This window comes from Scyliorhinus torazame, chromosome 10 (genome assembly GCF_047496885.1).
Source record: "Scyliorhinus torazame isolate Kashiwa2021f chromosome 10, sScyTor2.1, whole genome shotgun sequence".
Taxonomy (NCBI): domain Eukaryota; kingdom Metazoa; phylum Chordata; class Chondrichthyes; order Carcharhiniformes; family Scyliorhinidae; genus Scyliorhinus; species Scyliorhinus torazame.
Window position 1 is genome coordinate 133,568,555 of NC_092716.1, and position 288,358 is coordinate 133,856,912.

Here is a 288,358-nt window from a genome sequence, read left to right on the forward strand (position 1 = left end):
TTTTCAGGATATAGGCTTAATATGGGGAAGAGTGAGCTTTTCGTAGTACACCCCGGGGATCAGGGAAGAGGGATAGACGGCCTGCCGTTAAGGAGAGTGGAAAGGAGCTTCCGATATTTGGGGATCCAGGTAGCCAGGAGTTGGGGAACTTTACACAAACTCAATCTGACGCGGCTGGTGGAGCAGATGGAGGAGGATTTCAAGAGGTGGGATATGCTGCCGCTCTCACTGGCGGGCAGAGTGCAGGCGGTCGAGATGATGGTCCTCCCAAGGTTTCTTTTTGTGTTTCAATGTCTCCCCATTTTGATCACTAAGGCCTTTTTTAAGAAAATAGATCGGAGTGTGATGAGTTTTGTGTGGGCAGGGAAGACCCCGAGGTAAAGAGGGGGTTCCTGCAGCGCAGCAGGGACAGAGGGGGACTGGCGTTGCCGAATCTGGACGATTATTACTGGGCCACCAATGTGGCGATGGTTCGCAAGTGGGTGAGGGAGGGAGAGGGGGTGGCGTGGAAGAGGCTGGAGATGGCGTCCTGTAAAGGAACGAGCCTAAAGGCGCTGGTGACGGCACCGCTACCGCTCTCCCCGAAAAGGTATACCACGAACCCAGTGGTGGCGGCAACCTTAAGGATCTGGGGGCAATGGAGGCGACATAGGGGTGTGACGGGTGCCTCGGTGTGGTCCCCGATCAGGAACAACCATAGGTTTGTCCCAGGAAGGATGGACGGAGGGTTCCAGAGCTGGCATCGGGCAGGAATTAGGAGATTGAGAGACTTGTTTATTGACGGGGAGTTTGCGAGCCTGGGAGCGCTGGAGGAAAAGTATGAGTTGCCCCCGGGGAATATCTTTAGATACATTCAAGTGAGGGCGTTTACGAGGCAACAGGTGAGGGAATTTCCGCTGCTCCCGACACAGGGGATCCAGGATAGAGTGATTTCGGGGGTATGGGTCGGGGAGGGCAAAGTGTCCGAAATATATCAGGGGATGAGGGGGAGGCGCTGGTAGAGGAGCTGAAGGGAAAATGGGAATAAGAGCTGGGGGAGGAGATTGAGGAGGGTCTGTCGGCTGATGCCCTCAGTAGGGTAAATTCCTCTTCCTCGTGTGCCAGGCTCAGCCTGATACAATTCAAGGTTCTACACAGAGCACACATGACGGGAGCAAGGCTGAGCAGGTTCTTCGGAGTGGAGGACAGGTGCTTGGGAAGCCCGGCGAACCACACACATATGTTTTGGTCGTGTCCGGCACTGGATGAGTATTGGAGGGGAGTGGCAAGAGTGATTTCAAAGGTGGTGAAGATCCGGGTCAAGCCAGGCTGGGGGTTAGCTATATTTGGGGTAGCGGAGGAGCCGGGAGTGCAGGAGGCGAAAGAGGCCGATATTCTGGGCTTTGCGTCCCTGGTAGCCCGGCGAAGGATCCTACTCATGTGGAAGGAAGCGAAACCCCCCGGCATGGAGGCCTGGATAAACGATATGGCAGGGTTCATAAAACTGGAACGGATGAAGTTTGCGTTGAGAGGATCGGTTCAGGGGCTCTCCAGGCGGTGGCAACCGTTCCTTGACTATCTCGCGGAACGTTAAGGGAAAATAGATCGTCAGCAGCAGCATCCCAGAGGGAGGGAGGGGGGGGGGGGGTGGGGGTATAAGCTCAACATAGGGAAAAGTGAGGAAATTCCCAATTAATGCCCAGGGACGGGAGGGGTTTGGGGAGTGGCCACTTCGGCTGGTAAACCCGTGTTTGTGACCTTGGGATTCAGATGCTGTGGCATTGGGCCCAGCTGCATAGGTTGAACTTGGCATGGTTGGTGGAGGGAGTGAAGGCGGACTTTAAGAGGTGGGATGTGCTGCCACTGCCAAAGGCCGATCGGGTCCAGATGGTAAAGATTTTTTTTTTACAAATTTAGAGTACCCAATTCATTTTTTCCACCTACCCTGCACATCTTTGGGTTGTGGGGGTGAAACCCATGCAAACATGGCGAGAATGTGCAAACTCCACACGGACAGTGACCCAGAGCCGGGATCGAACCTGGGACCTCGTCCAAAGATGTGCAGGTTAGCACAGTGGGCTAAACAGCTGGCTTGTAATGCAGAACAACGCCAGCAGCGCGGGTTTAATTTCCGTGCCAGCCTCCCCGAACAGGCGCTGGAATGTGGCGACTAGGGGCTTTTCACAGTAACTTCACTGAAGCCTACTTGTGACAATAAGCGATTATTATTATGATGCATCAGTGCTAACCACTGTGCCACCGTGCTGCCCTAGATGGTAAAGATGACGGTGTTGCTGAAGGTTTTGTTTGTGTTTCAAAGCCTCCCAATTTTTTGTCCAAGTCCTTTTTTTGGAGGGTTAATGGGATGATTTTGAGGTTTGTGTGCATGGGTAGTTGGCAGGTGGGGTGGGTGGGGGGGGGGAGGGGTTAGCATTGCTGAACTTGCAAAAGTATTATTGGACAGCAAACATTGCAATGGTTAGGATATGGACAGTGGAGGAGCAGTCAGTATGGAAACAACCTCATGTAAAGGGAATGGTGTGAGGGCACGATTGCTGGCGCCCTTACCTTTCTCGCCGGTCAGGCACTCCACAAGCTCAGTGGTGATATCAGTGTTGAGGGTGTGGAACCAGGGCCGGCAGCATTTTAGAATGGAGGGTGAGACCCTGTGGGCGACAATCGGAGGTTTTCTCAGGTGGGGTTGGATGTGAGGTTCCGGGGGTGGCGGCAGGTGGGGATAGAATACTTTAGGGATTTATTTGTTGGAGGGAAGTTTGCAAACCTGGAGGAGCTGGAGGGGACGTGTCAGAGACCGAGGGGAATGGGTTCAGGAATCTGTAGGCGAGACACTTTATGAGGAGGGAGGTCCCTTTATTTCCGACGCCGTCACCCCTGGTGCTGCAGGACAAACCTCTGTCTGGGGAGGCAATAGGAGAGGGTATGGTCTCAGAGGTATATGAGGAGCTGTTGAAGAGCTTGGAGGAGGTTAGGCATAACTGGGAGGAGGAGCTGGGGGGAGTGCTGGGGGCTGGAATATAGAATGAGGCTTTGCGGAAAGTTAATGCGTCCTCGTTGTGTGCAAGGCTACGTCTCATACAGATCAAACTAGTACACAGGACCCACATGACGGTGTCCAGGATTAGCCGGTTCCTTCCAGGAGTGGGGGATATGTGTGGGCGGTGTGTGGGGGGTTGGGGGCAAACCATATCCATATGTTTTGGCCGTGTCCGAGGTTGGGGGGGGTTGGACAGGGTTTGCAGATACAGTGTCGAAGATTTTGGGGGTAACAGTAGCTTCGGGTCCGGAGGTGACGATATCTGGAGTATCGGAGGATCCAGGAGTGCAGGCAGGGAGAGAAGCCTATGTATTGGCCTTTGTCTCCCTGATCGCCCGGAGACGGATTCTGCCACTGAGGGCGAGTGCGAGGGCGACGGCAAGGGCAGCACGGTAGCATTATGGATAGCACAATTGCTTCACAGCTCCAGGGTCCCAGGTTCAATTCCGGCTTGGGTTACCACCTGTGCGGAGTCTGCACATCCTCCCCGTGTGTGCGTGGGTTTCCTACGGGTGCTCCGGTTTCCTCCCACAGTCCAAAGATGTGCAGGTTAGGTGGATTGGCCATGATAAATTGCCCTTAGTGTCCAAAATTACCCTTGGTGTTGGGTGGAGTTACTGGGTTGTGGGGATAGGGTGGAGATGTTGCCCTTGGTAGGGTGCTCTTTCCAAGAGCCGGTGCAGACTCGATGGGCCGAATGGCCTCCTTCTGCACTGTAAATTCTATGATGATTTGGTAGAGTTCCTGCACTTAGAGAAAGTCAAGTTCCCCATGAGGGTGGAGAGGAGGGGTTCACCGACTTCTTTAAGGAGCATTGAGTTGTCAGTGGACGGGGGTTCTTTTTTAAATTCAGGTTGGGTTAAAGGTTAAAGATGGGGGGGCAGGGTAGAGGGTGCGTAAGGATGTTTTGGCTGTTTGCTGTTGCCCCAGTTGGTTTTTGTGTTGTTTCTTTCTTGTTCTGTATATATTTGAAAATTCCTCCAATAAAAAAATGTTTTTAAATCAAGGCTTCGACATGAGGTACAGTTCCTGAAACATACCCCAAGTAGCATTAAGGAGGCTTCAACATGACGTACATTTCTGTAGAGGGTTCCATCTCTGCTACTCCACTACTGGGCCGATATCTGGGGTTTGAGTATCTGTGTGTGTCTCTCTCCAGCTGGCACTGAAACTTCAGAGGCCAGGGGATGCCGCACTGGGACACCTCCACGGAAGAGAGCACTGAATCAAGCCTGCCGTTTATCCCTAACCGGAAGCCTGAGGCTTATATCACACAGATATCCAGACCCCCACCAATGCCCAGGTGATTCTCTCTCTTGCCGGTGGTACAACACCCACCCGGTTCCTACTTCGCTGGAGTAGCTTTCCCAAGAGAGAGAATAGGACACTGCTGTTTATTACCTAACCAGCAGCCTGTCCTGAGTGAATCGTTCAAGATGACCCTAGATTCTCGACCCCGGAATTAAGGTGAGGAATATCTTAACAATGACTTGGTCAGAGATCGCTGGTGAGAGATTGAAGAATTGAAACGACTCCAATTATCAGCAAATCAAGGTTTATTGCAAAACCCAGGTCAAAATCATCAAACAGAAGAAATTATAGTAAAATCTTAAACTCTAACACAAACTAAGTCTATTCAGAAAGTACTATAACGGACACAACGTAAAATCTTATTGTTACACAATTTTAGCAATGGCACAAAACACAAATCAAGCCCCCTTCCCCAAAGCCTCAACCACTATCAAGGTCAAGGGAGTTTCGCAAGCTGCTGCAGGGTACTTACAGTCACAGGCTGCAGGAGGTCAAGTCAAAGGTGGAGAGGTCAAGCCAAGAGACCCTCAATCGAAACACAGCCCCTTTTATATCCGTTTTACCTGGCTTTTTCCTGTGTTTGGCCAGCCCCCTTTGCATTGAATTTGTAAGGTTTAAAGTTCCCGCTGGTCCCGCCCCCTTTGAGCCGGTCAGAGCTGTCGACTTCCGGGTTTTCCTCCCCCTTTGCGTTGTATCGGTCCAAGTTTAAAGTTCCCGCTGGTCCCGCCCCCTTTGAGCCGGTCAGAGCTGTTAGCTTCCGGGTTCTCCTCGCAGGTCCGCTCCTTCCAGCCAGGCAGACCTGCCGCGATTTGAATTTGGCGCCGACTCCGCCCCCTCCACCCAGTGAGTTCCTGCCGGTGGCTTCTGTCAGGATTGGAGTACCTCCCCCAGGTCCGCCTCCAGCTTGGTTTTTTCTACCGTTTATCTTCAAGGGGCTTTTCCAGCGCAATATACTGAGCCCAGACAGTCTGCTTTTTGGGATAACAAGGTTAAGCTCTCTTGTGAAGATTTTCAAAGTCTTCCATCTGCTCTGGAGATCGCTGCTATGTTGATGGGGTGTTGATTGGATTCTGCTCTGGTGGAGGCCAAGTCATTTACATCTGCATGGGGCTATGACCATCCCATTGTCCTGCTTGCAGGCAGGCCCCTTACAGCATTACCATGCCCCTTTGTCTGTGTTTTAATCTTATCTAGTTGTCTGGCTCCTTCTTCCTTGTTGCTCCTGGGGGGGTTTGTAAATACCTATGCCCCTACTCAGCTCAGCGGACCAAGCCTGCTGGGAAATTTGGTTACGTTCCCTTGGCTGAAAAGTGTCCAGTTTACAGTCTCTGGGTTTTATTCCTGGGTAGTCCAAAAAAAGGCCGGATTGCCCGAAAACCTTACATTTCCTGACAACTATCCCAAGTAGCATTTCAAGGCTTCGACATGAGGTACATTTCCTTTTTAAAATAAATTTAGAGTAAGCAATTCATTTTTTCCAATTAAGGCGCACTCAGCATGGGGTCGGGCCCCTGCACTCCTCTCTTTACCCAGGGGTCCTCCTGAGTGGCTGCTTGCGGCGCCATCTTGGTTCCTCGCCCTGTTCCAAGCCCGCCGAGGCCTGTGTCTGTCTCGCTATTTAGCCTTTCCTGTCTCTTTGTTCCCTTTATGTTCTGCCCGTCCCCCCATCCCCATTTACCCTCTTCCTGTCCCCTCCTCCCTGTCCCCCTTCTCTCGGACCCCTCCCCCGTGTTCTCCCTCCTTTCTGCCCTGTCCCCTCCCCTTTGGCCAGGTTCTCCCTCTCCCTTGAGAGGTGCGCTAAGGCCTCCCTTACTGCCTGCCTTCCCGTGCTAACCCTCCTTGCTAGTACGGTGGCTCCCCTCCCTTTGCTGATCTAGTCCTGGCCCTGTTCTGTCTACCTGTCTCCATCCCCTACCTCGTCCTCTTACCTGCTTCCCCTATTCTAGCTCCCTTCTCCCTGTTTCCCAACTTCAAACAGAAAACAAAGGCGAAACAAAAACAAGGCAGCATAATCCCGCCCAAAAATACAGTCCACATTATAGTCCTTGTTTTTGATCCGTCCTCCACTTTCGTTCCCTTTCTTCTGTTTCTTTTTTTCCCCCTCCTGCCGCCTTCATCGCTGCCCCATCTGTTCTCCCTCCTGCATCACCACAGGGGTGCCGAAGTAATATTCTTTCCCCTGGTATGTTACCCAGAGTTTGGCCGGGAACAGTATGTCAAATCTTACCCCTTTTTTGTAGAGCGCCGATTTCACTCTGTTAAATATTGCCCTCTTTTTTTGCCAGGTCCACCCCAATGGCTTGATAGACCCGGAGTCTGTACCCTTCCCACGAACATGATGCGTCTGTCGGGATCACCTCAGGATCTTTTCCTGGTCCTGGTATCGGTGCAGCTTTGCAATTATCGCTCTCGGCTGCTCCCCAGTTTTGGATTTAGGCCGGAGCAACCTGTGTGCCCTGTCGAATTCTGGGGAGTTTGGAAAACTTTCCCTCCCAACTACGTTGCCCAGCATTTTGGCGATGTAGCCCATTGGGTCCCTTCCTTCAATCCCCTCTGGCAGACCCACAATGTGGACATTTTGCCACCTGGACCTTGTCATGATATGCAGACACACACATAATGATATACAGACAAGCAGCTAATGGACACAGAGAACAGGACATGACCAATAAGCAGGCAGGACACTCAGGGGTGGGATCTGACTATAAAAGACACGAGGCACTCACACTCTGCCTCTTCCCACTGATGAACATCTAGAGAGTCAGACAAGGGTATTGTTACAATCTCACACCTCCACCACGTGGCTAAGAACTAGTCTGGTTCAGTCAGACAGAGTAACCACACTTAAGTTAGCAGAGAGTCGAACTCACAGAGAACTGCGCTAACTGTGCTATTAGTTCAATAAACCTGACTGAACTAACTTGAAGGTCTGGAGTATCTTTCTGATCTAAGCTGCAGCCAGTGTTAGACCAGTGTACCTAACACGACAAACCTGTTCTGGTCCTCGACCTTCCCTTTTAAGTTCCCCTGGGCCACCACCAACCTCTTCACCTCGGCCTCCAGAGCCACGATCGTTTCGCTCTGGTCCATCGACGCCTTCTCCAGGTCTTCTTCTGGGCCTCCACCTTCCGTCCCAGGCCGTCTATTGTGCGCTGAAGGATGATTATCGCTTCCATCACCATCACCTGGAACTCCATCTTGATTCCTTCCTTCATAGCGGTCGGTTCCTTTTTTAAAATCCTCTTCCATCCGTCCCCCCCATGTAGCGGGGGGATGTCGTTGTCCATTCCTGCTCTGCCATTTGGGTCGCCGATCGTCCCCTCTCCTGGTTCGCCAGGGCCTCCGCCCCGCCTCGGGCCACTCTTCCTTCCGCCCATTGCTCCAGCCCCTTTCCTCCACTTCTGCCTTCTCGTCATCCCTTTGAACTGCTGTTTGCCGGCATCTTCCTTCCCCTCATCACTGTTTGTGCCTTTTATGTTTGGGGGAGTTTTAGGTGGCTTTTGGGGACAAAAATTCAAAGAAATTCACTATGTTGGGTCCAACTGGGAGGAGATACCACCTGATGTGCGTCCGCTCAGCACATCACCGCCACCAGAAGTCCGGAAGGGTTGGTTTTAAGAAGAAATCTTCGCGTGCTATTGAAAACCAGAGAAGACTTTCGCAACAACGTGATGGATGACGAATCTATGTCAGAATCAACGTCAGCTGCAGTGTCAGATAGTTCAGCAGTTCCTGAGCGTGATAATGTCATGGAGAACATTGAATCTACAAGTTCTGAGCAGCAAGGTTAAACTTTGAGAAGATCGACCATAAGACCATAAGAGATAGGAGCAGTAATTCCTCCGTACAGCATTTTGCCTCATTACAACTTTTAACTATTTTCAACAGTAATGTACATTTCAAAAGGAAGCAATTAGTCGATCGGGGACCCTGGTCATCCTTTGCGATCGTTGTAGCTTTGGTGGTGATGTCGGTGGAGGTTCGGGCATCTGTGACTCCGGGAGCGTGGTTTCGGCTTCTGTGGCAGCTTCATCACCCCTAGACGTGGCTGGTGGAAGGGCCGACTGACCTGGGAAGGGGGCGGCTGTGGGGTGCGCCAGTGGGAGGGAGGGTGGGATTAGTGGCGGGGTTGTGTGTGGGGATCCAGCGGGCGCCAGGTCCCGTAGGGAGACCGTATCCTGTCAGCCGTCGGGGTACGCCACGTAGGCGTACAGGGGGTTAGCGTGGAGGAAATGGACCCTCTCGACCAATGGGTCCGGTGTGTGCGCCGCACGTGTTTTCGGAGCAGGATGGGTCCGGGAGCTGCCAGCCAGGTGGGAGCGAGGTCCCAGAGAAGGACTTACTGGGGAAGACAAGGAGACGTTCGTGAGGTGTTTGGTTGGTCGTGGTACACAGCAATGACCGGATGGAGTGGAGGGCATCCGGGAGGACTCCTGACCAGCGGGAGACTGGGAGATTACTTGACCGCAGGGCCAGTAGGACGGTCTTCCAGACCGTTCCGTTCTCCCTCTCGACCTGTCCATTTCCCCGGGGGTTATAACTGGTCGTCCTGCTCGAGGCAATGCCCTTGTTGAGCAGGAATTGACGCAGTTTGTCGGTCATAAAGGAGGACCCCCTATCACTATGTATGTAGGCGGGGAAACCGAACAGCGCAAAGATACTATGGAGGGCTTTTATGACGGTGATGGCGGTCATGTCGGGGCAGGGGATGGCGAATGGGAACCGGGAGTACTCGTCAATCACGTTCAGGAAGTACGTGTTGCGGTCGGTGGAGGGGAGCGGGCCTTTGAAATCCATACTGAGGCGTTCAAAGGGCGGGGAAGCCTTTATCAAGTGCACTTTCTCTGGCCGGTAGAAGTGCGGCTTGCACTCCGTGCAGATTTGGCAATTCCTGGTGACTGTCCTGACCTCCTCGATGGAGTAGGGCAGGTTGCGGGTCTTGATGAAGTGGAAAAATCGAGTGATCCCCGGGTGGCAGAGGTCCTTGTGGAGGGCTCGGAGGCGGTCCACTTGTGCGTTGGCACATGTGCCGCGGGATAGGGCATCAGGAGGCTCGTTTAGCTTCCTGGGACGATACAAGATCTCGTAGTTATAGGTGGAGAGTTCGATCCTCCGCCGTAAGATCTTGTCGTTTTTTTATCTTGCCCCGCTGTGCATTATCGAACATAAAAGCAACCCGACAGTTGGTCAGTGAGGAGAGTGAATCTCCTGCCGGCCAGGTAATGCCTCCAATGTCGCACAGCTTCTACTATGGCTTGGGCTTCCTTTTCCACTGAGGAATGACGAATTTCAGAGGCGTGGAGGGTGAGTGAAAAGAAGGCCATGGGTCTGCCCGCTTGGTTGAGGGTGGCCGCCAGAACTACATTGGACGCGTCACTCTCGACCTGGAAGGGGAGGGACTCGTCGATGGCGTGCATCGTGGCCATTGCAATTTCATAGATTTCATAGAAGTTACAGTGCAGAAGGAGGCCATTGGCCCATCGAGTCTGCACCGGCTCTTGGAAAGAACACCCTACCCAAGATCCACACCTCCACCCTATCCCCATAACCCAGTAACCCCACCCAACACTAAGGGCAATTTTGGACACTAAGGGCAAATTAGCATGGCCAATCCACCTAACCTGCACATCTTTGGACTGTGGGAGGAAACCGGAGCACCCGGAGGAAACCCTCGCACACACAGGGAGAATGTGCAGACTCCGCACAGACAGTGACCCAAGCCGGCAATCGAACCTGGGACCCTTGAGCTGTGAAGCAATTGTGCTATCCACAATGCTACTGTGCTGCACAATGTCTGCTTTGATGCGGCTGAAGGCCTGGCGGGCCTTTATCGACAAGGGAAAAACTGTGGATTGGATCAGTGGACGGGCCTTGTCCGCATAGTTGGGGACCCACTGGGCATAGTAGGAAAAAAAACCTAGGCAGCGCTTCAGGGCCTTGGAGCAGTGGGGGAGAGGGAACTCCATAAGGGGGCGCATGCGTTCAGGGTCGGGGCCTATCACTCCATTACGCACTACGTAGCCGAGGATGGCTCGGAGGTCGGTGCTGAACACGCATTTATCCTTGTTATACGGTAGGTTAAGGATTTTTGTGGTTTGGAGGAATTTTTGGAGGTTGGTGTCGTGGTCCTGCTAGTCGTGGCTGCAGATGGTGACATTATCGAGATACGGGAATGTGGCCCGTAAACCGTACCGGTCAACCATTCGGTCCATCTCTCGTTGGAAGACCGAAACCCCGTTAGTGACACCGAAAGGGAACCCTTAAGGAGTGATAGAGCCGCCCATCTGCTTCAAAGGCAGTGCATTTGCGGTCACTAGTGCGGATGGGGAGCTGGTGGTAGGCGGACTTAAGATCCACCGTGGAGAAGACCTTGTAATGCGCGATCCTGTTGACCAGGTCGGATATGCGGTGGAGAGGGTACGCGTCGAACTGCGTAAACCTGTTGATGGTCTGACTGTAGTCGATGACCATCCTATGCTTCTCCCCGGTCTTTACAACCACTACTTGAGCTCTCCAGGGGCTGTTGCTAGCCTGAATGACACCTTCCCTCAGTAACCGTTGGACCTCTGACCTAATAAAGATCCGGTCCTCGGCACTATACCATCTGCTCCTGGTGGCGACGGGTTTGCAATCCGGGGTGAGGTTCGCAAACAGGGAAGGCGGATCGACCTTGAGGGTCGCGAGGCTGCAGACAGTGAGGGGGTGTATAGGGCCACCGAATTTGAAAGTTAGAATTTGGAGGTTGCACTGAAAATCCAACCCTAGGAGTGTGGCCGCGCAGAAGTGGGAAGGACGTAGAGTCGGTAGTTTTTGAACTCCCTTCCTTGGGCTGTGAGGTTGGCTACACAAAACCCCTTGATCTCTACTGAGTGAGGTCCGGAGGCCAGGGAGATTTTTTGATTAACGGGGTGGACGGGGAGAGAACAGCGTCTTACCGTGTCGGGGTGTATGAAGCTCTCTGTGCTCCCAGAGTCGATTAGGCAGGATGTTTCATGCCCATTGATAAGCACCGTCGTGGTAGCAGTCGATAGTGTTCGGGGCCAAGACTGGTCCAGGGTCACCGAGGTTACTCGTGGCAGCAGTTGAATGTTTTCTTCGGGCGGTGTGTGGTCAGCCGAGCTGGGGTCCTGGGAGTCCATCCAAGATGGCGGCGCCATTGGTTGCACATGGCTGGGGGTGCCCAAAATGGCAGCGCCCATCCATCGCACGTGGCGTCCGCGGGACAAGATGGCGGCGCCAGGAGTCCGCACGTAGCCCTGGAGGAGGAAGATGGCAGCGCCCGCTGGCTGCAGGGGGACCGTGGAGAGGATTGTGGTGGCGGTCTGCATTCGCCACCGGAGACCTCAGCGACCGCCCGGGCCTGGCATACTGCCATGAAGTGGCCCTTTTTACCGCATCCCTTGCAGGTGGATGCACGGGCCGGACAGCGCTGTCGGGATGCTTGGCTTGTCCGCAAAAATAGCAGCGGGGCCCCCCGGGGTTGCCAGGCCATCTTGCAGCACAAGTTTGTGGGGGGATGGGAGATGCCGCGGGGGTGGGGGTGGGGTTTCCACACTGCCCAGGGGGCTGCCGCGCGGTCGGGGACGTAAGCGCGGGCGTTTCGGGAGGCCACATCCAGGGAGCCGGCAAGAGCCCGTGCCTCTTTGAGGCCTAGTGTGTCTTTCTCCAGCAATCGCTGGCGGATTTGGGAGGACAGCATACCTGCAACGAAAGCGTCCCGGATCAAACTTGCGGGCAGCTGCAGTTTCTCCCCAACACCAGGAGCGCACGGTAGAATTCTTCCAGCGATTCCCCAGGGATTTGTCGCCTCGTCGCGAGCAGATGTCGGGCGTAGACCTGGTTTACAGGGCGAATATAATGTCCTTTCAGCAGTTCCATTGCTGCATCGAAATCGTCTGCGTCCTCGATGAGGGTGTAGATTTCTGGGCTCACCCTCGAGTGCAGAACTTGTAGTTTCTGTTCTCCCGTGGGTGTGTTTTCGGCCGTTCCGAGATATCCGTTGAAACACGCCAGCCAGTGCTTGAAGGTTGCCGCTGAGTTTGCCGTGTGGGGGCTGAGTTGCAGACACTCTGGCTTGATTTGGAGCTCCGTTCTTTTAAATTTAACGTATTAAATTGATGCACAATCAATAACCTCAGAAACGAGATTGGAGACAATTGAAGGCTTTAATACGCTAGATGTTTCCCCAGCAGCGCAGGTACAGAACAAAGCTGCTGGGGCGGCACGGGCTCTTATATGCCGCCTTGCAGGGCGGAGCTAACATGCAAGCTTATCCAATGGGAACAAGTACATTCTCCACCAATGGTATTCTGGCATTACTAGGTACCGTAATCCTCCTAACACAGACTACCACAGTAGAGTTGGACTATTTGTACATACTGTCCTTGCTGTTCTTGTATATATATATATGTGGAATATGTGTGTGTGGTATCACATGTAAATTTACTGATGAGAATGTATTAATTTATTCCTTCAAAGGAAACGGGATGTAGTGACATCATGGTTGTGTTGTAATTCACCGACAAACCACTAGGAGTCTCATTAGTAAAATGTGAATGTAAGAGTCAGGTGACCTTAGACTGACTTCAGAGCTGGAAGAGAGCGGTTGCTTGTACATGTTCATACTGTTATTTATCTGTTGTTTTGTATATATTTGACCCACAGTTAATGTTAATAAATTGTTTATAGCTTTAGCTATAAGTGCTCTTGTAATATAAATCAGGCCTTCCGACAAGAGCATTACAACGGGGAGTGTGAGGGCAGGGGGGAAGGGGGTTCAGTTCTCTGAAGGTTACTTTTCTTCTTCGATTTGTACTGGTGGAGTTGGCGGCCATCTTGGGTGGGTCTGGTGTCGACGTTTCCTGAAGGGCTGCTGGACTACCTCACTAGACGGGAATGACTGACTCCAGTGGGGGAGGGGTGGACCTCACCCCATTTGGCTGAGGGTTGTGTGGCCCAGTTTAGAAATTATGGGTGTTTATGCACCTTACGCCTTTGAGGGCTGGGTGGAACGATGCCACAGTGGTTAGCACTGCTGCCTCACTGCACAAAGGACCCGAGTGCGATCCCGGCCTCGGGTCACTGTCTGTGTGGAGGTTGCACATTCTCCCCTTGTCTGTGTCGGTCTCACCCCCACAACCCAAAGATGTGCAGGTTAGGTGGATCGGCCATGCTCCACACAGACAGTGACCCTAGCTGGGAATTGGACCTGGGACCCTGGCGCTGTGAAGTAACAGTGCTAACCACTGTGATACCGTGCCCCTTAATTGGGAAAAAAAGATTTGGGTACTTTAAATTTATATTAAAAAAGACTTTGAGGGCTGATGTGGTGCTGTGGCTGAAGATCCATTTACAGGTTGGAGACCAGATAAGGTTCCGGAGGGGCTGGGTGGGGCATGTGTTTCATTCAGGGTTCGATGGCATAGCCCCGGGGACTGCGATCCTGATCAACAGGAAGATTTTGATAGACCCGAATGGGAGTTATGTCATGGTCAGTGGGCTGTTAGCGGGTGCACTGGTTGTACGGGTCAGTGGGTATGCCCAAAATTGAAATGACACAACCTTTATTAATAGATTGCTGTCGCTGATCCCGGATTTGGATTCACACTAGCTGATCTCGGGTGGGGATTTTAATTGCATTTTGGACCCCTGACTGGATAATTCGAGGCCTAAGGTGTTAAGACCGTCTGGGATGGTGAAGGCTCTGTTGTCCTTCATGGAGCAGATGTGGGAATCTGACCCTTGGAGATTTTTACACCTGGGGGAGAGAGATTTCTCATTCTTCTCTCAGGTCCGCAAAGCTTATTCTAGGATTGACTATTTTGTAGTCGGTAGGTCCTTGCTGCCGGGGCTGGTGCAGTTGGGATACTTGGCAATGGTGATCTCTGATCATGCCCTGCACTATATACACATGATGGTTGGCTTGGTCCTGCTCAGTGCCCCCTTTGGAGGTATGATACTTCGCTGTTTTGCGAGAGGATCTCTTCGGTCATCAAGGAATATTTGAGCTTTAATCGGAGTGAGGAGATTTGCCCTTCAATGCTCTGGGAGGCACTGAAGGTGGTCGTTAGTAGGGAGATTATCTCCTTTAAAGCACATAAGCAAAAGAGGCAGAGGGTGGCGGATGCCATCTTAGAGGTGGACCATCAATACTCGATCAATTGGACACCAGAATTGCTGGCTAGCAGGAAGAAGCTACAGGTGGAGTTTGGGCTTCTAGCCACGGACAGGATGGTGCGCTTGCGGCGATATTTGTGGGGGGCTTTCTATGAACATGGGGAGAAGGCTAGTCGCCTGCTGGCGCCTCAGCTGAGACGGCAGGCAGCCTTTTGGGAAATAATACAAGTTAGGGGTGGGAGTGGTGAACTGGCCTTCACCCCAAACGAGGTTAACAGGAAGTTTGAATCTTTCTCTCGGAACCTGTATGAGCCGGAACCCCCGGAAGATGTCCTCAATGTCCAGGTTTTTAGATTGTCTGGCCTTCCCGATAATGGAACAGGAGGAGAGGGAGGATTTGGAAGCTCCTCTGACTCTGGAGGAGATTACTGAGAGTATGGGATTGATGCAGGCGGGGAAGGGGGCAGGACCAGACGGGTTCCCGATTGAATTTTACAAAATGTTTGCTGGGTTGCTGACCCCGGTGCTGCTTGTGATGTTCGAGGACTCTCTGACTCGAGGGGCGTTGCTGACCTCTTTGGTGCAGGCGGCGATCTCCTTGGATAAAGACCCAATGGAATGTGGGTTGTACCACCCCATCTCTCTGTTGAATGCAGATGCGAAGTTGCTAGCGAAAGTATTGGTGAGGTGCTTGGAGTCCTACTTCCAGGGGATAATTTCAGAAGAACAGACAAGATTTGTTAACAGGGATGTCCATTGTCTCCTCTACCCTGGCTATTGAACCTCTGGCAGTCGCACTGAGGTCATCCACAAAGTGGTGGGGAATAAATAGAGGGTGCATAGGGTGTCCTTATATGCAGATGGCCTGTTACTGTATGTGACGGACAGTGCAGTGCAGAGGTGATAATGAAACTGCTCGAGCGTTTTGGCTCCTTTTCGGGGTACAGATTGAACCTGGGTAAAAGCAAATGTTTTACAGTGAATCCCCCAGGAAGGGGAGCAGACCTGAGCAGTTGCCTTAGGAAGGTCCAACTTTCGTTATCTGGGAGTCTGGGTGGCTCACAACTGGGCCTCATTACAGAAGCTAAATTTTGGGGTCCTGGTTAGTGTCATGTGAGAGTACCTTTAAGAGCTGGATAGCTGCAGCCACAGCCAGAAGGTGTATGAATCTCTCTCTGTAATCTAAAGACTGTAAATCAATCCTGGTGATTTAAAACTAATAACAGTAGTGACTTTAACCTGATGTGCTTCTCGTAAAAGGTGTTTTAAGTCTTATGGATGTTAAAAGGAAAGCTTAAAGGATTACTTAATGTTGTAGTCTTTGGGGGTTGTATTTGAATTAATGGTTGCGAAGATGTTCACTGTATGTTTTAAAAAGGTTAACTTGAGTTCATAGAATAAACATTGTTTTGCTTTAAAAAATACTTTCCCATTTCTGCTGTACCACACCTGTAGAGCGGGCCGTGTATTCCCCGTACCACAATCTATTAAAAGTTGTGGGTCAGGTGAAGTCCATGATACAATTTGGGGTTCTTCAAACCCTGGCCCATAACAAATTGGGGGCTTGAGGGGGATAAAAGTCTATCTATTGGATTGGCTTCGTGAACTTAAAGACAGTGAGGGGTGAGCAGATTGTGGGTGCTTTACAGGTGTGGTATTTCAGTTTAAGTAGGGAGTGTGTTGTGGACAATGGCTCTTTAATGGCCATTGTAAAGTCACGATGTGGAGATGCCGGCGTTGGAATGGGGTGAGCACAGTAAGAAGTCTTACACTGTTGCTAACTTTGCCTTAGTTCAATTGCTCTGTTTTATCACCTTTGCTCTTGAGTCGCCAGGTACCTTTATGATACCGCCACATGGTTCAAGTCTGAGTAATGATCAATAATCCAATACACCGAGGGGCTGGTTTAGCTCACTGGGCTAAATCGCTAGCTTTGAAAGCAGACCAAGGCAGGCCAGCAGCACGGTTCAATTCCTGTACCAGCCTCCCCGAACAGGCGCCGGAATGTGGCGACTACGGGCTTTTCATAATAACTTAATTGAAGCCTACTCGTGACAATAAGCGATTTTCATTTCATTTCATTTCATTTCAGAGGCACTGAAGTTTTTGGGGGTGGAGACGTTCACATGCAGTACTTTACAGACAGAGACTAAAAGTAGACTTAGATTTGGCAAAAACATTGCACCTAACATTACCTGACAAAATGCGAAAAGATGAGGTAATTATGGCGGTGGCTAAGCATTTAAAGTTGCCTGAGATACAGTTTGACTCATTGGAAATAGCAAAAATTCAGTTGCAAATTAAACAAATGGATCATGAGAAAGGATTAAAGCAGCTTGAATACGAAAGAGAGAGTGAGGAACAAGAAAGAGCGAGAGAGAGGAAAAAGAAAGAGAGAGAGAGAGAGGAAAAAGAGAGAGAAGGAAGGAAAACAGAAAGAATAGCCCTAGCAGAACAAAAAGAAAAAGAAAAAGAAAAGGGAGATACAGATCAGGGAAAAAGCTAAAGAGAGAGAGTTTGAACTTCAGAAAATGACCATGAAACATGGCATCCAGTTAAAATTGGCAGACGTAAAGGGAAACGTACAGTTGGAGGATAGTGATGAGAACAGTGAGAAAGAGCGTCAAAGTCGATGGCTTGGTGGGGATCTATTTAAATATGTCCAAGCATTGCCAAGGTTTGACGAGAAGGAGGTAGAAGCTTTTTTCATTTCATTTGAGAAGGTGGCTAAACAAATGAAATAGCTACAGGAGATGTGGGTATTACTGATTCAAACAAAGCTGGGAGGTAGGGCTATGAAGTGTATGCATCACTACCGGAGGGGGTATCTGAGACGTATGAGGAGGTGAAAAAATCCATCTTAGGTGCTTATGAACTAGAGCCTGAAGCCTACAGGCAAATGTTTAGAAATTTAAGGAAAGAATTTGGTCAAACATACATGGAGTTTGAAAGGGTCAAACAAAGTAATTTTGATAGGTGGAAAGGGCTTTGAAAATAGACCAAACGTATGAAGCTCTCAGAGAAATTATACTTTTTGAGGAGTTTAAAAATTCACTTGCTGATGTAGTGAGACGTCATGTGGAAGAGCAGAGGGTTAAAACTGCGAGATTAGCAGCAGAAATGGCAGATGATTATGAATTAGTTCATAAATCAAAACTTGGTTTCCGACATCAGTTTCAGCCTGTGAGCGATAGAAACTGGGGACATGAGAAATACTCAAGTGGTAAAGGTAAAGGTGATCTGATGGGAGATAATAAGGAGAGTGTACCTCAGATTAAAAAAGAAATCCAGGAGGATGGAAGGACATGAAAAGTTTCAAATGTTTTCACTGTAATAAACTAGGCCATGTAAAGTCACGATGTGGAGATGCCGGCGTTGGACTGGGGTGAGCACAGTAAGAAGTCTTACACTGTTGCTAACTTTGCCTTAGTTCAATTGCTCTGTTTTATCACCTTTGCTCTTGAGTCGCCAGGTATCTTTATGATACCGCCACGTGGTTCAAGTCCGAGTAATGATCAATAATCCAATACACCGATTAGTAAGATTTAAATCAAAGCACATTTATTATACACAGTAATCGCTACTCATGCACAAATTCTACATCTAAGCTACTTCTACAACTAACAGGCCAATACTGAACTTGGAACTGGCCCACCAGGTCAGGGAAACGAATGGCCTTTCATTCGGGTTCTGAGCCTGCGGGATTCAAAGTTGGTACAGATTGGTAGCTAGGAGCGCCTATCTCGTAGCGAGCGTTGAAGTAAGACTTACAGGTTCGATCGGCTGCTGAAGCGTGAAGAGCTGGCGAAGACGTGGAGAAGAGTGAAGCGAAGAGAGCGATTTGAACTTGGGGCTCAATTCTTATAGTCCCCAGGGGCTTCCCGCCTTTCGGGGCGGACCCTGTACATGGTCCCAAGTGATTGGACTTTGTCCCAATACCTTGGTTCGATTTTCTCCAATGCTGGAGCGGTTCCCTGATCGATGGGCGGTCTTGAGGTGGTCGTTCACCTCCTTTTGTGTTGGCTTCTGCTGGCGCCAAAGAGTCTGGTTTGGCTTTATGTGTCTAAATGTTGCTTATTGTTCCCGGGGATTGCTCATTAGTATGCAGATGGCTGGTGTTTTGTTATGCTGATGGTTGCTGGTATCGATCTTGTCTGGCCTTTCCAGAGGTAAATACACAGCCAACCTGCAGCTGCTCGTTTTTGTCCTGTTGGCTGACTTTCCCATCAGCCTTTGCTGTTCGCCAGTTTGAATCGGGAGTTGGCCATTTTAAGTGGCTACAACACCACCAGGTTAAAGTCCAACATGTTTGTTTCGAACACTAGATTTCGGAGCACTGCTCCTTCCTCAGGTGAATGAAGAGGCTTGTTCAAGAAACATATATATAGACAAATTCAAAGATGCCTGACAATGCTTGGAATGTGAGCATTAGCAGGTGATTAAATCTTTACAGATCCAGAGATAGGGGTAACCCCAGGTTGGGTTACCCCTATCTCTGGATCTGTAAAGATTTAATCACCCGCTAATGCTCACATTCCAAGCATTGTCAGGCATCTTTGAATTTGTCTACATATATGTTTCTGGAACAAACCCCTTCATTCACCTGAGGAAGGAGCAGTGCTCCGAAAGCTAGTGTTTGAAACAAACATGTTGGACTTTAACCTGGTGTTGTAAGACTTTGTAATGTAAAGTCACAGTGCTGGTGGTTGAAGAAAAGCACTGGGAAGGCTGACGTGGTAAAACAGGATAAGACAGTAGGGTTTGTTAAAGGGGTAAAGGAAAGTCCAAGTGAAGCGAAGGAGGTGCAAAACGTTGTACAGCCTGACCAAGAGGTGATTGATAAGAAGGTGCCAGATCTCTTTAAAGAATTTACTTGTGTGGGTAAAGTTTACTCATGTGTATCAGGAGGAGCAGGTAAAGAAGTCACAATTTTAAGAGATACGGGAGCTAGTCAATCTTTAATGGTAAGAGATGAGGAGTTATGTAGTTTGGGAAGAATGTTGCCAGAAAAGGTGGTGATATGTGGAATTCAGGGTGAGAGGAATAGCGTTCCATCATATAAGGTAAGGTTGGAAAGTCCAGTGAAGAGTGGTGAAGTGGTAGTAGGAGTAATAGATAAACTATCTTGTCCAGGAATACAGTTTATCTTGGGTAATGATATAGCTGGATCGCAGGTGGGAGTGATGCCTACTGTGGTTTAAAAGCCAGTGAAAAACCAGACAACTGAAGTGTTGAAGGACGAATATCCTGGGATTTTTCCGGATTGTGTAGTATCAAGGTCGCAAAGTCACAGGTTTAGACAAGAGGAGAAATCAAAGAGTGAAGATGAAGTTGAAGTGCAATTATCAGAAACGATTTTTGATCAGATGGTTGAAAAGGAACAAGAACAGGTGGAGGATGAGGCGGATATTTTTAGTTCAGGAAAATTGGCGGAGTTACAACAGAAAGATGTAGAAATAAAACGGATATATCAGAAAGCATAACGGAAGAGGAATCTGAGAGTATACCAGAGTGTTATTACCGTAAAAATAATGTCTTGATGAGAAAATGGAGACCTGTACTATGCAGGTGGATGAAAAGTGGGCAGAAGTTCATCAAGTAGTATTGCCGGTAGGGTATAGAACGGAGGTGTTGCGAGTTTCACACGCGGTACCAGTGGGAGGTCATTTGGGAATAAGGAAAACTCAAGCTAAAATCCAGAAACATTTTTATTGGCCTGGACTACATAAAGATGTAGTTAAATGTTGTCAATCATGTTACACATGTCAAGTGATAGGGAAACCTCAAGTAGCAATAAAAGCAGCACCCATAATACCCATTCCAGCATTTGAGGAACCTTTTACAAGGGTCCTAATTGATTGCGTAGGACTGCTTCCTAAAACAGAAAGTGGGAATCAATATCTTTTGACTATAATGGATGTGTCTACTAGGTTTCCAGAGGCCATTCTAATACGTAATATTGCAGCTAAAAAGATTGTGGAGGAGTTACTTAAATTCTTTACTAGATATGGAATACCCACAGAACTACAATTGGATCAAGGAACTAATTTTACCTCCAAGTTATTCAAAGAAGTTATGGATAGCTTAGGAATAAAACAATTTAAATTAACTGCGTACCATCCAGAATCGCAGGGAGCGTTAGAAAGGTGGCATCAGACATTAAAGACAAAGTTGAGGGCGTATTGTCAAGATTATCCAGAGGATTGGGATAAAGGAATTCCATTCGTATTGTTTGGAATTAGGGATGCACCTAATGAGTCTACCAAATTTAGTCCTTTTGAACTAATCTTTGGTCATGAGGTAAGAGGACCACTTAAATTGATTAAGGAAAAATTGGTGAGTGAGAAATCAGAAATTACATTATTGGGTTACGTGTCAAATTTTAGGGAACGATTAAATAGAGCAGGTGAATTGGCTAGGCAACATTTAAAAATTGCACAAAATGTGATGACATGAGTAGCGGACAAGAAATCTAAAGTTCGTAGTTTTGCCAGTGGAGATAAAGTTTTAGTATTGTTACCAGTGGTAGGTGAACCTTTAAAAGCAAGGTTTTGTGGACCTTATCAGATTGAAAGGAAATTAAGTGAGGTGAATTATGTGGTAAAATGCCAGATAGAAGGAAAACTCACCGAGTGTGTCATGTGAATATGCTTAAAAGGTACTTTGAAAGTGAAGGAGAGAAAAGGAGGAGGTTTTAATGATTCTAACTCAAATTGACAAACCAAATCCAGGTGACTGTGATTTTGACATACCTCAAATTAAATTGGAAAATGAGGATGTTCTTAAAAATTTGGATAAATTATTGAGTTACCTTCCAGAGGAAAAACAAACTGACCTGAAAGAGTTAATTATATCACATGGGCAAGTTTGTACAAAAAATAAATTGGGAAGTACTAAAATGGCTATACATGATGTGGATGTGGGGAATGCTGTTCCAATCAAACAACATCCATATAGACTTTAAAACCCTTTAAAATTGGCACAGGTTAACAAAGAGATTGAGAGTATGCTTAAAAATGGCATAATTGAAGTGTGTTTCAGCCAATGGAGCTCACCCATAGTGATGGTATCTAAACCAGACGGTACCCAACGGTTGTGTGTGGACAATAGAAAGGTTAATGCAGTTACAAGAAAGGACTCTTATCCTATCCCACGTTTGGAGAATTGCATTCAGAAAGTGGGACAACCAGCTTTTATTTCCAAACTGGATTTACTTAAAGGTTACTGGCAGGTACCTTTATCCGAAAGGGCGAAGGAGATTTCAGTGACTCCAGATGGTATATACCAATTCGAAGTTATGCCATTTGGCATGAAAAATGCAACAGCCACATTTCAACGGTTAACTAACAAAGTTGTTTCAGGATTATCCAATTGTGCGGTATACATCGATGATCTGGTCATTTTCAGCCAGACATGGACAGAACATGTAAAACATTTGATGGAGTTATTTGATCGACTTCAGGAGGCGGGTTTGGTGATAAACCTAGCCAAAGGTGAATTTGGGAAGGCCCAAGTCACTTTCCTTGGCCATACAATCAGACGGGGTCGAATGGTCCCACGGGATGTGAAAACAAAAGTTATTGGGGAGTTTCCAATACCCTCGACACGATGGGAAATAATGTGATTTCTTGGTATGAGTGGATTTTACCAGAAATTTGTACCCAATTTTAGCAGTGTGGTCGCTCCACTGACGGACTTGCTCAAGAAGCGTAACAAATTCCAGTGGACAGCGGAGTGTCAACAGGCATTTGAAGGCCTGAAGCCTGTGTTAACCACTGCTCCTGTGTTAGTCATCCCAGATTATACCAAACCATTCAAAGTGGCTGTTGATGCGAGCGATGTGGGCGTAGGTGCGGTGCTTCTACAAGATGACGACGAAGGGCTAGAGCGGCCTATTGGTTATTTTTCAAAGAAATTCAATTCTCACCAGAAAAAGTATTCCACGATTGAGAAGGAGACTTTGAGTTTGGTGCTGGCTTTGCAACATTTTCACATTTATGTGACCAGCAATCAATCTGACACCAGCATATATACTGATCTTAATCCGTTGATGTTTTTGAAGCGATTCCGGAATAACAATGCAAGGCTGTTTTGCTGGAGTTTGTTGTTACAGCCATTTCATTTAAAAACAGTACATGTGGCGGGACGAGAAAACGTGATAGCCGATGCTTTGTCACGAATGTGATGAACGGAAGCAGCTCCAGTTGGAGGAAGAAGAACGATATAAAATGGACTACATTATTCTACCTGTTTGCGTGTGTTGTTTTTTGAAACAAAAAAGTATATTTACTGTGTGCATTTCTTAAAGAATGGTGAAAAGATGAAAAATGAACCCATCTTGAAATTGATGGTTTATTTTGTTTTCTTGGAGGGAGGTGCCATGTGAGAGTACCTTAAAGAAATGGGTGTTTATAAATGGGTGTGTATATAAATATCTGTAGTGAGAGTACCTTTAAGAAATGGGTGTTTACTACTGCAGTGATGTCAGAGAGTGGGTGGAGCTGTGCTGTCTGTCAGCTTTTTACTTTCGTTTTAGGCTGTTTGCTGCAGGGTGTGTTTTAGTTTTGTTTTCAGAGCTCGATAGCTGCAGTCACAGCCAGAAGGTGTATGAATCTCTCTCTGTAATCTAAAGACTGTAAATCGATCCTGGTGATTTAAAACTAATAACAGTATTGATTTTAACCTGATGTGCTTCTGGTAAAAGGTGTTTTAAGTCTTATGGATGTTAAAAGGATAGCTTAAAGGATTACTTAGTGTTGTATTCTTTGGGGGTTGTATTTGAATTAATGGTTGCGAAGATGTTCACTGAATGTTTTAAAAAGGTTAACTTGAGTTCATAGAATAAACATTGTTTTGCTTTAAAAAATACTTTCCCATTTCTGCTGTACCACACCTGTAGAGTGGGCCGTGTACTCCCCGTACCACAATCTATTAAAAGTTGTGGGTCAGGTGAACTCCATGATACACTTTGGGATTCTCTAAACCCTAGCCCATTGATGCACCATCAATGACGACAGACGAGAGTCGGAAGAGTAAACTGTGGCTTTAATCAGCTAAGAGACACCTGCTGGCAGCCAATCCCAGAATGAGGGCAGGGCTGGAGATTAGCTACCTTCATTCTTGAGCCCGAGGGGCAGAGCCAGCAGGGACAAACCCAGACATGTAACAGACAGTAAGAACAGTAAGTACCATAAGTAAGAACATTATGTCCAATATAATGCAGTGGTTCACCACATTCACCCCCTGTTAAAAAAGAGTCCGGAGGGGGTGAAGTGGACGGGTTGAATTAGAGATCGAATCTGTCGGGGGCTCTGACCTTCCGCTGTGATCGCCTCAGTCCAGGCTGCGTGTCGTCTTCCGGATAAGTAGCAACGGAGAGAGACGGTGTAGAGTCATGAGTAGCAACGGAGGGAGACAGTGTAGAGTCGGGGGTAGTGGTGATGGTCACTGGGGAACTTGCGGGTGCCAAGTCCCGAAGGGAGACTGTGTCCTCCCACCCAACATGATGTGGATCAGAAATTGGCTAGCTGAAAGAAGACAGAGGGTGGTGGTTGATGGGAAATGTTCAGAATGGAGTTCAGTTACAAGTGGAGTACCACAAGGATCTGTTCTGGGGCCGTTGCTGTTTGTCATTTTTATCAATGACCTAGAGGAAGGCGCAGAAGGGTGGGTGAGTAAATTTGCAGACGATACTAAAGTCGGTGGTGTTGTCGATAGTGTGGAAGGATGTAGCAGGTTACAGAGGGATATAGATAAGCTGCAGAGCTGAGCTGAGAGGTGGCAAATGGAGTTTAATGTAGAGAAGTGTGAGGTGATTCACTTTGGAAGGAATAACAGGAATGCGGAATATTTGGCTAATGGTAAAGTTCTTGGAAGTGTGGATGAGCAGAGGGATCTAGGTGTCCATGTACATAGATCCCTGAAAGTTGCCACCCAGGTTGATAGGGTTGTGAAGAAGGCCTATGGAGTGTTGGCCTTTATTGGTAGAGGGATTGAGTTCCGGAGTTAGGAGGTCATGTTGCAGCTGTACAGAACTCTGGTACGGCCGCATTTGGAGTATTGCGTACAGTTCTGGTCACCGCATTATAGGAAGGACGTGGAGGCTTTGGAGCGGGTGCAGAGGAGATTTACCAGGATGTTGCCTGGTATGGAGGGAAAATCTTATGAGGAAAGGCTGATGGACTTGAGGTTGTTTTCGTTGGAGAGAAGAAGGTTAAGAGGAGACTTAATAGAGGCATACAAAATGATCAGGGGGTTAGATAGGGTGGACAGTGAGAGCCTTCTCCCGCGGATGGAAATGGCTAGCACGAGGGGACATAACTTTAAACTGAGGGGTAATAGATATAGGACAGAGGTCAGAGGTAGGTTCTTTACGCAAAGAGTAGTGAGGCCGTGGAATGCCCTACCTGCTACAGTAGTGAACTCGCCAACATTGAGGGCATTTAAAAGTTTATTGGATAAGCATATGGATGATAATGGCATAGTGTAGGTTAGATGGCTTTTGTTTCGGTGCAACATCGTGGGCCGAAGAGCCTGTACTACGCTGTATCGTTCTATGTTCTATGTTCTAAGGACGGCCTTCCAGACCGCCGTATTCTCCCTCTCCACCTGTCCATTTCCCTGGGGGTTGTAGCTGGTAGTCCTGCTTGAGGCGATGCCCTTGCTAAGCAGGAACTGACGCAGCTCATCACTCATGAAGGAGGAACCCCGACCGCTATGGATGTAAGCGGGGAAACCGAACAAGACGAAGAGACCGTGCAGGGCCTTGATGACAGTGGCCGAGGTCATGTCAAGGCACGGGGTGGCGAAAGGGAAACGTGAATACTCATCAATGATGTTGAGAAAGTACACATTACTGTCAGTGGAGGGGAGGGGCCCTTTGAAATCCATGCTGAGGCGCTCAAAGGGGTGGGAGGCCTTTACAAAGTGCGCTCTATCCGGCTGATAGAAGTGCGGTTTGCACTCCGCGCAGACCTGGCAGTCCCTGGTCATGGTCCTGACCTCCTCGATGGAGTTAGGCAGGTTGCGGGCTTTGATAAAATGGAAAAAACGGGTGACCCCCCGGGTGACAGAGGTCATTGTGGAGGGCCCGAAGTCGGTCTACTTGTGCGCTGGCACATGTACCGTGGGATAGGGCATCTGGGGGCTCATTGAGCTTCCCAGGTCGGTACAAGTAATCATAATTCTAGGTGGAGAGTTCGATCCTCCACCTTAGAATCTTGTCATTCTTGATCTTGCCCCGCTGCGTATTGTTAAACATGAAGGCAACCGACCGTTGGTCAGTGAGGAGAGTGAATCGCCTGCCGGCCAGGTAATGCCTCCAATGTCGCACAGCTTCCACAATGGCCTGGGCTTCCTTTTCGACGGAGGAGTGTCGGATTTCGGAGCCCTGGAGGGTCCGGGAGAAGAAAGCCACGGGTCTTCCCGCCTGGTAGAGGGTAGCTGCCAGAGCAAAGTCAGACACATCGCTCTCCACTTGGAACGGGATGGACTCGTCTACTGCGTGCATCGCGGCATTGGCAATATCTGTTTTGATGCGGTTGAAGGCCAGACGGGCCTCAGCCGTCAGGGGAAAAATGGTGGATTTAATGAGTGGGCGGGTCTTGTCCGCATCATTGGGGACCCACTGGGCAGAGAAGGAAAAGAACCCCAGGCATCTCTTCAGGGCCTTGGGGCAGTGGGGGAATGGAAGTTCCAGGAGGGGGCGCATGTGGTCGTGGTCGGGCCCCAGGATTCCGTTTTCCACAATGTAGCCAAGGATGGCTAGGCGGGTTGTGCGGAAAACGCATTTCTCCTTATTGTATGTTAGGTTAAGGAGCTTGGCGGTGTGGAGGAAATGTTGGAGGTTTGCATCATGGTCCTGCTGGTCATGGCCGCAGATGGTGACATTATCCAGACACGGGAACGTGGCCCGCAGCCCGTACTGGTCAACCATTCGGTCCATCTCCCGTTGGAAGACCGAGACTCCATTGGTGACGCCGAAGGGGACCCTGAGGAAGTGGCAGAGGTGGCCATCTGCCTCGAAGGCAGTGTATTGGCGGTCCTCCGGGCGGATGGGGAGCTGGTGGTACGCGGACTTCAAGTCAATAGTGGAGAAGACTCGGTACTGCGCAATCTGATTGACCATGTCAGATATGCGGGGGAAAGGGTACGCATCGAGCTGCGTGTACCGGTTGATGGTCTGACTGTAGTCGATGACCATCCGGTGCTTCTCCCCAGTTTTGACGACCACCACTTGGGCTCTCCAGGGGCTAGTACTGGCCTCTATGCTCCCTTCCCGCAGGAGTCGCTGGACCTCCGACCTGATAAAGGCTCTGTCCCGAGCACTGTATTGTCTGCTCCGAGTGGCGACGGGCTTACAGTCCGGGGTGAGGTTAGCAAAGAGCGGGAGTGGGGCGACCTTAAGGGTCGAGAGGCTACAGATGGTGAGAGGGGGCAGGGGTCCATCGAACTCCAAGGTAAGACTTTTGAGGTGACATTGGATAGCTAGACCTAGTAGTAGGGCAGCGCAGAGTTGGGGGAGGACGTAGGGCTTGAAATGTTTGTACTCAACGCCCCGTACTGTAAGGGTTGCGACACAGTACCCACGGACTTCCACGAAATGTGATCCGGAAGCCAGGGAGATTTTCAGGGTCGCGGGTAAAATTGGGAGGGAGCAGCGCCGCACCGTATCTGGGTGAATGAAACTTTGTGTGCTCCCGGAGTCGAAGAGGCAAGTTGTCTCGTAGCCAATGATCCGGACGGCCATCATGGATTTAGTGAGGTGATGAGGTCGAGATTGGTCGAGGGAGATGGAGGCGAGCTTCAGAAGGTGGGTGGGATGATCGAGGGTAGCGGAGGCCAGCGTACGATCTGGTGAGCAGGGGTTCCGGGAGGCGGCAGGGTGATTCCAAGATGGCGGCCCCCACGGGTCGCACATGGCGGGTGGCGTCGAAGATGGCGGCCAAGATGGCGGCCCGCACGTGGCAGGTGGCGTCGAAGATGGCGGCCCCCAAGGGTCGCACGTGGCGGATGACGTGGAAGATGGGGGCGGTCCCTACGATCTACACGCAGCGCTGCTCGGTTTAGAAACAGGTCAGGCCTGGCAGACTTTAGAGAAGTGGCCCTTCTTTCCGCACCCGTTGCAGATCGCGCTCCTCGCTGGGTAGCGTTGCCTGGGGAGCTTACTCTGGCCACAGAAATAACAATTCGGGCCTCCGGAGTTAGCAGGTCGCTGCGCGGCACAGGCTTGCGACGCAACTGGGTCGGGTGATGGCAGCGCCCACGACGTCCACGAGGGTGCCGCGTGGTCGGAGGTGTAGGCATCCATGTTATGGAAGGCCACTTCCAACGAGTCTGAGAGCTGTACTGTGTCTTGGAGGTCGCGTGTACCCCCTTCTAGTAGGCGCTGGCGGATGTAATTAGATTTTATGCCTGTGACATAGGCGTCCTGGATCAGCAATTCGGTGTGCTTGACAGCCGATACCGCCTTACAACTGCAGTTCCGGCTGAGTACCCGCAAGGCGCGCAGAAATTCAGCTTGCGATTCTCCGAGGCGCTGTCGCCTCGTGGCAAGGAGATGCCTAGCGTACACCTCATTGACTTCCTTAACATACTGCCCCTTCAACAGCGTTATCACATCCTCAAACAAGGTAGCGTCTCTGATAAGAAGGAAAACTTGTGGGCTCACCCGGGAGTTGAGGACTCGCAGCTTGTGGGTCTCAGCGACGGCGGTGGCGGAGGAATCAATGTAAGATTCAAAGCAGTTTAGCCAGTGTTCAAACGTGGCAGTGGCGTTGGCTTCTTGGGGGTCCAGCTCCAGGTGATCAGGCATGTGTGATGGATCCATCTTAAAATTTTAGCTGATTAAATTGATGTACCATCAATGACGACAGACGAGAGTCGGAAGAGTAAACTGTGGCTTTAATCATCAAAAAGCCACCTGCTGGCAGCCGGTCCCGCCCAAGGGGCGGAGCCAGCAGGGACAAACCTGAACAGGCGCCGGAATGTGGCGACTAGGGGCTTTTCACAGTAACTTCATTACAGTGTTAATGTAGGTGCTGGCAACATTCATGCCACGTGGAAAATAAATATTTCCCAATCGGGTTTTCTGTGCCATTCGATGGCATGCCAGGGACCGGGGCAGGATATAATCTTTCGGACAGAGAATTGTGGGACTTGTGGAATACGAGCTTCCCCGCTAGTGGGCGGAGCTCCATTAACTGGGACTCATAGAAATTGCCTCATAAAAGCCGGCCCACACTAGGACCGGCGTGAACGATATCAGCCACAATGTGGCCTTTCGTTCTGTTGTCAAATTAAACTTCTTTTGGATGTACCTTTTCTTGGGCCTCCTGAACTTGTTTTTTTCTTGGATATGAGGCTGCCAGTACTTTTGCAGGAGCCACTTACTGAATCTTTAACCCCAAAACAAAAGGGTGTTAATTTTGGGAGCACAAGAATACTTTGTCTCATGCGTAACCTTTAACCAATGTGGTGATATGCATCACTGTAAATACACAAGGGGTTAATGTAGGTACACTGCAACTAGGTAAACACTAGAGGGAGCACCAGAGACATCATGACACACAGACATTCAACCAATAGGTTAGTAAAATAGGACACGACCAATGGGCAGTCAAGACACACCCAGAGGTGACAATACCACAAGGGGGCTTACCCATATAAAAGGACAGGGCACACATGCTCTTTCTCTTTCCATAGGTGACATTCAGAGAGACAGGGGCAGATCAGAAGCATCACACCCACATGTGGATTAGAGCAGACTGGCTAGTTAGATTGAGTTACTATAGCAAGATTAGCAGGAGAGTTGAACTCAAAGTAGGAGAATTTTAACGTTCAATAAATGTGTTAAACCTATCTCCAAGTCTGAACCTTCCTTTGTCAGAGTATACATCAAGGAAGCAGCTTATGCTACATGAAGCATAACACAACAACCAACATCCCCCAAAGTAGATTATTTCATCATTTATCTGATTTATATATCTTGCTATATTAAAACTGGCTGCTAATTTCCTACATGAGCAGAGCAACACTTTGCTGATTTGACAGCTCAGCCGCCTCCCGTCATGCCCCGCGCCTTTGCCCAGCACAAAGATGGCGACGGCCGCAGCAACACTCAGCACTTTCTAGCACCACGTGATTCATTCAGGTCAAACGGGTGAAGCTTGGTGCCGCAGATTCGACAGAGACCAGAAGTGGGTTTAGTTGAAGGTGGTGGAGGCTGTGCCAGGCAGGGCCGGGTAATGCTGTTCCGATGAGAATTCCGCTGCCGACAGCCGTCCGGATCAACGGGGCCCAGTGATAGTGCGGCTGCGCGGCGGGAGTGGTGAAAGTGCGAACCGGAATGGAAAATAACAACAACAACGGCGGCGGCGGCAGGAAAATGGCGTCTTTGAACGACAGATCCGTGTGGGATGAGGTAGAGGTGAGAGTGATCGAGGAGGGAATAGAGAGGGGGGAGAGATAGAGAGAGAGGGGGGAATCGAGAGGGAGGAGTGATATTTGGGGGGGGGGGGATAGAGAGGAGAGATAGAAGGAGGAGAGAGAGATAGATAGAGGAGAGAGATGAGGAGAGATAGATGGAGAAAATAGAGAGAGGAGAGATGGAGGGAGGAGAGAGAGAAAAAGTAGAGGAGAGAGATAGAGGGAAAGGAGAGAGAAAAATAGAGGGAGAGGGTAGAGAGAAAATAGAGTGAGGAGACATTGAAGGCGAGAGGAGAGTGGGATGAGGGAGGGGAGTGAGGAGAAGAAAGAAAATAGAGAGATGGGGGAGAATGAGGGAAAGGATAAGGGGATGGAAAGAATAAAGGGAGGGAAGGCTTTGCGGGTGAGGGGGAAGGGGGGAGAGAGCCTCTCCATGGCTCGTCTCCTTGCCCCATGTCTTTTCCACACTGATGGTCTGTTTAATTTTGCAGGATGGAATTGGTGAAGAGGTGCTTAAAATGTCCACTGAGGAGATTGTTCAGCGAACACGACTGCTGGACAGTGAGATTAAGGTAAACTCATGTCTCGATCGGTAGATGAAAGCAGTTTTGGTGCTACATGTTGGAGTGTTGAGGCCCCTCTGCTACCCACAGTCTGTGCTTAGTAACTGACCAAAATGGGACAATTGGTGCTGGTGCCCCAGGATTAGATGATATTTGTCCCGTTGATTTCATGTCACCTATTAAAAATTGCCAATGGATTGCCTGAGGTGATGGTCAAGCGGGGCTGTTTCTGCTTTCCACAGTTTAAAAAAAATATTTTTAGTCCAAACAAGATTTTCATTGTAGCAACAACAATACAACAAGTCCCAACCCCATATTATTCCTAAAGTGCGCCCAACCAGTCCTCCCAATTCTCCCCTGCCCCCCCCCCCCTCGCCCGCCATAAAGAAAACTAAACCTTGACCAAGCTAAAAGACTCCCCCCACCCCCCTCATCTAACTGCTGACGAACCTGTCCACCGAGCCCCTCATAGTACACTTTATCTTCTCCAGGTGCAACAATTCCATCAGGTCCGCCACCCAAGCCGAGGCCTTGTGTCGCACTGGGAACCTCCACCCAAGCAGAACTTGTCTTCGGGCTATTAGCGAAGCGAAGGCCAAGGTATCTGACCTCGTCCCCAACCGGAGCACCGGTGAGTCCAGTACTCCAGAAATGGTCACCAACGGGCACGGCTCCAGTTGAACATCCAAATTCCCTGACATTTGTATCAAAAAAGGAGAACCAGAAACTAACAAGCTTGGGGCAAGACCAAAACATATGCATGTGATGCACTGATCCCCTTGAGCACCTATCCTCCATCCCCGAGAAGAACCCACTTATACGGGCCTGAGTCAGGTGCGCCCTGTGCACCACCTTGAACTGGATCAGGCTTAACTTCGCACATGAGGAGGTGAATTTGACCCTGTGAAGAGCCTCACTCCACACTCCCACTCCCTCTTCATCTCTTCCTAGGATGCCTGCTCCATCACCAACATCTGCCCATAGACATCTAAAATCTTATCCTCACTCAGTCAGCCTTGGACAGGACCCTGTCCATAAGTGAAGGTGATGGTACCAGGGAAACTCCTTTCATAAAAAATTGGGCACCTGCAAGTATCTAAATATACTCCCACTCGGGAGCTGGAACTTATCTAACACCTCGACTAGGCTGACAAACCTACTTTACAGAAACAAGTCCCTAAGCCTCTCCAACCCCTCCCTCCGTCTCCCATGCCCTTAACAGCCATGCTAAGACAGACGGCATAAACCTATTGTGCCGGAAAATCAGAGCCAGCAGTGACCTGGGGCTCAGTTTTAAAATGCTGCCTAAACTGATTCCAAATTCTAAAGTGGCCATCACCATCGGCCTCCAAGAGAATCTAGCAGGGGAAAATGGAAGTGGTGCTATAACCAAGGCTCTCAGACTAAACCCTATGCACAAAACCTCCATCTGCCCCCATATAGAGTCCAGATCTGTGTACCAACATCGCACCTTATTAATATTTGCCACCAAGTAATAGCATAACAGATTAGGTAATGCCAACCATCCGACTGCCTATCCCTTTTTAAAAATGTTTTTATTAAGGCATTTATTTCGATATATATATATATATCATCAAACACAACCAAAAAGAGAAGAAACAGGAAATCTTATAACAAATAGATAACCAACACCTGCGCTCCCCACTCTCCCTGCTGTTCCCTCCACCCACTCAGCTTCCTTTTTTTAAACCTCCAAATCCCCCCCCCCCCCCCTCTCCCCCCCCCCCCCCCCCCCCCCCCCCTCCCTCCCCCTGCTGACAATTATTCCCCTGCTGACAAAGAGGCAAAGGCTAACACGTCGGCCTCTCTCCCCGCCCACACCTATCCTCCATCCCCTCAAAGAACTGCTCATTCTGGTCACTGTCATATGCGCCCTGTGGACTACTTTAAATTAGATGAGGCTAAGCCTAGCACACAAAAAGGTTGCATTCACACTTCTCAGAGCCTCCTCCCATAGCCCGGCCTCCAGCATTCTCCCCAGCTCTTCCTTCCACTTCCGCTTACTGTGGGCGGCATGGTAGCACAGTGGGTAGCACTGTTGCTTCACAGCTCCAGGGTCCCAGGTTCGATTCCCGGCTTGGGACACTGTGTGGAGTCTGCACCTTTCCCCTGTCTGCGTGGGTTTCCTCCGGATGTTCCGGTTTCCTCCTGCAAGTCCCGAAAGACATGCTGTTAGGTAATTTGGACATTCTGAATTCTCCCTCAGTGTATCCGAACAGGCGCCGGAGTGTGGTGACTAGGGGCTTTTCACAGTAACTTTATTTTAGTGTTAATGTAAGCCTACTTGTGACAATAAAGATTATTTTTAAAAACTCCTCCTATCGGCGCGCTCTCCCAGTCTATTAACTCTTTTTAATCTCCGACACCCTGCCACCACCACCCTCTGTTTTCGACACTCCCGCCACTTTCCCCACACCTTCAGGGCCGCCACCACTACCCGGCTTGTGGAGTACCTGGCCGGCGAGAACGTCAGAGGCGCTGTCAACAGTGCCCCCAAGCTAGTGCCCTGACACGAGGCTGCCTCCATTCACTCCCATACCGACCCCTCCCCCACTACCCACTTCCTTACCGTGGCTATTTTTGCTGCCCAATAATAGTTCATTAAATCTGTCACGGCCAGGGCAGCACGGCGGTGCCGTGGTTAGCACTGCTGCCTCACAACGCCGAGGTTCGATCCCGGCTCTGGGACGCTGCCTGTATGGAATTTGCACATTCTCCCCGTGTTTGCGTGGGTTTCGCCCCCACAACCCAAAAGATGTGCAGGGTAGGTGGATTGGCCATATCTTTTTATTAATACAGTAAAAATATATACAAGGCCCAATGGTGCAAGCACTAATTTTGTGTTGGGGAATCAGGGTACCCTCCCCTCTACTAACATATGGAGAGGGGCTGGGAATGATACTCTGATTATTAAAACAGTTCACAACACAGTTGTACAAAAAAACAAATGATACAAGCACTAAACTTTGTGCTGGAGAGACCAGATACTCTCGCCTCTGTACCAACAGAATGGAAAGGAAGGGGGTGGTGGGGAGAGAGGGAAAAGGATGGTGGTAGGGAGGACCCAATAGGACACTGCCTAAACTATCTACGGAGGCAGAAAAACAAAAGAACCTTCAATTATGATGTGTCAGATTACAGGAGTACCCCAGAGGGGGCGACAGAGTGTCAGGCACAAGTGAGCCCTGCACCCCACTGCAGAGAGCCTCATGTGCATCCTCCACTCCCGACACTGGGCAGCTGACAGCCTTCGGACAGTTGCCCTCCGGGCCCGAATCCTCCACCACACTTGAGTGCGGCGGGTGACACGAGCCCACCGACCAACCCAAGGCCTGCCTTGATCCCGCCACCGGGATCATCGTCAGACGGGATCTCCTCGGGCTCCTCCCGGGCCAGCGGGAGACGGTGGTGCAGGTGCCTGTTCCGCCCCCGCCGCCTGGTCACCAGAAGGCCCCAAAACTAACTCCGGAAACAGTTCCGGGATGATGGCAGAGGTGCCCGAAGACAGCGGTTGGGACAGAGGGTCTTCCAAACTATAACCCGCTAAGAAGCAGGGGGTTATCGCTGACCCCCTCCCCTGAGAAATTAAACAAGTCCGGGGTGCTAAATTTTACTGGGTGGAATGGGCCTTCTAGGGTCCCGTCTGACCCCGAAGCACCCTGCTCAGGTGAGACAGCGGCAGCTGCTGGGATTTCCTCACTATCCCCCGCCTCTTTTCTTTCGGGGACTGGGAATGACATCTCTGGAAAAGAACCTGGAGTGACGCCATTGGCAAGAATCATGATAAATTGCCCCTTAATTGGAAAAAATGAATTGGGTACTCTAAATTAAAAAATAATAATTTGGCAAGGCCAGCCCGCCCCTCCCACGCCCCTGCTCCATCAGCACTTTCTTCACCCGAGGGACGTTCCCCACCCACACAAACATAGAACATACAGTGCAGAAGGAGGCCATTCGGCCCATCAAGTCTGCACCGACCCACTTAAGTCCCCACTTCCACCCTATCCCCGCAACCCAATAACCCCATCTAACCTTTTTTGGACACTAAGGGCAATTTAGCATGGCCAATCCAGAGCACCCGGAGGAAACCCACGCAGACACGGGGAGAACGTGCAGACTCCGCACAGACAGTGACCCAGCGGGGAATCAAACCTGGGACCCAGGCACTGTGAAGGTACTGTGCTAACCACTTGTGCTACCGTGCTGCCCAAGATCAACAAATTGCTCTTCCTAAAAAAGGCCTTTGAAATAAAAATCGGAAGGTTTTGAAACACAAATAAAAACCTAGGGAGTACCGCCATCTTCACGGACTGCACCTGTCCTGCCAACAGGAACACGTCGCACATCCTAAAATTCCCCTTCATTTGGTCCACCAACCGAGCCAAATTCAATTTATGTAATTGCTCCCATCCCCGCGCCACCTGGATGGCCAGATACTTGAAACTCGCCCCCACTATCTTAAACAGCAGCTCCCCCAACCTTCTTACCTGCCGCCTCGCCTGGTCGGGAAGACCTTGCTCGTCCCCATGTTTAACGCATGCCCCGAGAACCGTCCGAATTCCACCAAATGTCCGTGATACTTCCAATACTTTCCAATGGGCCCGATATGTAGAGCAACAGGTCGTCTGCATATAACGAGACTCTGTGCTCCATCTCTCCCCCCGCACTATCCCCTGCCAACTCCTTGATGCTCTAAGCGGCATTGCCAGTGGCTCTATCGCCAAGGCAAAGAGCAATGGGGAGAGCGGGCAACCCTGCCTCGTCCCATGATGCAGCCTAAAATACTCCAAACTCACCAGATTCGTCTTTACACATGCCTTCGGTGCCTAATATAACAGCCAGACCAAGTCCACAAACCCCTACCTGAACCCAAACCACCCCAGTACCCCCCACACATATTCCCATTCTACCCGATCAAATGCCTTCGCCGTATCCATAGTGACCGCCATCTCCACCTTCCGCTCCTCCGATGGCATCATTATAACATTCAACAAACGGCTGACGTTAGCCGACAGATGTGTCCCCTTAACAAACCTCGTCTGGTCTTCCCCTACCACCCCCGGCACACAGTCCTCAATCTGCGAGGCCAAGATCTTAGCCAACAACTTGACGTCTATATTTAGCGGTGATATCGGGCGGTAAGGCCCGCACTGCTCCGGATCTTTATCCCTCTTCAAAATTAAAGATATTGAGGCTTGCGATAACGTGGGGGGTAGCTCCCCCTCTCCCTCGCCTCATTGAATGCCCTTACCAGCACGGGCCCCAGGTCTCCCAGAAACCTTTAATAAAATTATACCGTGAAGCCACCTGGGTCCAGGGACTTCCCTGCCTGCATCACCCCATGCCCTCCATCACTTCCACCAGTCCAACGTGTGCTCCCAACCCCTTTACCAATCCCTCCTCCACCTTGAGGAACTCCAGCCTGTCCAGGAATCGCCGCATTCCCTCCCCCTGGTCAGGAGCTCTGATTTATAAAGCCTCCTATAAAACTCCTCAAATACCCCATTTACCCCCACCAAGTCCAATACCACTCCACCCCTACCGTCCTTCACCCTTCCAATCTCCCTCGCCGCCTCCTGCTTCCTGAGCTGACGGGCCAGCATCCTACTAGCCTTCTCCCCCATATTCATACACTGCCCCTTAGGCCCTCCGCAACTGCCCTACTGCCTTCCCCATGAACACCAGCCCGAACTCCATCTGAAGCTTCTGCCTCTGCTTCAACAATCCTGCCTCGGGGGCCACCGAATATCTCCTGCCAACCTTGCCATCTCTGCTCGCTCGCTCCGCCCCGTGCGTCCAGATCGATATGAACTCCTCCTTAACCACTGCCTTGAGCGCCTCCCACAATGTGGTGGCCGAGAACTCCCCTGTGTCATTGAGTTCCATATGCCCCCGAATGGTGGCCCTCAGCCGCTCACAGAACTCCTCATCCGCCAGCAACCCTGCGTCCAGCACTGCCCCTCCCAATCCACTTGCAAGTACACCCAATGCGGCGCGTGGTCTGACACCACGATCGCCAAGTACCTAGAGTCAATCACCCCGCCAATAATGTCTTGCCTCCCACAAAAAAAATCAATCTGAGAGTACACCCTGTGCACATGGGAGAAGTATGAAAACTTCTTCGCCCTCGGCCTCCCAAACCTTCACGGGTTGTGTGTCTACCCCCCCCCCACCGCCGCCGCCACCACCACCACATGTGGTCTATGAATCCCTTTAGCTCCACCTCAAACGCCACCTGTTTATTTGCCAGCACCGCCATCCCCCTCATCTTCATGTCTAATCCCGAATAAAAGAATTGCCCTACGCACCCTTTCCTTAGTCTTGCTTGATCCCCGCTTTTAAAGAAGTGTGTTTCTTGTAAAAAAAGGCCACATCCGCCTTCAAGCTCCTCAGGTGCGTGAAAACACGCAACCATTTAACTGGCCCATTCATTCCCCTCATGTTCCATATGACCAGCCTGGTCGGAGGGCACCCCGCCTCCCTCCCCTGCCGATCAAGCATGCCCCTCCTTAGGCCAGCCCGTGCTCCGCGTCCACTGTCACCACTCCCTCCCATGCTATGCCCCAGCAACGGAACATTTGTCAGTGACTCCCCCCTTCCCTTAAACAAAACAACTACCCCCCCCACCTCTGCCTTCCCGTTAACTAGCCCACCCAGCTATGCTTGCAGCCCCCGCCCAAGGTGCCTAAGCCGCCTACCCCTGCTGAGTCACCCCCCCCCCCCCCCCTGCTCACACACCTACCAAGCAACAGTGCAACAAGAAATAAAAAAGGTGCACTCACCTTCAATCGCGACAAAACATCTCGAAGGAGAAAAGTTCTCCCAACAACTAACAAAAACAAAGATCTAAGAAAAAACATACCAAAAATACATCCATTTCCTCAAATCTTCTCCTGTCAGTCCATTGTCCCTCGCAAACTCCATTGCCCCCTCTGGTGTTCCAAAATAGTGCTCTCGGCTATTAAAGGTCACCCAGAGGTGGGCCGGGTACAACATCCCAAACCTCACCCCCTTTTTAAAGAGGGCAGCCTTGATCCAGTTAAACCTGGCTCACCTCTGCCAGTGAGTACAGGGATGTCTTGCTGCAATTATAGAGGACCTTGGTGAGGCCACATCTGGAATATTGTGTGCAGTTTTGGTCTCCTTATCTGAGGACTGATGTTCTTGTTATAGAGGGAGTGCAGCAAAGGTTTACCAGACAGATTCCTGGGATGGCGGGACTGATGCATGAGAGATTGAATTGGTTAGGATTGTATCCACGGAGTTCCAAAAAATTAGTGTGGGAATCTCATAGAAACCGATAAAATTCCAACAGGGCGAGACAGGGTGCAGGAAGGATGTTCCCGATGGTCGGTGTGTCCAGAACTAGGGGTCAGTCTGAGGATACGGGGTAGACCATTTAGGACAAAAATGAGGAGAACTTTCTTCACCCAGAGTGGTGAGCCTGTGGAATTTGTTATCACAGGAAGTATTTGAGGCTAAACCATTAAGATATAGCACTTAAGACAGGAAGGGATCAAAGGATATGGGGGGAAAGTGACTGGTGTACGAGGACACCCAGGTCTCTTGTACATTCCACCCCATCTAATTTATGGCCATTCAGATAATAGCCTGCCATCTTGTTTTTGCTACCAATGTGAATAACTTTGCATTTATCCAAATTATACTCCATCTGCCATTCAGTTGCCCACTACTCAACTTGTCCAAATCATGCTGCAGGATCTCTGCATCCTCCTCACAGCTCACCCTCCCACACAACTTGGTGTCATCTGCAAATTTGGAGATTTTACATTTTGTTCCTTCATCTAAATAATTAATATACATTGTGACTAGCTGGGGCCCTATTACCAATCCCTGCAGTACCCCACTAGTCACTCTGCTTGCCAATTTGAAAACGATCCGTTAATTCCTATTCTTTGTTTCCTGTTTGCCAACTAGTTTTCTATCCATCTCAATACACTATCCCTAATCCCATGCGCTTTAATTTTACACGCTAATCTCTTATGCAGGACTTTGTCAAAAACCTTGTGAAAGTCACAAATAAACCACATCCTCTGGCTCCCCCTCGATTTGTCAAGGATAATTTCCCCTTCATAAATCCATGCTGACTCTGTCTGATCATGTCACTGTTTTCTAAGTGCCCTGCTTTAAAATCTTTGATCATGGATTCTAAAATTTTTCTCCACTGCTGATGTCAGGCTTACTGGTCTATAATCCCCCGTTTTCTTTCTACCTCACTGTTTAAATAGTGGAGTTGCATTAGTTACCCGCCAATTTGCAGGAACTGTTCTATAGAATCCTGGAAGGTGACCACCAATGCATCCATTATTTCTAGAGCCACTTCTTTAAGTACTCTGGGACAGAGATTATCGGGCCCTAGGGATTTATCAGCCTTCAATTCTAAGAGTTCCCCCAACACCATTTCTCTATTAATATTGAACGCCTTGAGTTTCTCCCTCTCACTAAACCCTGTGTTCCCAACATTTCTGGCATCTGATTTGTGTCCCCATTTGTGAAGACAGAACCAAAGTATCTGATTTGTTGCTCAGTCATTTATTTGTCCCATATTATACATTCCCCTGTTTCTGACTGTAAAGGGACCTACACCAATCTTTTTCTCTTCACGTACCGAGAGAAACTTTTACAGTCAGTTTTTATGTTCCCTACTTGTACTTTATTTTCTCCTTCTTAATCAATACCTTGGTCCTTGTTTGCTGAATTCTAAACTGCTCCAAATCCTCAGACCTGTTGTCTTCTTGGCCAATCTGTATGCTTCTTTGGATGGAATACTATCTCTAATTTCCCTTGTAAACCATGGATTCGCCACCTTTCCCAGTTTACTCCTGTGCCAGACAGGAATAAACAATTGTTGCAGTTCCCCCATGCGCTCTTTGAATGTTTTGCATTGCCTATCCACTGTCATCTCTTAAGTAACATTCACCAATCGATCAAAGTCAACTCACCCCTCATACCATCGTAGTTTCCTTTATTAAGATTCAGGACCTGAATCTCAGAATCAACTACTTCACTCTCCATCTTGATGAAAAATATTATGGTCACTTATCCTCAAGGGGTCTCGCACAATTGGATAGCCAATGATTCCGTTCTCCTTACACGTTACCCAGTCTAGGATGGCCTGCTGTCCAGTTGATTTCTCAGCGTATTGGTCCAGAAAACCATCCTGTATACATTGCAGGAATTCCTCCTCTATGGTGCTGTGCCTAATTTGATTTGCTCAATCTATATGCAGATTAAATTACCCATAAATTCCTTTATCGCATGCTCTCTAATTTCCTGTTTAATGTCATTCCCAACATCACTGAAGTTTGGGGGTCTATATACGACGCCCATTAATGTTTTTTTCCCCCTGGTGTTTCTCAGCTCTATCCATACAGATTCCACATTTTCGGATCTATTATCCTTCCTCATTATTGTGTTAATTTCCTCTTTAACCAGCAATGCCACTCCACCTTTTTCTTTTTGTCTGACCTTCCTAAATACTGAATATCCCTGGACATTCGGTTCCCATCCCTAGTCACCCTGCAGCCATATCTCTAGTATCTTGATTATATCACACCCGTTCACATTTATTTCCATGATTAGTTCATTTGCTTCATTGTGAATGCTCCATGCGTTAAGGCTCAAAGCCTGTAAGCTCGTCTTTTGAACATTAATTGTTTTGTAGTCAATATTTTCCACTCTGCCCCTGTTTGAATCTGGCCCTTGGTTTAAGAACATAAGAACTAGGAGCAGGAGTAGGCCATCTGGCCCCTCGAGCCTGCTCCGCCATTCAATGAGATCATGGCTGATCTTTTGTGGACTCGGCTCCACTTTCCGGCCCGAACACCATAACCCTTAATCCCTTTATTCTTCAAAAAACATTTATCTTAAAGACATTTAATGAAGGAGCCTCAACTGCTTCACTGGGCAAGAAATTCCATTGGTTCACAACCCTTTGAGTGAAGAGGTTGCTCCTAAACTCAGTCCTAATTCTCTGCCTATCACTTTTCTTATTCCTCTTTCTGTCTTTTGTTTTTGCCCTTGTTTCCTCCTCTTCTGACTCCTTGCATTGGTTCCTAACTTCCTGCCATTTTAGTTTAAACCCTCCCCAACCACCCGAACAACCCTAAACCCAATGGACATGAGGGAAAAAAAGAAAACTCCTTATTCCTTGGAAACTTAAACCTCCACGGGTCTACACTGTACCCCCTCCATCTGTTCCATCAACACCAATAACTCCTTTGCCACCCCGATGAACTCCGAGACTTGGGACTCGACCTATCCAATCTAGGATCCAAAACACAATTGAATTCTCTTTTCCGCCCCCCCCCCAACATGATTAGCTGATGTGAATCAATATCTAGAATAGATGCCAGCACGTTATTAATGAATGCCGTGTCATCCCAATTTGGTGCATACACATTGGCCAACATTGACATTCCCGCCAATGACCTATTGCTGATTGCGTACATCCACCTGGGTCTGCCAATATGTTACCCACAGAAAAGGCCACACGCTCTTATTTATCAACACAGCGGCCCCCGCGCCCTACCATCAAACCCCGAGTGATATACCTGCCTCACCCATCCCTTCTGCAACCTTGTTTTATCCTTAATTTTCAAATGGGTCTCCTGTAAAAAAAAAACAACACAACCGCCTTCAAACTTCTCAAGTGCGCACAAAAACCCAGCACCATTTTACTGGACCATTTAACCCCCTCACATTTCAAGTTATCAACTGGATCGGGTGTCGTCCCCCCCCCCCCCCAGAATCAGCCATACCCTAACCCTGTGAAGCAATCCAGCAGTGCCTCAAGATGGCCACCACATCCCAATAAAGCCAGTCCAAAAACAAAGGAATCATCACAGTCAACCTCCCTTCTGCCCTCCCTCTTCCCCCTCCCAACCTCATCCCATCCTGAAGACCAAACCAACAAAAGAACAGAAGCCCAAACAAAATAGAAACAAAAAGCCTTTAAAAAGACCACCCCCATAGTCACAAACTCGGACATCTCCTCTTCTCTGCTTCCGCTAACCAGCTATACTGCTAGCAGGGTGACCCCCCCGTGTAGAAATCAAACAGTATATCAACGATCAACCCCCGCCCCAGAACACTAGAGGAAAAACAACACCCTTTCCCAAAAGGAAAACTTAACAGTCCAATATACAAACCCCAACTACGCCCAAAATGACGACCCACCAACAAACCCAGGCACAATCCCAAGCCGCCGCCCCCCCCCCCCCATTAACAAAAATTCTCCAAAAGATACACATACAGATGAACTTAAGAATGAACAAACAACAAACTCCATAGTCCTCAAGCACTTTAATTCACCCCAGTCCATGCTCCTTGGCAAACTCGCATTCTCTGGTGCATCAAAATAATAGTCTCTGTCATTGAAGTCACCTGGAGACCAAACTTCACATTGCTCTTGTACAGAGTGACCATGGCCTTATTAAATGTCGCATGCCCTCTCAGCACCTAGCGATCCTTAAGTTTTTCCGCCTGGGAAATGAAATGAAAATGAAAATCGCTTATTGTCATAAGTAGGCTTCAAATGAAGTTACTGTGAAAAGCCCCTAGTCACCACATTCCAGCGCCTGTTCGGGGAGGCTGGTACGGGAACTGAACCGTGCTGCTGGCCTGCCTTGGTCTGCTCTTCTGCATAAGACATGGGAGCAGAATTAGGCCATTCAGCACATCGAGTCTGCTTCGCCATTCAATCAGGGCTGATTTGTTTCTCATCCCCCAATTTCCTGCCTTTTCCCCATAACCCCTGATCCCCTTATTGATCAAGAACCTATCTATCTGTCTTTAAGACACTCAATGATTTGGCCTCCACAGCCTTTTGCGACAATGAGTTCCACAGATTCACCACCCTCTGAAGAAATTGCTCCTCATCTCCGTTTTCGGTCTGAGACTGTACCCTCGGGTTCTAGTTTCTCCTACAAGTGGAAACATCCTCTCCACGTCCACTCTATCCAGGCCTCTCCGTATCATGTAAGTTTCAATAAAGCCAACAAGAACAGACCCAGAGTCCTCAACTGCTCCTCATATGATAAGCACTTCATTCCAGGGATCATTGTTGTGAACCTCCTCTGGAACCTTTCCAAGGCCAACACAGCCTTCCTTCGATATGGGGACCAAAACTGCTCACAATACTCCAAATGGGGCCTGACCAGAGCCTTATACAGCCTCAGAAATATATCCCAGCTCTCATATTCTAGCCCTCTCGACATGAATGCTAACATTGTATTTGCCTTCCTAACAGCCGACTGAACCTGCAAGTTAACCTTAAGAAAATCTTGAACTAGGACTCCTAAGTCCCTTTGTGCATCTGATTTCCTAAGCCTTTTACCATTTAGAAAATAGTCTATGCTCCATTCTTCCTACCAAAGTGCATAACCTCACACTTTTCCACATTGTATTCCACCTGCCACTTTGCCCACTCTCCTAGCCGTCCAAGTCCTTCTGCACTCCTCCTGCTTCCTCAATACTATCTATTACTCTGCATATCTTTATATCATCTGCAAATTTAGCAACAATGCCTTCAGTTCCTTCTTCCAAATCATCAATCTTTACATTTAGCACTCTCTGCTTATCATAGTTTATCATAAAAATTACAGTGCAGAAGGAGGCCATTCGGCCCATCAAGTCTGAACCAGCCATTGGAAAGAGCACCCCACTTAGGCCCACGTCTCCACCCTATCCCCATAACCCAGTAACCCCACCCAACCTTTTTGGACACAGAGCAATTTATCATGGCCAATCCACCTAACTTGCACATCTTTGGACTGTGGAAGGAAACCGGAGTACCCGGAGGAAACCTACGCAGACACTGGGAGAACGTGCAGACTCCGCACAGACGGAGTCTGTGACCCAAGCCGGGCATCGAACCTGGGACCCTGGAGCTGTGAAGCAACTGTGCTAACGACTGTGCTACCGTGCTGCCCTTAAGCCAGCACCTCTGCTCCTCAGCCAGCACCACAATCTCTGCCTGCAGGGAGAGAATCCGATCACTGTGGTGAGAGAGCGCTGCCTCCACCTTATGTATCGTTGCTCCATGTACCTCTATCCGCCGGGCCATCTTGTTCATGGCTGACCAAAGTGGCGCCAAAGCCCCCTCCACCGCCTTCTCCAGATCCTTAGTGACCACCTGCTGCTGCTACTTAAATTTGTCGGTCAAGAAGCTAACAAACTTGTCAATTGTCCACTGAGGGGCCACCAGCTCAGCAGAAGCTGCCACCATGTTTTCCCCCGTCCTGCTTAGACTCAAATTGTTGAGCCTGACGACTTGCTCGACTTCTGCTTTGTGCTGCTGTTACCATTTACTCGAAGGAATGGGTCTTATTCCATGAAACTACACCAATTTCCTCCAATCACCCATAAATCGGGCAAAATGGGCCAAAAACCAAGTACCCTGGCGGGAGCCACTGTTTGTGCGACTGCTCACACCATAGCCGCCAAGGGAAGACTTGCTTTCCACAGTTAAACAGCCCACCAATACTACCATTCCAGGTTGACATGTGCAATGGTTACAGGTAGTCGAGGATGAATGGTTCACCCATGATCCCAAGATCACAGTGGTTCTCCCATGATTGTGAATTGACTGAGTTGTGCAAATTTGTTGTTGTTCTGTGTTCATTACACGTGATGGCCAGTCTGCGTGTATGGTGCTTTCTGTGGATTTGACAGAAACTTGCTCCCCAGTATGTAGATTGTCCGACCAGAGGGGAGGCCATATTGGATTTGGTACTTGGTAATGAACCAGGGCAAGTGATAGATTTGTTAGTGGGAGAGCATTTTGGAGATAGTGACCACAATTCTGTGACTTTCACTTTAGTAATGGAGAGGGATAGGTGCGTGCAACAGGGCAAGGTTTACAATTGGGGGAAGGGTAAATACGATGTTGTCAGACAAGAATTGAAGTGCATAAGTTGGGAACATCGGCTGTCAGGGAAGGACACAAGTGAAATGTGGAACTTGTTCAAGGAACAGGTACTACATGTCCTTGATATGTATGTCCCTGTTAGGCAGGGAAGAGATGGTCGAGTGAGGGAACCATGGTTGACGAGAGGTTGAATGTCTTGTTAAGAGGAAGAAGGAGACTTATGTAAGGCTGAGGAAACGAGGTTCAGACAGGGCGCTGGAGGGATACAAGATAGCCAGGATGGAACTGAAGAAAGGGATTAGGAGAGCTAAGAGAGGGCATGAACAATCTTTGGCGGGTAGGATCAAGGAAAACCCCAAGGCCTTTTACACATATGTGAGAAATATGAGAATGACTAGAGCGAGGGTAGGTCCGATTAAGGACAGTAGCGGGAGATTGTGTATGGAGTCTGAAGAGATAGGAGAGGTCTTGAACGAGTACTTTTCTTATGTATTTACAAATGAGAGGGGCCATATAGTTGGAGAGGACAGTGTGAAATAGACTGGAAAGCTCGAGGAAATACTTGATAGGAAGGAAGATGTGTTGGGCATTTTGAAAAACTTGAGGATAGACAAGTCCCCTGGGCCTGACGGGATATATCCAAGGATTCTATGGGAAGCAAGAGATGAAATTGCAGAGCCGTTGGCAATGATCTTTTCGTCCTCACTGTCAACAGGGATGGTACCAGGGGATTGGAGAGTGGCGAATGTCGTGCCCCTGTTCAAAAAAGGGACTAGGGATAACCCTGGGAATTACAGGCCAGTAAGTCTTACTTCGGTGGTAGGCAAAGTAATGGAAAGGGTACTGAAGGATAGGATTTCTGAGCATCTGGAAAGACACTGCTTGATTAGGGATAGTCAGCACGGATTTGTGAGGGGTAGGTCTTGCCTTACAAGTCTTATTGAATTCTGTGAGGAGGTGACCAAGCATGTCAATGAAGGTAAAGCAGTGGATGTAGTGTACATGGATTTTAGTAAGGCATTTGATAAGGCTTATGCAGAAAGTAAGGAGGCATGGGATAGTGGGAAATTTGGCCAGTTGGATAACGAATTGGCTAACCGATAGAAGTCAGAGAGTGGTGGTGGATGGCAAATATTCAGCCTGGATCCCAGTTACCAGTGGCGTACCGCAGGGATCAGTTCTGGGTCCTCTGCTGTTTGTGATTTTCATTAATGACTTGGATGAGGGAGTTGAAGGGTGGGTCAGTAAATTTGTAGACTATACGAAGATTGGTCGAGTTGTGGATAGTGAGGAGGGCTGTTGTCGGCTGCAAAGAGACATAGATAGGATGCAGAGCTGGGCTGAGAAGTGGCAGGTGGAGTTTAACCCTGAAAAGTGTGAGGTTGTCCATTTTGGAAGGACAAATATGAATGCGGAATACAGGGTTAACGGTAGAGTTCTTGGCAATGTGGAGGAGCAGAGAGATCTTGGGGTCTATGTTCATACATCTTTGAAAGTTGCCACTCAAGTGGATAGAGCTGTGAAGAAGGCCTATGGTGTGCTAGCGTTCATTAACAGAGGGATTGAATTTAAGAGCCGTGAGGTGATGATGCAGCTGTACAAAACTTTGGTAAGGTCGCATTTGGAGTACTGTGTACAGTTCTGGTCGCCTCATTTTAGGTAGGATGTGGAAGCTTTGGAAAAGGTGCAAAGGAGATTTACCAGGATGTTGCCTGGAATGGAGAGTAGGTCTTACGAGGAAAGGTTGAGAGTGCTAGGCCTTTTCTCATTAGAACGGAGAAGGATGAGGGGCGACTTGATAGAGGTTTATAAGATGATCAGGGGAATAGATAGAGTAGACAGTCAGAGACTTTTTCCCCGGGTGGAACAAACCATTACAAGGGGACATAAATTTAAGGTGAATGGTGGAAGATATAGGGGGGATGTCAGAGGTAGGTTCTTTACCCAGAGAGTAGTGGGGGCATGGAATGCACTGCCTGTGGAAGTAGTTGAGTCGGAAACATTAGGGACCTTCAAGCGGCTATTGGATAGGTACATGGATTACGGTAGAATGATATAGTGTAGATTAATTTGTTCTTGAGGGCAGCACGGTAGCATTGTGGATAGCACAATTGCTTCACAGCTCCAGGGTCCCAGGTTCGATTCCGGCTTGGGTCACTCTCTGTGCGGAGTCTGGACATCCTCCCCGTGTGTGCGTGGGTTTCTTCCGGGTGCTCCGGTTTCCTCCCACAGTCCAAAGATGTGCAGGTTTGGTGGATTGGCCATGATAAATTATCCTTAGTGTCTAAAATTGCCCTTAGTGTTGGGTGGAGGTGTTGACCTTGGGTAGGGTGCTCTTTCCAAGAGCTGGTGCAGACTAGATGGGCTGAATGGCTTCCTTCTGCACTGTAAATTCTATGATAATCTATGATTAATCTAGGACAAAGGTTCGGCATAACATCGTGGGCCGAAGGGCCTGTTCTGTGCTGTATTTTTCTATGTTCTATGTTCAATTGGCAGATTATGAAGAGTGAAGTGCTCAGAGTAACACATGAGCTACAGGCCATGAAAGACAAAATCAAGGAAAACAGTGAGAAGATCAAAGTCAACAAGACCCTGCCATACCTGGTTTCCAATGTCATTGAGGTGAGTCTATGAGGTAGTTTGCTGAGGGGATGAGTTCTGCCCTGCTTAAAACTGTGTATGGTGGCCGAGAGCATGGCAGACCTGTCCTGACATCCAGGATCGCTACATGATGACACCAGAATAGTATTACACTGTTGAGGATGGCATTGAGGTATTTCTCTGAGTCACAGTGCAAGATCGGTATAAACCATGAACCTTCTTACCAGCCCTCAAGTGGCGAGCCTCCTCTACTCGCTCCAAAAATCACAATTTATGCCCCCTCGAAATGATGTCCCCAGTACTAACTCTCCATTAAAGTGCAGCACTCCCTCAATGCTGACCCTCTGACAGTGCAGCGCTCCCTCAGTACTGACCCTCTGACAGTGTAGCACTCCCTCAGTACTGACCCTCTGACAGTGCAGCAGTCCCTCAGTACTGTCCCTCTGACAGTGCTGCACGCCCTCAGTACTGACCCTCTGACAGTGCAGCTCTCCCTTAGTATTGACCCTCTGACAGTGCAGCACTCCCTCAGTACTGACCCTCTGACAGTGCAGCACTCCCTTAGTATTGACCCTCTGACAGTGCAGCACTCCCTCAGTACTGACCCTCTGACAGTGCAGCACTCCCTCAGTACTGACTCTCTGACAGTGCAGCACCCCCTTAGTACTGACCCTCTGACAATGCAGCACTCCCTCAGTACTGATCCTCTGACAGTGCAGTACGCCCTCCATATTCCCTAGCTCCAGCTGGGAAAAGGGACTCGGGCTCATGTCCCGGGCTTGGGGAAGGGACTCGGGCTTGGGGAAGGGACTCGGGCTCACGTCCCGGGCTTGGGGGAAGGGACTCTGGGCTCACGTCCCGGGCTTGGGGAAAGGACTCGGGCTCACGTCCCGGGCTTGGGGAAAGGACTCGGGCTCACGTCCCGGGCTTGGGGAAAGGACTCGGGCTCACGTCCCGGGCTTGGGAAGGGACTCGGACTCCCATCCCGGGCTTGGGGAAGGGATTTGAGCTCATGTTCCGGGCTTGGGGAAGGGATTCGGGCTCACGTCCCGGGCTTGGGGAAGGGATTCGGGCTCACGTCCCGGGCTTGGGGAAAGGACTCTGGCTTGGGGAAGGGACTCTGGGCTCACGCCCCGGGCTTGGGGAGGGGACTCGGGCTCATGCCCCGGGCTTGGGGAAGGGACTCGGGTGTTATACGTTTTAGTTGCTGTGAAATGAAGAGTCTAAAGTTCTTGTTCCTTTTCACCAAACACTATTTATTTCACTTCCACAGCCTCTGCACATAACTCTTAACAACACACCACCTGACAGAGGCTGCCTGAAGCCCCTTTACATATCAGTGTCAATTAATGGATACTTAACATAAATGAGACAACTAATTGCAATGTCTCTTAACCCATTACTTAACAGTCTCCCCTTCCTTGGAGAAAAAAAAAATTAGGTGAAAACAAAATTTCAAGAAACTCAAAAACACACACGTAATGTGTCCCCCCCCCTTTTTTTTTGTTTGGACGAGAAAGAAAAAAAAACTGTCACAGAAACAAGCGCCCTTCATTAACAATATCGAAAAGTTTCTGTGAACTCGCCCCTCTTTTCGTAAAACAGTCTGACAGTTGATAGCTCCTGTCGACCCATTTAATTTTTGTTATTTCCCCTCTGTCCAACATCTGCTTCAAACTTGCGATGTCTATCCGTAACCTCTTTTCATTGACACTTTTTGTAGAGTGCTCATTTTCCCACAGGGATTTATTGTCAATGTGACAGTCAATAGGTATATTACCCAAATCCCCTAATCCCAAAATTTCTGTCAATATCATACTTATATAAAAAGCCACATCCACCGCCTCTACAAGGTTTAATGTCTCAGCAGCCAAAGTGCTTTTTACCACTCTCCTTATTTTCTTTGTTTCCCACACAGTGGGCAACATTTACCATTGTTCCCCAAAAAGAAAATTATAAAACCTCCTGCGCTTGAAACTCCATCACATAAATTTGCGTAGAAAGCATCACTATAAACTATGAATTTCAAGTGCTTAAGGTCACCTAAAACCGGGAACTTCAAAACACACTCCTGCATTTTTAGTTTGGCCAACACTTTATTTGCTCTTATTATGTCTTCCACTTTGGGATCATTCATTTTTGTACTCAACTCTAAGACATCAAAACTCACATCCGGTCTAGTCTGTCCACCTAATCAGTTCAGTTGCCCAATTAAACTTCGCAGTTGCTCTTTTTCTATCTTTGAAACCATTGCGTCTTTTTGTGAAACTCGGCCACGACTAATTGCTATTGGGCTGATGCTTTCCAAATAAGATTGCTGACGTAAAGTTGCCCCTAACTTAGTCTGTCCAATTTCCAGTCCAATATATTTAAATGCACCGGAAGCCTGACTTCCAACCCTGAATTCTTTCCTCAAACCAGAGATTACGATAGCTTCAAAATCACTAGCCCACCCCACAAAAAAATCATTGACATGCATCATAAAAATGCCAGAAAGATTTCCTTTATAGTGCCAGTAAAACATTGCAGGATCTGCTTTCAACTGGCAACAGCCTAACTTTAACAAAACTGACCTTACCGAAAAATACCAGACTCTAGATGCATCATTTAATCCATATACACATTTGTTCAACTTCCAGAGTACCCCTTCTGTGTTAGCTGCTTCTTTAGGAGGACGGAGAAAAATGGCTCTCTGGAGCTGATGCCCCTGCAAAAAGGCAGCTTTTATATCTATAGATTTGCATTCCCATGCCTAATAGAGCCAAGAAGATCTTTAAAATAACCTTTCCTGCTGTAGGTGAATCTACCCTTAAATCCTGATCTTCTAAGTTTTCTTCAAATCCCCTTGCCACGAGCCTGGCCTTTGCCTTATAAGTTCCATCCGGAAGAACCTTTTCCGTGCAAATCCATCTGTGGGATAGAGCTCTTTGTCCCCTATCCGGTACTTCCGTGTATACCCCACATTCACTCCAACTATGCAATTCTTGCTGTTTAGCTTCTTTAATAACTTTTTCATCTAATTTATTTGAAGCCACCAAAATCTCACGTGCATGTGGGCTTCTACTCCTCTTAGTATTCGTAGTCTTACTCGTGTTCCGAGATCTTGACAAACTATGTCCCCTCTCCCGCCTGGTATCTCGTTCTGTACTGCTACTGCTTGTTCTTTCCCTTCTGCTGTGGGATGTCCTTTCAATAGTTCTCAACCTTTTCCTGCGGACCTGTTCACTATCTGATGTACTATCTGAACTGGCACTGCGTTTCTGTGCCCTCCATTTTTGAACTTCGTTTTCCCAATCCATTGTCTTGACTCCTTCCCCTGAATGCTGTACATTCAACCAATGTTTATACTTTCCAGTGGCCTTCCCTGCTCTACTAATAACAGTTGCATCCTTCCATTGAATAGACCCTTCAGGCAAGTATGTCACTTTTGTACCAACTTTTGGCAGTTGCCCTTTGGGAAAAATGGCCTGTTTTAATTCACCAGTGTTATAACCTGCCTACTTACCATTGGCTGGGGACTAATGACAATCCCACAATCCTGTGGGAGTATGAGCTTCCCCAATGAGTGGGGCGGAGAAACCATTAGTAAACTCCTAGTATAAATAAAGCTGGCCATTTTAGGAACCAGGAGGAAGGAGTGCAAGGGAAGTTGCTGCTGCTGTTATTGTAAATAAATGTTATTACTTTGTATCCTTAAAACTCGTGCTGGATTCTTCGTGGCCCTCACTTAACTGGCGATGAAGGTTAAAGTGAATAGCTGTCTACATGCTGAAGCCACCTCCCTGGATTTTTGTTGGATACAGGTTGGAAGTTGTTTTCTATTATACCATGCCTCTGTACGGACGTTTGGATGTTTTTGATGCTGCGCTGGAAAGCTGGAACCAGTACACACAACGGATGCGTTACTATATCCGGGCAAACAATATCACCGAAAACGAGCGCCAGGTGGTCATACTGCTCACCGCCTGCGGCCCGCATACGTTTGGGGTGATTAGGAGCCTTACGTACCCAGCTGCGCCGGACACCAAAACGTTTGATGAACTTGTGAATATAGTGGGGCAACATTTTAACCCAACCCCGTCCACGATAGTCCAGCGTTACTGGTTTAATAGCGCTGAGAGGACCACTGGAGAATCCTTTGCCGATTTTCTATCCAGGCTACGCAGGATTGCGGAGTACTGTGACTATGGTGAGACCTTGTCAGAAATGTTACGCGACCATTTGGTTTGCGGTATTAACAATGCAGCCACCCAGAGAAAGTTGTTAGCTGAGCCAACATTGACTTTTCAACAGGCCATTCAAATAGTATTGTCCCGAGAGAGCGCAGAACAAGGAGTGCAGGAGCTACAGGGAATGGAAGTGCATGCCTTGGGGCGCAACCCCTTCTGTCCGAAAACGTCCCCCCCACACTCCTGCGGTACCTTGGGCGAGGCAACTTCCGGACCGACGCCAGTGGCCGTTGGACATTCCTCCCCGAAGGGAGCCTTCTCCAGAGCCAATGGATGAGGAGCCATGTCCGTGTCAGACTTGTAGGCGCGACCCCGTCGCGGACGGCGGTCCTGGGGGCGCCAGAGGCGCCGTCGTTCCGACCGAAACTGGGACCAGCCCAGGGGCCGTAACTGGGACCAGCCCAGGGGCCGTACATTCCATGTGGATGAACCTGCGGCGACTACTCCTGAGGACGTGGAGACGGAGGACGACTGCCTGCAGTTGCATTGTGTGGCAGCTCCCCGTGTGGCCCCCATTAAGGTGACAGTACGGGTCAATGGCCACCCACTTGAGATGGAGTTGGACACTGGCGCAGCGGTCTCCGTGATCGCCCAGAGGACATTCGACCGCCTCAAGCAGGGTATACAGACCCTTCCATTAACCGACTCACAGGCCAGGTTGGCCACCTACACGAGGGAACCACTGGACATTGCAGGAACTACAATGACCCCTGTTGTTTATGGACGCCAGGAGGGGCGTTTCCCACTTATCGTGGTGCGCGGCCATGGGCCCAGCCTGTTGGGTCGGGATTGGTTGCGCCATTTGCGGTTGCAATGGCAGCACATCCTCCAACCAGTTTCTGAAGGGTTGACTGAGATGCTAGGACGATACCCAGATGTATTCCAGCCTGGTTTGGGGAAAATAAAAGGGGCCATATCCAAGTTTAACCAGGAGCCACGGCGCGCTATTTCCGGGAGCACCCGGTGCCTTACGCCTTGCTCGAGAAGGTAGAAGGGGAGCTCACTCGTTTGGAGAGTTTGGGTATTATCAGGCCCGTCCATTTTGCTGACTGGGCAGCACCAATTGTACCTGTAATGAAGCCAGATGCCACAGTTCGCTTGTGTGGCGACTATAAACTTGCAGTGAATACGGCTTCCCGACTCGACCGATATCCAATGCCTCGCATAGAGGATCTCTACGCGAAGCTTGCAGATGGACTCTCGTTCACAAAATTAGATATGAGTCACGCCTACCTGCAGTTGGAGCTGGACCCTGCCTCCCGACCATATGTAACGATTAATACACACCGGGGCCTGTATGAATATACACGGTTGCCCTTTGGAGTATCCTCTGCCTGCGCAATTTTTCAACGTGTTATGGAGGGCATTTTGAGAGGTTTACCACGTGTTGCTGTCTACTTAGATGACGTTTTGATTACAGGGACGTCGGAGCAGGAACATTTGGAAATTCTGGAGGCTGTCCTTAGACGCCTTTCGGAGGCTGGAGTCCATTTACGTCGCACAAAGTGCGCATTTCAGGCAAAGGAAGTAGTCTACCTAGGTTATCGGGTGGACCGCAAAGGTTTGCACCCCGTCGCAGAGAAGGTGTGCGCAATTCAACAGGCCCCCGTCCCGATTGACACTTCGCATCTTCGTTCTTTTCTCGGCCTCGTAAACTATTACGGGAAGTTCCTCCCCAATCTGGCAACTACGCTGGCGCCTTTGCACCTTCTGCGAAAGAAAAATCACACCTGGGTTTGGGGTCAGTCGCAAGAAACCGCTTTCCGGCGGGTAAAGCAACAATTGTCGTTGTCTGGGTTACTAACCCACTATGATCCTGGAAAGCCTTTGCTCGTCACATGTGATGCATCCCCGTATGGTATTGGGGCCGTCCTGTCCCACAAGATGGAGAACGGGGCTGAGCGACCGATAGCTTTCGCCTCCCGCGCATTGACTGCAGCGGAGAAAAAGTATGTGCAGATCAAGAAGGAGGGCCTGGCAGTGGTTTTTGCGGTGAAACGCTTCCACCAGTACGTGTATGGCCGCCATTTCACTATCGTGACTGATCATAAGCCTCTGCTGGGACTTTTCAGAGAGGATAAGCCAATACCGCCCATTGCTTCCGCACGGATCCAGCGCTGGGCTTTGTTGCTTGCTGCATACGAGTATTCTCTGGAGCACAAACCAGGTACGCAGATAGCAAATGCCGACGCACTGAGCCGATTGCCTTTATCGACCGGCCCCATGTCGACCCCCACGACCGGTGAGGTGGTTGCAACCCTAAACTTTATGGACACCTTGCCTGTCACGGCATCACAGATCCGTGAGTGGACCCAGACGGAGCCAGTCCTGTCAAAGGTTCGGCACATAGTCCTGTATGGTGGCAGCATAGACAGCTCCCAGGCGAGTTGCGGGCATTTTCCTCCAAGCTGTCAGAATTCAGCGTGGAAGACTGCATCCTCTTGTGGGGGACGCGTGTGATTGTCCTGGAGAAAGTATCAGCTCCTGGCCTAACAGACTTGCACAATGGGCATCCAGGTGTGACCAAAATGAAAATGTTGGCCCGGAGTTATGTCTGGTGGCCAGGCCTCAACACTGACATTCAGAAGGTGGCCCAAAACTGCTCCATTTGCCAGGAGCATCAGAAGCTTCCGCCCGCCGCACCCCTACATCACTGGGAATGGCCAGGGCGGCCTTGGGCACGCTTGCATGCAGATTTTGCAGGCCATTTTCAAGGATCCATGTTCCTTCTATTAATTGACGCCCAGTCTAAATGGCTAGAGGTGCATAGGATGCAGGGGACAACGTCCTGTGCAACAATTGAAAAGATGCGTTTGTCGTTTAGTACGCATGGCCTCCCCGAGGTGCTGGTCACGGATAACGGCACTCCATTCACGAGTGAGGAGTTTGCGAGGTTCACGAAGATGAACGGCATGCGCCATATCCGCACTGCCCCTTACCACCCGGCTTCAAATGGGTTGGCAGAGCGCACAGTGCAGACATTCAAAAGAGGCCTAAAGAAGCAGTCTTCCGGATCAATGGACACGAGACTGCCTCGCTTTTTGTTTACGTATAGGACCACCCCCCATGCGGTGACTGGGGTAGCTCCCGCAGAACACCTAATGGGCTGGAGACTTCGCACCCGCCTTAGTATGGTTTTCCCGGACATTGGCGCAAACGTACGCCGCACACAAGAACGGCAGGGACATGGATTTTCTCGGCATCGGCCAATTCGGCAGTTTGCGCCCGGTGACCCAGTGTTCGTTCGGAATTTTGCTGGTGGTGCCCAATGGGTTCCTGGTGTAATCTTTCGCCAAACGGGCCCTATATCTTACCAGGTGCAAGCCCAGGGTCGTCTCCAGCGCAAACACGTAGACCACGTTCGGTCCAGAAGACTATCCCCTCAAATGATTCCCCACCCCCGGAGCTCATTTCTACAGCCGCAGAGACCAGAGACAAGGTAGTCCTCACAATCTTCCACTGGTGCCTCACTCGAAGCCTGCGCAGGTCGTTACAGAACCGAATGGAGATAGAGACGCTGACATGACGGAGGCAGCAGACTCTGACTCCGAGATGGAGACACAGGATGCATCAGAGGGGGAATCCTCGGGTCCACGGGCCGTGGATGTACAACCGTTGCGCTGTTCATCACGGAAGCGCCGGTCTCCGTCTCGTTACACGCCGCCTGATCCAGCGCTGCGTGCAAATGGTGTCCGGCCTGCGGCAAAACGAGTCCGACGCCCTCCTTCGCCGGGGTCTTCGGTGGATTCCTTGGACTTTGGGGGGGAGGGATGTTATAACCTGCCTACTTACCATTGGCTGGGGACTAATGACAATCCCACAATCTTGTGGGAGTATGAGCTTCCCCAATGAGGGGGGCGGAGAAACCATTAGTAAACTCCTAGTATAAATAAAGCTGGCCAATTTAGGAACCAGGAGGAAGGAGTGTGCAGCAAGGGAAGTTGCTGCTGCTGTTCTATATATATATATATATATATATATTATATATATATAGATATATATGTTATTGTAAATAAATGTTATTACTTTGTATCCTTAACTTGTGCTGGATTCTTCGTGTCCCTCACAAAAACCAGAAGTGTTGTGTTCCTCCACAGAAACCCTGTCTATATCAGTTAATTGGTCCTCATAGTTCTGTAACATATGCGTACCAGAAGACTCTGGTTCCTCGTCATGTCTGTCTGCTCTGTCTAAATTTGTAATCTGTACCCATTATCCTTGATGAATGGACCCTAACAGTTTGATTACCATGTTGCAAAATAATTGTTTTGCCATCTATGCCTATGATCTTCCCTGGTCCTTTCCATTCATTAGAATTGTCTCTCTTATAGTATACCATGTCTCCTTGCTGAAAAACGGCATCTGATGGCCGTACGTTATGTCTTAAAGCTCTGCGAATTCTTTCAGAGACTTCTGCTTCCAAAAAAGCTTTTCTACTGCTATGTAATGCATTTAAATGTTCAGCAAAACCAGAGCTAATTGTAGTCCCCTCCCAAGCTGGAGGCTGGTCATCCAAAATGGATGGAATTTTAGGATTTCTACCAAACACTAATTGATAAGGACTATAGCCCCCAACCATCTGCAATGAATTCTTTGCATGTACTGCCCATGCTAAAGCTGAATTTAGCCTGCAATTTGGTCGATCTGCCTATGTTTTCCGAAGCAAGTCATCGATGACAGCATGATTTCTTTCACAGACACCATTACTAAATGGGCTTTCTGCAGCCGTATTCATAACTCTGATATTCATGTTTTCACACATATCCCTAAACTCATCATTAGAAAATTCTCCCCCATTGTCCGTAAGGAATTTTGCCGGTGGACCCATTCCTGTCCCTATCCATTTTTCCACAATTTGATCCAGAATTACTCTCTTTTCTTTACTTCGTACAATCGTTGATTGACTAAATCTGGTTGCTAAATCTACAAAATGCAAAATAAATATATTATTTGCTTTATCCCAGATCTTAAGGTACATGGCCACAATGTCGTTAAAATCCCTGGCCAAAGGTAGGGTTACTATCGGTCGTGCTGGTGTCCTTCTGTACTTCCTACAAACTTCACAGCGGTCACTAACCTTTTCTATCAGTTTAGTATAGTCGTCATCCCTGACCCCTGCATCCTTTAATAAATTTTTCAGCCTCCGAGGAGACGGATGTGCAAATTGCCCATGCAGTTTTAATACCACAAGCTTTTTATCAGCTAAAATCCCATTTTCAACTGCCATTAACACATCCTTAACCACTCTACTTGAAAAATTATTTGTCAGTAATGGAATACAATAGTGTCCCGACTGTGTAAATTGTAAGTCCACCGTCTTTCCAAAAACTGTTGCCTTATCCTGTTCCTTTCATGTGTGCTTTCTTCATCGATGGTCTGCTTAGAAGCAAAGGTATCTCACTTGATACAACATCCGTGCTAATGAAATGATTCACTCCGGCAATATTGCAAGGGATCACCACTCTTTTCAGCGACTTCAGAGTATTATCACCCCCAAACCTGAAACTTGTGGAACTTTCAAATTCATTAACCTTGTTACGATTTTCAGCATTCAAAGAGTCCAGGTAACATTTTAACCAGTCAATTCCACACACAGTAGATGTGCAGCCACTGTCCAATACAGCACAGTTGAAGGATTCTGCAACCAACACCCTCATTACCGGTGTAAAACTGCTTGTCAATAGGACAATGCCTTCTTTCTGGTCACTATCTTTTTCCTCTTCTGACTCTTCCGTGTCATGTGTCGCTTCAAATACTCTATCATAACGAGTTGGACAGTTGAAAGCATAATGGTATGGAGAGTCACATCGAAAACATCGATTTATCATGCCCCGTGCATTTCTGGGGTTCATCTTCCTATTGTAGGTTCTAACTGGGTTTCTGTCTTCATAATTTCCTTGTCTCGGTCTCCGTCTATAGTCTTGAGCCCTGTTCGTAGCCATACGACTTTGCCATCCTGTTACTAGTGTATCTTCCATATTCTGCCTTATTGCAGGCTGACCTATTTGGGTCATCAGAGCCATCGGAATCGAATGTTCCTCAGAAACTTTTGTAAAGCTTTTGTCATCTGTTCGAATAAGGTATCCTTATCAGTAAACTGAACTCCTGTCAAAACCAGGAGCCTATCCATGTTGTTCACTCCAGCACAGTCAAGGAATTTAAAGGCCAACACAGACTGTGGAAATTCCAGATTGTGTTTCTGCAGCATTTTATATAGTCTGCCAAATTCCATTATATAGTCTTCCATGGAGATATCCTCCATTTTCCGGAACTTATCAAAATCCGACCATGCTTCATACGCACTTAACAAGTCATCTTTCTTATAAATCTCGTCCATATAATGTAATAAAGTCTCCAGACCTCCTTCTGAGTCTAACTCTTCCAATTCCAGCTCAGAAAGCACTTTGTTGCGGATTTTACTGCCATATGGTAGAGAAAGAGCCAATGCCATACCTTGTTTTCTCTTTCCCAAAGCAGTTACTTTAGTCCACATAACTACTGCACTTCTCCATTGGTCGTACGATTGCCTTTCAGAAAATAAGGGAGGATAGTCATATCCAGCCATCTTTATCCTGGGTTCAGCCATGTATCTTTTTTTTCTTTCCTTCTCACTCACTCCTTGGTTTGATCAGGAAAAGTTGTATCTTTCAAACCTTCACCTTTGCCCAGAAATGAAGTCTAAAGTTCATGTTCCTTTTCACCAAACACCATTCATTTCACTTCCACAGCCTCTGCACAAAACTCTTAACAACACACCACCTGACAGAGGCCACCTGAAGTCCCTTTACATATCAGTGTCAATTAATGGATACTTAACATAAACGTGACAACTAATTGCAATGTCTCTTAACCCATTACTTAACATCGGGCTTGGGGAAGGGACTCGGGCTCACGTCCCGGGCTTGGGGAAGGGACTCGGGCTCACGTCCCGGGCTTGGGGAAGGGACTCGGGCTCACGTCCCGGGCTTGGGGAAGGGACTCGGGCTCACGTCCCGGGCTTGGGGAAGGGACTCGGGCTCACGTCCCGGGCTTGGGGAAGGGACTCGGGCTCACGTCCCGGGCTTGGGGAAGGGACTCGGGCTCACGTCCCGGGCTTGGGGAAGGGACTCGGGCTCACGTCCCGGGCTTGGGGAAGGGACTCGGGCTCACGTCCCGGGCTTGGGGAAGGGACTCGGGCTCACGTCCCGGGCTTGGGGAAGGGACTCGGGCTCACGTCCCGGGCTTGGGGAAGGGACTCGGGCTCACGTCCCGGGCTTGGGGAAGGGACTCGGGCTCACGTCCAGGGCTTGGGGAAGGGACTCGGGCTCACGTCCCGGCTTGGTGAAGGGACTCGGGCTCGCGTCCCGGGCTTGGGGAAGGGACTCGGGCTCACGTCCCGGGCTTGGGGAAGGGACTCTGGCTCACCTCCCGGGCTTGGGGAAGGGACATGGGCTCACGTCCCGGGCTTGGGGAAGGGACTCGGGCTCACGTCCCGGGCTTGAGGAAGGGACTCGGGCTCACGTCCCGGGCTTGGGGTAGGGACTCGGGCTCACTTCCCGTGCTTGGGGAAGGGACTCGGGCTCACGTCCCGGGCTTGGGGAAGGGACTCTGGCTCACGTCCCGGGCTTGGGGAAGGGACTCGGGCTCACGTCCCGGGTTTGGGGAAGGGACTCGGGCTCGCGTCCCGGGCTTGGGGAAGGGACTCGGGCTCACGTCCCGGGCTTGGGGAAGGGACTCGGGCTAACGTCCCGGGCCTGAGGAAGGGACTCAGGCTCACGTCCTGGGTTTGGGGAAGGGACTCGGGCTCACGTCCCGGGCTTGTGGAAGGGACTCGGGCTCACGTCCCGGGCTTGGGGAAGGGACTCGGGCTCACGTCCCGGGCTTGGGGAAGGGACTCGGGCTCACGTCCAGGGCTTGGGGAAGGGACTCGGGCTCACGTCCCGGGCTTGGTGAAGGGACTCGGGCTCACGTCCCGGGCTTGGGGAAGGGACTCGGGCTCACGTCCCGGGCTTGGGGAAGGGACTCTGGCTCACCTCCCGGGCTTGGGGAAGGGACATGGGCTCACGTCCCGGGCTTGGGGAAGGGACTCGGGCTCACGTCCCGGGCTTGAGGAAGGGACTCTGGCTCACGTCCCGGGCTTGGGGAAGGGACTCTGGCTCACGTCCCGGGTTTGGGGAAGGGACTCGGGCTCACGTCCCGGGTTTGGGGAAGGGACTCGGGCTCGCGTCCCGGGCTTGGGGAAGGGACTCGGGCTCACGTCCCGGGCTTGGGGAAGGGACTCGGGCTAACGTCCCGGGCCTGAGGAAGGGACTCAGGCTCACGTCCTGGGTTTGGGGAAGGGACTCGGGCTCACGTCCCGGGCTTGTGGAAGGGACTCGGGCTCACGTCCCGGGCTTGGGGAAGGGACTCGGGCTCACGTCCCGGGCTTGGGGAAGGGACTCGGGCTCACGTCCCGGGCTTGGGGAAGGGACTCGGGCTCACGTCCCGGGCTTGGGGAAGGGACCCGGGCTCACGTCCCGGGCTTGGGGAAGGGACTCGGGCTCACGTCCCGGGCTTGGGGAAGGGACTCGGGCTCATGTCCAGGGTTTGGGGAAGGGACCCGGGCTCCGCCCTGGCTTGGGGAAGGGACTCGGGCTCACGTCCCGGGTTTGGGGAAGGGACTCGGGCTCACGTCCCGGGCTTGGGGAAGGGACTCGGGCTCACGTCCAGGGTTTGGGGAAGGGACCCGGGCTCCGCCCTGGCTTGGGGAAGGGACTCGGGCTCACGTCCCGGGTTTGGGGAAGGGACCCGGTCTCCGCCCCGGGCTTGAGGAAGGGACTCGGGCTCACGTCCCGGGTTTGGGGAAGGGATTCGGGCTCACGTCCCGGGCTTGGGGAAAGGACTCGGGCTCACGCCCCGGGCTTGGGGAAGGGATTCGGGCTCACGTCCCGGGCTTGGGGAAAGGACTCGGGCTCACGCCCCGGGCTTGAGGAAGGGGCCCGGAGCTCACATCCCGGGATGGGGGAAGTACGCCTGTGTCCTGGCCTTAAGGGACATGAGCCCACCTCCCGGGCTGGGGGAAGTGCGCCTGCCTCCCGGGCCGGGGCCAGTGTGCCCCCCTTCCGGGCCGGTGGAAGGGGGAAGTGCACCCGCGTCCCTGCCGGGGGAAGGGGCTATGGGGGCTGCGCCCCAGGTTGGGGGGAAAGGTACCTGGTGCCCCAGGCTAGTGGAAAGATTCCCAGTGCCCGCGTCACGGGCTGGGGAAGTGTACCTGCGTCCTGGGCTGGGGTAGCGGCTACGGGGACCGCGTTTCGGGCTGGGGAATAATGATTTAACAAGTGCCTCTTCTTGATGTTGTGTTTTAGTTACTGGATGTTGATCCAAATGACCAGGAGGAGGATGGAGCAAATGTTGACCTGGATTCCCAGAGGAAAGGGAAATGCGCTGTTATTAAAACATCCACCCGTCAGGTGAGGGCATTGGTAGAATTGAGGAAGTAATTGATTTTCAGACTGCAAAGTGGTTGATGGTGATGCTACCCAAAGCCCAGATCTCTGCTTATATATAAATTAGTTGCCTCTTGGAGCACAAAGCTAAATTTTAAATTGCCAGTGATATAAAACTTAGAGGAGTGGCAAATAGTGAGGCTGATAGAACTCACCTGCAACTCAACATAGATAGGTCAGCAGAATGGGCAGACAAGTAGTGCATGGAATTTAATATAGGGAAGTGAGTGGTGCATTTTGGCAGGAGGTATAGGGAGAGGCGATGTGGACTGAATAACACAATTCTAAATGAGGTGTGGGAACAGAGAGACCCTGGGGTGCAAACTCTGAAGGTGATGGGACATATTGAGAGAGTGGTTAGCAAAGTATATTGGATCCTCGGCTTCATAAAAAGAGACATTAATACAGAAGCAGGGAGGTTAAGCTGAACATGTCTAAAGCTCTGGTTAGGTCACAACTAGAGCATTTAAGTTCCAGTCACCACACTTTTGGAGAGGCTGCAGAGCAGATTTCCCAGAATGGTTTCAGGGCTGGAGATTTTAACCACATGGTTTAGATGGAGAAGCTGGAGTTGTCCTGGAGCAGAGGAGATTGAGGGGAGATTTGATAGACATGTGCACGATTATAACAGGTTTGGATAAGGTAGATGAGAAAAATCTCTTCCTTTTCGCTGATGGTATAGGGACTAGGAGACACAGATTTCAGATTTTAGACAAGAGTTGCAGGGGCGACCTCTAATCCTGAAGAAAGATAAGGACCCGGTGCTGTGTGGATCCTATCGCCCAATATCACTGCTGAATGTAGATGCCAAGTTGTTGGCATCTTGGCTTCGCGGATTGAGGACTGTGTGCCGGGGTGATGGGGGCACCAGACGGGGTTTGTAAAAGGCAAACACATGTAGGCTAACATCAAGCGTCTGTTAAACGTGATAATGATGCCCTCGGAGGGACGGAATGTGGAGGTGACCTTTGATCGGGTAGAATGGGAGTATTTATGGGGGGTATTGGGGCGGTTCGGGTTTGGGCAGGGGTTTGTGGATTGGATTTGATTGTTGTAACAGGCGCCGATGGCTAGTGTAAGAACGAATCTGGTGAGTTCGGGGTATTTTAGGTTGTATTGTGGGACGAGGCAGGGATGCCCACTCTCCCCATTGCGCTTCGCCTTGGCGATAGAGTCACTGGCGATGGTGCTCAGAGCATCAACGGTTAGAAAGGGATAGTGGGAGGTTGGGGGGAGGGGAGCGGTGGGAGCACAGGATGTTGCTATATGCGGACGACCTGTTGCCGTATATATTGGACCCAATGGAAGGTATTGGGGTTATCATGGACACTGGTGGAATTCGGAAGGTTCTCTAGGTATAAGTTAAATATGGGGAAGAGTGAGGTCTTCTAGATTCAGGCGAGTGGGCAGGAGAGGAGGTTGGGCGAGCTGCCATTTAAGGTAGTGGGGGAGAGTTTCAGGTATCTGGGCATCCAGGTGGCGCGGGGGTGGGAGCAATTACACAAATTGAATCTGGCTCGGCTGGTGGAGCAAATGAAGGGGGATTTTAAGAGGTGGTACGTGCTTGCATTGTTACTGGTGGGGCGGGTGCAGTCCGTGAAGATGACTGTGCTCCCGAGGTTTTTGTTTGTATTCCAGAACATCCCGATATTTATTTCAAAGGCCCTCTTTAGGAACGTTAATGCATTGATATCTGGATTTGTGTGGGCGTCGAAAGCCCCGTGAGTAAAGAAGGCCTGTTGGAGTGGGGGCGAAGGGGGGGCAGGGCTGGCCTTGCCAAATTTAATGAAGTACTGCTGGGAAGCAAATATAGCCATAGTGAGGAAGTGGGCTGCAGGGGAGGAGGAGGTATGGGAGTGGATGGAGGCAGCCTCATGTAAGGGCATGAGCTTGGGGGCATTGCTGTCGGCGTCTCCTGCCGTTCTCGCCAGCTGGGTACGCCACAAGTCCGGTTGTGATTGCAGTCCTGAGGGAGTGGGGACAGTGGTGTCAGCACCGGAGGCTAGACGGGGCCTCAGTTTGGGTTCCGATCTGTGGGAATCACAGGATTGTTCAGGGGGGGCTGGACGCAGGTTCCAGGGTTGGCGGCAGGCGGGGATTGAACGATTTGGGGATCTATTCGGGGGGGCAGCTTCGCGAGTCTGGAAGGACTGGTAGAGAAGTATGAGTTGCCCAGCTGAAACGGGTTCCAATATTTACAGGTGTGAAACTATGTAAGAAAAGAGGTGCCATCCTTTCCTGATCTGTCGTCCCCAGGGTTGCAGGATAAGGTGTTGTCAAAAATAGAGGTTGGAGAGGGCAGGGTGTCAGAGATTTCTAAAGAATTAATGGAATCGGAGGGCGCCCTGATAGGAATAGTTAAGTGGAAGTGGGAGAAGGAGCTGGGGGGGGGGGGGGGAAGAGAGTTGGAGGCTGGGTTATGAGAGGAGGCTCTGAGGAGGGTGAATGCGTCCTCTTTGTGCGCCAGGCTGAGTCTCATTCAATTTAAAGTAGTCCACAGGACGCACATGCCGGTGGCCAGAATGAGTAGATTCTTTGAGGGGGTGGGCGGTATGCGGGGGGGGGCACGTGAATCATGTTCACATATTTTGGGCCTGTCGGAAGCTGGAGAGATTATGGCGGGGGTTTGCTGACATGATGTCGGAGGTACTGAGGGTGGTCCTGAGTCCAGATTGGCAGTGTTTGGAGAGTTGGAAGACCTGGGAGTCCAGGGGGTGGGAGAGGCTGACACTCTGGCCTTTGCCTCTCTTGTAGCCCGGAGATGGATCCTGTTGGTGTAGTGGGACTCGGAGCCACCGAAACCGGGGGGGCATGGGTGAGCAACCTAGCAGATTTCCTTAGGCTGGAGAAAATTAAGTTTGCCTTGAGGGGGTCGATGGAAGAGTTTGCCCAGAGATGGAAACTGTTCATTGACTCCTTCCAGGACAGCTAAGGCAGCAGGGAGCAGTGGGGAGCTTGTGGGGGGGGGCGGGGGGGGTTGCAGTTAATAAGAAAGGTAGGGAGAGTGGGTGGTGGTTGTTACTTATTTAGTTTTGATGTGATCTCTGGTTTGTACTCTTTTTGGTCTTGGCTTTGGTTGTGTTTGATGTTTATTTATAAATGCCTTAATAAAAATATTTATTAAAAAAGTGATGCAGAGGCGACTGCGAGAAAGGTTTTCTTTACACAGTGAATAGCAAAATGAAAACTTGCTGCCCAGGAGGGTAATGGCAGTGGAGATTATTTAAAAAGCTAACTGGATGGGCATTCGAGGGAAATGAGGGAGAATGGGACTTACCTGAATGTTCTACAGAGAGTCAGCACTGACTTGATGGACCAAATGCCTCCTGTGCTGTAAATGACTATTTGATATTAAGCTGTGCCTCGGCTAGTTTTAGCTAATCTGTGATTTCACTGTGCCGTACTCTGTTGGACAGACTTACTTCCTGCCTGTGATTGGATTGGTCGATGCTGAGAAACTGAAGCCTGGTGATCTGGTGGTGAGTACGTTGTCCTTGTTTCTTTATCCACGTTGCACCTATCATCTGCTGCCTTTTCACAGACATCCATTGTGAGTGGGTTTACCTTCACTCTGAATGAGTTAGCGAGTGAGTGGCTAGCCACCACCCAGGGGATGACTCTGTGAGTGAGCCTATATTTGTGTTGTGCAGTGCCTCTGGAGCTGTGTCAGTCTGTCCGGGTAATCTCCAGCTTTGCATTCCAGGGTGTGAACAAAGATTCCTACCTGATCCTGGAGACTCTACCAACAGAGTACGATTCTCGAGTCAAGGCCATGGAGGTGGATGAGCGACCGACTGAGCAGTACAGTGATGTTGGGGGTTTGGACAAACAGATTCAGGAGGTCAGTAAATGTCTGTACTGCTGACTGGGCAAGTGTGTGTATGAAATCCACAAGGAGTCTGAGGATCTCATGTGGGTGTGTCACATGGGATTGTGATGTCCCACCAGTACCCCACTCATGGACTTATTGGTCTCCAAGTTCCTGTCTGATTAAAGGTTTGGGGGAGCAGAGGGATAACAGCCATAGAACATAGAACATTACAGCGCAGTACAGGCCCTTCGGCCCTCGATGTTGCGCCGACCTGTGAAACCACTCTAAAGCCCATCTACACTATTCCCTTATTGTCCATATGTCTATCCAATGACCATTTGAATGTCCTTAGTGTTGGCGAGTCCACTACTGTTGCAGGCAGGGCATTCCACGCCCTTATTACTTTCTGAGTAAAGAACCTACCTCTGACATCTGTCTTAAAGGTATGTCCCCTCGTGCTAGACATCACCATCCGAGCAAAAAGGCTGTCACTGTCCACCCTATCCAATCCTCTGGTCATCTTGTATGCCTCAATTAAGTGTCTTGGGGGTAGAGAGGCCGCAGTTTTTTTCTATTCGTTCATGGGATATGTACATCGCGGGCTGTGCCAGCATTTATTGCCCATCTCTAATTGCCCTTGAGGGGGCAGTTAAGAGCCAACCACATTGCTGTGGGTCTGGCATCACATGTAGGCCAGACCAGGTAAGGATGCAGATATCCTTCCCTAAAAGGACATTTGTGAACCAGATGGGGTTTTACAACAATCAACAATGGTTTCATGGTCATCATTAAACTTTTTCATTCCAGATTTTTGATGGAGTAAAATTTCACCATCTGCAGTGGCGGGATTCAAACCCTAGAAAGACCCATTACTTTGGTCTTTAGTTTACTAGTCCAGTGATAATACCACTACACCATGCCTCGCCATTGTCTGACAATCTGCTGGCTGGCCCTTTCCTATAATAATGCTGACTTGTCTCTGCAGCTTGTTGAAGCGATAGTCCTTCCTATGAATCACAAGGAGAAGTTTGAGAATCTGGGCATCCAGCCACCAAAGGGCGTTCTGATGTATGGACCACCAGGAACAGGGAAGACGCTGCTGGCCAGAGCCTGTGCTGCACAAACCAAGGTCAGTGACCGAGAGCTGTCTGGGTAAGTACTGTAAAAACAAGCATGCTGGTCTAGACTTATTGGGAGCTTTAATCCATCTATGCTCATTCTGTACCTGTCCTGGGAGTATTTTATGAGACAGCATAGAGGGAGCTTTACTCTGTGTCTAACCCCGTATTGTACCTTTCCTGGGAGTGTTTGATGGGGACAGCACCGAGGGAGCTTTACTCTGTACCTAGAATCATAGAATTTACAGTGTAGAAGGAGGCCACTTAGCCCATCGAGTCTGCACCGGCCCTTGGAAAGAGCACCCTACTTGAGCCCATGCCTCCACCCTATCCCGTACCCAGTAATCCCACCTAATCTTTTTGGACACTAGGGGCAATTTATCATGGCCAATCCACCTAACCTGCACATCTTTGGACTGTGGGAGGAAACCCACGCACACACGGGGAGAACATGCGGACTCCGCACAGACAGTGACCCAAGCCAGGAATCGAACCTGGGACCCTGGATCTGTGAAGCAACTGTGCTACCGTGCTGCCCCTGTCCTGGGAATGTTTGATGGAGACAGTGTAAAAGGAGCTTTACTTTGTATCTAACACCATGCTGAACCTTTCCTGGGAGTGTTTGATGGGACAGTGTAGCGTGAGCTTTGTTCTGTATTTGACCGTACACTCTTCTCCTTACCTCAGGCTACCTTTTTGAAACTGGCGGGGCCACAGCTGGTCCAGATGTTTATTGGCGATGGTGCAAAGCTGGTCCGTGATGCTTTTGCCTTGGCCAAAGAAAAGGCTCCATCCATCATCTTCATTGACGAGTTGGACGCCATTGGCACAAAACGGTGAGTATTGTGCACCAACTCCATGTTCATGATAAGGGGGAAGTTGAATTTCTGTGTGTGATTTGTGTGTGTGTGTGTGTGCGTGATGTAAGGTAGTATCGAATTGAAAGACCGTTTACAGTCCATGGACCACGGAGAAAATAAATATTTTTTCACGTGGGGTAGAGCGTCCAGAATCTAAGTCTGATTATGTATTCAATTATGTTATCCTTCGGTGTGGTTGGTGGCTGAAACCTGATGCTGGATAATTCACTTCTCTGTTGGTTTTGACTTTGTAGAATGAGATAGGTTGCAGAAATAAATCGGTCTTGTCGGTGTTGGTACAGGAATGTCGATGGGGCCAGATTTCCAGTCTGGGGCAGAGCTACTTTCTGTGATGTTGCTAGTTAGATGGTAAAATGGCAGACTGAAACTGCAGTGCACCAAGGCAGTATTACGGGTTCCACAAACCGGAGGTCCTTCTCGTATGACTCCCACCTCTTCATACAAAGGGTGTCTATCACTCATCTGGGTCCCAAGATAGTTGAATGTCACAATCATTAAGAATTGAAAGGAAGATTGAGGGGTCATTTGTTTCAGCAGACACTGTTGGCCAGCCTGGGTTATGAAAAGCAGATGGCCTTTGTATAGCTCTCTTTGAATGTGGTCTGTGCGGCCCATAATGTGTCGTCAGTGCCTCTTCAGAGATAACGAGATGCGAGTTTCCCCAATGGTTGGGTAGCTCCTTTGTTCGAGGGTCACAGGCTGTCATAGATTCAGCCATTTTAGGTCTTTCATGGGCAATGAGCCTATTTCTATTTTATAAGAAAAATACACAGGGTGAAGTCCCTCACAAAAGACTTAAGAAAAATGAGTGAGAAAGTGGAGTTTCAGAGAAAGCTAACGAGAAATATAAAAAACAAGAACTTCTACAAGTATTTAAAAAGGAAAAGTGACAGTCCGAGAGAGAGAGCGCGCTCGAGTCTGGGGAATTAATAATGGGAAACAAGGAAATTGCAGAGGCGTTAAACAGATGTCTGTTATCGTTATTGAAGACTTAGAAAATTTCCCATAGATACTTAAGTCAGAGGTATAAGGGAGGGAGGAACCTAAAACAATCGCCATCACTAGAGAAATGCTGCTGGGGAAAATATCAGATCTAAAGACTGGCAAGTCACCCAGGACAACATGGCCTGCAACAGAGGGCCTTAAAGATGTGGCTGCAGAGATAGTAGAGGCACTGGTTATAATCCTCCAACATTGGTTAGATTTTGGAAGATTCCAAGCAGTTTGGAACATAGGTAATATAACACCTTTATTCAAGGAAGTAGGGAGACAGAAAGCAGGAAACTCTAGGCCAGTTAGCCTGACACCTGTCAGAGGGAAAATGCTATAATTCATTATTAAGGAGGATATAGCAGGATACTTAGAAAACCATAATGGAATCAGGCAGTCAACATGGTTTTGTGAAAGGGGATTCATGTTTAACTGATTTATTGGAGTTCTTTGAGAAATTAACAAGTAGTATGAATAAAGGGGAACCTGTAGATGTTGTGTACTTAGATTTCCAAAAGGCATTTGATAAGATGCCATTTCAAAAGATGTTAGACAAAATAAGGGCACATTGAGAATATGGGGCGCTATTATCCCCCCCCCCCACGTCGGGTGGGAGAATCGCCAGGGCGCGTGCGAATCGCACCCCGACCCCCGCACTCGAACGGTGATTCTCCGGCCGGATGGGCCGAGCGGCCGCTACGACACAAAAGGTTCCCGCCGGCGCCGTCCACCCCTGGTCGCTGCCGGCGGGAACGGTGGGGAGGCGGCCTGTGGGGGGGGGGGTGATCCTTCACCGGGGTGGCCTCCGATGGGGTCTGGCCCGCGACCGGGGCCCACCGATCGGCGGGCCGGCCTATTTCTCCACCCCCCCCCCCCCCCCCCCGGGCCTACCTCCTTCCGCGCACGGCCCCAGAACACCGGCTCCATGTTGGTGAGGGGCCGGCGTGCGTAAGACGTTCCCCACGCATGCACAGGATGGCGCGGCCCAACTGCGCATGCGCAGGATTGGGCTGCCCCAACTGTGCATGCGCGGGTTGGCGTGGCACCCATTTGGTGCCGCGTAAGGACGCTGGAGTGGCGTGAACTGCTCCAGCGCCGTGCTGGGCCCCTATGGGGGCCAGAATAGGTCGTGTCCGGGCCCTGTTTGCGCCGTCGTGAAACGCCTCAATATCGGAGAATCGCCCCCACGGTGTCCAACATTAGATGTGATTCTCCGATTGGACAACACAAGATAAAATACAGATTGAGGATGAGAAGGTAAAATCAAACACTAGTGTTTTGTGCTTAAACAAAGGAGATTACAATGGGATGAGAGAAGAGCTAGCTAAGGTAGACTGGGAGCAAAGACTTTATGGTGAAACAGTTGAGGAACAGTGGAGAACCTGTCAAGCGATTTTTCACTGTGCTCAGCTAAGGTTTATACCAACAAAAAGGAAGGACAGTAGAAAGAGGGAAAATCGACCATGGATATCTAAGGAAATAAGGGCGAGTATCACATTGTAGGAAAAAGCATACAAAGTGGCAAAGATTAGTGGGAGACTAGAGGACTGGGAAATCTTTAGGGGGGCAACAGAAAGCTACTAAAAAAGCTATAAAGAAGAGTAAGATAGATTATGAGAGTAAACTTGCTTGGAATATATAAACAGATAGTAAAAGTTTCTACAAATATATAAAACAAAAAAGAGTGGCTAAGGTAAATATTTGTCCTTTAGAGGATGAGAAGGGAGATTTAATAATGGGAGATGAGGAAATGGCTGAGGAACTGAACACGTTTTGTGGGTCGGTCTTCACAGTGGAAGACACAAATAACATGCCAGTGACTGATGGAAATCAGGCTATGACAGGTGAGGATCTTGAGATGATTGTTATGACTAAGGAGGTAGTGATGGGCAAGCTAATGGGGCTAAAGGTAGACAAGTCTCCTGGCCCTAATGGAATGCATCCCAGAGTGCTAAAAGAGATGGCTAGGGAAATTGCAAATGCACTAGTGATAATTTACCAAAATTCACTAGACTCTGGGGTGGTCCTGGCAGATTGGAAATTAGCAAACGTGACACCACTGTTTAAAAAAGGAGATAGGCAGAAAGCGGGTAATTATAGGCCAGTGAGCTTAATTTCGGTAGTAGGGAAGATGCTGGAATCTATCATCAAGGAAGAAATAGCGAGGCATCTGGATGGAAATTGTCCCATTGGGCAGATGCAGCATAGGGGTTGATAAAGGGCAGGTCGTACCTAACTAATTTAGTGGAATTTTTTGAGGACATTACCAGTGCGGTAGGTAACAGGGAGCCAATGGATGTGGTATATCTGGATTTCCAGAAAGCTTTTGACAAAGTGCCACACAAAAGGTTGCTGCATAAGATAAAGATGCATGGCGTTAAGGGTAAAGTAGTAGCATGGATAGAGGATTGGTTAATTAATAGAAAGCAAAGAGTGGGGATTAATGGGTGTTTCTCTGGTTGGAAATCAGTAGCTAGTGGTGTCCCTCAGGGATCAGTGTTGGGCCCACAATTGTTCACAATTTACATAGATGGTTTGGAGTTGGGGACCAAGTGCAATGTGTCCAAGTTTGCAGACGACACTAAGATGAGTGGTAAAGCAAAAAGTGCAGAGGATACCGGAAGTCTGCAGAGAGATTTGGATGGGTTAAGTGAATGGGCTAGGGTCTGGCAGATGGAATACAATGTTGACAAATGTGAGGTTATCCATTTTGGTGGGAATAACAGCAAAAGGGATTATTATTTAAATGATAAAATATTAAAACATGCTGCTGTGCAGAGAGACCTGGGTGTGCTAGTGCATGAGTCGCAAAAAGTTGGTTTACAGGTGCAACAGGTGATTAAGAAGGCAAATGGAATGTTGTCCTTCATTGCTAGAGGGATGGAGTTTAAGACTAGGGAGGTTATGCTGCAATTGTATAAGGTGTTAGTGAGGCCACACCTGGAGTATTGTGTTCAGTTTCGGTCTCCTTACCTGAGAAAGGACGTACTGGCGCTGGAGGGTGTGCAGAGGAGATTCACTAGGTTAATCCCAGAGCTGAAGGGGTTGGATTACGAGGAGAGGTTGAGTAGACTGGGACTGTACTTGTTGGAATTTAGAAGGATGCGGGGGGGTGGGGGTGGGGGGGAGGATCTTACAGAAACATATAAAATTATGAAGGGAATAGATAGGATAGATGCGGGCAGGTTGTTTCCACTGGCGGGTGAAAGCAGAACTAGGGGCATAGCCTCAAAATAAGGGGAAGTAGATTTAGGACTGAGCTTAGGAGGAACCTCTTCACCCAAAGGGTTGTGAATCTATGGAATTCCTTGCCCAGTGAAGCAGTTGAGGCTCCTTCGTTAAATGTTTTTCAGATAAAGACAGTTTTTTGAAGAATAAAGGGATTAAGGGTTATGGTGTTCGGGCTGGAAAGTGGAGCTGAGTCCACAAAAGATCAGCCATGATCTCATTGAATGGTGGAGCAGGCTCGAGGGGCCAGATGGCCTACTCTTGCTCCTAGTTCTTATGTTATGTTCTTGTATCTTGTAGCATACGTAGCTCACTGGTGCGTGCGAGAAGCTACATATATGCACACACAGGACCCTGAACTATATGTCCACACATTGCGCCTTTTTTAAATGGACAAAAGCTTGGGAGACAGCCATTCCTTGCTTCATACTCCATGGCAATGCCTTGATGAATCAGATTTGACCTGCCTCGTTTGAATTTAAACAAAAGCCTGGCCGTTAACTTTCCCTGGTGCACTCTCCATGGCAACACCTCTGCCAATCAGAGTCCATTTGACAAACCAATTAGCACCCTCTTCTCATGCAGTATAAATTGATGTTCCTTTTGAGATTTGGTATTCTTGCAAATCTGTCCTGATGAGTATAGGATGAAAAGCTTCGACCGCGTGTCTCTTTTTTTCAGCATGTCGATAGGTTAAGTTAGTGAGCAAACATTTGGCAGATGGAGTATGATGTGGGAAAATATCAACTTGTTTACTTTTGTCAAGAAGGATAACAACAGTAAACTATTTAAATAGAGATTGCAGAACTCGGTGGTACAGTGGGATCTGGGTTTCTGGGTACATGAATCACAGGTTAGTACACAGGTACAGCAAGTGATTAGGAAGACAAATGGAATATTGGTGTTTATTGCGAGGGGAATGGAATATAAAGCTGGGAGTTTTACTGCAGCTGGAGTACTTTGTACAGTTTTGGGAAAAGATCTAACTTTGTTGATATTAAGGAGGAGGATGTGCTGGAAATTTTGAAAAGCATCAGGATAGATAAGTCCCCTGGGCTTGACGGGATATACCCAAGGTTACTACGGGAAGCGAGAGAGGAGATTGCTGCGCCGTTGGCGATTATCTTTGCGTCCTCACTCTCCACTGGAGTAGTACCGGATGATTGGAGGGAGGCGAATGTTGTTCCCCTGTTCAAGAAAGGGAATAGGAAAATCCCTGGGAATTACAGACCCATCAGTCGTACGTCTGTGGTGAGCAAAATATTGGAAAGGATTCGGAGAGATAGGATTTATGATTATTTAGAAAAACATAGTTTGATTAAAGATAGTCAGCATGGCTTTGTGAGGGGCAGGTCATGTCTCACAAACCTCATTGAATTCTTTGAGGATGTGACGAGACACATTGCTGAAGATCAGGCAATGGATGTGGTGTATATGGATTTCAGTAAGGCATTTGATAAGGTTCCTCACGCTAGGCTCATTCAGAAAGTTAGGGGGCATGGGATACAGGGAAATATGGCTGTCGGGATACAGGGAAATATGGCTGTCTGGATACAGAATTGGCTGGCCGAAAGAAGACAGCGAGTGGAAAGTATTTCGCCTGGAGGTCGATGACCAGTGGTGTCCCGCATGGATCTGTTCTGGGACCTCTGCTTCTTTGTGGTTTTTATAAATGACTTGGATGAGGAAGTGGAAGGGTGGGTTAGTAAGTTTGCCGATGACACGAAGGTTGGGAGAGTTGTAGATAGTGTTGAGGGTTGTTGCAGGTTACAACAGGACATTGACAGGATGCAGGGCTGAGCTGAGAAGTGGCAGATGGAGTTCAACTTTGATAAATGTGAAGTGATTCATTTTGGAAGGTCGAATTTGAATGCTGAATACAGGGTTAAAGGCAGGATTCTTGGAAGTGTGGAGGAACAGAGGGATCTTGGGATTCACGTACATAGATCCCTGAAAGTTGCCACCCAGGTTGATAGGGTTGTTAATGAAAGCCAACACACCATATGCCTTCTTAACAGGGGGATTGAGTTTAAGAGCCGCGAGGTTTTGCTGCAGCTTTATAAAACCCTAGTTAGACCACACTTGGAATATTGTGTACAGTTCTGGTCGGCTCATTATCGGAAGGATGTGGATGCTTTGGAGAGGGTACAGAGGAGATTTACCAGGATGCTGCCTGAACTGGAGGGCATGTCTTATGAAGAAAGGTTGAGGGAGCTAGGGCTTTTCTCACTGGAGCGAAGAAGGCAGAGAGGTGACTTGATAGAGGTGTACAAGGTGATGAGAGGCATGGATAGAGTGGATAGCCAGAGACTTTTCCCCAGGGTGGAAATGGCTGTCACGAGGGTACATAATTTTAAGGTGATTGGAGGAAGGTATAGGGGAGATGTCAGAGGTAGGTTCTTTACACAGAGAGTGGTGGGTGCGTGGAATGCACTGCCAGCAGAGGTGGTGGAGTCAGAGTCATTCAGGACATTTAAGCGACTCTTAGACAGGCAAATGGACAGCAGTAAATTGAAGGGGTGTAGGTTAGGTTGATCTTGCATTAGGATAAATGGTCAGCATAACATTATGGCTGAAGGGCCTTTACTGTGCTGTACTGTTCTATGCATTAGAAGCAGTTCTGAGAAAGTTCACTTGACTGATACCTGGGATGAAAGACTTTCTGAGAAAGAAAGGTTAGACAGGCTGGGTTTGCATCCATCAGGTGTAGAAGAATAAGAGGTGATCTTATTGAACATGGAAGATCCTGAGTGACCTGATCGGATGGATACCTGACGAATGTTTCTCCTTGTGGGGAAGATGTGAACTGGCGGACACAGTGTAGGAATAAGGGGTCCCACTTGTTTGGCAGAGAAATGTTGTCTCAGAGTCGTAAATCTGTGGAATTGTCTTTCTCTGAGAGCAACGGATACTGGCCCATTGGGCGGCATGGTAGCACAGTGGTTAGCACTGTTGCTTCACAGCTCCAGGGTACCAGATTCGATTCCTGGCTTGGATCACTGTCTGTGGAGTCTACACGTTCTCCCTGTGTCTGCGTGGGATTCCTCCGGGTGGTCCAGTTTCCTCCCACAAGTCCCGAAAGATGTGCTTGGTAATTTGGACATTCTGAATTCCCGCTCTGTGAACCCAAACAGGCGCCGGAATGTGGCGATAGGGGCTTTTCACAGTAACTTCATTACTGTGTTAATGTAAGCCTACTTGTGGCAATGAAGATTATTACTATTGAATTTATTCGAGGCTGAGTTAGATTGATTCCTGATTGACAAGTGATCAAGCTTCATGGGGACACTGAAAAGTCGAGTTAAGGCCACAATCCGATCAGCCATGATCTTATCAAATGACAGAACAGGCTCGAAGGGCTGAATGACTGACTTGTGCTGCTACTTCCTATACTGCTGTGTGTGTGTGTATGTGCGCGCGTAAGGGGTGGGGGGAAAGAGTCCTGGTGATACAGTAGGTGTTGCTGTGAAGCTTTGGTGTCTTGTCTATTTTGAGCAGAGGGTGAGTCTCTGGTGGGAGGAGCATTATCTGGGAAGGTATTGGTGCCGTTTTGAGAGGGGTGTGACTGTTGTGCTGTGGACAGAGGGGTTGCAGTGTCAATTTCATGTATTCCAGGTTTGACAGTGAAAAGGCTGGGGACCGTGAAGTTCAGCGAACAATGTTGGAACTTCTCAATCAGCTCGATGGCTTCCAACCAAATACCCTCGTCAAGGTAAATGTAGGGGAAGCAAATGTGATTTTTTGTCTTTGTGATAATGTCCCTTCCAAATATTGGCATATCCTGGGAGCTCCCTGCAAATATCAGTACATTCTGGGGGTGGGGTGTGTCTGTCGTCATGCCCTCTGGGAGGGCCCCCTGTAAATATTGGTTTTCTGCCTATGGTATGTGGATGCAGTGCTCAGGGTAAGTGTTCACATGGACATATAGAAGTTCTGTGTTAATAATAAACTTCACCATGTATTACATACACTAGCTGTACTTGCTGCTGGAATGTGGAAGCCACTTTGTTAATTTGATACAAGTGCATCTTCCACGGTCTTGACAGTAAGAGAAGGGTCAACAAAGGAAAAGCAAATGTTTTTACCTACTTGGTCTAATAGTTCCATCCATTTGAAGTGGCTGAGAAATGTTTCACCACATCACAAAAGTTACTATTCACACATATTGATTGTCACAAAAGATGTTTGGCCACTCCTATCCTTGAGGCTGTGCGTATTTACGTGATCCCTTTCTCTGGATGTTTAAACGTAGTTTGAGTTGCCTTTTTCCCATTTGCCTGCAGGTGATTGCAGCCACCAACCGAGTGGACATCCTGGATCCAGCCTTGCTGAGATCTGGCAGACTGGATCGCAAGATTGAGTTCCCAATGCCCAACGAGGAGGCACGAGCAAGGATTATGCAGATTCACTCCCGGAAAATGAACGTAAGGTGAGGGCAGTCTGTAGAATTTAATAGAATTTACAGTGCAGAAGGAGGCCATTCGGCCCATCGAGTCTGCACTGCCTCTTGGAAAGAGCACCCTACCCAAGGTCAACACCCCCACCCTATCCCCATCATCCAGTAACCCCACCCAACACTAAGGGCAATTTTGGACACTAAGGCAATTTATCATGGCCAATCCACCTAACCTGCACATCTTTGGACTGTGGGAGGAAACCGGAGCACCCGGAGGAAACCCACGCACACACGGGGAGAACGTGCAGACTCCACACACAGTGACCCAAGCCGGAATCGAACCTGGGACCCTGGAGCTGTAAAGCAATTGTGCTATCCACAATGCTACCGTGCTGCCGTCTGTGTTCAGGAGGGAGTCAGTATGGACCGTTGCCACCCCCCACTATATACCAGCTGTTCCTGCTCCCCGTGCCATCTCGTGTGATACTGGCCCGGCAAGCCAATGTGTATCCAGGAGTTTGTAGATACTGGGAAAGGTATACTGACGGATGTGGTTAGTACTTTTGCCATGTACTGGTAAAGACAGTGATTTATAGCACAGAAGGCCATTTGGCCAGTTGAGTCCGTGCTGACTTTTCATGGAACAATCGAGCCAGTCCCACTTGTTCAATAACTGGTTATTATTCCTCTGCAGTCCTGATGTAAACTACGAGGAATTGGCTCGATGCACCGATGACTTCAATGGAGCTCAGTGCAAGGCCGTGTGTGTGGAAGCGGTGAGTATAACTCTAGATACCGGGAACTGTGTGTTGAGTAGGGAATCTCCCGGAGATCGGGAACAGTGTGTCAGGATAGAGAATTCCCCAGAGATCGGAACAGTGTGTCGCTAATGATGTTTTTTTAATTTGACAGGGCATGATTGCTTTGCGCAGGGAGGCCACGGAGCTGACACATGAAGATTACATGGAGGGCATCCTGGAGGTGCAAGCCAAGAAAAAGGCAAACCTCCAATACTATGCCTAAAAATTGGGCAGCAAGAGACTGATGGGCAGTAGACAGGCCTCTCCCTGCTCTAACTAACTTGGATCCTACACTGTACAATCTTTGCAGCAGTATAAAATAAAATGATATTTTTTCCCCCCACATTAATTGACGTGGCTTAGCCCAATATCTGGAGTATTGGTGGTATCTGCACATGCAACTGTATAGCGGAACCAGCAGTTATGGGGCCGATGAGGGAAATGGTGGCTAATGCTCAGTTGGTGTGTGGTTGCAGTCTAGTGTACGTTGTCCAGCTGGCAATTTTGCAGTTTTCTGTTCTTTTGTTTGCTACCTTTAATTAATCTTGATGCCCCAAGAGTCCCCACCCTGGTGAGGGGTTGGTATAAGCTAGCATGCCCAGTTTGCTGGGTTTATTTTAACTTACACCTGGGGCAGCTCCCTGGCTGTGTTACGACTTCTACTGGTTAACTTCAGTCTTGAAGGGTAGTGTGTCGCTGTCCACGTTGCCTGGATCACTGGGAAGTCCAGAGCAGTTTCAGACACACTCGGAAAGTTCTATACCTCAAACAAAATAAATACACTCTTGTTTTGTGGCTTTACTTTTTAATTTATTGACCAATTGAATGCTCAAAGTGTATATATTACAATCTTAAACACTCCCTGATCAGATCAATTTATTACTTTAAACTTTCTCAATCCTTGGCTATGAACAGTACATCAAAATGAACATCACTATATTGTACAGTTGGACCATACACATGTAGCACTGCACTTGAGTTCAATACAGTACATAGACTCGTACATCCCAGACCTGCATGCTTCCTTAGGGAATGAAGTGGTACAATGAACACAAGCACATGGGTAAAGGGGGCATCAAATGGTGACTGAGCTCTTACCCCAAGGGTAAAGCCCCCTAACTAGATGATGGGAGATGAGAGGATAGGGAGGGAGGATAATGGGATTGAGCCCATCATGGAACACAAACTGTGAATGGAGTAAGAATTGAACAGTGGGTCTACCCCTATTTCTTGCGTTATGGGCTTTACTTACACCGGGATCCCGTTCTAAACCTATACCAGCACTCTGTGGATCAGGGGAGGGAGGGAAATTGGGAAAGATCCTGGAAGAAGTTGATTGTGTGAAATGCTTTTCCATCTCACTCCTCTTCCAGAGCCCAGCTTAGACAGCGAAGGTACCTTACACAGGACACCGAGAGAGATGCTTCATTGTTTAGACATTGCTTTGAACCAGATTAGAAACACTCAAAACTTTGCTAATTCTTTGTCCTGCTTCATATTTTCAAAAAAACATTCTTTTGTACATAAAATGGGTAAGTAGTCATACTGAAGGGAATTTTTTTTTAAAGTAGTGAATTCTGTGAGTTTTAACATGGATACAGTGTGAAGTAAATCTGGGAAAGAAGTCATTCCTCATGTGAGATTGCATGTATGCCAGGGGGTGCCATGGTGGTGCAGTGGTTAGCACGGTTGACTAATGGCACCGGGTACCCGGGTTCAACCCCAACCCCGGCTCACTGTCAGTGTGGAGTTTGCACATTCTCCCCGTGTCTGCATGGGTCTCACCCCCACAACCCAAAGATGTGCAGGGTACATGGATTGGCCACGTTAAATTGCCCCATATTTGGAAAAATTTTAAAAAGTGATTGCACCCATGCCATGACTCATTTCCAGCCCTTCCTTAGCACCCAGTCTAACCATTCCCACTCCTCTCCCCAAGGGTTGACCAAACGTCAGCCGTTGGCCCCTGTCTCGCTCCTAAAGCAGCTGCTAGTTTGTCCTGGGGGAATGTTTGGTGGTTTGTGATGGGCTTTCTTGTTGCTGTTGCCTCTAACTTCATTGCAGTGTTAATGTAAGCCTACTTGTGACAATAAAGATTATTAAGGTTGGTGGATACAGTTGAAATCAGAGCACTGAGATGGATGAGGTGCACTGCTACAGATCCATTGAGACAAGAAGCTCAGTGCTGTGCTGCCCCAGTGCTATTGTATTTATTCGATTACTGGGCAGGAGTGTCCACAGCTCCTTCAGTCCAGTGTTCAGAGGGCTAATGTTGTCCAATACATTACTTACGTGTGGCTAACTGGAGATCCAGAGGTGCATTTCTGATTAGTGAATAGAAAGGGAGTAATCAATTCCACCATTAGGCCTGTGATCTCCATGCTCAAATTCACACAGCGCATGCCTGCGAACTTGGTGCTTCTTGGTAAAATACTAAAATGAAAAGCAATGTGTTCGAATGTTTTGATTGTTGAGTGTTTTAAGTGACTGGTGGGAAATGGTTCAATAAATATACATGTGAAGTACGTTTACCTCGATTGTGCGAAGTAGATGCGAGTCATTTTCTAAGAAAATGTTTCAGTCACTTTCAGTCAGCGGTTTCCCTAATTGACTATCATTGGCTATCTGATAATTCAGCGATGATTTTTCTCTGCCACAGCAGTAACTACTCTCGGTAGAAGCCTTCAAGAAGGATGCAATGGTACAGAATTAAATACTAACCACATCACTAAAGGCAGATCTAGCCCATGACCTAGAAGTGGACAGCTCCTGGGATTTAACAGGTCTCCCGGAACCTTGCTCTATAAGATCCCACAGACTTTGTGAACTTCCATGATGGGATGGGGACAGGAAATGAGATACTGCCCAATAATCTGCAGCTCAAAAGGTTCCAATGATTTGTTTATTTGTATCTTTTATCAGTTATATTATAAAATGCATTCCCAACATTAAGTTGTAGATAGTTGCTTGCACCTGTTTCAAAGATTTAACCAAAAATAGGGGGGGGGGATCAATCACATTAAATGCAATTTACAGCAGTGAAATTCTGTACAATTGAAAAATGTTATTTTTTATTTTATACAAATGGATGCAAAGGCAACACACATCCAGTCACAGCCACTCTACAAAACAAAGTCCTCAGCTAGTCTTCAAACTAGTTGGTTACAGCCATCCCACATTCCTCACCTCAGCACTTCCTCTTTGGAATCTGCTGTTGGTTCAATTCTGGGATGGGAGGGGACATCATTCGCTGAACGTACAAGTGAGTCTTTTGTTTTTTAGTTTCTAGAAGTTGGCTGGGACACTGAAATGGTAGGTAGTATCAAAATTGTTATCTAATAAATTTGGGGAAAGATTTTAATGCATTGACGGAGAAGAAATGTTTTTGCAAGTTTTTAAAGTTTTTTTTAAATCGACTTCAACGTACGAACACTGCATTATCACAAGTCATTCTATTAAATACATTCAACAAAACTGCTTTGTGTAGACTTGGTTTAAGTGTTTAAACAATTCTCACCATCCTGCCAGGGTCATAATGTTCATGGTGACTCTTGCCTCTTCAGAGATTGGCTGCGTTGCTCGTGTCCTCAGGACTCTGATCTCACTGAATCCAGGATTGTGAAACAGTGCTGTGGTGGTTGTCACATGGTGCCGTTCTCTGCCCGTGGTTTGTGTATGACTGTGTGAGGGGTGCTGAGAGAAGGAGCCAAGGTGCAGAGGAAGCCTGCCAACAGGGTAAGTCCTAGTCCACCCCAGGCACAGAACATGGACCAGCCGTAGCCGTGACTGATGTCCTCGGGCAACCCGTACATGTGCCGAGGGAAACGTGAAAGTTCAAAATTAATTCCGGCTACACAAGTACAGAGGGAGATAATGCAACAGGTTCCTGATGGGAAAGAAAACCAGAGAATTAGTATTTCTCATCTAGATGCTGTTCACGGTGACACCGTTCGTAAACACTTTAAATTCCACATGTACATGGAACACACCCAGTTCTGCCTCACTACCTTGATCCACTGGCTCTGCCTCCCTACTGTGACCCACTAGCTCCAGTTCTGCCTCTGCCTTGACCCTTCCACTGACTCGGGTTCTGCCTCACTACCATGACCCTGCTATTGGTTCTGCCTCACTACCATGACCCTGCTATTGGTTCTGCCTCACTACCATGATCATACTGGCTCAGATTCTGCCTCACTACCTCGACCCTTCACCGGGGGACTGAAAGACACCAATCAGAGTACTGACATCTCTGAGAGAGGGGACTGAGAGACACCAGTTAGTGCACAGATATCTCCCTGAGAGAGGGGACTGAGAGACACCAGTTAGTGTACAGATATCTCCCTGAGAGAGGGGACTGAGAGACACCAGTCAGTGCACAGATATCTGCCTGAGAGACACCAGTCAGTGTACAGATATCTCCCTGAGAGACACCAGTCAGTGCACAGATATCTGCCTGAGAGACACCAGTCAGTGTACAGATATCTACCTGAGAGAGGGGACTGAGCGACACCAGTCAGTGTACAGATATCTCCCTGAGAGAGAGAGAGGCTGAGAGACACCAGTCAGAGTACAGATATCTCCCTGAGAGAGAGAGAGACTGAGAGACACCAGTCAGGGTACAGATATCTCCCTGAGAGAGGGAGAGGCTGAGAGACACCAGTCAGAGTACAGATATCTCCCTGAGAGAGAGAGACTGAGAGACACCAGTCAGAGTACAGATATCTACCTGAGAGACACCAGTTAGTGTACAGATATCTACCTGAGAGAGAGAGGCTGAGAGACACCAGTCAATGTACAGATATCTCCCTGAGAGAGAGAGAGACTGAGAGACACCAGTCAGTGTACAGATATCTCCCTGAGAGAGCGAGAGAGGCTGAGAGACACCAGTCAGTGTACAGATATCTCCCTGAGAGAGAGGGGACTGAAGAGACACCAGTCAGTGTACAGATATCTCCCTGAGAGAGAGAGAGACACCAGTCAGGGTACAGATATCTCCCTGAGAGAGAGGGGACTGAAGAGACACCAGTCAGTGTACAGATATCTACCTGAGAGAGAGGGGACTGAGAGACACCAGTTAGTGTACAGATATCTACCTGAGAGAGGGGACTGAGGGACACCAGTCAATGTACAGATATCTCCCTGAGAGAGAGGGGACTGAAGAGACACCAGTCAGTGCACAGATATCTGCCTGAGAGGTGGACTGAGAGACACCAGTCAGAGTACAGATATCTACCTGAGCGAGAGAGAGAGACTGAGAGACACCAGTCGGTGTACAGATATCTCCCGGAGAGAGAGAGAGACAGAGAGACACCAGTCAGTGTACAGATATCTCCCTGAGAGAGAGGGGACTGAGAGACACCAGTCAGTGTACAGATATCTACCTGAGAGAGAGGGGACTGAGAGACACCAGTCGGTGTACAGATATCTCCCTGAGAGAGAGAGAGAGACAGAGAGACACCAGTCAGTGTACAGATATCTCCCTGAGAGAGAGGGGACTGAGAGACACCAGTCGGTGTACAGATATCTCCCTGAGAGAGACAGAGAGACACCAGTCAGTGTACAGATATCTCCCTGAGAGAGAGGGGACTGAGAGACACCAGTCAGTGTACAGATATCTCCCTGAGAGAGAGGGGACTGAGAGACACCAGTCAGTGTACAGATATCTACCTGAGAGAGAGAGACTGAGAGACACCAGTCAGTGTACAGATATCTCCCTGAGAGAGAGGGGACTGAGAGACACCAGTCAGTGTACAGATATCTCCCTGAGAGAGAGGGGACTGAGAGACACCAGTCAGTGTACAGATATCTACCTGAGAGAGAGAGACTGAGAGACACCAGTCAGTGTACAGATATCTCCCTGAGAGAGAGGGGACTGAGAGACACCAGTCAGTGTACAGATATCTCCCTGAGAGAGAGGGGACTGAGAGACACCAGTCAGTGTACAGATATCTCCCTGAGAGAGAGGGGACTGAGAGACACCAGTCGGTGTACAGATATCTCCCTGAGAGAGAGAGAGACAGAGACACCAGTCAGTGTACAGATATCTCCCTGAGAGAGAGGGGACTGAGAGACACCAGTCAGTGTACAGATATCTCCCTGAGAGAGAGAGAGAGGGGACTGAGAGACATCAGTCAGAGTACAGGGCCGGGATTCTCCAATCCCGTGGCCAATTCTGACGGCGGTGTGAAAAGCGGCGTCAACGGTCCCAGATAATCAGGAATGCTCCCCTTCCTAGGGGGCTAGGTCAGCGCCAGAGTGGTCCCCGCAGCTCCAACCGGTGCGGAACGGCCGGTGCGAGATCGCGCATGTGTGCTACGGCCAGCATCATTCCGCGCAGGTGTGCTATGTCCGGCGAGATTCTGCGGATGCGTGCTACGGCTGGCGTGATTCCGCGCATGCGCGCTATGTCCGGCGTGCATGCGCGCTATGGCGTGATTCCGTGCATGCGCGTGGGTTCCCGTCTCCGCGCCTGACCACGGGCAATATGGTGGAGCCCTACATAGGTCCGGCGCGGAGGAACATAGGCCACCACGGAACCAGCCCGCCCGCCGATCGGTAGGTCCCGATCGCGGGCCAGGCCACCATGGAAGCCGCCCCCCCGGGGTCGGATCCCCCCGGTCCCCCCTCCAGGATCGCCCCCGCAGACACACCTCCACGGTCCTGCCGTGTGGGACCTGAGTAACCCATGCTGGCGGGACTCGGCCCGTCGGGGCCCGGAGAATCACCTGGGACGGGGAGCATTCAACTGCCCCCGACCCGGCGCAGGGTCGGAGAATCCCGGCCCAGGTATCGCCCGGAGAGACACCAGTCAGTGTACAGATATCTCCCTGAGAGAGAGAGGGGACTGAGAGACACCAGTCAGTGTACAGATATCTCCCTCAGAGAGAAACTGAGAGACATCAGTCAGTGTACAGATATCTCCCTGAGAGAGAAACTGAGAGACATCAGTCAGTGTACAGATATCTCCCTGAGAGAGAGAGAGAGACTGAGAGACACCAGTCAGTGTACAGATATCTCCCTGAGAGAGAGGGGACTGAGAAACACCAGTCAGTGTACAGATATCTCCCTGAGAGAGAGGGGACTGAGAGACACCAGTCGGTGCACAGATATCTCCCTGAGAGAGAGGGGACTGAGAGACACCAGTCAGAGTACAGATATCTCCCTGAGAGAGAGACTGAGAGACACCAGTCAGTGTACAGATATCTCCCTGAGAGAGAGGGGACTGAGAAACACCAGTCAGTGTACAGATATCTCCCTGAGAGAGAGGGGACTGAGAAACACCAGTCAGTGTACAGATATCTCCCTGAGAGAGAGAGACTGAGAGACACCAGTCAGTATACAGATATCTCCCTGAGAGAGAGACTGAGAGACACCAGTCAGTGTACAGATATCTCCCTGAGAGGGAGACTGAGAGACACCAGTCAGTGTACAGATATCTCCCTGAGAGAGAGAGACTGAGAGACACCAGTCAGTGTACAGATATCTCCCTGAGACAGAGAGAGAGACTGAGAGACACCAGTCAGTGTACAGATATCTCCCTGAGAGAGAGAGACTGAGAGACACCAGTCAGTGTACAGATATCTCCCTGAGAGAGAGAGACTGAGAGACACCAGTCAGGGTACAGATATCTCCCTGAGAGAGAGAGACTGAGAGACACCAGTCAGTGTACAGATATCTCCCTGAGAGAGAGGGGACTGAGAGACACCAGTCAGGGTACAGATATCTCCCTGAGAGAGAGAGACTGAGAGACACCAGTCAGTGTACAGATATCTCCCTGAGAGTGAGAGACTGAGAGACACCAGTCAGTGTACAGATATCTCCCTGAGAGAGAGGGGACTGAGAGACACCAGTCAGGGTACAGATATCTCCCTGAGAGAGAGAGACTGAGAGACACCAGTCAGTGTACAGATATCTCCCTGAGAGAGAGGGAACTGAGAGACACCAGTCAGGGTACAGATATCTCCCTGAGAGAGAGAGACTGAGAGACACCAGTCAGTGTACAGATATCTCCCTGAGAGAGAGAGGGGACTGGGAGACACCAGTCAGTGTACAGATATCTCCCTGAGAGAGAGAGACTGAGAGACACCAGTCAGTGTACAGATATCTCCCTGAGAGAGAGAGACTGAGAGACACCAGTCAGTGTACAGATATCTCCCTGAGAGAGAGGGGGGACTGAGAGACACCAGTCAGTGTACAGATATCTCCCTGAGAGAGAGGGGACTGAGAGACACCTGTCAGAGTACAGATATCTCCCTGAGAGAGACTGAGAAACACCAGTCAGGGTACAGATATCTCCCTGAGAGACACCAGTCAGAGTGCAGAGTACAGATATCTCCCTGAGAGAGAGGGGACTGAGAGACACCAGTCAGTGTACAGATATTTCCCTGAGAGAGAGACTGAGAGACACCAGTCAGTGTACAGATATCTCGTGAGCGAGAGAGTGACTGAGAGACACCAGTCAGAGTACAGATATCTCGCTGAGAGAGAGGGGGGACTGAGAGACACCAGTCAGTGTACAGATATCTCCCAGAGAGAGAGTGACTGAGAGACACCAGTCAGAGTACAGATATCTCCCTGAGAGAGAGGGGACTGAGAGACACCTGTCAGAGTACAGATATCTCCCTGAGAGAGAGACTGAGAGACACCAGTCAGTGTACAGATATCTCCCTGAGAGAGAGGGGACTGAGCGACACCAGTCAGTGTACAGATATCTCCCTGAGAGAGAGCGAGACTGAGAAACACCAGTCAGAGTACAGATATCTCCCTGAGAGAGAGAGACTGAGAAACACCAGTCAGGGTACAGATATCTCCCTGAGAGACACCAGTCAGAGTGCAGAGTACAGATATCTCCCTGAGAGAGAGGGGACTGAGAGACACCAGTCAGTGTACAGATATTTCCCTGAGAGAGAGAGACTGAGAGACACCAGTCAGTGTACAGATATCTCCCTGAGAGAGAGGGAACTGAGAGACACCAGTCAGGGTACAGATATCTCCCTGAGGGAGAGAGACTGAGAGACACCAGTCAGAGTACAGATATCTCCCTGAGAGAGAGAGGGGACTGGGAGACACCAGTCAGTGTACAGATATCTCCCTGAGAGAGAGAGACTGAGAGACACCAGTCAGTGTACAGATATCTCCCTGAGAGAGAGAGACTGAGAGACACCAGTCAGTGTACAGATATCTCCCTGAGAGAGAGGGGGGACTGAGAGACACCAGTCAGTGTACAGATATCTCCCTGAGAGAGAGGGGACTGAGAGACACCAGTCAGTGTACAGATATTTCCCTGAGAGAGAGACTGAGAGACACCAGTCAGTGTACAGATATCTCCGTGAGCGAGAGAGTGACTGAGAGACACCAGTCAGAGTACAGATATCTCGCTGAGAGAGAGGGGGGACTGAGAGACACCAGTCAGTGTACAGATATCTCCCAGAGAGAGAGTGACTGAGAGACACCAGTCAGAGTACAGATATCTCCCTGAGAGAGAGGGGACTGAGAGACACCTGTCAGAGTACAGATATCTCCCTGAGAGAGAGACTGAGAGACACCAGTCAGTGTACAGATATCTCCCTGAGAGAGAGGGGACTGAGCGACACCAGTCAGTGTACAGATATCTCCCTGAGAGAGAGCGAGACTGAGAAACACCAGTCAGAGTACAGATATCTCCCTGAGAGAGAGAGACTGAGAAACACCAGTCAGGGTACAGATATCTCCCTGAGAGACACCAGTCAGAGTGCAGAGTACAGATATCTCCCTGAGAGAGAGGGGACTGAGAGACACCAGTCAGTGTACAGATATTTCCCTGAGAGAGAGACTGAGAGACACCAGTCAGTGTACAGATATCTCCGTGAGCGAGAGAGTGACTGAGAGACACCAGTCAGAGTACAGATATCTCCCTGAGAGAGAGGGGACTGGGAGACACCAGTCAGTGTACAGATATCTCCCAGAGAGAGAGTGACTGAGAGACACCAGTCAGAGTACAGATATCTCCCTGAGAGAGAGAGTGACTTGAGAGACACCAGTCAGGGTACAGATATCTCCCTGATAGAGTGACTGAGAGACACCAGTCAGTGTACAGATATCTCTCTGAGAGAGAGAGAGACTGAGAGACACCAGTCAGTGTACAGATATCTCCCTGAGAGAGAGAGTGACTGAGAGACACCAGTCAGAGTACAGATATCTCCCTGAGAGAGAGGGGGGACTGAGAGACACCAGTCAGTGTACAGATATCTCTCTGAGAGAGAGAGTGACTGAGAGACACCAGTTAGTGTACAGATAGCTCCCTGAGATAAAGGGGACTGAGAAACACCAGTTAGTGTACAGATATCGCCCTGTGATCGAAGGGACTGAGAGACACCAGTCAGTGTACAGATTGAGGCATGATCAATCTGGCTGGAGACGAAGTTGAATTCAAACTGAGGCTTTATTAGTATCTGAAGTGTGGCCTCCTACAGCAGCTGACGAAATGGCTGCTAGCTGGAGGCCACGCATATTTATAACCCGGCTCCTGGGCGGAGCTAGCATGCAGGGGCCCAGGTGAACCTGTAGTGCAGGTTCTACCATATAACCCTTAGTATAGGAACACAGTGGTTTACCACATTCACCCCCTGTTAAAATTAAGTCCGGAGGGGGTGGTGGATAACTACATACAATTCGTAATCTTTAATATTTACAGAACAGTGAAAAAAAAATGTCTCTGGTCATCCGGCGGGCCGGTCAGAGGTTCAGCCAGTCCGGCGCCTTGATCATCCTCTGGGATCGACGAGGTGGAGCCGACGATGTTGGCGCTGTCGTGGTCGAAGTTGACTCCGGGAGCGTGCCAAAATCCATTTCATCGACGGGGGTGGGCAGGGGGAGGATGGACGGTCCTAGGGGGGGTGATGGGGGCGGCGGGGGATGGGAGGGTGGCGCCGGGGGCGGTGTGGGGGCGGAACCTGCTGGTGCCATGTCCCTGAGGGAGACGGTATCCTGGTGGCCATCGGGGAACGCCACGTAGGCGTACTGTGGGTTTGCGTGGAGCAGGTGCACCCTTTCCACCAACAGGTCCGCCTTGTGGAACCACACATGTTTACGGAGAAGCACGGTTCCCGGAGCTGTGAGCCAAGTTGGGAGTGATACCCCGGATGTGAACTTCCAGCAGAAGGCAAAAAGACGTTCATGTGGTGTACTGTTCATGGCAGTGCAGAGTAATGAGCGAATGGAATGTAGTGCATCAGGGAGGACCTCTTGCCAGCGGGAGGCCGGGAGATTTCTGGACCGTAGGGCCAGCTGGACGGCCCTCTATACCGTCCCATTCTCCCTTTCTACCTATCCGTTTCCCCTGGGGTTGTAGCTCGTTGTTCTGCTGGAGGTGCTGGGACATGTACTGCGGGATAGGGCATCTGGAGGCTCATTGAGCTTCCCCGGGCGATACAAGATCTCATAGTTATAGGTGGAGAGCTCGATTCTCCACCGCAAGATTTTGTCATTTTTGATCTTGCCCCGCTGCGTGTTGTTGAACATGAATGCAACCGACCGTTGGTCAGTGAAGAGAGTGAATTTCCTGCCGGCCAGGTAATGCCTCCAATGTCGCACAGCCTCAACGATAGCCTGGGCCTCCTTTTCGACGGATGAGTGCCGAATTTCGGAGGCATGGAGGGTGCGGGAAAAGAATGCCACGGGCCTGCCTGCCTGGTTGAGGGTGGCGGCAAGGACGATGTCCAATGCATCGCTTTCTACTTGGAAAGGAAGTGTCGTCTACAGTGTGCATTGTGGCCTTGGCAATATCAGCTCTGATCCGGGCGAAGGCCTGTTGGGCCTCTGCCGTCAGGGGGAACTGAGTGGACTGTATGAGTGGGTGGGCCTTGTCCGCATAGTTTGGGACCCACTGAGCGTAATACGAGAAGAACCCCAGGCAGCGTTTGAGGGCCTTGGGGCAGTGGGGGAGGGGAAGCTCCATGAGGGGGTGCATGCGGTCGGGATCGGGCCCCAGAACTCCGTTCTGGACCACGTAGCCGAGGATGGCTAAGCGGTTTGTACGGAACACACACTTCTCCTTGTTGTACGTGAGGTTGAGGAGAGTGGCGGTGCGGAGAAATTTAGCAAGGTTGGCGTCGTGGTCCTGCTGATCATGGCCGCAGATGGTCACATTGTCTCGGTATGGAAACGTGGCCCGCAAGCCGTACTAGTCAACCATTCGGTCCATCTCCCTTTGGAAGACCAAAACCCCCATTGGTGACGCCGAAGGGGACCCTAAGGAAGTGATATAGCCGGCCGTCTGCCTCGAAGGCGGTGTATGACCGGTCCGATTTACGGATGGGGAGCTGGTGGTAAGTGGATTTCAGATCCACCCTTGAGAAGACCCGGTACTGTGCAATCTGGTTAACCATGTCAGATATGCGTGGGAGGGGGTACACGTTGAGCTGCGTGTACCTGTTGATGGTCTGGCTGTAGTCCACGACCATTCGATTTTTATCCCCAGACTTAACCACTAGCACTTGAGCTCTCCAGGGGCTGTTGCTGGCTTTGATGACTCCCTCCTGAAGCAACCGCTGGACCTCGGACCTGATGAAGGCCTTATCCTGGGTGCTGTACCGTCTGCTCCTGGTGGCGACAGTGTTGCAATCTGGAGTTAGATTGGCAAAGAGGGAAGGAGGATTGACCTTTAGGGTCGCGAGGCCGCACACAGTGAGGGGTGGTAAGGGTCCGTCGAATTTAAGGGTCAGGCTCTGGAGGTTGCACTGAAAATCCAGGCCAAGGATAAGTGCAGCGCAGAGGTTAGGGAGGACGTAGAGGCGAAAACCGTGGAACTCTACGCCTGGGACTGTGAGCGTGAACGTGCAGTACCCCTGGATCGCTGCGCGATGGGATCCGGAGGCCAGGGAGATACTTTGATTGGTAGGGTGTACCTTAAGGGAGCAGCGCCTCACCGTATTTGGATGTACAAAGCTCTCGGTGCTCCCGGAGTCCAGTAGGCAGGAGGTCACGTGGCCGTTGACTTTCACGCTGGTGGATGCGTTGGTCAGAGTGTGTGGTCTGGACTGGTCGATTACCATTGATGCGAGTCGTGGTTGATCATCTGGTAATGAGGTGGCCGCTGTGTTGGGGTCCTGAAACGCCGTTGGTCTCCGTGTGCTGCGGTGTGGACAAGATGGCGGCGCCCGGAGGTCCTGGGGGTCACAAAATGGCGGCGCCAATGGAACGCACGTTGCAGGGGTGGAGCAAGATGGCGGCACCCATGAAACGCATGTGTTGTGCGGGGGAGAAGATGGCGGCGCCCATTTCTCGCACATGGCCTGGGGAGGAGGGGAGGATAGCGGCGCCCATTGTCCGTGACCGGGGGGGTGGTGGGGGCGACCGCTGCTGCTAAGCGGGCCTGGTGCAGGGGAGAAGATGGCGGCGCCCATTGCTCGCACATGGCCTGGGAGGAGGGGAGGATAGCGGCGCCCATTGTCCATGACCGGGGGGTTGGGGGCGACTGCTGCCGCTGAGCGGGCCTGGCACACCCCTGCGTAGTGGCCCTTCTTCCCGCAGGCCTTACAAAGGGCAGCATTGGCGGGGGTGTCTTTGTTGGCCGCAGAAATAGCATCGGGGCCCACCGGAGATCACCGGCTGGCACGTAGCGCAGGCATACTGGGTGGGTAGCGCCCCCGCTGGGGCGGCTGCCTGTGGGGCCCATGAAGCATAGGAGGAGTGGGCCGCGCGGTTGGGAGCGTCGCATTGTACATTGCGCAGGGGGACCGTCATGGAAAACACTCGTGTTTTTGTCACTGCGAGGTCGAAGTTGACTCCGGGAGCGTGCTGAAATACTTTTCATCGACGGGGGTGGGCAGGGGGAGGACGGACGGTCCTAGGGGGTGTCGCCCATTGCTCGCACATGGCCTGGGGAGGAGGGCACCCTGTCCAACCCCTTCTAGGAGCCGCTGCCTGATAACATGGGACCCAATCCATTTACAAAAGCGTCCCTCATAAGGAGATCTGAGTGCTCCTTAGCTGTAACGTCCTGGCAGTCACCGCCCTGAACTAGTGGGATCGGGTCCCTCCAGAAGTCCTCGATTGACTCATCAGGTAGTTGAGTACACGTTGTGAGCGCGTGTCTGGCGAAAAACTCTCTTTGAGTCGAGTCATGGCGCCAGCGTAATTGGGCGCATCCTGGATCAGCGGGAAGATTTTAGAGTTGAGTCTAGAGTACAAGATTTGAATCTTCTGAGCCTCTGGAACAGGGGTCGGCGCCGCGTTGATATACGCTTCAAAACAAGCTAGCCAGTGCTGGAAGTCCTTTCTGGCGTCGCTTGTGTGTGGATCCAGTTGCAGTCGATCGGGTTTAATCCAGAGGTCCATCTTCTGAATCAGATGCTAATAAATTGAGGCACGATCAATTTGGCTGGAGACGAAGTTGAATCCAAACTGTGGCTTTATTAGTATCAGATGTGTGGCCTCCTACAGCAGCTGACGAAATGGCTGCGAGCTGGAGGCCACGCATATTTATAACCCGGCTACTGGGCGGAGCTAGCATGCAGGGGCCCAGGTGAACATGTAGTGCAGGTCCTACCGTACAACCCTTAATATAGGAACAAGTGGTTTACCACATAGATATCTCCCTGAGAGAGCGAGACTGAGAGACACCAGTCAGTGTACAGATATCTCCCTGAGAGAGAGAGGGGACTGAGAGACACCAGTCAGTGTACAGATATCTCCCTGAGAGAGAGGGGACTGAGAGACACCAGTCAGTGTACAGATATCTCCCTGAGAGAGAGGGGGGACTGAGAGACACCAGTCAGGGTACAGATATCTCCCTGAGAGAGAGAGAGACTGAGAGACACCAGTCAGTGTACAGATATCTCCCTGAGAGAGAGAGGGGACTGAGAGACACCAGTCAGTGTACAGATATCTCCCTGAGAGAGAGAGGGGACTTGGGAGACACCAGTCAGTGTACAGATATCTCCCTGAGAGAGTGGGGACTGAGAGACACCAGTCAGTGTACAGATATCTCCCTGAGAGAGAGGGGACTGAGAAACACCAGTCAGTGTACAGATATCTCTCTGAGAGAGAGGGGACTGAGAAACACCAGTCAGTGTACAGATATCTCCCTGAGAGAGAGGAGACTGAGAGACACCAGTCAGTGCACAGATATCTCTCTGAGAGAGAGAGAGAGGGAGTCTGAGAGACACCAGTCAGTGTACAGATATCTCCCTGAGAGAGAGAGACTGAGAGACACCAGTCAGTGTACAAATATCTCCCTGAGAGAAAGGGGACTGAGAGACACCAGTCAGTGCACAGATATCTCCCTGAGAGAGAGGGGACTGAGAGACACCAGTCAGTGTACAGATATCTCCCTGAGAGAGAGAGGGGACTGGGAGACACCAGACAGTGTACAGATATCTCCCTGAGAGAGAGGGGATTGAGAGACACCAGTCAGTGTACAGATATCTCCCTGAGAGAGAAGGGACTGAGAGACACCAGTCAGAGTACAGATATCTCCCTGAGAGAGAGGGGACTGAGAGACACTAGTCAGGATAGAGATAGCTCCCTGAGAGAGAGAGGACTGAGAGACACCAGTCAGGGTACAGATATCTCCCTGAGAGAGAGGGGACTGAGAGACACCAGTCAGTGTACAGATATCTCCCTGAGAGAGAAGGTACTGAGAGACACCAGTCAGAGTACAGATATCTCCCTGAGAGAGAGGGGACTGGGAGACACCAGTCAGTGTACAGATATCTCCCTGAGAGAGAGGGGACTGAGAGACACCAGTCAGTGTACAGATATCTCCCCGAGAGAGAGAGAGACTGAGAGACACCAGTCAGGGTACAGATATCTCCCTGAGAGAGAGAGAGACTGAGAGACACCAGTCAGTGTACAGATATCTCCCTGAGAGAGAGGGGACTGAGAGACACCAGTCAGTGTACAGATATCTCCCTGAGAGCGAGGAGACTGAGAGACACCAGTCAGTGTACAGATATCTCCCTGAGAGAGAGGGGACTGAGAGACACCAGTCAGTGTACAGATATCTCCCTGAGAGCGAGGAGACTGGGAGACACCAGTCAGTGTACAGATATCTCCCCGAGAGAGAGAGAGACTGAGAGACACCAGTCAGGGTACAGATATCTCCCTGAGAGAGAGAGAGACTGAGAGACACCAGTCAGTGTACAGATATCTCCCTGAGAGAGAGGGGACTGAGAGACACCAGTCAGTGTACAGATATCTCCCTGAGAGCGAGGAGACTGAGAGACACCAGTCAGTGTACAGATATCTCCCTGAGAGAGAGGGGACTGAGAGACACCAGTCAGTGTACAGATATCTCCCTGAGAGAGAGAGGGGACTGAGAGACACCAGTCAGTGTACAGATATCTCCCTGAGAGAGAGAGAGAGACTGAGAGACACCAGTCAGGGTACAGATATCTCCCTGAGAGAGAGAGAGACTGAGAGACACCAGTCAGTGCACAGATATCTCCCTGAGAGAGAGAGGGGACTGAGAGACACCAGTCAGTGTACAGATATCTCCCTGAGAGAGAGAGAGAGACTGAGAGACACCAGTCAGGGTACAGATATCTCCCTGAGAGAGAGGGGACTGAGAAACACCAGTCAGTGTACAGATATCTCCCAGAGAGAGAGGGGACTGAGAAACACCAGTCTGCATTTGCTGTTTGCAGAAAAATACAACTAATTTACTTACCTCCCATGAGAAAGAGAAGACCAGCCACATATTGCATCAGATCATGGTCCTTGCAGCATCCCAGCATCCCAATAATCCAGCCAAAGAGAATGATCGACACGGCCATCCCGATGAAGCCTGCAGTCATCCTGCGGAGATCTGTCAACAGGAACAGCAGAATGTTAATCACAGAGGAAAAGGTAAAATCGTGATTATAACAGAGATAGCGTAGGATGCAGAGTAAAGCTCCCTCTACACTGTCCCCATCAAACACTCCCAGGACAGGTACAGCACGGGGTTAGATGCAGAGTAAAGCTCCCTCTACACTGTCCCCATCAAACACTCCCAGGACAGGTACAGCACGGGGTTAGATACAGAGTAAAGCTCCCTCTACACTGTCCCCATCAAACACTCCCAGGACGGTTATAGCATGGGGTTAGATACAGAGTAAAGCTCCCTCTACACTGTCCCCATCAAACACTCCCAGGACAGGTACAGCATGGGGTTAGATACACTGTAAAGCTCCCTCTACACTGTCCCCCGTAAACACTCCCAGGACAGGTACAGCACGGGGTTAGATACAGAGTAAAGCTCCCTCTACACTGTCCCCATCAAACACTCCCAGGACAGGTACAGCACGGGGTTAGATACAGAGTAAAGCTCCCTCTACACTGTCCCCCGTAAACACTCCTAGGACATGTACAGCACGGGATTAGATACAGAGTAAAGCTCCCTCTACACTGTCCCCATCAAACACTCCCAGGACAGGTACAGCACGGGGTTAGATACAGAGTGAAACTCCCTCTACACTGTCCCCATCAAACACTCCCAGGACAGGTACAGCACGGGGTTAGATACAGAGTAAAGCTCCCTCTACACTGCCCCATCAAACACTCCCAGGACAGGTACAGCACGGGGTTAGATACAGAGTAAAGCTCCCTCTACACTGTCCCCATCAAACACTCCCAGGACAGGTACAGCACGGGGTTAGATACAGAGTGAAACTCCCTCTACACTGTCCCCATCAAACACTCCCAGGACAGGTACAGCACGGGGTTAGATACAGAGTGAAACTCCCTCTACACCAGTGTTTTTCAAACTTTTTTTTCCGGGATCCATTATAACCAACTGGCCAACCTTAATTCCCACTATTTTGACTTACCTTTAATGTGACAAGTGAGCTTGCTGGTCCTCACAATCTCACTTGCTTTGTCACTCAATGTTGCATTTCAGCTTAGGTCTGCAGCAGACGATTTAAGTTCTCGCTACATCCTTTGAAAAAACTCCCTCTGTCTAAATGTCGGCAAGGCCAAGGAACTTATCATCGATTTCAGAAACCCCCTCAGTCTACATCAATGGCTCCGATGTGGAGATGGTCGATAACTTTAAGTTCCTGGGGGTCACCAACAGTCTGTCCTGGTCCACTCACGTTGATGCAACAGTCAAGAAAGCCCAACAACGTCTTTACTTCCAACAGAAGCTAAAGAAATTTGGCATGTCTGCATCGACTCTCACAAACGTCTACAGATGTGACTTCCGGTGGCGGCCATGGAGTGAGAGGTCGCACATTTGGTAGCTCCCGCTCGTGACGGACCTTTTGGACCTTCTCTCCCGTTTCTTCCGGAATTTTATGAGAAAAATCGGTGGAGAGTGAGAGAGTGGGGAGAACTCCCCCACCAGGATATGGGGCCGTGGACCAGAAGTGGTCGTTATAAGAAGAATTAATCGAGTAACCGACTGTAAAACCTGCAGCACAGGAAAGCATGGCGGAGGTGCAGGATCCCGGTTTGGTGGTACAGTGGTCAAAGGTACAGCTGGTGTTCATTCACCAAGCAAAAGAAGGAAGGGTTAGACCTGATCAAGGCAATGATTGATCGGGTGGAACAAGGGCTGGAAGCCCACGGACTGGCGATTCAGAAGTTGGAGGAGAAGGTGGCTGAGCAAGAGGACCATTTAACCGCTTTGGAGGCGGAGGTGGGGCTGTTGAGGGACCACCAGAAAAGGCTGCAGGAGAAGGTGGAGGACCTGGAGAACAGGTCCCGGAGACAGAACCAGTGGATCGTGGGCTTCCCAGAGGGCAGTGAGGGATCGGACGCAAGGGCATATGTGGCAAGTATGCTGGAAAAGTTGATGGGAGATGGGGTGTTTACTCGACCCTTGGAAGTGGACAGAGTGCATAGAGCGCTTGCGAGGAAGCCGCGAGCGAATGAACCGCCGAGGGCGATGGTGGTGCGAATGCACCGGTTCCTGGACAAGGAACAGATTTTGTGGTGGGCCAGGCAGACATGGAGCTGCAAGTGGGAGAACTGTGAGTTACGTATCTACCAGGACCTGGGCGCGGAACTGGCCAAAAGACGAGCCGGATTCAATAGGGTAAAATCAGCCCTCTTCAAGAAGGGGGTGAAGTTTGGGATGTTATACCCAGCGCATCTGTGGGCCACTTATGAGGGCCAGGAACTTTACTTTGAATCGCCGGACAAAGGGATGGACTTTATCAAAGACAAAAGGCTGGCAGGGGTTTGAAAGCATTGAACCTTGGGGGAGGGTATTACGGTATCGATTCTGTTGAAGTTATTTTAGTTTGAAATTGTACATGCAGTGCCCTTTGAAACAAGTTTTTGGGCCGTTGCTCAGATCTATAAGTTAACTTTGTTCCAGTGGGGGGATTTTTTTCTACTGTGTGTTTATTGGGGACTGTGATTTGAATTTGGTGCTTGTGAATATATACGCACCAAACCGGGATGATGTGGAATTTATGAGGCAGGTGTTAGGAAAGATCCCAGACCTATAATCGCATAAGCTGATCATGGGGGGTCTTTAATACGGGCATTGATCCAAGGTTGGACCCGACGAGGTCAAGGACAGGGAGGGTGCCAGCCGTAGCGAAGGAACTAAATCCCGCTCAAAATCCCCTCAGATGCGCAAACACCTCGATCCCTTCAGGAGTGTCATCGCTTCGGAGTAGGTGGGCGCATCCCGGATAAGGGGAAAAATGTCAGGGCTCACCCGTGAGTAGAGGACTTGGAGCTTCTGCGCGTCCGAGGGTTCCTCAGTGGCTGCTCTGAGGTAGCCTTCGAAGCAGGCTAGCCAGTGGTTGAAGGTGGACGTGGCGTTGGCTGCTTGAGGGCTCAGCTGCAGGTGATCAGGCTTGATTAGGAAATCCATCTTTTAAAACCTTGTGCAATAAATTGATGTACCGTCAATTACCACGAGACGAGAATGGTGAAACAATCGAGGCTTTATTGCACAAGATGTTGAGCCTCCCGCAGCTGGAACCAGAATGGAAGCAGCGCAGGAGAGCGCAAACTTTTATACCCCGCCTGCTGGGAGGAGCCAGCAGCCAGGGATTTACCGTCGTACCTGTAATATACGGGCAATGCCGTAATACATACAATATACCACTAGTGGTGTCTACCACAATGCCCTTCCCTGAAAGACGTCTGAAAGGGTGTTATCAATTTGAAAGAGTCGTTCAAAAACAAGCACACTGACTTTTTAAAATCATTGATCTGCCAAAAGTATTAGCTCAGTCAGCAGAACTTATTAAAGATCATCTATCATGGAAGCTCAAGGTAGTAAAGTTGCTGGTTGAGCATCTTGGGCTCACTCCAGATTTGGAACAGGTAGCAGAGGGAGACGTTGACACTGGCCAGGTCTTCTGAACCAAACTCTGCCTCAAAGTCCGGAAGCGCGAGCTCAAATTACAGGCATGAAAAGGGAGGGCGAAGAGAGAGGCAACTTACTGGCTCTGGAGACTGGAGATGGAATTCCAGGGACAAAAAGGTAGGGAACGGAGGCAGCTAGGGTGAACCTGACGTAACCAAGGGACAATTTAAATTATCATATAATAATAATAATCGCTTATTGTCACGAGTAGGCTTCAATGAAGTTACTGTGAAAATCCCCTAGTTGCCACATTCCGGCGCCTGTTCGAGGAGGCTGGTACGGGAATTGAACCCACGCTGCTGCCTTGTTCTGCATTACAAGCCAGCTATTTAGCCCACTGTGCTAAACCAGCCCCTGGCAACCAGCATATTGCCATAGCTTGGATTTCCTAAAGCATTCCCGAGGTGGAAACCTTCTTTACAGCTTGTGAGTAACTGACTGGTCAGTTATAATGGCCAGCAGAGTCTTGAACACACCAAATACAAGGTCAGCTGGAATCACAGAATAGAATAGAATCACTGCAGTGTAGAAGGAGGCCATTCGGCCCATCGAGTCTGCCCCGGCCCTTGGAAAGGGCACCCTACTTGGGCCCACGCCTCCACCTTACCCCCATAACCCAGTAACCCCACCTAACCTTTTGGACACTAAGAGGCAATTTATCATGGCCAATCCACCTAACCTGCACATTTTTATACTATGGGAGGAAACCGGAGCACCCGGAGGAAACCCACGCACACACGGGGAGAAAGTACAAACTCCACACAGTCACCTGAGGCCGGAATTGAGCCCAGATCCCTGGAGCAGTGAGGCAGCAGTGCTAACTACTGTGCCACCGTGCTGCCCAGCTAGTCAGAAAGGCCAGGAGGTGTATTCCATGCTTCCTGCTAAGAGCTCTGCCAGTTATGAACAGGCAAAGGCTGGTGTTCCCAGTGGCTACTAACACGTACCAGAGGTGTACCACCAACAATTCCAGTAAATTGCCGACTTAGATTTTCCTGGAATTTACTATGGGAGGAAACTGGAGCATTTGGAGGAAACCCACGGGGATTGATAGGTGGATCAGATTCCTATAAATGAATTGCACCTTTGAAGGGTTAAGACAAACAGTATTGCTAGAGGAGTTCAGAAATTGGTTCCCATGCAGTTTTAACACTCACTCACATGGAGGAACAAAGGGTTAGAAAATCAGAGAAGTAGCCACAGCACCAGGTTCAATTCTGACCTCGGCTGTCTGTGCGGAGTCTGCACGTTCTCCCTGTGTAGGCGTCAGTTTCCTCCGGGTTCCTCCCACTGCCCAAAGATGTACAGGTTAGGTGGATTGGCCATGATAAATTGCCCTTAGTGTCCAAAAGGTTAGGTGGGGTTACTGGGATAGGGTAGGGCATGGGCCTAGGCAGGGTGCTCTTTCAGTGGGTCGGTGCAGTCTCGATGGGCTGAATGGCCTCCTTCTGCACTCTAGGGATTCTATGATTCTACAACCCATAAACCGCTAATCAAAAATAAATTTGGATCTAGTAAGTCCTACTGGCAAGGGAGGGGTAAGACAGAGCTAAATGAAATAGAGACGCAAGAGGAAAGGAGAGTACAGAGACATAGCAGACCAATCCCCATCTTTAAAAAGAAAGAAGCTGGCAGGTAGAGCAGTCAGGACCAGCCTGCATGTTTCCAGTGCAGAAAGCCTGAGAGACAGAGGGAGGGAGGGAGGAGGGGGGGAGGAGACAGGGGGGGGGGGGAGACAGAGAGGGGGGAGAGACAGAGGGGGGGGGGGGAGAGACAGAGAGGGGGGGAGAGACAGAGGGGGGGAGAGAAAGAGGGGGGGAGAGACAGAGGGGGGGAGAGAAAGAGGGGGGGAGAGACAGAGAGGGGGGAGAGACAGAGAGGGGGGGAGAGACAGAGAGGAGGGAGGGAGAGACAGAGAGGGGGGAGAGACAGAGAGGGAGGGGAGAGAAAGAGGGGGGGAGACAGAGGGGGGGAGGAGAGACAGAGGTGGGCGAGAGGCGGGGGGGGGGGAGACAGAGGGGGTAGAGGCAGAGAGGGGGGAGAGAAAGCCTTGGAGGTACTGATCCCGGGGAGGAGGGGGGGGGGTAGAGGAGAGAAACAGAGAGGGGGGAGAGACAGAGGTGGGAGGAGACACAGAGGGGGGGGCGGGGAGAGACAGAGAGGGGGGAGACAGAGCAGGGGAGAGAGACAGAGGTGGGCGAGAGGCGGGGGGGGGGGGGGGTGGAGACAGAGGGGGTAGAGGCAGAGAGGGGGGAGAGAAAGCCTTGGAGGTACTGATCCCGGGGAGGAGGGGGGGGGTAGAGGAGAGAAACAGAGAGGGGGGGAGAGACAGAGGTGGGGGGAGACACAGAAGGGGGGGGGGGGAGAGACAGAGAGGGGGGGAGAGACAGAGGGGTGAGAGAGACAGAGGGGTGAGAGAGACAGAGGAGGGGGGAGAGACAGAGGGGGGAGAGAGAGACAGAGGAGGGGGGAGAGACAGAGGGGGGAGAGACAGAGGGGGGGAGAGACAGATGGGGGAGAGACAGATGGGGGAGAGACAGATGGGGGGGAGAGACAGAGGGGGGCAGAGACAGAAGGGGGGGCGAGAGACAGAGGGGGGAGAGACAGAGAGGGGGAGAGACAGAGAGGGGGAGAGACAGGGGAGGGCAGAGACAGAGGGGGGAGAGACAGAGGGGGGAGAGACAGAGGGGGGAAGAGACAGATGGGGGAGAGACAGATGGGAGGGGAGAGACAGATGGGGGGAGAGACAGAGGGTGGCAGAGACAGATGGGGAGAGAGAGACAGATGGGGGAGAGTGACAGAGGAGGGTGAGGGACAAAGGGGGGGGAGAGACAGGGGGGGGTAGGGACAGAGGGGGGGTGGGAGAGACAGAGCGGGGGTGGGAGAGACATAATACTACTACGGTTTCTTGCAACGAGAAAATGGGTAGGATTCTCCGACCCCCCGCCAGGCTGGGAATCGCCAGGGGGGCGGCGTGAATCCTGTCCCGCCGCTGGCTGCCGGCTACAGTTTTTCGGTGGGGGCGGGAATTGTGCCGCGCCGGTCGGGGGCCGTTGGCAGTGGCCTCCCCGGCGATCCTCCGCTCCTCGATGGGCCGAGTGGCCGCCCGTTTTCGGCGGGTCACGCCGCTGTAAAATACACGAGGTCTGTACCGGCAGGACTGGGCTCTGCGGGCGGCCTGTGGAGTCCTCAGAGTGACGCGGGGAGATCTGGCCCCGGGGTGGGCCCCTACGGTGGCCTGGCCTGCAATCGGGGCCCACCAATCCGCGGGTGGGCCTGTGTGGTGGGGACACTCTTTCCCTCCGCGCCGGCCGCTGTAACGGTCCGCCATGGCCGGCGCGGAGAAGAACCCCCCTGGGCGTGCGCTGGGGTGACGGCAGCACACGCTGGCGCTCCTGCGCATGCGGCAACTTGCGCCGGCTGGCAGAGGCCCTTCGCCGACAGTTGGCGTGACGCCAACCCCGCCAACACCGGCCTAGCCCCCGAAGGTGAGGAGGATTCCGCGCCGGTACGGTCCGCCGGGTAGGGGAGAATCCCGCCCAATGACTCCATTTGTATCACAAGATACAAGAAGAGAAATAGCATTGTCACTACTGGTGAGAGACCATTCAAAAGCAGGATAAACACTACAGTACTAGTGTGGTAGTATGCATTAGGGGTCATGTGGGACTGTGAAGCCGTGATGTCATTGGCTGACAGATCCCGGGTCCTGGTTGGCTGTTGATCCCTAGCTCCGCCCTGAAGGCGGAGTATAAGAACCAGGAGTTCTCCCCCGCAGGCCAGTCTGTTGCTGAACTGCGGGGAACAAGTCACGCTTAATAAAGCCTCATCGACTTCATCTCTATTCGTCTCTCGTGAGTCTTTGTGCGCTACAATTTATTAAGCGTGCTTAAAGGACTATGGAGCTCAGGATCATCCCGGAATGCCTGAGGATCAGCCCCCACGCAGTGAACTCAGCAGCAGTTTTCAAACACTGGCAGACTTGTTTCGAAGCATACCTCCGAACGGCCCCCGGCCGGGTCACAGAAGACCAGAAACTACAGGTCCTGCACTCGAGGGTAAGCCCGGAAATTTTCCCTCTCATAGAAGACGCAGAGGATTTCCAGACGGCGTTCGCAGCACTAAAAAGCATCTATGTTCGCCCAGTGAACCAGATCTACGCACGCTACCAACTCGCAACGAGACGGCAAAGTCCCGGAGAATCGCTAGACGAATTCTACGCCGCGCTGCTAACTTTGGGACGGACCTGCAGCTGCCCGCCGGTAAACGCGATTGAACACACGGACATGTTAATTCGCGATGCGTTCGTGGCTGGTATGAACTCTCCCCAAATCCGCCAAAGACTCTTAGAAAAATGGTCACTAGGACTCTCAGAGGCACGGGCCCTTGCAGCCTCACTAGATGTGGCCGCGCGAAATGCCCGCGCTTACGGCCCCGACCGTGCGGCAGCCCCTTGGGCTCCGTGGACCCCCGTCGCAACAAACCCCCCCCCCCCACCCCACAGGCTTGCGCGGTTCAGACGCCAAGTCGTCCCGGGGGAGCCCGCTGCTATTTCTGCGGCCAGGCGAAACACCCCCGGCAGCGCTGCCCGGCCCGCGCAGCGATTTGCAAGAGCTGCGGGAAAAAGGGCCATTTCGCGGCTGTGTGCCGGACCCGGGAGGTCGCCGCTGTCCCCGGAGAAGAAGGAGTCCTGCGCGTTTCAAATGCTCCCCAACCCCCCCAGCGCCCCATGTGCGACCCGCAGGCGCAGCCTTTTTGGGTCCCGGCCACCGCTGTCCCCGGAGAACAAGGAGTCCTGCGCGTTTCAAACGCTCCCCAACCCCCCCAGCGCCCCATGTGCGACCCGCAGGCGCCGCCATTTTGGGTCCCAGCCGCCACGAGGGGAGGAGGGGTGCCGCCATCTTGGGACCCCCCAGCCCTGTGCGACGCATGGGGGCGCCCATTTTGTCCACCCCCGCCGCCATCTTGTGACCCGCCAGCCATGTGCGATGCATGGGGGCGGCCATTTTGTTCACCCTCGCCGCCATCTTGGACGGCAACAATGGACCCCAGCATCGACGGCTCCACGGGGTTCGAGGAAGACGCTGAAGCACTACGACCATGTCTGGCCTCAATGACGCTGGACCAAGCACGGCCCCGGACGCTCCAGACGACGACAACAACGGTGCTGATCAACGGGCACGAGACACCATGCCTGGTCGACTCCGGGAGCACGGAAAGCTTCATCCACCCCGACACGGTAAGACGCTGTTTTTTGACCATCCGTCCCAGTGCGCAAAAGATTTCCCTAGCTGCAGGATCCCACTCCGTACAGATCAAAGGCTTCTGCATAGTGACCCTAACGGTGCAAGGGAGGGAGTTTAAAAACTACAGGCTCTACGTCCTTCCCCAACTCTGCGCGCCCACATTACTAGGATTAGACTTCCAGTGCAACCTGCAGAGCCTAACTTTCCAATTCGGCGGCCCAATACCCCCACTCACTATCTGCGGCGTCGCAACCCTCAAAGTTGAGCCCCCATCCTTGTTTGCAAACCTCACCCCGGATTGCAAACCCGTCACCACTAGGAGCAGACAGTACAGCGCCCAGGACCGGACATTCATTCGGTCCGAAGTCCAGCGGCTACTGAAGGAAGGCATAATCCAGGCCAGCAATAGTCCCTGGAGAGCACAGGTGGTAGTAGTAAAGACAGGGGAGAAGCAAAGGATGGTCATAGACTATAGCCAGACCATCAACAGGTACACACAACTAGACGTGTACCCTCTCCCCCGCATATCCGACATGGTCAATCGGATTGCCCAATTTAAGGTCTTCTCCACCGTGGACCTCAAGTCCGCCTACCACCAGCTCCCCATCCGCCCAAGTGACCGCAAGTACACAGCCTTCGAGGCAGACGGGCGATTATACCACTTCCTAAGGGTCCCATTTGGCGTCACAAACGGGGTCTCGGTCTTCCAACGAGAGATGGACCGAATGGTTGATCAACACGGGTTGCAGGCCACGTTCCCGTATCTCGACAACGTCACCATCTGCGGCCACGATCAGCAGCACCACGACGCCAACCTCCAAAAATTCCTCCAGACCGCTAATGCCTTGAACCTCACATACAACGAGGACAAGTGCGTTTTTAGCACAAACCGGCTAGCCATCTTGGGATATGTAGTGCGCAATGGGATAATAGGCCCCGACCCCGAACGTATGCGCCCCCTCATGGAATTTCCCCTCCCTCACTGCTCAAAAGCCCTAAAACGCTGCCTGGGTTTCTTTTCATATTACGTCCAGTGGGTCCCTCAGTACGCAGACAAGGCCCGCCCCCTAATACAGACCACGACCTTCCCCCTGTCGCCAGGCCTTCAGCCGCATCAAAGCGGATATCGCAAAGGCCACGATGCGCGCCATCGACGAGTCCCTCCCCTTCCAGGTCGAGAGCGACGCCTCCGATGTAGCTCTAGCGGCCATCCTCAACCAAGCAGGCAGACCCGTGGCCTTTTTCTCCCGAACCCTCCACGCCTCAGAAATCCGCCACTCCTCAGTGGAAAAGGAAGCCCAAGCCATAGTGGAAGCTATGCGACATTGGAGGCATTACCTGGCCGGCAGGAGATTCACTCTCCTCACTGACCAGCGGTCAGTAGCCTTCATGTTCGATAATGCACAGCGGGGCAAAATTAAAAATGACAAGATCTTAAGGTGGAGGATCGAGCTCTCCACCTTCAACTATGAGATCTTGTACCGTCCCGGAAAGCTGAACGAGCCATCCGATGCCCTATCCCGCGGCACATGTGCCAACGCACAAATTAACCGTCTCCAAACCCTCCACGAGGACCTCTGCCACCCGGGGGTCACTCGGTTCTACCATTTTAGAAAGTCCCGCAACCTCCCCTACTCCGTGGAGGAGGTCCGTACAGTCACAAGGAACTGCCACATCTGCGCAGAGTGCAAACCGCATTTTTTCAGGCCGGATAGTGCGCACCTGATCAAGGCCTCCCGTCCCTTTGAACGCCTCAGTCTGGATTTCAAAGGGCCCCTCCCCTCCATCGACCGCAACACATACTTCCTGAACGTGGTGGACGAGTACTCCCGTTTCCCCTTCGCCATCCCCTGCCCTGACATGACAGCGGCCACAGTCATTAAAGCCCTTAACACCATATTCACACTGTTTGGTTGCCCCGCATACGTCCATAGCGACAGGGGGTCCTCCTTCATGAGTGACGAGCTGCGCCAGTTCCTGCTCAGCAAGGGTACAGCATCGAGCAGGACGACCAGCTACAACCCCCGGGGGAACGGGCAAGTAGAGAGGGAGAACGGCACGGTCTGGAAGACCGTCCTACTGGCCCTACGGTCCAGGGATCTCCCAGTTTCACGGTGGCAGGAGGTCCTCCCGGACGCCCTCCACTCCATCCGGTCGCTACTGTGTACCACAACTAACCAAACGCCTCATGAGTCCTCCTCCGGAACGTCGCTGCCGACCTGGCTGGCGGCCCCAGGACCCATCTTGCTCCGGAAACATGTGCGGGCGCACAAGTCGGACCCGTTGGTCGAGAGGGTTCACCTCCTCCACGTGAACCCGCAGTACGCCTACGTGGAGTACCCCGACGGCCGACAGGACACGGTCTCCCTGCGAGATATGGCGCCCGCATATCAATCACCCCCTCCCTGCCACCGGCGCACCCCGCGACAGCCCCCTTCCCGGGAGGATCGGTCCTCCTCCCAGGTCCGACCAGAAGTGAAGCTGAAGCAGAAACCGTAAAGCTCCCAGAGACGACGACACTGGAACAATCACCACCACCACCGGGGCTGAGGCGATCGACAAGGACGACCAGACCGCCCGACCGACTCGTGGCATCGGTGTAACCCTAGAATGTTGTGGACTTTCACGAGAATTTTTTTCCTTTTTTTTCCCTCTTACGAATACTGTAAATAGTTCAAAACAAAAAAAAAAAAACCCTGTACATAGCCCAGTGTAGGGCACTGTGATGACATGCAAAAGTTTTTTTCCTCCCAGGACCAGCCTTGTAAACCCCTGCCACCATGCGAAGCACCACCCCGCCGGGTTCATTTTTAACGAGGGGTGAATGTGGTAGTATGCATTAGGGGTCATGTGGGACTGTGAAGCCGTGATGTCATTGGCTGACAGATCCCGGGTCCTGGTTGGCTGTTGACCTCTAGCTCCGCCCTGAAGGCGGAGTATAAGAACCAGGAGTTCTCCCCCGCAGGCCAGTCTGTTGCTGAACTGCGGGGAACAAGTCACGCTTAATAAAGCCTCATCAACTTCATCTCTATTCGTCTCTCGTGAGTCTTTGTGCGCTACAACTAGTAAAAGGGCTTCCTGGAACAAATTAAAGGTTTCCCCCAGTAAACATTCGCCTGCAGAGTAAGTGGGCGGCACCCTTACAGGCAGCGCAACAAACAGCCAGAGAAATTTACACACTGCAAGATTTCAAGCAGCCACCAAACCTGCGGAACCGAACTGAGCCCTAGGAGCTGGCATGGAATTTAAACTTTCGACAACTGTTCAATGGCATATATCCGTTGATGTACAAATCCTTGAAACTGGAGTACTGATACTAACAAACTTTCACCAGATAACACGTAACAGGAATTTTAAGAATGAGGAAGTGATAGACAGAGAAACCATAGCGGTACTGAATTACTGATTGTCTGAATGTGTGATGAGGGAATGTGTACATTCTCTATGCTGCGGAAGGAAGCCATGTAAAAGAATGTCATCAAAGTGCCATTTTATCCGTGTCTGGTAAAGGTGCATCATGTCCCATACCAGCATGTCCCTCAAACTCATTTCTAGCGTTTAAAACTGGACACAAAAGGCTGAAAAGGTAACCACCTAAGGGTCACCTGACTTCCTTTGCTGTTTGAAATGCCTGGTATGGAGGGAAAATCTTATGAGGAAAGGCTGATGGACTTGAGGTTGTTTTCGTTGGAGAGAAGAAGGTTAAGAGGAGACTTAATAGAGGCATACAAAATGATCAGAGGGTTGGATAGGGTGGACAGTGAGAGCCTTCTCCCGCGGATGGATATGGCTGGCACGAGGGGACATAACTTTAAACTGAGGGGTAATAGATATAGGACAGAGGTCAGAGGTAGGTTCTTTACGCAAAGAGTAGTGAGGCCGTGGAATGCCCTACCTGCTACAGTAGTGAACTCGCCAACATTGAGGGCATTTAAAAGTTTATTGGATAAACATATGGATGATAATGGCATAGTGTAGGTTAGATGGCTTTTGTTTCGGTGCAACATCGTGGGCCGAAGGGCCTGTACTGCGCTGTATTGTTCTATGTTCTATGTAAGAGTAACAAGACAAGGAAGTACTCAATGAATGGCTGGGTTACGGGGATAGGTTCAGGGTGTGGGCCAAAGGTCAGACTCTTTAAAAAAAAAATGTTTATTCAAAGTTTTTCCAACAAAAATTTTCAACCAATTAAACCCCCCACCCCCCACCCGCCCCCGTAACAGAAAAGAGAAAGACAAAAGAACAGAACATAAACATATCAATCAAACATACTACAGAACTTATACAATGGGTTTCTCCCGCACATAATAACCCTCCCATATGCTTTTTTCCAAGAACCCCTAGGGAAACCCCCCCCCCCCCCCCAAAAGAGACCCCCCCCCCCTCCCACCCCCCCCCCCCCCTCCCTGGGTTGCTGCTGACCGACCTCATTCTAACGCTCCGCGGGATAGTCTAGGAACGGTTGCCACCGCCTGCAGAACCCCTGCGCAGACCCTCTCAAGGCAAACTTTATCCTCTCCAGCTTAATGAACCCTGCCATGTCATTTATCCAGGCTTCCACACTGGGGGCTTCACGTCCTTCCACATGAGCAAGATCCTCCGCCGGGCTACCTGGGACGCAAAGGCCAGAATACCGGCCTCTTTCGCCTCCTGCACTCTCGGTTCGTCCGCCACCTCAAATAATGCCAGCCCCCAACTTGGCTTGACCTGGACTTTCACCACCTTGGACATAGTCTTCGCGAAACACCTCCAGAACCCATCCAGTGCCGGGCACGACCGAAACATGTGGGCGTGATTCGCCGGTCTTCCTGAGCACCTCCCGCATCTGTCCTCCACCCCAAAGAACCTACTCAGCCTCGCCCCTGTCATATGCGCTCTGTGAATGACCTTAAACTGGATCAGGCTGAGCCTGGCACATGAGGAAGAGGAATTAACCCTACTCAGCGCATCAGCCCACAGACCCTCATCAATCTCCTCCCCAAACTCCTCCTGCCACTTGCCCTTCAGCTCTTCTACCAAAGCCTCCCCCTCTTCTTTCATCTCCTGATATATCGCTGAAACCTTGCCTTCTCCAACCCATACACCCGAAATCACCCTGTCCTGAATCCCGTGTGCCGGGAGCAACGGGAATCCCCTCACCTGCCGCCTCACCAACGCCGTCGCTTGCATGTACCTGAACGCATTTCCCGGGGGTAGCCCAAACTTCTCCTCCAGCGCCCCTAGGCTCGCAAACGTCCCGTCTATAAACAGGTCCCCCATACTTCTGATCCCTGCCCGATGCCAGCTCCGAAACCCCCCGTCCATCCTTCCTGGGATGAACTGATGGTTCTCCCGGATCGGGGACCACAACGAGGCTCCCATCTCACCCCTATGCCGTCTCCACTGCCCCCAGATCTTTAGCGTTGCCGCCACCACCGGACTCGTGGTGTACCTCGTCGGCGAGAGCGGCAGCGGTGCCGTCACCAGCGCCCTCAGGCTCGTTTCTTTGCTGGACGTCACCTCCAACCTCTTCCATGCCGCCCCCTCTCCCTTTATTACCCACTTACGGATCATCGCCACGTTGGCTGCCCAATAATAGCCACCCAGACAAAAAGAAACCTCGGGAGGACCATCATTTTAATCGACTGTACCCTGCCCGCTAGCGAGAGTGGCAACACATCCCATCTTTTGAAGTCCTCCTCCATCTGCTCCACCAGCCGCGTCAAATGAAGTTTGTGCAGGGCCCCCCAGCTCCTAGCTACCTGGATCCCCAAGTACTGAAAGCTCCTTTCCACCCTCCTCAACGGTAGGTTGTCTATCCCTCTTCCCTGGTCCCCTGGATGCATCACAAAGAGCTCACTTTTCCCTACATTGAGCTTATAGCCCGAGAAGTCCCCAAACTCCCTTAGAACATAGAACATTACAGCGCAGTACAGGCCCTTCGGCCCTCGATGTTGCGCCGACCTGTGAAACCACTCTAAAGCCCATCTACACTATTCCCTTATTGTCCATATGTCTATCCAATGACCATTTGAATGCCCTTAGTGTTGGCGAGTCCACTACTGTTGCAGGCAGGGCATTCCACGCCCTTACTACTCTCTGAGTAAAGAACCTACCTCTGACATCTGTCTTATATCTATCTCCCCTCAATTTAAAGGTATGTCCCCTTGTGCTAGACATCACCATCCGAGGAAAAAGGCTCTCACTGTCCACCCTATCCAATCCTCTGATCATCTTGTATGCCTCAATTAAGTCACCTCTTAACCTTCTTCTCTCTAACGAAAACAGCCTCAAGTCCCTCAGCCTTTCCTCATAAGATCTTCCCTCCATACCAGGCAACATTCCCAACATGCCAGGGGCCTAGCAAATCTCCACGGATCTACTCCCCCCATCTGGTCCATAAACCCCCTAAAGCACCTTGGCCGCAGCCGGCCTCTTCCCCGTCCTAGATCTGGAGCGATCTAATGCTGGGTCCAACACCGTGTTGAAATCCCCCCCCATTATCAAGCTTCCTGCCTCCAGGTCCGGAATCCGCCCCAACATGCGCTTCATAAATCCAGCATCATCCCAGTTCGGGGCGTATACGTTTACCAATACCATCCACGCCCTCTGCAACCTACCGCTCACCATCACGTATCGACCTCCATTGTCCACTACAATATTTTTGGCCTCAAACGACACCCGCTTCCCCACCAGTATTGCCACCCCTCTGTTCTTCGCATCCAGCCCTGAAGGGAATACCTGTCCTCCCCATCCCTTTCTTAACCTGACCTGGTCTGCCACCTTCAAATGTGTCTCCTGAAGCATGACCACGTCTGCCTTCAGTTCCTTTAAGTGCGCGAACACTCGGGCCCTCTTAACCGGCCCATTCAGGCCCCTCACATTCCAAGTTATCAGCTGGATTGGGGGGCTTCCCACACCCACCCCCCCTGCCGACTAGCCATCTCCTTTTCTAGGCCAGTCCCGTGCCCGTGCGACCCGCACTCTCCAGTCCCCCAGACGGGGCCCCCCCGCCCCGACCACCTCTTCTGTTTCCAGTTCCCCATCGGCCAATGCAGCAGCAACCCAATTTCCCCCCCCCCCCCCGCCCCCCCCCCCCCCCCCCCCCCGCTAGATCCGTACCTAGATCTTTTGCTCCCCCGATAACACTCCCGTAAGTCAGCTGACTCCTGCTGACCCCGGCCTCCCCCGCCGTCCCATTGACCCCCCCCCCCCCCCCCCCCCCCCCCGGTGTGGGAAGCCCCCCTCCCCAGCAATCAGTGTGCACTCCTCCACCCCACCCCCCCCCGCCCTTCCCTAGCGCGGGAAAAAGCCCGCGCTTTCCTGTGCTGGCCCCGCCCCCTCTGGTGCCGCTCCTGTTGCGGCCTTATCCCGGGCCTCCCCTCCCTCCAGCACCGGCGCCCACACTCTCTCACAGTCTCCCCATCAGATCTCTTCCCCCATCCCCATCCATCACCCAACCCGTGGAACATTCCCTACGCATAGTTAACACCCTGTATACAACCGACATCCCCCCCACAACCATCATCTAGATAGGAATAATATGATCAGGGATAGTCAGCATGGCTTTGTGAAGGGTAGGTCATGCCTCACAAACCTTATCGAGTTCTTTGAGAAGGTGACTGAACAGGTAGATGAGGGTAGAGCAGTTGATGTGGTGTATATGGATTTCAGTAAAGCGTTTGATAAGGTTCCCCATGGTAGGCTATTGCAGAAAATACGGAGGCTGGGGATTGAGGGTGATTTAGAGATGTGGATCAGAAATTGGCTAGCTGAAAGAAGACAGAGGGTGGTGGTTGATGGGAAATGTTCAGAATGGAGTTCAGTTACAAGTGGCGTACCACAAGGATCTGTTCTGGGGCCGTTGCTGTTTGTCATTTTTATCAATGACCTAGAGGAGGGCGCAGAAGGGTGGGTGAGTAAATTTGCAGACGACACTAAAGTCTGTGGTGTTGTCGACAGTGTGGAAGGAAGTAGCAGGTTGCAGAGGGACATAGATAAGCTGCAGAGCTGGGCTGAGAGGTGGCAAATGGAGTTTAATGTAGAGAAGTGTGAGGTGATTCACTTTGGAAGGAATAACAGGAATGCGGAATATTGGGCTAATGGTAAAGTTCTTGGAAGTGTGGATGAGCAGAGGGATCTAGGTGTCCATGTACATAGATCCCTGAAAGTTGCCACCCAGGTTGATAGGGTTGTGAAGAAGGCCTATGGAGTGTTGGCCTTTATTGGTAGAGGGATTGAGTTCCGGAGTCATGAGGTCATGTTGCAGCTGTACAAAACTCTGGTACGGCCTCATTTGGAGTATTGCGTACAGTTCTGGTCACCGCATTATCGGAAGGACATGGAGGCTTTGGAGAGGGTGCAGAGGAGATTTCCCAGGATGTTGCCTGGTATGGAGGGAAAATCTTATGAGGAAAGGCTGATGGACTTGAGGTTGTTTTCGTTGGAGAGAAGAAGGTTAAGAGGAGACTTAATAGAGGCATACAAAATGATCAGGGGGTTAGATAGGGTGGACAGTGAGAGCCTTCTCCCGCGGATGGAAATGGCTGGCACGAGGGGACATAGCTTTAAACTGAGGGGTAATAGATATAGGACAGAGGTCAGAGGTAGGTTCTTTACGCAAAGAGTGGTGAGGCCGTGGAATGCCCTACCTGCAACAGTAGTGAACTCGCCAACATTGAGGGCATTTAAAAGTTTATTGGATAAGCATATGGATGATAATGGCATAGTGTAGGTTAGATGGCTTTTGTTTCGGTGCAACATCGTGGGCCGAAGGGCCTGTACGGCACTGTATCGTTCTATGTTCTATAAACCCTCAGTTTGAGTCCACCTTTTCAGTTTGTATAAAGCTCCAAGCCTCCTCAGGCGTTTCGAAGTAGTGGTGTCGATCCTGAAATGTGACCCACAATCGCGCTGGCTGCAGCATTCCGAACCTCACCCCCTTCAGATGGAGCACCGCCTTGGCCCGATTAAAACCAGCTCTCTTCTTTGCCACCGCCGCACTCCAGTCCTGATAGATTCGGATCTCCGTATTCTCCCATCTGCTGCTCCGCTCTTTCTTGGCCCATCTCAAGACACACTCTCTATCCACGAAACGGTGAAACCTCACCACTACCGCCCTTGGCGGCTCGTTGGCCTTGGGTCTCCTCGCCAGGACCCGATGAACCCCGTCTAGCTCCAGGGCACTCGGAGAGGCCTCTGCACCCATCAGCGAATTGAGCATCGTGCTCACATATGCCCCGGCATCGGCCCCCTCCACTCCTTCAAGGAGACCCAGAATCCGAAGATTCTTCCTCCTCGACCTGTTCTCCAGGTCCTCGAATCTTTCCGCCCACCTCTTGTGCAGCGCCTCATGTGCCTCCACCTTCACCGCCAGGCCCAAGATCTCGTCCTCGTTCTCCGAGGCTTTTTCCCGCACCTCCCGGATCACCGCCCCTTGGGCCTTCTGGGTCTCCACTAACCCCTCGATCGCTGTCAGCATTGGCGCCAGCACCTCTTTCTTCAGCTCCTCACAAGCAGCGCCTGAGAAACTCCTGCTGCTCCTGCACCCATGCCGCTTGATCGCCGCCCGCCGCCATCTTGTTTTTTCTCCCTCGCACTTTTCGCTGCTCCAAAAACGCTTTTTTGACCGCTCTGCTCCTGGTCCAATCCATATACTATGGGGGGTGGACCTTGCTATCACCTTCCCACACTGGAAGACGTCTAAAAATTGCCGTTGGGACTCCTCTGGAGAGCCCAAAAGTCCGTTTTAGCGGGAGCCGCCAAATGTGCGGCTTAGCTCCGTATAGCCGCAACCGGAAGTCCTCGCCAAAGGTCAGACTCGATGGACCGAATGGCCTCCTTCTGCACTGTAGGGATTCTATGACACTAGGAAGCTCAGGGGAACAGAGGGATCTTTGGGTGCTTGAAGGCGGCAGGGCAGATTAATAGGATTAACGAAGGCATGGGGGACACTAACCTTTCTCAGTTGTGACACAGAATATAAGAGCAGGGAGATTTTGCTGGAGCTGTACAGGACTTTGGTGAGGGCACAGCTGGAGTACTGTGTGCAGTTCTGGTCACCACATTAGAACATAGAACTGTACAGCACAGTACAGGCTCTTCGGCCCACGATGCTGTGCCCAACTAATCTGAAACTAAGATCAAATCAATCTATTCCCAATCATTCTAGTGCACTCCATATGCCTATCTAATAACCGCTTGAAAGTTCCTAAAGTGTCCGACTCCACTACCATAGCTGGGAGTGCGTTCCACGCTCCAACCACTCTCTGAGTAAAGAACCTCCCTCTGACATCCCTCCTATATCTTCCACCATGAACCCTATCATTATGGAAAAAGTCGTTGAACGTCCACTCTATCTATCCCTCTCATCTTATGCACCTTAATTAAGACACCTCTCATCCACCTTCGCTCCAATGAGAAAAGCCCTAGCTCCCTCAACCTTTCCTCATAAGACCTACCCTCCAATCCAGGCAGCATCCTGGTAAATCTCCACTGCACCCTTTCCAATGCTTCCACATCCTTCCTATAATGAGGTGACCAGAACTGCACACAATACTCCAAATGTGGTCTAACCAAGGTCTTGTACAGTTGTAGCGTAACCTCACGGTTCTTAAACTCAATCCCCCTGTTAATAAACGCTAACACACTATAGGCTTTCTTCATGGCTCTATCCACTTGGGTGGCAACTTTCAGAGATCTGTGGACATGAACTCCGAGATCTCTTTGCTCCTCCACATTCTTCAGAACCCTGCCGTTAACCCTGTAATCTGCATTCAAATTTGTCCTACCAAAATGAATCACCTCGCACTTATCAGGGTTAAACTCCATCTGCCACTTTTCAGCCCAGCTCTGCATCCTATCAATGTCTCTTTTGCAGCCTACAACAGCCCTCCACCTCATCCACTACTCCACCAATCTTGGTGTCATCAGCAAATTTACTAACCCAACCTTCAACTCCATCATCCAAGTCATTGATAAAAATCACAAATAGCAGAGGACCCAGCACTGATCCCTGTGGTACATCGCTGGTGACTGGGCTCTATCTACCACCACCCTCTATCTTCTATGTGATAGCCAGTTACTGATCCAATCGGCCAAATTTCCCTCTATGCCATGCCTCCTTACTTTCTGCATGAGCCGACCATGGGGCACCTTATCAAACGCCTTACTAAAATCCATCAACTGCTCTACCTTCATCTATGTACTTAAGTTACCTCCTCAAAGAATACAATCAAACTTGTGAGACAAGACTCACCCCTCACAAATCCGTGCTGACTATCCTGGATAAAGCTGTATCTTTTCAAATGATCATAAATCCTATCCCTTAGGACCCTTTCCAATAATTTACCTATGACCGAAGTGAGACTAACCGGCCTATAATTTCCAGGGTTGTACCTATTCCCTTTCTTGAGCAAGGAGACAACTTTCGCCTCTCTCCAGTCTTCTGGCACTATTCCTGTAGACAGTGAGGACATAAAGATCAAAGCCAAAGGCTCTGCAATCTCATCCCTCACCTCCCAAAGAATCCTAGGATATATCCCATCAGGCCCAGGGGACTTATCTATCCTCAGGCTTCTCAAAATTTCAAACACATCTTCCTTCCGAATATCTATCTCCTCCAGCTTACCAGCCTGTATCACACCATCCTCCTCAACAACATGGCCCCTCTCCTTTGTGAACACTGAAGAAAAGTATTCATTTAGGGCCTCTCCTATATCTTCAGACTCCATGCACACGTTCCCACAACTGTTCTTGACCAGTCCTAACTTCACCTTGGTCATTCTTTTATTCCTCACATAAGCCTTGGGGTTTTCCTTGATCCTACCCGCCAAGGACTTCTCATGCCCCCTCCTAGCTCTCATAAGCCCTTTCTTGAGCTCCTTCCTAGCTATCTTGTATCCCTCAAGTGCCCTAACTGAACCTTGTTTTCTCATCCTTACATAAGCCCCCTTCTTCCTCTTGACAAGACATTCAACCACTTTTGTAAACCATGGTTCCCTCACTCGACCATTTCCTCCCTGCCTGACAGGGACATACATATCAAGGACACGCAGTATTTGCTCCTTGAACAGGCTCCACATCTCAATTGTGCCTATCCCTGACAATTCCTGTTTCCATCTTATGCTCCCCAATTCTTGCCTAATCGCATTGTAATTACCCTTCCCCCAGTTATAAACCTTGCCCTGCCGTATATTCCTATCCCTCTCCATTGCTATAGTGAAAGTCACCGAATTGTGGTCACTATCTCCAAAGTGCTCTCCCACAACCAAATCTCACACTTGGCCCAGTTCATTACCCAGTACCAAATCCAATGTGGCACTGCCTCGTGTCGGTCTATCCACATATTGTGTGAGGAAACCCTCCTGCACTCACTGGATAAAAACAGCCCCCATCCAAACTATTTGAATTATAGTGGTTTGGAGAGGGTGCAGAGGAGATTCACCATGATGTTGCCTGGGCTGGAGCATTTTAGCTATGAAGAGAGGCTGGATAGGTTTGGGTGTTTTCTTTGGAACAGAGAAGGCTGAGAGGGTGTGGGAGTCAGGAATGTACTGCGTGGGAGGTTAGTGGAGACGGGAAACCTCACACCTTTAAAAGGTACTTAGATGAGCCAAGTGCTGGAAAGTGGGATTAGTGTAGATTGAGTGTAGTTTTGTCAGTGCAGACTCGATGGGCTGAAGGGCCTCATCTGTACTGTCATTCCAGCCTGATTTAAATTAATGCCCTTTCCTTTTTAAAAAAATATATTTTATTCCAAACATACACAACATCAACAAAATACGCAGTTCATCAAAGCATAGTTAACAGTTTGTACAGTTTCCCTCTTTTAATCCCTCCCTTCTGCATGAACAGTTCCTCAAATATTATCGTTAACAGCCTGCACCCCACCTTGAAATCCTCTTCTGACCCCTCAGAATGAACTTCATCTTCTCCAGCCTGAGAAAGCCGTACAAGACCCCCAGCCAAGCTGCCATCCCGGCGGCGTATCCGACCTCCAATTCGACAGGATCCTTCGCCGGGCAATCGGAGAGACGAAAGCCACAACATCGGCCCCCTTCCCCTACAGCAGCTCCAGCTCCTCCAAAACCCCAAAGATTGTCACCATAGGGTCCGGCCTAATCTCAGCCCGCACTATCCTTGATAACGTCCTGACACCGCCTCCCAAAAGCTCTCCAGCTTCTCGCTACTCCAGAACATGTGGGAATGATTCGCCGGCCCCCGTCCGCACTTCTCACACCCATCAGTCACCCCCTGGAAAAACCCACTCCTCCTCGCCCAACTCATGTGCAGCACCTTGAACTGAATCAAGCTTATCCTCGCGCAGGAGGAGGTTGAGTTCACCCACCGCATTGCCTCACACTAGAGTCCCTAACCTATTTCCCCCTCCAACTCCTCCAATTTACGCTTTATCCTCACTACCTGTGCCTGGCCCTGGCTCCCCCTACCATCCATATATGTCCCCAATCCTACCCGTCCCCAAATCGTGAGGGAGCAGCAGTTGCTCCAACAGAGTGAACTCCGGTAACTGGGGGAACGTCTGCCACTCCTTTCCCGCAAAGTCCCGGACCTGCATATACCTAAACTCTCTGCCCCTCGGCAGCTCAAACCTCTCCCACAGCTTGTCCAGCCCCACAAACATTCCCCTCCGAAAATATATCCTGAACCCGGTCCAGCCCGCCTCCCTCCACTTCCCAAACATCCCATCCATCCTGAGGTGCATTTGCTTTAATGCAAGAAGTGCAGTAGGTAAAGCAGATTAACTTAGGGCTTGGATTAGTACCTGGGAGTATGATGTTATTACTATTACTGAGACTTGGTTGAGGGAAGGGCATGATTGGCAACTAAATATCCCAGGATATCGATGCTTCAGGCAGGATAGAGAGGGAGGTAAAAGGGGTGGAGGAGTTGCATTACTGGTCAGAGAGGATATCACAGCTGTGCTGAAGGAGGGCACTATGGAGGACTCGAGCAGTGAGACGATATGGGCAGAGCCCAGAAATAGGAAGGGTGCGGTAACAATGTTGGGGCTGTACTACAGACCTGCCAACAGCGAGCGTGTGATAGAGATACAAATATGTAAACAGATTATGGAAAGATGTCGGAGAAACAGGGTGGTGGTGATCGGAGATTTTAATTTTCCCAACATTGACTGGGATACATTAGTGTCAGAGGTCTAGATGGAGCAGAATTTGTAAGGAGCATCCAGGAGGGTTTTCTAGATCAATATGTAAATAGTCCAACTCGGGAAGGGACCATACTGGACCTGGTGTTGGGGAAGGAGCCCGGCCAGTTGGTTGAAGTTTCAGTAGGGGATTACTTTGGGAATAGTGATCACAGCTCCGTATGTTTTAGAATACTCGTGGACAAAGACGAGTGTGGTCCTAAAGGAAGAGTGCTAAATTGGGGATAGGCCAAGTATAACAAAATTCAGCAGGAGCTGGGGAATGTGGATTGGGAGCAGCTGTTTGAAGGTAAATCCACATTTGATATGTGGGAGTGTAAGGTTTTCGGGCAATTCGGCCCTTTTTGGACTGCCGAAGAATAAAACCCAGAGACAGTAAACTGGACACTTTTCAGCCAAAGGAACATAACCAAATTTCCCAGCAGGCTTGGTCCGCTGAGCTGAGTAGGGGCATAGGTATTTACAAACCCCCCCCCAGGAGCTACAAGGAAGAAGGAGCCAGACAACGAGATAAGATTAAACAAAGGGGCATGGTAATACAAAGGGGCCTGCCTGCAAGCAGGACAATGGGATGGTCATAGCCCCATGCAGATGTAAATGACTTTGCCTCCACCAGAGCAGAATCCAATCAACACCCCATCAACATAGCAGCGATCTCCGGAGCAGATAGAAGACTTTGAAAATCTTCACAAGGGAGCTCAACCTCGTTATCTCAAAAAGCAGACTGGAGGCGGACCTAGGGGAGGTACTCCCATCTTGACAGGTCTGACCGGCTCAAAGGGGGCAGGACCAGCGGGAACTTTAAACCTTATGGATTCAATGCAAAAGGGGCTGGCCGAACACAGGAAAAAGACAGGTAAAACTGATATAAAAGGGGCTGTGTTTCGATTGAGGGTCTCTTGGCTTGACCTCTCCACCTTTGACTTGACCTCCTGCAGCCTGTGACCGTAAGTACCCTGCAGCAGCTTGCGAAACTCCCTTGACTTTGATAGTGGTTGAGGCTTTGGGGAAGGGGACTTGATTTGTGTTTTGTGCCATTGCTAAACTTGTGTAACAATAAGATTTTACGTTGTGTCCGTTATAGTACTTTCTGAATAGACTTAGTTTGTGTTAGAGTTTAAGATTTTATTATAATTTCTTCTGTTTGATGATTTTGACCTGGGTTTTGCAATAAACCTCGATTTGCTGATAATTGGAGTCGTTTCAATTCTTCAATCTCTCACCAGCGATCTCTGACCAAGTCATTGTTAAGATATTCCTCACCTTAATTCCGGGGTCGAGAATCTAGGGTCATCTTGAACGATTCGAACCCGTTCACTCAGGACAGGCTGCTGGTTAGGTAATAAACAGCAGTGTCCTATTCTCTCTCTTGGGAAAGCTACTCCAGCGAAGTAGGAACCGGGTGGGTGTTGTACCACCGGCAAGAGAGAGAATCACCTGGGCATTGGTGGGGGTCTGGAGATCTGTGTGATATAAGCCTCAGGCTTCCGGTTAGGGATAAACGGCAGGCTTGATTCAGTGCTCTCTCCCGTGGAGGTGTCCCAGTGCGGCATCCCCTGGCCTCTGAAGTTTCAGTGCCAGCTGGAGAGAGACACACACAGATACTCAAACCCCAGATATCGGCCCAGTAGTGGAGTAGCAGAGATGGAACCCTCTACAGGAGGCTTTTAAAGAGAGGTTGATTAGAGTGCAGGACAGACATGTCCCTGTGAAAATAAGGGATAGAAATGGCAAGATTAGGGAACCATGGATGACGGGTGGAATTGTGAGACTGGCTAAGAGGAAAAAGGAAGCATACATAAGGTCTCGGCGACTGAAGACAGACAAAGCTTTGGAAGAATATCGGGAATGTAGGACCAATCTGAAACGAGGAATCAAGAGGGCTAAAAGGGGTCATGAAATATCTTTAGCAAACAGGGTTAAGGAAAATCCCAAAGCCTTTTATTCATATATAAGGAGCAAGAGGGTAACTAGAGAAAGTGTTGGCCCACTCAAGGACAAAGGAGGAAAGTTATGCGTGGAGTCAGAGAAAATGGGTGAGATTCTTAACGAGTACTTTGCATCGGTATTCACCGAGGAGAGGGACATGGCAGATGTTGAGGCTAGGGATAGATGTTTGATTTCTCTAGGTCAAGTTGGCATAAGGAGGGAGGATGTGTTGGGTATTCTAAAAGGCATTAAGGTGGACAAGTCCCCAGGCCCGGATGGGATCTATCCCAGGTTACTGAGGGATGTGAGAGAGGAAATAGCTGGGGCCTTTACAGATATCTTTGCAGCATCCTTGAACACGGGTGAGGTACCTGAGGACTGGAGAATTGCTAATGTTGTCCCCTTGTTTAAGAAGGGTAGCAGGGCTAATCCAGGTAATTATAGACCGGTGAGCCTGACGTCAGTGGTAGGGAAGCTGCTGGGGAAGATACTGAGGGATAGGATCTATTCCCATTTGGAAGAAAATGGGCTTATCAGTGATAGGCAACATGGTTTTGTGCAGGGAAGGTCATGTCTTACCAACTTAATAGAATTCTTTGAGGAAGTGACAAAGTTGATTGATGAGGGAAGGGCTGTAGATGTCATATACATGGACTTCAGTAAGGCATTTGATAAGGTTCCCCATGGTAGGCTGATGGATAAAGTGAAGTCTCATGGGGTCCAGGGTGTAATAGCTAGATGGATAAAGAACTGGCTGGGTAACAGGAGACAGAGAGTAGTAGTGGAAGGGAGTTTCTCAAAATGGAGAACTGTGACCAGTGATGTTCCGCAGGGATCTGTGCTGGGACCACTGTTGTTTGTGATATACATAAATGATCTGGAGGAAGGTATAGGTGGTCTGATTAGCAAGTTTGCAGATGACACTAAGATTGGTGGAGTAGCAGATAGTGAAGGGGACTGTCAGAGAATACAGCAGAATATAGATAGATTGGAGAGTTGGGCGGAGAAATGGCAGCTGGAATTCAATCCAGGCAAATGCGAGGTGATGCATTTTGGAAGATCCAATTCAAGAGCGGACTATACGGTAAATGAAAAAGCCCTGGGGAAAATTGATGTACAGAGAGATCTGTGTGTTCAGGTCCATTGTACCCTGAAGGTGGCTGCGCAGGTCGATAGAGTGGTCAAGAAGGTATACGGCATGCTTTCCTTCATTGGAAGGGGTATTGAGTACAAGAGTTGGCAGGTCATGTTACAGTTATATAAGACTTTGGTTCGGCCACATTTAGAATACTGTGTTCAGTTCTGGTCGCCACATTACCTAAAGGATGTGGATGCTTTGGAGAAGATGCAGAGGAGGTTCACCAGGATGTTGCCTGGTATGGAGGGCGCTAGCTATGAAGAGAGGTTGAGTAGATTAGGATTATTTTCATTAGAAAGACGGAGGGGAGACCTCTTTGAGGTCTACGAAATCATGAGAGGTATAGACTGGGTGGCTAGCAAGAAGCTTTTTCCCCAGAGTGGGGGACTCAATTACTAGGGGTCACAACTTCAAGGTGAGAGGGGAAAAGTTTAAGGGAGATATGCGTATAAAGTTCTTTACGCAGAGGGTGGTGGGTGCCTGGAACGCATTGTCGGCGGAGGTGGTAGAGGCGGGCACGATAACGTCATTTAAGATGTATCTAGACAGATACATGAATGGGCAGGGAGCAGAGGGATACAGATCCTTAGAAAATAGACGACAGTTTTAGATAGAGGATCTAGATCGGCGCAGGCTTGGTGGGCCGAAGGGCCTGTTCCTGTGCTGTAATTTTGCTTTGTTCTTTGTGTAGGTCTCACCCCCACAACCCAAAAGATGTGCTGGTAGGTGGGTTGGCCACGCTAAATTACCCCTTAATTGGGAAAAAAAGAATTGGGCACTTCACATTTATAAAAAAACAAAGACACAGACTGCCTTAAGGAGTTAATTACAACATTAGATGTTGGAATCAACGTCAACACCACCTTTATTTGGAAAAGGATTTAGACTTGTGGAAAGTTACATGATGAGACAGCCATGTCATCTGTTTATTTTTTTAAAACCCTGCCTGCTGTTTGCATATGGCTCCAAAAGTCATCAAACTAGCTGCAAGGTAATTAACAGCAAAACCTGTAAGCGGGAAGAGAAAGACTGGAGTCTGTATGTTCTCCCCATGTCTGCGTGGGTTTTCTCCGGGAGCTCTCTCAGTCCAAAATGTGCAGGTAAGGTGGATTGGCCATGATAAATTGCCCCTTAGGCTGGCGTTACAGGGAGGGGGATTAGGCCTAGGTAGAGTGCTCGTTTGAAGGGTCGAGTCAAACTCGATGGGCCAAATGGCCTCTTTCAGCACTGTAGGGATTCTATGAAACGGTTCAGATTTCAAACAACCTCCTAGAAATTCAACTGCAAGAAACCTCATAGCCTTTAATTGGGGGTAAATGTGGGAGAGTATTGATTTAAATTATTATGGAAAAAAAATAATTGGGTACTCTAAATTTATGTTCTAAAAAGTTACAAAAGTTTGCTGCTGTATATATTTGATTAGGCCCCCCCCCCCCCCCCCCATTGTAATAAAACACACCTCTTCCCTGACAAAACATACAGAATACGGCTGGCAAGGGATCCCAAACATAGTCTGTGTCAACATGGACATTCAAAACGTATCTGGCCTAGTAGCACATACAGATGGTAAAGTACTGCCTCCAATGTCAGTATGTCTCTCCTTAGATAAGGGGACCAAACCTGCTTACAGTAAAACCAGGTGTGGCATAACTAGTGCCTTGTATAGTTTCAGCAAGGCTTCCCTATTTTTGTACGCCATTCCCATTGAAATAAATGCCTACAACCACCAGAGGGTGCTACTGAGAAGCATTCTGAGAGGAATCAGCGCAGTCACCGCAATTTGGAAGGGGATTGAGGGTCTGCCAAAGAACGGAATAGTTACATTCCTTCTGCCTCCTCAAAGCAAAAAAAGAGGGAGAGAGACAATACTTTAGGGGAGCACCAGACCTGCAAGGAACACTCGTCTGAGTGTGGATTTAAGAAGGCAGCTGATTGGTGAGTCCATCCTCGCGATTATTGTCTTTTTCTTTCATTTTAGAGTGCCCAATTATTTTTTCCAAGTAAGGGGCAATTTAGCGTGGCCAATTCACCTACCCTGCACATCTTTGGGTTGTGGGGGTGAGACCCATGCAGACACAGGGAGAATGTGCAAGCTCCACACGGGCAGTGACCCGGGGCCGGAATCGAACCCGGGTCCTCGGCGCCATGAGGCAGCATCACTGTGCCACCGTGCTGCTCCGTGAGTATTTTCAATCTATTAAAATAATTTAATATTTAGCAGAGGATTAGTCATGAGAGTGGGTGGGGCTTGGTGTTCCGCCTGCGACATGTGGTCAATCAGGGATGCTGACAGCATCCCTGACAATTAATCTGCGGGAAGTGCATCCAGCTGCACTTGCTGACTGAACGAATGGGTCGGTTTGAGCAGCAGCTGGAGGCATTAAGGAGCAATCAAATGGTGGGAAGGGTCATAGATAGAAGTTATAGAGACGTGGTCACATCCAAGGTACAGGAAGCTAGATGGGTGACCGCTAGATGGGGCAGGCAGTCAGTGCAGGGGTCTCCTGTGGCTGTGCCCCCTCTAACAAGTATGTCCTTCTGGATACTGATGAGAGGGATGCCCATCAGGTGACAGCAGCAGCAGTCGCCAGAGCGGTGGCACCACGGCTGGCCCTGCTGTACAGAGGCGGGGGCAAAGCATAATAGAGCAATACTAGTTGGGGTTTTGATAGTCAAGTGGGCGCTTCTGTGATCGCAAAAGAGACTCCAGGATTGTGTGTTGCCTCCCTGATGCCAGGATCATAGATATCTCCGAGCGGGTACAGGGTATCCAGAAATGGGAGTGCAAAAAGACAGATATCATTGTCCACTTGGTACAAATGACAGAGGCATGAAGAGCAGCAAGGTCCTGCAAAGACATTACAGGGAGTTAGGTAGTAAGCTAAAAAGCAGGACCTCTAGGGTAGTAATTTCTGGATTACTCCCCGTGCCAATTGTTAGTGAGGCTAGGAACAGAGAGATACTACAATTCAACACGTGGCTAAAGAGCTGGTGTAGTGGGAGGACTTCAGATACATGGATCATTGGGATGTCTTCCAGGGAAGGTGGTACCTGCACAAGAAGGACGGGTTGCACCTAAACTGGAAGGGCACCTAACCCTGGCCGGGAGGTTTGCTAATGTGGTTCGGGAGGGTTTGAAGGTAAGTGAAAATGGTGGTTCACGAAGTTCAAGCGACATGGGTCGCAAAAGTCGGCCTGTGTGGGTCCCAAAGGTAGGCTGCCGTGGGTCCCGCAGGACGGCCGTTTGGTAAAAATAGGTCTGGCAAAAAGGTTTGAAAAACACTGGATTAGAGCGCAGGACAGGCATGTCCCTGCGAAAATGAAGGACAGAAATAGCAGGATTAGGGAATGATAAATGACAGGGGAAATTGTGAGACTAGACAAAAATAAAAAGAAAGCATACATAAGGTCTCGGCAACTAAAACAGACAAAGCTTTTGAGGAATATAGGGAAAGTAGGAACAAACTCAAATGGGGAGTTAGGAGAGCTAAAAGATGCCATGATATGTCATTGGCAAGCAGGGCCAAGGAAAATCCCAAGGCCTTTTATACATAAAGAGGAAGCAAGAGGGTAGCTAGGGAAAGAGTAGGCTCACTCGAGGACAAAGGAGGGAAGTTATATGTCAGAGGAAGTGGGTGAGATCCTTAATGAGTACATGGCATCGGTATTCACCAAGGAGAGGGACATGATGGCTGTTGAGGTTAGGGATGGGTGAGTGAATACTCGAGGGCATGTCAGCATAATGAAGGAGGAAGTGTTGGATATCTTAAAATGCATTCAGGTAGACAGGTCCCCTGGGCCGGATGGGATATATCCCAGGTTTCTGTGGGAGGCAAGAGAGGAAATAGCTGGGGCCTGAACAGATATCTTTGCATCATCTGTGACCACAGGTGAAGTTCCAGAGGACTGGAGAATAGCCAATGTCATCCCTTTTAAAGGGAAGCAGGGATAATCCAGGCCAGTGAGCCTGACGTCAGTGGTGGGGAAGCTGTTGGAGATGATGCTGTCTGACAGGATTTATTCTCATTTGGAGCGAATGTTAGTGATAGGCAATTTTGTGCGGGGAAGGTCATGTCTTATCAACTTTTTATTTTATTTTATAAATTTAGAGTACCCAATTATTTTGTTTTCCCAATTAAGGGGCAATTTAGCGTGGCCAATTCACCCACCCTGCACATCCTTTAGGGTTTAAAAAAAATGTATTCGTTTATGGGATATGGACATCGCAGGCTGTGTCCGCATTTATTGCCCATCTCTAATTGCCCTTGAGGGGGCAGTTAAGAGTCAACCACATTGCTGTGGGTCTGGAGTCACATGTAGGCCAGACCAGGTAAGGACGGCAGATTCCTTTCCCTAAAGGACGTTAGTGAACCAAATGGGTTTTTACGACAATCAGCAATGGTTTCATGATCATTATTAGACTTTTAATTCCAGATGGTTATTGAATTCAAATTTCACCATCTGCAGTGGCAGGATTTGAACCCGGGTCCCCAAAGCATTACTCTGGGTTTCCGGTTTACTAGTCCAGTGACAATAATACCATGCCACTGCCTCCCCTAATGTGGGGGTGAGGCCCACGCAGACACAGGGAGAATGTGTAAACTCCACACGGACAGTGACCCGGGGCCGGGAGTGAACCTGGAACCTCGGCACCTTGAGGCAGCAGTGCTAGCCACTGAGCCACCGTACAGCCCACATCTTACCAACTTGATCGATAAGAACTGGCTTGGCAACAGGAGACAGAGTAGCAGTGAAAAGGAGGTTTTCAGTATGGAGATCAAAACTAGTGGTGTTCCACAGGGATCCGTGCTCGGACCACAGTTGTTTGTGATATATATAAATGATCTGGAGGAAAATGTAGATGGTCTGATTAGTAAGTTTGCAGATGACACTTAGATGAAGTTTCAGATATTGGAGTGGACTGTTAGAGAATACAGCAGAATAGAGATTGGAGAGTTGGGCAGAGAAATGGCAGATGGAGTTCAATCCAGACCAATGCGAGGTGATGCATTTGGGAAGATCAAATTCAGATGTGAATTATACAGTAATGTAGACAACATCCACTTAGGAGCACTGACATAAATAGGGATCTGGACGTTCAGGTCTATAATTCCATGAAAGTGACAATGCAGGTGGATAAGGTAGTTATGAAGGCATACTTGCCTTCATCGGCTGGAACATTGAGTACAAGAGTTGGCAGGTCATCTTATAGTTGTATAAAACTTTATAGGTCACATTTGGAATGTTGCGTGCAGTTCTGGTCACCACACTACCAGAAGGATGTGGATGCTTTGGAGAGAGTTCAAAGAAAGTTTACAGGATGTTACTTGGTCTCGAGGGTGGTAGCTATAGTAGTCACTATAGTCCCAGATGACCATAGGCTGTTTTCTCCCTTGAGGAGATGGTTGACAGGTGGTGATTTAACCTGAAGATCGCCATACGGGTACAGGAATTGAATCCACGCTGCTAGCCTCACTCTGCATCACGAACCAGCTGTCCAGCTAGCTGAACTAAACCGGCAAGTATACTGTCATAATATCCACGCATGTATATAATGAAGTGCAGACAGGCAGTGATTGACACACAGGATGACCAGTAAGCAAACAGCACAGTGCAGCCAATCACCAGACAGGACACTACCACTATAAAGCCAGAGGGCACTAGGTTTCCCGCTCTCTCGGGACCCAGCCACTGAGACAGTCAGAGTCCACGAGCCAGCAAGTGCAAACACCATGCAGTAAGTCTGGTCAGGCTACTACAAGGTCTCCAGTCAGTTCAGTATAGTGTCGAGCCACAGTTAAATATGTATGCTAATTCTATCATTCAATAAAACCATGTTGGATCTTCTACAGTGTTAGAGGTCTGTTTCTCGCATCGCTGCATCAAGTGCAGTCCACACCGAACCGACCTGCCTAACACATCATATACGAGTGTTGATAATAGTACTGTAAGGATCCTTCCAGTTCCTTCTTGTTTATTCCCTGTCTTTTCCCTTGTGTTCCCCTTCCTCTTATTTTTGCCGTTACATTCTTGATCCATGGATGATTTATAGACATGTCTTTAAGACAGCCTGCCATTTTAATACAAGCAGAAGGAGGCCATGGTCTGTGCCTTTAATTCAAACAGCAAATTCGAGCAGGTTGTGCTGTTTTGGCCTGGTGATTGGAGATTGGCTGGCCTCAGTGATGATTGATGTGGTTGGTGCCAGTGAATTGGCCCACAAGGCTGTGCCCTGCCTAGTAAAAGATGGTGATTAGAATTTATCCCTCTGGAATATTTATCAGAGCCACAAGGTTCCACTTTTGTTTCACTTTTGATCCTGCAGTCTGGGTGGAGATTTACAACTAATTCTCTCCCAAGAGATCCGACTAAACACTCTCCATAAGGCTACTTTGAGAACTGATTCTCTCTCCAGAAAGTTTGGGTGCCATTCTCTAGGAACCAAAGGCTGGAGGCCAAACCACGGGCTGGAGGCAAAGTTTGATATGAGATAAAGTATCTCAAGAAAGAAAGAGGCCTGGAAATAAATCACAAGCTAAAACCAGAGTCTGATATGAAGCCAAGAGGCCTCTGCAGGAAAAGCTGTGAGTAATACATTTCTAAACTACAGCAAATATTGTTACAGGCTGTAAACCAGATGCTTTGATCGCCCAGCATGCTGTGAGGAAAGCCTGTTGCAAGGACCCACCAGCTGAAGCCACCTTTTCCATTTCATTCTCATTTCTGTTTCCCCCTCACCCTCTATGTTTGTCTGTCTTGTGTATGTGTATGTAGAGAGTGGGGGAGGCAGGTTACAGTAGGGGTTAGGCATTTATTAATATTTAAGCAACTGTATCTGCTACATATTTCAGCACTAAATTTGTTATAAATAAACAGTAATTGTGTTTCAACTTACAAACCTGGTGACCAATAGTCAGAGGCTTTTCCCCAGGGTAGAGGGGTCAATTACTAGGGGCATAGGTTTAAGGTGTGAGGGGCAAGGTTTAGAGTAGATGTACGAGGCAAGTTTTTTACACAGAGGGTAGTGGGTGCCTGGAACTCGCTGCCGGAGGAGGTGGTGGAAGCAGGGACGATAGTGACATTTAAGGGGCATCTTGATAAATACATGAATAGGATGGGAATAGAGGGATACGGACCCAGGAAGTGTAGAAGATTGTAGTTTAGTCGGGCAGCATGGTCGGCACGGGCTTGGAGGGCCGAAAGGCCTGTTCCTGTGCTGTACATTTCTTTGTTCTGTGTTTGTAATTATTGGGCAGCGAAGGGCCAAAGATTTGGGGAATTTTATTTAGAAGTATTGATGTATTCACTTGTATTGTGATTCTGGGGCACGTGGGGCTGGAATTGACCCTCTGCCCAGGGTGAGAAATCAGTACGTATGTAAATGTTGATAATAATGCATAAATATATTTTAAATAAATTTTTAAATAAATGTAAAGTACCCAATTCATTTTTTTTAAATTAAGGGGAAATGTAGCGTGGCCAATCCACCTACCCTGTACATCTTTGGATTGTGGGGGTGAGACCCACGCAGATAGGGGGAGAATGTGCAAACTCCACACGGACAGTGACCCGGGACTGGGATCGAACCCGGGTCCTCGGCGGCGTGAGGCAGCAGTGCTAACCACTGCATCAATGTGCTGCCCATGTAATAGTATGTAAATAAGTGTTGATAATTAGCGAGGTTAGTGAGCTGGTGGCATAAATTATTGGATGGATTTACAACATAGCTACACAAACAGACACAGTTCAAACAAGGAATTGGTTCTAGATATTCCTGGTTACCAAGTATTGAGGAATAAAGGATAAGGAAAAAGAGGAAGATTTTTTCTGTGTAGAAAAGGATGATACCAGATGGATTCAGGGTTGAATTTATTTGGCTTGGGTTGATGAACAGAACGGGTGTTGTTACATTGTTGGGGATTTTGTTTAGAGATATCCAAACAGTAAGAATGACATAGATGAGCACATTTTCCAGCCAATTTCAACGAAGTGTAACAGAAATAGAGTAGCCTTATTAAAACACTTTAATTACCTTAATATCAACTGGGGAAAACTTAATGCTAAGCTGAGAGAAGGAAAGGAATTTTGGATCTGTGTGCAAGAGAACTTCATCAGTATGCCTGGAGCCCAACAAGGCACGAAGCAGTGTTGAATCTCCTTCTGAGAAATGAAGTAGTGATAGTGTGAGGTCAGAGTGAATTCTCGCACAGCAAGAGACCATTTTGCCATCTATTCCATGCAGGCCTTCCATGGAGCAATGCAGTCAGCCCATTTCTCTGTTCTGTCCCCATAGCTCTGTAAGAATTTTTTCCATCGAATGCCCATCCATTTAGCTTTTGAAATCATTCACATCTCTACTTCCCTCACCCGCCTGGACAGCAAGCTTTCATTCTCCTACTCACTGTGTAAAGAAATCCTTCCTCACATTCACCATTGCATCTCTTGTCCAAAATGTCTCCTAGTCCTTATACCATCAGCAAAAGGGAAGAGATTTTCCTCATCTACCTTATCCAAACCTGTTATAATCGTGTACCAATCTATCAAATCTCCCCTCAATCCCCTCTGCTCCAGGACAACAACTCCAGCTTCTCCATCTGAACCATGTGGTTAAAATCTCCAGCCCTGAAACCATTCTGGGAAATCTGCTCTGTTCCATTCCTCACATCTTTCCTGCAGTGCGGTGACTTAAACTGGATGCAGTATTCTAATCGTGGCCTAACCAGAGCTTCTCCAGGTTCAGCCTAACTTCCCTGATTCTGTAAACCCAATTTACGAAACCCAAGATCCCAAATGCTTTTCTAACCATTCTCAATATGTCCCCGCACCTTCCGAGATTGATGTGCGTGCTCCCCCACCTCCTGCCCCTCTGTTCATGCACAATTCAGAGCCATGCCATTAAATCCATATCGCCTCTCTCGATCCTGCCTGCCAAGGACCATTTACCCCAGCTGGTTGGTTTGTGTCCTTAATCCAATTTTTAATCCAAGCTGATACTTACCCTCCTATTCCATAGCTCTCGATTTTATTCAACACCCTTTTATGTGGTCAAAGGCTTTCTTAAAATCCATACAAACAACATCCATTGTTTTTCTGTCATCAATCTTCTCAGTATCATGATATTAGATATTACGGAGATATTAGGAACTTGGGTCCAGAAATGGGGTCCAAGTTGTAGCAGGCGATTTAGGGGTTTCCCTTTGTTAGGGGGCCATCCAAAATGGCCGCAGTGGCTGCTCTCGCCATGAGGCTGGGCCCCTGCGTGCCGGGGTTTCACTTTGTCCAGGGGGAAGCCAACATGACCGCCAAATGTGTGCACGCCTGGCGGATGCGCCCCTGCACTCTGGGGTCTCCATTTGCCCAGGGACCCTCCAAGGTGACTGCTTGCGGCGCCATCTTGGTTCCTCCACCTGTTTCATGCCACCGAGGCCTGTGCCTGTCTCGCTGCCAACCCTTTCCTGTCTTTCTGCCCCTTTTCTGTTCTGAGTCCGCCCCCATTCCCCACTCCCTGTCCCCCACCTGTATTCTCCCAGTCTTCCAACTTTAATCGATAACGAGGCAGCACAGTCCAACACAGTGTCCATACAATAGATCCTGGTCCCATTTCATCCTCTGTTTTCAGTCCTTTTTCCCCGCTGCCCTCACCGTTGCCGCGTTCTTTCTCTAGGTTGTTCATTTTCACAAACTCTTCTGCCTCTGCCGGGGTGCTGAAGTAGTGCTCTTTCCCCTGGTACTTTACCCAGAGTTTGGCCGGGAACAACATGCCAAACCTCACCCCGCTCTTATAGAGGCCGATTTTGCCTTATTAAATTCGGCTCTCTTTTTTGCAAGGTCTGCCCCAATGTCCTGATACACCCTAATTCTGTGTCCTTCCCATGAGTACGACTTTGTCTGTCGGGCCCACCTCAGGATCGTTTCCCGGTCCCGATACTGTGCAGCTTCGCGATGATCACTCTTGGCTGCTTCCCAGTTTTGGGTTTTGGTCGGCTCGACCGGTTTGCCCTGTCGAGTTCTGGGAAACTTGGGAAGCTGTTCCTCCCGACTAGGTTGCCCAGCATTTGGGAGATGTAGTCCATTGGGTCCCTTCCCTCAACACCTTCTGGCAGGACCACGATACGGACATTCTGTCGTTGGGACCTGTGTTTCTCGACCTCGACCTTCTACTTCAAGTTCCCTTGGGCCGTCACTAACCTCTTCATTTCGGTCGACAGAGCCACCCTCCTATCACTCTAGTTGGTTGACGCCTTTTCCAGGTCAAAGATCGTCCTTTCCTGGACTTCCTTTCCAGGCAGTCTATCGTGCGCTGGAGGGCGGCCATCGCTTCCGTCACCACCTCTTTCACCACCACCTGGAACTCTATTTTGATTGCCTCCCTCATGGCGGTCAGTTCCTTTTTTAGAAATGTCTTCCATCCATCTCCCGGTGTGGTGGGGGGGCGTCGCTGCCTGTTCTTGTTCCGCCGTTCAGGTCGGCGGTCACCCCCTCTCTTGGTTCGCCAGGGCCTCCGCCTCGCCTCGTGTATCCGCTGGTCCGTCCGGTCGTTGCTCCTGTCTCTTTCTACCACTTCTGCCTTCTCTCCGGTCCTTTGAACCACGTTTAGCTGGCATCTTCCCTTCTTCTTCTTTGCTGTTAATACCTTCTGGGTTTTGGGTGACCCTTTGAGCCAAAAATCTTAGAAAATTTGCTATTTTGGGTCCAATTGGGAAGAGAACCACTTGATGTGCGCCCGCTCAGCACATCACTACTACCGGACGTCCCCTGGCTCCATTTTAATCTAAACTTTATGATACAATGATCGCTCTTACCTAGGTGTTCCCCAAAAGGCACTTAGTCCATTTGACCCACCTCATTTCCCAATACCAGATATTAAATGCCTCCTTTGTAATTGGGTTGATAACATACTCGTCAAGGAATTTCTCCTGGACACATTTCAGAAATTCTTCCTCCTCCTTACCCTTTACTCAAACAGTATCTCAATTCATATTTGGGTAGTTAAAGTTCCCAGTGTCATCACTCGATTGTTTTTTGAAAAAATATTTATTATTATTATATTATAAGCATTGTGCAAGTCAAGGTTCAGAGGTGGAGGAGCAGTCTCTGTCAGGGAGAGAACCTGAGAACATCTAAGACACACAGAAGGTAAGAAGGTAAGTAAGTGATTTTTACTCATTTTTACTTTTATACCTTTTTCAAATTGTGTGTGTCGGGGGGGAAACTGAAGTGACATCACAGAAATGCTGTGGCCTGAGTAGCTGGTTGGGAATCTACACTAAATTAAAAAAATTAAGAATTGATAACTAATTAAACATAATTACTTAATTATAATTTAGAGGGGTATCTAAGCCAGAGATCGGAGAGTACTATATTTAGCTTTCGCATTTCTATTAGAAATCTAGTGCTAGGAAACAGATAGTTAACAGTAACTTTGACATTTAAAAAAAAAATTTAATTTTAATTTTAAATTTTTAAAAATTAATTGACGCAATGTCAGTTAGAGGGGTGCAGTGCTCTGACTGTGAGATGTGGCAGGTCCGGGAGGCTTCCAGCGTCCCGGATGGCTTCATCTGCAGAAAGTGCACCCAACTGGAGCTCCTCACAGACCGCATGGTTCGGTTGGAGCAGCAATTGGATGCATTTAGGAGCATGCAGGTGGCGGAAAGCATCATAGATCGCAGTTATGTAAATGTGGTCACACCCAAGGTGCAGGCAGAGAAATGGATGACCACCAGAAAGGGCAGGCAGTCAGTGCAGGAATCCCCTGTGGTTGTCCCCCTCTCGAACAGGTATACCCCTTTGGATACTGTCGGGGGGGATAGCCTATCAGGGGAAAACAGCAGCAGCCAGAGCAGTGGCACCACGGCTGGCTCTGATGTTCAGAAGGGAGGGTCAAAGCGCAGAAGAGCAATAGTAATAGGGGACTCTATAGTCAGGGGCACAGATAGGCGCTTCTGTGGACGTGAAAGAGACTCCAGGATGGTATGTTGCCTCCCTGGTGCCAGGGTCCAGGATGTCTCCGAACGGGTAGAGGGCATCCTGAAGGGGGAGGGCAAACAGGCAGAGGTCGTTGTACATATTGGTACTAACGACATAGGCAGGAAGGGGAATGAGGTCCTGCAGCAGGAGTTCAGGGAGCTAGGCAGAAAGTTAAAAGACAGGACCTCTAGGGTTGTAATCTCGGGATTACTCCCTGTGCCACGTGCCAGTGAGGCTAGAAATAGGAAGATAGAGCAGCTAAACACGTGGCTAAACAGCTGGTGTAGGAGGGAGGGGTTCCGTTATCTGGACCACTGGGAGCTCTTCCGGGACAGGTGTGACCTATATAAGGACGGGTTGCATCTTAACCGGAGAGGCATAAATATCCTGGCCGCGAGGTTTGCTAGTGTCACACGGGAGGGTTTAAACTAGTATGGCAGGGGGGTGGGCACGAGAGCAATAGGTCAGAAGGTGAGAGCATTGAGGGAGAACTAGGGAATAGGGACAGTGGGGCTCTGAGGCAGAGCAGACAGGGAGAAGTTGCTGAACACAGCGGGTCTGGTGGCCAGAAGTGCATATGTTTTAATGCAAGAAGTATTACGGGTAAGGCAGATGAACTTAGAGCTTGGATTAGTACTTGGAACTATGATGTTGTTGCCATTACAGAGACCTGGTTGAGGGAAGGGCAGGATTGGCAGCTAAACGTTCCAGGATTTAGATGTTTCAGGCGGGATAGAGGGGGATGTAAAAGGGGAGGCGGAGTTGCGCTACTGGTTCGGGAGAATATCACAGCTGTACTGCGGGAGGACACCTCAGAGGGCAGTGAGGCTATATGGGTAGAGATCAGGAATAAGAAGGGTGCAGTCACAATGTTGGGGGTTTACTACAGGCCTCCCAACAGCCAGCGGGAGATAGAGGAGCAGATAGGTAGACAGATTTTGGAAAAGAGTAAAAACAACAGGGTTGTGGTGATGGGAGACTTCAACTTCCCCAATATTGACTGGGACTCACTTAGTGCCAGGGGCTTAGACGGGGCGGAGTTTGTAAGGAGCATCCAGGAGGGCTTCTTAAAACAATATGTAGACAGTCCAACTAGGGAAGGGGCGGTACTGGACCTGGTATTGGGGAATGAGCACGGTAGATGTTTCAGTAGGGGAGCATTTCGGTAACAGTGACCACAATTCAGTAAGTTTTAAAGTACTGGTGGACAAGGATAAGAGTGGTCCTAGGATGAATGTGCTAAATTGGGGGAAGGCTAATTATGACAATATTAGGTGGGAACTGAAGAACATAGATTGGGGGCGGATGTTTGAGGGCAAATCAACATCTGACATGTGGGAGGCTTTCAAGTGTCAGTTGAAAGGAATTCAGGACCGGCATGTTCCTGTGAGGAAGAAGGATAAATGCGGCAATTTTCATGAACCTTGGATAACGAGAGGTATTGTAGGCCTCGTCAAAAAGAAAAAGGAGGCATTTGTCAGGGCTAAAAGGCTGGGAACAGACGAAGCCTGCGTGGAATATAAGGAAAGTAGGAAGGAACTTAAGCAAGGAGCCAGGAGGGCTAGAAGGGGTCACAAAAAGTCATTGGCAAATAGGGTTAAGGAAAATCCCAAGGCTTTTTACACATACATAAAAAGCAAGAGGGTAGCCAGGGAAAGGGTTGGCCCACTGAAGGATAGGCTAGGGACTCTATGTATGGAGCCAGAGGAAATGGGCGAGGTACTAAATGAATACTTTGCATCAGTATTCACCAAAGAGAAGAAATTGGTAGATGTTGAGTCTGGAGAAGGGTGTGTAGGTATCCTGGGTCACATTGAGATCCAAAAAGACGAGGTATTGTGTGTCTTAAAAAATATTAAGGTAGATAAGTCCCCAGGGCCTGATGGGATCTACCCCAGAATACTGAAGGAGGCTGGAGAGGAAATTGCTGAGGCCTTGACAGAAATCTTTGGATCCTCACTGTCTTCAGGGGATGTCCCGGAGGACTGGAGATTAGCCAATGTTGTTCCTCTGTTTAAGAAGGGTAGCAAGGATAATCCAGGGAACTACAGGCCGGTGAGCCTTACTTCAGTGGTAGGGAAATTACTGGAGAGAATTCTTCGAGACAGGATCTACTCCCATTTGGAAGCAAATGGACGTATTAGTGAGGGGCAGCATGGTTTTGTGAAGGGGAGGTCGTGTCTCACTAACTTGATAGAGTTTTTCGAGGAGGTCACTAAGATGATTGATGCAGGTAGGGCAGTGGATGTTATCTATATGGACTTCAGAAAGGCCTTTGACAAGGTCCCTCATGGTAGACTAGTACAAAAGGTGAAGTCACATGGGATCAGGGGTGAGCTGGCAAGGTGGATACAGAACTGGCTAGGTCATAGAAGGCAGAGAGTAGCAATGGAAGGATGCTTTTCTAATTGGAGGGCTGTGACCAGTGGTGTTGCACAGGGATCAGTGCTGGGACCTTTGCTCTTTGTAGTATATATAAATGATTTGGAGGAAAATGTAACTGGTCTGATTAGTAAGTTTGCAGACGACACAAAGGTTGGTGGAATTGCGGATAGCGATGAGGACTGTCAGAGGATACAGCAGGATTTAGATTGTTTGGAGACTTGGGCGGAGAGATGGCAGATGGAGTTTAATCCGGACAAATGTGAGGTAATGCATTTTGGAAGGTCTAATGCAGGTAGGGAATATACAGTGAATGGTAGAACCCTCAAGAGTATTGAAAGTCAAAGAGATCTAGGAGTACAGGTCCACAGGTGATTGAAAGGGGCAACACAGGTGGAGGAGGTAGTCAAGAAGGCATACGGCATGCTTGCCTTCATTGGCCGGGGCATTGAGTATAAGAATTGGCAAGTCATGTTGCAGCTGTATAGAACCTTAGTTAGGCCACACTTGGAGTATAGTGTTCAATTCTGGTCGCCACACTACCAGAAGGATGTGGAGGCTTTAGAGAGGGTGTAGAAGAGATTTACCAGAATGTTGCCTGGTATGGAGGGCATTAGCTATGAGGAGCGGTTGAATAAACTCGGTTTGTTCTCACTGGAACGAAGGAAGTTGAGGGGAGACCTGATAGAGGTCTACAAAATTATGAGGGGCATCGACAGAGTGGATAGTCAGAGGCTTTTCCCCAGGGTAGAGGGGTCAATTACTCAGGGGCATAGGTTTAAGGTGAGAGGGGCAAGGTTTAGAGTAGATGTACGAGGCAAGTTTTTTACGCAGAGGGTAGTGGGTGCCTGGAACTCGCTACCGGAGGAGGTGGTGGAAGCAGGGACGATAGTACATTTAAGGGGCATCTTGACAAATACATGAATATGATGGGAATAGAGGGATATGGACCCAGGAAGTGTAGAAGATTGTAGTTTAGTCGGGCAGCATGGTCGGCACGGGCTTGGAGGGCCGAAGGGCCTGTTCCTGTGCTGTACATTTCTTTGTTCTTTGTTCTTTGTGTTTCGAGTTATAGGTACAGAAAAGCCAAAGAAGAAACTGAGTTTTGCATGTAAAAGGCAATGCAGCAACAGTAATAACCAGAAACAGGAGCAAAAAGATTCAAGCCCCTCACTGTCACTTTTACCATGACTGGGGCTCCAATGCTATTTAATATTTACATCTATACATTAGTGTTGGGTTTTTACAGTGGTTTGTCTAGTTTCAGCCAGGGTTCCTGCCACTTGGCAGTAGGGGTTGCCCCCAGCTTTACCCTTACATACACAGGTGTATTTGGGGTCCTTCCCTCACTCGTTGGTAACTCTGCTCTGCGTGGGGATGCCGCTCCCCCCTTGAGCTTGCGTTTTCCGGGGAGGGTGGGTCCGTTCATTAACCCGGTTTCTTCCCACGTGGGGGAGGCCTGTGATCTCTCTAGTGAGTTGCCCTCCTCCCCATTCTTTCCCTGTTCCTTGCGAGCTCCCCCTCTCTGAATGGCTTTCGCTGCCCCCCTCGTTTCTTCCCCCCCAACCCTAGCTAGCTACTCCCCTGGTTGGCGTTTGGTTGCAAACAGCTCGGTGAAGAGGCTTGTGAATTTGTTCCGTGTGCCGTGGAATCCTCGGACCTTTTTATTTTGAATTTTATCTTTTCTAGCCTCAGGAATTCGGCCAGATCAGAGGCCCGGGCTGGTGCTGCTGACCTCCGCCTGGTGATCAGTGAGTCGATGGTCAGGGCGTCTGCCCCTTTCCCTGTCCAGAGCTCTGGGTGCTCTGACTCCCCAAAGATCACCACAGTGGGCACACCTTCATCTCGACACCCACCACCTTGGACTTCACCTCGAAAAAGGCTGTCCAGAATTCCGTGAGTCTGGGGCCGGACCAGAACTTGTCCTCCACCTCCGGGAAGAAGCTGCTCACACACGTCTTGGTAAGGTGTGCTCTGTGCACCACCTTGAGCTGCATCAGGCTTAGCCCGTCGCAGGAGGAGGTGGAGTTGACTCCGTGCAGTGCCTCGATCAAGAGTCCTCCCCCTAAGTTTATGTGGGGATGGATGTTCCTGTCTGTTCCCCCCCCCCCCCCCCCCCCCCGTCCGTCCGTCCGCCCCCCCCCCCCCCCCGCTTCCTGTTTTCTGGGACTGTTTATGTTTAACATTTGTTTGTTTGCTTTTGGAGAGGCTGCCTGGAGTTCAGGAACAAAGAACAAAGAACAAAGTAAAGTGCAGCACAGGAACAGGCCCTTCGGCCCTCCAAGCCTGCGCCGACCATGCTGCCCGTCTAAACTAAAATCTTCTAGACTTCCTGGGTCCGTATCCCTCTATTCTCATCCTATTCATGTATTTGTCAAGATGCCCCTTAAATGTCACTATCGTCCCTGCTTCCACCACCTCTTCCGGTAGCGAGTTCCAGGCACCCACTGCCCTCTGCGTAAAAAACTTGCCTCGTACATCTACTCTAAACCTTGCTCCTCACACCTTAAACCTATGCCCCCTAGTAATTGACCCTCGACCCCGGGGAAAAGCCTCTGACTATCCACTCTGTCTATGCCCCTCATAATTTTGTAGACCTCTATCAGGTCGCCCCTCAACCTCCGTCATTCCAGTGAGAACAAACCAAGTTTATTCAACCTCTCATCATAGCTAATGCCCTCCAAAGCAGGCAACATTCTGGTAAATCTCTTCTGCACCCTCTCCAAAGCCTCCACATCCTTCTGGTAGTGTGGCGACCAGAATTGAACACTATACTCCAAGTGTGGCCTAACTAAGGTGCTACACAGCTGCAACATGACTTGCCAATTCTTATACTCAATGCCCCGGCCAATGAAGGCAAGCATGCCGTAAGCCTTCTTGACTACCTTCTCCACCTGTGTTGCCCCTTTCAGTGACCTGTGGACCTGTACATCTAGATCTCTATGACTGTCAATACTCGAGGGTTTTACCATTTCCTGTATAATCCCTACCTGTATTAGACCTTCCAAAATGCATTACCTCACATTTGTCCGGATTAAACTCCATCTGCCATCTCTCCGCCCAAGTCTCCAACCGATCTAAATCCTGCTGTATCCTCTGACAGTCCTCATCGCTATCTGCAATTCCACCAACCTTTGTGTCGTCCGCAAACTTACTAATCAGACCAGTTATTGTGGTATTATCAGGTATTGCTGTACCTAAGAGGCTGATGACCGTTGGTTAAACCTAGGAGTTTACCATTGGCTGTTGATACGTAGCTCCGCCCACCGGTGCTGTCCCAGCAGCCTTCACTTTCTGTACCGAAGCTGCTGGGGAACAAGTTCTAGCCGATTAAAGCCTCCAGTTATGAAATCACTTCGTCTTGAGTGTAATTGATCGTGCATAGACCATAGAATTTACAGTGCAGAAGGAGGCCATTCGGCCCATCGAGTCTGTACCGGCTCCTGGAAAGAGCACCCTACCCAAGGCCAACACCGCCACCTTATCCCCATAACCCAGTAACCCCACCCAACACTAAGGGCAATTTTGGACACTAAGGACAATTTATCATGGCCAATCCACCTAACCTGCACATCTTTGAAATGTGGGAGGAAACCGGAGCACCCGGAGGAAACCCACGCACACACGGGGAGGATGTGCAGACTCCGCACAGACAGTGACCCAAGCCAGAATCGAACCTGGGACCCTGGAGCTGTGAAGCAATTGTGCTATCCACAAGGCTACCGTGCATCAATTTAATTGACGAGACTTAAGCTGGAAGGATGGATCTCCGAATCAAACCGGAGTGTCTACAACTCAGCCCCCACGCGGAGAACTCGGCTGCGATATTTAAACAGTGACTGGCGTGCTTTAAAGGCTACCTCGAGACGGCCGGAGGCACCCCCTCAGGAGAACAGAAAATGCATCTCCTGCACTCAAGGGTCAGCCCTGGGGTCTACACCCTCATCAAGGAGGCGGAGGACTTTGATGCTGAGATCGAACTGTTAAAAGGACATTATATCCGCCCTGTAAATTAGGTCTACGTACGTCACCTGCTTGCAACTAGGCAGCAAAGCCCCGGGGAATCGTTGGAGGATTTCTACCGGGCGCCACTGGTGCTGGTCCGAAACTGTGGCTGCCCGCAGGTTTCGGGGAGCGAGCACACGTAACTTTTAATCAGGGATGCCTTTGTAGCAGGTATGAGTTCCTCAGAGAACCGCCAAAGACTCCTAGAAAAGGACACCCTGGGACTTAGAGAGGCACGGGCCCTGGCAGGGTCCATGGACGTAGCCTCCCAAATCGCGCAGTCCTATGGGCCCGACCGCGCGGCGGCCCCGTGGGCTGCGTGGCACCTCGCAGCGGCAGCCCCACAGACCTTCCCCCTGACCCCGCAGGCCTGCGCTGCGAGACGGCCCGCTAACACCGTCGGGCCCCGCTGTTTCTTCTGCGGGCAGGCGAATCAGCCCCGCCAGCGCTGCCCGGTCCGCTGCCTGATTGACTCTAGGAGCACGGAAAGCTTTGTTCACCCCGACACGGTAAGGCGCTGTTCACTTGTTACCCGCCCTGTAAACCAAAGGATCTCCCTGGCCTCCGGGTCACACTTGGTGGAGATAAAGGGGTTCTGCCTAGCGAACCTCACTGTCCAAGGCAGGAGATTCAACAATTTCCGCCTGTATGTCCTGCCGCACCTCTGCGCGGCTACCCTCCTGGGGCTGGACTTCCAATGTAACTTGCAAAGCCTGACCTTTAAATTCGGCGGCCCTATACCCCCCCCTTACTGTCTACGGCCTCGCGACCCTTAAGGTCGACCCGCCTTCCCTGTTTGCATACCTCACCCCAGATTGCAAACCCGTTGCTACCAGGAGCAGACGGTACAGTGCCCAGGACCGGACCTTCATCAGGTCTGAGGTCCAAAGGCTGCTGAGGGAAGGGGTCATCGAAGCGAGCAACAGTCCCTGGAGAGCTCAAGTAGTGGTGGTAAAGACCGGGGAGAAACATAGGATGGTCATTGACTACAGTCAGACCATCAACCGGTTTACGCAGCTGGACGCGTACCCTCTCCCCCGTATAGCCAACCTGGTAAACAGGATTGCACAATACAAGGTCTTCTCCACGGTGGATCTCAAGTCCGCCTACCACCATCTACCCCTCCGTAATAGTGACCGCAAGTACACTGCCTTCGAAGCAGATGGGCGGCTCTATCAATTTTTAAGAGTTCCCTTTGGTGTCACTAATGGGGTCTCGGTCTTCCAGCGAGAGATGGACCGAATGGTTGACCAGTACGGCTTACGTGCAACGTTCCCGTATCTGGATAACGTCACCATCTGCGGCCATGACCAGCAGGACCACGACACCAACCTCCGAAAATTTCTCCAGACCGCGAAAATCCTTAACTTAACGTATAATAAGGATAAATGCGTATTTAGCACCGACCGTCTAGCCATTCGAGGCTACATAGTGCGAAATAGAGTTATAGGCCCCGACCCTGAGCGCATGCGCCTCCTCATGGAGTTCCCCCTCCCTCACTGCCCCAAGGACCTGAAGCGCTGCCTCGGGTTTTTCAGTTACTACGCCCAGTGGGTCCCTAACTACGCAGACAAAGCGGAACCTTTAAGGGCAGCACGGCAGCATTGTGGATAGCACAATTGCTTCACAGCTCCAGGGTCCCAGGTTCGATTCCGGCTTGGGTCACTGTCTGTGCAGAGTCTGCACATCCTCCCCGTGTGTGCGTGGGTTTCCTCCGGGTGCTCCGGTTTCCTCCCACAGTCCAAAGATGTGCAGGTTAGGTGGATTGGCCATGATAAATTGCCCTTAGTGTCCAAAATTGCCCTTAGTGTTGGGTGGGGTTACTGGATTATGGGGAAAGGGTGGGGGTGTTGACCTTGGGTAGGGTGCTCTTTCCAAGAGCTGGTGCAGACTCGATGGGCCGAATGGCCTCCTTCTGCACTGTAAATTCTATAATCTATGACCCCCTAATCCAGTCCACAACCTTCCCCCTGTCGACGGAGGCCCACCAGGCCTTCAGCCGCATCAAAGCAGACATTGCAAAGGCCACGATGCGCGCCATCGACGAGTTCCTCCCCTTCCAGGTCGAGAGCGATGCGTGCGACGTAGCTTTGGCGGCCACCCTCAACCAAGCGGGCAGGCCCGTAGCCTTCTTCTCCCGTACCCTCCATGCTTCCGAAATTCGCCATTCCTTGGTCGAAAAGGAGGCACAAGCCATAGTTGAAGCTGTGAGACATTGGAGGCATTACCTGGCTGGCAGGAGATTCACTCTCCTCACGGACCAACGGTCGGTTGCTTTCATGTTCGATAATGCACAGTGGGGCAAGATTAAAAACGACAAGATCTTGCGGTGGAGGATAGAACTCTCCACCTACAACTACGAGATCTTGTACCGTCCGGGGAAGTTAAACGAGCCTCCTGATGCCCTGTCCCGCGGTACTTGTGCCACTGCACAAGTGGACCCCCTCTGAGCCCTCCACGAGGACCTCTGCCACCCGGAGGTCACTCGTTTCTTCCATTTCATCAAGACCCGCAACCTGTCCTACTCCATCGAGGAGGTCAGGACAGTCACCAGGGACTGCCAAATCTGCGCGGACTGCAGACTGCACTTCTACCGGCCAGCGAGGGCGCACCTGATAAAGGCTTCCCGTCCCTTTGAACGCTTCAGCATGGATTTCAAAGGCTCCCTCCCCTCCACCGACCGCAACACGTATTTCCTGAACGTGATTGACGAGTACTCCCGGTTCCCATTCGCCATCCCCTGCCCAGACATGACCGCAACCACCGTCATCACGGCCCTCCAGGGTATCTTTACACTGTTCGGTTTCCCCGTGTACATTCACAGTGATAGGGGGTCCTCCTTTATGAGCGACGAACTGCGTCAATTCCTGCTCAGCAGGGGCATTGCCACAAGCAGGACGACCAGTTACAACCCCCGGGGAAACGGACAGGTGGAGAGGGAGAACGGAACGGTCTGGAAGACTGTTCTACTGGCCCTACGGTCCAGGAATCTCCCAGTCTCCTGCTGGCAAGAAATCCTCCCGGTGGCCCTCCACGCCATCTGGTCGCTGCTCTGTACAACTACCAATCAGACACCTCATGAACGTCTCCTTGTTTTCCCCAGGAAGTCCTCCTCCGGGACCTCGCTCCCAACCTGCCTAGCGACACCCGGACCCATCCCGCTTCGGAAGCACGTACGGGCGTACAGGTCGGACCCGTTGGTCGAGAGGGTCCACCTGCTGCACGCTAACCCCCAGTACGCCTACGTGGCGTTCCCTGACGGCCGGCAAGATACAGTCTCCCTTCGGAACCTGGCGCCCGCCGGAACCCCACGCGCACCCGAACCATTACCCCCACTCCCACAGCACCTCACTGGAGGGTCAGTACTCCAGTCGCTCCTGCCTAGGCCCGCCCACCCACCGACGCCCCCTACAGGCGCCCCCCCCCCCACAGCCCCCCCCTTTACAGGCGCCCCCCCCCCCCCCCCGTGTCAAACGTTTGCCCCAACACCGCTGCCTAGGGGTGACGAAGCTGCCAGGGAAGCCAAAACCACGCTCCCGGAGTCACAACCACCTGGACCCCCACCAGAATCACCACCGAAGCCCAGACGATCCAGAAGGACGACCAGGCCACCCGATCGACTGATTGCTTCGCTGTGACTTTAACCGTGAACGAACACTTTGTAAATATTCTCGACAGCCCTGTAAGGAGGTATCACGGTACCTCCATATCTGATCATACCATGTTAAAGGCGACTGTGAGGACTTCCGGTTGCGGTTATGCGGAGCTAAGCCACACATTTCGGCAGCTCCCGCTAGAACGGACCTTTGGGCTCTCCAGAGGAGCCCCAACGGAAATTTTTCAACGACTTCCCGTGTGGGAAGGTGAGAGCAAGGTCCCCCTTCCATAGTATATGGAGTGGACCAGAAGTGGAGCGGTCAAAAAAGCGGCTTTGGAGCAGCGAAAGAAGCAAGGGAGAGAAAACAAGATGGCAGAGGGCGGAGATTGAGCGGCATGGGTGCAGGAGCAGCAGGAGTTTCTCAGGCGCTGCGTGGAGGAGCTGAAGAAAGAGGTGCTGGCGCCAATGCTGACGGCGATCGAGGGGTTAGTGGAGACCCAGAAGGCCCAAGGGGCAGAGATCCAGGAGGTGCGGAAAAAAGCCGCAGAGAACGAGGACGAGATCTTGGGCCTGGCGGTGAAGATGGAGGCGCACGAGGCGCTGCACAAGAGGTGTGCGGAAAGATTCGAGGACCTGTAGAACAGGTCGAGGAGGAAGAATCTTCGGATTCTGGGTCTCCCTGAAGGGGTGGAGGGGGCCGATGCCGGGGCATATGTGAGCACGATGCTCAATTCGCTGATGGGCGCGGAGGCCTCTCCGAGCCTCCTGGAGCTAGAAGGGGTTCATCGGGTCCTGGCGAGGAGACCAAAGGCCAGCGAGCCGCCAAGGGCGGTAGTGGTGAGGTTTCATCATTTTGTGGACAGAGTGTGTGTCTTGAGATGGGCCAAGAAAGAGCGGAGCAGCAGGTGGGACAATACGGTGATCCGAATCTACCAGGACTGGAGTACGGAGGTGGCAAAGAAGAGAGCTGGTTTTAATCGGGCCAAGGCGGTGCTCCATCAGAAGGGGGTGAGGTTCGGAATGCTGCAGCCAGCGCAATTGTGGGTCACATTTCAGGATCGACACCACTACTTTGAAACGCCTGAGGAGGCTTGGAGCTTTATACAAACTGAAAAGTTGGACTCAAACTGAGGGTCTGTGGTTGTGGGGGGGATGTCGGTTGTATACAGGGTTTTAACTATGCGTAGGGAATGTTCCACGGGTTGGGTGATGGATGGGGATGGGGGAAGAGATCTGATGGGGAGACTGTGAGGGAATGTGGGTGCCGGTGCTGGAGGGAGGGGAGGCCCGGGGATGGGGGAATTGGGATAAGGCCGCACCAGGAGCTGCGCCAGAGGGGGGGGGGCAAGCTCAGGAAAGCGCGGGCTTTTTCCCGTGCTAGGGAAGGACGGAGTGGGGGGGGGGAATGGAGGAGCGCACACTGACTGCTGGGGAGGAGGAGGAGGGGGGATTTCCACACGGGGGGGGGGGGGGGTCAATGGGACGGCGGGGAGGCTGGGGTCAGCAGGTGTCAGCTGACATACAGGAGTGTTATGGGGGGAGCAAAAGAGCTAGATATGGATCTAGCGGGGGGAGGGGGGGAAATAGGGTTGCTGCTGCATTGGCCGAGGGGGAACTGAAAACAGAAGAGGTGGTCGGGGCGGGGGTCCCCTGTCTGTGGGACTGGAGGGTGCGGGAGGCGCGGGCACGGGACTGGCCTAGAAAAGGAGATGGCTAGTCGGCAGGTGTGTGGGGGTGGGGGTGGGGGGGGGGGGGGGGGGGGGGGGGGGTGGGAAGCCCCCCCAATCCGGCTGATAACGTGGAATGTGAGGGGCCTGAATGGGCCGGTTAAGAGGGCCCGAGTGTTCGCGCACTTAAAGGGACTGAAGGCAGACGTGGTCATGCTCCAGGAGACACATTTGAAGGTGGCAGACCAGGTCAGGTTGAGAAAGGGATGGGTAGGACAGGTAATCCATTCGGGGCTGGATGCGAAGAATAGAGGGGTGGCAATACTGGTGGGGAAGCGGGTGTCGTTTGAGGCCAAGAATATAGTAGTGGACAATGGAGGTCGATACGTGATGGTGAGCGGTAGGCTGCAGGGGACGTGGGTGGTATTGGTAAACGTATACGCCCCGAACTGGGACTTTTGGACCTGGAGGTAGGAAGCTTGATAATGGGGGGGGACTTCAACACGGTGTTGGACGCAGCATTAGACCGTTCCAGATCTAGGACGGGGAAGAGGCCGGCTGTGGCCAAGGTGCTTAGGGGGTTTATGGACCAGATGGGGGGAGTAGATCCGTGGAGATTTGCTAGGCCCCTGGCCAGGGAATTTTCTTTTTTTTTCCACGTACACAAAGCCTACTCCCGGATTGATTTTTTTTGTTTTGAGCAGGGCGCTGATCCCGAAAGTGGAGGGAATGGAGTACTCGGCCATAGCCATCTCAGACCATGCCCTGCACTGGGTGGAGCTGGAGTTGGGAGAGGAGAGGGACCAACGCCCGCTGTGGCGTCTGGATGTGGGATTACTGGCAGACGAGGTGGTGTTCGGGAGGGTACGGGGGTGCATTGAAAGGTATTTGGAGACCAACGACAACGGGGAGGTGCAGGTGGGGGTAGTATGGGAGGCGCTGAAGGCGGTGGTCAGGGGAGAGTTAATCTCCATCAGGGCTCACAGGGAGAAGAGAGAGGGCAGGGAAAGGGAGAGGTTAGTGGGGGGGATCCTAAGGGTGGACAGGAGATATGCAGAGGCCCCTGAAGAGGGATTACTTAGGGAGCGGCAAAGTCTCCAGACGGAATTCAACCTGTTGACCACAGGGAAGGCAGAGGCACAGTGGGGGAAAGCACAGGGGGCGACGTACGAGTATGGGGAGAAGGCAAGCCGGATGCTGGCACATCAGCTCCGTAAGAGGAAGGCAGCGAGGGAGATAGGTGGAGTCAAGGTTGGCAGGGGAACTACAGTGCGGAGTGCGGTGAAAGTAAATGAGGCATTTAAGGCCTTTTATGAGGAGCTGTACAGATCTCAGCCCCAGTGGGGATAGAGGGGATGTGACGATTTCTGGATCAACTGAGGTTCCCGAGGGTGGAGGAGCAGGAGGCGGCTGGTTTGGGGGCGCCAATTGGGTTGGAGGAGCTGATTAAAGGACTGGGGAGCATGCAGGCGGGGAAGGCCCCGGGGCCAGATGGGTTCCCGGTTGACTTTTACAGGAAGTATCCGGACCTGTTAGCCCCGTTGTTAGTGAGGACTTTCAATGAGGCAAGGGAGAAGTCTCTGCCCCCGACAATGACCGGGGCGATGATTTCTCTGATCCTGAAGCGGGACAAGGACCCACTGCAATGCGGGTCGTATAGGCCGATTTCGCTCCTTAATGTGGACGCTAAGTTGCTGGCAAAAGTGCTGGCTACGAGGATTGAGGACTGTGTCCCGGGGGTGATGCACGAGGACCAGATGGGATTTGTAAAGGGCAGGCAGCTAAACACCAATCCTAAACGTGATTATGATGCCATCGGTGGAGGGAGAGGCGGAGATAGTGGCACCTATGGACGCGGAGAAGGCCTTTGACCGAGTGGAGTGGGAGTATCTCTGGGAAGTGTGGCGGAGGTTTGGGTTTGGGGAGGGGTTTATCAGTTGGGTTAAGCTCCTATATAGAGCCCCGGTGGCGAGTGTGGTTACGAATCGGCAGAGGTCGGAGTATTTTCGGCTGTATCGAGGGACGAGGCAGGGGTGCCCCCTGTCCCCCCTGTTGTTTGCATTAGCAATTGAACCTTTGGCCATGGCATTAAGGGAGTCCAGAAAATGGAGGGGGGTGGTCCGAGGGGAAGAGGAGCATCGGGTGTCGCTGTATGCAGACGACCTGTTGCTGTATGTGGCAGATCCAGTGGAGGGGATGGTGGAGGTCATGCAGATCCTAAGGGAGTTTGGGGACTTCTCGGGCTATAAGCTCAATGTAGGGAAAAGTGAGCTCTTCGTGGTGCATCCAGGGGACCAGGGAAGAGGGATAGACGACCTTCCGTTGAGGAGGGCGGAAAGGAGCTTTCGGTACTTGGGGATCCAGGTAGCTAAGAGTTGGGGGGCCCTGCACAAACTTAATTTGACGCGGCTGGTGGAGCAGATGGAGGAGGACTTCAAACGATGGGATGTGTTGCCACTCTCGCTAGCGGGCAGGGTACAGTCGATTAAAATGATGGTCCTCCCGAGGTTTCTTTTTGTGTTCCAGTGCCTTCCTATTATGATTACCAAGGCCTTTATTAAGCGGGTAGGTAGGAGCATCATGGGTTTTGTGTGGGCAAACAAGACCCCGAGGGTAAGGAGGGGGTTTCTGGAGCATAGTAGGGACAGGGGAGGGCTGGCGTTGCCGAACCTGGGTGGCTATTATTGGCCAGCCAACGTGGCGATGATCCGTAAGTGGGTAATAGAGGGAGAGGGGGCGGCATGGAAGAGGTTGGAGATGGCGTCCAGCAAAGAAATAAGCCTGAGGGCGCTGTTGACGACACCGCTGCCGCTCTCTCCGACAAGGTACACCACGAGTCCGGTAGTGGCGGCAACGCTAAAGATCTGGGGGCAGTGGAGACGGCATAGGGGTGAGATGGGAGCCTCGTTGTGGTCCCCGATCCGGGAGAACCATCGTTTTGTCCCAGGAAGGATGGACGGGGGGGTTTCGGAGCTGGCATCGGGCAGGGATCAGAAGGCTGGGGACCTGTTTATAGATGGGACGTTTGCGAGCCTAGGGGCGCTGGAGGAGAAGTTTGGGCTACCCCCGGGAAACGCTTTCAGGTACATGCAGGTGAGGGTGTTTGTGAGGCGGCAGGTGAGGGGATTCCCGTTGCTCCCGGCACAGGGGATTCAGGACAGGGTGATTTTGGGTGTATGGGTCGGAGAAGGTAAGGTTTTGGCGATATATCAGGAGATGAAAGAAGAGGAGGAGGCTTTGGTAGAAGAGCTGAAGGGCAAATGGGAGGAGTTGGGGGAGGAGATTGAAGAGGGTATGTGGGCTGATGCCCTGAGTAGGGTTAATTCCTCTTCCTCGTGTGCCAGGCTTAGCCTGATACAGTTTAAGGTTATTCACAGAGCGCATATGACAGGGGCGAGGCTGAGTAGGTTCTTTGGGGTGGAGGGCAGATGTGGGAGGTGCTCAGGAAGCCCGGCGAATCACGCCCATATGTTCTGGTCGTGCCCGGCACTGGATGGGTTCTGGAGGGGTTTCGTGAGGACTATGTCCAAGGTGGTGAAAGTCCAGGTCAAGCCAAGTTGGGGGCTGGCATTATTTGGGGTGGCGGACGAGCCGGGAGTGCAGGAGGCGAAAGAGGCCGGTATTCTGGCCTTTGTGTCCCTGGTAGCCCGGCGAAGGATCTTGCTCATGTGGAAGGACGTGAAGCCCCCAGTGTGGAAGCCTGGATAAATGATATGGCAGGGTTAATCAAACTGGAGAGGATAAAGTTTGCCTTGAGAGGGTCTGCGCAGGGGTTCTGCAGGCGGTGGCAACCGTTCCTAGATTAACTCGCGGAGCGCTAGAAGGAGGTCGGTCAGCAGCAGCAGCAACCCGGGGGGGGGGAGGGGAGGGGAGGGGAGGAGGGGAGAGGAGGGGAGAGGAGGGGAGGGGAGGAGGGGAGGGGGGAGGGGAGGGGGAGGGGAGGGGGGAGGGGAGGGGAGGGGAGGAGGGGAGGGGAGGGGGAGGGGGAGGGGGGAGGGGGAGGGGGAGGGGGAAGGGGGGAGGGGGGAGGGGGAGGGGGAGGGGGAGGGGGAGGGGGAGGGGGGAGGGGGGAGGGGGGAGGGGGGAGGGGGGAGGGGGGAGGGGGGAGGGGGGAGGGGGAGGGGGAGGGGGAGGGGAGGGGGAGGGGAGGGGAGGGGGAGGGGGGGGTCTTTTTCGGAGGGGGGGCGTTATATGGGTGGGCGGGGAAGAGGGTTTTCCTAGGGGCACTTGAAAAAGGAAAAACATAAACATATGGGAGAGTCAATATGTGCGGGAGGAACCCATTGTACAAGTTCTATATTATGTTGGATTGATATGTTTATGTTTTGGTCTGTTCCTTCTCTTTTTCTTTTCTGTTACGTAGGGGGGGGGGGGGGGTTAATTGGTTGAAAAAGGTCCCAGCACTGATCCCTGTGGAACACCACTAGTCACAGTCCTCCAATCAGAAAAGCATCCTTCCATTGCTACGCTCTGCCTTCTATGACCTAGCCAGTTCTGTATCCACCTTGCCAGCTCACCCCTGATCCCGTGTGACTTCACCTTTGGTACCAGTCTGCCATGAGGGACCTTGTCAAAGGCTTTACTGAAATCCATGTAGACAACATCCACTGCCCGACCTGCATCAATCATCTTTGTGACCTCCTCGAAAAACTCTATCAAGTTACTGAGACACGACCTCCCCTTCACAAAAGTGTGCTGCCTCTCGCTAATACGTCAACTTGCTTCCAAATGAGTCACGAGCTCTCAGTTTGAGCTGTAAAGAGTGGCAATACTTTGCAGTCACGTATGATTTCAATCATGTTACGTTGAGTCTCTTGTACCCTCAAGCCAATGGAAAAGCTGAAAAAGGTGTACATATTGTTAAGCAATTGTTGAAGAAAGCAATGGACAGCTAATCTAATCCATATCGCGCACTACTGAGTTACAGAGTGTCACCATTGTCACATGTTAGATCACCAGCAGAGTTACACATGAATAGAAGGTTGAGTACTACACTTCCATACTTGGAAAATAAGGAGGAGAATGCTGTGGTATTGCAGGAAATGCAAAACATTAAAGCAAAACAAAAGCAGTTCTATGTTAGTGTCTGAAATGTTACCACTTCTGAGTAGTGATGACATTGTGTGAATAGAAGATTCAGGCAATTGGTCGAGAAAAGCCATTGTACTTGAAGAAGTAGCACCTCATTCCTGCAATGTACAGAGGATGGGTTGGATTGAAGAAGAAATCGGCACACACTCTTGAAAACAACAACATGATGGATCCAAGTCAGAATCAACGTCAGCTGCAGTATCAGCTAGTTCAGCAGCTCCTGAGCATGAGAATGTCATGGGGAACATTGAATCTACAAGTTCTGAGCAGCAAGGTCAAACTTTGAGAAGATCAACCAGAGACAGAAGCAAACCTGATCGACTCAATTTGTAGATTTGTACTATTTGTACAGACTATGCTTTCTGTTCTTGTGTGTATATATATATATATATATATATATATACACATTTTACAAAAATTAATGAAATAAAATTAATACTGTTGGACTCATAGCTAATGGTATCACATGTAAAAATACTGATGATAATGTTATTATTCCTTCAAAGGAAAGGGGATGTAGTGATATCATGGTTGTGTTGTAATTTACTAACTGGCCACTAGGAGTCTCATTAGTACATAAGTGAATGCTAGAGTCAGATCACCTCCGACTGGCTAGAGCAGTGTTCTTTAAACTTTTTTTCCGGCGACCCATTTTTACCAACCGGCCAACCTTCGGGACCCAACCCGCCCGACTTTCGGGACCCAACCCGCCCGACCTTCGCGACCCACGCCGGCTGACCTTCGCGACCCACACCGGCCGACCAGAGCGACCCACCATTTTCTCTTATTTTGTTTGCTGCTGATAAAAATGGAGGAAATGGTTTTGGGTCTCTTTGGCCCTCGTACACGCTCCTCCAATGGAACCTGTTGGATGAAGGTGAAGCCTTCCAGTGTCGGACAGTATGGAGTCTCCATCTGTCCAAAGTTCTGCATTTTTTTCCGTAAAATGTTATTAAATAAACCCCCCCCGAACGTGTAAAAAAACTAAAATGAACAAAATAAATGAAAAAAAAATTAAATGAATAAAATAAATGAATAAAACCCCTCCCCGAACTTGTAAAAAAGAATAAAATGAATTTTAAAAAACCCGAACTTGTAAAACAAAAAGCTGCGATCGTTTAAAAAAATAGCGGCCGCATTGCGCATGCACGCCTGATCATCGGCGCACATGCGCATAGTTTTGCGCATGCACGCCGATGATCGTGCGCGCATGCACAATGCGGGCAAATTTTTTTACACGTTCGTGGCCACTTTAAAGGCCGCTTGCAGCCGGCGTTATTAAAAGCCGGCTGCTGCGTGGGGATTTGTGCAGTCGGGAGCGCCGTGAAGGACGGCTCTGTGACCCTCCCGACACCCGCCCGCGACCCACCCGTGGGTCGCGCCCCCGAGTTTGAAGAACACTGGGCTAGAGAGCAGGAAAGAGAGTGTTTGGTTGTGCATGTTCATACTGTTAATCATCTGTTGTGTCGTATATATTTGACCCACAGTTAATGTTAATAAATCATTTATAGCTTTAGCTACAAGTGTTCTTGTAATATAAATCAGGCAAGAACATTATAGTGTCCATCATGGCTGGCGTGAACCTGTGGAAGTCGCAGATGGGGGTCATAGTGGATATTTCGGTCAGACTGAAATGATGTCTCATTTGGTTCCGGGTCCGGGTCCGGGAGAGTGGCTACTACCACTGAGCTTGTTGTGTGTTTGGCTGGTGGGAATGGGAGTGCTGTTGTGGTGAGGGCTCAGAGGGACGTCCCTGTGCAGGAGCTCTCCTCGATCCTCACCCATTCTGTTTCTGGTTCCTTCACCCATCCTCTCACTCTTTCTGCTGTGGCTGCCCTGTGGTAGTATTGTACATTTGGGAGGGCCAGGCCCCCCATACTTCTTTTTCTCTCGAGGACCTTTTTGGGGATCCTTGGAATCTTCCCCCCGCCCCATCAGACAAACGCCATGATCATTTTGTCAACCGTGTTAAAGAAGGTCTTGGGGAATTTAGATCGGTATGGATCTGAACAGCAAGAGAAACGTGGGCAGCACATTCATCTTGATTGTCTGCACCCACCCCACTAGGGAGAGTGGGAGTGTGTCCCAACACTGCCAGTCGTTTTTTTACTTCCTCTGCTAGACTGGTCAGGTTCCATTTGTGGGTCTGTATCCAATCATCGGCAATTTGGATCCCCAGATAGCGGAATTTGCCCAGGGCTGCCTGACCGGCAGTCTCTCAGCTCTGGCCCTTTCCCTTTTGGGTTCATCGGGAAGATTTCACCCTTGCTCAGGTTGAGTTTGTAACCCGAAAAGGCTTCAAACTCTTTCAGGAGTGTCATGATCCCTTCCATGCTGCCTTGTGGGTCTGAGACGTGGTGGAGCAGGTCTTCTGCATAGAGTGAAACTCTACGCTCTCTGTTCCCCTTCTGCTAGAGATCCCCTTCCATTTTCTCACCATTCTAAGGGCCACCGCGTGTGGCTCAATTGCCAGCACGAATAGAAGTGGGTACAGCAGGCATCCCTGCCTTGTGCTCCTAGAAGTATTTAGGCCTGGTGGTGCTGGCCCATACACTCGCCATGTAGGAGGGGGGGCTGTAAAGGAGTCTCACCCAGGATGTGAAACCTGTTTCCAGCCTTAAACCGCTCTAGTACCTCAATGAGGTATTTCCACTCCACTCTATTGAAGGCCTTTTCTGCATCCAGGGAAATGGTCTCCTCTGGTGTTCGCACCTCAGCAGTTGGGCCAGAACCGGAGATAATTATCTCGCTGGATGCAGAAAAACTGTTTGATAGGGTTTAGTGGAGGTACCTCTTTGTGGTATTGGAGAGGTTGTGGTTGGGCCCTGGGTTTAGATAGAATTTACAGTGCAGAAGGAGGCCATTCGGCCCATCGAGTCTGCACCGGCTCTTGGAAAGAGCACCCTACCCAAGCTCCACACCGCTACCCTATCCCCATACCCCAGTAATCCCACCCAACACGAAGGGCAATTTTGGACACTAAGGGCAATTTATCATGGCCAATCCACCTAACCCGCACATCTTTGGACTGTGGGAGGAAACCGGAGCACCCGGAGGAAACACATGCACACACGGGGAGAATGTGCAGACTCAGCACAGACAGTGACCGAAGCCGGGAATCGAACCTGGGGCTGTGAAGCAATTGTGCTATCCACAACGCTACCGTGCTGCCCCTGGGTTTGTGTCATTGGTACGGCTATTGTACAAAACTCCCTCTTCCAGAATTCATACTGACACCATGAGTTAGGGGTCTTTTCAGCTACATAGGGGGGTGAAGCAGAGGTAAAGATTGAACCACTGCCTATTGCCCTGAAGGCTTCAAATGAGTGGCGAGGGATAGTTAGGGGGGTGGAACACAGGATGTCCATGTATGCGGATCACCTTCTGCTATATGTGAGGGATCCGGGGCCAGTTATGGAGGACATAATGAGTATATTGAAGAATTTTAGCTCATTCTCTGGATAGAAGTTAAATTTAGGGAAGAGTGAGTATTTTGTGGTCAACACTTTGGGGAGGGGAGCTGGTCTGGGCGGGCTACCTTTCCGTCCTGGCCGGGACTAGTTTTCGATATTTGGGGGCCCAGGTTGCATGGGATTGGGCACGGCTACATAAATAGAATTTTACTAGCCTAGCGGGTAGGGTTAAGGCTGACCTGCGAAGGTGGGACAGTCTCCCATTGTCCTTGGCAGGCCAGGTTCAATCCATCAAAGAGATTTTTGTTCTTTTTTCAGTGTCTTCCAGTATTTTTACTCAAGTCATTTTTTCAGGGGATTGAGCGGCTTAAAGCGGGTTTCATATGGGCTGGGTAAACCTTGAGGATTATAAAGGGTTCTTGCAAAGGGATAAACAGTCGGGGGAATTGGCATTGCCAAATCTGATGTTTTATTACCGGGCCTCCAATGAGGAGGTGTTGGGGTGATGTGGAGACCCGGGGTTTACCTGGGTGTGGATGGAGTCTGGGTCGTGTAGAGGGTCCAGTTTGGGGTGCTGGTGATGGCGTCTTTATCATTTGCTCCAGACAAATGCTTGTCGAATCCAGTGGATGTCTCCACTTTAAAAATATGGAGGCAACTCTGTCAGCACTTCAAGTTGGGGTCAGTGTCAAGGTTGGCCTCCTTTGGTCGGAACCAGCTGTTCGAGCCGGCGAAGTTAGAGACCACATCTGGGGTGGGAGGGGAAGGGGCTGGAGCGAATGAGTGATTTATTCCTGGAGGAGTGGTTTGCCAGGCTGGAGGAATTGAAAGAGAAAGTTGGGCTCTTGGGCTCAGATGCATTTAGGTACCTCCAGGTACAGAATTTTGCTTGATGTGCATTCCCGACATTCCTGGTGGCGCTGCTGCTATCAAGCTTACTGGAGAGAATTTTATCTTGTGCAAGGTCGGAAGATGGTAGTACGTCTGGCCTATATGGATGTTCTTTTCCTATCCCAAGCTTGCGGGCTTTTTGGTTTCTTGTCCAGCACCATATCGGCAATTCTGACTATTGAGCTGGAGCCCTGACCTTTAATGGCTCTATTTGGGGTACTGGGGCTCTGGACAGGGGCGGGGGCAGATGTCCTGGTCATCACCTTATTGGTTGCTCAGAGGCGAATCCGGAGGCAAATCCTGATGAGTAGGAGGTAAGTGATGCCACCTAGTGTTTCGGCGTGGCAGGGTGACTTAATGGGGTTTTTGCAACTCGAGAAGATGAAATACACTGTGAGGGGGGCAACTAAAGGATTCTAATTATGGCAACTGTTTATATTGTATTTTAAGACGTCTTACAGCACCAGGATTAAAGTCCAACAGGTTTGTTTCAAATCACTGGCTTTTGGAGCACAGCTCCTTCATCAGACTCACCTGAGGAAGGAGCTATGCTCCGAAAGCTAGTGATTCGAAACAAACCTGTTGGACTTTAACCTGGTGTTGTAAGACCTCTTACTGTGCTCACCCCAGTCCAATGCCGGCACCTCCACATCATTGTATTTTAAGGAATTGGTCACTGTTATCTGCTAGAGTGGGGGATAGAAGCAATGGGGGTTGGGGGGGGGGGGGGGGGGGGGCGTTATTGGTTTATTATTTTCATTCTTTTAGTTTATTGTTGTTGTTTTGATATTTTATATATATTTGGTATAAAATGATAAAGATTTAATAAAAGTATTTTAAAAACACTCACAGGACAGGTACAGCACGGAGTTAGTTACAGAGTAAAGCTCCCTCTCCACTGTCCCATCAAACACTCTCAGGGCAGCTACCGCACAGGGTCAGATACAGAGTAAAGCTCACTCTTCACTATCCCCATCAAACACTCCCAGACATATACAGCTCGGGTTATGCAGAGTAAAGCTCCTTCTACACTGTCCCCATCAAACACTCCCAGGACAGGTACTGCACGGGGTTAGATACAGAGTAAAGCTCCCTCTACACTGTCCCCATCAAACACTCCCAGGACAGGTACAGCACAGGGTTAGATAGACAGTAAAGCTCCCTCTACACTGTCCCCATCAAACACTCCCAGGACAGGTATAGCACGGGGTTAGTTAGAGTAAAGTCCCCTCTACACTGTCCCCATCAAATACACCCCTGTTTCTGCAGCCCCCGTCTTTCTAGATGGTACAGTTCATGGGTCTGGAAGATGCTGTCGAAGGAGCCTTGGTGAGTTCCTGCAGTGTACTTTGTAGACAATTCACATGGCTGTTCCTATGCATCAATGGTGAAGGGAGTGAATGTTTGTGGATATGATGCCAATCAAGCGGGCTGTTTTGTCCTTGGTGGTGTCAAGTTTCTTGAGTGTTGTTGGAGCTGCACTCATCCTGGCAAGTGGAGAGTATTCCATCACACTCCTGACTTGTAGATCGTGGACATCTTATATCCAGAGGATATAGGCCCAGCCTGTCCAATCTTTCCTCAGAAGACCACCCACCCATTCCAGCTAGTAGTCTGGTAAATCATCTCTGAACTGCTTCCAATGCATTTGCATCCTTCCTTAAACAAGGAGACCAATAAGGTACTCCAGATGTGGTCTCACCAATGCCCTTTATAACAGAAACATAACTTCCCTATCCTTGTATTTAATTCCCTTCTCAATAAACAATAACAGACTATTAGTTGTCCTAATTACTTGCTGTACCTGAATACTAACCTTTTGTGATTCATGTACTAGGGCACCCGATCCCTCTGCATCTCAGAGCTCTGCAATCTCTCACCATTTGGATAATATTCTTCTTTTTAATTCTTCCTGCCAAAATGGACAATTTCACATTTTCGCACATTATTCTCCATTTGCCAGATTTTTGCCCACTAACCTATGTCCCTTTGTAGCCTCCTTACGTCTTCTTCACAACTATCTATCTTTGTGTCATCAGCAAATTTAAAAACCATATCTTCAGTCCCTTTATCTAAATCATTTATATAAATTGTTAAAAGTTGAGGCCTCAGCACTGATCCCTGTGGCACACCACCTATTACATCTTGCCAACCAGAAAAATAACCATTTATACCTGTGCTGTTTCCTGTTAGCCAGCCAATCTTCTACCTATGTCACCCTCTATACCATGAGTTTTTATTTTATGATAACCCTTGATGTGGTGTCTTATCAAATGCTTTCTGGAAATCTAAGTACAGTACATCCTCCAGTTCCCCTTTATCTGCAGCATATCTGAAATTCTTCAAAGAACTCCCAATAAATTCAGGGCGGCATGGTGGCACAGTGGTTTGCACTGCTGCCTTACGGCGCCGAGGACCTGGCTTCGATCCCAGGCCCGGGTCACTGTCCTTGTGGAGTTTGCGCATTCTCACGTGTCTGCGTGGGTCTCACCCCCACAACCCACAAAGATGTGCAGGGGGGTAGGTGGATTGACCATTCTAAATTGCCCTTAATTGGAAAAAATGAATTGGGTACTCTAAATTTATTTTTAAAAAGAACGCCAATAAATTTGTTAAACATGATTTCCTTTTCACAAAACCATGTTGACTCTGCCTGGGTAGTCTAAACTTATCCAAGTGCCCTGCTATAAAATCTTTGAAAATAGCTTCGAACATTTCCCTATGACAGATGTTAAGCTAACCAGCCTGTGGTTTCCGGTTCCTAACTCCCTCCCTTTTTTGAATTAAAGAGTTACATTCACCATTTTCAAATCCATTGGAATCTTCCCCGAATCTAGGGAATTTTGGAAAATTAAAACCAATCCATTAACTATCTCATGAGTTTCATGGGAGTATCCCTTTAAGAAAGGTTTTTGTCTTATCACATGGCTTAAGTGATGTCATTTTGTGGCTGGAGCTGAGCTGTGCCTCTGTGAGCTGTTTTAGTTTCAGTTTGACCTCTGTGGACTCAAGGAGAAAGAAGTGTTCCCTGTCCTTCTGTATTTTCATTTTAAAAACTGTTTCAGAAGTAAACAGGTTGGGAATACCTACTTGGGTAACTTAAAGGATATATTCAGGAAAAGCCAGTCTCATTCAAGTGAGAATGCAGAATGCTGGGCTACACCCTTGAATAGGAGTTTTTGGTTTTGTGGATTTTGTTTTTGAATTGGAACAGTTAAGGAGGGAATTCATTAAGTGTTATACATAGATTACTGTAGCTGTGTGGTGCCTTTATGTTTGTAATTTATACAAATTCTTGCTGTGTGTTTATACGTTAACTAAGTTCTTAGAATAAAGCTTGTTTTGATTGAAGCGTCTGGGAATCACACCTGAAGTGAAGTCTCATGTGCTCATCCTTGCCAAATTCAACATAAAGGTTCTCGGTCAGGTGAACTCCATAATACACTTTGGAGTTTCTAAGCCCTGGCCCGTAACAAAATTGGGGGCTCATCAGGGATAAAAGTCTACATTTCATGATTGGGATTGGCTTCGTGAATTTATAGACAGTGAGGGGTGAGCATATTTGTGTTTGCTTTTCAGGTGTTGTATTCAAGTTTAAATAGGGAGTGTGCTGTGGACAATGGCTCTTTCAGAGGCTCAGAAATTTTTGGGGGTGGAGAAGGTCACGCGCAGTACCTTACGAACGGAGACTAAAAAACGGCTTTTAGATTTGGCAAAAACATTACAGTTAAATGGAAAGAAGAGTTAATTGCAGCAGTAGCTGAGCATTTAAACTTGCCCGAGACACTGTCAGAATCATTGGAACTGGCAGGAATTAAATTACAAATGAAACAGCTTGAACATGAATTTTTTTTAAAGCTGCTTGAATTACAGATCAGGGCACAAGCAAAGGAGAAAGAGGAAAAGGAAAAGGAAAGAATAGCCCTAGCAGGCCAAAAAGACAAAGAGAGAGACTTTGAACTTCGGAAACTGGCCATGAAAAGTGAACGTCAGTTAAGATTGGCGGAGGTAAAGAGAAAAGTACAGTCTGAGGACAGTGATGAGGATAATGAGAAAGAGCAAGAGTATTGTACTTGAAGGCTTGGTGGGGATCTATTTAAATATGTCCAAGCATTGCCAAGGTTTGATGTGAAGGATGTAGAAGCCTTTTTCATTTCATTTGAGAAGGTGGCTAATCAAATGAAATGGCCACAGGACATGTGGGTATTACTGATTCAAATAAAGTTGGGGTTGGAGCTAGTGAAGTGTTTGCATCACTATCAGAGGAGGTATCTGGGACGTATGAAGAGGTGAAAAAATCCATCTTAGGTGCATATGAACTAATGCCTGAAGCCTACAGACAAAGGTTTCGAAATTAAAGGAAAGAACCTGGTCAAAAACAAGGGGTGGAATTCTCCCACTCCCCCAACGCCGGGTGGGAGAATCGGCCGGGCGCCGCGCGGGTCCCGCATGCCGCCTCGATGCCCGCACGTGATTCTCCCACCCCCCCAAACCGGCGCGGCGCGAAACACAGCTGGCGCTGGGAGAATCGCTGCTTGCCGTTGGTAATGGACGAGCGGCGATTCTCCGGCCCGGATGGGCCGAGCGGCCTGCCCAACACGACAGGTTCCCGCCGGTTTTTACTGTAAATTTGTGCTGAATTTTAGCAGCGTGGTTGCTCCACTGACAGGCTTGTTGAAGAAGCGTAGCAAATTTCAGTGGACGGCGGAGTGTCAACAGGCATTTGACAGCCTGAACGCTGTGTTAACCATTGCTTCTATGTTGGCCACCCCAAACTACACAAAACCATTCAAGGTGACTGTCAATGCGAGTGATGTAGGCGTAGGTGCTGTGCTCTTGCAAGAAGACGATGGAGGAATAGAACGGCCAATTGGGTATTTTTCCAAAAAATTGAATGATCACCAGAGCAAGTAGTCGACAATTGTAAAGGAGACTTTGAGCTTGGTGCTGGCTTTGCAACATTTTAACATTTATGTTACCAGCAATTCGTCTGAATCAATTATATATACTGATCATAATCATTCCTCTCTATCTCTTTCTTTTTCCGTTCTCTCTCTCTTTCCTCTCTTTCGTATTCAAGATGCTTTAATTCTTTCTCATGTTCCATTTGTTTAATTTGTAACTGAATTTTTGCCATTTCTAATGAATCAAACTGTATCTCATGCAACTTTAAATGCTTAGCCACCACATAATTACCTCATCTTTTCGCATTTTGTCAGGTAATGTTAACTGCAATGTTTTTGCCAAATCTAAAAGTCTGTTTTTAGTCTCTGTCCGTAAGGTACTGCGTGTGACCGTCTCCACCCCAAAAACTTCAGAGCATCCGAAAGAGCCATTGTCCACAACACACTCCCCACTTAAACTAGAATACCACACCTGAAAAGCAACCACAATATGCTCACCCCTCACTGTCTTTAAGTTCACTAAGCCAATCCAATAGATAGACTTTTATCCCCTCGAGCCCCCAATTTGTTATGGGCCAGGGTTTAGAGAACCCCAAAGTGTATCATGGAGTTCACCTGACCCACAACGTTTAATAGATTGTGGTATGGGGAGCACACAGCCCACTCTACAGGTGTGGTACAGCAGAAATGGAAAAGTATTTTTTAAAGCAAAATAATGTTTATTCGATGAACTCAAGTTAACCTTTTTAAAACAAACAGTGAACATCTTAGCAACCATTAATTCAAATACAACCCCCAAAGACTACAACACTAAGTAATCCTTTAAGCTTTCCTTTTGACATCCATAAGACTTAAAAAATAACTTTTAACAGAAGCACATCAGGTTAAAGTCACTATTGAGAGCAGTTATTAGTTTTAAATCACCAAAGGATCGATTTACAGTTTTTAGATTAGAGAGAGACTCATACACCTGCTGGCTGTGACTGCAGCTATCCAGCTCTGAAAACGAAACTAAAACACACCCTGCAGCAAACAGCCTTAAACAAAAGTAAAAAGCTGACAGACAGCCCAGCTCCACCCACACTCTGACATCACTGCAGTACTAAACACCCATTTCTTAAAGGTACATTCACTAGATATTTATATACACACCCATTTATAAACACCCATTTCTTAAAGGAACTCTCACATGACACCTCCCCCAAGAAAAAAAAAACCATCAACTTCAAGGTGGTTTCATTTTTCACCTTTTCACTATCCTTTAAGAAATGCACACAGTAAATATACATTTTCCTTTAAAAAAAACCACACGCAAACAGGTATAATAATATAATCCATTTTTTTCATTCTTCCTCTAACTGAAACTGCTTCCGTTTATCTCATTCGTGACAAAGCATCGGCTATCATGTTTTCTCGTCCTGCCACATGTACTATTTTTAAATGAAATGGCTGTAACAATTAACTCCAGCGAAACAGCCTTGCATTGTTATTCCGGAATCGCTCCAAAAACATCAACAGGTTATGATCAGTATCTCTAATGGTGCCAGACGGATTGCTGGTCACATAAATGTGGAAATGTTGCAAAGCCAGCACCAAACTCAACGTCTCCTTCTCAATCGTCGAATACTTTTTCTGGTGAGAATTCAATTTCTTTGAAAAATAACTAACAGGCCGCTCTAGCCCTTCATCGTCGTCTTGTAGAAGCACCGCACCTACATCCACATCACTCGCATCAACCACCACTTTGAATGGTTTGGTATAATCCGGGATGACTAACACAGGAGCAGTGGTTAACACAGCCTTCAGGCCATCAAATGCCTGTTGACACTCCGCTGTCCACTGGAATTTGTTACGCTTCTTGAGCAAGTCCGTCAGTGGAGCGACCACACTGCTGAAATTCGGGATAAATTTCCGGTAAAATCCACTCATACCAAGAAATCGCATTATTTCCCGTCATGTCGAGGGTATCGGAAACTCCCCAAAACATTTGATTTCACATCCCATGGGACCATTCGACCCCATCTGATTGTATGGCCAAGGAAAGTGACTTGGGCTTTTCCAAATTCACTTTTGGCTAGGTTTATCACCAAACCCGCCTCCTGAAGTTGATCGAATAACTCCCTCAGATGTTTCAAATGTTCTTTCCATGTCTGGCTGAAAATGACCAGATCGTCGATGTATACCGCACAATTGGGTAATCCTGAACGACTTTTTTAATTAACCGTAGAAATGTGGCTGGGACGTTTTGGATGCCAAATGGCATAACTTTGAATTGGTATATACCGTCTGGAGTCACAAAAGCTGAAATCTCCTTCACCCTTTCGGATAAAGGTACCTGGAAATAAAAACTGATTGTCCCACTTTCTCAATGCAATCCTCCAAACGTGGGATAGGATAAGAGTCTGTTCTTGTAACTGCATTAACCTTTCTATAGTCCACACACAACCGTTGGGTACCGTTCGGTTTTAGTACCATCACTATGGGTGAGCTCCATTGGCTGCAACCCACTTCAATTATACCATTGTTAAGCATACTCTCAATCTCTTTGTTAACCTGTGCCAATTTTAAAGGTGTAAGTCTGTATGGATGTTGTTTGATTGGAACAGCATTTCCCACATCTACATCATGTGTAGCCATTTTAGTACTTCCCATTTTATCCCTACAAACTTGCCCATGTGATATCACTGACCCTTTCAGGTCAGTTCGTTTTTCCTCTGGAAGGTATCACAACAATTTATCCCAATTTTTAAGAACATCCTCGTTTTCCAATTTAATTTGATATTTGACAAATTCACAGTCATCTGGATTTGGTTTGTCACTTTGAGTTAGAATCATTTTTCTCTCCTTCCCTTTCAAAGTACCTTTTAAGCATATTCACATGACACACTCGGTGAGTCTTCATTCTATCTGGCGTTTTTACCAGATAATTCACCTCACTTAATTTCCTTTCAATCTGACAAGGTCCACAAAACCTTGCTTTTAAAGGCTCACCTACCACACTGGTGACAATGCTAAAACTTTATCTCCACTGGCAAAACTACGAACTTTGGATTTCTTGTCCGCTACCCGTTTCATCACATTTTGTGCAACCTTTAAATGTTTTCTAGCCAATTCACCTGCTCTATTTAATCGTTCCCTAAAATTTGACACATAATCCAATAATGTAATTTCCGATTTCTCACCCACCAATTTTTCCTTAATCAATTGAAGTGGTCCTCTTACCTCATGACCAAAAATTAGTTCACGAGGACTGAATTTGGTTGACTCATTAGGTGCACCCCTAATTGCAAACAGTACGAATGGAATTCCTTTATCCCAATCCTCTGGATAATCGTGACAATAAGCCCTCAACATTGTCTTCAATGTCTGATGCCACCTTTCTAACGCTCCCTGCGATTCTGGATTGTACGCAGTTGATTTAAATTGTTTTATTCCTAACTGAGCTATCCATAACTTCTTTGAACAACCTTGAGGTAAAATGTGATCCTTGATCCGATTGTATTTCTGTGGGTAGTCCATATCTCGTAAAGAATTTAAGTAACTCATCCACAATCTTTTTAGCTGTAATATTACGTACTGGAATGGCCTCGGGAAACCTAGTAGACACATCCCTTATCGTCAAAAGATATTGATTCCCACTTTTCGTTTTAGAAGCGGTCCTACGCAATCAATTAGGATCCTTGTAAAAGGTTCCTCAAATGCTGGAATGGGTATTAAGGGCGCTGGTTTTATCACTGCTTGAGGTTTCCCTATCACTTGACATGTGTGACATGATTGACAAAATTCAACTACATCTGGGCCGCACGATAGCATAGTGGTTAGCACAATTGCTTCACAGCTCGAGGGTCCCAGGTTCGATTCCCGGCGAGGTCACTGTCTGTGAGGAGTCTGCACGTTCTCCCCGTGTCTGTGTGGGTTTCCTCCGGGTGCTCCGGTTTCCTCCCACAGTCCAAAGATGTGCGGGTTAGCTGGATTGGCCATGCTAAATTGCCCTTAGTGTCCGAAAAATGTTAAATGGGGGTTACTGGGTTACGGGGATAGGGTAGATACATGGGCTTCAGTAGGGTGATTTCTCCTCTTGTCTTAACCTGTGACTTTGCGACCTTGTTACTACACAATCCGGAGAAATCTCAGGATATTCATCCTTCCAACACTTCAGTTGTCTGATTTTCCACTGGCTTATCAACCAGAGTAGGCATCACTCCCACTTGCGGTCCAGCTACATCATTACCCAAGATAAACTGTATTCCTGGACAATCTATTACTCCTACTACCACTTCACCACTCTTCACTGGACTTTCCAACCTTACCTTAGATAATGGAACACTACTCCTCTCACCCTGAATTCCACATATTACCATCTTTTCTGGCAATATTCTTCCCAAACTACATAACTCCTCATCTCTTCCCATTAAAGTTGACGAGCTCCCATATCTCTTAAAATTGTGACTTCTTTACCTGCTCCCGTACCAGCCTCCCTGAACAGGTGCCGGAATGTGGCGACTAGGGGCTTTTCACAGTAACTTCATTTGAAGCCTACTTGTGACAATAAGCGATTGTCATTTCATTTTCCTCCTGACACACATGAGTAAACTTACCCACACAAGTAAATTCTTTAAAGTGATATGGCACCTTCTTATCAATTACCTCTTGATCAGGCTGTACAATCTTTTGCATCTCCTTCACTTCACTTGGGCTTTCCTTTACCACTTTAACAAACCCCACTGACGTATCCTGTTTTACCACATCAGCCTTCCCAGTGCTTTTCTTCAACCATCAACACTGTGACTTTACATGACCTAGTTTATTACAGTGAAAACATTTGAAACTTTTCAGGTCTCTTCCACATTCCTGGATTTCTTTTTTAATCTGAGGTACACTCTCCTTATTATCTCTCATCAGATCACCTTTACCTTTACCACTTGAGTATTTCTCATGTCCCCAGTTTCTACCCCTGACAGGCTGAAACTGATGTTGGAAACCAAACTTTGATTTATGAACTCATTCATAATCATCTGCCATTTCTGCTGCTAATCTCGCAGTTTTAACCCTTCCAATACCTCAGGTATTGAATTTTTAAACTCCTCCAAAGTATAATTTCTCGGAGAGATTCATACATTTGGTCTATTTTCAAAGCACTTAGCCACCTATCAAAATTACTCTGAGCCTTTCAAACTCCATTTTTGTTTGACCAAATTTCTAAATTTCCTTAAATTTCTAAACCTTTGTAGGCTTCAAGCACTAGTTCATATGCACTTAAAATTATAAAGCATATTGTGGTTGCTTTTCAGGTGTGGTATTCTAGTTTAAGTGGGGAATGTGTTGCACTTAAAATATAAATATGCAATATAATTTAAGTAACTCCTCCACAGTACTTTTAGCTGTAATATTATGTACTGGAATGGTCTCTGGAAACCTAGTCGGCACATCCATTACAGTCAAAAGATATTGATTCCCACTTTTTGTTTCAGGAAGCGGTCCTACACAATCGATTAGGACCCTTGTAAACGGTTCCTCAAATGCTGAAAAGGGTATTAAGGGTGATGGTTTTATCACTGCTTGAGGTTTCCCTATCACTTGACATGTGTGACATGATTGACAAAATTTAACTACATCTTTATTTAGTCCAGGCCAATAAAAATGTTTCTGGATTTTAGCTTGAGTTTTCCTTATTCCCAAATGACCTCCCACTGGTACCGCGTGTGAAACTCGCAACACCTCCTTTCTATACCCTACCGACAATACTACTTGATGAACTCCTGCCCACTTTTCATCCGCTTGCATATGTACAGGTCTCCATTTTCTCATCAAGACATCATTTTTACGGTAATAACACTCTGGTATACTCTCAGATTCCTCTTCCGTATATGCTTCCTGATATATCCGTTTTATTTCTACATCTTTCTGTTCTAACTCCGCCAATTTTCCTGAACTATATATACCCGCCTCATCCTCCACCTGTTCTTGTTCCTTTTCAACCATCTGATCAAAAATCGTTACTGATAATTGCACTTCAACTTCATCTTCACTCTTTGATTTCTCCTCTTGTCTTAACCTGTGACTTTGCGATCTTGTTACTACACAATCTGGAAAAATTCCAGGATATTCGTCCTTCATCCCTTCAGTTGTCTGATTTTCCACTGGCTTATCAACCAGAGTAGGCATCACTCCCACCTGTGATCCAGCTATATCATTACCCAACTTAAACTATCTTATCCAGGAATACAGTTTATCTATTACACCTATTACCACTTCACCACTCTTCACTGGACTTTCCAACCTTACCTTATATAATGGAACGCTACTCCTCTCACCCTGAATTCCACATATCACCACCTTTTCTGGCAACATTCTTCCCAAACTACATAATTCCTCATCTCTTACCATTAAAGATTGACTAGCCCCTGTATCTCTTAAAATTGTGAGTTATTTACCTGCTCCTCCTGATACACATGAGTAAACTTTACCCACACAAGTAAATTCTTTCACCTTCTTAACAATGACTTCTTGAACAGGCTGTACAATCATTTGCACCTCCTTCGTTTCCCTTGGGCTTTCCTTTACCACTCTAACAAACCCCACTGTCTTATCCTGTTTTACCACATCAGCCTTCCCAGTGCTTTTCTTCAACCACCAACACTGTGACTTTACATGGCCTAGTTTATTACAGTGAAAACATTTGAAACTTTTCATTTCTTTTTCACCCTCCTGGATTTATTTTTTAATCTGAGGTACACTCTCTTTATTGTCTCCAATCAGATCACCTTTACCTTTACCACTTGAGTATTTCTCATGTCCCCAGTTTCCATCCCTCACCGGCTGAAACTGATGTCGGAAACCAATCTTTGATTTATGAACTAATTCATAATCATCTGCCATTTCTGCTGCTAATCTCGCAATGTTAACCCTCTGTTCTTCCACATGAGTTCTCACCACATCAGGAATTGAATTTTTAAACTCCTCCAAAAGTATAATTTCTCTGAGAGCTTCATACGTTTGGTCTATTTTCAAAGCCCTTATCCACCTATCAAAATTACTCTGTTTGAGCCTTTGAAACTCCATGTATGTTTGACCAAATTCTTTCCTTAAATTTCTAAACCTTTGTCTGTAAACTTCAGGCACTAGCTCATATGCATTTAAGATGGATTTCTTCACCTCCTCACACGTTCCAGATAACTCCTCCGGTAGTGATGCAAACACTTCACTAGCCCTACCTACCAGCTTTGTTTGAATCAGTAACACCCACATGTCCTGTGGCGGCCATTTCATTTGATTAGCTACCTTCTCAAATGAAATGAAAAAGGCTTCAACCTCCTTTTCTTCAAACCTTGGCAATGCTTAGACACCCCCAAAAACTTCAGAGCCTCTGAAAGAGCCATTGTCCACAACACACTCCCCACTTAAACTAGAATGCCACACCTGAAAAGCAACCACACTATGCTCACCCCTCACTGTCTTTAAATTCACTAAGCCAATCCAATAGACAGACTTTTATCCGCCTCGAGCCCCCAATTTGTTATGGTCCAGGGTTTAGAGAACCCCAAAGTGTATCATGGAGTTCACCTGACCCACAAATTTTAATAGATTGTGGTTTGGGGAGCACACGGCCCACTCTACAGGTGTGGTACAGCAGAAATGGAAAAGTATTTTTTAAAGCAAAACAATGTTTATTCTATGAACTCAAGTTAACCTTTTTAAGTCATACAGTGAACATCTTAGCAACCATTAATTCAAATACAACCCCCAAAGACTACAACACTAAGTCATCCTTTAAGCTTTCCTTTTAACATCCATAAGACTTAAAAAATAACTTTTAACAGAAGCACATCAGGTTAAAGTCACTACTGACGCTACTACTGGGCGGCAAATGTGGAGAAGGTGCGGAGCTGGGTCAGAGGGGTTGATTCCCAGTAGGTCAGAATGGAGGAGCGTTTGTGCAGGGGGTCAGGACTGAAAGCACGAGCAACAGCGCCGCTCCCGATAGCCCCGGGGAAATACTCAGGGAGTCTGGTAATAATAGCTTCATTGAGAATTTGGAGGCAGTTTCGCCAACACTTCAGGTTGGGTGGAGGGTCAAGGGAACTGCTGATTTGGGGGAACCACAGATTTGAGCCAAGGAGGTAGGATGGAAATTTTCGGAAATGGGAGAAGGGGATTAAGACACTAAAAGATTTGTTTCTTAGGGGGCGGTTTGCAGGATTGAAGGAATTGGAAGCGAAGTATGGGCTGGAGCAGGGGGAAATGTTCAGGTACATGCAAGTTCAAGATTTTTGCTAGAAAGGAGATACAGAGCTTCCCGGTGGAACAGGCCTCCACATTGCTGGAGGAGGTGCTGACGACAGGGGGACTGGAGAAGGGGGTAGTGTCAGAGGTTTACGGAACTATTTTGGAAGAGGAGAAGGCACCACTGGAAGGGATCAAAGCAAAGTGGGAGGAAGAGTTGGGAGAAGTTATGGAGGGGTTCTGGTGTGAGGTGCTCCAGTGGGAGGGAGGGCCGCTAATCACGTTCATATGCTTTGGTCCTGACAAAGCTAGAGGATTACTGGAAGGAGGTTTTTAGAGTATTTTCCAAGGTGGTGCATGTGAAACTGGACCCGGGTCCCCAGGAAGCCATATTCGGGGGTGACGGACCAGCCAGGGTTGGAAACGGGTGCGGTCACAGATATCGTAGCCTTCGCTTTGTTGATCGCCCGAAGGTGGATCCTGTTGCGATGGAGAGCAGCCTCTCCACCCTGAGCCCTGGCGTGGCGGGGGGACCTGCTGGAATTCTTGACTCTTGAGAAGGTTAGGTTTGAACTGAGGGGAAGGACGGAGGGGTTCTACAATTCATGGGCATTATTCATTATGCACTTTCAAGAACTGGATAACATCAAACATAATTGGGGGGATGGGTGGGAGGGGGCTGTGTGCATTAAGGATGATTATGGGTGATTCCTGATTCCTTTTTGTCATTTGTTTATGTAAACATGTGGGCTCATGTTTGGGGTTTGGTGGGAGGAAGGGATCGTTGTTATTGATATGGGGTGTCATGTGAGAGTATCTTTAAGACATGGATGTTTAAGCAATGTACCTTTAAGAAAACAGTGACATCAGAGAGTGGGTGGGGCTGAGCTCAGGTCAGCCATTTTGCAGTTTAGTTTTGCAGTTTAAAAAGCAGCTTGTGTGTGCCTGTGTGTTTCCAGCGAGCTGCAAGTTTGAAAAGAGCTTGGGGAGTGTCTGTGTTTGCAGTGAGCTGGATCTCTGCCATAAAAGACCATCTCTGGATCATTTGGGTGATTTAAACTAATAATAGTGAAGCCTTTAACCTGATGTGTTTAAAGGTGTTAAGTCTCTTGGAAGTTTGAAGGAACATTTTAAGGAATTATTTACTGTTGCAATATTTTCTGAGTTATCTTTGAAGTAAGGGGTGTTAAGAGATCCAATGTTTATTTCAGATGTTAAGTTGAGTTCATGGAATAAACAGTGTTTTGTGTTGAAAAACCCACGTGTCCATAATTGGAATCCAACACCTCGGGAAAAAGTTGTGTGCTAGGAAAACCAACAAATCCATTAAAGGGAGAGGTTGGTTGAACTCCATGATACATTTTGGGGTTCTGAAAACACCTCGCCCATAACACGGGATTGACAGATTTGTTGCCGATTATTGTTTATTGTTGGTGGGTGTAAATTTGGGAGAAAATGTGAAAAACGAGGAGAATAAAAATATATATATTTTTTAAAGTCACTACTGAGAACAGGTATTAGTTTTAAATCACCAAAGGATCAATTTACAGTTTTTAGATTACAGAGAGACATTCATACACCTTCTGGCTGTGACTGCAGCTATCCAGCCCTGAAAACGAAACTAAAACACACCCTGAAGCAAACAGCCTAAAACGAAAGTAAAAAGCTGGCAGACAGCCCAGCTTCACCCACACTCTGACATCACTGCAGTAATAAGCACCCATTTCTTAAAGGTATACTGACTACAGATATTTATATACACACCCATTTATATTTGGATATTTATATTTCTTAAAGGAACTCTCACATGACACTTTGTTTGTAATCATAAGTGTTTATATATATATAGAACAAATAAAACAAAGAACAATGCAGCACAGGAATAGGCCCTTCGGCCCTCCAAACCTGCGCCGATTACGTATCCTATCTAGACCAACCGCCTGTATCCTTCTATACCCCGTCTGTTCATGTGCCTATCCAGATAAGTCTTAAAGGTCACTAACGTATCTGCCTCAACCACCTCACTTGGCAGTGCATTCCAGGCCACCACCACCCTCTGTGTAAAAATCCTTTCCCGCACATCTACACTGAACCTTTCCCCCTCACCCTGAACCTGTGCACTCTTGTAATTGTCATTTCCGCCTGGGAAAATGCCTCCAACTGTTCTATACCCCTAATAATTTTATAAACTTATGTCAGGTCGCCCCTCAGCCTCCATCTCTCTAGAGAGAACAACCCCAGTTTATTCAATCTCTCCTCATAGTTAATACCCTCCATACCAGGCAACATCCTGGCAAACCTTTTCTGTACTCTCTCCAAAGCCTCCACGTCATTCTGGTATTGTGGTGTCCAAAATTGGACACAGTATTCCAAATGTGGCCTAACCAACGTTCTATATAACTGTAACATCATTTTCGAGCTTTTATATTCGATACCCCATCCTATGAAGGCAAGCATGCCATATGCTTTCTTTACCACCATTTCCACCTGTGCTGCCACTTTTAAGGATCTGTGGACCTGCACTCCCAGATCTCTCTGTGTCTCTATGCTCTTGATGGCTCTTGATGTTAACTAAGTTCTTAGAATAAAGCTTGTTTTGATTAAACTGACTGGGAAAACTGCTGAATCGCACTTGAAGTGAAGGCTCTTGTGCTCATCCTAGCCAAATTCAACATAAAGGTTGTAGGTTAGGTGGACTTCATAATGTACTTTGGAGTTTTGAAGCCCTGGCCCATCACACTAGCCGCTTCTTTTAAGGTCCTAGGATGATGTCCATTAGGACCAGGGACCTGTCAGCCCACAGTCCAACAATTTGCTCAATATCACTCCCCTGGTGATTGTAATTTTCCTGAGTTCCTCCATCCCTTCTATTTACAGGTTTTCTTGGGATGTTAATTGTATTCTCTATGGAGAAGACTGTCATAAAATAACTGTTCAGTTAATCCATTACCAATTCCCCAGACGCACTTTTTATAGGACCAACACTCACATTGTTAACTCTTTTCTTCTTTAAATGTCTGTAGAAACTCTTACTTTCTGTCTTTCGATATTTCTATCAAGCTTTGTCTCATACTCTACTTTTTGCTTCATCATCAATCTTTTGGTCATTCTTTGCTGTTTTTCATATTCTGTCCAATCCTCTGACGTGTCACTCATCTTTGCGCAATTACACATTTTTTCATTATACCATATTCAACTTTTTCAGTTAATCATGGATGCTGGGTCCTCCTCTTGGAATTGTTCTTTCTTGTTGAAATGTACCTATTCTGTGTATTCTGAAACATCCCTTTCAATGTCTGTCACTGTATCTCTGTTGACCTCTCTCTTTGCCTAATTTGCCAGTTTACCGTTGCTGGCTCTGCTTTATGGCCTGCATAATTGCCATTATTTAAGTTTAAAATGCTAATCTTAGACCCATTCTTCTCTCCCTCAAACTGAATATAAACCTCAATCATATGATCACCACTAGAGTGCCTTCACTGTGAGGTCATTAATGAATCCTATCTCATTGCACAATCCCAGATTTAGATTGGCCTGCTCTCTGGTTGACACCAAAACCTGCTGTTCTCAGAAACTGTCCCAAAAATAATTCTACGCATTCCTCATCGAGGCTAACTTTGTACATCTGATTTTTTTCCAGTTTATATGTACGTCAAATCTCCCACCCCAATTATCGCCGTACCTTTCTGACAAGCTTCCATTGTTCCTTTTATTAATAAAGGTATTTATTCCAAACATACACAACAACCAAATACACAGTCCATCAAAGCATAGTCAATAGTTTGCATAGTTTCCCCCCTTTTAAACCCTACTCTTGCCCTCACCCACCCCGCACCCCTGACAAACAGCTCCTCAAATAAAGTCACGAACGGCCTCCACTGCACCGCAAAACCCTCTTCACACCCCCTCAACTTGAACTTAATCTTCTCCAACCTGAGAAAGTCGTACAAGTCCCCCAGCCAAGCTGCCATCCCGGTGGCGTATCCAATTCGGCAGGATCCTTCGCCGCGGCGGCAATCGGAGAGACGAAGGCCACAACATCGGCCCCCTTCCCCTATAGCAGCTCCAGCTCCTCCAAAACCCCAAAGATTGTCACCATAGGGTCCGGCCTAATCTCAGCCCGCACTATCCTTGATAACGTCCTGACACCGCCTCCCAAAAGCTCTCCAGCTTCTCGCTACCCCAGAACATGTGGGAATGATTCGCCGGCCCCCGTCCGCACTTCTCACACCCATCAGTCACCCCCTGGAAAAACCCACTCCTCCTCGCCCAACTCATGTGCAGCACCTTGAACTGAATCAAGCTTATCCTCGCGCAGGAGGAGGTTGAGTTCACCCACCGCATTGCCTCACACTAGAGTCAACAAAGAACAAAGAAATGTACAGCACAGGAACAGGCCCTTCGGCCCTCCAAGCCCGTGCCGACCATGCTGCCCGACTAAACTACAACCTTCTACACTTCCTGGGTCGGTATCCCTCTATTCCCATCCTATTCATGTATTTGTCAAGATGCCCCTTAAATGTCACTATCGTCCCTGCTTCCACCCACCTCCTCCGGTAGCGAGTTCCAGGCACCCACTACCCTCTGCGTAAAAAACTTGCCTCGTACATCTACTCTAAACCTTGCCCCTCTCACCTTAAACCTATGCCCCCTAGTAATTGACCCCTCTACCCTGGGGAAAAGCCTCTGACTATCCACTCTGTCTATGCCCCTCATAATTTTGTAGACCTCTATCAGGTCCCCCCTCAACCTCCTTCGTTCCAGTGAGAAAAAACCGAGTTTATTCAACCGCTCCTCATAGCTAATGCCCTCCATACCAGGCAACATTCTGGTAAATGTCTTCTGCACCCTCTCTAAAGCCTCCACATCCTTCTGGTAGTGTGGCGACCAGAAGTGAACACTATACTCCAAGTGTGGCCTAACTAAGGTTCTATACAGCTGCAACATGACTTGCCAATTCTTATACTCAATGCCCCGGCCAATGAAGGCAAGCATGCCGTATGCCTTCCTGACTACCTTCTCCACCTGTGTTGCCCCTTTCAATGACCTGTGGACCTGTCCTCCTAGATCTCTTTGACTTTCAATACTCTTGAGGGTTCTACCATTCACTGTATATTCCCTACCTGCATTAGACCTTCCAAAATGCATTACCTCACATTTGTCCGGATTAAACTCCATCTGCCATCTCTCCGCCCAAGTCTCCAAACAATTTAAATCCTGCTGTATCCTCTGACAGTCCTCATCGCTATCCGCAATTCCACCAACCTTTGTGTCGTCTGCAAACTTACTAATCAGACCAGTTACATTTTCCTCCAAATCATTTATATATACTACAAAGAGCAAAGGTCCCAGCACTGATCCCTGTGGAACACCACTGGTCACAGCCCTCAAATTAGAAAAGCATCCTTCTATTGCTACTCTCTGCCTTCTATGACCTAGCCAGTTCTGTATCCACCTTGCCAGCTCCCCCCTGATCCCGTGTGACTTCACCTTTTGTACTAGTCTACCATGAGGGACCTTGTCAAAGGCCTTACTGAAGTCCATATAGACAACACCCACTGCCCTACCTGCATCAATCATCTTAGTGACCTCCTCGAAAAACTCTATCAAGTTAGTGAGACACGACCTCCCCTTCACAAAACCATGCTGCCCCTCACTAATACGTCCATTTGCTTCCAAATGGGAGTAGATCCTGTCTCGAAGAATTCTCTCCAGTAATTTCCCTACCACTGAAGTAAGGCTCACCGGCCTGTAGTTCCCTGGATTATCCTTGCTACCCTTCTTAAACAGAGGAACAACATTGGCTATTCTCCAGTCCTCCGGGACATCCCCTGAAGACAGTGAGGATCCAAAGATTTCTGTCAAGGCCTCAGCAATTTCCTCTCCAGCCTCCTTCAGTATTCTGGGGTAGATCCCATCAGGCCCTGGGGACTTATCTACCTTAATATTTTTTAAGACACCCAACACCTCGTCTTTTTGGATCTCAATGTGACCCAGGCTATCTACACACCCTTCTCCAGACTCAACATCTACCAATTTCTTCTCTTTGGTGAATACTGATGCAAAGTATTCATTTAGTACCTCACCCATTTCCTCTGGCTCCACACATAGATTCCCTTGCCTATCCTTCAGTGGGCCAACCCTTTCCCTGGCTACCCTCTTGCTTTTTATGTACGTGTAAAAAGCCTTGGGATTTTCCTTAACCCTATTTGCCAATGACTTTTCATGACCCCTTCTAGCCCTCCTGACTCCTTGCTTAAGTTCCTTCCTACTTTCCTTATATTCCACGCAGGCTTCATCTGTTCCCAGCCTTTTAGCCCTGACAAATGCCTCCTTTTTCTTTTTGACGAGGCCTACAATATCTCTCGTTATCCAAGGTTCCCGAAAATTGCCGTATTTATCCTTTTTCCTCACAGGAACATGCCGGTCCTGAATTCCTTTCGACTGACACTTGAAAGCCTCCCACATGTCAGATGTTGATTTGCCCTCAAACATCCGCCCCCAATCTATGTTCTTCAGTTCCCGCCTAATATTGTTATAATTAGCCTTCCCCCAATTTAGCACATTCATCCTAGGACCACTCTTATCCTTGTCCACCAGTACTTTAAAACTTACAGAATTGTGGTCACTGTTACCGAAATGCTCCCCTACTGAAACATCTACCACCTGGCCGGGCTCATTCCCCAATACCAGGTCCAGTACCGCCCCTTCCCTAGTTGGACTGTCCACATATTGTTTTAAGAAGCCCTCCTGGATGCTCCTTACAAACTCCGCCCCGTCTAAGCCCCTGGCACTAAGTGAGTCCCAGTCAATATTGGGGAAGTTGAAGTCTCCCATCACCACAACCCTGTTGTTTTTACTCTTTTCCAAAATCTGTCTACCTATCTGCTCCTCTATCTCCCGCTGGCTGTTGGGAGGCCTGTAGTAAACCCCCAACATTGTGACTGCACCCTTCTTATTCCTGATCTCTACCCATATAGCCTCACTGCCCTCTGAGGTGTCCTCCCGCAGTACAGCTGTGATATTCTCCCGAACCAGTAGCGCAACTCAGCCTCCCCTTTTACATCCCCCTCTATCCCGCCTGAAACATCTAACCTATTTCCCCCTCTAACTCCTCCTCCAATTTACGCTTTATCCTCACTACCTGTGCCTGGCCCTGGCTCCCCCAACCATCCATATATGTCCCCAATCCTACCCTTCCCCAAATCGTGAGAGAGCAGCAGTTGCTCCAACAGCGTGAACTCCGGTAACTGGGGGAACGTCTGCCACTCCTTTCCCGCAAAGTCCCGGACCTGCATATACCTAAACTCTCTGCCTCTCGGCAGCTCAAACCTCTCCCACAGCTTGTCCAGCCCCACAAGCATTCCCCTCCGAAAATATATCCCGAACCCGGTCCAGCCCCGCCTCCCTCCACTTCCCAAACATCCCATCCATCCCCCCGGTTTAGACCTGTGGTTCCCAACTTATCCTATTTGAAATGCCTCCTCAACTGGTTCCATATCCTGATCGTTGACTGCACCACCAGACTCCCCATATACTTCCCCGGGGCTAACAGCAACGGAGCCATCACCAACACCCTCAGACTAGAACCTTTCCAGGACTCATTCTCCAACCTATCCCATTCAGCCCATCCCCCCCTCCCAACCAACGCCTCACCTTCTCAGCCCAGTAATAATACATCAGGTTGAAGAGCGCCAACCCCACTTTCTGTCTCTGCCTCTCTAGCAGTGCCCTCTTCACCCTCCGTACCTTTCTGCCCATATAAACTCTGATATCAGTGCCTCCACCCTCCGGAAGAAGGCCTTAGGGTGAAAGAACGGGAGGGTCTGAAAGACAAACAGGAACCTTGGCAGCTCATCTTTACCACCTGCACCTTCTCCGCCAATGGTAAATGCAAAGCATCCCATCTCTTGAGATGCCCCTTAACCTCCTCCACTAATGCTGTCAAGTTCCACCTGTGCATCGTCACCCACTCATGCGTCATTTGAATCCCAAATACCTAAACCGCTCTCTTGCCACCTTAAACAGTAACACCCTCATATTTACCACGCCGCATTCACAGGGAACACCTCACTCTTCTCTATGTTCAGCTTGTACCTGGAGAAGGCCCCAAACCTCTCCAACAGGCCCATAATTCTGCCCATACTCTCCGGCGGGTCCAACACTAACAACAGCATGTCGGTCTGCATACAACACCGAATGCTCCCTGCCCCCCCTCACAATCCCTCGCCACTTGCCTGAAACCCAAAGGGCCATCGCCAAGGACTCAATCGGCAGTGCAAATAATAACGGTGACAGTGGGCACCTCTGCCTCATTCCCCTGTGCAGCCCAAAATACCCTGAACTCGTCATGTTCGCTCGCACTCTTGCTACCGGGGACGCTTACAAAAGATGCATCCATGCCATAAACTTTGGCCCAAACCTACCCAAAATTTCAAACAGGTACCTCCACTCTACCTGGTCAAAGGCCTTCTCCATATCCATGGATGCAATAACCTCCGCCGCCCGTCCCTCTGACGGAGTCATAACTACATTCAACAGCCTCCTAATGTTGCTGGAGAGCTGCCTCCCCTTCACAAAACCTGTTTGGCCCTGAGGCCACCTCTGGCACACACCCCTGCAACCTACACAATAATAATAATAATCTTTGTTGTCACAAGTAGGCTTATATTAACAATGAGATGGGCCAAAAGACCCACACTCCAGTAGGTCCTTCCACTTCTTCAGGATCAGTGAAATCGCCGCCTGAGACAACGTTGCTGGCAACTCATCCCTCTCCACCACCTCACTGAACATTCCCCACAGGTGGATAGCCAAATGTGTTACAAACTGCTTAAAAAACTCTGCCGGAAATTCATCCTGCCCCGGGGCTTTCCCCGACTGCATTCCCCTAATTCTATCCATCACCCCCTTAGCCCCAACGGCTCCTCCCATGCCTGCCTCTTCCCCTCCTCCAGCTCTGGGAACTCCAACTCATTAGAAACCGCCCCATATCCCCCACCTCTGCCCCCAGCTCGGCCTTAAACAACTTCTCATAGTACCCTCTGAACACCTCATTTATCTTTTCCGGCTCTGACACCAACTGTCCCTTGGCCACTCTTACCTGCAAAATCTCCCTAGACGCTGCATGACTTCGCAATTGGTGGGCCAACATATGACTCGCCTTCTCCCCATACTCATATTGCAACCCCCCTCGCCCTCCACAGCTGCCCCACTGCCTTTCCCATTGTCAACCTATCACACCATCCCTGCAACCTCTTCCTCTCCACCACCAACTCCTTCGTGGGGCCGTCCAGTATCTCCTGTCCACCTCCACTATCTCATCTAACAGCTGACGGTGCTCCTCCCTCCTCCTCCTATCTCTATGCGCCTTAAACAAAATAATCTCACCTTGGAGCACCGGCTTCAAAGCTTCCCAAAACATGGCCGCCGACACCTCTTCATTTTGATTGGGCTCCACATAATTCCTGATTGCCACTCTCACCTTTTCACAAAGCACCTTGTCTGCCAGAAGTCCCAAATCAAACCTCCACCCTGGCCTTTGCACCTGCCCCGAATTAAGCCTTGCCTCCAGCCAATGCGGCGCATGGTTCGAAATCACAATCCCCGCATATCCACCCCCACGACCCCCATCAGCACCACCGATTCACCACAAAAAAATCAACTCAAGAGTACATGTGAGAGAAGGAGGAGTACTCCCTTCCTCTCGGGTTCCTGAACCTCCACGGACCCACCATCCCCATTCTATCCATTAACGCCATCCTCGGCCTTCCCATCGTATGGGAATTGACCTGTCCACCTTTGGCACAATCACATCGGTAAAATCCCCTCCCATGATCAGCTGGTGCAAATCTAAGTCTGGAATCACCCCTATTACCCTTTGTATAAACCCCACATCATCCCAGTTAGGCGCATAAACATTGACTAACACTATCTGCACCTCATCTAATAGCCCACTCACTATCACAAACTCACTTCCGGATCTCGCACCTCCCTGGCCCCCTCAACAAAATAGCCACCCTCCTCAACTTGGAGTCAAACCCCCAAGTGAAATACTTGTCCCACCCATCCTTTCCTCAGCCTAACCTGATCCTTCACCAGGAAATGCGTCGCCTGCAAGAAAATCACCTCCGCTCTCAAAGTCTTCAGTGTCATGTGAATGTCCCTTTCAGAAAAGTGTGTTTATAAAATAGCTGCAGTGATGTCATTGTGTGGGTGGAGCTGAGCTGTGTTACTGACTTTTTACTTTCGCTTTGGGCTGGAAGCTCTTTTTGGCTCTGGGTTTAGTTTCGCTTTCAGTTGGAGAGCTGCATTCAAACCAAGCAGATGTGTACTGATCTCGCTCTCTGTATGTTAAACAAGGTGTTCAGATCACTTGATAATTTAAAAGTGATAACTGTTCTCTGTAGAGAATCCCGCCCACTATCTTTGTTAAAAAGTATTTTGGCTTATGGAAGTTGTTAGGAAAGTTACTAAGGGTTACCTATAGAGTATTGTATCTTTTGGGGGGATTATCAGTGTTGGTAGTTGATAAACTGTTTGCTGTGTGTTTATAAAGTGTTATCTGAATTCAGAGAATAAACATAGTGTTTGTTTAAAAATACTTTAGATCTCTGTTGCATCACACCTGTAAAGTGGGCCCCTGTACTCCCCATAACCAAAATCTATTAAAAGTTGTGGGTCAGGTGAACTCCATGATACACTTTGGGGTTCTCTATACCCTGGCCAGTAACATGTGCAAAAACCAGGGACCTCTTGACCGGACCGTTTAACCATGGACATTCCACGTCACAATTCGTACCTGAGGTTTGCTCCTACTCCCCGCTCTATCGTCCGACGTCATCCCCCTTTGGTTCTGCCTCGCCCAATTCCACGGTGAACCTGCCACATCCAAGATGGCTCCCACCCAGCCCATGACTACGCTCATCCTCCAAACCTGCCACGTTGCACTTCCCCTTCTCCTCCCCTCCCTCCCCCTCCCCAAACCTGGCCAACCCTCGCGCCCTCCTCCCCCACCACACTCCCATTCATTAGCATTGCTTGTTATAACATAATAATCTTATAATAATCTTTATTGTCACCAATAGGCTTACATTAACACTGCAATGAAGTTACTGTGAAAAGTCCCCAGTCGCCACATTCCGACGCCTGTTCGGGTACACAGAGGGAGAATTCAGAATGTCCAAATTATCTAACAGCACGTCTTTCGGGACTTGTGGGAGGAAACCTGAGCACCCGGAGTAAACCCACACAGACACAGGGAGAACGTGTAGACTCCGCACAGAGACCCAAGCCGGGAATCGAACATGGGACCCTGGAGCTGTGAAGCAACAGTGCTAACCACTGTGCTACTGTGCTGCTAGCGTGGCGACTCCCGCCCAAAGGCCCCCCCGCACACTCCCCCTCCCCCCACCAACCCCACCTTAGCCTGTGCAACAGGCCCCCAACCACCCTGAATAATGACAAAACCATCAACACAACCCAAAGGGCCCCATCTAACACACCCTTACACAAAAAAAAACATCAGAATTCATAAATAACTTCCTCCAAAGAAACAAAAGGTGGGATGGGGGGAGCGATTGCCATCTACAAGATACACTGTAGCTCACCAAGGCTCCTTACACAGCGGCTTCAACACCACGATCACTATTATCTAGACTCCATACCTTACAGCACTGAGATTATCTTCAGCACATATTCTGCAGAGTTCAAAAAGGCAACTTACCACCACCTTCCTAGAAGAAATTAGGGATAGCAAGAAATGCTGGCTGAGTCAGCTCTGCCCACGTCCTGTAAATTAATCCAGTTAAAATTCCTCCCCTTATTCTTACCCCCCCTCCACCCCAGACTCTTCCCCCATCTCCATTCATGCCCTTACACTTCTCCTGTATCCAGGTCCATCTAAGCCCTTCCTCAAACTATTCCCTTCTCCCTACCTCAAACACTGCCTATTCTCCCACTCATTTACTCCAAGTCGCTCCGAGGCTCAGTCAATGGTCATCGACTGAGGGTCAACTCCTCTTACTCTGCTACACAGTTCAGTGCTCCATGCAAAATCACAGAATGATTTACAACAGACAGTGGCCATTCAGCCCATAGTGTCCCTGCCGGCTCTCCGAATAAGCAATGCACCTTGCTTTCCCCCCCATAAACCTGCACATTCTTCCTTTTCAGTTAATAATCCAAATTATATGGAGTGCCTCAATTGAAGCTGTCTCTGTCACCATCACGAACACACAGAGGCTAAGTTTCAGTTAGTCTGATGGCCAATTCCTAGTGATCTATCTTGCTCTGTGGCTCAGTTACTGTTATTCTGAACTTCAGCCCCTGTTGTATTTTATTTTGGCCTAGTATCTCGGAGCTTCAGTCCCTGTTAATTTATTACTCTGACCTTTAGTCTGCAGCACTCTGTATTACTCCAAAGCTCAGAGCGGGCCCTCTTTTCCCAGTACTTACGTAAAGCATGCCACTCATCCTGCCGGATGGTCATGGTTAGGTTAAGTGGAAGGTTCCGTGGCACTGTCGAAGAGGAGTAGTGATACTTGACGGGAATACAGCGCTGTACGATTCCTGCAACACAAAGACACCATTTCACATACCACGCTGGTCAACAGTCTCCAATTGTATAAAACACAGGTCAGGCCACAACTGGAATATTGTGGGCAGTTCTGGTCACCACATTACAGGAAGGTCGTAATTGCTCTGGAGAGAGTGCAGAGGAGGTTTACAAAAATGTTGCCAGGACTAGAAAAGTGTAGCTATGAGTAGAGATTGGATAGGTTGGGAACATTTTCCTTGGAACAAAGAAGGCTGAGGGGTGACTTAATTGAGGTGTACAAAATTATTAGGGGTAGAGATAGAGTGGACAGGGTAAAATTGTTCCCCTTGGTGGAGAATTCTAGAACAGGAGACAGAGATTCAGGATAAGTGGCAGAAGGTGTAGAGGGGACATGAGGGAGAACCTTTTTACACAGAGGGTAGTGGGAGTCTGGAATTCGCTGCCTGAGTTGGTGGTGGAGGCAGAGACCTTAAACTCTTTTAAACAGTACCTGGATCTGCACCTTGAAAGCTGTAAGCCTCAGGGCGATGGACTGGGCAGGAAGGTGGGATTAGAAAGGGCACCTGGGTGTCCTCGGGCTGGCATGGACAAGGTGGGCCGAATGGCCTCCTTCTGTGCCGTAACTTTTCCATGATTCTATAACATTGCACGCACCTTTCACAGATTCTTACTCACATTGCCACCCACCTCAGACTGAGAGAGGACAACAACAAAGCCACACTCCCGACGCATTGTCCCAGTGGTAAAATACTCATACAGCTCTCAGCACCTCAGGCACGATTTTAGTAAAATATATTGAAACAACCAGGTGCCCACACTGCAGCAGTGTGGTGGTGGACTAATATAACATCCTAAACAGGGTTTCTGGACATGAATCGCTGCTTTTGTCTGCCTCTTTCTGCATATCCCAATCTGACCTCCTTTCCCAGGAAGTTGCTGGTGGTCTCTAACTGCCATTGAATACCACACTTCGCATCAGATAGTGAACTTTACTCAGGCACCAGCTCGGATAGAGTGACAGAGTGCAGGCCTGAAACTGCCACCTCTAGCAGTCGGACTGGAGCCACAGACTCGATTGGTAATTATTATACAAGCGTCACCATCCAGAAAACTCTGGCTGCTGCACATTTCTCAATGGTCCTAGGATCACCATTCACTATTTATCTCAGCACTGACGCTTGCCTCCCCATTTCTACATTAGCTTCAGGGTTCTTACTGCCAGATGTTTCCAGAACAAATATCAAATAACCCAGCTCAGGTACTAGATTATAAGTATAAGAGAGAAATATAAAAACAACCCTAACACCGTACGATTCTTCTTCGACGTGTTAAATGAAGAGCAAAAATCTACACTTATTCATTCAACATTCATCGCTCATCCACTGCACAGGTAATGTATAGGATTCAGATCACACTACACAAGTGTTTCAAACATAGGTATACCACGGGGTTAGATACAGAGTAAAGCTCCCTCTACATTGTCCCCATCAACCACTCCCAGGACAGGTGCAGCACAGGGTTTAGAAACAGAGTAAAGCTCGCTCTACACTGTCCCGATCAAACCCTCCTAGGACAGGTACAGCACAGGTTTAAATACAGAGTAAAGCTCCCTCTACACTGTCCCCATCGAACACTCCCAGGACAGGTACAGCACGGGGTTTAGAAACAAAGTAAAGCTCCCTCTACACTGTCCCTATCAAACACTCCCAGGACAGGCACAGCACAGGTTTAGATACAGAGTAAAGCTCCCTCTACACTGTCCCTATTAAACCCTCCCAGGAAAGGTACAGCACGGGGTTAGATACAGAGTAAAGCTCCCTCTACACTGTCCCGATCAAACCCTCCCAGGACAGGCACAGCACGGGGTTAGATACAGAGTAAAGCTCCCTCTACACTGTCCCCATCAAACACTCCCAGGACAGGTACAGCACGGGGTTAGATACAGAGTAAAGCTCCCTCTACACTGTCCAATCAAAAACTCCCAGGACAGGTACAGCACGGGGTTAGATACAGAGTAAAGCTCCCTCTACACTGTCCAATTAAACACTCCCAGGACACGTACAGCACGGGGTTAGATACAGAGTCAAGCTCCCTCTACACTGTCCCCGTCAAACACTCCCAGGACAGGTGCAGCACGAGGTTAGATACAGAGTAAAGCTCCCTCTACACTGTTCCCATCAAACAATCTCATGACAAGGACATCATGGGGTTGGATACAGTGTAAACATCCCTATAAAATGTCCCCAAAAATCACTCCCAGGACAGGTAGAGCCTGGGTTAGGAACAGTGTAAATCTCCCTCTACACTGTCCCCATCAAACACTCCCAGGACAGGCCCAGCATGGGGTTAGATACAGAGTAAAGCTACCTCTACACTATGCCCATTGAACACTCCCAGGATAGGTCCATCATGGGGTTAGATATAGAGTGAATCTCCCTCTACACTGTCCCCTGCAAACACTCCCAGGACATTTACGTTATAGGGTTAGATACAGAGTAAATCTCCCTATACACTGTCCCCATCGAAATCTCCCAGGACAGGTCCATCATGGGGTTAGATATAGAGTAAACCTCCCTCTACAATGTCCCCATCAAACACTCCCAGGACAGGTACAGCACGGGGTTAGATATAGAGTAAAGCTCCCTCTACACTTTCCCCATCAAACACTCCCAGAACAGGCACATTATAGGGTTAGATACACAGTAAAGCTCCCTCTACACTGTCCCCATCAAACACTCCCAGGACAGGTACATTATAGGGTTAGATACACAGTACATCTCCCTCTACACTGTCCCCATCAAACACTCCCAGGACAGGTACATTATAGGGTTAGATACACAGTACATCTCCCTCTACACTGTCCAAATCAAACAACCTCAGGATGTGGACATCATGGGGTTAGATACAGACCGATGCTCCCTCTACACTGTCCCCATCAAACAGTACCAGGACAGATACAGCACAGGGTTAGATACAGAGTAAAGCTCCCTCTGAACTGTCCCATTTAAACACTCAGCGACAGGTACAACAGGGGTATATGTATAGAGTAAAGCTCCCTCTACACTGTCCCCATCAAACACTCGCAGGACAAGTACAACAGAAGTTAGATATAGAGTAGTGAAGGGTAGGTCATGCCTCACAAACCTTACCGAGTTCTTTGAGAAGGTGACTGAACAGGTAGACGAGGGTAGAGCAGTTGATGTGGTGTATATGGATTTCAGCAAAGCATTTGATAAGGTTCCCCACGGTAGGCTATTGCAGAAAATACGGAGGCTGGGGATTGAGGGTGATTTAGAGATGTGGATCAGAAATTGGCTAGCTGAAAGAAGACAGAGGGTGGTGGTTGATGGGAAATGTACAGAATGGAGTTCAGTTACAAGTGGAGTACCACAAGGATCTGTTCTGGGGCCGTTGCGGTTTGTCATTTTTATCAATTACCTAGAGGAAGGCGCAGAAGGGTGGGTGAGTAAATTTGCAGACGATACTAAAGTCAGTGGTGTTGTCGATAGTGTGGAAGGATGTAGCAGGTTACAGAGGGATATAGATAAGCTGCAGAGCTGGGCTGAGAGGTGGCAAATGGAGTTTAATGTAGAGAAGTGTGAGGTGATTCACTTTGGAAGAAATAACAGGAATGCGGAATATTTGGCTAATGGTAAAGTTCTTGGAAGTGTGGATGAGCAGAGGGATCTAGGTGTCCATGTACATAGATCCCTGAAAGTTGCCACCCAGGTTGATAGGGTTGTGAAGAAGGCCTATGGAGTGTTGGCCTTTATTGGTAGAGGGATTGAGTTCCGGAGTCAGGAGGTCATGTTGCAGCTGTACAGAACTCTGGTACGGCCTCATTTGGAGTATTGCGTACAGTTCTGGTCACCGCATTATAGGAAGGACGTGGAGGCTTTGGAGCGGGTGCAGAGGAGATTTACCAGGATGTTGCCTGGTATGGAGGGAAAATCTTATGAGGAAAGGCTGATGGACTTGAGGTTGTTTTCGTTGGAGAGAAGAAGGTTAAGAGGAGACTTAATAGAGGCATACAAAATGATCAGGGGGTTAGATAGGGTGGACAGTGAGAGCCTTCTCCCGCGGATGGAAATGGCTGGCACGAGGGGACATAGCTTTAAACTGAAGGGTAATAAATATAGGACAGAGGTCAGAGGTAGGTTCTTTAGGCAAAGAGTAGTGAGGCCGTGGAATGCCCTACCTGCAACAGTAGTGAACTCGCCAACATTGAGGGCATTTAAAAGTTTATTGGATAAACATATGGATGATAATGGCATAGTGTAGGTTAGATGGCTTTTGTTTCGGTGCAACATCGTGGGCCGAAGGGCCTGTACTGCGCTGTATCGTTCTATGTTCTATGTACACTGTCTCCATCAAACACACACAGGACAGGCACTGCATGGGGTCAGATACAGAGTAAATCTCACATTATACTGTCCCATGAATCACTCCCAACATGTTTGTCCAGAATAATGGACTAGACAAGCAACAAGAGAGGGCAATGGCAATAGAGGGCAAGTCGACGGGGTTAAACAACCTAGTGTACGGAGGCACAGAGTGGGAGTAGACTGCAACACACTTCCCAGGAGGGAGGGAGCGCCTGGCAGCAAAGAGGGGAAGAACAGAATTTCAGGGGAAACAAAGGGCAAGAAGTGTGGGGGGGGGGGGGGGGGGGGGGGGGGGGGGAGAGGGTTAGGTGGGGTTGCTGGGTTAAGAGGATAGAGTGGGGGCCTGATCCTAGGTAGAATACCCTTCCAAAAGGTTGGTGCAGACTCGATGGGCCTAATGGCCTCCTTCTGCACTGTAGTGGTACTATGATTCAAAGGGCTGGTGAAAAGATCTAGAGTCCTCGCCCATCAAGAGTCTGAGTGTGGACATCGCCTTCCTACAGGAGACACAACTAAGGGAGGGAGGCCAGCTGAGGGTAAGGAAGGGCTCGGTGGGACAAGCATTACATGCATGCTTGGTCACTCGGGCAAGGGGGGTGGCCATATTAGTAAACAAGACAGTTTAATTTACGGCGATGGACACAGTCACGGACCAAGGAGGGTGATTCAGTATGGTGAGAGGGACCCAGTAGTCTTGAAAAACATATACGACCTGAACTGGGACAAAACAGAGTTTGGCAAAAAAAACAATGGACGAAATCCCTGACCTAGACACCCACCAACTCATCATTAGGGAATGACTTTAACTGCGTACAGCAGGTATTTTCAAAGTGGGGGTCACGGCCCGGGGTGGGTCGTGGGAGGGTGTCGGGCGGGTCGAGGAGCCAGCCATTGCGACGTTCCCGATCATGGGAATTCACACGCAACAGCGGCAGCAGCTGGCTTTTAACAATGTGAGCGGCCGCAACCAGCGAATAAACTGCGAGCGCACTGCGCATGCCTGCCTGCTCATCAGTGCGCATGTGGACCGGGAGTGTTGGTGCCTGAACCCGGGGTCAAAGTGTGATCGCGGCATGGCAGCGGCTGACTGGGTGGTGATCACCGATGATGAGCAAGGCGATGACGTTGATCTGTTTTGCATCCCTAAACATTACTCAAATGATCTGGAGCGAATATATCCCTTGGCAAGGGATATAATGAAAGCCATGGGAAATCATCACATCATCATCCTCTGTGCACTGAAGAGTGGCTAGAGGTTTTTTGCTGAACTTTTAGACTACATTAAAACATAGAATCGAAACAGTGACCAGTCAATCCCTATGACGGTGGACAACATCCGCTTGAAGAGTTACTGTAATGATCAGTCAACAGGGGAGCTACTCAGAGTTTACCGACTGAGGTACGAAATCCACACTTTCCTCCTTGAGAAATTGTCCTCTCTGGCTGATTTGTTTGGTGATGAAATTTGGATGCTAACTATGACTTACCTTGCAGACATCTTCTCAATTCTAAATGAACTGAACCTCAAAATTGCAAAGGAAGGATGATGATTGCTTTCGGCACTGTGAAGAAATTGCAGCTCTCCAAAAGTCATTGAAAGTTTGGCAATTGCGAGTGCAAAGCCAAAATTACAACATGTTCCCCACATTGCTGCGACGCATCGAAGAAAACAGCAACAGTAAGGAAACTTTCAATGGACTGGCAAGCCTGACGCCAAATGAAGCTGACTGTACTTCTGTGCCTCAGCTTTGACAGTACGTTAAAAACAGGACAAAAGTCAATGAAACTGTCAGCATTCTGGAGTAGCGTCTCCGAGGAGATTCCGGAGCTGAGTAAAACAAGCAAATTGTTGCTTTTGTCCTTCACAAAGGCCTACATGTGCGAGGTTGGATTTTCCGTCCTCACAAAGATGACGTTGGCACAAAGGAACCGGCTGAATCCTGCACCCGATATGCGCATAGCCCTCTCCTCCTGTGTACCTGATTGGAGTGAGATTGTGAGGGCCAAGCAGGCTCACCTTTCGCATTAAAGGTAAGAGAAAATGGTGGATCACAAAGGTCGGCTGGCGTGGGTTACGAAGTTTAGCCAGCCTGGGTCATGAAGTTCGACCGCCGTGGGTCCTGAAGGTTGACCAGTTGCTAAAAATGGGTCCCCAGAAAAAAAGTTTGAAAAACACTGGCGTACAGGGCCTGACAATGCATAGATCCAACCCCAGGGTGAGAGTCATAGGAGGAATGGCTCGTGAGCTAAATACCTTCATGGAGTAGAAGGGGGCCGGGGGGGGGGAAGTACCATCCGAGATTCAACCATCCAAGATTCAACCATCCGAGAAATAAAAGATTCTCCTTTTGCTCCCACGTGCACAAGGCTTACTCGTGAATAAGCTTTTTAGTCATAGAGAAAATGGTGCTTCCAGGGGTAACAAGGGTGGAATACTTCGCGATTGTAATATCTGACTGTGGTAGTCTGTATTAGGGGTATTACGGTACCTAGGTTGAGGCTGTAAGACCATTGGTGTGGGAGGTACCTGAGACATGAAGATAATTGGTGAAGACTACCTGCTGGTTCCGCCCAGTAAGGCGGAGTATAAGAATCTGTGTCTCCCTAGCAGCCGCATTCTGTACCTGCGCTGCTGGAGGAAACATATAGTCCAAAAAAGCCTTCAATTGTCATCCAATCTCACTTCTGGAGTTATTGATCGAGCATCAATTTATTGGACTAGATTTTAAAGGACGGAGCTCCGAATCAAGCCGGAATGTCTGCTACTCAGCCCCCACGCGGCAAACTCAAATGTGCGGGCTGCGGGCGTCGCCATCTTCTTTTTCCACAGCCATGTGTGGGCCTGGGCGCCATCTTGTTCCCCAGGGACCACATGCGATGCGTGGGCGCCACCATCTTGCCCACTCCCAGCCATGTGTGACCCTTGGACGCCGCCATCTTGGCTGGAGTCTCAGGACCCCGATTCGGATGACCACACACTGCCCGAGGAAAATCTCCAACTTTTACGACTCGGTGACCCTGGACCAGTCTCGGCCACGAACACTCTCGACCGCGACGACGACCGTACTCATCAACGGGCGCAAAACATCCTGCCTGATCAACTACAGGAGAGCTTCATACACCCCAACACGGTAAGACGCTGTTCTCTTCCCATACACCCAGTTAACCAAAAAATCTTCCTGGCCTCCGGGTCTCACTCTGTAGAGATCAAGGGGTTTTGTGTAGTGAACCTTACGGTCCAGGGAAGAGAATTAAAAAATTTCCGACTCTACATCCTCCCTCACCTCTGCGTTGCCACGCTCCTGGGATTGGACTTCCAATGCAACCTCCAGAGCTTAACTTTTAAATTTGGCAGCCCTATACCCCCCTCACTGTCTGCAGCCTCGCGACCCTCAAAGTCGACCCGCCTTCCCTTTTTGCGAACCTCACCCCGGATTGCAAACCCGTCGCCACCAGGAGCAGACGGTACAGTCCCCAGGACCGGACCTTCATTAGGTCGGAAGTCCAGTGGCTACTGAAGGAAGGTGATATCGAGGCTAGCAACAGCCCCTGGAGAGCTCAAGTCGTGGTTGTAAGGACCGGGAAGAAGCACAGGATGGTCATCGATTATAGCCAGACCATCAACAGGTATACCCGTACCCTCTCCCCCGCATATCTGATTTGGTCAATCAGATTGCACAATACAAGGTCTTTTCCACGGTGGACCTCAAATCTGCCTCCCACCAGCTCCCCATCCGCCCGGATGACCGCAAGTACACTGCATTCGAAGCAGATGGGCGGCTCTACCACTTCCTAAGGGTTCCCTTCGGTGTCACAAATAGAGTCTCGGTCTTCCAACGAGAGATGGAACGAATGGTTGACAGGTACGGTTTGCGGGCCACGTTTCCATACCTCGACAACGTCACCATCTGCGGCCACAACCAGCAGGACCACGACACCAACCTCCGCAAATTCCTCCATACCGCAAAAACCCTTAACTTGACCTACAACAAGGATAAATGCGTGTTTAGCACTGACCGTCTAGCCATCCTCGGCTACATAGTGCATGATGGAGTTATAGGCCCAGACACTGAACACATGCGCCCCCTCATGGAGTTTCCCGTCCCTCCCTGCTCCAAGGCCCTGAAATGCTGCCTGGGATTTTTTTCATATTACGCCCAGTGTGTCACCAACTATGCGGACAAGGCCCGTCCGCTAATCCAATCCTCAGTTTTCCCCGTCGGCAGAGGCACACCAGGCCTTCAGCCGCATAAAGGCTGACATCGCAAAGGCCACGATGCACGGAATCGACGAATCCCTTCCCTTCCAAGTCGAGAGCGATGCGTCCAATGTAGCTCTGGCGGCTACCCTCAACCAAGGCAGGGCAGGCCCATGGCCTTCTTCTCACGCTCCCTCCATGTTTCAGAAATCCTTCATTCGTCCGTTGAAAAGGAGGCCCAGGCCATAGTAGAAGCTGTGCGGCATTGGAGGCATTACCTGCCCGGCAGGGGATCCCCACTCCTCACTGACCAACGGTCGGTAGCTTTCATGTTCGATAATGCACAGCGAGCCAAGATAAAGAACAATAAGATCTTATGGTGGACGATCGAGCTCTCCACCGACAACAATGAGATCTTGTATCGTCCCGAGAAGCTAAACGAGCCTCCTGATGCCCTATCCCGCGGCACATGTGCCAACGCACAAGTGGACTGACTCTGGGCCCTCCATGAGGACCTCTGCCACCCGGGGGTCACTCGATTCTTCCATTTTATCAAGTCCTGCAACCTGCCCTACTCCCTTGAGGAGGTCAGGACCGCCACCAGGAACTGCCAAATCTGCGCGTAGTGCAAGCTGCACTTCTACAGGCCAGAGAAAGCACACCTGATAAAGGCTTCCCGTCCCTTTGAACGCCTCAGTATGGACTTCAAAGGGCCCCTCCCCTCCACCGCCGCAACAAGTACTTCCTGAACGTGATTGACGAGTACTCGCGGTTCCCATTCGCCATACCCTGCCCCGACATGACCGCAACCACCGTCATAAAAGCCCTCCACAGTATCTATACCCTGTCCGGTTTCCCCGCCTACATACACAGCGATAGGGGGTCCTCCTTCATGAGCGACGAACTGCGTCAATTCCTGCTCAGCAAGGTCATCGCCTCGAGCAGGACGACCAGTTACAACCCCCGGGGAAACGGACAGGTAGAGAGGGAGAACGGAACGGTCTGGAAGACCGTCCTACTGGCCCTATGGTCCAGGAATCTCCCAGTCTCCCGCTGGCAGGAGGTCCTTCCCGATGCACTCCACTCCATCCGATCACTGCTGTGTACCATGACAAACTAAACACCTCATGAACGTCTCCTTGTCTTTCCTAGGAAGTCCTCCTCCGGGACCTCGCTCCCAACATGGCTGGCAGCTCCCAACATGGCTGGCAGCTCCTGGACCCATTCTGCTCCGCAAACACGTGTGGGTGCTCAAGTCGGACCAATTGGTAGAGAGGGTCCACCTCCTTCACGCTAACCCTCAGTACGCCTACGTAGTGTACCCTGACGGCCGGCAGGATACGGTCTCCCTACAGGACCTGGCGCCCGCTGGATCCCCACCATCCACACCCTCCCTTCTACCGGCGCACCCCACGGCTGCCCCCTTTCCAGGTGGATTGGTTCTTCCACTGGTCCCACCCAGGGGTGATGAAGCTACCGAAGAAGTCAAAGTCACGCTCCAGGAGTCACGGATACCCAATCCGGCACCTGCATCACCGCCGAAACTGCGACGAACACAGAGGACGACCAGGGCTCCCGATCGACTAATTGCTTCATTCTGATATGTACATGTAAAATGAATACTGTAAATAGTTGTGACATGGAATAAGGCAAAACACTGCACCAGCGACGGGTACCACCATAACCTCTACCACTGAATGACAACAAAGAACAAAGAACAAAGAAATGTACAGCACAGGAACAGGCCCTTTGGCCCTCCAAGCCCATGCCGACCATGCTGCCCGACTAAACTACAATCTTCTACACTTCCTGGGTCCGTATCCTTCTATTCCCATCCTATTCATGTATTTGTCAAGATGCCCCTTAAATGTCCCTATCGTCCCTGCTTCTACCACCTCCTCCGGTAGCGAGTTCCAGGCACCCACTACCCTCTGCGTAAAAAACTTGCCTCGTACATCTACTCTAAACCTTGCCCCTCTCACCTTAAACCTATGCCTCCTAGTAATTGACCCCTCTACCCTGGGGAAAAGCCTCTGACTATCCACTCTGTCTATGCCCCTCATAATTTTGTATACCTCTATCAGGTCAACCCTCAACCTCCTTCGTTCCAGTGAGAACAAACCGAGTTTATTCAACCGCTCCTCATAGCTAATGCCCTCCATACCAGGCAACATTATGGTAAATCTCTTCTGCACCCTCTCTAAAGCCTCCACATCCTTCTGGTAGTGTGGCGACCAGAATTGAACACTATACTCCAAGTGTGGCCTAACTAAGGTTCTATACAGCTGCAACATGACTTGCCAATTCTTATACTAATGCCCCGGCCAATGAAGGCAAGCGTGCCGTATGCCTTCTTGACTACCTTCTCCACCTGTGTTGCCCCTCTCAATGACCTGTGGACCTGTCCTCCTAGATCTCTTTGACTTTCAATACTCTTGAGGGTTCTACCATTCACTGTATATTCCCTACCTGCATTAGACCTCCCAAAATGCATTACCTCACATTTGTCCGGATTAAACTCCATCTGCCATCTCTCCACCCAAGTCTCCAAACAATCTAAATCCTGCTGTATCCTCCGACAGTCCTCATCGCTATCCGCAATTCCACCAACCTTTGTGTCGTCTGCAAACTTACTAATCAGACCAGTTACATTTTCCTCCAAATCATTTATATATACTACAAAGAGCAAAGGTCCCAGCACTGATCCCTGTGGAACACCACTGGTCACAGACATCCAATTAGAAAAGCATCCTTCCATTGCTACTCTCTGCCTTCTATGGCCTAGTCAGTTCCGTATTCACCTTGCCAGCTCACCCCTGATCCCGTGTGACTTCACCTTTTGTACTAGTCTACCATGAGGGACCTTGTCAAAGGCCTTACTGAAGTCCATATAGACAACATCCACTGCCCTAACTGCATCAATCATCTGAGTGACCTCCTCGAAAAACTCTATCAAGTTAGTGAGACACGACCTCCCCTTTACAAAACCGTGCTGCCTCTCACTAATACGTCCATTTGCTTCCAAATGGGAGTAGATCCTGTCTCGAAGAATTCTCTCCAGTAATTTCCCTACCACTGAAGGCTCACCGGCCTGTAGTTCCCGGGATTATCCTAGCTACCCTTCTTAAACAGAGGAACAACATTGGCTATTCTCCAGTCTTCCGGGACATCCCCTGAAGACAGCGAGGATCCAAAGATTTCTGTCAAGGCCCCAGCAATTTCCTCTACAGCCTCCTTCAGTATTCTGGGGTAGATCCCATCAGGCCCTGGGGACTTATCTACCTTAATATTTTTTAAGACACCCAACACCTCGTCTTTTTGGATCACAATGTGACCCAGGCTATCTACACCCCCTTCTCCAGACTCAACATCTACCAATTCCTTCTCTTTGGTGAATACTGATGCAAAGTATTCATTTAGTACCTCGCCCATTTCCTCTGGCTCCACACATAGATTCCCTTGCCTATCCTTCAGTGGGCCAACCCTTTCCCTGGCTACCCTCTTGCTTTTTATGTGCGTGTAAAAAGCCTTGGGATTTTCCTTAACCCTATTTGCCAATGACTTTTCGTGACCCCTTCTAGCCCTCCTGACTCCTTGCTTAAGTTCCTTCCTACTTTCCTTATATTCCACGCAGGCTTCGTCTGTTCCCAGCCTTTTAGCCCTGACAAATGCCTCCTTTTTCTTTTTGACGAGGCCTACAATATCACTCGTCATCCAAGGTTCCCGAAAATTGCCGTATTTATCCTTCTTCCTCACAGGAACATGCCGGTCCTGTATTCCTTTCAACTGCCACTTGAAAGCCTCCCACATGTCAGATGTTGATTTGCCCTCAAACATCCGCCCCCAATCTATGTTCTTCAGTTCCCGCCTAATATTGTTATAATTAGCCCTCCCCCAATTTAGCACATTCATCCTAGGACCACTCTTATCTTTGTCCACCAGTACTTTAAAACTTACTGAATTGTGGTCACTGTTACCGAAATGCTCCCCTACTGAAACATCTACCACCTGGCCGGGCTCATTCCCCAATACCAGGTCCAGTACCGCCCCTTCCCTAGTTGGACTGTCTACATATTGTTTTAAGAAGCCCTCCTGGATGCTCCTTACAAACTCCGCCCCGTCTAAGCCCCTGGCACTAAGTGAGTCCCAGTCAATATTGGGGAAGTTGAAGTCTCCCATCACCACAACCCTGTTGTTTTTACTCTTTTCCAAAATCTGTCTACCTATCTGCTCCTCTATCTCCCGCTTGCTGTTGGGAGGCTTGTAGTATACCCCCAACATTGTGACTGCACCCTTCTTATTCCTGATCTCTACCCATATAGCCTCACTGCCCTCTGAGGTGTCCTCTCGCAGTACAGCTGTGATATTCTCCCGAACCAGTAGCGCAACTCCGCCTCCCTTTTACATCCCCCTCTATCCCGCCTGAAACATCTAAATCCTGGAACGTTTAGCTGCCAATCCTGCCGTTCCCTCAACCAGGTCTCTGTAATGGCAACAACATCATAGTTCCAAGTACTAATCCAAGCTCTAAGTTCATCTGCCTTACCCGTAATACTTCTTGCATTAAAACATATGCACTTCAGTCCACCAGACCCGCTGTGTTCAGCAACTTCTCCCTGTCTGCTCTGCCTCAGAGCCACACTGTCCCTATTCCCTAGTTCTCCCTCAATGCTCTCACCTTCTGACCTATTGCTCCCGTGCCCACCCCCCTGCCATACTAGTTTAAACCCTCCCGTGTGACACTAGCAAACCTCGCGGCCAGGATATTTATGCCTCTCCGGTTTAGATGCAACCCGTCCGTCTTATACAGGTCACACCTGCCCCGGAACAGCTCCCAGTGGTCCAGGTAATGGAAACCCTCCCTCCTACACCAGCTGTTTAGCCACGTGTTTGTCTGCTCTATCTCCCTATTTCTAGCCTCACTGGCACGTGGCACAGGGAGTAATCCCGAGATTACAACCCTCGAGGTCCTGTCTTTTAACTTTCTGCCTAGCTCCCTGAACTCCTGCTGCAGGACCTCATGCCCCTTCCTGCCTATGTCGTTAGTACCAATATGTACAACGACCTCTGCCTGTTTGCCCTCCCCCTTCAGGATGCCCTCTACCCGTTCGGAGACATCCTGGACCCTGGCACCAGGGAGGCAACATACCATCCTGGAGTCTCTTTCACGTCCACAGAAGCGCCTATCTGTGCCCCTGACTATAGAGTCCCCTATTACTATTACTCTTCTGCGCTTTGACCCTCCCTTCTGAACATCAGAGCCAGCCGTGGTGCCACTGCTCTGGCTGCTGCTGTTTTCCCCTGATAGGCTATCCCCCCCGACAGTATCCAAAGGGGTATATCTGTTCGAGAGGGGGACAACCACAGGGGATTCCTGCACTGACTGCCTGCCCTTTCTCGTGGTCACCCATTTCTCTGCCTGCACCTTGGGTGTGACCACATTTACATAACTGCGATCTATGACGCTTTCCGCCACCTGGATGCTCATAAGTGCATCCAATTGCTGCTCCAACCGAACCATGCGGTCTGTGAGGAGCTCCAGTTGGGTGCACTTTCTGCAGATGAAGCCATCCGGGACGCTGGAAGCCTCCCGGACCTGCCACATCTCACAGTCAGAGCACAGCACCCCTCTAACTGACATTGCGTCAATTAATTAAAATTAAAATTTAAAAAAATGTTTTAATTTTTTTTTTTTTGAATATTTTTTTATAAATTTCAAAGTTACTGTAACTATCTGTTTCCTAGCACTAGATTTCTAATAGAAATGCGAAAGCTAAATATAATACTCTCCGATCTCTGGCTTAGATATCCCTCTAAATTATAATTCAGTAATTATGTTTATATAATTAAGTAATTATGACGCAAGACCACCACCCCTGCCGGACTCTTTTTTTAACAGGGAATGAAAGTGGTAGTCTGTATTAGGGATATTACGGTAACTAGGTTGAGGCTGTAAGACCATTGGTGTGGAAGGTACCTGAGACATGAAGACCATTGGTGAAGCCTGCCTGCTGGTTCCACCCAGTAAGGCGAAGTATAAGAGTATGTGTCGCCCTCGCAGCCGCATTCTGTACCTGCGCTGCTGGGGGAAACATCTAGTCCAATAAAGCCTTCAATTGTCATCCAATCTCACTTCTGGAGTTATTGATCGAGCATCACCGACCATGCACCTCTTTACATGGCCATGAGGTTGGAGAAGGGCTGGGTCCAACACTTCATATGGAGGCTGGATACAGCTATCCTCACCGACACAGAATTCTGCATGAAGATATCCCAAGCCTTCGACGCTTATGTAACCTACAACCTGTGGTGGTATGTATTAGGGGTCATGTGGGACTGTGAAGCCGTGATGCTATTGGCTGACAGATCCCGGGTCCTGGTTGGCTGTTGACAACTGGCTCTGCCCAGAAGGCGGAGTATAAGAACCCGAGCTTCTCCCTGCCACTTCATTCTGTTGCTGAACTGCTGGGGACAAGTCTCGCTTAATAAAGCCTCATCGACTTCTTCACTACTCGTCTCTCTCGTAAGTCATTGTGCGCTACAATTTATTAAGCAAGCTTAAAGGACTATGGCGCTCCGGATCGCCCCGGAATGCCTGCGGATCAGCCCCCACGCAGCGAACTCGGCAGCAGTATTCAAACACTGGCAAGCATGTTTTGAAGGCTACCTCCGAACGGCCCCCGGCCGGATCACAGAAGACCAGAAAATGCAGGTCCTGCATTCGAGGGTAAGCCCGGAAATTTACCTCTCATAGAAGACGCAGAGGATTTCCCGACGTCGCTCGCATTACTGAAGAGCATCTACGTTCGCCCCGTGAACCAGGTCTACGCGCGCTTCCAACTCGCAACGAGACGGCAAAGTCCCGGAGAATCGCTAGAAGAATTCTACGCCGCGCTGCTAATTTTGGGACGGGGCTGCAGCTGCCCGCCGGTGAACGCGATCGAACACACGGACATGCTAATTCGCGATGCGTTTGTGGCAGGTATGAACTCTCCCCAAATCCGCCAAAGACTTTTAGAAAGAGAGTCGTTAGGACTCTCAGAGGCACGGGCCCTTGCAGCTTCCCTAGATGTGGCCTCGCAAAGCGCCCGCGCCTACGACCCCGACCGCGCGGCAGCCCTTTTGGGCTCCGTGGACCCCCGTCGCGACAAACCCCCCCCCCCTCCCTCACAGGCTTGCGCGGTTAAAGCGCCAGACCATCCCGGGGGGGCCCGCTGCTATTTCTGCGGGCAAGCGAAACACCCCCGGCAGCGCTGCGCGGCCCACGCAGCTATTTGTAAAAGCTGCGGCAAGAAGGGCCATTACGCGGCTGTGTGCCGGTCCCGGGGGGTCGCCGCAATCCCCGGAGAAGAACGAGCCCAGCATAGCCCAAACCCCCCAGCGCCCCATGTGCGACCCGCGGGCGCCGCAATTTTGGGTCCCGGGCACCACGAGGGGAGGATCTTGTGATCCCCCAGCCACGTGCGATTCATGGGGGCGGCCATTTTGTCCACCCCCGACCACGTGCGATCCATGGGGGCGGCCATTTTGTCCACCCCCGGCCACGTGCGATTCATGGACGCCGCCATCTTGGATGACAACATAGGACCCCAGCATCGACGGCTCCACGGGGTCCGAAGAAGACGCCGCGACACTACGACCACGACTGGCTTCGGTGACTCTGGATCAATCACGGCCCCGGACGCTCCAGACGATGACAACAACGGTGCTGATCAACGGACACGAGACATCATGCTTGATTGACTCCGGGAGCACCGAAAGTTTCATTCACCCAGACATGGTAAGACGCTGTTTTCTGACCATCCATCCAAGTAGGCAAAAGATTTCCCGAGCTGCAGGATCCCATTCCGTAGAGATCAAAGGGTTCTGCAAGGGAGGGAGTTTAAAAGCTACAGGCTCTACAAAGAACAAAGAACAAGAACAAAGAAATGTACAGCACAGGAACAGGCCCTTCGGCCCTCCAAGCCCGTGCCGACCATACTGCCCGACTAAACTACAATCTTCTACACTTCCTGGGTCCGTATCCTTCTATTCCCATCCTATTCATATATTTGTCAAGATGCCCCTTAAATGTCCCTTTCGTCCCTGCTTCCACTACCTCCTCCGGTAGTGAGTTCCAGGCACCCACTACCCTCTGCGTAAAAAACTTGCCTCGTACATCTACTCTAAACCTTGCCCCTCTCACCTTAAACCTATGCCCCCTAGTAATTGACCCCTCTACCCTGGGGAAAAGCCTCTGACTATCCACTCTGTCTATGCCCCTCATAATTTTGTAGACCTCGATCAGGTCGCCCCTCAACCTCCTTCGTTCCAGTGAGAACAAACCGAGTTTATTCAATCGCTCCTCATAGCTTATGCCCTCCATACCAGGCAACATTCTGGTAAATCTCTTCTGCACCCTCTCTAAAGCCTCCACATCCTTCTGGTAGTGTGGTGACCAGAATTGAACACTATACTCCAAGTGTGGCCTAACTAAGGTTCTATACAGCTGCAACATGACTTGCCAATTCTTATACTCAATGCCCCGGCAAATGAAGGCAAGCATGCCGTATGCCTTCTTGACTACCTTCTCCACCTGTGTTGCCCCTTTCAATGACCTGTGGACCTGTACTCCTAGATCTCTTTGACTTTCAATACTCTTGAGGGTTCTACCATTCACTGTATATTCCCTACCTGCATTAGCCCTTCCAAAATGCATTACCTCACATTTGTCCGGATTAAACTCCATCTGCCATCTCTCCGCCCAAGTCTCCAGACAATCTAAATCCTGCTGTATCCTCAGACAGTCCTCATCGCTATCCGCAATTCCACCAACCTTTGTGTCGTCTGCAAACTTACTAATCAGACCAGTTACATTTTCCTCCAAAACATTTATATATACTACAAAGAGCAAAGGTCCCAGCACTGATCCCTGTGGAACACCACTGGTCACAGCCCTCCAATTAGAAAAGCATCCCTCCATTGCTACCCTCTGCCTTCTATGGCCCAGCCAGTTCTGTATCCACCTTGCCAGTTCACCCCTGATCCCGTGTGACTTCACCTTTTGTACTAGTCTACCATGAGGGACCTTGTCAAAGGCCTTACTGAAGTCCATATAGACAACATCTACTGCCCTACCTGCATCAATCATCTTAGTGACCTCCTCGAAAAACTCTATCAAGTTAGTGAGACACGACCTCCCCTTCACAAAACCGTGCTGCCTCTCACTAATACGTCCATTTGCTTCCAAATGGGAGTAGATCCTGTCTCGAAGAATTCTCTCCAGTAATTTCCCTAACACTGAAGTAAGGCTCACCGGCCTGTAGTTCCCGGGATTATCCTTGCTATCCTTTTTAAACAGAGGAACAACATTGGCTATTCTCCAGTCCTCCGGGACATCCCCTGAAGACAGCGAGGATCCAAAGATTTCTGTCAAGGCCTCAGCAATTTCCTCTCCAGCCTCCTTCAGTATTCTGGGGTAGATCCCATCAGGCCCTGGGGACTTATCTACCTTAATATTTTTTAAGACACCCAACACCTCGTCTTTTTGGATCACAATGTGACCCAGGCTATCTACACCCCCTTCTCCAGACTCAACATCTACCAATTCCTTCTCTTTGGTGAATACTGATGCAAAGTATTCATTTAGTACCTCGCCCATTTCCTCTGGCTCCACACATAGATTCCCTTGCCTATCCTTCAGTGGGCCAACCCTTTCCCTGGCTACCCTCTTGCTTTTTATGTATGTGTAAAAAGCCTTGGGATTTTCCTTAACCCTATTTGCCAATGACTTTTCATGACCCCTTCTAGCCCTCCTGACTCCTTGCTTAAGTTCCTTCCTACTTTCCTTATATGCCACACAGGCTTCGTCTGTTCCCAGCCTTTTAGCCCTGACAAATGCCTCCTTTTTCTTTTTGACGAGGCCTACAATATCGCTCGTCATCCAAGGTTCCCGGAAATTGCCGTATTTATCTTTCTTCCTCACAGGAACATGCCTGTCCTGTAGTCCTTTCAACTGACACTTGAAAGCCTCCCACATGTCAGATGTTGATTTGCCCTCAAACATCCGCCCCCAATCTATGTTCTCCAGTTCCCGCCTAATATTGTTATAATTAACCTTCCCCCAATTTAGCACATTCATCCTCGGACCACTCTTATCCTTGTCCACCAGTACTTTAAAACTTACTGAATTGTGGTCACTGTTACCGAAATGCTCCCCTACTGAAACATCTACCACCTGGCCGGGCTCATTCCCCAATACCAGGTCCAGTACCGCCCCTTCCCTAGTTGGACTGTTTACATATTGTTTTAAGAAGCCCTCCTGGATGCTCCTTACAAACTCCGCCCCGTCTAAGCCCCTGGCACTAAGTGAGTTCCAGTCAATATTGGGGAAGTTGAAGTCTCCCATCACCACAACCCTGTTGTTTTTACTCTTTTCCAAAATCTGTCTACCTATCTGCTCCTCTATCTCCCGCTGGCTGTTGGGAGGCCTGTAGTATACCCCCAACATTGTGACTGCACCCTTCTTATTCCTGATCTCTACCCATATAGCCTCACTGCCCTCTGAGGTGTCCTCTCGCAGTATAGCTGTGATATTCTCCCGAACAAGTAGCGCAACTCCGCCTCCCCTTTTACATCCCCCTCTATCCCGCCTGAAACATTTAAATCCTGGAACGTTTAGCTGCCAATCCTGCCCTTCCCTCAACCAGGTCTCTGTAATGGCAACAACATCATAGTTCCAAGTAGTAATCCAAGCTCTAAGTTCATCTGCCTTACCCGTAATGCTCCTTGCATTAAAACATATGCACTTCAGGCCACCAGACCCGCTGTGTTCATCAACTTCTCCCCGTCTGCTCTGCCTCAGAGCCACACTGTCCCTATTCCTCAGTTCTCCCTCAATGCTCTCACCTTCTGACCTATTGCTCCCGTGCCCACCCCCCTGCCATACTAGTTTAAACCCTCCCGTGTGACACTAGCAAACCTCGCGGCCAGGATATTTATGCCTCTCCGGTTTAGATGCAACCCGTCCATCTTATACAGGTCACACCTGCCCCGGAAGAGCTCCCAGTGGTCCAGATAACGGAAACCCTCCCTCCTACACCAGCTGTTTAGCCACGTGTTTGTCTGCTCTATCTTCCTATTTCTAGCCTCACTGGCACGTGGCACAGGGAGTAATCCCGAGATTACAACCCTCAAGGTCCTGTCTTTTAACTTTAACCTTCCCCAACTCTGCGCGCCCACATTACTGGGATTAGATTTCCAGTGTAACCTGCAGAGCCTAACATTTCAATTCGGCGGCCCAATACCCCCACTCACTATCTGCGGCCTCGCAACTCTCAAGGTTGAACCGCCGTCCTTGTTTGCAAACCTCACCCCGGATTGCAAACCCATCGCCACTTGGAGCAGACGGTACAGCGCCCAGGACCGGATATTTATTCGGTCTGAAGTCCAGCGGTTGCTGAAGGAAGGCATAATCCAGGCCAGCAATAGTCCCTGGAGAGCCCAGGTGGTAGTAGTAAAGACCGGGGAGAAGCAAAGGATGGTCATAGACTATAACCAGACCATCAACTGGTACACACAGCTAGATGCGTACCCTCTCCCCCGCATATCCGACATGGTAAATCGGATTGCCCAGTATAAGGTTTTCTCCACCGTGGACCTCATGTCCGCCTACCACCAGCTCCCCATCCGCCCAGGTGACTGCAAGTACACAGCCTTCGAGGCAGACGGGCGTCTATACCACTTCCTAAGGGTCCCATTTGGTGTCACGAACGGGGTCTCGGTCTTCCAACGGGAGATGGACCAAATGGTTGACCAGCACGGGTTGCAGGCCACGTTCCCGTATCTCGACAACGTAACCATCTGCGGCCACGATCAGCAGGACCACGACGCCAACCTCCAAAAATTCCTCCAGACCGCTAACGCATTGAACCTCACATACAACGAGGAAAAGTGCGTTTTTAGCACAAACCGGTTGGCCATCCTGGGATACGTAGTGCGCAATGGGATAATAGGCCCCGACCCCGAACGCATGCGCCCCCTCATGGAATTTCCCCTCCCCCACTGCTCCAAAGCCCTGAAACGTTGCCTGGGGTTCTTTTCATATTACGCCCAGTGGGTCCCCCAGTATGCAGACAAGGCCCGCCCGCTAATACAGACCACTACCTTCCCCTGTCGACAGAGGCTCGCCAGGCCTTCAGCCGCATCAAAGCGGATATCGCAAAGGCCACGATGCGCGCCATCGACGAGTCCCTCCCCTTCCAGGTCGAGAGCGACGCCTCCGACGTAGCTCTGGCGGCCACCCTTAACCAAGCGGGCAGACCTGTGGCCTTTTTCTCCCGAACCCTCCACGCCTCAGAAATCCGCCACTCCTCAGTGGAAAAGGAAGCCCAAGCCATAGTGGAAGCTGTGCGACATTGGAGGCATTACCTGGCCGGCAGGAGATTCACTCTCCTCACCGACCAACGGTCGGTAGCCTTCATGTTCGATAATGCACAGCGGGGCAAAATTTAAAATGACAAGATCTTAAGGTGGAGGATCGAGCTCTCCACCTTCAACTATGAGATCTTGTACCGTCCCGGAAAGCTGAACGAGCCGTCCGATGCCCTATCCCGCGGCACATTTGCCAACGCACAAATAGACCGTCTCCAAGCCCTCCACGAGGACCTCTGCCACCCGGGGGTCACTCGGTTCTACCATTTCATAAAGTCCCGCAACCTCCCCTACTCTGTACAGTCAGCAGGAACTGCCACATCTGCGCGGAGTGCAAACCGCACTTTTTCAGGCCAGATAGAGCCCACCTGAGGGGTTTCCCGCCCCTTTGAATGCCTCAGTCTGGATTTCAAAGGGCCCCTCCCCTCCACCGACCGCAACGCATACTTCCTGAACGTGGTGGACGAGTACTCTCGTTTCCCCTTCGCCATCCCCTGCCCCGACATGACAGCGGCCACAGTCATTAAAGCCCTTGGCACCATATTCACACTGTTCGGTTGCCCCGCATATATCCATAGCGACAGGGGGGTCCTCCTTCATGAGTGACGAGCTGCGCCAGTTCCTGCTCAGCAAGGGCATAGCCTCGAGCAGGACGACCAGCTACAACGGGCAAGTAGAGAGGGAGAACGGCACGGTCTGGAAGACCGTCCTGCTGGCCCTACGGTCCAGGGATCTCCCACTTTCCCGGTGGCAGGAGGCACTCCCAGATGCTCTCCACTCCATCCGGTCGCTGCTGTGTACCACCACTAACCAAACGCCTCATGAGCGCCTCCTTGTCTTCCCCAGGAAGTCCTCCTCCGGAACGTCGCTGCCGACCTGGCTGGCGGCCCCAGGACCCATCTTGCTCCGGAAACATGTGCGGGCGCACAAATCGGACCCGTTGGTCGAGAGGGTTCACCTTCTCCATGCGAACCCGCAGTACGCCTACGTGGCGTACCCCGACGGCCGACAGGACACGGTCTCCCTGCGGGACCTGGCGCCCGCCGGCAACACACACACCCCCCCGACACCGATCATCCCCTCCCTACAACCAGCGCACCCCGCGGACTGCCCCCTTCCCGGGAGGATCGGTCCTCCTCCCGTGCCCGCCCAGGAATGAAACAGGAACGAACACCGAAACGCTCCCGGAGACGACAACGCCTGAACAAGCACCTGCACCACCACCGGGGCTGAGGCGATCGACGAGGAAGACCAGACCGCCCGCTCGACTCGTGGTATCGGCGTGACACCAGGATTGTTGTTGGGTTGTAACAAAAATTTTTTTTCTCTTACTAAGATTGTAAATAGTTTCACAAACTCTGTACATAGCCCAGTGTAGGGCTAAAACTGTAGTAACATGCCTGAAATTTTCCTCTCAGGACCAGCCTTGTAAACCCCTACCACCATGCGAACCACCACCCCGCCGGGTTCCTTTTTAACAAGGGGTGAATGTGGTGGTATGTATTAGGGGTCATGTGGGACTGTGAAGCCGTGATGCTGACAGATCTCGGGCCCTGGTTGGCTGTTGACAACTGGCTCCGCCCTGAAGGCGGAGTATAAGAACCCGAGCTTCTCCCCGCCACTTCATTCTGTTGCTGAACTGCTGGGGACAAGTCTCGCTTAATAAAGCCTCATCGACTTCTTCACTACCCGTCTTTCTCGTAAGTCATTGTGCGCTACACAACCAAAACGGGGAGGCCTTACCCTCCACATTTTGGGAGGCACTGAAGGCGGTGATCAGGGGGAAATCATAGTGTATAGGGACCTTAGGGACAGGAAAGAAAGGGCAACCAAGCAGCGGCAAATCGACTCCATACTGGAGATGGCTCTGCGGTACTCCACGGCCCCAGCCGTGGGACTGCTGGAAGGAGGAAAAAGCTGCAGATGGAGTTTGACCTGCTCCCCACAGGGAAGGCAGTCCACCAGCTCTGCCAGGCTAGGGAGAGAAGGCACACCAGCTAAAAAAAACAAGATGCTGCAAAAGAGACAGAAATGGTCAGATGGTGCAGACCCGAATGAGGTGAACAAGGCCGTTGCAAACTTTTAACTGAGGCCTGTATATCTCCGAACCCCCAAAGGGGGATTCGGAGATGAAGCAATTCCTCAACAGCCTGGACATACTGGTGGTGGGGATCAAGGCCTGACAGCCCCGCTAGAGCTCGGTGAAATCATGGAATGTATTAATTTCACGCAGTTAGGGAAAGCGCCGGGATCGGATGGGTTCCAAGCAGACTTTTACAATAAACTTTCAGCAGCACTGGCCCCGCACTTTGTGGAAGATATTCAACGATTCAGTATCGAAGGGGGCCCTGTTGCCTACGCTGGCCCAGGCCTCGATCACTGATCCCCAAAAAGGACAAAGACCTGGAGAGTGTGCATTGTACAGACTCATCTCTCTCTTAAACACTGATGCAAAAATTGTGGTGAAAGCTGTGGTGAGGCGACTGGAGAGCCACTTGCCAGAAATGATTGCAGAAGAACAGACCGGGTTTGTCAAAGGCAGAGAGCATCCTCTACTCTGTCCCATCATACACTCCCAGGACAGGTACAGCACGGGGTTAGATACAGTGTAAAGCTCCCTCTACTCAGTCCCATCAAACACGGCCTGTACATTTACAGCACAGCGTTAGAAACAGAGTAAAGCTCCCTCTACACTGTCCCATCAAACACTCCCTGGACTGGTACAGCACAAGGTTAGATACAGAGTAAAGCTCCCTCTACACTGTCCCCATCAAACACTCCCAGGACAGGTACAGCACGGGGTTAGATACAGAGTAAAGCTCCCTCTACACTGTCCCATCAAACACTCCCTGGACTGGTACAGCACAAGGTTAGACACAGAGTAAAGCTCCCTCTACACTGTCCCCATCAAATACTCCCAGGAAAAGCGCAGCACCAGTTAGATAGAGAGGAAAGCTCACTCGACAAGTGTCCATCAAACACTCCCCGGCCAAGTACAGCGCAGAGTTAGATACAGCGTGACGTCCGGCTACACTGTCCCATCAAACATTTCCAGGACAGGTACAGCACGGGGCTAGATACAGAGTAAAGCTCGGTCTACACTGTCCGCATCAAACAATCCCAGGACAGGTAGAGCATGAGGTTAGATACAGAGTAGCTCCCTCTACGCTGTCCCCATCAAACACTCCCAGAACAGGTACAGCATGGGGTTAGATACAGAATAAAGCTCCCTCTACACTGTCCCCTTCAAACACTCCCAGGTCAGGTACAGCAGAAAGCTCTCCATCAAACACCCTTACAACGAACACTCTTAAGACAAGTACAGCATGGTGTTAGATACAGAGTAAAGCTCCCTCGACCCTGTGCCCATCAAACACTCCCAGGACAGCTACAGCATGGGGTTATATACAGAGTAAATATCCCACTACAATGCCCTCATCAAAAACTCCAAGGAGTACATCACGAGGTTAGATATAGAGTAAAGGCCCCTATAAGAACAATTCAGGATATTACAGGCATGAGAGGCTTATGTCAATGGTAGGGAAATTATTGGAGAGGATTCTTCAAGACAGGCTTTACTCCCCTTTGGAAGCAAGTGTACGTGTCAGTGAGATGCAGCATGGTTTTGTGAAAGGGAGGTCATGTCTCACTAACTTGATCGAATTTCACGAGGAAGTGACAAAGATGATTGACGAAGGTAGGGCAGTGGATGTTGTCAACATGAACTTCAATAAGGCCTTTGGCAAGATCCGTCTTGACAGAAGATGAAGTCATACGAGATCCGAAGTGAGCTGGCAAGAAATGAAAAATGAAATGAAAATCGCTTATTGTCACAAGTAGACTTCAAATGAAGTTACTGTGAAAAGCCCCTAGTTGCCACATTCCGGCGCCTGTTCGAGGGGGCTGGTATGGAAGATGGATACAGAACTGGCTCGGTCATAGATGACAGAGGGTAGCAGTGGAAGGGTGCTTTTCTGAATGGAGGGCTGTAACTAGTGGTGTTCCGCAGGGATCAGTGCTGGGACCTCTGCTGTTTGTAGTATATATAAATGATTTGGGGTCAAATGTAACTGGTCTGATTAGTAAGTTTGCAGACGACTCAAAAGTTGGTGGAATTGCGGATAGTGATGAGGACTGTCAGACGACACACCAGGACATAGATCGTTGGAGACTTGGGCAGAGATATAGCAGGCGTTTAATACAGACAAATGTGAGGTGATGCATTTTGGAAGGTCTAATATAGGTGGGAAATATACAGGAAATGACAGAACCCTAAAGAGTATTGACAGGGAGAGGGATCTGTGTGTACATATTTACAGGTCATTGAAAGTGGCAATGCAGGTGAAGGAGGTAGTCAAGAAGGCATACGGCATGCTTCATCGGCCAGAACACGGAGTATAAAAATTGGCAAGTCATGCTGCAGTGGGATAGAACCTTAGTTGGCCACACTTGGAATATTGTGTTCAATTCTGGTCGCCACTCTACCAGAAGGGTGGGAATGCTTTGGAGAAGGTGCAGAAGAGGTTTACCAGGATGTAGCCTGGTATGGAGGGCATTAGTTATGAAGAGAGGTTGTATAAACTCGGTTTGTTCTCACTGGAATGACGGAGGTTGAGGGGTGACCTGATAGAGGTCTACAACATTATAAGGGCATGGACAGAATGGACATAGGTTTAAGATACGAGGGGCAAAGTTTAGAGGAGATATGCGAGGGACGTTTTTTTTTTTTACACAGAGGGTAGTGGGTGCCTGGAACTCGCTGCCGGAGGAGGTGGTGGAAACAGGTACAATAGTGACGTTTAAGGGGCATCATTTCAAATACATGAATAGGACAGGAAGAGAGGGATACGGATCCTGGAAGTGTAGAAGGTTTCAGGATAGATTTGCAGCATGGTCGGTGCAGGCTGAGAGGACCGAAGGGCCTGTTGCTGTGCTGTAATTTTCTTTGTACACTGTTTGCATCAAACACTCCCAGGACAGGTACAGTGCAGGGGTTAGATACAGAGTAAAGCTCCCTCTACACTGTCCCCATCAAACGCTCCCAGGACAGGTACAGCACGGGGTTAGATACAGAGTGAAGCTCCCTCTACACTACACTCATCAATTGCTCATCTGGCAGGTAGAGCACGGGGTTAGATACAGAGTGAAGCTCACTCTACTCTGTCCCACTAATTACTCCCAATACAAGTCCCGCAATGGGTTACATACAGAGCTACCTCTACACATTTCACATCAAACAATCCCTTGCCAGGTAATGCTCCAGGTTAGAAACAGATTAAAGTTCTCTCTACACTTTCCCCAATAAACACACCCAAACAGGAGGTTAGATAGAGTAAAGCTCCCTCTACACCACCCCCCTCCCCTAATTATACACTCAGGTACAGCATGGGTTAGATACAGAATAAAACTCCTTCTACACTGTCCCACCCACCACTCTCTCCCTGGTCAGGTACCGCACAAAGCTCCCTCAACACTGTCCTCATCAAACACTCTTACGACAAGCACTCTTCGGACAAGCACGGGGTTAGATACAGAGTAAGGCTGCCTCTACACTTTCCCCATCACACACTTCCAGAACAGGTATAGCATGGGGTTAGATGCAGAGTAAAGCTCCCTCTACACTGTCCCTATCAAACATTCCCAGGACATGTACAGCACGAGGTTAGATACAGAGTAAAGCTCCCTCTACACTGTCCCCATCAAACACTCCCAGCACAGGTACAGGAAAGGTATAGATGTGGAGTAAAGCTCCCTCTACACTGTGCCCATTAAATATTCCCAGGACAGATACAACGGGGTTAGATACAGAGAAAACTCCCTCTGAACTTTGCCGATCAAACACTCCCAAGTCAAGTACAGAATGAGGTTCGATACAGAGTAAAGCTCGTGCTACACTCTCCCTAGTAATCATTCCAAGGACAGGTACAGTACCCCTATCAAACACTCCCAGGACAAGTACGGAATGGGGTTTGTTACAGAGTAAAGCTCCTTCTACACAGCCCCCATCAAACACTCCCAGCACAGGTACAGCACGTGGTTAGATACAGAGTGCTACATGGTCCCATTAAACACTCCCAAGACAGTTACAGCATGGGTTAGATACACTGCCTTGGGAAGGCGGGCAGCATAATAAAAGACCCCTCCTACCTGGATTATTCTCTCTTCCAACTTCTTCCATCGGGCAGAAGATACAAAAGTCGAGAACACCAGGAGCAGGTTCAAAAACAGCGTCTACTCCGCTGTTACCAGACTCCCGAATGACCCACTTGTGGACTGATCTGATATCTCCACACATCTTCTATTCTGAGTAGTGTCATGTGAGAGTCCCTTTAAGAAAAGTGTGTTCTATCAAATAGCTGCAGTCATGTCGTTGTGTGGATGGAGCTGGAATGTGATTCTGTTTTTTACTTTGGTTATGAGCTGGAAGCTCTTTTGGTTCTTTGTTTTAGTTTCGCTTTCAGTTGTAGAGCTGCATTCAAACCAAGCAGATGTATACTGGTGTTTCTCGGTATGTTAAACAAGGTGTTCAGATCACCTGATAATTTAAAAGTGATAAAGTTTCTCTGTAGGAAATTTAAACCTACTGTCTTTGTTAAAAAGTGTTTTGGCTCATATATGTTGTTAGAAAAGTTACTAAGGGTTATCTATAGAGTACTGTATCTTTTTGGGGAGTTATCAGGGTTTGTAGTTCACTTCCCCCACACTGCCCCCGGTATATCCCTATCCACTCCCCCTATACTGCCCCCTGAACATCTCCATCCATTTCCCCTACACTGCCCCCAGTATATCCCCATCCACTTCCCCTACAATGCCCCCTGTATATCCCCATCCACTTCCCCTACATTGCCCCCTGTATATCCCCATCCACTCCACCTACACTGCCCCCTGTATATCCCCATCCACTTCCCCACACTGCCCCCTGAACATCCCCATCCACTCCCCCTACACTGCCCCCTGAACATCCCCATCCACTTCCCCACACTGCCCCCTGTATATCCCCATCCACTCCCCCTACAATGCCCCCTGAACATCCCCATCCACTCCCCCGACACTGCCCCCTTAACATCCCCATCCACTTCCCCTACACTGCCCCCTGAATATCCCTAATCCACTTCCCCACACTGCCCCCTGAACATCCCCATCCACTCCCCCTACACTGCCCCCTGTATATCCCTATCCACTCCCCCTATACTGCCCCTGAACATCTCCATCCACTTCCCCACACTGCCCCCTGTATATCCCCATCCACTCCCCCTACACTGCCCCATGTATATCCCCATCCACTTCCCCACACTGCCCCCTTAACATCCCCATCCACTTCCCCTACACTGCCCCCTGTATATCCCTATCCACTCCCCCTACACTGCCCCCTGTATATCCCCATCCACTCCCCCTACACTGCCCCCTGTATATCCCTATCCACTCCCCCTATACTGCCCCTGAACATCCCCATCCACTTCCCCTACACTGCCCCCTGTATATCCCCATCCACTCCCCCTACACTGCCCCATGTATATCCCCATCCACTCCTCCTACACTGCCCCATGTATATCCCCATCCACTTCCCCACACTGCCCCCTGTATATCCCCATCCACTCCCCCTACACTGCCCCATGTATATCCCCATCCACTTCCCCACACTGCCCCCTTAACATCCCCATCCACTTCCCCTACACTCCCCCCTGTATATCCCTATCCACTCCCCCTACACTGCCCCCTGTATATCCCCATCCACTTCCCCTACACTGCCCCCTGAACATCCCCATCCACTCCCCCTACACTGCCTCCTGTATATCCACATCCACTCCTCCCACACTGCCCCATGTATATCCCCATCCACTTCCCCACACTGCCCCCTTAACATCCCCATCCACTTCCCCTACACTCCCCCCTGTATATCCCTATCCACTCCCCCTACACTGCCCCCTGTATATCCCCATCCACTCCCCCTACACTGCCCCCTGTATATCCCCATCCACTTCCCCTACACTGCCCCCTGAACATCCCCATCCACTCCCCCTACACTGCCTCCTGTATATCCACATCCACTCCTCCCACACTGCCCCATGTATATCCCCATCCACTTCCCCACACTGCCCCCTTAACATCCCCATCCACTTCCCCTACACTGCCCCCTGTATATCCCTATCCACTCCCCCTACACTGCCCCCTGTATATCCCCATCCACTCCCCCTACACTGCCCCCTGTATATCCCTATCCACTCCCCCTATACTGCCTCCTGTATATCCACATCCACTCCCCCTACACTGCCCCCTGAATATCCCCATCCACTTCCCCACACTGCCCCCTGAACATCCCCATCCACTCCCCCTACACTGCCTCCTGTATATCCACATCCACTCCCCCTACACTGCCCCCTGAATATCCCCATCCACTTCCCCACACTGCCCCCTGAACATCCCCATCCACTCCCCCTACACTGCCCCCTGTATATCCACATCCACTTCCCCACACTGCCCCATGTATATCCCCATCCACTTCCCCACACTACCCCCTGAACATCCCCATCCACTTCCCCACACTGCCCCCTGTGTATCCCCATCCACTTCCCCACACTGCCCCCTGTGTATCCCAATCCACTTCCATTCACTGCCCCCTGAACATCCCCATCCACTCCCCCTACACTGCCTCCTGTATATCCACATCCACTTCCCCACACTGCCCCCTGTGTATCCCCATCCACTTCCCCACACTGCCCCCTGAACATCCCCATCCACTTCCCCACACTGCCCCCTGTGTATCCCCATCCACTTCCCCACACTGCCCCCTGTGTATCCCAATCCACTTCCATTCACTGCCCCCTGAACATCCCCATCCACTTTCCCACACTGCCCCCTGAACATCCCCATCCACTTCCCCACACAGCCCCCTGTATATCCCCATCCACTTCCCCACACTGCCCCCTGTATATTCCCATCCACTTCCCCACACTACCCCCTGTATATTCCCATCCACTTCCCCACACTGCCCCCTGAACATCCCCATCCACTTCCCCACACTGCCCGCTGTGTATCCCCATCCACTTCCCCACACTGTCCCCTGTGTATCCCAATCCACTTCCATTCACTGCCCCCTGAACATCCCTATCCACTTCCCCACACTGCCCCCTGAACATCCCCATCCACTTCCCCACACTGCCCCCTGTATATCCCCATCCACTTCCCCACACTGTCCCCTGTTATCCCCATCCACTTACCCACACTACCCCCTGTATATTCCCATCCACTTCCCCACACTGCCCCCTGTATATCGCCTTCCACTTCCCCACACTACCCCCTGTATATCCCTATCCACTACCCCACACTACCCCCTGTATATCCCTATCCACTACCCCACACTGCCCCCTGTATATCCCCATCCACTTCCCCACACTGCCCCTTGTATATCCCCATCCACTTCCCCACACTACCCCCTGAACATCCCCATCCACTTCCCCACACTGCCCCCCGTGTATCCCCATCCACTTCCCCACACAGCCCCCTGTATATCCCCATCCACTTCCCACCACCGCCCCCTGAACATCCCCTTCCACTTCCCCACACTGCCCCCTGTATATCCCCATCCACTTCCCCACACTGCCCCCTGTGTATCCCCATCCACTTGCCCACACTGCCCCTTGTATATCACCATCCACTTTCCCACACTACCCCCTGTGTATCCCCATCCACTTCCCCACACTGCCCCCTGTGTATCCCCATCCACTTCCCCACACTGCCCCTTGTATATCCCCATCCACTTCCCCACACTGCCCCCTGTATATCCCAATCCACTTCCCCACATTGCCCCCTTAACATCCCCATCCACTTCCCCACACTGCCCCCTGTATATCCCCATTGACTTCCCCACACTGCCCCCTGAATATCCCCATCCACTTCCCCACATTGCCCCCTTAACATCCCCATCCACTTCCCCACACTGCCCCCTCTATATCCCCATTGACTTCCCCACACTGCCCCCTGAACATCCCCATCCACTTCCCCACACTGCCCCCTGAACATCCCCATCCACTTCCCCACACTGCCCCCTGTATATCCCCATCCACTTCCCCACACTGCCCCCTGTGTATCCCCATCCACTTCCATTCACTGCCCCCTGAACATCCCCATCCACTTCTCCACACTGCCCCCTGTGTATCCCCATCCACTTCCATTCACTGCCCCCTGAACATCCCCATCCACTTCCCCACACTGCCCCCTGTGTATCCCCATCCACTTCCCCACACTGCCCCCTGTGTATCCCCATCCACTTCCATTCACTGCCCCCTGAACATCCCCATCCACTTCCCCACACTGCCCCCTGTATATCCCCATCCACTTCCCCACACTACCCCCTGAATATCCTCATTCACTTCCCCACACTGCCCCCTGAACATCCCCATCCACTTCCCCACACTGTCCCCTGTTATCCCCATCCACTTCCCCACACTGCCCCTTGTATATCCACATCCACTTCCCCACACTGCCCCCAGTATATCCCCATCCACTTCCCCACACTGCCCCCTGCATATCCCCATCCACTTCCCCACACTGCCCCCTTAACATCCCCATCTACTTCCCCACACTGCCCCTTGTATATCCCCATCCACTTCCCCACACTGCCCCCTGTGTATCCCAATCCACTTCCATTCACTGCCCCCTGAACATCCCCATCCACTTCCCCACACTGCCCCTTGTATATCCACATCCACTTCCCCACACTGCCCCCTGTGTATCCCCATCCACTTCCCCACACTGCCCCCTGTGTATCCCAATCCACTTCCATTCACTGCCCCCTGAACATCCCCATCCACTTCCCCACACTGCCCCCTGTATATCCCCATCCACTTCCCCACACTGCCCCCTGTGTATCCCCATCCACGTCCCCACACTGCCCCCTGTATATCCCCATCCACTTCCCCACACTGCCCCCTTAACATCCCAATCCACTTCCCCACACTGCCCCTTGTATATCCCCATCCACTTCCCCACACTGCCCCCTGTGTATCCCAATCCACTTCCATTCACTGCCCCCTGAACATCCCCATCCACTTCCCCACACTGCCCCTTGTATATCCACATCCACTTCCCCACACTGCCCCCTGCATATCCCCATCCACTTCCCCACACTGCCCCGTGTATATCCCCATCCACTTCCCCACACTGCCCCGTGTATATCCACATCCACTTCCCCACACTGCCCCTTGTATCCCCATCCACTTCCCCACACTGCCCCGTGTATCCCCATCCACGTCCCCACACTGCCCCCTGAACATCCCCATCCACTTCCCCACACTGCCCCCTGTGTATCCCCATCCACTTCCCCACACTGCCCCCTGTGTATCCCCATCCACTTCCCCACACTGCCCCCTGTGTATCCCCATCCACTTCCCCACACTGCCCCCTGTGTATCCCCATCCACTTCCCCACACTGCCCCCTGTATATCCCCATCCACTTCCCCGACACTGCCCCCTGTGTATCCCCATCCACTTCCCCACACTGCCCCCTGTGTATCCCCATCCACTTCCCCACACTGCCCCCTGAACATCCCCATCCACTTCCCCACACTGCCCCCTGAACATCCCCATCCACTTCCCCACACTGCCCCCTGTGTATCCCCACCCACTTCCCCACACTGCCCCCTGTGTATCCCAATCCACTTCCCCACACTGCCCCCTGAACATCCCCATCCACTTCCCCACACTGCCCCCTGTATATCCCCATCCACTTCCCCACACTACCCCCTGTATATCCCCATCCACTTCCCCACACTGTCCCCTGTTATCCCCATCCACTTACCCACACTACCCCCTGTATATTCCCATCCACTTCCCCACACTGCCCCCTGTATATCGCCTTCCACTTCCCCACACTACCCCCTGTATATCCCTATCCACTACCCCACACTGCCCCCTGTATATCCCCATCGACTTCCCCACACTGCCCCCTGAACATCCCCATCCACTTCCCCACACTGCCCCCTGTATATCCCCATCCACTTCCCCACACTGCCCCCTGAACATCCCCATCCACTTCCCCACACTACCCCCTGAACATCCCCATCCACTTCCCCACACTGCCCCCTGAACATCCCCATCCACTCCCCCTACACTGCCCCCTGTATATCCCTATCCACTCCCCCTATACTGCCCCTGAACATCTCCATCCACTTCCCCACACTGCCCCCTGTATATCCCCATCCACTCCCCCTACACTGCCCCATGTATATCCCCATCCACTTCCCCACACTGCCCCCTTAACATCCCCATCCACTTCCCCTACACTGCCCCCTGTATATCCCTATCCACTCCCCCTACACTGCCCCCTGTATATCCCCATCCACTCCCCCTACACTGCCCCCTGTATATCCCTATCCACTCCCCCTATACTGCCCCTGAACATCCCCATCCACTTCCCCTACACTGCCCCCTGTATATCCCCATCCACTCCCCCTACACTGCCCCATGTATATCCCCATCCACTCCTCCTACACTGCCCCATGTATATCCCCATCCACTTCCCCACACTGCCCCCTGTATATCCCCATCCACTCCCCCTACACTGCCCCATGTATATCCCCATCCACTTCCCCACACTGCCCCCTTAACATCCCCATCCACTTCCCCTACACTGCCCCCTGTATATCCCTATCCACTCCCCCTACACTGCCCCCTGTATATCCCCATCCACTCCCCCTACACTGCCCCCTGTATATCCCTATCCACTCCCCCTATACTGCCCCTGAACATCCCCATCCACTTCCCCTACACTGCCCCCTGAACATCCCCATCCACTCCCCCTACACTGCCTCCTGTATATCCACATCCACTCCTCCTACACTGCCCCATGTATATCCCCATCCACTTCCCCACACTGCCCCCTTAACATCCCCATCCACTTCCCCTACACTGCCCCCTGTATATCCCTATCCACTCCCCCTACACTGCCCCCTGTATATCCCCATCCACTCCCCCTACACTGCCCCCTGTATATCCCTATCCACTCCCCCTATACTGCCTCCTGTATATCCACATCCACTCCCCCTACACTGCCCCCTGAATATCCCCATCCACTTCCCCACACTGCCCCCTGAACATCCCCATCCACTCCCCCTACACTGCCTCCTGTATATCCACATCCACTCCCCCTACATTGCCCCCTGAATATCCCCATCCACTTCCCCACACTGCCCCCTGAACATCCCCATCCACTCCCCCTACACTGCCCCCTGTATATCCACATCCACTTCCCCACACTGCCCCATGTATATCCCCATCCACTTCCCCACACTACCCCCTGAACATCCCCATCCACTTCCCCACACTGCCCCCTGTGTATCCCCATCCACTTCCCCACACTGCCCCCTGTGTATCCCAATCCACTTCCATTCACTGCCCCCTGAACATCCCCATCCACTCCCCCTACACTGCCTCCTGTATATCCACATCCACTTCCCCACACTGCCCCCTGTGTATCCCCATCCACTTCCCCACACTGCCCCCTGAACATCCCCATCCACTTCCCCACACTGCCCCCTGTGTATCCCCATCCACTTCCCCACACTGCCCCCTGTGTATCCCAATCCACTTCCATTCACTGCCCCCTGAACATCCCCATCCACTTTCCCACACTGCCCCCTGAACATCCCCATCCACTTCCCCACACAGCCCCCTGTATATCCCCATCCACTTCCCCACACTGCCCCCTGTATATTCCCATCCACTTCCCCACACTACCCCCTGTATATTCCCATCCACTTCCCCACACTGCCCCCTGAACATCCCCATCCACTTCCCCACACTGCCCCCTGTATATCCACATCCACTTCCCCACACTGCCCCCTGAACATCCCCATCCACTCCCCCTACACTGCCTCCTGTATATCCACATCCACTCCCCCTACATTGCCCCCTGAATATCCCCATCCACTTCCCCACACTGCCCCCTGAACATCCCCATCCACTCCCCCTACACTGCCCCCTGTATATCCACATCCACTTCCCCACACTGCCCCATGTATATCCCCATCCACTTCCCCACACTACCCCCTGAACATCCCCATCCACTTCCCCACACTGCCCCCTGTGTATCCCCATCCACTTCCCCACACTGCCCCCTGTGTATCCCAATCCACTTCCATTCACTGCCCCCTGAACATCCCCATCCACTCCCCCTACACTGCCTCCTGTATATCCACATCCACTTCCCCACACTGCCCCCTGTGTATCCCCATCCACTTCCCCACACTGCCCCCTGAACATCCCCATCCACTTCCCCACACTGCCCCCTGTGTATCCCCATCCACTTCCCCACACTGCCCCCTGTGTATCCCAATCCACTTCCATTCACTGCCCCCTGAACATCCCCATCCACTTTCCCACACTGCCCCCTGAACATCCCCATCCACTTCCCCACACAGCCCCCTGTATATCCCCATCCACTTCCCCACACTGCCCCCTGTATATTCCCATCCACTTCCCCACACTACCCCCTGTATATTCCCATCCACTTCCCCACACTGCCCCCTGAACATCCCCATCCACTTCCCCACACTGCCCGCTGTGTATCCCCATCCACTTCCCCACACTGCCCCCTGTGTATCCCAATCCACTTCCATTCACTGCCCCCTGAACATCCCTATCCACTTCCCCACACTGCCCCCTGAACATCCCCATCCACTTCCCCACACTGCCCCCTGTATATCCCCATCCACTTCCCCACACTGTCCCCTGTTATCCCCATCCACTTACCCACACTACCCCCTGTATATTCCCATCCACTTCCCCACACTGCCCCCTGTATATCGCCTTCCACTTCCCCACACTACCCCCTGTATATCCCTATCCACTACCCCACACTACCCCCTGTATATCCCTATCCACTACCCCACACTGCCCCCTGTATATCCCCATCCACTTCCCCACACTGCCCCTTGTATATCCCCATCCACTTCCCCACACTACCCCCTGAACATCCCCATCCACTTCCCCACACTGCCCCCCGTGTATCCCCATCCACTTCCCCACACAGCCCCCTGTATATCCCCATCCACTTCCCACCACCGCCCCCTGAACATCCCCTTCCACTTCCCCACACTGCCCCCTGTATATCCCCATCCACTTCCCCACACTGCCCCCTGTGTATCCCCATCCACTTGCCCACACTGCCCCTTGTATATCACCATCCACTTTCCCACACTACCCCCTGTGTATCCCCATCCACTTCCCCACACTGCCCCCTGTGTATCCCCATCCACTTCCCCACACTGCCCCTTGTATATCCCCATCCACTTCCCCACACTGCCCCCTGTATATCCCAATCCACTTCCCCACATTGCCCCCTTAACATCCCCATCCACTTCCCCACACTGCCCCCTGTATATCCCCATTGACTTCCCCACACTGCCCCCTGAATATCCCCATCCACTTCCCCACATTGCCCCCTTAACATCCCCATCCACTTCCCCACACTGCCCCCTCTATATCCCCATTGACTTCCCCACACTGCCCCCTGAACATCCCCATCCACTTCCCCACACTGCCCCCTGAACATCCCCATCCACTTCCCCACACTGCCCCCTGTATATCCCCATCCACTTCCCCACACTGCCCCCTGTGTATCCCCATCCACTTCCATTCACTGCCCCCTGAACATCCCCATCCACTTCTCCACACTGCCCCCTGTGTATCCCCATCCACTTCCATTCACTGCCCCCTGAACATCCCCATCCACTTCCCCACACTGCCCCCTGTGTATCCCCATCCACTTCCCCACACTGCCCCCTGTGTATCCCCATCCACTTCCATTCACTGCCCCCTGAACATCCCCATCCACTTCCCCACACTGCCCCCTGTATATCCCCATCCACTTCCCCACACTACCCCCTGAATATCCTCATTCACTTCCCCACACTGCCCCCTGAACATCCCCATCCACTTCCCCACACTGTCCCCTGTTATCCCCATCCACTTCCCCACACTGCCCCTTGTATATCCACATCCACTTCCCCACACTGCCCCCAGTATATCCCCATCCACTTCCCCACACTGCCCCCTGCATATCCCCATCCACTTCCCCACACTGCCCCGTGTATCCCCATCCACGTCCCCACACTGCCCCCTTAACATCCCCATCTACTTCCCCACACTGCCCCTTGTATATCCCCATCCACTTCCCCACACTGCCCCCTGTGTATCCCAATCCACTTCCATTCACTGCCCCCTGAACATCCCCATCCACTTCCCCACACTGCCCCTTGTATATCCACATCCACTTCCCCACACTGCCCCCTGTGTATCCCCATCCACTTCCCCACACTGCCCCCTGTGTATCCCAATCCACTTCCATTCACTGCCCCCTGAACATCCCCATCCACTTCCCCACACTGCCCCCTGTATATCCCCATCCACTTCCCCACACTGCCCCCTGTGTATCCCCATCCACGTCCCCACACTGCCCCCTGTATATCCCCATCCACTTCCCCACACTGCCCCCTATACATCCCCATCCACTTCCCCACACTGCCCCTTGTATATCCCCATCCACTTCCCCACACTGCCCCCTGTGTATCCCAATCCACTTCCATTCACTGCCCCCTGAACATCCCCATCCACTTCCCCACACTGCCCCTTGTATATCCACATCCACTTCCCCACACTGCCCCCAGTATATCCCCATCCACTTCCCCACACTGCCCCCTGCATATCCCCATCCACTTCCCCACACTGCCCCGTGTATATCCCCATCCACTTCCCCACACTGCCCCGTGTATATCCACATCCACTTCCCCACACTGCCCCTTGTATCCCCATCCACTTCCCCACACTGCCCCGTGTATCCCCATCCACGTCCCCACACTGCCCCCTGAACATCCCCATCCACTTCCCCACACTGCCCCCTGTGTATCCCCATCCACTTCCCCACACTGCCCCCTGTGTATCCCCATCCACTTCCCCACACTGCCCCCTGTGTATCCCCATCCACTTCCCCACACTGCCCCCTGTGTATCCCCATCCACTTCCCCACACTGCCCCCTGTATATCCCCATCCACTTCCCCGACACTGCCCCCTGTGTATCCCCATCCACTTCCCCACACTGCCCCCTGTGTATCCCCATCCACTTCCCCACACTGCCCCCTGAACATCCCCATCCACTTCCCCACACTGCCCCCTGAACATCCCCATCCACTTCCCCACACTGCCCCCTGTGTATCCCCACCCACTTCCCCACACTGCCCCCTGTGTATCCCAATCCACTTCCCCACACTGCCCCCTGAACATCCCCATCCACTTCCCCACACTGCCCCCTGTATATCCCCATCCACTTCCCCACACTACCCCCTGTATATCCCCATCCACTTCCCCACACTGTCCCCTGTTATCCCCATCCACTTACCCACACTACCCCCTGTATATTCCCATCCACTTCCCCACACTGCCCCCTGTATATCGCCTTCCACTTCCCCACACTACCCCCTGTATATCCCCATCCACTACCCCACACTGCCCCCTGTATATCCCCATCGACTTCCCCACACTGCCCCCTGAACATCCCCATCCACTTCCCCACACTGCCCCCTGTATATCCCCATCCACTTCCCCACACTGCCCCCTGAACATCCCCATCCACTTCCCCACACTACCCCCTGAACATCCCCATCCACTTCCCCACACTGCCCCCCGTGTATCCCCATCCACTTCCCCACACAGCCCCCTGTATATCCCCATCCACTTCCCACCACCGCCCCCTGAACATCCCCTTCCACTTCCCCACACTGCCCCCTGTATATCCCCATCCACTTCCCCACACTGCCCCCTGTGTATCCCCATCCACTTCCCCACACTACCCCCTGTATATCCCCATCCACTTCCCCACACTGCCCCCTGTGTATCCCCATCCACTTCCCCACACTGCCCCGTGTTATCCTCATCCACTTCGCCTACACTGCCCCCTGTTATCCCAATCTACTTCCCCACACTGCCCCCTGTATATCCCCATCCACTTCCCCACACTGCCCCCTGCATATCCCCATCCACTCCCCACACTGCCCCGTGTATCCCCATCCACGTCCCCACACTGCCCCCTGTATATCCCCATCCACTTCCCCACACTGCCCCCTTAACATCCCCATCCACTTCCCCACACTGCCCCTTGTATATCCCCATCCACTTCCCCACACTGCCCCCTGTGTATCCCAATCCACTTCCATTCACTGCCCCCTGAACATCCCCATCCACTTCCCCACACTGCCCCTTGTATATCCACATCCACTTCCCCACACTGCCCCCTGTGTATCCCCATCCACTTCCCCACACTGCCCCCTGTGTATCCCAATCCACTTCCATTCACTGCCCCCTGAACATCCCCATCCACTTCCCCACACTGCCCCTTGTATATCCACATCCACTTCCCCACACTGCCCCCAGTATATCCCCATCCACTTCCCCACACTGCCCCCTGCATATCCCCATCCACTTCCCCACACTGCCCCGTGTACATCCCCATCCACTTCCCCACACTGCCCCGTGTATATCCACATCCACTTCCCCACACTGCCCCCTGTGTATCCTCATCCACTTCCCCACACTGCCCCCTGTGTATCCCCATCCACTTCCCCACACTGCCCCCTGCATATCCCCATCCACTTCCCCACACTGCCCCTTGTATATCCACATCCACTTCCCCACACTGCCCCTTGTATATCCACATCCACTTCCCCACACTGCCCCCTGTGTATCCCCATCCACTTCCCCACACTGCCCCCTGTGTATCCCCATCCACTTCCCCACACTGCCCCCTGTGTATCCCCATCCACGTCCCCACACTGCCCCTTGTATATCCCCATCCACGTCCCCACACTGCCCCCTGAACATCCCCATCCACTTCCCCACACTGCCCCCTGTGTATCCCCATCCACTTCCCCACACTGCCCCCTGTGTATCCCCATCCACTTCCCCACACTGCCCCTTGTATCCCCATCCACTTCCCCACACTGCCCCGTGTATCCCCATCCATGTCCCCACACTGCCCCTTGTATATCCCCATCCACTTCCCCACACTGCCCCCTGTGTATCCCCATCCACATCCCCACACAGCCCCCTGTATATCCCCATCCACTTCCCCACACTGCCCCCTGAACATCCCCATCCACTTCCCCACACTGCCCCCTGTGTATCCCCATCCACTTCCCCACACTGCCCCCTGTGTATCCCCATCCACTTCCCCACACTGCCCCCTGTGTATCCCCATCCACTTCCCCACACTGCCCCCTGTGTATCCCCATCCACTTCCCCACACTGCCCCCTGTGTATCCCCATCCACTTCCCCACACTGCCCCCTGTGTATCCCCATCCACTTCCCCACACTGCCCCTTGTATCCCCATCCACTTCCCCACACTGCCCCGTGTATCCCCATCCACGTCCCCACACTGCGCCCTGAACATCCCCATCCACTTCCCCACACTGCCCCCTGTGTATCCCCATCCACTTCCCCACACTGCCCCCTGTGTATCCCCATCCACTTCCCCACACTGCCCCCTGTGTATCCCCATCCACTTCCCCACACTGCCCCCTGTGTATCCCCATCCACTTCCCCACACTGCCCCCTGTATATCCCCATCCACTTCCCCGACACTGCCCCCTGTGTATCCCCATCCACTTCCCCACACTGCCCCCTGTGTATCCCCATCCACTTCCCCACACTGCCCCCTGAACATCCCCATCCACTTGCCCACACTGCCCCCTGAACATCCCCATCCACTTCCCCACACTGCCCCCTGAACATCCCCATCCACTTCCCCACACTGCCCCCTGTGTATCCCCATCCACTTCCCCACACTGCCCCCTGTGTATCCCAATCCACTTCCCCACACTGCCCCCTGAACATCCCCATCCACTTCCCCACACTGCCCCCTGTATATCCCCATCCACTTCCCCACACTACCCCCTGTATATCCCCATCCACTTCCCCACACTGTCCCCTGTTATCCCCATCCACTTACCCACACTACCCCCTGTATATTCCCATCCACTTCCCCACACTGCCCCCTGAACATCCCCATCCACTTCCCCACACTGCCCCCTGTATATCCCCATCCACTTCCCCACACTGCCCCCTGAACATCCCCATCCACTTCCCCACACTACCCCCTGAACATCCCCATCCACTTCCCCACACTGCCCCCCGTGTATCCCCATCCACTTCCCCACACAGCCCCCTGTATATCCCCATCCACTTCACCACACTGCCCCCTGTGTATCCCCATCCACTTCCCACCACCGCCCCCTGAACATCCCCTTCCACTTCCCCACACTGCCCCCTGTATATCCCCATCCACTTCACCACACTGCCCCCTGTATATCCCCATCCACTTCCCACCACCGCCCCCTGAACATCCCCTTCCACTTCCCCACACTGCCCCCTGTATATCCCCATCCACTTCCCCACACTGCCCCCTGTGTATCCCCATCCACTTCCCCACACTGCCCCTTGTATATCCCCATCCACTTCCCCACACTGCCCCCTGTATATCACCATCAACTTTCCCACACTACCCCCTGTATATCCCCATCCACTTCCCCACACTGCCCCCTGTGTATCCCCATCCACTTCTCCACACTGCCCCCTGAACATCCCCATCCACTTCCCCACATTGCCCCCTGTGTATCCCCATCCACTTCCCCACACTGCCCCCTGTATACCCCCATCCACTTCCCCACACTACCGCCTGCCTATCCCCATCCACTTGCCCACACTGCCCTTGAACATCCCCATCCACTTCCCCACACTGCCCCCTGCATATCCCCATCCACTTCCCCACACTGCCCCCTGTATATCCCCATCCACTTCCCCACACTGTCCCCCGCGTATGCCCATCCACTTCCCCACACTGCCCCCTGCATATCCCCATCCCCTTCCCCGACACTGCCCACTGGATAACCCCATCCACTTCCCCGACACTGCCCCATGTATATCCCCATCTACTTCCCCATACTGCCCCCTGTATATCCCCATCCACTTCCCCACACTGCCCCCTGCATATCCCCATCCACTTCCCCACACTGCCCCGTGTTATCCTCATCCACTTCGCCTACACTGCCCCCTGTTATCCCAATCTACTTCCCCACACTGCCCCCTGTATATCCCCATCCACTTCCCCACACTGCCCCCTGCATATCCCCATCCACTTCCCCACACTGCCCCGTGTATCCCCATCCACTTCCCCACACTGCCCCGTGTTATCCTCATCCACTTCGCCTACACTGCCCCCTGTTATCCCAATCTACTTCCCCACACTGCCCCCTGTATATCCCCATCCACTTCCCCACACTGCCCCCTGCATATCCCCATCCACTTCCCCACACTGCCCCGTGTATCCCCATCCACGTCCCCACACTGCCCCCTGTATATCCCCATCCACTTCCCCACACTGCGCCCTGTGTATTCCGATCCACTTCCCCACACTGCCCCCTGTATATCCCCATCCACTTCACCACACTGCCCCCTGTGTATCCCCATCCACTTTCCCACACTGCCACCTGTATATCCCCAGCCACTTACCCACACTGCCGCCTGTAATCCCCATCCACTTCCCCACACTGCCCCCTGCATATCCCCATCCCCTTCCCCGACACTGCCCCCTGGATATCCCCATCCACTTTCCGACACTGCCCCATGTATATCCCCATCTACTTCCCCGTACTGCCCCCTGTATATCCCCATCCACTTCCCCACACAGCCCCTTGTATATCCCCATCCACTTCCCCACACTGCCCCCTGGATATCCCCATCCACTTCCCCACACTGCCCCCTGTATATCCCCAGCCACTTCCCCACACTGCCCCCTGTATATCCCCATCCACTTCACCACACTGCCCCCTGTGTATCCCCATCCACTTTCCCACACTGCCCCCTGTATATCCCCATCCACTTCCCCACACTGCCGCCTGTAATCCCCATCCACTTCCCCACACTGCCCCCTGCATATCCCCATCCCCTTCCCCGACACTGCCCCCTGGATATCCCCATCCACTTTCCGACACTGCCCCATGTATATCCCCATCTACTTCCCCGTACTGCCCCCTGTATATCCCCATCCACTTCCCCACACAGCCCCTTGTATATCCCCATCCACTTCCCCACACTGCCCCCTGGATATCCCCATCCACTTCCCCACACTGCCCCCTGTTATCCTAATCCACTTCCCCACACTGCCCCCTGTATATGCCCATCCACTTCCCCACACTGCCCCCTGTATATCCCCATCCACTTCCCCACACTGCCCCCTGTGTATCCACATCCACTTCCCCACACTGCCCCCTGTATATCCCCATCCACTTCCCCACACTGCGCCCTGTGTATCCCCATCCACTTCCCCACACTGCACCCTGTATATCCCCATCCACTTCCCCTGCACCACCCCCTGTATATCACTATCCACTTCCCCTACACTGCCCCCTGTATATCCCCATCCACTTCCCCACACTGCCCCCTGTATATCCCCATCCACTTCCCCACACTGCCCCTGTATACCACAAGCCACTTCCCCACACTGCCCCCTGTATATCCCCATCCACTTCCCCACACTGCCCCCTGTATATCCCCAGCCACTTCCCCACACTGCCCATTGTATATCCCCATCCACTTCCCCACACTGCCCCTTGTATATCCCCATCCACTTCCCCACACAGCCCCCTGTATATCCCCATCCACTTCCCCGACACTGCCCCCTGCATATCCCCATCCATTTCCCCACACTGCCACTTGTATATCCCCATCCACTTCCCCACACTGCCCTCTGTTATCCCCGTCCACTTCCCCACACTGCCCCCTGTTATCCCCATCCACTTTCTCACACTGCCCCCTGTATATCCCCATCCACTTCCCCGACACTGCCCCCTGCATATCCCCATCCACATCCCCACACTGCCACTTGTATATCCCCATCCATTTCCCCACACTGCCCCCTGTGTATCCCAATCCACTACCCCACACTGCCCCCTATGTATCCCGATCCACTTCGCCACACTGCCCCCTGTATATCCCCATCCACTTCCCCACACTGCCCCCTGTCTCTCCCCATCCACTTCCCCACACTGCCCCCTGTGTATCCCCATCCACTACCCCACACTGCCCCCTGTGTATCCCCATCCACTTCCCCACACTGCCGCCTGTTATCCCCATCCACTTCACCACACTGCCCCCTGTGTATCCCCATCCACTTCCCACCACCGCCCCCTGAACATCCCCTTCCACTTCCCCACACTGCCCCCTGTATATCCCCATCCACTTCACCACACTGCCCCCTGTATATCCCCATCCACTTCCCACCACCGCCCCCTGAACATCCCCTTCCACTTCCCCACACTGCCCCCTGTATATCCCCATCCACTTCCCCACACTGCCCCCTGTGTATCCCCATCCACTTCCCCACACTGCCCCTTGTATATCCCCATCCACTTCCCCACACTGCCCCCTGTATATCACCATCCACTTTCCCACACTACCCCCTGTATATCCCCATCCACTTCCCCACACTGCCCCCTGTGTATCCCCATCCACTTCTCCACACTGCCCCCTGAACATCCCCATCCACTTCCCCACATTGCCCCCTGTGTATCCCCATCCACTTCCCCACACTGCCCCCTGTATACCCCCATCCACTTCCCCACACTACCGCCTGCCTATCCCCATCCACTTGCCCACACTGCCCTTGAACATCCCCATCCACTTCCCCACACTGCCCCCTGCATATCCCCATCCACTTCCCCACACTGCCCCCTGTGTATCCCCATCCACTTCCCACCACCGCCCCCTGAACATCCCCTTCCACTTCCCCACACTGCCCCCTGTATATCCCCATCCACTTCACCACACTGCCCCCTGTATATCCCCATCCACTTCCCACCACCGCCCCCTGAACATCCCCTTCCACTTCCCCACACTGCCCCCTGTATATCCCCATCCACTTCCCCACACTACCGCCTGCCTATCCCCATCCACTTGCCCACACTGCCCTTGAACATCCCCATCCACTTCCCCACACTGCCCCCTGCATATCCCCATCCACTTCCCCACACTGCCCCCTGTATATCCCCATCCACTTCCCCACACTGTCCCCCGCGTATGCCCATCCACTTCCCCACACTGCCCCCTGCATATCCCCATCCCCTTCCCCGACACTGCCCACTGAATAACCCCATCCACTTCCCCGACACTGCCCCATGTATATCCCCATCTACTTCCCCATACTGCCCCCTGTATATCCCCATCCACTTCCCCACACTGCCCCCTGCATATCCCCATCCACTTCCCCACACTGCCCCGTGTTATCCTCATCCACTTCGCCTACACTGCCCCCTGTTATCCCAATCTACTTCCCCACACTGCCCCCTGTATATCCCCATCCACTTCCCCACACTGCCCCCTGCATATCCCCATCCACTTCCCCACACTGCCCCGTGTATCCCCATCCACTTCCCCACACTGCCCCGTGTTATCCTCATCCACTTCGCCTACACTGCCCCCTGTTATCCCAATCTACTTCCCCACACTGCCCCCTGTATATCCCCATCCACTTCCCCACACTGCCCCCTGCATATCCCCATCCACTTCCCCACACTGCCCCGTGTATCCCCATCCACGTCCCCACACTGCCCCCTGTATATCCCCATCCACTTCCCCACACTGCGCCCTGTGTATTCCGATCCACTTCCCCACACTGCCCCCTGTATATCCCCATCCACTTCACCACACTGCCCCCTGTGTATCCCCATCCACTTTCCCACACTGCCACCTGTATATCCCCAGCCACTTACCCACACTGCCCCCTGTATATCCCCATCCACTTCCCCACACTGCCGCCTGTAATCCCCATCCACTTCCCCACACTGCCCCCTGCATATCCCCATCCCCTTCCCCGACACTGCCCCCTGGATATCCCCATCCACTTTCCGACACTGCCCCATGTATATCCCCATCTACTTCCCCGTACTGCCCCCTGTATATCCCCATCCACTTCCCCACACAGCCCCTTGTATATCCCCATCCACTTCCCCACACTGCCCCCTGGATATCCCCATCCACTTCCCCACACTGCCCCCTGTTATCCTAATCCACTTCCCCACACTGCCCCCTGTATATGCCCATCCACTTCCCCACACTGCCCCCTGTATATCCCCATCCACTTCCCCACACTGCCCCCTGTGTATCCACATCCACTTCCCCACACTGCCCCCTGTATATCCCCATCCACTTCCCCACACTGCGCCCTGTGTATCCCCATCCACTTCCCCACACTGCACCCTGTATATCCCCATCCACTTCCCCTGCACCACCCCCTGTATATCACTATCCACTTCCCCTACACTGCCCCCTGTATATCCCCATCCACTTCCCCACACTGCCCCCTGTATATCCCCATCCACTTCCCCACACTGCCCCTGTATACCACAAGCCACTTCCCCACACTGCCCCCTGTATATCCCCATCCACTTCCCCACACTGCCCCCTGTATATCCCCAGCCACTTCCCCACACTGCCCATTGTATATCCCCATCCACTTCCCCACACTGCCCCTTGTATATCCCCATCCACTTCCCCACACAGCCCCCTGTATATCCCCATCCACTTCCCCGACACTGCCCCCTGCATATCCCCATCCATTTCCCCACACTGCCACTTGTATATCCCCATCCACTTCCCCACACTGCCCTCTGTTATCCCCGTCCACTTCCCCACACTGCCCCCTGTTATCCCCATCCACTTTCTCACACTGCCCCCTGTATATCCCCATCCACTTCCCCGACACTGCCCCCTGCATATCCCCATCCACATCCCCACACTGCCACTTGTATATCCCCATCCATTTCCCCACACTGCCCCCTGTGTATCCCAATCCACTACCCCACACTGCCCCCTATGTATCCCGATCCACTTCGCCACACTGCCCCCTGTATATCCCCATCCACTTCCCCACACTGCCCCCTGTCTCTCCCCATCCACTTCCCCACACTGCCCCCTGTGTATCCCCATCCACTACCCCACACTGCCCCCTGTGTATCCCCATCCACTTCCCCACACTGCCGCCTGTTATCCCCATCCACTTCACCACACTGCCCCCTGTGTATCCCCATCCACTTCCCACCACCGCCCCCTGAACATCCCCTTCCACTTCCCCACACTGCCCCCTGTATATCCCCATCCACTTCACCACACTGCCCCCTGTATATCCCCATCCACTTCCCACCACCGCCCCCTGAACATCCCCTTCCACTTCCCCACACTGCCCCCTGTATATCCCCATCCACTTCCCCACACTGCCCCCTGTGTATCCCCATCCACTTCCCCACACTGCCCCTTGTATATCCCCATCCACTTCCCCACACTGCCCCCTGTATATCACCATCCACTTTCCCACACTACCCCCTGTATATCCCCATCCACTTCCCCACACTGCCCCCTGTGTATCCCCATCCACTTCTCCACACTGCCCCCTGAACATCCCCATCCACTTCCCCACATTGCCCCCTGTGTATCCCCATCCACTTCCCCACACTGCCCCCTGTATACCCCCATCCACTTCCCCACACTACCGCCTGCCTATCCCCATCCACTTGCCCACACTGCCCTTGAACATCCCCATCCACTTCCCCACACTGCCCCCTGCATATCCCCATCCACTTCCCCACACTGCCCCCTGTGTATCCCCATCCACTTCCCACCACCGCCCCCTGAACATCCCCTTCCACTTCCCCACACTGCCCCCTGTATATCCCCATCCACTTCACCACACTGCCCCCTGTATATCCCCATCCACTTCCCACCACCGCCCCCTGAACATCCCCTTCCACTTCCCCACACTGCCCCCTGTATATCCCCATCCACTTCCCCACACTGCCCCCTGTGTATCCCCATCCACTTCCCCACACTGCCCCTTGTATATCCCCATCCACTTCCCCACACTGCCCCCTGTATATCACCATCCACTTTCCCACACTACCCCCTGTATATCCCCATCCACTTCCCCACACTGCCCCCTGTGTATCCCCATCCACTTCTCCACACTGCCCCCTGAACATCCCCATCCACTTCCCCACATTGCCCCCTGTGTATCCCCATCCACTTCCCCACACTGCCCCCTGTATACCCCCATCCACTTCCCCACACTACCGCCTGCCTATCCCCATCCACTTGCCCACACTGCCCTTGAACATCCCCATCCACTTCCCCACACTGCCCCCTGCATATCCCCATCCACTTCCCCACACTGCCCCCTGTATATCCCCATCCACTTCCCCACACTGTCCCCCGCGTATGCCCATCCACTTCCCCACACTGCCCCCTGCATATCCCCATCCCCTTCCCCGACACTGCCCCCTGGATAACCCCATCCACTTCCCCGACACTGCCCCATGTATATCCCCATCTACTTCCCCATACTGCCCCCTGTATATCCCCATCCACTTCCCCACACTGCCCCCTGCATATCCCCATCCACTTCCCCACACTGCCCCGTGTTATCCTCATCCACTTCGCCTACACTGCCCCCTGTTATCCCAATCTACTTCCCCACACTGCCCCCTGTATATCCCCATCCACTTCCCCACACTGCCCCCTGCATATCCCCATCCACTTCCCCACACTGCCCCGTGTATCCCCATCCACTTCCCCACACTGCCCCGTGTTATCCTCATCCACTTCGCCTACACTGCCCCCTGTTATCCCAATCTACTTCCCCACACTGCCCCCTGTATATCCCCATCCACTTCCCCACACTGCCCCCTGCATATCCCCATCCACTTCCCCACACTGCCCCGTGTATCCCCATCCACGTCCCCACACTGCCCCCTGTATATCCCCATCCACTTCCCCACACTGCGCCCTGTGTATTCCGATCCACTTCCCCACACTGCCCCCTGTATATCCCCATCCACTTCACCACACTGCCCCCTGTGTATCCCCATCCACTTTCCCACACTGCCACCTGTATATCCCCAGCCACTTACCCACACTGCCCCCTGTATATCCCCATCCACTTCCCCACACTGCCGCCTGTAATCCCCATCCACTTCCCCACACTGCCCCCTGCATATCCCCATCCCCTTCCCCGACACTGCCCCCTGGATATCCCCATCCACTTTCCGACACTGCCCCATGTATATCCCCATCTACTTCCCCGTACTGCCCCCTGTATATCCCCATCCACTTCCCCACACAGCCCCTTGTATATCCCCATCCACTTCCCCACACTGCCCCCTGGATATCCCCATCCACTTCCCCACACTGCCCCCTGTTATCCTAATCCACTTCCCCACACTGCCCCCTGTATATGCCCATCCACTTCCCCACACTGCCCCCTGTATATCCCCATCCACTTCCCCACACTGCCCCCTGTGTATCCACATCCACTTCCCCACACTGCCCCCTGTATATCCCCATCCACTTCCCCACACTGCGCCCTGTGTATCCACATCCACTTCCCCACACTGCACCCTGTATATCCCCATCCACTTCCCCTGCACCACCCCCTGTATATCACTATCCACTTCCCCTACACTGCCCCCTGTATATCCCCATCCACTTCCCCACACTGCCCCCTGTATATCCCCATCCACTTCCCCACACTGCCCCTGTATACCACAAGCCACTTCCCCACACTGCCCCCTGTATATCCCCATCCACTTCCCCACACTGCCCCCTGTATATCCCCAGCCACTTCCCCACACTGCCCATTGTATATCCCCATCCACTTCCCCACACTGCCCCTTGTATATCCCCATCCACTTCCCCACACAGCCCCCTGTATATCCCCATCCACTTCCCCGACACTGCCCCCTGCATATCCCCATCCATTTCCCCACACTGCCACTTGTATATCCCCATCCACTTCCCCACACTGCCCTCTGTTATCCCCGTCCACTTCCCCACACTGCCCCCTGTTATCCCCATCCACTTTCTCACACTGCCCCCTGTATATCCCCATCCACTTCCCCGACACTGCCCCCTGCATATCCCCATCCACAACCCCACACTGCCACTTGTATATCCCCATCCATTTCCCCACACTGCCCCCTGTGTATCCCAATCCACTACCCCACACTGCCCCCTATGTATCCCGATCCACTTCGCCACACTGCCCCCTGTATATCCCCATCCACTTCCCCACACTGCCCCCTGTATATCCCCATCCACTTCCCCACACTGCCCCCTGTGTATCCCCATCCACTACCCCACACTGCCCCCTGTGTATCCCCATCCACTTCCCCACACTGCCGCCTGTTATCCCCATCCACTTCCCCACACTGCCCCCTGTATATCCCCATCCACTTCCCCACACTGCCCCCTGTTATCCCCGTCCATCTCCCAACACTGACCCCTGTATATCCCCATCCACTTCCCCACACTGCCCCCTGTATATCCCCAGCCACTTCCCCACACTGCCCCCTGTATATCCCCATCCACTTCCCCACACGGCCCCCTGTTATCCCCATCCACTTCCCCAACATTGCCCCCTGTATATCCCCATCCACTTCCCCACACTGCCCCCTGTATATCCCCAGCCACTTCCCCACACTGCCCCATGTTATCCCCATCCACTTCCCCACACTGCCCCCTGTATATCCCCAGCCACTTCGCCACGCTGCCCCCTGTATATCCCCATCCACTTCCCCACACTGCCCCCTGTTATCCCCATCCACTTCCCCAACATTGCCCCCTGTACATCCCATCCACTTCCCCACACTGCCCCCTGTGTATCCCCAGCCACTTCCCCACACTGCCCCCTGTTATCGCCATCCACTTCCCCACACTGCCCCCTGTATATCCCCAGCCACTTCCCCACACTGCCCCCTGTATATCCCCATCCACTTCCCCACACTGCCCCCTCATATCCCCATCCACTTCCCCACACTGCCCCCTGTTATCCCCATCCAATTCCCCAACATTGCCCCCTGTATATCCCCGTCCACTTCCCCACACTGCCCCCTGTATATGCCCAGCCAATTCCGCAACATTGCACCCTATGTATTCCCATCCACTTCCCCGACACCGCCCCCTGAAAATCCCCATCCACTTCCCCACACTGCCCCTGTCTCTCCCCATCCAATTTCCCTACACCGCCCCTTGTATATCGCCATCCACTTCCCCACACTGCCCCCTGTTATCCCCATCGATTATCCCACATTGCCCCCTGTATATCCCCATCCACTTCCACACACCGCCCCCTGAAAATCCCCATCCACTTCCCCACACTGACCCGTCTCTCCACATCCACTTCCCCTACACCGCCCCTTGTATGTCCCCATCCACTTCCCCACACTGCCCCGTTGATCCCTTGCCGCTTCCCCACACTGACCCCTGTTATCCCCATCCACTTCCCCACACTGCCCCCTGTATATAGAATTTAGAATTTACAGTACAGAAGGAGGCCATTCGGCCCATCGAGTCTGCACCAGATTTTGGAAAGAGCACCCTACCCAACCGCACACTTCCACCCTATCCCCATAACCCAGTAACTCCACCCAACACCAAGGGCAATTTTGGACACTAAGGGCAATTTAGCATGGCCAATCCACCTAAACTGCACATCTTTGAAATGTGGGAGGAAACCGGAGCACCCGGAGTAAAGTCACGCACACATGGGGAGAATGTATATCCCCATCCACGTCTCCTACACTACCACCTGTATATCCCCATCCACTTCCCCACACTGCCCCCTGTTATCCCCGTCAACTTACCCAACATTGCCTCCTGTCTATCCCCATCCACTTCCCCACACTGCCCCCTGTATATCCCCAGCCACTTCCCCACACTGTCCCCTGTATATCCCCATCCACTTCCCCACACTGCCCCCTGTTTTCCCCATCCACTTCCCCAAGATTGCCCCCTGTATATCCCCATCCACTTCCCCACACTGACCCCTGTATATCCCCAGCCACTTCCCCACACTGCCCCCTGTTATCCCCATCCACTTCCCCACACTGCCCCTTGTATATCCCCAGCCTCTTCCCCACACTGCCCCCTGTATATCCCCATCCACTTCCCCACACTGACCCCCGTTATCCCCATCCACTTCCCCACACTGCCCCCTGTTATCCCCATCCGATTCCCCAACATTGCCCCCTGTATATCCCCATCCACTTCCCCACACTGCCCCCTGTATATGCCCAGCCACTTACGCAACATTGCACCCTATGTATTCCCATCCACTTCCCCACACTGCCCCTGTCTCTCCCCATCTAATTCCCCTACACCGCCCCTTGTATATCGCCATCCACTTCCCCACACTGCCCCCTGTTATCCCCATCCACTTCGCCACACTGCCCCCTATATATCCCCATCCACTTCCCCACACTGCTCCGTCTCTCCACATCCACTTCCCCTACACCGCCCCTTGTATATCCCCATCCACTTCCCCACACTGCCCCGTTGATCCCCTGCCACTTCCCCACACTGCCCCCTGTTATCCCCATCCACTTCCCCACACTGCCCCCTGTATATCCCCATTCACTTCACCTACACTGCCACCTGTATATCCCCATCCAGTTCCCCACACTGCCCCCTGTACATCACCATCCACCTCACCTGCACTGCCCCTTGTATATCCTCATCCAGTTCCCCACACTGCCCCCTGTATATCCTCATCCAGTTCCCCACACTGCCCCCTGTACATCCCCATCCACTTCCCCACACTGCCCCCTGTATATCCCACATCCACTTTCCCACGCTGCGCCCGGAATGTCCCCCATCCACTTCCCCACACTGTACCCTGTATACACCCATCCACTTCCTCGACACTGCCCCCTGTATATCCCCAGCCACTTCCCCACACTGCCCCCTGTATATCCCCATCCACTTCCCCACACTGCCCCCTGTATATCCCCAGCCACTTCCCCACACTGCCCCCTGAATATCCCCAGCCACTTCCCCACACTGCCCCCTGTATATCCCCAGCCACTTCCCCACACTGTCCCCTGTATATCCCCATCCACTTCCCCACACTGCCCCCTGTATATCCCCAGCCACTTCCCCACACTGCCCCCGGTATATCCCCATCCACTTCCCCACACTGTCCCCTGTATATCCCCATCCACTTCCCCAGACTGCCCCTTGTATATCCCCAGCCACTTCCCCACACTGGCCCCTGTATATCCCCATCCACTTCCCCACACTGCCCCCTGTATATCCCCAGCCACTTCCCCACACTGCCCCCTGTATATCCCCATCCACTTCCCCACACTGCCCCCTGTATATCCCCATCCACTTACCCTGCACCGCCCCTTGTATATCCCAATCCACTTCCCCACACTGCCCCCTGTATATCCCCATCCACTTCCCCACACTACCCCCTGTATATCCCCAGCCACTTCCCCACACTGCCCCCTGTATATCCCCATCCACTTCCCCACACTGCCCCCTGTATATCCCCAGCCACTTCCCCACACTGCCACCTGAATATCCCCAGCCACTTCCCCACACTGCCCCCTGTATATCCCCAGCCACTTCCCCACACTGTCCCCTGTATATCCCCATCCACTTCCCCACACTGCCCCCTGTATATCCCCAGCCACTTCCCCACACTGCCCCCGGTATATCCCCATCCACTTCCCCACACTGTCCCCTGTATATCCCCATCCACTTCCCCAGACTGCCCCCTGTATATCCCCAGCCACTTCCCCACACTGCCCCTTGTCTATCCCAATCCACTTCCCCACACTGCCCCTTGTATATCCCCAGCCACTTCCCCACACTGGCCCCTGTATATCCCCATCCACTTCCCCACACTGTCCCCTGTATATCCCTATGCACTTCCCCACACTGCCCCCTATATATCCCCAGCCACTTCCCCACACTGGCCCCTGTATATCCCCATCCACTTCTCAACACTGCCCCTTGTATATCCCAATCCACTTCCCCACACTGCCCCCGTATATCCCCATCCACTTCCCCACACTGCCCCTTGTCTATCCCAATCCACTTCCGCACACTGCCCCCTGTATATCCCCATCCACTTCCCCACACTGCCCCCTGTATATCCCCATCCACTTTCCCACACTGCCCCCTATATATCCCCAGCCACTTCCCCACACTGCCCCTTGTATATCCCAATCCACTTCTCCACACTGCCCCCTGTATATCCCCATCCACTTCCCCACACTGCCCCCTGTATATCCACAGCCACTTCCCCACACTGCCCCCTGTACATCCCCATCCACATCCCCACACTGCCCCCTGTATATACCCATCGACTTCCCCACACTGCCCCTGTATATCACCATTCACTTCCCCTTCACTGCCCCTTGTATATCCCCATCCACTTCCCCACACTGCACCCTGTATATCCCCATCCACTTCCCCACACCACCCCCTGTATATCACCATCCACTTCCCCTTCACTGCCCCTTGTATATCCCCATCCACTTCCCCACACTGCCCCCTGTATATCCCCATCCACTTCCCCACACTGCCCCCTGTATATCCCCATCCACTTCCCCACACTGCCCCCTGTATACCAACAGCCACTTCCCCACACTACCCCCTGTATATACCCATCCACTTCCACACACTGCCCCCTGTAAATCACCATCCACTTCCCCGACACTGCCCCCTGTATATCCCCATCCACATTCCCACACAGCCCGTGTCTCTCCCCATCCACTTCCCCTACACCGTCCCTTGTATATCCCGATCTCCTTCCCCACATTGCCCCCTTCATATCCCGATCAAGTTCCCCACATTTCCCCCTGTATATCCCCATCCACTTCCCCACACTGCCCCCTGTATATCCCAATCTACTTCACCTACACTGCCACCTGTATATCCTCATCCAGTTCCCCACATTGCCCCCTGTTTCTCCCCATCCACTTCCCCACACTGCCCCCTGTATATTCCCATCCACTTCCCCAAACTGCCCCCTGTATATCCCTATCCACTTCCCCACACTGCCCCCTGTATATCCCCATCCACTTCCCCACATTGTCCCCTGTATATCCCCATCCACTTCCCCACACTGCCCCCTGTGTATCCTCATCCACTTCCCCACACTGCCCCCTGTATATCCCCAGCCACTTCCCCACACTGCCCCCTGTATATCCCCATCCACTTCCCCACACTGCCCCCTGTATATCCCCATCCACTTACCCTGCGCCGCCCCTTGTATATCCCAATCCACTTCCCCACACTGCCCCCTGAATATCCCCATCCACTTCCCCACACTGCCCACTGTAAATCCCCAGCCACTTCCCCACACTGCCCCCTGTATATCCCCATCCACTTCCCCACACTGCCCCCTGTATATCCCCAGCCACTTCCCCACACTGCCCCTGAATATCCACAGCCACTTCCCCACACTGCCCCCTGTATATCCCCAGCCACTTCCCCACACTGTCCCCTGTATATCCCCATCCACTTCCCCACACTGCCCCCTGTATATCCCCAGCCACTTCCCCACACTGCCCCCGGTATAACCCCATCCACTTCCCCATACTGTCCCCTGTATATCCCCATCCACTTCCCCAGACTGCCCCCTGTATATCCCCAGCCACTTCCCCACACTGCCCCTTGTCTATCCCAATCCACTTCCCCACACTGCCCCTTGTATATCCCCAGCCACTTCCCCACACTGGCCCCTGTATATCCCCATCCACTTCCCCACACTGCCCCCTGTATATCCCTCTGCACTTCCCCACACTGCCCCCTATATATCCCCAGCCACTTCCCCACACTGGCCCCTGTATATCCCCATCCACTTCCCCACACTGCCCCTTGTATATCCCAATCCACTTCCCCACACTGCCCCCTGTATATCCCCATCCACTTCCCCACACTGCCCCTTGTCTATCCCAATCCACTTCCGCACACTGCCCCCTGTATATCCCCATCCACTTCCCCACACTGCCCCCTGTATATCCCCATCCACTTTCCCACACTGCCCCCTATATATCCCCAGCCACTTCCCCACACTGCCCCTTGTATATTCCAATCCACTTCTCCACACTGCCCCCTGTATATTCCCATCCACTTCCCCACACTGCCCCCTGTATATCCACAGCCACTTCCCCACACTGCCCCCTGTATATCCCCAGCCACTTCCCCACACTGCCCCCTGTATATCCCCGTCCACTTCCCCACACTACCCCCTGTATATCCCTATGCACTTTCCCACACTGCCCCCTCTATATCCCCATCCACTTCCCCACACTGCCCTTATATATCCCCTTCCACTTCCCCACACTGCCCCTGTATATCCCCATCTACCTCCCCTACACCGACCCTTGCATATCCCCATCCACTTTCCCACACTGCCCCCTCTATATCCCCATCCACTTCCCCTGCACTGCCTCCTGTATATCCCCATCCACATCCCCTACTCCGCCGCCTGTATATCCCCATCCACTTCCCCTACACCGACCCTTGTATATCCAAATCCACTTTCCCACACTGCCCCCTGTATATCCCCATCCACTTCACCTCCACCGCCCCCTGTATATCCCCATCCTCCTCCCCTACACTGACCCCTGTATTTCCCCATCCACGTCCTCTACATTGCCCCCTGTATATCCCCATCCACTTCTCCTACACTATCCCCTGTATATCCTCCAATCACTCCCACTACACTGCCCCCAGTATATCCCCATCCACTTTTTCTGCACTGTGCCCTGTATATCCCCCATCCACTTCCCCACACTGCCCCCTGTATATCCCCATCCACTTCCCCACACTGCCCCCTGTATATCCCCATCCACTTCCCCTACACCGACTATTGTATATCCAAATCCACTTTCCCACACTGCCCCCTGTATATCCCCATCCACTTCCCCGCACTGCCCCCTGTATATCCCATTTCCACTTCCCCGACACTGCCCCCTGTATATCCCCATCCACTTTCCCACACTGCCCCTGTCTCTCCCCATCCACTTCCCCTACACCGCCATTGTATATCCCGATCTACTTCCCCACACTGCCCCCTGTATACCACCAGCCACTTCCCCACACTGCCCCCTGTACATCCCCATCCACATCCCCACACTGCCCCCTGTATATACCCATCGACTTCCCCACACTGCCCCTGTATATCACCATTCACTTCCCCTTCACTGCCCCTTGTATATCCCCATCCACTTCCCCACACTGCACCCTGTATATCCCCATCCACTTCCCCAATCCACCCCCTGTATATCACCATCCACTTCCCCTTCACTGCCTCTTGTATATCCCCATCCACTTCCCCACACTGCACCCTGTATATCCCGATCCACTTCCCCACACTGCCCCCTGTATACCAACAGCCACTTCCGCACACTACCCCCTGTATATACCCATCCACTTCCCCACACTGCCCCATGTAAATCCCCATCCACTTCCCCGACACTGCCCCCTGTATATCCCCATCCACATTCCCACACAGCCCGTGTCTCTCCCCATCCACTTCCCCTACACCGCCCCTTGTATATCCCGATCTCCTTCCCCACATTGCCCCCTTCATATCCCCATCAAGTTCCCCACATTTCCCCCTGTCTCTCCCCATCCACTTCCCCTACACCGCCCCTTGTATATCCCGATCTCCTTCCCCACATTGCCCCCTTCATATCCCCATCAAGTTCCCCACATTTCCCCCTGTATATCCCCATCCACTTCCCCACACTGCCCCCTGTATATCCCAATCTACTTCACCTACACTGCCACCTGTATATCCTCATCCAGTTCCCCACATTGCTCCCTGTTTCTCCCCATCCACTTCCCCACACTGCCCCCTGTATATCCCCATCCACTTGCCCACACTGCCCCCTGAATATCCCCATCCACTTCCCCACACTGCCCCCTGTGTATCCCCATCCACTTCCCCACACTGCCCCCTGTATATCCCCATCCACTTCTCCACACTGCCCCCTGTATATCCCCAGCCACTTCCCCACACTGCCCCCTGTATATCCCCATCCACTTCCCCACACTGCCCCCTGTATATCCCCATCCACTTACCCTGCACCGCCCCTTGTATATCCCAATCCACTTCCCCACACTGCCCCCTGTATATCCCCATCCACTTCCCCACACTGCCCCCTGTATATCCCCAGCCACTTCCCCACACTGCCCCCTGTATATCCCCATCCACTTCCCCACACTGCCCCCTGTATATCCCCAGCCACTTCCCCACACTGCCCCCTGAATATCCCTAGCCACTTCCCCACACTGCCCCCTGTATATCCCCAGCCACTTCCCCACACTGTCCCCTGTATATCCCCATCCACTTCCCCACACTGCCCCCTGTATATCCCCATCCACTTCCCCACACTGCCCCCTGTATATCCCCATCCACTTCCCCACACTGCCCCCTGTGTATCCCCATCCACTTCCCCACACTGCCCCCTGTATATCCCCATCCACTTCTCCACACTGCCCCCTGTATATCCCCAGCCACTTCCCCACACTGCCCCCTGTATATCCCCATCCACTTCCCCACAGGGCCCCCTGTATATCCCCATCCACTTACCCTGCACCGCCCCTTGTATATCCCAATCCACTTCCCCACACTGCCCCCTGTATATCCCCATCCACTTCCCCACACTACCCCCTGTATATCCCCAGCCACTTCCCCACACTGCCCCCTGTATATCCCCATCCACTTCCCCACACTGCCCCCTGTATATCCACAGCCACTTCCCCACACTGCCCCCTGAATATCCCCAGCCACTTCCCCACACTGCCCCCTGTATATCCCCAGCCACTTCCCCACACTGTCCCCTGTATATCCCCATCCACTTCCCCACACTGCCCCCTGTATATCCCCAGCCACTTCCCCACACTGCCCCCGGTATATCCCCATCCACTTCCCCACACTGTCCCCTGTATATCCCCATCCACTTCCCCAGACTGCCCCCTGTATATCCCCAGCCACTTCCCCACACTGCCCCTTGTCTATCCCAATCCACTTCCCCACACTGCCCCTTGTATATCCCCAGCCACTTCCCCACACTGGCCCCTGTATATCCCCATCCACTTCCCCACACTGTCCCCTGTATATCCCTATGCACTTCCCCACACTGCCCCCTATATATCCCCAGCCACTTCCCCACACTGGCCCCTGTATATCCCCATCCACTTCTCAACACTGCCCCTTGTATATCCCAATCCACTTCCCCACACTGCCCCCGTATATCCCCATCCACTTCCCCACACTGCCCCTTGTCTATCCCAATCCACTTCCGCACACTGCCCCCTGTATATCCCCATCCACTTCCCCACACTGCCCCCTGTATATCCCCATCCACTTTCCCACACTGCCCCCTATATATCCCCAGCCACTTCCCCACACTGCCCCTTGTATATTCCAATCCACTTCTCCACACTGCCCCCTGTATATCCCCATCCACTTCCCCACACTGCCCCCTGTATATCCACAGCCACTTCCCCACACTGCCCCCTGTACATCCCCATCCACATCCCCACACTGCCCCCTGTATATACCCATCGACTTCCCCACACTGCCCCTGTATATCACCATTCACTTCCCCTTCACTGCCCCTTGTATATCCCCATCCACTTCCCCACACTGCACCCTGTATATCCCCATCCACTTCCCCACACCACCCCCTGTATTTCACCATCCACTTCCCCTTCACTGCCCCTTGTATATCCCCATCCACTTCCCCACACTGCCCCCTGTATATCCCCATCCACTTCCCCACACTGCCCCCTGTATACCAACAGCCACTTCCCCACACTACCCCCTGTATATACCCATCCACTTCCACACACTGCCCCCAGTAAATCACCATCCACTTCCCCGACACTGCCCCCTGTATATCCCCATCCAAATTCCCACACAGCCCGTGTCTCTCCCCATCCACTTCCCCTACACCGTCCCTTGTATATCCCGATCTCCTTCCCCACATTGCCCCCTTCATATCCCGATCAAGTTCCCCACATTTCCCCCTGTATATCCCCATCCACTTCCCCACACTGCCCCCTGTATATCCCAATCTACTTCACCTACACTGCCACCTGTATATCCTCATCCAGTTCCCCACATTGCCCCCTGTTTCTCCCCATCCACTTCCCCACACTGCCCCCTGTATATTCCCATCCACTTCCCCAAACTGCCCCCTGTATATCCCCATCCACTTCCCCACACTGCCCCCTGTATATCCCCATCCACTTCCCCACATTGCCCCCTGTATATCCCCATCCACTTCCCCACACTGCCCCCCAAGTGTATCCTCATCCACTTCCCCACACTGCCCCCTGTATATCCCCAGCCACTTCCCCACACTGCCCCCTGTATATCCCCATCCACTTCCCCACACTGCCCCCTGTATATCCCCATCCACTTACCCTGCGCCGCCCCTTGTATATCCCAATCCACTTCCCCACACTGCCCCCTGAATATCCCCATCCACTTCCCCACACTGCCCACTGTAAATCCCCAGCCACTTCCCCACACTGCCCCCTGTATATCCCCATCCACTTCCCCACACTGCCCCCTGTATATCCCCAGCCACTTCCCCACACTGCCCCTGAATATCCACAGCCACTTCCCCACACTGCCCCCTGTATATCCCCAGCCACTTCCCCACACTGTCCCCTGTATATCCCCATCCACTTCCCCACACTGCCCCCTGTATATCCCCAGCCACTTCCCCACACTGCCCCCGGTATATCCCCATCCACTTCCCCACACTGTCCCCTGTATATCCCCATCCACTTCCCCAGACTGCCCCCTGTATATCCCCAGCCACTTCCCCACACTGCCCCTTGTCTATCCCAATCCACTTCCCCACACTGCCCCTTGTATATCCCCAGCCACTTCCCCACACTGGCCCCTGTATATCCCCATCCACTTCCCCACACTGCCCCCTGTATATCCCTCTGCACTTCCCCACACTGCCCCCTATATATCCCCAGCCACTTCCCCACACTGGCCCCTGTATATCCCCATCCACTTCCCCACACTGCCCCTTGTATATCCCAATCCACTTCCCCACACTGCCCCCTGTATATCCCCATCCACTTCCCCACACTGCCCCTTGTCTATCCCAATCCACTTCCGCACACAGCCCCCTGTATATCCCATCCACTTCCCCACACTGCCCCCTGTATATCCCCATCCACTTTCCCACACTGCCCCCTATACATCCCCAGCCACTTCCCCACACTGCCCCTTGTATATTCCAATCCACTTCTCCACACTGCCCCCTGAATATTCCCATCCACTTCCCCACACTGCCCCCTGTATATCCACAGCCACTTCCCCACACTGCCCCCTGTATATCCCCAGCCACTTCCCCACACTGCCCCCTGTATATCCCCGTCCACTTCCCCACACTACCCCCTGTATATCCCTATGCACTTTCCCACACTGCCCCCTGTATACCCCAACCACTTCCCCACACTGCCCCCTGTATATCCCCATCCACTTCCCCACACTGCCCCCTGTATATTCCCATCCACTTTCCCACACTGCCCCCTCTATATCCCCATCCACTTCCCCACACTGCCCTTATATATCCCCTTCCACTTCCCCACACTGCCCCTGTATATCCCCATCTACCTCCCCTACACCGACCCTTGCATATCCCCATCCACTTTCCCACACTGCCCCCTCTATATCCCCATCCACTTCCCCTGCACTGCCTCCTGTATATCCCCATCCACATCCCCTACTCCGCCGCCTGTATATCCCCATCCACTTCCCCTACACCGACCCTTGTATATCCAAATCCACTTTCCCACACTGCCCCCTGTATATCCCCATCCACTTCACCTCCACCGCCCCCTGTATATCCCCATCCTCCTCCCCTACACTGACCCCTGTATTTCCCCATCCACGTCCTCTACATTGCCCCCTGTATATCCCCATCCACTTCTCCTACACTATCCCCTGTATATCCTCCAATCACTCCCACTACACTGCCCCCAGTATATCCCCATCCACTTTTTCTGCACTGTGCCCTGTATAACCCCCATCCACTTCCCCACACTGCCCCCTGTATATCCCCATCCAGTTCCCCACACTGCCCCCTGTATATCCCCATCCACTTCCCCTACACCGACTATTGTATATCCAAATCCACTTTCCCACACTGCCCCCTGTATATCCCCATCCACTTCCCCGCACTGCCCCCTGTATATCCCATTTCCACTTCCCCGACACTGCCCCCTGTATATCCCCATCCACTTTCCCACACTGCCCCTGTCTCTCCCCATCCACTTCCCCTACACCGCCATTGTATATCCCGATCTACTTCCCCACACTGCCCCCTGTATACCACCAGCCACTTCCCCACACTGCCCCCTGTACATCCCCATCCACATCCCCACACTGCCCCCTGTATATACCCATCGACTTCCCCACACTGCCCCTGTATATCACCATTCACTTCCCCTTCACTGCCCCTTGTATATCCCCATCCACTTCCCCACACTGCACCCTGTATATCCCCATCCACTTCCCCAATCCACCCCCTGTATATCACCATCCACTTCCCCTTCACTGCCCCTTGTATATCCCCATCCACTTCCCCACACTGCCCCCTGTATATCCCGATCCACTTCCCCACACTGCCCCCTGTATACCAACAGCCACTTCCCCACACTACCCCCTGTATATACCCATCCACTTCCCCACACTGCCCCATGTAAATCCCCATCCACTTCCCCGACACTGCCCCCTGTATATCCCCATCCACATTCCCACACAGCCCGTGTCTCTCCCCATCCACTTCCCCTACACCGCCCCTTGTATATCCCGATCTCCTTCCCCACATTGCCCCCTTCATATCCCCATCAAGTTCCCCACATTTCCCCCTGTCTCTCCCCATCCACTTCCCCTACACCGCCCCTTGTATATCCCGATCTCCTTCCCCACATTGCCCCCTTCATATCCCCATCAAGTTCCCCACATTTCCCCCTGTATATCCCCATCAACTTCCCCACACTGCCCCCTGTATATCCCAATCTACTTCACCTACACTGCCACCTGGATATCCTCATCCAGTTCCCCACATTGCTCCCTGTTTCTCCCCATCCACTTCCCCACACTGCCCCCTGTATATTCCCATCCACTTCCCCACACTGCCCCCTGTATATCCCCATCCACTTCCCCACACTGCCCCCTGTATATCCCCATCCACTTCCCCACACTGCCCCCTGTATATCCCCATCCACTTCCCCACACTGCCCCCTGTGTATCCCCATCCACTTCCCCACACTGCCCCCTGTATATCCCCATCCACTTCTCCACACTGCCCCCTGTATATCCCCAGCCACTTCCCCACACTGCCCCCTGTATATCCCCATCCACTTCCCCACACTGCCCCCTGTATATCCCCATCCACTTACCCTGCACCGCCCCTTGTATATCCCAATCCACTTCCCCACACTGCCCCCTGTATATCCCCATCCACTTCCCCACACTGCCCCCTGTATATCCCCAGCCACTTCCCCACACTGCCCCCTGTATATCCCCATCCACTTCCCCACACTGCCCCCTGTATATCCCCAGCCACTTCCCCACAGTGCCCCCTGAATATCCCCAGCCACTTCCCCACACTGCCCCCTGTATATCCCCAGCCACTTCCCCACACTGTCACCTGTATATCCCCATCCACTTCCCCACACTGCCCCCTGTATATCCCCAGCCACTTCCCCACACTGCCCCCGGTATATCCCCATCCACTTCCCCACACTGTCCCCTGTATATCCCCATCCACTTCCCCAGACTGCCCCCTGTATATCCCCAGCCACTTCCCCGCACTGCCCCTTGTCTATCCCAATCCACTTCCCCACACTGCCCCTTGTATATCCCCAGCCACTTCCCCACACTGGCCCCTGTATATCCCCATCCACTTCCCCACGCTGCCCCCTGTATATCCCTATGCACTTCCCCACACTGCCCCCTATATATCCCCAGCCACTTCCCCACACTGGCCCCTGTATATCCCCATCCACTTCCCCACACTGCCCCTTGTATATCCCAATCCACTACCCCACACTGCCCCCTGTATATCCCCATCCACTTCCCCACACTGCCCCTTGTCTATCCCAATCCACTTCCGCACACTGCCCCCTGTATATCCCCATCCACTTCCCCACACTGCCCCCTGTATATCCCCATCCACTTTCCCACACTGCCCCCTATATATCCCCAGCCACTTCCCCACACTGCCCCTTGTATATCCCAATCCACTTCTCCACACTGCCCCCTGTATATCCCCATCCACTTCCCCACACTGCCCCCTGTATATCCACAGCCACTTCCCCACACTGCCCCCTGTATATCCCCAGCCACTTCCCCACACTGCCCCCTGGATATCCCCGTCCACTTCCCCACACTACCCCCTGTATATCCCTATGCACTTTCCCACACTGCCCCCTGTATACCCCAACCACTTCCCCACACTGCCCCCTGTATATCCCCATCCACTTCCCCACACTGCCCCCTGTATATTCCCATCCACTTTCCCACACTGCCCCCTCTATATCCCCATCCACTTCCCCACACTGCCCTTGTATATCCCCTTCCACTTCCCCACACTGCCCTGTATATCCCCATCTACCTCCCCTACACCGACCCTTGCATATCCCCATCCACTTTCCCACACTGCCCCCTCTATATCCCCATCCACTTCCCCTGCACTGCCTCCTGTATATCCCCATCCACATCCCCTACTCCGCCGCCTGTATATCCCTATCCACTTCCCCTACCCCGACCCTTGTATATCCAAATCCACTTTCCCACACTGCCCCCTGTATATCCCCATCCACTTCCCCTCCACCGCCCCCTGTATATCCCCATCCTCCTCCCCTACACTGACCCCTATATTTCCCCATCCACGTCCTCTACATTGCCCCCTGTATATCCCCATCCACTTCTCCTACACTATCCCCTGTATATCCTCCAATCACTCCCCCTACACTGCCCCCAGTATATCCCCATCCACATCCCCACACTGCCCCCTGTATATACCCATCGACTTCCCCACACTGCCCCTGTATATCACCATTCACTTACCCTGCACCGCCCCTTGTATATCCCAATACACTTTCCCACACTGCCCCCTGTATATCCCCATCCACTTCCCCACACTGCCCCCTGTATATCCCCAGCCACTTCCCCACACTGCCCCCTGTATATCCCCATCCACTTCCCCACACTGCCCCCTGTATATCCCCAGCCACTTCCCCACACTGCCCCCTGAATATCCCCAGCCACTTCCCCACACTGCCCCCTGTATATCCCCAGCCACTTCCCCACACTGTCCCCTGTATATCCCCATCCACTTCCCCACACTGCCCCCTGTATATCCCCAGCCACTTCCCTACACTGCCCCCGGTATATCCCCATCCACTTCCCCACACTGTCCCCTGTATATCCCCATCCACTTCCCCAGACTGCCCCCTGTATATCCCCAGCCACTTCCCCGCACTGCCCCTTGTCTATCCCAATCCACTTCCCCACACTGCCCCTTGTATATCCCCAGCCACTTCCCCATACTGGCCCCTGTATATCCCCATCCACTTCCCCACGCTGCCCCCTGTATATCCCTATGCACTTCTCCACACTGCCCCCTATATATCCCCAGCCACTTCCCCACACTGGCCCCTGTATATCCCCATCCACTTCCCCACACTGCCCCTTGTATATCCCAATCCACTACCCCACACTGCCCCCTGTATATCCCCATCCACTTCCCCACACTGCCCCTTGTCTATCCCAATCCACTTCCGCACACTGCCCCCTGTATATCCCCATCCACTTCCCCACACTGCCGCCTGTATATCCCCATCCACTTTCCCACACTGCCCCCTATATATCCCCAGCCACTTCCCCACACTGCCCCTTGTATATCCCAATCCACTTCTCCACACTGCCCCCTGTATATCCCCATCCACTTACCCACACTGCCCCCTGTATATCCACAGCCACTTCCCCACACTGCCCCCTGTATATCCCCAGCCACTTCCCCACACTGCCCCCTGTATATCCCCGTCCACTTCCCCACACTACCCCCTGTATATCCCTATGCACTTTCCCACACTGCCCCCTGTATACCCCAACCACTTCCCCACACTGCCCCCTGTATATCCCCATCCACTTCCCCACACTGCCCCCTGTATATTCCCATGCACTTTCCCACACTGCCCCCTCTATATCCCCATCCACTTCCCCACACTGCCCTTGTATATCCCCTTCCACTTCACCACACTGCCCCTGTATATCCCCATCTACCTCCCCTACACCGACCCTTGCATATCCCCATCCACTTTCCCACACTGCCCCCTCTATATCCCCATCCACTTCCCCTGCACTGCCTCCTGCATATCCCCATCCACATCCCCTACTTCGCCGCCTGTATATCCCCATCCACTTCCCCTACACCGACCCTTGTATATCCAAATCCACTTTCCCACACTGCCCCCTGTATATCCCCATCCTCCTCCCCTACACTGACCCCTATATTTCCCCATCCACGTCCTCTACATTGCCCCCTGTATATCCCCATCCACTTCTCCTACACTATCCCCTGTATATCCTCCAATCACTCCCCCTACACTGCCCCCAGTATATCCCCATCCACATCCCCACACTGCCCCCTGTATATACCCATCGACTTCCCCACACTGCCCCTGTATATCACCATTCACTTCCCCTTCACTGTCCCTTGTATATCCCCATCCACTTCCCCACACTGCACCCTGTATATCCCCATCCACTTCCCCACACCACCCCCTGTATATCACCATCCACTTCCCCTTCACTGCCCCTTGTATATCCCCATCCACTTCCCCACACTGCCCCCTGTATATCCTCATGCACTTCCCCACACTGCCCCCTGTATACCAACAGCCACTTCCCCACACTACCCCCTGTATATACCCATCCACTTCCCCACACTGCCCCCTGTAAATCCCCATCCACTTCCCCGACACTGCCCCCTGTATATCCCCATCCACATTCCCACACAGCCCGTGTCTCTCCCCATCCACTTCCCCTACACCGCCCCTTGTATATCCCGATCTCCTTCCCCACATTGCCCCCTTCATATCCCCATCAAGTTCCCCACATTTCCCCCTGTATATCCCCATCCACTTCCCCACACTGCCCCCTGTATATCCCAATCTACTTCACCTACACTGCCACCTGTATATCCTCATCCAGTTCCCGACATTGCCCCCTGTTTCTCCCCATCCACTTCCCCACACTGCCCCCTGTATATTCCCATCCACTTCCCCACACTGCCCCCTGTATATCCCCATCCACTTCCCCACACTGCCCCCTGTATATCCCCATCCACTTCCCCACACTGCCCCCTGTATATCCCCATCCACTTCCCCACACTGCCCCCTGTGTATCCCCAACCACTTCCCCACACTGCCCCCTGTATATCCCCATCCACTTCTCCACACTGCCCCCTGTATATCCCCAGCCACTTCCCCACACTGCCCCCTGTATATCCCCATCCACTTCCCCACAGTGCCCCCTGTATATCCCCATCCACTTACCCTGCACCGCCCCTTGTATATCCCAATCCACTTCCCCACACTGCCCCCTGTATATCCCCATCCACTTCCCCACACTGCCCCCTGTATATCCCCAGCCACTTCCCCACACTGCCCCCTGTATATCCCCATCCACTTCCCCACACTGCCCCCTGTGTATCCCCATCCACTTCCCCACACTGCCCCCTGTATATCCCCATCCACTTCTCCACACTGCCCCCTGTATATCCCCAGCCACTTCCCCACACTGCCCCCTGTATATCCCCATCCACTTCCCCACACTGCCCCCTGTATATCCCCATCCACTTACCCTGCGCCGCCCCTTGTATATCCCAATCCACTTCCCCACACTGCCCCCTGTATATCCCCATCCACTTCCCCACACTGCCCACTGTATATCCCCAGCCACTTCCCCACACTGCCCCCTGTATATCCCCATCCACTTCCCCACACTGCCCCCTGTATATCCCCAGCCACTTCCCCACACTGCCCCCTGAATATCCCCAGCCACTTCCCCACACTGCCCCCTGTATATCCCCAGCCACATCCCCACACTGTCCCCTGTATATCCCCATCCACTTCCCCACACTGCCCCCTGTATATCCCCAGCCACATCCCCACACTGCCCCCGGTATATCCCCATCCACTTCCCCACACTGTCCCCTGTATATCCCCATCCACTTCCCCAGACTGCCCCCTGTATATCCCCAGCCACTTCCCCACACTGCCCCTTGTCTATCCCAATCCACTTCCCCACACTGCCCCTTGTATATCCCCAGCCACTTCCCCACACTGGCCCCTGTATATCCCCATCCACTTCCCCACACTGCCCCCCTCTATATCCCTCTGCACTTCCCCACACTGCCCCCTATATATCCCCAGCCACTTCCCCACACTGGCCCCTGTATATCCCCATCCACTTCCCCACACTGCCCCTTGTATATCCCAATCCACTTCTCCACACTGCCCCCTGTATATCCCCATCAACTTCCCCACACTGCCCCCTGTATATCCCCATCCACTTCCCCACACTGCCCCCTGTATATCCCCAGCCACTTCCCCACACTGCCCCCGGTATATCCCCATCCACTTCCCCATACTGTCCCCTGAATATCCCCATCCACTTCCCCAGACTGCCCCCTGTATATCCCCAGCCACTTCCCCGCACTGCCCCTTGTCTATCCCAATCCACTTCCCCACACTGCCCCTTGTATATCCCCAGCCACTTCCCCACACTGGCCCCTGTATATCCCCATCCACTTCCCCACGCTGCCCCCTGTATATCCCTATGCACTTCCCCACACTGCCCCCTATATATCCCCAGCCACTTCCCCACACTGGCCCCTGTATATCCCCATCCACTTCCCCACACTGCCCCTTGTATATCCCAATCCACTACCCCACACTGCCCCCTGTATATCCCCATCCACTTCCCCACACTGCCCCTTGTCTATCCCAATCCACTTCCGCACACTGCCCCCTGTATATCCCCATCCACTTCCCCACACTGCCCCCTGTATATCCCCATCCACTTTCCCACACTGCCCCCTATATATCCCCAGCCACTTCCCCACACTGCCCCTTGTATATCCCAATCCACTTCTCCACACTGCCCCCTGTATATCCCCATCCACTTCCCCACACTGCCCCCTGTATATCCACAGCCACTTCCCCACACTGCCCCCTGTATATCCCCAGCCACTTCCCCACACTGCCCCCTGTATATCCCCGTCCACTTCCCCACACTACCCCCTGTATATCCCTATGCACTTTCCCACACTGCCCCCTGTATACCCCAACCACTTCCCCACACTGCCCCCTGTATATCCCCATCCACTTCCCCACACTGCCCCCTGTATATTCCCATCCACTTTCCCACACTGCCCCCTCTATATCCCCATCCACTTCCCCACACTGCCCTTGTATATCCCCTTCCACTTCCCCACACTGCCCCTGTATATCCCCATCTACCTCCCCTACACCGACCCTTGCATATCCCCATCCACTTTCCCACACTGCCCCCTCTATATCCCCATCCACTTCCCCTGCACTGCCTCCTGTATATCCCCATCCACATCCCCTACTCCGTCGCCTGTATATCCCTATCCACTTCCCCTACACCGACCCTTGTATATCCAAATCCACTTTCCCACACTGCCCCCTGTATATCCCCATCCACTTCCCCTCCACCGCCCCCTGTATATCCCCATCCTCCTCCCCTACACTGACCCCTATATTTCCCCATCCACGTCCTCTACATTGCCCCCTGTATATCCCCATCCACTTCTCCTACACTATCCCCTGTATATCCTCCAATCACTCCCCCTACACTGCCCCCAGTATATCCCCATCCACATCCCCACACTGCCCCCTGTATATACCCATCGACTTCCCCACACTGCCCCTGTATATCACCATTCACTTACCCTGCACCGCCCCTTGTATATCCCAATACACTTTCCCACACTGCCCCCTGTATATCCCCATCCACTTCCCCACACTGCCCCCTGTATATCCCCAGCCACTTCCCCACACTGCCCCCTGTATATCCCCATCCACTTCCCCACACTGCCCCCTGTATATCCCCAGCCACTTCCCCACACTGCCCCCTGAATATCCCCAGCCACTTCCCCACACTGCCCCCTGTATATCCCCAGCCACTTCCCCACACTGTCCCCTGTATATCCCCATCCACTTCCCCACACTGTCCCCTGTATATCCCCATCCACTTCCCCAGACTGCCCCCTGTATATCCCCAGCCACTTCCCCGCACTGCCCCTTGTCTATCCCAATCCACTTCCCCACACTGCCCCTTGTATATCCCCAGCCACTTCCCCATACTGGCCCCTGTATATCCCCATCCACTTCCCCACGCTGCCCCCTGTATATCCCTATGCACTTCTCCACACTGCCCCCTATATATCCCCAGCCACTTCCCCACACTGGCCCCTGTATATCCCCATCCACTTCCCCACACTGCCCCTTGTATATCCCAATCCACTACCCCACACTGCCCCCTGTATATCCCCATCCACTTCCCCACACTGCCCCTTGTCTATCCCAATCCACTTCCGCACACTGCCCCCTGTATATCCCCATCCACTTCCCCACACTGCCGCCTGTATATCCCCATCCACTTTCCCACACTGCCCCCTATATATCCCCAGCCACTTCCCCACACTGCCCCTTGTATATCCCAATCCACTCCTCCACACTGCCCCCTGTATATCCCCATCCACTTCCCCACACTGCCCCCTGTATATCCACAGCCACTTCCCCACACCACCCCCTGTATTTCACCATCCACTTCCCCTTCACTGCCCCTTGTATATCCCCATCCACTTCCCCACACTGCCCCCTGTATATCCCCATCCACTTCCCCACACTGCCCCCTGTATACCAACAGCCACTTCCCCACACTACCCCCTGTATATACCCATCCACTTACACACACTGCCCCCTGTAAATCACCATCCACTTCCCCGACACTGCCCCCTGTATATCCCCATCCAAATTCCCACACAGCCCGTGTCTCTCCCCATCCACTTCCCCTACACCGTCCCTTGTATATCCCGATCTCCTTCCCCACATTGCCCCCTTCATATCCCGATCAAGTTCCCCACATTTCCCCCTGTATATCCCCATCCACTTCCCCACACTGCCCCCTGTATATCCCAATCTACTTCACCTACACTGCCACCTGTATATCCTCATCCAGTTACCCACATTGCCCCCTGTTTCTCCCCATCCACTTCCCCACACTGCCCCCTGTATATTCCCATCCACTTCCCCAAACTGCCCCCTGTATATCCCCATCCACTTCCCCACACTGCCCCCTGTATATCCCCATCCACTTCCCCACATTGCCCCCTGTATATCCCCATCCACTTCCCCACACTGCCCCCCAAGTGTATCCTCATCCACTTCCCCACACTGCCCCCTGTATATCCCCAGCCACTTCCCCACACTGCCCCTTGTATATCCCAATCCACTTCTCCACACTGCCCCCTGTATATCCCCATCCACTTACCCACACTGCCCCCTGTATATCCACAGCCACTTCCCCACACTGCCCCCTGTATATCCCCAGCCACTTCCCCACACTGCCCCCTGCATATCCACGTCCACTTCCCCACACTACCCCCTGTATATCCCTATGCACTTTCCCACACTGCCCCCTGTATACCCCAACCACTTCCCCACACTGCCCCCTGTATATCCCCATCCACTTCCCCACACTGCCCCCTGTATATTCCCATGCACTTTCCCACACTGCCCCCTCTATATCCCCATCCACTTCCCCACACTGCCCTTGTATATCCCCTTCCACTTCACCACACTGCCCCTGTATATCCCCATCTACCTCCCCTACACCGACCCTTGCATATCCCCATCCACTTTCCCACACTGCCCCCTCTATATCCCCATCCACTTCCCCTGCACTGCCTCCTGCATATCCCCATCCACATCCCCTACTTCGCCGCCTGTATATCCCCATCCACTTCCCCTACACCGACCCTTGTATATCCAAATCCACTTTCCCACACTGCCCCCTGTATATCCCCATCCTCCTCCCCTACACTGACCCCTATATTTCCCCATCCACGTCCTCTACATTGCCCCCTGTATATCCCCATCCACTTCTCCTACACTATCCCCTGTATATCCTCCAATCACTCCCCCTACACTGCCCCCAGTATATCCCCATCCACATCCCCACACTGCCCCCTGTATATACCCATCGACTTCCCCACACTGCCCCTGTATATCACCATTCACTTCCCCTTCACTGTCCCTTGTATATCCCCATCCACTTCCCCACACTGCACCCTGTATATCCCCATCCACTTCCCCACACCACCCCCTGTATATCACCATCCACTTCCCCTTCACTGCCCCTTGTATATCCCCATCCACTTCCCCACACTGCCCCCTGTATATCCTCATGCACTTCCCCACACTGCCCCCTGTATACCAACAGCCACTTCCCCACACTACCCCCTGTATATACCCATCCACTTCCCCACACTGCCCCCTGTAAATCCCCATCCACTTCCCCGACACTGCCCCCTGTATATCCCCATCCACATTCCCACACAGCCCGTGTCTCTCCCCATCCACTTCCCCTACACCGCCCCTTGTATATCCCGATCTCCTTCCCCACATTGCCCCCTTCATATCCCCATCAAGTTCCCCACATTTCCCCCTGTATATCCCCATCCACTTCCCCACACTGCCCCCTGTATATCCCAATCTACTTCACCTACACTGCCACCTGTATATCCTCATCCAGTTCCCCACATTGCCCCCTGTTTCTCCCCATCCACTTCCCCACACTGCCCCCTGTATATTCCCATCCACTTCCCCACACTGCCCCCTGTATATCCCCATCCACTTCCCCACACTGCCCCCTGTATATCCCCATCCACTTCCCCACACTGCCCCCTGTATATCCCCATCCACTTCCCCACACTGCCCCCTGTGTATCCCCAACCACTTCCCCACACTGCCCCCTGTATATCCCCATCCACTTCTCCACACTGCCCCCTGTATATCCCCAGCCACTTCCCCACACTGCCCCCTGTATATCCCCATCCACTTCCCCACAGTGCCCCCTGTATATCCCCATCCACTTACCCTGCACCGCCCCTTGTATATCCCAATCCACTTCCCCACACTGCCCCCTGTATATCCCCATCCACTTCCCCACACTGCCCCCTGTATATCCCCAGCCACTTCCCCACACTGCCCCCTGTATATCCCCATCCACTTCCCCACACTGCCCCCTGTGTATCCCCATCCACTTCCCCACACTGCCCCCTGTATATCCCCATCCACTTCTCCACACTGCCCCCTGTATATCCCCAGCCACTTCCCCACACTGCCCCCTGTATATCCCCATCCACTTCCCCACACTGCCCCCTGTATATCCCCATCCACTTACCCTGCGCCGCCCCTTGTATATCCCAATCCACTTCCCCACACTGCCCCCTGTATATCCCCATCCACTTCCCCACACTGCCCACTGTATATCCCCAGCCACTTCCCCACACTGCCCCCTGTATATCCCCATCCACTTCCCCACACTGCCCCCTGTATATCCCCAGCCACTTCCCCACACTGCCCCCTGAATATCCCCAGCCACTTCCCCACACTGCCCCCTGTATATCCCCAGCCACATCCCCACACTGTCCCCTGTATATCCCCATCCACTTCCCCACACTGCCCCCTGTATATCCCCAGCCACATCCCCACACTGCCCCCGGTATATCCCCATCCACTTCCCCACACTGTCCCCTGTATATCCCCATCCACTTCCCCAGACTGCCCCCTGTATATCCCCAGCCACTTCCCCACACTGCCCCTTGTCTATCCCAATCCACTTCCCCACACTGCCCCTTGTATATCCCCAGCCACTTCCCCACACTGGCCCCTGTATATCCCCATCCACTTCCCCACACTGCCCCCCTCTATATCCCTCTGCACTTCCCCACACTGCCCCCTATATATCCCCAGCCACTTCCCCACACTGGCCCCTGTATATCCCCATCCACTTCCCCACACTGCCCCTTGTATATCCCAATCCACTTCTCCACACTGCCCCCTGTATATCCCCATCAACTTCCCCACACTGCCCCCTGTATATCCCCATCCACTTCCCCACACTGCCCCCTGTATATCCCCAGCCACTTCCCCACACTGCCCCCGGTATATCCCCATCCACTTCCCCATACTGTCCCCTGAATATCCCCATCCACTTCCCCAGACTGCCCCCTGTATATCCCCAGCCACTTCCCCGCACTGCCCCTTGTCTATCCCAATCCACTTCCCCACACTGCCCCTTGTATATCCCCAGCCACTTCCCCACACTGGCCCCTGTATATCCCCATCCACTTCCCCACGCTGCCCCCTGTATATCCCTATGCACTTCCCCACACTGCCCCCTATATATCCCCAGCCACTTCCCCACACTGGCCCCTGTATATCCCCATCCACTTCCCCACACTGCCCCTTGTATATCCCAATCCACTACCCCACACTGCCCCCTGTATATCCCCATCCACTTCCCCACACTGCCCCTTGTCTATCCCAATCCACTTCCGCACACTGCCCCCTGTATATCCCCATCCACTTCCCCACACTGCCCCCTGTATATCCCCATCCACTTTCCCACACTGCCTCCTATATATCCCCAGCCACTTCCCCACACTGCCCCTTGTATATCCCAATCCACTTCTCCACACTGCCCCCTGTATATCCCCATCCACTTCCCCACACTGCCCCCTGTATATCCACAGCCACTTCCCCACACTGCCCCCTGTATATCCCCAGCCACTTCCCCACACTGCCCCCTGTATATCCCCGTCCACTTCCCCACACTACCCCCTGTATATCCCTATGCACTTTCCCACACTGCCCCCTGTATACCCCAACCACTTCCCCACACTGCCCCCTGTATATCCCCATCCACTTCCCCACACTGCCCCCTGTATATTCCCATCCACTTTCCCACACTGCCCCCTCTATATCCCCATCCACTTCCCCACACTGCCCTTGTATATCCCCTTCCACTTCCCCACACTGCCCCTGTATATCCCCATCTACCTCCCCTACACCGACCCTTGCATATCCCCATCCACTTTCCCACACTGCCCCCTCTATATCCCCATCCACTTCCCCTGCACTGCCTCCTGTATATCCCCATCCACATCCCCTACTCCGTCGCCTGTATATCCCTATCCACTTCCCCTACACCGACCCTTGTATATCCAAATCCACTTTCCCACACTGCCCCCTGTATATCCCCATCCACTTCCCCTCCACCGCCCCCTGTATATCCCCATCCTCCTCCCCTACACTGACCCCTATATTTCCCCATCCACGTCCTCTACATTGCCCCCTGTATATCCCCATCCACTTCTCCTACACTATCCCCTGTATATCCTCCAATCACTCCCCCTACACTGCCCCCAGTATATCCCCATCCACATCCCCACACTGCCCCCTGTATATACCCATCGACTTCCCCACACTGCCCCTGTATATCACCATTCACTTACCCTGCACCGCCCCTTGTATATCCCAATACACTTTCCCACACTGCCCCCTGTATATCCCCATCCACTTCCCCACACTGCCCCCTGTATATCCCCAGCCACTTCCCCACACTGCCCCCTGTATATCCCCACCCACTTCCCCACACTGCCCCCTGTATATCCCCAGCCACTTCCCCACACTGCCCCCTGAATATCCCCAGCCACTTCCCCACACTGCCCCCTGTATATCCCCAGCCACTTCCCCACACTGTCCCCTGTATATCCCCATCCACTTCCCCACACTGTCCCCTGTATATCCCCATCCACTTCCCCAGACTGCCCCCTGTATATCCCCAGCCACTTCCCCGCACTGCCCCTTGTCTATCCCAATCCACTTCCCCACACTGCCCCTTGTATATCCCCAGCCACTTCCCCATACTGGCCCCTGTATATCCCCATCCACTTCCCCACGCTGCCCCCTGTATATCCCTATGCACTTCTCCACACTGCCCCCTATATATCCCCAGCCACTTCCCCACACTGGCCCCTGTATATCCCCATCCACTTCCCCACACTGCCCCTTGTATATCCCAATCCACTACCCCACACTGCCCCCTGTATATCCCCATCCACTTCCCCACACTGCCCCTTGTCTATCCCAATCCACTTCCGCACACTGCCCCCTGTATATCCCCATCCACTTCCCCACACTGCCGCCTGTATATCCCCATCCACTTTCCCACACTGCCCCCTATATATCCCCAGCCACTTCCCCACACTGCCCCTTGTATATCCCAATCCACTCCTCCACACTGCCCCCTGTATATCCCCATCCACTTCCCCACACTGCCCCCTGTATATCCACAGCCACTTCCCCACACCACCCCCTGTATTTCACCATCCACTTCCCCTTCACTGCCCCTTGTATATCCCCATCCACTTCCCCACACTGCCCCCTGTATATCCCCATCCACTTCCCCACACTGCCCCCTGTATACCAACAGCCACTTCCCCACACTACCCCCTGTATATACCCATCCACTTACACACACTGCCCCCTGTAAATCACCATCCACTTCCCCGACACTGCCCCCTGTATATCCCCATCCAAATTCCCACACAGCCCGTGTCTCTCCCCATCCACTTCCCCTACACCGTCCCTTGTATATCCCGATCTCCTTCCCCACATTGCCCCCTTCATATCCCGATCAAGTTCCCCACATTTCCCCCTGTATATCCCCATCCACTTCCCCACACTGCCCCCTGTATATCCCAATCTACTTCACCTACACTGCCACCTGTATATCCTCATCCAGTTACCCACATTGCCCCCTGTTTCTCCCCATCCACTTCCCCACACTGCCCCCTGTATATTCCCATCCACTTCCCCAAACTGCCCCCTGTATATCCCCATCCACTTCCCCACACTGCCCCCTGTATATCCCCATCCACTTCCCCACATTGCCCCCTGTATATCCCCATCCACTTCCCCACACTGCCCCCCAAGTGTATCCTCATCCACTTCCCCACACTGCCCCCTGTATATCCCCAGCCACTTCCCCACACTGCCCCCTGTATATCCCCATCCACTTCCCCACACTGCCCCCTGTATATCCCCATCCACTTACCCTGCGCCGCCCCTTGTATATCCCAATCCACTTCCCCACACTGCCCCCTGAATATCCCCATCCACTTCCCCACACTGCCCACTGTAAATCCCCAGCCACTTCCCCACACTGCCCCCTGTATATCCCCATCCACTTCCCCACACTGCCCCCTGTATATCCCCAGCCACTTCCCCACACTGCCCCTGAATATCCACAGCCACTTCCCCACACTGCCCCCTGTATATCCCCAGCCACTTCCCCACACTGTCCCCTGTATATCCCCATCCACTTCCCCACACTGCCCCCTGTATATCCCCAGCCACTTCCCCACACTGCCCCCGGTATATCCCCATCCACTTCCCCACACTGTCCCCTGTATATCCCCATCCACTTCCCCAGACTGCCCCCTGTATATCCCCAGCCACTTCCCCACACTGCCCCTTGTCTATCCCAATCCACTTCCCCACACTGCCCCTTGTATATCCCCAGCCACTTCCCCACACTGGCCCCTGTATATCCCCATCCACTTCCCCACACTGCCCCCTGTATATCCCTCTGCACTTCCCCACACTGCCCCCTATATATCCCGCCACTTCCCCACACTGGCCCCTGTATATCCCCATCCACTTCCCCACATTGCCCCCTTCATATCCCGATCAAGTTCCCCACATTTCCCCCTGTATATCCCCATCCACTTCCCCACACTGCCCCCTGTATATCCCAATCTACTTCACCTACACTGCCACCTGTATATCCTCATCCAGTTACCCACATTGCCCCCTGTTTCTCCCCATCCACTTCCCCACACTGCCCCCTGTATATTCCCATCCACTTCCCCAAACTGCCCCCTGTATATCCCCATCCACTTCCCCACACTGCCCCCTGTATATCCCCATCCACTTCCCCACATTGCCCCCTGTATATCCCCATCCACTTCCCCACACTGCCCCCCAAGTGTATCCTCATCCACTTCCCCACACTGCCCCCTGTATATCCCCAGCCACTTCCCCACACTGCCCCCTGTATATCCCCATCCACTTCCCCACACTGCCCCCTGTATATCCCCATCCACTTACCCTGCGCCGCCCCTTGTATATCCCAATCCACTTCCCCACACTGCCCCCTGAATATCCCCATCCACTTCCCCACACTGCCCACTGTAAATCCCCAGCCACTTCCCCACACTGCCCCCTGTATATCCCCATCCACTTCCCCACACTGCCCCCTGTATATCCCCAGCCACTTCCCCACACTGCCCCCTGTATATCCCCAGCCACTTCCCCACACTGCCCCCTGTATATCCCCATCCACTTCCCCACACTGCCCCCTGTGTATCCCCATCCACTTCCCCACACTGCCCCCTGTGTATCCCCATCCACTTCTCCACACTGCCCCCTGTATATCCCCAGCCACTTCCCCACACTGCCCCCTGTATATCCCCAGCCACTTCCCCACACTGCCCCCTGTATATCCCCATCCACTTCCCCACACTGCCCCCTGTGTATCCCCATCCACTTCCCCACACTGCCCCCTGTATATCCCCATCCACTTCTCCACACTGCCCCCTGTATATCCCCAGCCACTTCCCCACACTGCCCCCTGTATATCCCCATCCACTTCCCCACACTGCCCCCTGTATATCCCCATCCACTTACCCTGCGCCGCCCCTTGTATATCCCAATCCACTTCCCCACACTGCCCCCTGTATATCCCCATCCACTTCCCCACACTGCCCACTGTATATCCCCAGCCACTTCCCCACACTGCCCCCTGTATATCCCCATCCACTTCCCCACACTGCCCCCTGTATATCCCCAGCCACTTCCCCACACTGCCCCCTGAATATCCCCAGCCACTTCCCCACACTGCCCCCTGTATATCCCCAGCCACATCCCCACACTGTCCCCTGTATATCCCCATCCACTTCCCCACACTGCCCCCTGTATATCCCCAGCCACATCCCCACACTGCCCCCGGTATATCCCCATCCACTTCCCCACACTGTCCCCTGTATATCCCCATCCACTTCCCCAGACTGCCCCCTGTATATCCCCAGCCACTTCCCCACACTGCCCCTTGTCTATCCCAATCCACTTCCCCACACTGCCCCTTGTATATCCCCAGCCACTTCCCCACACTGGCCCCTGTATATCCCCATCCACTTCCCCACACTGCCCCCCTCTATATCCCTCTGCACTTCCCCACACTGCCCCCTATATATCCCCAGCCACTTCCCCACACTGGCCCCTGTATATCCCCATCCACTTCCCCACACTGCCCCTTGTATATCCCAATCCACTTCTCCACACTGCCCCCTGTATATCCCCATCAACTTCCCCACACTGCCCCCTGTATATCCCCATCCACTTCCCCACACTGCCCCCTGTATATCCCCAGCCACTTCCCCACACTGCCCCCGGTATATCCCCATCCACTTCCCCATACTGTCCCCTGAATATCCCCATCCACTTCCCCAGACTGCCCCCTGTATATCCCCAGCCACTTCCCCGCACTGCCCCTTGTCTATCCCAATCCACTTCCCCACACTGCCCCTTGTATATCCCCAGCCACTTCCCCACACTGGCCCCTGTATATCCCCATCCACTTCCCCACGCTGCCCCCTGTATATCCCTATGCACTTCCCCACACTGCCCCCTATATATCCCCAGCCACTTCCCCACACTGGCCCCTGTATATCCCCATCCACTTCCCCACACTGCCCCTTGTATATCCCAATCCACTACCCCACACTGCCCCCTGTATATCCCCAGCCACTTCCCCACACTGCCCCTTGTATATCCCAATCCACTTCTCCACACTGCCCCCTGTATATCCCCATCCACTTCCCCACACTGCCCCCTGTATATCCACAGCCACTTCCCCACACTGCCCCCTGTATATCCCCAGCCACTTCCCCACACTGCCCCCTGTATATCCCCGTCCACTTCCCCACACTACCCCCTGTATATCCCTATGCACTTTCCCACACTGCCCCCTGTATACCCCAACCACTTCCCCACACTGCCCCCTGTATATCCCCATCCACTTCCCCACACTGCCCCCTGTATATTCCCATCCACTTTCCCACACTGCCCCCTCTATATCCCCATCCACTTCCCCACACTGCCCTTGTATATCCCCTTCCACTTCCCCACACTGCCCCTGTATATCCCCATCTACCTCCCCTACACCGACCCTTGCATATCCCCATCCACTTTCCCACACTGCCCCCTCTATATCCCCATCCACTTCCCCTGCACTGCCTCCTGTATATCCCCATCCACATCCCCTACTCCGTCGCCTGTATATCCCTATCCACTTCCCCTACACCGACCCTTGTATATCCAAATCCACTTTCCCACACTGCCCCCTGTATATCCCCATCCACTTCCCCTCCACCGCCCCCTGTATATCCCCATCCTCCTCCCCTACACTGACCCCTATATTTCCCCATCCACGTCCTCTACATTGCCCCCTGTATATCCCCATCCACTTCTCCTACACTATCCCCTGTATATCCTCCAATCACTCCCCCTACACTGCCCCCAGTATATCCCCATCCACATCCCCACACTGCCCCCTGTATATACCCATCGACTTCCCCACACTGCCCCTGTATATCACCATTCACTTACCCTGCACCGCCCCTTGTATATCCCAATACACTTTCCCACACTGCCCCCTGTATATCCCCATCCACTTCCCCACACTGCCCCCTGTATATCCCCAGCCACTTCCCCACACTGCCCCCTGTATATCCCCATCCACTTCCCCACACTGCCCCCTGTATATCCCCAGCCACTTCCCCACACTGCCCCCTGAATATCCCCAGCCACTTCCCCACACTGCCCCCTGTATATCCCCAGCCACTTCCCCACACTGTCCCCTGTATATCCCCATCCACTTCCCCACACTGTCCCCTGTATATCCCCATCCACTTCCCCAGACTGCCCCCTGTATATCCCCAGCCACTTCCCCGCACTGCCCCTTGTCTATCCCAATCCACTTCCCCACACTGCCCCTTGTATATCCCCAGCCACTTCCCCATACTGGCCCCTGTATATCCCCATCCACTTCCCCACGCTGCCCCCTGTATATCCCCATCCACTTCCCCACACTGCCCCCCAAGTGTATCCTCATCCACTTCCCCACACTGCCCCCTGTATATCCCCAGCCACTTCCCCACACTGCCCCCTGTATATCCCCATCCACTTCCCCACACTGCCCCCTGTATATCCCCATCCACTTACCCTGCGCCGCCCCTTGTATATCCCAATCCACTTCCCCACACTGCCCCCTGAATATCCCCATCCACTTCCCCACACTGCCCACTGTAAATCCCCAGCCACTTCCCCACACTGCCCCCTGTATATCCCCATCCACTTCCCCACACTGCCCCCTGTATATCCCCAGCCACTTCCCCACACTGCCCCTGAATATCCACAGCCACTTCCCCACACTGCCCCCGGTATATCCCCAGCCACTTCCCCACACTGTCCCCTGTATATCCCCATCCACTTCCCCACACTGCCCCCTGTATATCCCCAGCCACTTCCCCACACTGCCCCCGGTATATCCCCATCCACTTCCCCACACTGTCCCCTGTATATCCCCATCCACTTCCCCAGACTGCCCCCTGTATATCCCCAGCCACTTCCCCACACTGCCCCTTGTCTATCCCAATCCACTTCCCCACACTGCCCCTTGTATATCCCCAGCCACTTCCCCACACTGGCCCCTGTATATCCCCATCCACTTCCCCACACTGCCCCCTGTATATCCCTCTGCACTTCCCCACACTGCCCCCTATATATCCCCAGCCACTTCCCCACACTGGCCCCTGTATATCCCCATCCACTTCCCCACACTGCCCCTTGTATATCCCAATCCACTTCCCCACACTGCCCCCTGTATATCCCCATCCACTTCCCCACACTGCCCCTTGTCTATCCCAATCCACTTCCGCACACTGCCCCCTGTATATCCCATCCACTTCCCCACACTGCCCCCTGTATATCCCCATCCACTTTCCCACACTGCCCCCTATACATCCCCAGCCACTTCCCCACACTGCCCCTTGTATATTCCAATCCACTTCTCCACACTGCCCCCTGTATATTCCCATCCACTTCCCCACACTGCCCCCTGTATATCCACAGCCACTTCCCCACACTGCCCCCTGTATATCCCCATCCACTTCCCCACATTGCCCCCTGTATATCCCCATCCACTTCCCCACACTGCCCCCCAAGTGTATCCTCATCCACTTCCCCACACTGCCCCCTGTATATCCCCAGCCACTTCCCCACACTGCCCCCTGTATATCCCCATCCACTTCCCCACACTGCCCCCTGTATATCCCCATCCACTTACCCTGCGCCGCCCCTTGTATATCCCAATCCACTTCCCCACACTGCCCCCTGAATATCCCCATCCACTTCCCCACACTGCCCACTGTAAATCCCCAGCCACTTCCCCACACTGCCCCCTGTATATCCCCATCCACTTCCCCACACTGCCCCCTGTATATCCCCAGCCACTTCCCCACACTGCCCCTGAATATCCACAGCCACTTCCCCACACTGCCCCCTGTATATCCCCAGCCACTTCCCCACACTGTCCCCTGTATATCCCCATCCACTTCCCCACACTGCCCCCTGTATATCCCCAGCCACTTCCCCACACTGCCCCCGGTATATCCCCATCCACTTCCCCACACTGTCCCCTGTATATCCCCATCCACTTCCCCAGACTGCCCCCTGTATATCCCCAGCCACTTCCCCACACTGCCCCTTGTCTATCCCAATCCACTTCCCCACACTGCCCCTTGTATATCCCCAGCCACTTCCCCACACTGGCCCCTGTATATCCCCATCCACTTCCCCACACTGCCCCCTGTATATCCCTCTGCACTTCCCCACACTGCCCCCTATATATCCCCAGCCACTTCCCCACACTGGCCCCTGTATATCCCCATCCACTTCCCCACATTGCCCCCTTCATATCCCGATCAAGTTCCCCACATTTCCCCCTGTATATCCCCATCCACTTCCCCACACTGCCCCCTGTATATCCCAATCTACTTCACCTACACTGCCACCTGTATATCCTCATCCAGTTACCCACATTGCCCCCTGTTTCTCCCCATCCACTTCCCCACACTGCCCCCTGTATATTCCCATCCACTTCCCCAAACTGCCCCCTGTATATCCCCATCCACTTCCCCACACTGCCCCCTGTATATCCCCATCCACTTCCCCACATTGCCCCCTGTATATCCCCATCCACTTCCCCACACTGCCCCCCAAGTGTATCCTCATCCACTTCCCCACACTGCCCCCTGTATATCCCCAGCCACTTCCCCACACTGCCCCCTGTATATCCCCATACACTTCCCCACACTGCCCCCTGTATATCCCCATCCACTTACCCTGCGCCGCCCCTTGTATATCCCAATCCACTTCCCCACACTGCCCCCTGAATATCCCCATCCACTTCCCCACACTGCCCACTGTAAATCCCCAGCCACTTCCCCACACTGCCCCCTGTATATCCCCATCCACTTCCCCACACTGCCCCCTGTATATCCCCAGCCACTTCCCCACACTGCCCCTGAATATCCACAGCCACTTCCCCACACTGCCCCCGGTATATCCCCAGCCACTTCCCCACACTGTCCCCTGTATATCCCCATCCACTTCCCCACACTGCCCCCTGTATATCCCCAGCCACTTCCCCACACTGCCCCCGGTATATCCCCATCCACTTCCCCACACTGTCCCCTGTATATCCCCATCCACTTCCCCAGACTGCCCCCTGTATATCCCCAGCCACTTCCCCACACTGCCCCTTGTCTATCCCAATCCACTTCCCCACACTGCCCCTTGTATATCCCCAGCCACTTCCCCACACTGGCCCCTGTATATCCCCATCCACTTCCCCACACTGCCCCCTGTATATCCCTCTGCACTTCCCCACACTGCCCCCTATATATCCCCAGCCACTTCCCCACACTGGCCCCTGTATATCCCCATCCACTTCCCCACACTGCCCCTTGTATATCCCAATCCACTTCCCCACACTGCCCCCTGTATATCCCCATCCACTTCCCCACACTGCCCCTTGTCTATCCCAATCCACTTCCGCACACTGCCCCCTGTATATCCCATCCACTTCCCCACACTGCCCCCTGTATATCCCCATCCACTTTCCCACACTGCCCCCTATACATCCCCAGCCACTTCCCCACACTGCCCCTTGTATATTCCAATCCACTTCTCCACACTGCCCCCTGTATATTCCCATCCACTTCCCCACACTGCCCCCTGTATATCCACAGCCACTTCCCCACACTGCCCCCTGTATATCCCCAGCCACTTCCCCACACTGCCCCCTGTATATCCCCGTCCACTTCCCCACACTACCCCCTGTATATCCCTATGCACTTTCCCACACTGCCCCCTGTATACCCCAACCACTTCCCCACACTGCCCCCTGTATATCCCCATCCACTTCCCCACACTGCCCCCTGTATATTCCCATCCACTTTCCCACACTGCCCCCTCTATATCCCCATCCACTTCCCCACACTGCCCTTATATATCCCCTTCCACTTCCCCACACTGCCCCTGTATATCCCCATCTACCTCCCCTACACCGACCCTTGCATATCCCCATCCACTTTCCCACACTGCCCCCTCTATATCCCCATCCACTTCCCCTGCACTGCCTCCTGTATATCCCCATCCACATCCCCTACTCCGCCGCCTGTATATCCCCATCCACTTCCCCTACACCGACCCTTGTATATCCAAATCCACTTTCCCACACTGCCCCCTGTATATCCCCATCCACTTCACCTCCACCGCCCCCTGTATATCCCCATCCTCCTCCCCTACACTGACCCCTGTATTTCCCCATCCACGTCCTCTACATTGCCCCCTGTATATCCCCATCCACTTCTCCTACACTATCCCCTGTATATCCTCCAATCACTCCCACTACACTGCCCCCAGTATATCCCCATCCACTTTTTCTGCACTGTGCCCTGTATAACCCCCATCCACTTCCCCACACTGCCCCCTGTATATCCCCATCCACTTCCCCACACTGCCCCCTGTATATCCCCATCCACTTCCCCTACACCGACTATTGTATATCCAAATCCACTTTCCCACACTGCCCCCTGTATATCCCCATCCACTTCCCCGCACTGCCCCCTGTATATCCCATTTCCACTTCCCCGACACTGCCCCCTGTATATCCCCATCCACTTTCCCACACTGCCCCTGTCTCTCCCCATCCACTTCCCCTACACCGCCATTGTATATCCCGATCTACTTCCCCACACTGCCCCCTGTATACCACCAGCCACTTCCCCACACTGCCCCCTGTACATCCCCATCCACATCCCCACACTGCCCCCTGTATATACCCATCGACTTCCCCACACTGCCCCTGTATATCACCATTCACTTCCCCTTCACTGCCCCTTGTATATCCCCATCCACTTCCCCACACTGCACCCTGTATATCCCAATCTACTTCACCTACACTGCCACCTGTATATCCTCATCCAGTTACCCACATTGCCCCCTGTTTCTCCCCATCCACTTCCCCACACTGCCCCCTGTATATTCCCATCCACTTCCCCAAACTGCCCCCTGTATATCCCCATCCACTTCCCCACACTGCCCCCTGTATATCCCCATCCACTTCCCCACATTGCCCCCTGTATATCCCCATCCACTTCCCCACACTGCCCCCCAAGTGTATCCTCATCCACTTCCCCACACTGCCCCCTGTATATCCCCAGCCACTTCCCCACACTGCCCCCTGTATATCCCCATCCACTTCCCCACACTGCCCCCTGTATATCCCCATCCACTTACCCTGCGCCGCCCCTTGTATATCCCAATCCACTTCCCCACACTGCCCCCTGAATATCCCCATCCACTTCCCCACACTGCCCACTGTAAATCCCCAGCCACTTCCCCACACTGCCCCCTGTATATCCCCATCCACTTCCCCACACTGCCCCCTGTATATCCCCAGCCACTTCCCCACACTGCCCCTGAATATCCACAGCCACTTCCCCACACTGCCCCCGGTATATCCCCAGCCACTTCCCCACACTGTCCCCTGTATATCCCCATCCACTTCCCCACACTGCCCCCTGTATATCCCCAGCCACTTCCCCACACTGCCCCCGGTATATCCCCATCCACTTCCCCACACTGTCCCCTGTATATCCCCATCCACTTCCCCAGACTGCCCCCTGTATATCCCCAGCCACTTCCCCACACTGCCCCTTGTCTATCCCAATCCACTTCCCCACACTGCCCCTTGTATATCCCCAGCCACTTCCCCACACTGGCCCCTGTATATCCCCATCCACTTCCCCACACTGCCCCCTGTATATCCCTCTGCACTTCCCCACACTGCCCCCTATATATCCCCAGCCACTTCCCCACACTGGCCCCTGTATATCCCCATCCACTTCCCCACACTGCCCCTTGTATATCCCAATCCACTTCCCCACACTGCCCCCTGTATATCCCCATCCACTTCCCCACACTGCCCCTTGTCTATCCCAATCCACTTCCGCACACTGCCCCCTGTATATCCCATCCACTTCCCCACACTGCCCCCTGTATATCCCCATCCACTTTCCCACACTGCCCCCTATACATCCCCAGCCACTTCCCCACACTGCCCCTTGTATATTCCAATCCACTTCTCCACACTGCCCCCTGTATATTCCCATCCACTTCCCCACACTGCCCCCTGTATATCCACAGCCACTTCCCCACACTGCCCCCTGTATATCCCCATCCACTTCCCCACATTGCCCCCTGTATATCCCCATCCACTTCCCCACACTGCCCCCCAAGTGTATCCTCATCCACTTCCCCACACTGCCCCCTGTATATCCCCAGCCACTTCCCCACACTGCCCCCTGTATATCCCCATCCACTTCCCCACACTGCCCCCTGTATATCCCCATCCACTTACCCTGCGCCGCCCCTTGTATATCCCAATCCACTTCCCCACACTGCCCCCTGAATATCCCCATCCACTTCCCCACACTGCCCACTGTAAATCCCCAGCCACTTCCCCACACTGCCCCCTGTATATCCCCATCCACTTCCCCACACTGCCCCCTGTATATCCCCAGCCACTTCCCCACACTGCCCCTGAATATCCACAGCCACTTCCCCACACTGCCCCCTGTATATCCCCAGCCACTTCCCCACACTGTCCCCTGTATATCCCCATCCACTTCCCCACACTGCCCCCTGTATATCCCCAGCCACTTCCCCACACTGCCCCCGGTATATCCCCATCCACTTCCCCACACTGTCCCCTGTATATCCCCATCCACTTCCCCAGACTGCCCCCTGTATATCCCCAGCCACTTCCCCACACTGCCCCTTGTCTATCCCAATCCACTTCCCCACACTGCCCCTTGTATATCCCCAGCCACTTCCCCACACTGGCCCCTGTATATCCCCATCCACTTCCCCACACTGCCCCCTGTATATCCCTCTGCACTTCCCCACACTGCCCCCTATATATCCCCAGCCACTTCCCCACACTGGCCCCTGTATATCCCCATCCACTTCCCCACATTGCCCCCTTCATATCCCGATCAAGTTCCCCACATTTCCCCCTGTATATCCCCATCCACTTCCCCACACTGCCCCCTGTATATCCCAATCTACTTCACCTACACTGCCACCTGTATATCCTCATCCAGTTACCCACATTGCCCCCTGTTTCTCCCCATCCACTTCCCCACACTGCCCCCTGTATATTCCCATCCACTTCCCCAAACTGCCCCCTGTATATCCCCATCCACTTCCCCACACTGCCCCCTGTATATCCCCATCCACTTCCCCACATTGCCCCCTGTATATCCCCATCCACTTCCCCACACTGCCCCCCAAGTGTATCCTCATCCACTTCCCCACACTGCCCCCTGTATATCCCCAGCCACTTCCCCACACTGCCCCCTGTATATCCCCATCCACTTCCCCACACTGCCCCCTGTATATCCCCATCCACTTACCCTGCGCCGCCCCTTGTATATCCCAATCCACTTCCCCACACTGCCCCCTGAATATCCCCATCCACTTCCCCACACTGCCCACTGTAAATCCCCAGCCACTTCCCCACACTGCCCCCTGTATATCCCCATCCACTTCCCCACACTGCCCCCTGTATATCCCCAGCCACTTCCCCACACTGCCCCTGAATATCCACAGCCACTTCCCCACACTGCCCCCGGTATATCCCCAGCCACTTCCCCACACTGTCCCCTGTATATCCCCATCCACTTCCCCACACTGCCCCCTGTATATCCCCAGCCACTTCCCCACACTGCCCCCGGTATATCCCCATCCACTTCCCCACACTGTCCCCTGTATATCCCCATCCACTTCCCCAGACTGCCCCCTGTATATCCCCATCCACTTCCCCACACTGCCCCTTGTCTATCCCAATCCACTTCCCCACACTGCCCCTTGTATATCCCCAGCCACTTCCCCACACTGGCCCCTGTATATCCCCATCCACTTCCCCACACTGCCCCCTGTATATCCCTCTGCACTTCCCCACACTGCCCCCTATATATCCCCAGCCACTTCCCCACACTGGCCCCTGTATATCCCCATCCACTTCCCCACACTGCCCCTTGTATATCCCAATCCACTTCCCCACACTGCCCCCTGTATATCCCCATCCACTTCCCCACACTGCCCCTTGTCTATCCCAATCCACTTCCGCACACTGCCCCCTGTATATCCCATCCACTTCCCCACACTGCCCCCTGTATATCCCCATCCACTTTCCCACACTGCCCCCTATACATCCCCAGCCACTTCCCCACACTGCCCCTTGTATATTCCAATCCACTTCTCCACACTGCCCCCTGTATATTCCCATCCACTTCCCCACACTGCCCCCTGTATATCCACAGCCACTTCCCCACACTGCCCCCTGTATATCCCCAGCCACTTCCCCACACTGCCCCCTGTATATCCCCGTCCACTTCCCCACACTACCCCCTGTATATCCCTATGCACTTTCCCACACTGCCCCCTGTATACCCCAACCACTTCCCCACACTGCCCCCTGTATATCCCCATCCACTTCCCCACACTGCCCCCTGTATATTCCCATCCACTTTCCCACACTGCCCCCTCTATATCCCCATCCACTTCCCCACACTGCCCTTATATATCCCCTTCCACTTCCCCACACTGCCCCTGTATATCCCCATCTACCTCCCCTACACCGACCCTTGCATATCCCCATCCACTTTCCCACACTGCCCCCTCTATATCCCCATCCACTTCCCCTGCACTGCCTCCTGTATATCCCCATCCACATCCCCTACTCCGCCGCCTGTATATCCCCATCCACTTCCCCTACACCGACCCTTGTATATCCAAATCCACTTTCCCACACTGCCCCCTGTATATCCCCATCCACTTCACCTCCACCGCCCCCTGTATATCCCCATCCTCCTCCCCTACACTGACCCCTGTATTTCCCCATCCACGTCCTCTACATTGCCCCCTGTATATCCCCATCCACTTCTCCTACACTATCCCCTGTATATCCTCCAATCACTCCCACTACACTGCCCCCAGTATATCCCCATCCACTTTTTCTGCACTGTGCCCTGTATAACCCCCATCCACTTCCCCACACTGCCCCCTGTATATCCCCATCCACTTCCCCACACTGCCCCCTGTATATCCCCATCCACTTCCCCTACACCGACTATTGTATATCCAAATCCACTTTCCCACACTGCCCCCTGTATATCCCCATCCACTTCCCCGCACTGCCCCCTGTATATCCCATTTCCACTTCCCCGACACTGCCCCCTGTATATCCCCATCCACTTTCCCACACTGCCCCTGTCTCTCCCCATCCACTTCCCCTACACCGCCATTGTATATCCCGATCTACTTCCCCACACTGCCCCCTGTATACCACCAGCCACTTCCCCACACTGCCCCCTGTACATCCCTATCCACATCCCCACACTGCCCCCTGTATATACCCATCGACTTCCCCACACTGCCCCTGTATATCACCATTCACTTCCCCTTCACTGCCCCTTGTATATCCCCATCCACTTCCCCACACTGCACCCTGTATATCCCAATCTACTTCACCTACACTGCCACCTGTATATCCTCATCCAGTTACCCACATTGCCCCCTGTTTCTCCCCATCCACTTCCCCACACTGCCCCCTGTATATTCCCATCCACTTCCCCAAACTGCCCCCTGTATATCCCCATCCACTTCCCCACACTGCCCCCTGTATATCCCCATCCACTTCCCCACATTGCCCCCTGTATATCCCCATCCACTTCCCCACACTGCCCCCCAAGTGTATCCTCATCCACTTCCCCACACTGCCCCCTGTATATCCCCAGCCACTTCCCCACACTGCCCCCTGTATATCCCCATCCACTTCCCCACACTGCCCCCTGTATATCCCCATCCACTTACCCTGCGCCGCCCCTTGTATATCCCAATCCACTTCCCCACACTGCCCCCTGAATATCCCCATCCACTTCCCCACACTGCCCACTGTAAATCCCCAGCCACTTCCCCACACTGCCCCCTGTATATCCCCATCCACTTCCCCACACTGCCCCCTGTATATCCCCAGCCACTTCCCCACACTGCCCCTGAATATCCACAGCCACTTCCCCACACTGCCCCCTGTATATCCCCAGCCACTTCCCCACACTGTCCCCTGTATATCCCCATCCACTTCCCCACACTGCCCCCTGTATATCCCCAGCCACTTCCCCACACTGCCCCCGGTATATCCCCATCCACTTCCCCACACTGTCCCCTGTATATCCCCATCCACTTCCCCAGACTGCCCCCTGTATATCCCCAGCCACTTCCCCACACTGCCCCTTGTCTATCCCAATCCACTTCCCCACACTGCCCCTTGTATATCCCCAGCCACTTCCCCACACTGGCCCCTGTATATCCCCATCCACTTCCCCACACTGCCCCCTGTATATCCCTCTGCACTTCCCCACACTGCCCCCTATATATCCCCAGCCACTTCCCCACACTGGCCCCTGTATATCCCCATCCACTTCCCCACATTGCCCCCTTCATATCCCGATCAAGTTCCCCACATTTCCCCCTGTATATCCCCATCCACTTCCCCACACTGCCCCCTGTATATCCCAATCTACTTCACCTACACTGCCAAATGTATATCCTCATCCAGTTACCCACATTGCCCCCTGTTTCTCCCCATCCACTTCCCCACACTGCCCCCTGTATATTCCCATCCACTTCCCCAAACTGCCCCCTGTATATCCCCATCCACTTCCCCACACTGCCCCCTGTATATCCCCATCCACTTCCCCACATTGCCCCCTGTATATCCCCATCCACTTCCCCACACTGCCCCCCAAGTGTATCCTCATCCACTTCCCCACACTGCCCCCTGTATATCCCCAGCCACTTCCCCACACTGCCCCCTGTATATCCCCATCCACTTCCCCACACTGCCCCCTGTATATCCCCATCCACTTACCCTGCGCCGCCCCTTGTATATCCCAATCCACTTCCCCACACTGCCCCCTGAATATCCCCATCCACTTCCCCACACTGCCCACTGTAAATCCCCAGCCACTTCCCCACACTGCCCCCTGTATATCCCCATCCACTTCCCCACACTGCCCCCTGTATATCCCCAGCCACTTCCCCACACTGCCCCTGAATATCCACAGCCACTTCCCCACACTGCCCCCGGTATATCCCCAGCCACTTCCCCACACTGTCCCCTGTATATCCCCATCCACTTCCCCACACTGCCCCCTGTATATCCCCAGCCGCTTCCCCACACTGCCCCCGGTATATCCCCATCCACTTCCCCACACTGTCCCCTGTATATCCCCATCCACTTCCCCAGACTGCCCCCTGTATATCCCCAGCCACTTCCCCACACTGCCCCTTGTCTATCCCAATCCACTTCCCCACACTGCCCCTTGTATATCCCCAGCCACTTCCCCACACTGGCCCCTGTATATCCCCATCCACTTCCCCACACTGCCCCCTGTATATCCCTCTGCACTTCCCCACACTGCCCCCTATATATCCCCAGCCACTTCCCCACACTGGCCCCTGTATATCCCCATCCACTTCCCCACACTGCCCCTTGTATATCCCAATCCACTTCCCCACACTGCCCCCTGTATATCCCCATCCACTTCCCCACACTGCCCCTTGTCTATCCCAATCCACTTCCGCGCACTGCCCCCTGTATATCCCATCCACTTCCCCACACTGCCCCCTGTCTCCCCATCCACTTTCCCACACTGCCCCCTATACATCCCCAGCCACTTCCCCACACTGCCCCTTGTATATTCCAATCCACTTCTCCACACTGCCCCCTGTATATTCCCATCCACTTCCCCACACTGCCCCCTGTATATCCACAGCCACTTCCCCACACTGCCCCCTGTATATCCCCAGCCACTTCCCCACACTGCCCCCTGTATATCCCCGTCCACTTCCCCACACTACCCCCTGTATATCCCTATGCACTTTCCCACACTGCCCCCTGTATACCCCAACCACTTCCCCACACTGCCCCCTGTATATCCCCATCCACTTCCCCACACTGCCCCCTGTATATTCCCATCCACTTTCCCACACTGCCCCCTCTATATCCCCATCCACTTCCCCACACTGCCCTTATATATCCCCTTCCACTTCCCCACACTGCCCCTGTATATCCCCATCTACCTCCCCTACACCGACCCTAGCATATCCCCATCCACTTTCCCACACTGCCCCCTCTATATCCCCATCCACTTCCCCTGCACTGCCTCCTGTATATCCCCATCCACATCCCCTACTCCGCCGCCTGTATATCCCCATCCACTTCCCCTACACCGACCCTTGTATATCCAAATCCACTTTCCCACACTGACCCCTGTATTTCCCCATCCACGTCCTCTACATTGCCCCCTGTATATCCCCATCCACTTCTCCTACACTATCCCCTGTATATCCTCCAATCACTCCCACTACACTGCCCCCAGTATATCCCCATCCACTTTTTCTGCACTGTGCCCTGTATAACCCCCATCCACTTCCCCACACTGCCCCCTGTATATCCCCATCCACTTCCCCACACTGCCCCCTGTATATCCCCATCCACTTCCCCTACACCGACTATTGTATATCCAAATCCACTTTCCCACACTGCCCCCTGTATATCCCCATCCACTTCCCCGCACTGCCCCCTGTATATCCCATTTCCACTTCCCCGACACTGCCCCCTGTATATCCCCATCCACTTTCCCACACTGCCCCTGTCTCTCCCCATCCACTTCCCCTACACCGCCATTGTATATCCCGATCTACTTCCCCACACTGCCCCCTGTATACCACCAGCCACTTCCCCACACTGCCCCCTGTACATCCCCATCCACATCCCCACACTGCCCCCTGTATATACCCATCGACTTCCCCACACTGCCCCTGTATATCACCATTCACTTCCCCTTCACTGCCCCTTGTATATCCCCATCCACTTCCCCACACTGCACCCTGTATATCCCCATCCACTTCCCCAATCCACCCCCTGTATATCACCATCCACTTCCCCTTCACTGCCCCTTGTATATCCCCATCCACTTCCCCACACTGCCCCCTGTATATCCCGATCCACTTCCCCACACTGCCCCCTGTATACCAACAGCCACTTCCCCACACTACCCCCTGTATATACCCATCCACTTCCCCACACTGCCCCATGTAAATCCCCATCCACTTCCCCGACACTGCCCCCTGTATATCCCCATCCACATTCCCACACAGCCCGTGTCTCTCCCCATCCACTTCCCCTACACCGCCCCTTGTATATCCCGATCTCCTTCCCCACATTGCCCCCTTCATATCCCCATCAAGTTCCCCACATTTCCCCCGTCTCTCCCCATCCACTTCCCCTACACCGCCCCTTGTATATCCCGATCTCCTTCCCCACATTGCCCCCTTCATATCCCCATCAAGTTCCCCACATTTCCCCCTGTATATCCCCATCAACTTCCCCACACTGCCCCCTGTATATCCCAATCTACTTCACCTACACTGCCACCTGGATATCCTCATCCAGTTCCCCACATTGCTCCCTGTTTCTCCCAATCCACTTCCCCACACTGCCCCCTGTATATTCCCATCCACTTCCCCACACTGCCCCTTGTATATCCCCATCCACTTCCCCACACTGCCCCCTGTATATCCCCATCCACTTCCCCACACTGCCCCCTGTATATCCCCATCCACTTCCCCACACTGCCCCCTGTGTATCCCCATCCACTTCCCCACACTGCCCCCTGTATATCCCCATCCACTTCTCCACACTGCCCCCTGTATATCCCCAGCCACTTCCCCACACTGCCCCCTGTATATCCCCATCCACTTCCCCACACTGCCCCCTGTATATCCCCATCCACTTACCCTGCACCGCCCCTTGTATATCCCAATCCACTTCCCCACACTGCCCCCTGTATATCCCCATCCACTTCCCCACACTGCCCCCTGTATATCCCCAGCCACTTCCCCACACTGCCCCCTGTATATCCCCATCCACTTCCCCACACTGCCCCCTGTATATCCCCAGCCACTTCCCCACACTGCCCCCTGAATATCCCCAGCCACTTCCCCACACTGCCCCCTGTATATCCCCAGCCACTTCCCCACACTGTCACCTGTATATCCCCATCCACTTCCCCACACTGCCCCCTGTATATCCCCAGCCACTTCCCCACACTGCCCCCGGTATATCCCCATCCACTTCCCCACACTGTCCCCTGTATATCCCCATCCACTTCCCCAGACTGCCCCCTGTATATCCCCAGCCACTTCCCCGCACTGCCCCTTGTCTATCCCAATCCACTTCCCCACACTGCCCCTTGTATATCCCCAGCCACTTCCCCACACTGGCCCCTGTATATCCCCATCCACTTCCCCACGCTGCCCCCTGTATATCCCTATGCACTTCCCCACACTGCCCCCTATATATCCCCAGCCACTTCCCCACACTGGCCCCTGTATATCCCCATCCACTTCCCCACACTGCCCCTTGTATATCCCAATCCACTACCCCACACTGCCCCCTGTATATCCCCATCCACTTCCCCACACTGCCCCTTGTCTATCCCAATCCACTTCCGCACACTGCCCCCTGTATATCCCCATCCACTTCCCCACACTGCCCCCTGTATATCCCCATCCACTTTCCCACACTGCCCCCTATATATCCCCAGCCACTTCCCCACACTGCCCCTTGTATATCCCAATCCACTTCTCCACACTGCCCCCTGTATATCCCCATCCACTTCCCCACACTGCCCCCTGTATATCCACAGCCACTTCCCCACACTGCCCCCTGTATATCCCCAGCCACTTCCCCACACTGCCCCCTGTATATCCCCGTCCACTTCCCCACACTACCCCCTGTATATCCCTATGCACTTTCCCACACTGCCCCCTGTATACCCCAACCACTTCCCCACACTGCCCCCTGTATATCCCCATCCACTTCCCCACACTGCCCCCTGTATATTCCCATCCACTTTCCCACACTGCCCCCTCTATATCCCCATCCACTTCCCCACACTGCCCTTGTATATCCCCTTCCACTTCCCCACACTGCCCCTGTATATCCCCATCTACCTCCCCTACACCGACCCTTGCATATCCCCATCCACTTTCCCACACTGCCCCCTCTATATCCCCATCCACTTCCCCTGCACTGCCTCCTGTATATCCCCATCCACATCCCCTACTCCGCCGCCTGTATATCACTATCCACTTCCCCTACACCGACCCTTGTATATCCAAATCCACTTTCCCACACTGCCCCCTGTATATCCCCATCCACTTCCCCTCCACCGCCCCCTGTATATCCCCATCCTCCTCCCCTACACTGACCCCTATATTTCCCCATCCACGTCCTCTACATTGCCCCCTGTATATCCCCATCCACTTCTCCTACACTATCCCCTGTATATCCTCCAATCACTCCCCCTACACTGCCCCCAGTATATCCCCATCCACATCCCCACACTGCCCCCTGTATATACCCATCGACTTCCCCACACTGCCCCTGTATATCACCATTCACTTACCCTGCACCGCCCCTTGTATATCCCAATACACTTTCCCACACTGCCCCCTGTATATCCCCATCCACTTCCCCACACTGCCCCCTGTATATCCCCAGCCACTTCCCCACACTGCCCCCTGTATATCCCCATCCACTTCCCCACACTGCCCCCTGTATATCCCCAGCCACTTCCCCACACTGCCCCCTGAATATCCCCAGCCACTTCCCCACACTGCCCCCTGTATATCCCCAGCCACTTCCCCACACTGTCCCCTGTATATCCCCATCCACTTCCCCACACTGCCCCCTGTATATCCCCAGCCACTTCCCCACACTGCCCCCGGTATATCCCCATCCACTTCCCCACACTGTCCCCTGTATATCCCCATCCACTTCCCCAGACTGCCCCCTGTATATCCCCAGCCACCTCCCCGCACTGCCCCTTGTCTATCCCAATCCACTTCCCCACACTGCCCCTTGTATATCCCCAGCCACTTCCCCATACTGGCCCCTGTATATCCCCATCCACTTCCCCACGCTGCCCCCTGTATATCCCTATGCACTTCTCCACACTGCCCCCTATATATCCCCAGCCACTTCCCCACACTGGCCCCTGTATATCCCCATCCACTTCCCCACACTGCCCCTTGTATATCCCAATCCACTACCCCACACTGCCCCCTGTATATCCCCATCCACTTCCCCACACTGCCCCTTGTCTATCCCAATCCACTTCCGCACACTGCCCCCTGTATATCCCCATCCACTTCCCCACACTGCCGCCTGTATGTCCCCATCCACTTTCCCACACTGCCCCCTATATATCCCCAGCCACTTCCCCACACTGCCCCTTGTATATCCCAATCCACTTCTCCACACTGCCCCCTGTATATCCCCATCCACTTACCCACACTGCCCCCTGTATATCCACAGCCACTTCCCCACACTGCCCCCTGTATATCCCGCCACTTCCCCACACTGCCCCCTGTATATCCCCGTCCACTTCCCCACACTACCCCCTGTATATCCCTATGCACTTTCCCACACTGCCCCCTGTATACCCCAACCACTTCCCCACACTGCCCCCTGTATATCCCCATCCACTTCCCCACACTGCCCCCTGTATATTCCCATCCACTTTCCCACACTGCCCCCTCTATATCCCCATCCACTTCCCCACACTGGCCTTGTATATCCCCTTCCACTTCACCACACTGCCCCTGTATATCCCCATCTACCTCCCCTACACCGACCCTTGCAAATCCCCATCCACTTTCCCACACTGCCCCCTCTATATCCCCATCCACTTCCCCTGCACTGCCTCCTGCATATCCCCATCCACATCCCCTACTTCGCCGCCTGTATATCCCCATCCACTTCCCCTACACCGACCCTTGTATATCCAAATCCACTTTCCCACACTGCCCCCTGTATATCCCCATCCTCCTCCCCTACACTGACCCCTATATTTCCCCATCCACGTCCTCTACATTGCCCCCTGTATATCCCCATCCACTTCTCCTACACTATCCCCTGTATATCCTCCAATCACTCCCCCTACACTGCCCCCAGTATATCCCCATCCACATGCCCACACTGCCCCCTGTATATACCCATCGACTTCCCCACACTGCCCCTGTATATCACCATTCATTTCCCCTTCACTGTCCCTTGTATATCCCCATCCACTTCCCCACACTGCACCCTGTATATCCCCATCCACTTCCCCACACCACCCCCTGTATATCACCATCCACTTCCCCTTCACTGCCCCTTGTATATCCCCATCCACTTCCCCACACTGCCCCCTGTATATCCTCATGCACTTCCCCACACTGCCCCCTGTATACCAACAGCCACTTCCCCACACTACCCCCTGTATATACCCATCCACTTCCCCACACTGCCCCCTGTAAATCCCCATCCACTTCCCCGACACTGCCCCCTGTATATCCCCATCCACATTCCCACACAGCCCGTGTCTCTCCCCATCCACTTCCCCTACACCGCCCGTTGTATATCCCGATCTCCTTCCCCACATTGCCCCCTTCATATCCCCATCAAGTTCCCCACATTTCCCCCTGTATATCCCCATCCACTTCCCCACACTGCCCCCTGTATATCCCAATCTACTTCACCTACACTGCCACCTGTATATCCTCATCCAGTTCCCCACATTGCCCCCTGTTTCTCCCCATCCACTTCCCCACACTGCCCCCTGTATATTCCCATCCACTTCCCCACACTGCCCCCTGTATATCCCCATCCACTTCCCCACACTGCCCCCTGTATATCCCCATCCACTTCCCCACACTGCCCCCTGTATATCCCCATCCACTTCCCCACACTGCCCCCTGTGTATCCCCAACCACTTCCCCACACTGCCCCCTGTATATCCCCATCCACTTCTCCACACTGCCCCCTGTATATCCCCAGCCACTTCCCCACACTGCCCCCTGTATATCCCCATCCACTTCCCCACAGTGCCCCCTGTATATCCCCATCCACTTACCCTGCACCGCCCCTTGTATATCCCAATCCACTTCCCCACACTGCCCCCTGTATATCCCCATCCACTTCCCCACACTGCCCCCTGTATATCCCCATCCACTTCCCCACACTGCCCCCTGTGTATCCCCATCCACTTCCCCACACTGCCCCCTGTATATCCCCATCCACTTCTCCACACTGCCCCCTGTATATCCCCAGCCACTTCCCCACACTGCCCCCTGTATATCCCCATCCACTTCCCCACACTGCCCCCTGTATATCCCCATCCACTTACCCTGCGCCGCCCCTTGTATATCCCAATCCACTTCCCCACACTGCCCCCTGTATATCCCCATCCACTTCCCCACACTGCCCACTGTATATCCCCAGCCACTTCCCCACACTGCCCCCTGTATATCCCCATCCACTTCCCCACACTGCCCCCTGTATATCCCCAGCCACTTCCCCACACTGCCCCCTGAATATCCCCAGCCACTTCCCCACACTGCCCCCTGTATATCCCCAGCCACATCCCCACACTGTCCCCTGTATATCCCCATCCACTTCCCCACACTGCCCCCTGTATATCCCCAGCCACATCCCCACACTGCCCCCGGTATATCCCCATCCACTTCCCCACACTGTCCCCTGTATATCCCCATCCACTTCCCCAGACTGCCCCCTGTATATCCCCAGCCACTTCCCCACACTGCCCCTTGTCTATCCCAATCCACTTCCCCACACTGCCCCTTGTATATCCCCAGCCACTTCCCCACACTGGCCCCTGTATATCCCCATCCACTTCCCCACACTGCCCCCTGTATATCCCTCTGCACTTCCCCACACTGCCCCCTATATATCCCCAGCCACTTCCCCACACTGGCCCCTGTATATCCCCATCCACTTCCCCACACTGCCCCTTGTATATCCCAATCCACTTCTCCACACTGCCCCCTGTATATCCCCATCAACTTCCCCACACTGCCCCCTGTATATCCCCATCCACTTCCCCACACTGCCCCCTGTATATCCCCAGCCACTTCCCCACACTGCCCCCGGTATATCCCCATCCACTTCCCCACACTGTCCCCTGTATATCCCCATCCACTTCCCCAGACTGCCCCCTGTATATCCCCAGCCACTTCCCCGCACTGCCCCTTGTCTATCCCAATCCACTTCCCCACACTGCCCCTTGTATATCCCCAGCCACTTCCCCACACTGGCCCCTGTATATCCCCATCCACTTCCCCACGCTGCCCCCTGTATATCCCTATGCACTTCCCCACACTGCCCCCTATATATCCCCAGCCACTTCCCCACACTGGCCCCTGTATATCCCCATCCACTTCCCCACACTGCCCCTTGTATATCCCAATCCACTACCCCACACTGCCCCCTGTATATCCCCATCCACTTCCCCACACTGCCCCTTGTCTATCCCAATCCACTTCCGCACACTGCCCCCTGTATATCCCCATCCACTTCCCCACACTGCCCCCTGTATATCCCCATCCACTTTCCCACACTGCCCCCTATATATCCCCAGCCACTTCCCCACACTGCCCCTTGTATATCCCAATCCACTTCTCCACACTGCCCCCTGTATATCCCCATCCACTTCCCCACACTGCCCCCTGTATATCCACAGCCACTTCCCCACACTGCCCCCTGTATATCCCCAGCCACTTCCCCACACTGCCCCCTGTATATCCCCGTCCACTTCCCCACACTACCCCCTGTATATCCCTATGCACTTTCCCACACTGCCCCCTGTATACCCCAACCACTTCCCCACACTGCCCCCTGTATATCCCCATCCACTTCCCCACACTGCCCCCTGTATATTCCCATCCACTTTCCCACACTGCCCCCTCTATATCCCCATCCACTTCCCCACACTGCCCTTGTATATCCCCTTCCACTTCCCCACACTGCCCCTGTATATCCCCATCTACCTCCCCTACACCGACCCTTGCATATCCCCATCCACTTTCCCACACTGCCCCCTCTATATCCCCATCCACTTCCCCTGCACTGCCTCCTGTATATCCCCATCCACATCCCCTACTCCGCCGCCTGTATATCCCTATCCACTTCCCCTACACCGACCCTTGTATATCCAAATCCACTTTCCCACACTGCCCCCTGTATATCCCCATCCACTTCCCCTCCACCGCCCCCTGTATATCCCCATCCTCCTCCCCTACACTGACCCCTATATTTCCCCATCCACGTCCTCTACATTGCCCCCTGTATATCCCCATCCACTTCTCCTACACTATCCCCTGTATATCCTCCAATCACTCCCCCTACACTGCCCCCAGTATATCCCCATCCACATCCCCACACTGCCCCCTGTATATACCCATCGACTTCCCCACACTGCCCCTGTATATCACCATTCACTTACCCTGCACCGCCCCTTGTATATCCCAATACACTTTCCCACACTGCCCCCTGTATATCCCCATCCACTTCCCCACACTGCCCCCTGTATATCCCCAGCCACTTCCCCACACTGCCCCCTGTATATCCCCATCCACTTCCCCACACTGCCCCCTGTATATCCCCAGCCACTTCCCCACACTGCCCCCTGAATATCCCCAGCCACTTCCCCACACTGCCCCCTGTATATCCCCAGCCACTTCCCCACACTGTCCCCTGTATATCCCCATCCACTTCCCCACACTGCCCCCTGTATATCCCCAGCCACTTCCCCACACTGCCCCCGGTATATCCCCATCCACTTCCCCACACTGTCCCCTGTATATCCCCATCCACTTCCCCAGACTGCCCCCTGTATATCCCCAGCCACTTCCCCGCACTGCCCCTTGTCTATCCCAATCCACTTCCCCACACTGCCCCTTGTATATCCCCAGCCACTTCCCCATACTGGCCCCTGTATATCCCCATCCACTTCCCCACGCTGCCCCCTGTATATCCCTATGCACTTCTCCACACTGCCCCCTATATATCCCCAGCCACTTCCCCACACTGGCCCCTGTATATCCCCATCCACTTCCCCACACTGCCCCTTGTATATCCCAATCCACTACCCCACACTGCCCCCTGTATATCCCCATCCACTTCCCCACACTGCCCCTTGTCTATCCCAATCCACTTCCGCACACTGCCCCCTGTATATCCCCATCCACTTCCCCACACTGCCGCCTGTATATCCCCATCCACTTTCCCACACTGACCCCTATATATCCCCAGCCACTTCCCCACACTGCCCCTTGTATATCCCAATCCACTTCTCCACACTGCCCCCTGTATATCCCCATCCACTTCCCCACACTGCCCCCTGTATATCCACAGCCACTTCCCCACACTGCCCCCTGTATATCCCCAGCCACTTCCCCACACTGCCCCCTGTATATCCCCGTCCACTTCCCCACACTACCCCCTGTATATCCCTATGCACTTTCCCACACTGCCCCCTGTATACCCCAACCACTTCCCCACACTGCCCCCTGTATATCCCCATCCACTTCCCCACACTGCCCCCTGTATATTCCCATCCACTTTCCCACACTGCCCCCTCTATATCCCCATCCACTTCCCCACACTGCCCTTGTATATCCCCTTCCACTTCCCCACACTGCCCCCGTATATCCCCATCTACCTCCCCTACACCGACCCTTGCATATCCCCATCCACTTTCCCACACTGCCCCCTCTATATCCCCATCCACTTCCCCTGCACTGCCTCCTGCATATCCCCATCCACATCCCCTACTTCGCCGCCTGTATATCCCCATCCACTTCCCCTACACCGACCCTTGTATATCCAAATCCACTTTCCCACACTGCCCCCTGTATATCCCCATCCTCCTCCCCTACACTGACCCCTATATTTCCCCATCCACGTCCTCTACATTGCCCCCTGTATATCCCCATCCACTTCTCCTACACTATCCCCTGTATATCCTCCAATCACTCCCCCTACACTGCCCCCAGTATATCCCCATCCACATCCCCACACTGCCCCCTGTATATACCCATCGACTTCCCCACACTGCCCCTGTATATCACCATTCACTTCCCCTTCACTGTCCCTTGTATATCCCCATCCACTTCCCCACACTGCACCCTGTATATCCCCATCCACTTCCCCACACCACCCCCTGTATATCACCATCCACTTCCCCTTCACTGCCCCTTGTATATCCCCATCCACTTCCCCACACTGCCCCCTGTATATCCTCATGCACTTCCCCACACTGCCCCCTGTATACCAACAGCCACTTCCCCACACTACCCCCTGTATATACCCATCCACTTCCCCACACTGCCCCCTGTAAATCCCCATCCACTTCCCCGACACTGCCCCCTGTATATCCCCATCCACATTCCCACACAGCCCGTGTCTCTCCCCATCCACTTCCCCTACACCGCCCCTTGTATATCCCGATCTCCTTCCCCACATTGCCCCCTTCATATCCCCATCAAGTTCCCCACATTTCCCCCTGTATATCCCCATCCACTTCCCCACACTGCCCCCTGTATATCCCAATCTACTTCACCTACACTGCCACCTGTATATCCTCATCCAGTTCCCCACATTGCCCCCTGTTTCTCCCCATCCACTTCCCCACACTGCCCCCTGCATATTCCCATCCACTTCCCCACACTGCCCCCTGTATATCCCCATCCACTTCCCCACACTGCCCCCTGTATATCCCCATCCACTTCCCCACACTGCCCCCTGTATATCCCCATCCACTTCCCCACACTGCCCCCTGTGTATCCCCATCCACTTCCCCACACTGCCCCCTGTATATCCCCATCCACTTCTCCACACTGCCCCCTGTATATCCCCAGCCACTTCCCCACACTGCCCCCTGTATATCCCCATCCACTTCCCCACAGTGCCCCCTGTATATCCCCATCCACTTACCCTGCACCGCCCCTTGTATATCCCAATCCACTTCCCCACACTGCCCCCTGTATATCCCCATCCACTTCCCCACACTGCCCCCTGTATATCCCCAGCCACTTCCCCACACTGCCCCCTGTATATCCCCATCCACTTCCCCACACTGCCCCCTGTGTATCCCCATCCACTTCCCCACACTGCCCCCTGTATATCCCCAACCACTTCTCCACACTGCCCCCTGTATATCCCCAGCCACTTCCCCACACTGCCCCCTGTATATCCCCATCCACTTCCCCACACTGCCCCCTGTATATCCCCATCCACTTACCCTGCGCCGCCCCTTGTATATCCCAATCCACTTCCCCACACTGCCCCCTGTATATCCCCATCCACTTCCCCACACTGCCCACTGTATATCCCCAGCCACTTCCCCACACTGCCCCCTGTATATCCCCATCCACTTCCCCACACTGCCCCCTGTATATCCCCAGCCACTTCCCCACACTGCCCCCTGAATATCCCCAGCCACTTCCCCACACTGCCCCCTGTATATCCCCAGCCACATCCCCACACTGTCCCCTGTATATCCCCATCCACTTCCCCACACTGCCCCCTGTATATCCCCAGCCACATCCTCACACTGCCCCCGGTATATCCCCATCCACTTCCCCACACTGTCCCCTGTATATCCCCATCCACTTCCCCAGACTGCCCCCTGTATATCCCCAGCCACTTCCCCACACTGCCCCTTGTCTATCCCAATCCACTTCCCCACACTGCCCCTTGTATATCCCCAGCCACTTCCCCACACTGGCCCCTGTATATCCCCATCCACTTCCCCACACTGCCCCCTGTATATCCCTCTGCACTTCCCCACACTGCCCCCTATATATCCCCAGCCACTTCCCCACACTGGCCCCTGTATATCCCCATCCACTTCCCCACACTGCCCCTTGTATATCCCAATCCACTTCTCCACACTGCCCCCTGTATATCCCCGTCCACTTCCCCACACTGCCCCCTGTATATCCACAGCCACTTCCCCACACTGCCCCCTGTATATCCCCAGCCACTTCCCCACACTGCCCCCTGTATATCCCCGTCCACTTCCCCACACTACCCCCTGTATATCCCTATGCACTTTCCCACACTGCCCCCTGTATACCCCAACCACTTCCCCACACTGCCCCCTGTATATCCCCATCCACTTCCCCACACTGCCCCCTGTATATTCCCATCCACTTTCCCACACTGCCCCCTCTATATCCCCATCCACTTCCCCACACTGCCCTTGTATATCCCTTTCCGCTTCCCCACACTGCCCCTGTATATCCCCATCTACCTCCCCTACACCGACCCTTGCATATCCCCATCCACTTTCCCACACTGCCCCCTCTATATCCCCATCCACTTCCCCTGCACTGCCTCCTGTATATCCCCATCCACATCCCCTACTCCGCCGCCTGTATATCCCTATCCACTTCCCCTACACCGACCCTTGTATATCCAAATCCACTTTCCCACACTGCCCCCTGTATATCCCCATCCACTTCCCCTCCACCGCTCCCTGTATATCCCCATCCTCCTCCCCTACACTGACCCCTATATTTCCCCATCCACGTCCGCCACATTGCCCCCTGTATATCCCCATCCACTTCTCCTACACTATCCCCTGTATATCCTCCAATCACTCCCCCTACACTGCCCCCAGTATATCCCCATCCACATCCCCACACTGCCCCCTGTATATACCCATCGACTTCCCCACACTGCCCCTGTATATCACCATTCACTTCCCCTTCACTGCCCCTTGTATATCCCCATCCACTTCCCCACACTGCACCCTGTATATCCCCATCCACTTCCCCACACCACCCCCTGTATATCACCATCCACTTCCCCACACTGCACCCTGTATATCCCCATCCACTTCCCCACACTGCCCCCTGTATATCCCCATCCACTTACCCTGCACCGCCCCTTGTATATCCCAATACACTTTCCCACACTGCCCCCTGTATATCCCCATCCACTTCCCCACACTGCCCCCTGTATATCCCCAGCCACTTCCCCACACTGCCCCCTGTATATCCCCATCCACTTCCCCACACTGCCCCCTGTATATCCCCAGCCACTTCCCCACACTGCCCCCTGAATATCCCCAGCCACTTCCCCACACTGCCCCCTGTATATCCCCAGCCACTTCCCCACACTGTCCCCTGTATATCCCCATCCACTTCCCCACACTGCCCCCTGTATATCCCCAGCCACATCCCCACACTGCCCCCGGTATATCCCCATCCACTTCCCCACACTGTCCCCTGTATATCCCCATCCACTTCCCCAGACTGCCCCCTGTATATCCCCAGCCACTTCCCCGCACTGCCCCTTGTCTATCCCAATCCACTTCCCCACACTGCCCCTTGTATATCCCCAGCCACTTCCCCATACTGGCCCCTGTATATCCCCATCCACTTCCCCACGCTGCCCCCTGTATATCCCTATGCACTTCTCCACACTGCCCCCTATATATCCCCAGCCACTTCCCCACACTGGCCCCTGTATATCCCCATCCACTTCCCCACACTGCCCCTTGTATATCCCAATCCACTACCCCACACTGCCCCCTGTATATCCCCATCCACTTCCCCACACTGCCCCTTGTCTATCCCAATCCACTTCCGCACACTGCCCCCTGTATATCCCCATCCACTTCCCCACACTGCCGCCTGTATATCCCCATCCACTTTCCCACACTGCCCCCTATATATCCCCAGCCACTTCCCCACACTGCCCCTTGTATATCCCAATCCACTCCTCCACACTGCCCCCTGTATATCCCCATCCACTTCCCCACACTGCCCCCTGTATATCCACAGCCACTTCCCCACACTGCCCCCTGTATATCCCCAGCCACTTCCCCACACTGCCCCCTGTATATCCCCGTCCACTTCCCCACACTACCCCCTGTATATCCCTATGCACTTTCCCACACTGCCCCCTGTATACCCCAACCACTTCCCCACACTGCCCCCTGTATATCCCCATCCACTTCCCCACACTGCCCCCTGTATATTCCCATCCACTTTCCCACACTGCCCCCTCTATATCCCCATCCACTTCCCCACACTGCCCTTGTATATCCCCTTCCACTTCCCCACACTGCCCCTGTATATCCCCATCTACCTCCCCTACACCGACCCTTGCATATCCCCATCCACTTTCCCACACTTCCCCCTCTATATCCCCATCCACTTCCCCTGCACTGCCTCCTGCATATCCCCATCCACATCCCCTACTTCGCCGCCTGTATATCCCCATCCACTTCCCCTACACCGACCCTTGTATATCCAAATCCACTTTCCCACACTGCCCCCTGTATATCCCCATCCACTTCCCCTCCACCGCCCCCTGTATATCCCCATCCTCCTCCCCTACACTGACCCCTATATTTCCCCATCCACGTCCTCTACATTGCCCCCTGTATATCCCCATCCACTTCTCCTACACTATCCCCTGTATATCCTCCAATCACTCCCCCTACACTGCCCCCAGTATATCCCCATCCACATCCCCACACTGCCCCCTGTATATACCCATCGACTTCCCCACACTGCCCCTGTATATCACCATTCACTTCCCCTTCACTGTCCCTTGTATATCCCCATCCACTTCCCCACACTGCACCCTGTATATCCCCATCCACTTCCCCACACCACCCCCTGTATATCACCATCCACTTCCCCTTCACTGCCCCTTGTATATCCCAATCCACTTCCCCACACTGCCCCCTGTATATCCCCATCCACTTCCCCACACTGCCCCCTGTATACCAACAGCCACTTCCCCACACTACCCCCTGTATATACCCATCCACTTCCCCACACTGCCCCCTGTAAATCCCCATCCACTTCCCCGACACTGCCCCCTGTATATCCCCATCCACATTCCCACACAGCCCGTGTCTCTCCCCATCCACTTCCCCTACACCGCCCCTTGTATATCCCGATCTCCTTCCCCACATTGCCCCCTTCATATCCCCATCAAGTTCCCCACATTTCCCCCTGTATATCCCCATCCACTTCCCCACACTGCCCCCTGTATATCCCAATCTACTTCACCTACACTGCCACCTGTATATCCTCATCCAGTTCCCCACATTGCCCCCTGTTTCTCCCCATCCACTTCCCCACACTGCCCCCTGTATATTCCCATCCACTTCCCCACACTGCCCCCTGTATATCCCCATCCACTTCCCCACACTGCCCCCTGTATATCCCCATCCACTTCCCCACACTGCCCCCTGTATATCCCCATCCACTTCCCCACACTGCCCCCTGTGTATCCCCATCCACTTCCCCACACTGCCCCCTGTATATCCCCATCCACTTCTCCACACTGCCCCCTGTATATCCCCAGCCACTTCCCCACACTGCCCCCTGTATATCCCCATCCACTTCCCCACAGTGCCCCCTGTATATCCCCATCCACTTACCCTGCACCGCCCCTTGTATATCCCAATCCACTTCCCCACACTGCCCCCTGTATATCCCCATCCACTTCCCCACACTGCCCCCTGTATATCCCCAGCCACTTCCCCACACTGCCCCCTGTATATCCCCATCCACTTCCCCACACTGCCCCCTGTGTATCCCCATCCACTTCCCCACACTGCCCCCTGTATATCCCCATCCACTTCTCCACACTGCCCCCTGTATATCCCCAGCCACTTTCCCACACTGCCCCCTGTATATCCCCATCCACTTCCCCACACTGCCCCCTGTATATCCCCATCCACTTACCCTGCGCCGCCCCTTGTATATCCCAATCCACTTCCCCACACTGCCACCTGTATATCCCCATCCACTTCCCCACACTGCCCACTGTATATCCCCAGCCACTTCCCCACACTGCCCCCTGTATATCCCCATCCACTTCCCCACACTGCCCCCTGTATATCCCCAGCCACTTCCCCACACTGCCCCCTGAATATCCCCAGCCACTTCCCCACACTGCCCCCTGTATATCCCCAGCCACATCCCCACACTGTCCCCTGTATATCCCCATCCACTTCCCCACACTGCCCCCTGTATATCCCCAGCCACATCCCCACACTGCCCCCGGTATATCCCCATCCACTTCCCCACACTGTCCCCTGTATATCCCCATCCACTTCCCCAGACTGCCCCCTGTATATCCCCAGCCACTTCCCCACACTGCCCCTTGTCTATCCCAATCCACTTCCCCACACTGCCCCTTGTATATCCCCAGCCACTTCCCCACACTGGCCCCTGTATATCCCCATCCACTTCCCCACACTGCCCCCTGTATATCCCTCTGCACTTCCCCACACTGCCCCCTATATATCCCCAGCCACTTCCCCACACTGGCCCCTGTATATCCCCATCCACTTCCCCACACTGCCCCTTGTATATCCCAATCCACTTCCCCACACTGCCCCCTGTATATCCCCATCCACTTCCCCACACTGCCCCTTGTCTATCCCAATCCACTTCCGCACACTGCCCCCTGTATATCCCCATCCACTTCCCCACACTGCCCCCTGTATATCCCCATCCACTTTCCCACACTGCCCCCTATATATCCCCAGCCACTTCCCCACACTGCCCCTTGTATATCCCAATCCACTTCTCCACACTGCCCCCTGTATATCCCCATCCACTTCCCCACACTGCCCCCTGTATATCCACAGCCACTTCCCCACACTGCCCCCTGTATATCCCCAGCCACTTCCCCACACTGCCCCCTGTATATCCCCGTCCACTTCCCCACACTACCCCCTGTATATCCCGATGCACTTTCCCACACTGCCCCCTGTATACCCCAACCACTTCCCCACACTGCCCCCTGTATATCCCCATCCACTTCCCCACACTGCCCCCTGTATATTCCCATCCACTTTCCCACACTGCCCCCTCTATATCCCCATCCACTTCCCCACACTGCCCTTGTATATCCCCTTCCACATCCCCACACTGCCCCTGTATATCCCCATCTACCTCCCCTACACCGACCCTTGCATATCCCCATCCACTTTCCCACACTGCCCCCTCTATATCCCCATCCACTTCCCCTGCACTGCCTCCTGTATATCCCCATCCACATCCCCTACTCCGCCGCCTGTATATCCCCATCCACTGCCCCTACACCGACCCTTGTATATCCAAATCCACTTTCCCACACTGCCCCCTGTATATCCCCATCCACTTCCCCTCCACCGCCCCCTGTATATCCCCATCCTCCTCCCCTACACTGACCCCTGTATTTCCCCATCCACGTCCTCTACATTGCCCCCTGTATATCCCCATCCACTTCTCCTACACTATCCCCTGTATATCCTCCAATCACTCCCCCTACACTGCCCCCAGTATATCCCCATCCACTTTTTCTGCACTGTGCCCTGTATATCCCCCATCCACTTCCCCACACTGCCCCCTGTATATCCCCATCCACTTCCCCACACTGCCCCCTGTATATCCCCATCCACTTCCCCACACTGCCCCCTGTATATCCCCATCCACTTCCCCTACACCGACTCTTGTATATCCAAATCCACTTTCCCACACTGCCCCCTGTATATCCCCATCCACTTCCCCGCACTGCCCCCTGTATATCCCATTTCCACTTCCCCGACACTGCCCCCTGTATATCCCCGTCCACTTCCCCACACTACCCCCTGTATATCCCTATGCACTTTCCCACACTGCCCCCTGTATACCCCAACCACTTCCCCACATTGCCCCCTGTATATCCCCATCCACTTCCCCACACTGCCCCCTGTATATTCCCATCCACTTTCCCACACTGCCCCCTCTGTATCCCCATCCACTTCCCCACACTGCCCCTGTATATCCCCATCTACCTCCCCTACACCGACCCTTGCATATCCCCATCCACTTTCCCACACTGCCCCCTCTATATCCCCATCCACTTCCCCTGCACTGCCTCCTGTATATCCCCATCCACATCCCCTACTCCGCCGCCTGTATATCTCCATCCACTTCCCCTACACCGACCCTTGTATATCCAAATCCACTTTCCCACACTGCCCCCTGTATATCCCCATCCACTTCCCCTCCACCGCCCCCTGTATATCCCCATCCTCCTCCCCTACACTGACCCCTGTATTTCCCCATCCACGTCCTCTACATTGCCCCCTGTATATCCCCATCCACTTCTCCTACACTATCCCCTGTATATCCTCCAATCACTCCCCCTACACTGCCCCCTGTATATCCCCCATCCACTTCCCCACACTGCCCCCTGTATATCCCCATCCACTTCCCCACACTGCCCCCTGTATATC

General features: G+C 51.9%; 2 protein-coding genes across 3 annotated transcripts; one reads left to right on the forward strand and one right to left on the reverse strand.

The window, feature by feature from the left end:
* The first annotated feature begins 29,648 nt into the window (after positions 1 to 29,648).
* On the forward strand, positions 29,649 to 76,232 carry psmc3 (proteasome 26S subunit, ATPase 3). Of its 2 annotated transcripts, none has more exons than XM_072518769.1 (12): positions 29,649 to 29,882; positions 30,379 to 30,459; positions 46,862 to 46,987; positions 60,519 to 60,623; positions 64,076 to 64,138; positions 64,363 to 64,500; positions 65,456 to 65,599; positions 66,276 to 66,424; positions 74,303 to 74,399; positions 74,971 to 75,116; positions 75,778 to 75,859; positions 75,996 to 76,232. In XM_072518769.1, exons 1-12 carry the CDS (start codon positions 29,808 to 29,810, stop codon positions 76,104 to 76,106), a joined length of 1,317 nt encoding a protein of 438 aa, XP_072374870.1. In that variant the 5' UTR covers positions 29,649 to 29,807; the 3' UTR covers positions 76,107 to 76,232. The 2 variants fall into 2 exon arrangements, with proteins under 2 accessions (XP_072374870.1, XP_072374869.1); XM_072518768.1 differs by having other exon boundaries at positions 29,650 to 29,888.
* Positions 76,233 to 76,668: 436 nt separating this feature from the next.
* LOC140430940 (transmembrane protein 178B-like) lies at positions 76,669 to 202,140 on the reverse strand. Its single transcript, XM_072518770.1, has 4 exons — positions 202,005 to 202,140; positions 177,254 to 177,367; positions 92,532 to 92,669; positions 76,669 to 79,769 (listed from the first exon to the last, which is right to left on the reverse strand). The coding sequence occupies exons 2-4, from the start codon at positions 177,285 to 177,287 to the stop codon at positions 79,525 to 79,527; spliced, it is 417 nt and encodes a 138-aa protein (XP_072374871.1). The 5' UTR covers positions 177,288 to 177,367; positions 202,005 to 202,140; the 3' UTR covers positions 76,669 to 79,524.
* Between the last annotated feature and the right edge of the window lie 86,218 nt (positions 202,141 to 288,358).

What these genes read in the sequence shown, in the direction of transcription:
- psmc3 (XM_072518768.1), top strand. Translation starts at nt 29,808, where the DNA reads ATGGAAAATAACAACAACAACGGCGGCGGCGGCAGGAAAATGGCGTCT. An exon ending in AACCAAATACCCTCGTCAAG is followed by an intron (nt 74,400 to 74,970) that starts GTAAATGTAGGG and finishes ATTTGCCTGCAG; the next exon opens with GTGATTGCAGCCACCAACCG. An exon ending in TCCCGGAAAATGAACGTAAG is followed by an intron (nt 75,117 to 75,777) that starts GTGAGGGCAGTC and finishes ATTCCTCTGCAG; the next exon opens with TCCTGATGTAAACTACGAGG.
- LOC140430940 (XM_072518770.1), bottom strand. Translation starts at nt 177,287, where the DNA reads ATGACCATCCGGCAGGATGAGTGGCATGCTTTAC. An exon ending in GGATGAGTGGCATGCTTTAC is followed by an intron (nt 92,670 to 177,253) that starts GTAAGTACTGGG and finishes TCCTGTTGACAG; the next exon opens with ATCTCCGCAGGATGACTGCA. An exon ending in TCTTCTCTTTCTCATGGGAG is followed by an intron (nt 79,770 to 92,531) that starts GTAAGTAAATTA and finishes CTTTCCCATCAG; the next exon opens with GAACCTGTTGCATTATCTCC.